Consider the following 228,572-nt stretch of genomic DNA (forward strand, 5'->3'; position numbering starts at 1 on the left):
CACAAGTGAAACTTCCCCTATTTTATCAAACAGTAGTCACTAGAGGAACAGCCTCTGGAGAAGTCAGCTGGAGTACCAAGATTCTGAATGAACAGTAACCTATGCCCCTAATTATAGAGAACTGCCGAGAAATATAGAGACAGATTGTTTCAACCTAATTTTTTTTCTTTGATGATTCTGATGTTTGGGGAGTGTCAAGGATGTGGGCCATCTTGAGCATACCTACGCGGAAAGAGAGTACATTTTATTACCCCATAGCCAGGCAAGCCTCATTGCAATGATTTCTCTGCCTGCACTGTAAGACCTTTCTTTACAACTTACTTCTGGAAAATAAAATAAGGTAACGCTAGCGCTAACTTTTCATTCTGACTTGGTGTTTGTAGCAACCACTGTGTATAAGCCATTGAAGTACTGATGTTGGTGACAAAATCAGTGCTTTTTCCCAGTCCATGTGGTCGTAAGTGTGTGTGACACTCAGGATCACTGGTGGATCTTTGAATCCTCGGTCCTCAATAAAACACCAACTCTGGATTCGTTCCCATCTGCAGCACAACCCACATGAGGGAAAATGTTTCTTTGGCCTCCCAGTTTCTAGAGAAATCACTGTTCCCTGCACTGATTTTCATAACCATAGAACAAGAGGAATACTACTCTTAAGGTTCTTTTCCTATTTGGAGATCAATAATGTCTTTAAGCTTTGAACCTTCTGTGTCATGGTTTAAGCACAGATTTTCCACAACTCATATTTGCAACATGTAAAATACAATTCTATTAACTGATCCTTTGCCTTAAGGGATGTTAGGTATTTGCCTTTGGGTTTTTGAAAGACATATGGCAAGACAGAACCGGCCCCTAACATAGTGTATATTAGTCTGAGAACACTGGGATGAATTAATATGCTAAATGCCTAGGAAGCATAAAATTCACATCCATGTTAAATACGAACATGCTCAATATTATACTGGGGGAATGACCTCAAGGTGGAAGTTTCTGTTCTTACAAACGTTTATTTTCCTCCAAATTTATTGTGTTTTTCTGTAATGCTGTGAAAAGTCTTCATTTCCCTTTTCCCAGGTGTTGGTCAAAAAGCAAGCTCTCAACCACAGACTAATCTTCATCTTTTCAATGTCTTGTATGTTGATTTAGTTTCATATGTAAGTATTTATATTAGTTTTCCTCAGGGATTTATACATCTATATATATATATATATATATATGTATATATATATATTCCTACACAGATATATACAAGCTTTTTATCCTCATCTTACCACTTGACAATACAACTTTAAGTATGTTTTACACAGCTGTTCCTTGGTCAAGGTCATTTGCAAGAGCAAGTCGGTTTCTGAAGAAATCTTGTTTGGTGGGTGAAGGATCCATTGAGGGATTCTCATTAGTTTTTTCCCTGTATTCTGATCCACTGGACCTAAAATCTCAGCACACAGATAAAGTACAGGTTGATTTGGTTTTAATTGTTTTCAAATATTTTATCTATCCAAATTGTTTTGCAATTGTAAAACAGTTGCCTCCTAGATCTGGAATAATTTTTACTTCCCCTGAATTTCATGACTCAGGACATGTGTAACTACGATTTGCAGTGAACATAAAGAATTTACCTTTCTAATGCTTTATGGGGACAGTTGTGACAATTGTGTATGTCAGTGTAAGAAATTGTGTAATAACATTGTAAAAGGGGAATAAAGGTTTAGAAAATTCAATAAATCCTATTTTTGATTCGATCAAGTAACTACTCCACAAATTAGCAAGGCCCTTAAATTTTAAGGGATGGAATTCATTGTTCTCAACCAAGGTTATCAAGGGCCTTTACTTAATTTGGGCATTACATTACAAACTCTTGCTTTTGCTTGTTTTCATTTTAAAATGAAAAATTTATTGAAGCCAACCACACATATATGCTACATTTGGTAGAATGCAGAAATTAGTACAGTAATCAGATTAGGGAGATTCTATTATCTCAACCACCACATAGGAGACCAAGCCCAATCAAGAGGCAACGACTCAAATCAGTCCAATTGAGTCCCCAGTCGAGGGTGTATTCTTCCTTTCTCTTGGTTAAGCCAGTTGGGGAATCCATTCCAGCTCTGCACCTTCTCCAGTTTGTTCATGTCAGAAGTCCCTAGAGGGAGGAGGCTTTCTGGAAATAACCTCTGATAAACTAGGCTGGGGCCCTTTGGCTAGCTTAAACCCTGAGCTAAAATGAGTAAAACTAGCCCAGTGACATATAAGAACCAATATCAAAAGACCTCATGCAAGGTGTATGACAGTGACATTAGACATGAAGTTCTTTGTCCAAAGCTCCTGCACAACTGAGCAAGTTCTCCATATGCCAAGGCAGAGTCAGGCATGCTTCCACTATCCACAAAAGAAAGATAAGTTCTTTCACTATCACTGATATGCTTTGAGTGTCCTCATTGTTGCTATTAGATAATTATGACTATCATTTACTGAATTAATTGGGCAGAGTTCAAACTCCTTTACATTATTCAAGAAAAGAAGTTGGATCCACACAAAGGCTAAAACCCTGATGTCTGGAAGCCCAACCAAGGTAATCTGATTAGATTTTTTTACTTTTTGCCCTGATATTTGGTATCACAGATGAAACCCTAGCTGCCTACCACACTTTCTACATCTGGTCAGTAAGGAGCACTTTTCCGTTATATCCCAGTGCATATTCTCTATCCAACCCGAGTACATCTGGGTATTCATTCAATATGATAACAGCTGGGTGGGGTGAAAGTCCTCTTCCTTTTCAGTGCAGAAGACCCCTTGGAACTCTCCCTTGAGACCACGTCCACAGGTCCCACACTGAAGCTCCAGGCCCTCTCTCAGAACTCCCAGCTACCTCCAGTTCAGATCTTCCCTGGTTAGCACACTGCACCCAAAATGTTAGGAAGATAGATTTTTGACCATGTCATTCTTTCCCCATATCTTCTGTTATCCAGAAGACTAAGAACACCTAAAGTTTGGGGGGCAGGAAGTAGGAAGCAAGATTTGAATCTGGCTGGTGTTTCTTCTCAATTGTTTTCCCACATGACAGTTTCTCATCAGAAAGTCATTGGTCAACACTTAAAATCTTTACCTTCCATTTCCCCTCTTAGCTACGTCTGATCTCTCCAAAACCCAACATGTCATACTTTGATGGTTCCAACATGCAACTGTTTCATGTTTACCTGGAAATGGGAAAGCTTTGATGTCACCACCAGCCCCAAGGACCACAGAAATCTTCACCAGTTGCGTTCCCATTTCTGAAACAAATGCCAAAATCGCCCTGTCTAGTTTTCAAAGTCCACAAACTCAGCTTAGTTTTTTCTTTAAGTGCTCTTCTCACAAACCACCTTCTCTATGTCTGCAGGTGTGTGAATGGCTCCACAGTTCTTGATATTAACTAACAATTAACTGATGGCCAACTTGTTAATCATTTTCAAAATCCAGCATTCTACTGGAGCTATGACTAAAAGCTCACTTTGATCCTTTTAAAGATATTTTTAACTGATTTCTTTCTAATGAAATATGGCCACCTCAACTCATGGACTCCTCCAAAGGTGTGGTTCTCGAGTGATGCATACCTAAATTACTGAGACAAAAGCTGCAGAATCTAGGAGAAAGAACTAGTGTATTTGCTTTTAACCCCTTTCTCGATAAAACAGAAATGGCTTTTGAGTTCCTGGGGCCATTTTGGCTGACTGCAGGGCAGACCGGGGAACACATAAAGGGCCAGGCAGGCAAACGCTTGCTGGGTAAGGGTAGGATGGCTACTGGTACATTCCAACACAGCCATCCAAATATTTGACGGAAAAGAACGGACCTGTTGCTAACTTTCCTTCCACTCAACTGACAGAGATGAAGAAAAATCACAAGTTGGGTGGGTCATACAAGTAGCAATTTGCTACGGTAAGCCTTAAGGTTTGTTTGGAGGGGGGTGGGGGGAGGAGGGCTGGAATTAGTGTTGCAGGACCCTCTGACTTAAGAAGGGTTGGTTTTCTGATGGAAAGACTCCGCCTTGAAAGCTTTAGGAACATGCAGATGGAGCAGTAAGGGAGCAGGGTAACACCTATCCTGTCGGCCAAATCAGTTGGCCCAGGTAATCAACAGGGTGACAAATGAACCTTCAATTAATGTATATCTGTAGAGAGGTTACTATGTTCTAGGTACTAAACTTTGTAGCTAGGTTACTCTTACATTTGGATCGTAAGCTCCTAATGACAGTACCTAGAACACTGAAGATCCTTAACTTAGTGACTGATTTCAAATGACCTACTAACATCTGTAATCAGGTTTAAGTAAATGTTATCCCTTCAGCCATCTCCTTCAGTTTTCAAGGTATATAAGGAAGTGAAATGGGAAATGAGAGAGAACCCCGAAGTGGGTAAGAATGGAGGAAGAACTTGAGATAGGCTCTAAGGAGGTAGAGAAGAAGGTGAGGGTAAAGTTATCAACTGATTCTTTAGTAAGTCCTTCTTTCTATTACATGGTCTGTTCCATAGCCAAGGCTGAGCAGATGCAAAGACAGCTGACAGGACACAAAAGAAGTGGACTCACTGACAATCATATGGGGCCCTGCAGAAGTGCTCTCTCTGCGGTGTGTGGTTCAGAAAAGAGATTCTGATGCGACGGGTGGAGGGAGGGTGCTGACTGGGAAGGAGACACGCTGAGGCATGTGAGTTACAAAGTGCTACAGAGGAAGGAATGGGTGAAGAAACAGGATTCATCATTTGGAAGCCATATTCTTTGTCTTCCACTCCCCCCAGAGTTGAGGACAAAAAGAGAAAGCATCTACATTCCCTGCCCCTAAGCTGTTTTACGTAACCCTTTTTCCCCCAGGCACACCCCCAACCAAGACTACTTATTAGCCTAAGTGCAAGATTTATGTATCAAGATGAAGTAGCGTCTGTCTCAGACTTCAGGACAGTCTAGATTTAAGTTTTTGAAAGCCTCCAGATAGATCCTTGCAGAATGGGATAGTCTGCCTGCCATCCTGCTCAAAGGCAGGGGGACAAGGATTCAGTCCAGCATCAGTCTATCACATTAGGTCTGTTCCTGGCTTCTAAGAAGAGTCATTGAAAAATTTTTAAATCATTTAACATTTTCCACCTTTAAGATATGCAGTCTTTATTCTGACCAATTCTGGGCAGCTCTCAGGGACACATGACCTGGCATCTACCCAGGACAAATGTGCCCAAGATAGAAACAATCAGAGCGTCATCCTTTTCCCCAAATATCTCGGGCATTTTTCAGGATGTTTTTTGTTTTATGATGTCAGCTTGACTCTCCCTTCTGAATTCTTGTGGGTAGGAGCATTCGGCCCTCCCAGCCTCAGAGGGAAGAGAACCCTTTCTCAGGTTTTCTGTTGCATCTGGCTCCATGCCTAGCTTCGTCCCGAAGCAGCATTCTGGGTGGGTGGGGCCACCAGCCAAACAAGCCCCTATGGATACAAAACGTGTGTCAGCGCAGACAGGAGTGAGCCTCCAGAGGGCCGTGGGAGAGGCAGGCAGCGAGCCCCTGATGTGACACACGTGGCTTTTCTGGTGCTGGTCCCTTTGGGGCCTCTGAGGCCAGCCTCTGACATGACTCCAGTACCCGGGATGAAGCACGTCTTGAAGTCCCAGAGCTTGCTGCCAGCCTGACCTCCCGACACGTGGGAGGAGAATGAGCTGATTCTCCTTTCTGGTTCCTCCCTGTACCTGTCCGCATGCCTGGCTTCAAGGTGCAAGTTCCTACTAACAGCTGGGACCGACCAAGCCACTCACAGTTCCTAGACAAGCATCTCGCACAACACATGCATATAGTAAAGGATGTTCCATTAATGAGAAGAATCGAGGGTTCTCATCTGAGTTAAGAGCCACTAACCTTTCTGTGCTACACTCGGGCCTCCCTGCCCTTCGTCTCTACGTCAGCGTAATGGAACAAACTTTCCATGGCTCTTGGATGAAAATACTCAGGAAAAGCTACTAGAGCTGCTTCTTTATCCCATGCCAAGTCCCCAGAGTGCCCACCGCAGCACCCTGGACACGAGGCGATAAGCAAGCATCACATGATGGTGCTCACGGTTCTACACAAGATGTAAAAGGCCAGGAAGGCCTGCCGAGGGAGCAGCCGTCTGTGCGGCGCCACCTTTACTTCCATCCGGGTAACACTTCAAATTTGAAATACAAGGGCAGTACCAGGACTGGTGGCAGCAATTGGATTGATGCAGGAGGCACTCATCTATGAAAAAGGATAAGAGGACTAAGGGGATCCATCTGGCCCTCTAAAAAGGATCCCAAAAAGCTGCAAGAGGGCTGGAAGCAATTAACCAACATGAAAATTTAGAGAGTCCACAGCAAGTGCTCAGCACTGAACCAAGGGCTGTGGGAGGCTATAGAAAGACAAAATCTGGTCTTCTACATGGTGAGTCTTTAAAATTAGAGGTCCCAGGCCACACTAATTTCTTGTTTCAGGTGTTAAAAAGATGTGATCACCCAGACTGATCTACAACAAAGTCAAACTACAGATAAAGCAAATCTCAGGACTAGAAAGCACTCAAGTGGCAATGATCTCCCACCCAGTGTGGCAATCTCTTTCACAGCATCCCTGACCAGGGTCATCTAGCTTCTCCTTAAGAGAGCCCACTCCCTCATGAGGCAGCCAGCTCCAGTTCCAGGCAGCTGCATTTTTAGAAAGTTCTTCCTCTTACCCATTGCTCCTGGTTCTGCCCCCTGAACACGGACAGGACAAGCCCACTCCGTCTGCCTCAGGTAACTGGCGGAGTGTTTTCTTACATCTCTGAAAAACGGGAATTTGTAAAGGAGCCACGGTGGCTCCATTACTCATTGCTCTCTAACAGACAGCACCCAATCACTATAAATGGCACTGGGCAAAAAGTGGCTGTTTTCCTGGGAAGTACTGTGGCTTAAAAATAAAAATAAGTAAAAATAAAAAGATAGGCTTGGGGCTTCCCTGGTGGCGCAGTGGTTAAGAATCCGCCTGCCAATGCAGGGGACACGGGTTCGAGCCCTGGTCCGGGAAGATACCACATGCCATGGAGCAACTAAGCCCGTGAGCCACAACTACTGAGCCTGTGCTCTAGAGCCCACGAGCCACAACTACTGAGCCCGTGCACCATAACTACTGAAGCCCATGCAACTACAACCCATGCTCCGCAAGAAGAGAAACCCCTGCAGTGGGAAGCCTGCGCACCACAACCCAGAAGAGCCCCCGCTTGCCTCAACTAGAGAAAGCCTGTGGGCAGCAACAAAGACCCAACGCAGCCAAAAATAAATAAATAAATAGATAGATAGATAAAATAAAAAGATAGGCTCAAGCAGCGTCCTTAGGAGTTTGGAGCCCTCAGAAAATTTCAGAAGCCTAAATCCCAGGGTCAGGCTGGAGAGCTGTCTGCCTCCAGTTCTCTCCACCCTGTCAAACCTGTCAGTAGGGGGCTCTCCCTCCCAACGCAGGGGGCCCAGGTTTGATCCCTGGTCAGGGAACCAGATCCCACGTGCACACCGCAACTAAAGACCTGGAGCAGCCAAAATAAACAAATATTTTTTTTAAAAAAAAACTTGACAATAGGTATTGGGTCAGGAAAGATCTAAATCTATGATCCTAGAGAGAGGGGAACAATTCTCAGCTCATTACCCCCTGAATAAAGCGGATCTAGCAATAGTCATGCACGCACAGGGCTACTTTAGCAAAACTGTAAGGGGACTCATGGAGTGGGGCTGTCTCACTGCAGTAGTTTCTCCCTTTCCTTCTTCTTCCAGTCACAACAGGTGGGCCCAACAATCAGAGACCTACTAATCTCAGTATTACCCTCCCTATCAGAGAGGAATTAGACAAACCATCAAAAAAAAGTCCTCACTCCAGTCCTGCCCCCAATTCTTCCATCAAGACCATTATCTAAATCAGGAGAAAGTGATTTCCCTGTGCTTCGTCACTCAGCAGCAGCTCTGTAAAGTCAGCAATAGTGTCTTTAACTTTTCCATCCACTAAAATGGGAAGATTTACTGTTTAAAACTCACTTCAAGAACCTCCTCTTCCAAGAGAAACTAAGTAGCAGGCAAAATCTCTCTAAGGGAGAGGGAACAGGCCTGAGGACCAGGGGAGAGAGAGAGACAGCCGTCTTCCAGGCATGCGATGGCTGGACTGGAGACCCGCCACCACCATCAAATGCTAATAACGCTCAGCTCTTTCTTCTTACATTTCATGCTGGGGTTTGGCCATGGTCTCCCAGTCTGCGAGACAGTGCTAATAAGTGCTGACCGAAATGACAGGTGGGTGATTCCACACAGCAAGGACTGAGAATCTTAGAAGGACCACAGGAGGGAGAGGCCTTGTTTTTGCCTCCTATGGAGTATGGAAACTCCATTAAAGTGGTTTTTTAACTTGGACCCAAGCCAAATCCATTCAATCATTTCTGCTAGGGAAAACACTGGCAGAAGTCCCCCAAAATATGCACTAGCAACCAGGATGACTCTAGGCCCCTACAGGCAGAAGCGCTGTGATGCCTTAGAAAACTTCCCACAGGTGGGGAGATCCTGCTGGCGCACCCATTACACCCAACTCCAATACTGGATCCCACTCCTCCCAGCCAAAGGGGATTTCCTAGGGGACCTCCTCTGCTCACTCCTCTCAGAACACACGACTTTGGGAACAAGGAAGCAGGGCTAAAAGACAGAAGCAGCAGAGGACAGGGCTGAGTTTGCTTTTACTCTACGAGATCACAATGAGAAACATCTTCACCTGGCAGGAATCGTGGCTACTGGGTGCAGGCACTGAGCTTGAAGCAGTTGTGTGAAACCAGGCTACTTGATACTTATTACTGTTAAAACCTCACGACTTAGCCCACAGGGAAATGAGTTACAATGCTGTCTTGTCTAAGGGCTACTCACTTCTTTTTAAAGAGCTTGCGGAAGGAGCTGCGAAAGCCCCCTTTCTGGTCTTGCCTGGGGTTTTGATCGCTGAAAGAAGTCTGTTCACTTTCTCTTTCTTCCTTTGGACAGAATCTCGTGGTGTCTTCTAAATGCATCTCCTGAAAACACAAAAGAGGAGTGTATTTTTACTCTTTTCCAAAGTTAATATTGATCCTGACTATGGGACAATTTTTTTAACTTGTCACTTTTCTCTCCCACTCCAAAAGGCTAATGGCGGGCACCCTATTCCAACCAAAGCAAGCCTAGGCTAATTAAGAAACCAGTAGTTGAAAAGAGGATAATTTTCTGCTGAATGTAGAAGTATTTTCTACATATCAAGGCAAATAGTCTAGAGTAGGGTTATGATATAACAATAATTAAAGATCAGGAAATAAAGGAAGATTAACTTCTTATTCTGGCAACAATATTGTCTTGCTGGAAAACCAACAGTAGTCCCCTCATATCCCTGGCTATGTTTCTCCTTCTACAAAATAAAAAAGTTTCTTGATTTTAATACTAGTTTAAACTCATGTTCCTAATTCTCCACTTTAGACATTAATGATGGAAGGAGTTTTTGAGAGGTCAGATCTGTTTAGAAATATATGTCAACTCATATTTCCAACCTGCACGCATGCCTTTTACAATTCTTAATCCATGCTATTTACCGTGTAAAGTTAAAATAAGTGTAAAAGCAAGGCTCTACCTTTTGTGAACTGTAGTTTCTTGTTAAAAAGCAACCTAAAATAGCTACTTAATTTTGAACCAAAAAGAGAAGCCAAGAAGTCAAAGCAAAAACCACCGTGAAACGTTCATGAATTGGATGGGTGAATGCTTGCTGATAGAAAGCAAAGAGTGGGGACACATTTTTTTCAGGAAACATATGGGTTTGACTTTGAGACCTTAACTCAGGGTTGTAGTAGCAGATCTAGAGAGTCTCTGAGATTCTGTGAAGATTCATAAGTAAACCACGGACATCAACACCTTAATGGCGTAGTGTAGCGTTTCTGAAAGTGTGGTCCTGGGGCTACAGGATCAACTGGGGCCTTTATTTAAATGTAGACTCCTGAGCCCCAAGCCAGACTATCTGAACCAGAATCTCTGAAGTTAGGCCTAGATAACCTTTTTGCACACTTAGATTTTGAAAACCAGCAGTTTAAGGTATGTGCCAGCCCACCTGCACTTAATGTTTATATGAATCACCTGGGAATCTTGCTAAAATGCAGATTCTGATTCAGTTGGTCACGGGTGGAGCCCAAATCCTGCATTTATAACAAGCTCCCAAGTAATACATTTACTACTAGCCCAAGGACCATATTTTGAGAAGTGGGCTTTTAGGGACTTTTTAGGACTAAATGTATTAGTAGTTTTAGGAAAATCTTTCTGTGGAATCATGATCTTGATAATATCTTGCATTTGTACAGCATTCCATACTTTACGAAGCATATTCACAAACTTTATCTTATTTGGCCTTATCCTCACAACAACCCTGTGAGGTAGGTATAGATTGTCTTATTTCACAGATGAGAAAACTGGACGCACAGAGAAGCCAAATGAATTGTCCAAAAGCACACAGCTATCTGGCAGCAGAGTCAGGACTAGAACCAGGATCTCCGGACACCTAGTCAGGTGCTCTTTCCACTAAAGCATAGTGTCTTCTTTCCTCTTAGAGACAGAACACTAAAGACTAGGGTTTGGTTGGCTCTGAGGGCAGGGGTGGAAGATACACAGAGTATATCTGAGGAGTTGGAACCCTAGGAACGTTGCACATCTCAGCAGGAAAGAGCTGATATCTTTAAAGATGGGGCTTTTGAAGGGTTAATCTTTTGCAACTAAAACCCCATTTCGCTCTGATTAATGGTTTTTGTCTAGCAATTGTTGAGCTTCCAATTTTTCACACATCAACTAGGGAAAAAAAGACATTTTTATGAACATATGAAATAGAAGCATTCTTTGCAGCTTAGACTATACTAGTTATAAGGTTTTGTATGTATATCTCTGCCCATCCCAAGTCACTCTGAATTGGCACTATTATTTCCTTTCTACTTCCCTTGTTAATGAACTTTTAAACTTTGACACACACCTAACTTTGATTTGTCTAAGAAATTTTACCTAACAGAATTTTATAAAGTTCAGAGTTGAAAATCAGAGGCAGAAGGAAATCTGAGAATCCTGAGGAAACTCAGCAACCTTAGCCGGGCACACTAAGGCGTCTTTGCCCTCTCAGGAAGCAGACACAGACTTTGATTTCTGGAGTCCAGGTGGGCGGCAAGCTCCAAGACTCTTCATGTTCCTCTGGCCTAATGTCCACCACTCCCACCTGGGACAATATTTACAAGAAAAAACTCACCCTGCCGTTTTTGTAAAAGGCCCATGAGCCTTTTTTCATATTTCCCTACCCCTCTCTTCACTTAGCCAACTTTTAAGCAGCTTTTTAAATTAAATTCAGACGTTCAAACTATCTAGGAGACTTCTCTGACCATCATCACCTTAGGAGGGTTTAAATACCCTCCCATGTGCTTCCACCGTTTATTATAATTCTGTGTTTATGCGTCTCCTTCCTGGGCTAAGCCAGTGGCCTTGGAGGGCAGAGACTGGATGCTGTTTATTTCTGAACCCTCAGCACTTGACACAGAGCCTGGTGCAAGGCAGGTGCTCAGTGTTTGCTGAAAAAAATGAATGAATGAAAGGAGTCAATGATCTTCAATCTCTTCCCACTCACTTGGAAATAGAAACAGGTGGAATGTAGGGCCTTCATTCCTGGGAGAAACCCTTTCTCACCTAGGCAAAGGATTCCTCGTGCTGGATGCAAGGGATATGTTGTGCAGGTAAAGGCAGTCCTGGACTGTCATTTTCAAGATGTATCAGTCAATACAGAGTTGCCCTGTAAACCCTAACCACCACTTCTAAAATGTTTAACAGGAAGGATGGGGGCACAGGTCAAAGCCACACTGTTACTCCGTTTAATCAGAAACTGCCCTTGTTCCAATCACGTGCAGAGAAATTATTTGCTCAGGAACTATTAGTCCTTTCATGGATGTGTATTTAAACACCTCTTTAAATCTCCCAAGGCTTGCAGACACCAAGGTTAGACATCAAAATACCAAACATCGATATAGAGGCCAAAGAAGGTGTTTGTGAGTCAATGCTTCCTTGACTATTTTGTGTTGTCCTCGTCCCACTGGAGTCTGCCAAGTAAGGTGACACCCTTTTCCAGGCAAAAGGAAAGCAAGCGGAAATGAACTTTGCTGTCAATTTTGCAGGAAGTCCTCAGTGAGAGAGGGCAACTTGCCTCCTCCCTAGCTACAAACAAGGGTGCAGGTCAGGGAGTACAGTAGGCTGGCACACAGGGCTCGATATTTTGAACGTGTAAACAAGGGGTGCGCCTAACAGGCAAAGGAAGAAACAGACAGGCCTGGGACTTGCGTGCAGTGCTCTGCAAGTGAAGTGCAGCTGGGAGGTGCCACAGCTTAAGCATAAAGGTAGACAACACCTCTCACACTCTTTCACTTGGGGTGGGGGGAGGCGTTTTAAGCAGGTCTACTAGGAGTCCTAGTCTTTCGGTCGTCCTACATATATAGGTAAGGCATGCTCCTGTGTCCTGGCACTGCAGAATGGGCGCTAACGCTCTCCTCCGAGGGCCACTGATAGTCAAGCCTTTAACCCGGGCTCTAACTCAACATCCTCGCCCAGCTCAGCCTCTGCGCCCCCGCCTGGCCAGCCTGCTTCCCCTCCACGCTAGGTGAGCCAAGGCTGCACCCTGGAGATCTAGGCCCGGGGCTGCCAGCGCTGTGGGTTTGGGGTCGGTTTTACTTTACCCTCCTTACTTCCAAATAGGTCTGCTTTTCGCTTTGGGACCTCTGTTGGGGAAAGAAGCTTCTGGGAGCGCCGCGGGCGGAGGCGGCCGAGCCGTGCGGCTGCGCAGCGCGCTCGGCCTTCAGCGGCGCGCGGCCGCCGCTGCTGCTGCGCGTGCTGTAGAGGCGCGGGGCCACGCCCTCGGGGGGCGGCGCGCGCGGGAACTCCTTGAGCGAGCGGCTCAGGGGCTTGGCCTTGCCGTGCGCATGCGCCGCCGCCTCCAGCTTGTAGGCGCCGCTGCTGCCCGCCGGAGACGTGGCGCTCTTGGGCAGGGGCTGCAGCGGGTGCTCGGGCCGTTCGGCCTCCACGGCGAAGCTGACGGGTCGCAGGAAGCAGATGTCCAGGCTGGACTCGGAAGAGGCGGGCGAGCAGTTCTCGAAGAGGGCCGGCGCCTGGAAGGGCTCCTCGTCGTAGGGCGCGGGCAGCGCGAAGATCTCGCCGCCGTACTCGAACTCGTCGTAGGCCGCGGGCACGTAGCCGCGGGCGTCGGGCAGGAGCTCGGCCGGGGCGCGCAGGGAGCGCTCCACGTTGCCCAGCTGCTCGGCCGGAGAGGGCTCGAAGTCCATCTCCGGGATGGCCTGCAGGGGACCAGCGAGCGCCTTCACGTCCTGCTCGGCGGCACAGAACTGCCCCGGCGCCAGGAGGCTCTCAGGCCTCTCGTGCTTTCTGCCCTCTGTCTCCCAGTCACTGGGCTTGCCGGGCTGCATGCTCTCCATCAAGCTTTGCTGTTGTTGGCTTTTCTTCACTGGGGGCATCAAATGCCTTTAAAGGGGAAAGAGAATACAAAAACAAGTGTGCTTACGGTTTGTTAGTGCACGCCTCTCACCTAGCAGCGCAAGGCCGGGACCGACACACTGCCTGCCGACTCCCTCTCCGTCCCTCCCAGCCGCCTACGTGTGTTACCTACCAAGCGCCACAGGCTTCTCAGATTAAGGAGTCCCCACGAGCCCTGGTCCCCCAAGTGGGAGAGTGAAAATGACCATCCGTGAAGGGGATGCCTGAAGTGCCGTCTGAGCCCAGAGTCACTGCGCAGAGATGGCTGGTAGGCCAAGGATGCTTATCATTCCCCATGTGGAATCTCCGACCCTTCCCACCACTTGTCAAGGCCCCAAGGCACCTCTTTTTTCTCTCTTCTCCCCCTTTCTTGCCCTAGCAGAGTCATGTAAAATCATGGAAACAACTTTTATTCAACTCGTGGATCTTAATGCTTAAGAATTCCCAGATGAAGTAAGTGAAGTACAATCATGATAACCGTTGAATCTAAATGTTGGTGTGTGGGGTTTAGTGTACATTTGACTTTTCTGTATGTTTGAAATTTTCATAATAAACCAAAAATTCCTTGTGGCTATAAAGCATGCTATATAAGTCGTCTCAAACTTCCACCCCCGAAAACATAACTGAAATGAAAAGGCTGTCAATGAATATGCCCAATTTCATGGAGGGTTTTTTTGTTTAATCATGGATAAAGAATAACATTGGATACTTGGATAGAGTACCCATCAGATTGGATGTGGTTTGCCAGTTCTGCTGGAATTAACTGCCAGACAGATATGAGTGGACTACGACACACTGACCCAAACTGGTTGGGCTAGTTTATTTATTCATACTTAGTTCTACCACAAAAATGCATAAAGAATGCAGATGTAAATACTGCGTATCTTTCTCTGATGGTCTTAAGATGAAAATTAGGTCTCACATTTACAGAGGTGAAAAAAATAGTAAAATGAAATATTGACTTGAATTCTCTTTTAACTTGGAAGTCTCTTGTTGGGTTTTTTCCTGGCTATGTTTCTAGCACAGAGTGCAATGGCAGCCATCTTCTTCAGTCTGGATATAATCTCTAGGGATTTCTTTTTTTGGCTCTATTTGTCTCACTTCAAAGTAGAGGGTTCAGTCACTGTTTTAAGAGCTGAAGTGATCCACAAACTAAAATTCCACTTCCTGTCTCCCACTCCCCACCCAGGAAAGGTAATTTTTCTGTAAGGAGTTCTCGCCTTATAGGACTTCCAGGATTTTCTCTATAGTAAAATCATCCTGGGCTCTATTTATAGAAAAGTGAATGTCTCATAGGTTTTCAGAATGATTATAAAATTTCTCCCTTCTGCCTCCATATTTACACTTCCATCTCTCACGGACAAATGTTCTCAATTTTAAGAGATAAGGGCAGAAAGCAAACAGGATTTATTTTGTGTTATTGATCAGTTGCTCCTTCCAGTGACTGTAATTAGCATTCTAAAAACTGTAGGGATTAAACACTGAAGTAATCTCAACTGCCTACCTCTCACTTCATTGTAGTTTTAGAAAAGATAAATAGCTTCTTGCATGATTTCTAAATTTTCCTTAAGATAATAAAACCCAAAGCAGAAATTATAGTCTAAGGAATTAGTTTCATGGGAATTGTCTATATTTGGTAAATTGGGGGTTTGGAATTTTGAGTTTTGGTTTCCCTTATTCTTCCAGAAGTCCTAGTTTCAAAGGTGGCCAAGTTGACATCCTTCAGAGGTAAAATGAGTTCCAGATATGTAAATAGCCTAATCCTTACCCTAAAGATCATCAAGAAGTTGGCTGAATGAGAATCCAGCTTAGAGTATGAGAGGGTTGTGTGCAGCGACTTTAAAAGACTGTCAAATCCATCCACTGTCCAGAACAGCTTTCAGAGAAGCTGTCATAAGTGAAACAGAGGTCATGAAGTCCCTTTCTGAAGAAGCTTCAAGGAGAATTGGGAAGGGCTAAACAACCTTCTTTCTGTATCACCTCAGACCTATTTCTCATCCTTAGAGCCCAGACTTCCTCTGACCGGACAGGGAAAACTTTTTCTCCACCTACATCTTTTGTAGACATTAAGCGGGCTCCCACCTTTCTGACGGGTTGTAAAATGCTTTCCTGTCATCTTACAGCACTCCCTTCCACTCTGTCACTGTCCAAACCCAGAGAGACTCATGCTGTAGGTGGAGGGTGGTCATGTGTGATAAAATTGTTGGGAGTAACCTCCAGCCTCTAGGCCTGCTCTTTAACATAAGTGCCGTCCTCTGGGATCCAAACTTTGGGTCAGCTGCTTGCCTGCCACATGTGGGCCTGATGGGGCAAGAGGGAGGAAGGAGTCCTGTAGGTCATACTCCTAATACAGGCTGGCCTGCTACCCCCCACAGACCACCTGGGAGGCGAGGGCATTGTCATTAACCTTTCCACAGCAACAGGTGCTTACGTTACAGCAGGGCCAGAACTGGGAGCCGAAGAGTAGGGTTGCAGCATCTCTTCTGAGTGGATCCCACTGTCACGGACAGGCTGGGGGCCTGCAGTGGGAGAAGCATCTTGCCCGGCATTTGCACACTGGGAAGCCAGCCCTTTGTACAGCTTCGCCATGGATGACCTAATGGAATGAAGGTAATTATTCTCAGGGTCTACAATGGGAAATCAGCTCTCTGAATACACACATTATACCAAGAAAGGCAGACTTATTTCTCAGATGAAGCTCAGCTGTGAAGTTCTCGGTCTCTCCAGGGCTCTCTACAAACCAGGTTGCTTACATAATAGAGTGCAAGCTGGATGCTGGGTAGGAGTAGGGATGCTGATTCATTGGCTGAATTGAGTTTGGGGGTAAGGGGAGTATGAGGAGAAGTCATCCATTAGAGGAACCCTGGCTTGGGACATAGCATCTTTTACTGGTGTAAAGCATGCACAGAAATGATTCTGTTTTCCTCATTGGATTGGGATGAGGTTGAAAGAATTCCAGGTTATTAGGAAGCTTTGTTGTGAGTTGCTTCTGTTCCCTCATAAGCCCAGATTTTCCTTAATCAGTCCTTCCTGTTTCCTCTTAGTGTGAAATCCTTTCAACCACCACCCCCTCCCTTATTTGTTTTATTTTTATCCATAGCACTTAAACCATCTAACTTATTTATTAACTGGCTACCCAGGTCTAGAAAGTAAGCTCCATGTGGCAAAGAGTTTTGCCTGTTTTGTTCTCTGCAGTATATTCAGTTTGCTGAACAGTGCCTGATGTACAATAAGTGCTCAGTAAATATTTCTTGAATTAATGAAAGAAATCACATTCTGGCCTTTAAACTGCAACTTTAAACCTGGCAAGTTTAGTGAAACAACTATTTTTGAGGTGGTTAGCAACATGAGATAATAGAAGGTCTGCATAAGCGTTAGAGTAAAAGTGCTTATTTTTCTAAATTAATTTCCAACAGGTAGTAAGTACCTCCCTCCTGTAGCCAACCTAGTCACCTCTCTTCCCTCCCCTGCTCTCTCTTCTCTTCCGCCTCCATCACTGCATTTCAGCCGCTTTACATTCAATGTGGTTACTTGTGACAGACACTCACATTGACCGTCTGTATCCCTGTTCTCAGAAACCTTTGATCAACCCTCTAGACTGCACCATCAGAACCTTACTTCTTGAGTTTTTTCCGTTTCTGAATAAGCAAATCCTCATTGCACTGAAACAGCAGGGTGTAGTGTGAGATAAATACTCGCAGGCGTTGAACACACACAAGAAGTAGGTAATAGTCAGGGTGTTCCTGCTCTGTGAACTTCAGGACGTTCTGGATGGAGGAAAAAAGGAAGCAGCATTGCATAGTTAGAATGAAAAGTTGTTTCATCTCTTCTGTACCTTGCCGTGATCTGTTGTGAGAGTTTGGTAGCCATTTAATCAAAATGATGCAAATGTCCAATTTAATTACAAACTGAAAAGTCAAACTTGCTGTTCTCTTTGTCCATCACACCAAGGGAAAATAATAGTCACTATTGCTCCTGTTCGAGTTGAATTTGAACATAATTCCATCTGAAAAATTAGAAGGATCTACTAATTAGATCTCTGAAGTAATGGAGCCATTCTAACAATTACTCTCTGTAGGCAGTGCCTTATAACCCAAAGGAGTCAGACCAATGGTGAGAAGGACAGGCGTCAAGGCTGGAAGTGAGGGGATGTTTATGATCAAGCCTGGCCTAGTGGCCCCTCCTGTTACATTGCCTGCTGTGCTATAGTGGAATGTGCATGCTGGTTGGATTTGGGAAAGCTAACAGTTATTGAGTGCTTCCTATTGCCAAGCACCAAGTCCTTTACATTATTTTCTCATTTAATTTTTACCACAACCCAGTTAGATATATGCCATTGTTACTCCAATTAACAAATAAGGAAATCAAGGCACAGTGAAGTTAAGTAATCTTCACTGGGTCACACATCTAATGAGTAGCGGAGTCAGGATTTGAACTCAAGTCAGACAGCAGAATCTGGGCTCTTATTTACTTACTTACAACCTGCTTGCAAGACCTGGGTTTCAGGCCTATATTTTTTCACTGACCAGGTGTCTTAACTTGGGCAAGTTACTTCTTTCGGTCTCCATTTCCTTATCTAAAACAATGTTAATAATGATACCTATTTCATGGGATTGTTGAAAAGATTAAATTAGATAATTACTGTGAGAGAATGATTTTAAGATCTAAAGCCACATACAATTGAAAGTCTTTTTAATATTAATTCTGGGCTACTTCTACCTGAGACAAATCCCAAGCATTTCTGAGATGCTTTCACTGAATTACTTAAGAAGATCAGTCAGCAATTAAACCAGAACAGGTGGGTGGTGGGAAGAAGAGGGGCTGGTAGGGGTGTTGATGAGTCTCTCTCAACTCTACTGCCTCCAAGATGCTACAAACCCTGCTGGAAAATGGTGTGAAGAAGTCAGCTCATCAGCTTCTCCATGCTTTTCCTGTGACACAAGACATAAGCACAATGTATTGTAGACCCTTGGATGCAAGCCAAAAGAAAGTAGTAGTCAGGGGTGCATTTAGATGGCTGTAGAACCAAGGTGGAAGGGACTGAATAGGTATCCAGGGTCTGGCAGGAGCTGCCATAGAAAGATCCTGGATCAGCATAGGTGTGAATTGCTGGTCAATGAAGATAGAACTTCATTTTTGGCATCACGAGCCAAAAATTTTTAGAGAATGAGATTTTAGCTCATACCACAAGGTGGAGATGGGGTAATCATAACAATCTAAATCATTTAAACACTTCTTAGAAATATTAATGATTCCCTGACCCTTCACAGTGTCTTTCATTGGAAGCCAAAAACAACTGTTTAGCATGAAAATCAGTTGAGTGGCTTGGCCAGCCATACCTACCTGCAGATGTATCAGATATTCAGGGATGCGCTGAACTATGTGAAAAAACAATGTATAGATGTCAGACTTAATCTCTTCGTCACCCTGAATGAAAGAAAGTTGGAGTCAGTCTTCAGCGCCCCTCCAGCTCTGGCTGTCAAACCCCAGAGTCAGTTCCCCCAGAGTAAGAAGGGTTTACTCTCTTTCTGAAGAGAATTTTCTTCATCTAGGATGTCATGCAGCATTGATCTGTTCGGGGACATGCTCAAGGAGACAACTCTTCTCTAGCAGGGAGCATGTCATATACTTCTTTAGAATCCACCCAAGTTTCCCAACTACTCCCTCCTCTTCCCCGCCCTCCAACACCATCTTAGCACAGTGGGCATTCAGTAAATTATATGAGTTGACTAAATTCATTAAGGTTCTTCAGCCAGTAATCTTTACAGTGGTTTACGAATAGGCACTAAGGGTGGATTGGAGCCTCATGAGAATGGGGAAGGGAGTATGATTAGAAACTGGTCAGCTGGCCTGGCAGCAGGAAACATGCTGGACTTTTTCCATGTCCCTTCCCCTCCTTTCCCTTTCTCAAATATTTCCTGAGTAATAACACGTGGTTGGTATTGTACTGGGTTGGGAGCAGTAGGGGGTTGAAGTAGAAAGTTAATAGAGCCTTTCACCTCTTGTGAAACTTGATTAACTCTTAGCTTTTTAGAGCTCCTGATATGGTTCTTTTCTATTGACCTAAAATAACTAGAATTGTCTTATATTTATATGTGTTTATTGAGCACCTAATATATCATTGCAGAAGCAATACTTAAAGCAACATGACTAAAGCCATTTTATAATCTTATAAACTGACAGATACAGGATAACATGAATTTAATATTCAGTTCATATTGTCTGAGCCTGTAAAACCCAAAACCCCTCAAGGCTGCAAGCTGCAGGCTGAAGATCTCTGCTTAGAATAGCTGTTTACTTTGTATTTCCAGTGGAATGGAACGGAAGGTCGGTAAGGAACAGCAAAGACCAAAGCAATGGCACTGATCCTTGAGTGGGCTCCTTTAACCCCAGGGAGGAGTGTCAGTGGCTCTGTTCAAGCCATTCCCCAGCCTGGAGAACAAGCTCAGAGTGCATGTGCTGTAGTTTCTGGGCAGATGAGCAACATCATATAGTTACACATGTAACCAAAGGACAGTGTACACATACCTCCTTCAGAACAACCACATGAACCAAAGAAATGCATTCTGGCAGGTCCCTCAGGTAAGCAACATAATAATCCAAAAAATTATTCTTGAAAACAAGCAGAAAAAGGCATGGTAAGAACCTGGAGACAGGAATGATAACAACTAATATGTTTACAGAGTCATGCATATTAAATAGAGTACTTTGCAGAGATGATTTTAATCATTCATTTAATGTGTTTAGTAAATTTTTTTTTCATTCACCTTAAAAAATCTTTTTGGTTTTAAGGAAAATATTCCTGTGGATTTGGAAAACAAAACTCAGTATCCTTGCTTCAGCGAGAGAAAGTGAAATGATAAACCAAAGCAGAGGGAAGGGGCCGTGTAAGTTGAAAAAATATTTTTAAAAGCTGTTCAATGATAAAAATGAGTACTTTGTTTTTAAATTACTTTCATTAATGATGAAATGCTTTAATCATTTACATCTAAATGAGGAACTTTGTCCAACTCACCTCATAGTTTCTAGACCAGGGATTCTCGACTTTTTCCACTAATTGCATATTCACCTATGGAATATCCCCTCAGGAAAACAGTTCTCACCTTTCAAAGTTATACTCCCATAGATATAACAATTTTCAGCTCAAGAAAGCATACTGAATACAAATGAGTAAAAGTGATATTAGAGGGATAGTATTACATCCACTCTATACAGGTAAATAATTTGTAAATTTTGTATTATTAATCACAGCTGAGAATCGTCGATATGCAGAGGTTAACTGCAGGCAAAATCTGGCTTGCAGACCAGTTTTAATTAGCCCACACAATATTTTTAAAATAAGAAAATTTCATACAAAATTTTGGATTTCCAGCTTCTCTTAAAATATCAGAAGTTCTGGTAACTCTAGTCCTTTTTTCCTGCATAACAATTGGATAAAGGTGAGTAGCTTTTCTTTGTTGAAAGCATATGTGCTCCACTTAAGCTCACTTCCTAGCAGTCCACATTGTTTTACATTCAGCTCACTTCTACTCACTAATGTCATTGTCTGGCCCTATAGGCATTTGAGTTTGCAACTTGTGGCCTAAATCATACTTTCTTTGAAGAACATTATAGAGATTTCAAACCTTAGCATCCTTTCTCCAGGGAAGTGAAAACAAAAAACTTTCCAGACAAATAGCTGCCCATCACATTTTAAAAAATCTCTAGGAAATGAAATTGTGTGTGAAAGTATATGCATATATACAAAGTCTCATATATTTATGTTATATGTATGGATGGATATATATGTGCATGTATATATACTTATACACAAATACACACACATACATACACATACACGTGCATATTCAATGGGGGCAGTTATAGTACAGTGGAAAGTGATGATCTGGAAGTTAAAAGACTTGGGTTCTAGCCACAGATCTACAAATATCTAGATAGCTGGGTGATTTCAGCCAAGGCTTTTAATTTCTCTGAACTTTATTTCATTATCTGTAGAATGAGGAGGTTAGACTAGATCTCAGGAATTCCTCTAACTCTGATATTTACTGATTCTAGATTCTCTATTAAGAGAAACAGACAAGGGAGACAGACACATATAATTCAAGTTTATAAAGGATTAAGAAAAATACTTACCTCATCATTTGTTAACTTAAGGAATAAATCTCCAAGGACCCCTTGGCGTGGCCACTTCAAGACCCTTTCCTGCAGAGCATGAAGCAAATCCAGGTGCTGCTGGACAAGGTACCGTAAAGAGCCAGGGAAGAGGCTTGGAACAGAATAGACACACAAACCAGGTGTAGAGAAGAAAAGGCTCTACAAGAATATATGGAGCAGGTCCCATTTTCCCAGCCATTCAAAATATGTTGAGTCACAGGTCTGCCTTTAGTATTCAAAAAAAGAGTCTGTCATCGTCAACCTCACAGCAGATATCCTCAGACTATAGAAAGACCCCTTGACTGATGGCTCCTATACGAATGTATTGAACTAGTAAAGGGCACATCACTCGAATGGCCTTTTTAAAGCTTAACTGGTACACTCTTATTTATGTGACAGTGGAAATTTTAAGGGAAATCTTTTTCAACGTTTTAAAGTTATTCCCACTTGATGTGCAAATTGCCTATTCTAATTAATGTTGCAGATGAGGACACTAAGGTGGCACTGGGTCATTCTTAGCTACTGGGTAGGAGACTGTACTTAGGTAAGGAGGAATTTCGTTTAAAGCTGGCAACTGAAAGCTCAGGGGATGAGGGCATAAAACTGTTCCTTTTCCCCTTTCCTTCAGTTTCTAAGAAGAATCTGGGGAAGGATGGAGTCTTGCCAGGGGAGGCTACAAACTAGGCCTGGCCTGCTACTCCCAGGAGTTTTGCTGAGCCCCCTTCCTGCTCTCACATCCCCCCCCCCCAGCCATCTCAGTGTGCCTCATTTTTTTCAGAGGAAATGAAGGAAAGAAGAGAGAAGTCAGAGGATGGGGTGGAGAGGAGAGACAGAGAATCATAGGAGGAAGAAGAAGGAGGACTAGATGGAGAAGGGAGGTGAGCAGAGGCCTGTAGGAGTGACGACGGAAGAAACAGAAAGAGTGAAGTCTTACTGGGCTACAGGAAGGATTTCAGCTCCAGCTTGGTAACTTAGGGAAACTGAAAATAGGTTACCCTGTGCTTTTAAGACCACAAGGTTTTTTTTTGTGTGTGGGGGGGGGGTGTTGTTGGTTGGTTGGTTTTTTTGGTTGTTTTTTCTTTTAGGTAAGAAGTAGATTTATTAATATCCTTTGTAAAGAGGTTGCAGGAAAATGGGGTGCAAGAGAATGGTCATGTCCCAGGTCTCGGGCGGGTCCCCGGGACAGGCTGCCAAGTAAGGGTCCTTGGCTTCGCGCAGCAAAGAATTCAAGGACTAGCCACGGTAAAGTGAAAGCAGAGATACACGTTCCATAGGCAGAATGCAGTATGTCTCAAAAGGGGAGAGCGGCCGAGACCACAAGTTTAACAAAGGTGAAAGTGATGGCCTGCTTGTTGCTGACAACCAAACTTATTTGGATATTTCCCCAGGGTCTACTGAGAGCAAATTAGTGGACAGTTGGGGTGCTTTGCCAACCGCAAACAAGCAGACCTTTGTTGAGAACAGAAGGAAGGATGCCAGTTTGAAAGGAGGTGTTTTCAACCCATCTCCAGGCAAAGAAGACTCCCCGGTGGTTGTAGCTCAAAGACACACAGGTGCCGGAATGGGATACCCAGCCTCCTGTGAAAAGATACAAGGATTCCTTCCACCCCCATCTGACCACCCCCTGTGCCTCCACACATGCAGAGCCAGCTGATCCATAAGCGTGGGAGGAGAGGCCTGTGCTAGGCTGGTGCAGTGGGCTCAGAAGGTCTAAGCGATCCTTGTCCAGACCAAGGGAATTTGGAGGAGTGGCTCGGAGACAGTCTTGACTGGGAGAAGACCATAAAGCTGATGGAGGAAAGCACAACTGATCAAACTGAAAGAGTGAAACACTGCACCAGCAAAAGATCTAGATGTGAAAGATTTCTCCCCACCCAGAGGCTGACAGTGACTTTGGGTAATATTCCTGGTGTGACAGTGAGAGATGTTAGGGCACCGTGGTGAGATGTGACTTTGTGATGGGTTGTCACTGTAGGTTATATAATATGTCTTGAGTTATCTCTTTTCTTTTTCTCTCCTTCCTTCCTTTCCTGTCCTGTCTTTTGCTTTCCTTTCTAGAAAGCTGCCTTCTGCTACACTGTGACCACTGTGACCAGTGTACTTGCAGAGTTGACAGCTGGTAACTTGGTGGGAGTCCAGATGTCTCCTGGACTGTCCACTGGGCTAACAGAGTAAGGTTTCAGGATGAGGGTCAGAAAAGGCTAAGGCTCCCATCAAGCATCATGGAAGCATGTAAGTTACATGAAGAGCAATGGTTTACAGTGGGTTCTGTACCAAATATTGAAAACAGGCTTTAAATTTTTTTTAATTTAATAAGGTTAATATTTGAAATCAGGGAAGAGTGTGGAGGAGGTAAGCCAGGAAGTGGAGAGAGCAGAGGGAGAAAGAAGGAAGAAGCACAGACACACTTAGTCTATTTCACTATTTTGCCTGGAGCCACACCTGACTCCCAGAAGCAAGTTTTTCATTAAGACAAAAGTATTAACGTGCTCCACTCATTTTCTATTCCTTACCAGGGGTGAGATTATGGCAACATGAGTAGTTTATTTCTAAAATCTTCAAAGTAATTTCGACTCCTGCAATACAGTACTCAAGCAACGAGAAAAATAAACTAAAAGCAATCAATGAAAATCCAGTTGTAGTTTCAAATGAATAACTTAGCTCTTAAGTCCAAACAGCTCCTGAGCTTCAGCTGCAAGGTGAGGCATCGATAATTAAAATATGTGCCACCTGGTGGTGATCTGAAGCATACAGCTCGCTGAGTTCTTGGTGGATGTGGCCCTGGAGTTTAGCTTTTAAGGCTACCTGGCAATCCTGTGGAGCTGACTTTGTCCCTCCTGATAAGGGTTCAGACAGGACTGTTTGAGCCTGAGGTTGTGGCTCTGTGTGCGCGGAAAAAGCCAAGAACTCCAACTTCTGTGATCCCCCTATAAATGGACAACAGCCTGCACGTTCCCCTCAGGCTTCAGCTGGCAGCCTTTGCCCCTGCAGCGTCAGGCCCTTTTAGCCAGGGGCAGGGCTGGCTTGAAACAGCCTGAGGAGACTCCTGAGTGCTTCATGTCTTTCTGCGGAAAACCCGAAGTTTTATTTTATAGACTTGAGAAGACGTGGCAACCTCAGGTTTGAGTGTCAGGTATATAGTTGTAGTGGGTGTTGTTTTCACCCCCAGGTGACTTTTCAGTGAGGGTAGAAGGTGCAGAAGGCTTGCAGTTTCTGATGGGAAAAATAGTAAATGTTAATAAATTAGTTTTCATCTTTGCACGGGAGGAAAAATGCCAGTAGGGAAGAGGAATAATCTCATTCTGTTTTGTATTTCATTCAGCTGGTCTATTTAAATAAAGTACACCTGGAGGCTTCAGAAAGCTTAAAAAAAAAAAGAAACATAGTGAGTAAAGGAGGAGGATAAAGATCTAACCCCAGGTAGGAGAAGGGCAACATTGCAAACCTCAGAACCAGAGATTAGCACTAAGAATACTAAGTTGAAGCTCTTCTTTTCTTGGGCTATGAAAACGAAAAAGAGGGTTGCTTAGCAGATAACTAACATGAATAGCATTATCATGGATATGAGAAATAGCCATTGTCTTACTTTCATTGAGTATGGCATGATAGTTTTAATTTTTTTTACTCTCAGGATTCTGGGGAAAGGCCCACTTCTTCCTCAGTAATGGGTCGTGAGAAGTAGAAGTGAGGGCAATAGCAAAGAGCTTCTGTGAGCTAAGAACATATCCCTACCTGACAAAAGTCAGCTGAGATCTGAAGTAAGAACTTATGGGCGGTTAAGAGAGAAGCATAAGTTGTGAAATAGGAAGAGACAAAGTCGGCTTCTGGCTGAGGCACTTGGCATATTGCTGTTAGTCAAGGTGGTATCTTTGCAATCACATGGTCCTTAGAGAAGCAGTGTGGTGTTGAAAGAGCAGAAGACACAGGGTCAGACAGGCCTGGGCTTGAGTTCTGGTACCTATTGGTTTTGTGGCTTTAAATCTCTCTAGACCTGAGTTTCTTCTTCTATAAGGTAGGATTCACAGGGTTCTTGTGAAGATTTCATGAAGTTAATATAAATGAAATGCCAAGCATGGGGCCTGGTTACTGTATTCCAGAGCAAACGATCCTCTCATTCTCTCTCCTTGCTCTATCCCCACATTTTCAGAGAATGGAAAGAGATCCTGCTGGCTTAGAATCTTAGATGTGGAGGCAAAGCTCATCAAAAGGTATACTGGGTTGTAGATTGGTTTTAATGTAAACTGAGCAAGTCTTTTAATGTAAACTCTAGCAAGGTAGCTAGAGGCCGGAGAGACTTCTTAGAGGGCTGAAAGAGCAATCTGGGAAGGTAGGACAAGCTTGATTGGGGTGAAGGAGGGGGAATCAAGTGGCCAGAAGGGAAAGGAAGGACCAGCAAGAATCTAGGTGGCCGCTGAGAGAAAATAAAACCCAATCCAGAGCCTCTCTTGTTCACAGCTTTAAATGTCACATTACCCTTTCTGCTGCTTGCTGCTTTCTGTTTTGTTTACTTCATAATTCTTTTTTTAAAAACAATGAATATTCCTTTTTCTTTTAGAAATTTATTCCTTTTTATTTATTTATTTTTTATATTTTGGCCACACCATGCGGCACGTGGGATCTTAGTTCCCCAGCTAGGGATCGAATCCGCGCCCCCTGCATTGGAAGCACGGAGTCTTAACCAATGGACTGCCAGGGAATTCCCAGTGAAACAATTCTTGAAAATAGTTAAGCCACTGGTGGATTTGTCAGGGAGTATTTTCTTACCTCAATCACCCAGATAGGGGGAGCATTGTGTTTTGGTGATTGGGTGTACTGCTGGCAGCTGCAAAGCCAAGTAAGATTGGGGGTGGGGGAGTGATAAGAAACAGGAAAACATAGCTAGGGCATCCCACGGTTTATGAGCCACCAGTGTATATTACCCGACAGATGCTTAAAGTCGCGATGCTGTATTTGTCTCCAGTAGTCTATCATCCAGACTTTTCATTTATTTGGATTGGCCTTTTCCTCAATTGATCTGGATTATTACATCTTTATTACATCAATCTTTTCCCACCAAATCATAGTTTCTCTTTCCTGCTTTCTTTCAACAGAGAGGCAAGCAGAGCAGATCTGAAGTTTGGAAACATATAGATGGAGGAGTGTTGTACCCTTGGGGCTAGCAAGCTGTTGTAACACATCACAGGCCCTCTGGAAGCACTGCGCCGCAACACAGGTGCACACACACACGACTCACACAGCATCCAGGACCACGTGAACAAATAATGAAAAAGGTCCAAGTTCATAGCTATATCAGCCCTGTATCATTTATCTAATGGCCACTTCAGACCTCCATTGCATCCATTCCCTGTACTTTCATGAGAAGTGACTCCAGAGGGTCTTCCAGGATCCCAGTTGAACATGCAGATGGCAACAGACAGGAATGCCTCCCTCACTGTAGCATTTATTCCTCTTTTAGGTTCTTAACAGACAGGCCAGGGACACTGAAAGCCCCAGAGACTACACTCATTTTCTTATCTGCTCAGAATCTAAATTTGAGACTTGCCAAGGGTTACCTGCTGTCACTGATATTCTCTTTTCAAAGACTATTTCTGGAACTCTTTACAGATCCCAGAATTCCCAAAGTGGAAACAATAAACGACTTACCTTAAATTTTAATCAATCTGAAAAGCAAAGGCAATGAATACATGGATACCTTCTCTCTTTGGAATTCCTCTTTCCATCTGACCCCTGGAATGTTGCCTTGATCTTCAGGATCAGAGAGATGTTAATGACATATTTTCTTTCTGATTCAAGCAGTTCCAAAGCCACAGTCTGTCTTTTAGCTTTAAAAACAAACCAAGGAGGGAATTTTAGTTAACCACTCTTCCCTGAAACCCCATTAAATGTTAGAATGCATTAAATGTTAGAAAGCAATGAAGAGATATTGAAAGCAATATAAAGAGAAACAAGTTTTTGGAAGATGTAAAACAGAATGGATGCATGTTTATTAATTCAGCAGAGTAAAGGGCACAAAACCCTTTACTTTGGTGTTTCCATCTGAGGATGGGTGATCGGCTGAGAAGCAGAAAGGCTCAAGGATTGGAGGCACCAAGGCACCACAGAACGTACAAATAAGGGGCAATGCTGTCAACAGGAGAAGTAGGCTACATAAAGTGCAATTGAACCTCCAGGTCCCCATCCCCATGCCACTTGGCTTCCTCATTTCTACCCAGTGGGAAATGAGAAATATTAAACTAGAGAAGCCTGAGTCTCTGGTATCTGAGCTAACATCAGACATAGAGGGCAGTGTTGAGATGCTTAAATGAAAACAAAGGGACTCAGAGAAGGCTTGCATACGGAACAGTCAGACTCCTCTCAGCCTTTTCTGCTGCAGGTCCCAGAATGCCAGCAGCCAGACTTACACTGTCCAGGCAGGAGAGGGGAGGACCTTCCACTGGAGACACTGAACTGCCCAAGTGAAAAAGATCTACAAACACTGACATAAAGAGGTCACCTATCAAAAAGGTAATTTGCCACCTGTTTAGCAGATAATGAAGCCCACTTATTGATAAGCTTAACCAACACAGAATTTTCAGTTTTTTTTTTAAATTTAGGGCCTTTTTCTTGGATATAAATAATTAGCTAAGAATCCTCAGACATTTAATCAATCTTACATCATAAAAGAAAGAGAAGGAAAAAGTATATACACATATTTTTTAAAGGAGGAGGGGGACTTCCCTGGTGATACAACAGTTAAGACTCCGTGCTTCCAATTCCGGGGGCCCGGGTTTGATCCCTCATCAGGCAACTAGATCCCACATGCCACAACTAAGAGCCCACGTGCCGCAACTAAAGATCATGCATGCCACAACTAAAAGATCTCGCCAGCCACAACAAAGATCCCATGTGCTGCAACTAAGAGCTGGAACAGCCAAATAAACAACAACAACAAAAATTTTTTTTAAGGGACTTCCCTGGTGGTACAGTGGTTAAGAATCTGCCTGCCAGTGCAGGGGACACGTGTCCAATCCCTGGTCCGGGAAGATCCCGCATGCCGCGGAGCAACTAGGTCTGTGCACTGCAACGACTGAGCCTGTGCTCTAGAGCCCCTGAGCCACAACTACTGCGCCCACGTGCCACAACTACTGCAGCCCTCGCACCTAGAGCCGGTGCTCCACAACAAGAGAAGCCAACGCAATGAGAAGCCTGCGCACCGCAAAGAAGAGTAGCCCTCGCTCACCACAACTAGAGGAAGCCCATGTGCAGCAACAAAGACCCAATGCAACTAAGAATAAATAATAAATAAATAAATGTGTCCTTTTAAAAAAAAAAGGAGGAACCGTGAATAAACAGAGACAATGCAGGAAACAAAAGAAACCTTTAAAAAAAAAATCTTACGGTTAATATCCTCAAAGAGTTACCAATAAAGTTCTAGCCATTTAATAATGACAGGACCCTATTTTTTAAAAAAGAACAATCCAAAAAAAGAAACTTTTTGGCATTTTTTAAAAAAGATAAAAGAGTAGAAGATAAAGTCAAGGAAATCTGTCCAACCACCTCCGCTCTCCTCCCACCCCAAGAAAGAGACATACTGAAAAAGATGGTAACAGAGAAAATCAATCCAGGAGATCCAACATCAAATTAGTAGAAGTTTCAGAGGAAAGAAAGGAAATGAATGAGAAGATATTATCAAATTAAGAATAGAAAAATATATATATACCAGGACATGTATTTCGAGAAGAAAGGGCCCATTGCACTCAGTATAATTAATGAAAAAGACTCATATCATTGTAAGGTGTACCACATCACTGTGAAACTTCAGCACACCAAAGATAAAGAGAAGATCCTAAAAGTTACCAGAGAGAAAAATCAGGTAATGTGCAAAGGACTGGGGATTAGAATGGTATTCGACTTTTCATTAGCAACATTAGAAGTTAGAAGACAATGGAACAATTGCTTCAAAATGATGATGGAAAATGATTTTATATTCAGCTAAATATCAGCGAATTACGTGGACGCTACCAGACTTTGTGTTCCATCAAAACAAGGAGTAAACCAAGAAACCAAGAAGGATATGCAGAAAACTCCACAAAACCCCAAATAGGGATCTAACATATGAGAAACTTGAAGGAAATTCCCAGGAAGACTGAGAAGTCCCAGGAGGGCAGCAGTGCAATGAGCCAGCATGTAGTAGAATGACAGAGGTCTCTAGGGCAAATGCTTTTTTAGAAAAATGTAAATGATTTTCTGTTACATTGCTAAGAAAAATTAAAGAAGACCTATATAAAAGGAGATACATACCATGTTCCTCAACTGGAACATCAGTACTGTCAAGATGTCAATTCTCTACTAATTGGAATAAAAAGAATATAGAGTCTAGAATTAGACCCACCCGTATATGATCACTTGACTGTCCATATTCAGTTCAATGTGGAAAGGAAGGTATTTTCAATAAACGGAGCTGAAGCAGCTAAATAGCCATATGGGAAAAAAATGAACCTACTCTCTCACCACACATCAAAATTTATTAAAGATAAGTCATAAAAAAAACATTAAAAAAAAAAGATAAGTCATAGACCTAAATGTGAAAGCTAAAACTATAAAGAGTTTATAAGAAAACATACTAGAATATAACCTTAGAACAGGCAAAAAATTTCTTGGAAGGACGCATAAGTCACAAGCTATTTTAAAAGTTTAATTTTGATAAATTGAACGTCATTAAAATTAAAAACATCTGTTATCGAAAGACTTGAGAAAGTGAAAAGGTAAGCCAGAGAATGGTCTCAACATGTCTATCTGACAGAGAACTCATATTCAAAATATATTAAGAAATCCTACTAATAGAGAATAAAAAGATAACCCAATTTAAAAGTTGGATAAAGGACTTAAGTACTTCATGAAAGAAATTATACAAATAGCCAATAAGCATATGAAAAGATGCTCAACATCATTAGTCCTCAGTAAGTGCAAGTTAAAACTACAATATGGGGACTTCCCTGGTGGCGCAGTGGTGAAGAATCCACCTGCCAATGCAGGGGACATGGGTTCGAGCCCTGGTCTGGGAAGATCCCACATGCCGTGGAGCAACTAAGCCCATGTGCCACAACTACTGAGCCTGTGCTCTAGAGCCCACGAGCCACAACTACTGAGACCGCATGCTTCAACTACCGAAGCCTGTGTACCTAGAGCCCATGCTTGGCAACAAGAGAAACCACTGCAATGAGAAGCCTGCGCACGGCAATGAAGAGTAGCCCCCGCTCACCGCAACCAGAGAAAGCCCATGTGCAGCAATTAAGACTCAGTACAGCCAAAAAAATAATAATATCTACAATATGATACCAGGACACACCAACAAGAATGGTTCAAATTTAAAGGCTGGTCATACTAAATATTGAGAAGGATGTGAAGCAACCGGAACTTTCATTCATTGCTGGTAAGAGTATAAAATATTCCAACCACTTTGGTAAACTGCTTGACAATTCCTTTTAAACTTAAACATAATCCTATTCTATAATCTAGAGATTCCACTTCTGTGTATACACCCAAGAGAAATGAGGGCATACACTTTAAAAAAACAAAACAAAACAGGGCTTCCCTGGTGGCGCAATGGTTGAGAGTCTGCCTGCCGATGCAGGGGACGCGGGTTTGTGCCCCGGTCCGGGAAGACCCCCTCATGCCGTGGAGCAGCTGGGCCCGTGAGCCATGGCAAAAAAAACCTGTACAGGAATATTCATGGCAGCTTCCTCCTTTATAATAGCCCTAAACTGGAAACAATCCATATGTCCAGTATCAGGAGAATGGAAAAATTATGGTAAATTTATTCAATATGATTAATAAAAAGGAATAAACTACTGAATGAATTACACACAACACATTATGTTGAGAGAAAGAGGCCAGACACAAAAGACTATATATTGTAATATTCCATTTATATGGAGTCAAGAACAGACACAACTAATTTATGGTGACAGAAGTCAGAGTAGTTGTTCTGTGGGTGGATATTGCCTGGAAAGGTGCATGCGAGAACATTCTGGTGGTAATATTTCTATTATTAGAAATATTAATATATTATATTATACAGGTTTGTATATCATGACCTGGGTAGTGACCACAAGGGGGACAGTGAGCTTAAGCTTAAGCTTTGTGAATTTTACTCTATGTAAATTAACCATCAATAAAGTACTGATAGAAAAATAGAAGCATGAACTCTTTTTAAAACATGGAAGCAAGCACCAGTAAAAACTGTCAAAAGAATTTAAAGTGGTTGTTATTGGTCTTCATAATAAACCTTTTAGTATTATTTAATTTTTCAGGTATTTTATAATTTTAAAAATTTAAAAATTACCTCCCACAAAACAGAGGGATATGCCATTGTCTGACATATATCAATAGTAAGTGCTCAGTGATGATTTATGATTTGAAGGAAAGGAAAGAGGGGAAAAAAGGAGGAAGGGAGAACAGACCTTATTGCAGTGTTTGGTGTTTTGGTGGTGGACTCCTGATACAAGATTCGTATATTGAACATTCCCTATCACTGAATAAATAGATCACAAAATTCTGCCCTCTTCTCCACTAACCTTATGCCTTTTTTACAAAGCACTACATTACTAAATGTCATGGATACCCAGAATCAAGGTGGTGGTCCCAGTTGGCCATGTGACCTCAGGTGAGCCCCTTCACCTCTAAAGTCTTTAGTTTGTTCATCTCAAAAGTAAACCAGAGGCTGCATGGTCTCATAGGTCCACTGCATCTAAATTGCCCCTTGGGACTTACCAGCTAAAGAGGTTTCACATAAAATGTTTTCCAAGGAGCTGTGTCTTCCCTGGCCAGCTTCCTTGAGTTTATCTGGGTGGTCTTTCGTGACATATTCTTCACCCCATTCTTTACTATCCTTGGGCTGCCTCCATACACCAGGTGGAAGATGGCCCTTGTGTTGGATATCAGCCGAGAGGCAAGACTTAAGGTTTTCTTCCGCTTCTGGAGTTGTTGGGTTCATTCCTGAAAAATAACGTCTGCCATCAAGTTCTGGTTGTTTAAAGATTATATTTGTTATGAACCCTTAAATATTATGCCTCTGCTTGGGTACAACCATCCCTTGAGGATTAAATATATCAATTAAGGATTAAAAGCCTCCACAATTGCAAAGCATCACCTTTCTCTGTTTGTGGTCTATGTTCTCACTCTTTGTACACAGTCTCTACTGAATAAGGACTTAAAAAAATAAATTTATAAAATAATGTAACTAGCTTATAGTAGTATATTGACTCCTCATACCTGCTACCTTTCAGATGAGCATACCAGGGAAGAAAATACAGAAAGAGGAGGAAGAAGGGTGCCAAACACAATGTCTTATTTTGGAATTTGTCCTTCTTGGCCCTAATGATGGTAAGTTTCCCAAAGGCAGGAGGAAGGGAGGGAGGGAGGGAAGATGAAATAATTTATAAAATTCTGGTGAATTATCTCTTAAATAAACAACTTTTAAATTACATAAACTATAAGGTGTGTGGTCCACAGAACACATATGTCATACTACCTACACCTGTGAGTTCTCAGCAAGTGTAAATTCATTGGTAACTAAAATGAGCCCAAAGGACCCAAGAATACTGGTTTTGTCTTAAACTTCTCTGCCCCTTCTCTCTCTTTGGATTTAACTGAGTCACCAATCTAGTCCAGCACACGTCTTAGAATCTTAGTAACCATAGTGCTTTACCTCGCTTGGGTTCCTTCATGCCTGGTTTGGGACTTAGGGAGTAGAAGCAGGGAAGGTAGAAGAAGGGAAAGGGGGGAATTGCTAGAAGAAAAGAGAACTCAGAGAAGGGCCACTCACCAGGACCCATCATTCCCTTCACGTTGCTATCTCCTACATGCATGGATCTGGCCTCTTGAGCTGCAGAAAAAGGAAAGCTTTCAGTCAGTATTCACTTCACTAACATAGACGGGCACCTTCTATGAGCTAGGAACTGGGATAGATTCACAGAGCTTACCTTTGACTGGGGAAGCCAGAGCAGTTAAAAAAGAAAAAAGAGAATTACAATATAGTATGACAAGTACTATTTTCCCATTTCTAAAAAGATATAATAAGTGGTACTTAACTCATAGATAACCCTAAGAATTTAATCAGATAACATTTCTAAACTGCACCCAGCAATAGTTAATTATTGTGTAACTGTGATGGTGAGGATGGTAATGCTGAGCAGAGCCAGAACGATGCTTTTAAAATGTAGGGCAGACCCTGTCAAGCCTCTGCTTAGCCCTCCAACAGCTTCCCATTTCAGTGCGAAGGCCAAAGATCTTGGATTGATCTTAAGGCCCTGAAATATCTGCCCCCCTCCCCTGCCTGGTATTTTTCTTTGTTTTTTTTAAAAAAACCCACATCTCCTATTGTCTCCCTGTTCATTCTGCTTTAGCCCCACTGGTCTTCTTGCTATTGCTTGGGTACATCAGTTATGTTCCTACCAGGACCTTGGGGCTGTTCCCTTCCCTCCACCCGATATCCATAAACTAACTGTCTCACTTCCTTCAGGTCTTTACCTGGCACCCTCACTAAAATTACACCTGTGTTTCCTTATTTTTCATCTTGCCACATCTAACATACTACATATTTTATTTATCTTGTCCATTGTCTGCTTCCTTCAGAACAAGAACTCCAAGAGGGAAGGAATTTTTGTTGTTTTGTTCATTACGACATCCCACCACCTAGATCAGTGCCTGGGGTGGATGGATGGATGGATAGAAGGAAGGGTAGTGTGACGGCTACACCTTGACTGCAACCTCATGAGAGACCTTGAGCCAGAGGCACCCAGCTAAGCTGTACACAGATTCCTAACTCAGAAAAACTGACATAGTGAATGTTTGCTATTTTAAGATACTGAATTTGGGGTCAGTAGATAACAATGGCACCATTTTATAATTAACAGTGGGTAAGCCAACCCTTTCTAAAAGTTTGGTCCTTTGACCCTGAGTTTTAACATAACCTACCACCAATCGTATCCAGAATGTCTTACTACAGCACATTATCCCCAAATTTCTGTAGCAGCTCAGTAGAATAAACTATGTTATATAAGCCATACCCATATAACAAGGAAGAAAGGAGAATTTGCCACCAAACAGCGAGTTTAAATCCACCTGGGCACTTTGCAGATGTAACTTTTCATCTTTTATCTTGTGAACATGGTCGGCTGCCCCAGACTTGACATTGATCTGACCTCTACCTTCCAAGTCCATTCTATATTCTTCCCTAACAAGATCATCCTTTTATGTCGTGCTCTCTATGACACGGAGAAAAGAAAGTAGGACGACCTGTGATGAACCCACTCCCCAGATGGGTCAAATGAGTTTTCCTAGGCTGTTCCTATTGAGTCTCTAAAATAACTACTCAAATGGGTAAAAACTAAAAATAAAAAAGCAAATCTGTACTTTGAAGTTAATACCTATTAAAAGCCACTTGATTAGGAGTTTTAAATTCAGTTATCCAAAGCACATTTATTGTCTTTGAATATATGAGCCACATTGTTTCTTAAGCCATAAGGGTAGAAGACCACCAGTCCTGCCCTTGAGGAGCTTACAATTGATCTAGAAGTCATTGAGCCTCTTTTGGAGACTTTTGACATGAGACCAGAATAAGAGGAAAATTCATCCAATGTTAATATCTACATTCACGCTCCTTCGTATAAGGTGCTTGCTAGACCTTGTTGAGGATACAAAGATGTAGCAAATATGTAATCGAACATGGTTAACGACATCGCTTGGAAAGCCAGTCTCTTCAGTACTGCCACATGCAATTATTTTCTAACATCTGTTCCATCATCCCAGATCAGGGATGTGCCTGTGGCTGTGTCAGCCCACAGACAACACCAGATCAGTTTTCCAGACAAAGGGGAGAACAGAGTTAGATTGTCGCTGACATCACTGCCTGCCAGTTAGAGCAGATATGAATTTCTCATATCCGTGAAAACTTGGCTGAAAAAAAAAAGGAGAACACACAATTTTATGTCTATGCAGAGAGACAAGGATTGAGAATAATGTAGAAAAGAAAACAATTTATTAGAGTGAATAATTTTTTAAATTTTTTTCTCCTATGGCTGGTATAGTATTATTGTGCAATAAGTTATTTCCGATCCATTTGAAACTTAGGATACACAGATTAGTATTTTCCCCCAAAATAAAATCTTTTAAAATTGGGCAGACTCTCCCCATCTCTTAGATCCCCTGGATTCTTCTACATTCCAGTTACAAAAGGAAAAATTCTGAGCAATACACCATTTTCCTCTAATAAGGATGGATGATGTAAGCCTATTCTCAATGTTACTTAAGCCCTAGGAACCAAGGAAGAAGTACTTGGCTAATTCAGTATGATGTGTGAACTGTACCTTTTTCATAGGCCTGAGAAGGCAAAAGGTTTGTAAAGTCTTCACTTGGAAGAACAGGTTCAGGGATGTTGATGGAACGGAAAGGACTTCCTTGTGCTTGAGCAGGTCCGGCCTGTGGGCCATGTTCTTCTTTTTGAGTTTTCCTGAGGAAGGAAAACAAAGGATCTTAATACATGATGGGGTAAGAAGAGAATAAGTTCAGAATAGGTCAAGAAAATTTCTGAACCCTACAAAATTGCTATTTTTATAAATTCGCATGATTCATTACCAAAGCTGGAGAAAAAAAATCAAACATCTACAAATCACCTTCTAATTGTAATATCTATATTCATATTTTTCTGTTACTGGCTTCCTTGTGGTCAAGATCTTCACAGAGTTTACAGCGGTGTCAATTTGCTTGGGATGATTTACATTCTCTTCACAAACCAACAAAAAGGTAGCAGGAAGGAGCAGGTCCTCAACTGAAAACAATGAACCATTCTCCAGTGTCACACAAATATTATTTCTGTTTTAAATCTGATAATATTAAAACATGTAACAATGAAGATTATGTCTGTTTATTGGTGAAGCTTTACTTGATTCAACCTGGTTGAGATATTGTTTAACATAAATTTATTTTCAATGGTCAAAGTCAAATGATAGTAGTAGAGAAATTTCAGAAAACTAATAAAGAAAGAAAATCACTGGTGACCCCCCAATCTTAACACAGTCGTAATTTAAATATCTCTTTCTAGTTGTTATTTTACATGTTTTTACAGTTGAAATTAAATTCTACATGGCACTTTACATCCTTTTCATTTAACTTCCTATTAAGTGTGTTTTCTATTACCATTCATTTTTAGTATTAACCAACTTTTATGCTGCATAACCTCCATCACATGCTGGCCCATGGAGCCCAGTGGCCAGCTGTACACCAAGAGTGGGGAAGGTGTTCCTTGTGCCTTTGTACAAGCCATTGCTTATGGGTTTGCCTTTGGTCAATTTTTTGGTCACTCACTTGGCTTTAACTTTTCGAGATTCTCTTCGCTTCTCCTGTTGAAGTTGTTCAATTTTCTGTTGCATTTCTTCTTGTTTGGAAGTGATGGCCTGGATCATTGACATGGCATTGCTCAGCTCTTCCTAAAAAATAAGCATTGATACGTATTTAACCTCGTATATGAAGTAAAAGTATATAACGTGATATCTAGTAAACAGTAAGCTTTTAATACATACTTGTTGAATCAATGAATAAGAGATAACAATTTTACTTCTATTGTAGCTTCTAATTTTAACACAGAGATCCAAGAAAGTAAAAACATGATATAGATATTTTTCCATGAAAATTAGTGAATGGGTCAGAGGAATACTCTTTTATTTGGTTGCTAGGCAAAAAGGCAAGTTTTCTACTTCTGTTACTAAGACCAGGAATCTCTCTTCAGCAGGGAAATAGAAGAGGGGCCCACCTTAAAATAGTTCAATGAATTCTTCATCTCAGTAACTTTTTCTTCCATGGAACATCTGCAGCTCTTAACCTTCTCTTCCAAAGCATATTCTCCATGTTGAATTCTTGACAGTTCTTGCATTGCTTCTGTGAAGCCAGTTTTGAGTTCAGAGGCTAGAGCCTGCAACTAAATAATACACAAAGAGTGAATTCAGTTTGCTATAAATTATTATAAATGGTATCACTGACACCTCGGACGTTTCTCTTGTTTGAGAAATCAGGCTCTTGAACGTGTGCAGAACTCATTTACTAGAAGACTAAAGTTTGGACAACTTAAGGAAACCTTGGCCCCATTCATCTAGGAAAAAGAGGATCTTCTTTATATCACACATGCCGAAGTTTGATAGTGACAAGAAAGCAAGCAATTATAATTAAGTTGGCAAGTGCTTCTGCAAGCTACTATTTATTCTTACACTTTTAATTAAAAAGAGATTTACTTGGAAAGCAACATATGCATGTGAAAGACAGTGTTGATCTGTAACTCTTCAAATTCCATGAAAGAAGGGATGTTGAAGAAATTCAGATAGTTTTTCCTTAAAAAATGAAACAATAAAAAGAGTAATAATTAAGCATATCTGAATATTTCTTTGAAAGGGAATAAGTTGGTTTTTTTTAATATTCTTGGATGATACCATGGAAAAGGAGATAATGGTATTTCTAGTGGCAGGAAATAGCTACAACAATAGAAGTTCAGCACATTGATAGTGATGTGAATCATCTTCAGCCATCAAGCCCAGTTGTGTAGGAATGCACATTGGATTTTTACTGTCAACTTCCAACCATGAAAAGGGTGTCAATTTTGTAGTCAGACAGGGTATAAATCCTAGCACTCTCCTACAAGTACTAAAACCTCAGGCAAGTTGGTTAACCTCTTTGTAGCAGTTTCCTCATTCATAAAATAGCTGTGATAACATTTCACTAGGCTGTCTTGAGAATTAAATGAGTAAATGTAGGTAAGGTGCCTGCCACAGCATATGCTTGGTACATAAAATGTGTTCAAGAAATACTAATTCTTTTCCCCCTTTAAGTAGCAAATCAGAAATTTAAGCACAAACAGAAATGTAGAGAAAATGGAGCACTTCTAAAGTTCAGTTTTATTTATTGAATAAATGAAAAAAGCATTTTCAACAGACAGAAAGTTAAGATAATAATAACAATAAGGTAATAATAACATTACTTTCATGATATTTATGATCTTACACTCTGCTAAGGAGAGGAATGCTTAGCTCCAGATTGCTTTTTACAACAGAACTTTTTAGAAGGTTTATTCTACAATTAAAAGTATCCACCAAGTATGCTTATTTTAAAGGGATGGAAATTAAAGTCCAGGTACCTTAACAAAATTTCTTCAAACGTGTATTTCTAAACACTTTTACAATCTGATTATCCAAATGGTTCCAACTTGCGGTGGCATCTCCAATTATAAAATGACTTACTCTCCTACACCGTATTTTCAAAATATAGCGTTTTGTGGTTCACTGTGCTTCACAAAGTTTTCTTTCGAGGGCTAGGAGGAGGGGGAAATAAGAGGAACCAAAGAGATCATTCTGAGGGAAAAAGCATGCCCTGTCAAGTGTTTGGAGCTGAAAGATTGGGAAACAACATGAGCAATTTGTTTTTCATTCCAGTCATTTTTAATTTTAATTAATCTCTGTGATGGATTTCGGCACATGTCCTAATTCAGTTGTCATGATGGGTTAAATCACCAGATCAACTACATTTGATCTGGTAATTTTCATTATAGAAATTCATCTTCTGTGAGCAAAATGAAATCGATGGCCATATTAAATCAAAGCAAAACCTAGGCAAGTTTTAAAATTGAAGGAAGGAAGCCTGACATTCACTCACATTTCCTGCTTGAAAAAAAAAAAAAAGGGAACCACTTTCCAACAGAAATAGGTTTCATTTTCACTGCTCCCCTAAGTGGATGTGTGGAGTTTTCCCCAGGAGGCAAAAGGAAGCAGCAGGGTCCTGGGGAAAGGATTTTCCTCACCTGTAGAACCCCAGTTCTCAAAAAATTAAGAATTATCAATACATTTCACTAACAACCAGATTGTATAGGGACTTTGGGAATTCTGAAACCATTTAGAGCTATGAGCCCGTTTCCTTTCCATGTATTACTTTGAACTCCCTGGATAACCTGCCACTGAAGTAACACTACTGCTTTATAAACAGCTTCGCAACCACTGATCAGCCAGGGAGCCGATGATGCCGTAGTGAATACAATCACACACCTGAGACAACAGGACATTTTTAAGGTGCTTGAGGCTCTTAAAATCTTTAGCTGCTACAGACTGGTTTTCTGGTACCAACTGGCCATTCATTTGTGAATAAAAAAATACTCTGAAGACATGGACTTGTCCTTTTTTCTGCTCTCTCTGCAGTTTCTTATTTGACAGCCCGCAGCCCACCCCCAGGATTAGAAACGGGTGTCTACCTTGTTCTCCAGCGAGTTGAACACGTTCCTCATCTCGTTGATTTTTTCATGAAGCTGCTCTAGAGAGGTTATGATCCCTCCATCCTGCCGCTGGAGGCGGGCTCCCACTGGAGGCAGGTGCAGGGAAGACTTGTACTTCGAAGCCTACGGTCCACAGAGGGCATCTTAGGCTCAAAGAAATAGGGGAGGGGAGTCCGAATTCTTCCTATTTCATGCTCTTAATTTCTGTTTCTCAATTTCTTTTACTTTCTTGGCTTCTTAACTCTTCTCAAGATGAATTTTAGTCAATGTCTTCCCTTTTTTTTTTTCCACCAGAGATCCCTCAAACTAAATTTTCATAACTTATGTAAGTTGTTCCAACTTGTTTTTTACACAGACTTCTCTCTCCTTCCTTTCTGTCCCATTATTAAGGTCAGAAGGCTGCTATGAAGCAAATTCAGGGACTGGGCCTGTGCCTTGAGAACTCTGCAAAGTCATAAATGTCAAGAGTTGAGAAATCTCCACAAAGTATGCCAAATTCCTGCAACACCTGTCTAAAGGCTCTACAGGAGCAAAAGCCCGGATATTCTGAAGTAGCACATGATGGCAAGGATGGCAAGGTAACTGTTTTAGCTTCCCCCTAGATTGGGGCTGCTACAGAAGGAACAGGTTCTTTCTGCCAGCTGCCGCTTCTTAATCGTAGGCCTCTATTAATCCAATGCAACAAGTTAATCCACTGCAATTAATTTAATGCAGTGATTTAAAACACAAAGTAGGTGAGTCATTTGAACAGTCAAGAGTAAATTTCCCAAATCTACTCATCTACACTCCCTGCAGAAGTTGATCCTTAAAGTCATTCTTACAGGGCACGATGGAGGCTGCTATGAAGCCCGCTGGGCTGGAAATTTATCTTATCCATCCTTGGATGCACCACAGGTCTAGCAGAGTTAACCTCTCTGGAGTTAGAAGAACATTCCTCAATGGTAAAAAGAGACTGAGGCTCAAACAGGGCTTACAAATCCTAGAAAATGTTCAATGGCAGTTTTGATGATGAAACCTATTACTGCAGGACTGGTTCCCATAGTTTTTCAGTGAGAGTTTCTTTGGGTACATAACTCATTTTCTTAAATTATTTTCATTACAGAGAAAAATAAAGAAGAAAAAAGAGAGTCACCCCAAATCTCATTAATATAACCATGAACATTTTGGCATATTTCCTTGTTAATTTGTGCTATGAATATAAATGCAGATATTTGTATTGTTGAAATCACACTAAAGATATATTTTGATTCTGCACTCCCTTTTTTTTCTTTTATCTAACATTCTTATAAGCCCTTTCCCTTAGCCTTCAAATTTTTTCTAAGTAGATATTTTTAATGGCTATATAATATTCCATCCTACAGACGCACCAGAGTTTACCTACCCATTCACCCTTGTTGGAAATTTTTGTTGTCTGTAATTTTTCAATATAAAATAATGCATTGGAAAAGAATGCTTTTTATTTAAAAACTTGTATGTATTTCAGGTTATTTCCTTAGGATAAATTCCTAAATATGAAATTACTGTGAGTCAAAGGATGTTAGGTTGTATTGACCCAAAGGGCAATCTACTGTATTAGGAGACAATGTATTTAATTAATTAATAATTATACAAAATATATTTGACCAGAGGGTTTGAAAAGTTATAACAATATGGTTGTATAGTCTTAGAAACATGCTGTATGATGTGCAATGTCCTAAATTAGTGAATTTGGAGAAACATGTCTCGGACAAGATGTTTGAAACATAGGTAGTATAATTGGTGGAAGCTGAAGTGTCTACATTGCTAAGGCTACAAGTGAGGCAAAAACACAGCTGGAGTTCAAATCATTAGTGTGAGGGTTGAGCTAGAAATAAATTGTGCCACATCCGTTGCCTTAATTGGGGACCCCTGACCCCCACTTCTCATGTTAATGGAATCATAATTTTAGAATACATGTTCAAAATGAAGTAATCAAGGCTGAAGCAACACAGTGTGACTCTGGAGAAGATATTGGGGTGGACTTTGAGAGGGCCATGTGCAGTGGACCAAGGACAGGAAAGAAAGGGGACAGACTTGGATTCAAATAAGAGGAAGTATACTACACTAAGGAGCAGGCAGCATCCACACTGATTCACCTGGTCCACAGTAATTCTACCTGGAATGAACTGGGAGATGGGAGTGCTCACTCTCCGTTGCCTTCTGTGACCTGATTTAGGTCATGGTACCTTGCTGTTACCAAGGAGGTCACGTCCATCGAAAGAACAGGGAACCAATTTGGGGTACAAACATTTTAACACTTTTACTGCATTTTAACTATTAATTTTCATAAAAGGTTCCACCAATTTACACACACACTCATCAGATCTAAATACTATTAATTATTGTTTTTTTTTTTTTTTTTTTTTTTTTTGTGGTACGCGGGCCTCTCACTGTTGTGGCCTCTCTCATTGCGGAGCGCAGGCTCCGGACGCGCAGGCTCAGCGGCCATGGCTCAGCGGCCATGTCTCATGGGCCCAGCTGCTCCGCAGCATGTGGGATCTTCCCGGACCGGGGCACGAAGCCGTGTCCCCTGCATCGGCAGGCGGATTCTCAACCACTGCGCCACCAGGGAAGCCCTAATTATTGTATTTTTTAAATTTGCTAATTAGGTAGTCAAAAACTAATACTCCTTGTTTTTTTTTTTTTTTTTTTTTTTTTTTTTTTTTTTTTTTTTTTTTTTGCGGTATGCGGGCCTCTCACTGTTGTGGCCTCTCCCGTTGCGGAGCACAGGCTCCGGACGCGCAGGCTCAGCGGCCATGGCTCACGGGCTTAGTTGCTCCGCGGCATGTGGGATCTTCCCGGAGCAGGGCACGAACCCGTGTCTCCTGCATCGGCAGGCGGATTCTCAACCACTGCGCCACCAGGGAAGCCCCGATACTCCTTGTTTTAATCATTGTTTCTTTGAGCTTCAACCTTTTCTTCCATTTATTAGCCATCTGTAATCTTACTTTGGGAAATTACGTTCTTTGCCCATATTCTACCGGGGTTTCAGAAGTTTTCTTTTTATTAATTCTATGAACTATTTATACATCATTAAACCTCTATAATATTTTGGTAGGAATTTTTCCAATTTTGTTATTTTCTCTGAATTTATTGAAAATTTTTTTTTTTTTTTTTTTTTTGTGGTATGCGGGCCTTTCACTGTTGTGACCTCTCGCGTTGCGGAGCACAGGCTCTGGACGCGCAGGCTCAGCGGCCATGGCTCACGGGCCCAGCCGCTCCACGGCATGTGGGATCTTCCCGGACCGGGGCACGAACCCACGTCCCCTGCATTGGCAGGCGGATTCCCAACCACTGCGCCACCAGGGAAGCCCTATTGAAAATATTTTTACATTGGGAAAATTTTTAATTGTGATGTGATGAACTCTCTAACCTTTCCCTTGTGATTTCTTCCAGTGCTTTTTTACTTAAAAAGACGTTTCACATCCAGAGACAAAATAAATATTCACTAATTCTAAACTTTTATGGTTTTTAAAAATATTTAATCCTTTCATCCACTTTTGAGTTTATTTTGATTAGAGTATGAATTGAGAATCACTTTTTTCTTTTGCAAAGAACCAGACAATTTTCCAGATACCATTTGACATCAGCCTAAATGACTGCATCAGACCTCTTGGCTCAAAGCGATATATACATCTCAGGATATTCATTCATTCATTCAACTAATATTTATTGAATATGTGTTGTATTCCAGGCACTATACTTTATTCTGAGAGTTCCGCAGAGAGCAAAATGTACTAATCCCTGCCCTTGGAGCTTACATTCTAGAGAAGGAGACAGACAGTTAAAAAATAAATAAGCAAGTTAATATTTACTATTAATGTCAGGTAGGGTTGGGGGGGTCTTTTGAGAAAATAAAATAAGGAGATAGAAAATGGCTGAAATGTCATATGTTGCTTCAACTTTCGATGTCACAGGGTTTTTTTGTTTTTTAGTATTTATTTATTTATTTATTTTGGCTGCGCCGGGTCTTAGTTGCGGCATGCTGACTTCTTCTTTGCAGCATGCATGTGGGATCTAGTTCTCTGACCAGGGATCAAACCCAGGCCTCCTGCATTGGGAGCACAGTCTTACCCACTGGACCACCAGGAAGTCCCGACACTTCAACTTTCATATTTTGCTCTCCCTTTTTAGTATAGATTGTATCTATTATAGTTAATTTCTCCCTGCATCCCTCCTTCCTCTTCCTCTTCTTCTTTCTTTGCTTCTCCTCCTTCATCTTCTTTTGGTTAAATGTTGCTTGGAGTAAACAGACTGGGGCTTAGGAGACATTCTTTTAAAACAAGGATGGGGTTATAATCACAGCATCACAGAGGTCATATAGGCCAACTTCACTTCTACTGCTTCACTTGTTCCTCTGTGAACAGATGTACTTGGATTTGTGATACAATAAGAGAATGAGGCCACCCCCACTGCAGCTATATTTAGCCAACATTCAGGGAGTGACCTACATAAAATCTATAATAGACTTTAAATCATACCTGTGTTTAAAGAGATAGTCACACTCATTCAAATGCCATACAAAGGTCAGATGTTAACAGAGGGGAGGTGGGCGGGGAAGGCTTTTGGAGGTCTTGGACAAGTAAAGCATCAAATCAGCACTGAGTGAAGACTCACTCTGGTTTCCAGACCTTTGTCCAGGCTAGTCCCTCTGCCTGAAATACCCTCTCACATATCCACTTACCAATGATCAACTCGTCCTTAAATGCCTGCTCCAAATCCTTCAGTCAATATTAATTCATCCCTTGTCCATATTCCATAGAATTTTATCAATACCTCTGTTGTAATTCTTCCAACAGCCTATCTTGTATGAGCTATTTATTGTATGGACACTTAAAAATCAATGAGAATGTCTGTTTCATCTGTTTCATCTCCCGTTAGGCCAAGCAGAAAACTTTGCATGTAGTAACTGCTCAATAAATATGCATTAAGTTGAAATTAGGCTGTTTGCCCCTTCTCATTGCTGGTCTGGTTCTAGGAGCAACATGATTAAAATGTTTCCATAACTTTGTGCTGGCTTGCCCTAGTTGGGTCCACAGCAATGATCTCTTGCATGATATTTTGGGGAACAAGTTGTTATTTTCACTTTACTGTTACTTAAACTCAACAAATCTAAATTACATTTCCCCCAAACTACCTGCTCCTCTGGATTCCTATATCTCTATTTGGGAGACCACTCTTTTTCCTAGTTACCAGGGCTTAAAACCTTAGAGCCAACTTTGAAATCACCTTTTCTCCCAACCCCCATCAAACCCTGTCAATTCTTTCTTCCTTCTCATGTATTCCAGATAACAATGTCTTAAGTCTAGAGAGGAGCATGGGTTTCCCTAACCCAAGATACTTTTACATTACAAATTATGTCAGAATAATCTCTATGATTTTTAAGGACAGAAATTTACTTTAAATCACATGTGGAAGATAGAAGCCAAAGAAATGCTTTGTAGAGAGCCAAAGCAGCCCAATGTGACTCTCGTTGCAAACATATTACATAAAATTTTGCAGAACATTTATCTCCCTTGTAAATCAAATTATTCCCATTGTTTAAAAAGAGATTAAATTTTTTTCTATTATCATATTTGAACACTTGCAATATTAACCCCCTGTTAGTCTCAGTTCTCCCTGCTAAATAAGAAACTAAGAAAAATAGATCTCTCACTCCTTCTGACTGAAATGTTATCGCACAGTGTAATGGCCAGGTTGATGGAGGCAACAGGAAGAAAAGCAGCATTGATGTGGGAGTGGTGGTGCTGTAATTTATAAACTGGATAAATTGTCCTTCAGTCATCAGTTTTCTCAAAAGTACAATGTGAATGGTACTCTCATCCCTGCCTATCCCACAGCCTTAAGTGAACAAATATGATGATATATGTAGAAGCTTTTGTGAGTGCTAAAAAAATTTATACGTAAAGGACAGTCGTCACTGTGACACATAGGAGAGCTCAAAACAATCTGTGTCTTTACCTGGTAAATCTGTGTGGAAGGATTATTCATCGGCTTATGTTCATTCTCTCCTGTAGGGAGAAAGAGCTTTGTTTAATCAACACAATTCATTCTGTCCCTATTCTCTTCAGACACATGCAGGGAATAAGGGGACTTATAGGATCCTAAATCTGTGCCTGCATGACAGGAAGCCAATGATTCAACAAGAACAGAAGATAAATTGGTGTAGGTGATTTTATATTACATCTAATGACCAAACCATATCTACCTGATGTAACTCTTACAGTAGAAAACCATGCTCTACCGTGGTGGGGAAGTTTCTCAATCAAACTGAATGATGAGTAATCATTAAATAGTCAGAAGGGAATGCCCATGAAGGGTCTCTCTTTTTTTTTTTTTTTTGCGGTACACGGGCCTCTCACTGTTGTGACCTCTCCCGTAGCGGAGCACAGGCTCCGGACGCGCAGGCTCAGTGGCCATGGCTCACGGGCCCAGCTGCTCCGCGGCATGTGGGATCTTCCCAGACCGGTACACAAACCCGTGTCCCCTGCATCCACAGTCAGATTCTCAACCACTGCACCACCACGGAAGCCCGGGTCTCTCTCTTATTTTGGGGGCTGACTGAGGTTTACTTGAGGGGATAGTTCCACAGTCAGGAAGGCATCTATTCAGTTGTCACTTTACTGTTCTCAGGAGGCCTCTTAAAATATGCCTTACTTCTCCTGCCTCTGATCCTTGCTAAACTTCTGAACTTTGCCCTCCTGTCACTGCCCAGATCAGCTAAGGGAACCTTGCCATCCTCCTGGACAAGAGGGTTGATAGAAGGGAATTGTCAATGCAACGGGTCTGGGAATGATGCAGGCAGAAAGAAAACAATACTGTCAACGCCAGAGACTGTGAAACACAGGTCAAACACAAAGGAAGTAGTAGGTTATAAAAACTGTTCATACCTAGGGAGGAAAAAAGGTTGGCCTAGAATGTACCTTTTGGAATCATATTGGTTGGCCCTGAAGATGAGGCAATCCATGTAGAACATGCAGCCCACATGAAGCCCTTTACTCATCCACTTAGCTACATCTCCTTTGTGTCACATTGTATGAATCAAGCAGTTTATAGATGAAACCCCTGGTTACAAATATTTGGTTGTATGAATGTGTATATTGTTCTCCTAAGATATGCAGGTATAGGGAACCCTTTCTTAGAGGAACCAGCCTGGGTATGTTAAGTTCATAAATAATACGTAACCTCAGCCCAGAATTTATACACACTGAGGGCTGTCCCTGTAAAATCCAGATGGTTTGAGGTTACCAAAATTCCCCACACAAGCTTGAGTAAAGATTACTTAGCCCATTTTATGCTATGTCCCAACAGCCTGGTATAATGTCAAGAACCAGAACTTGGGAACAGAGACCAGGCTCCTGGATCAAACGTTGCTACATTGTGGTTTGTAGCCTGATTTCTCTATGACTGTTTCTTCACCTGTCTGTTGGAGATGATAATAGAACCTACTTTTATATGGTTGATTCTATATGGTAAAGATTAAAAGAGAAAGCCCTATGTTTCTAGGCCAGCCTAGGAGGTGTTGGATGTCTGTTAGTTGAATATGTATCTTGGCCTTATTCAGCAGGTCATTCTGAGGCAGTCCTAAAGTTATTGCTAAGAAAAGTAAGATAACTACTCAAATTGTATGTATACATGTCGCATTTCCTGTTTCCCCAGCACCAAGTCTGTGCTCTTTACGGTCATTCTACTATGATAAGGAAATGAGAATAGTCAAGTTAATATATTAGCATGTTTTGAGACAAGGGCAAGACAAGCCCACAACCTACATTTCTTAAATCCTGAGCCTTAAAGCAAGACATAGGAAAAATCTAACCTTGCTTTGTTTTGGTTTTTTCCATGGTGCCTGTTGCTTCTCTCCTCCAGCTTATTCTTCAACATTGCATCTTCATTGTCCCTGGATCAGGCCATCCCCTCTTCCCTGGACCTGTCAATTGAAATCAAGAGTAAGGGAACAGGTGAAGTGACTGGATTTACTTTATGTGTTAACTTTAAAAAACTGAAATGAACAGAGCTATTAGAAGCAACAGGCATTATGTGCAATTTCATAAGAGTGAAAATATTGTTGAGTAAATATTTAGCTTAAAACTCAAAGGTAGGGCTTCCCTCGTGGTGCAGTGGTTAAGAATCCACCTGCCAATGCAGGGGACATGGGTTCGAGCCCTGGTCTGGGAAGATCCCACATGCCACAGAGCAACTAAACCCGTGCGCCACAACTACTAAGCCTGTGCTCTAGAGCCCACGAGCCACAACTGCTGAGCCCACATGCCACAACTACTAGAGCCTATGCCCCACAACAAGAGAAGCCACCACAATGAGAAGCCCGAGCGCAACAACGAAGACCCAATGCAACCAAAAATAAACAAACAAAACAAATAAATGAATTTATATTTAAAAAAACTCAAAGGTAAATATCTTGTCAACAAGTATGAAATTCATTACTTAAAATTATGGTAGTTTTTAAGATACTATTTTAAAATAGTATCAAATAAATTAATTTAAGCCCATTGATTTTATTAGCGGGGTATAGTTTAAGGAAATTAACTTGAGCAGGCATAAAGGCTAATATATCTGTTTCTATTTAATTAAATAGTAAGTTCCTTGATGGCCTTATCCCCACTTTCTGCATCTGGTAGACTTTTTTATACCAGGAGATGCTTGTCAAATGTAGCCTGGCTGCTGTGACCATTAGACATGAAACTGCCAGTTCAGAATGAAATCTAACAAGCAAAAATAGTATTGTGGACATTGGCCCTCTTTTTATCCATCTAGAATTTCCAGTGATTGGGGAATTCCCCAACATTATGAGGCTTGATCAGAGACCTCCCATTATATAGAGGCTGAAAGTGCCAGGTTCTCCTAGCCTCCCTTGCAGCTAAGGTATGATGGGCACATGGTACCACTTTGATACACCCCCCCCAACTGGCAGTTGCAGAAGAATTTCCTAAGGCAGATATACTTGATATACTTTCTACTTTCTTAGAAATAGAAAGAATTCTTAAAACAGCAGCAGCAGCAGCAGCAGCAACAAGGGGTAGGGGGTGGTGACCATGATCTGGTACAGACAGTTTAGGTAACTCAAGCTGCTGCTGTTCTTGGTCCTTTCCTCTCCAGAACAACTGTACTACATGATTTGGGGCATTGCTTTTGGCCGCATATCCCAAACTTGGTTCTCCAGTCTCCTAGCAGTTCTATGAGCTGCCCATATCCTTTCAACAAATTCCTTTGCTGCATAAATTAGCCAGAGCTATTTTTTACTGCTTTGCAACTAAGAAACCTAATTGAAACAATAAAAATATATTAACACTATCCAAGATTGAGAAGACACAAGTTAAGACTTTGTTCATTGCTCTAGAAAAGACATATCTAATCCATAGTGATAAAATGCAGATCAGTAGTTGCCTAGGGCAGGAGGTGGGAGTTTAACTGGGAAAAGGCACAGTGAACTTTTTAGAGTGATAAAAATATTCTGTTGCTTAATTGTGGTAGTGGTTATACAGATGCATAAATTTGTCAAAACTCATCAAAATGTATATTTTGACTGGGTGCATTTTATCCTGTATAATTTATACCTCAAAGTAGAATTGGTGTTGCATTCATATATTGAGGTCTGTGAAGCAAAATGATAAATTGACAGTCTGGAAGGTTCACATGGATGAAAACCTGGTCAGCAGCTACACAGTTATAAATGAGGGATCTAAAGGAAGGCCCAAAGTGAAGGCCATATACCATTTGGAATCTTACACATTTTTCATGTGAGCATGGAAGTTATGTCAAGGTAAGGCATCTTCCCTAGCTATCTGAATCTCTTTCATAGCTTATATAAACATTACTAAGATGGAATGTTTCTGCTCCTTAGCAATTGATTTGATATTTAATGAATTCCATGACGAATATAATTAAATCACAGAATGTTAGAGCCAAGAAGGCACTGAGAAAATTATTTGATCCATCTTCTTCATTTATAGGAGAAGCAACCGAGGCCTGGAGAGAAGAGAAGTGACCTGCTCAAAGCCACACAGCTTTGAAGATAAATTGTTAGAAGTGATTTCTGTTACGGTTTGGGGGAAAAAATCTTGACATATGTGAAGCCATATTTTAATGGGATTTTATGGGTAATTAATTCCAGCAGATTTATTGATCTAACCTACAACTAATTAAAAACAAACCCCCAAACCTCCATCTGAGATAAAATGTAAATTTATGCATTTTCAGAGGGAAGACATCATCAAGCTCACAAATGTACAAATAGTTGCTGATTTCAAGAAGTAATAAAAGGTATGTGTTTACTAGAAAATAAATTAGAAATTTTATTTTATTTATTTAATTACGAAAGCAACCAAACTACATTGTAAAATTTTTTTAAAATATAGAGGGGAAAAAACCAACTCTAATGCCTTTACTTAATGATCACAGGCATTTGATTGTATTGCCAGTCAATCATTTTTCTCTTGAATGTTTCACCTGATTGTTAATGGAGCCTACCTATAATTTTTTAATCTACTTTTCCACCTACATTATAACATAAGCATGTTACTTTCTTTGACAAATTGGACCATTATTATTCATGTTGTTTCTATTGTGGTCATTTGGGTAGAGGGTACGAGTGTTCCTCCTTAGTCCCAGTCAGCGTTAACAATCTGCTGGAATTCTTCCATTCCTTTCTCCATCCTCATAGAACCACATTCAAACATATATACAGAATATACATTTATGGGGTGGAGCTGTCATTGTAGGTCATACTGTACCTCTCTGCATCATCTCTCTCATTTAATACATTGTAGCAATCTTTCCAAGTTAATTGGTATAGATCTAAAAATCACTTTTAATGGCTGCATAATATCCATGGCAGGAATGACCTGGGTTAATCATTCCTGTATTGATGGGAATCCCCCTTATTTCCATTATTTTGTCATTGAAACAATGCTACAGCAAACATCTTGGTACATAGAGCTATATATATTGGTGCTTTTATGTATGTAGGGGTTTAATAGATATGACTAGGTTGCTTTCCAAAAAGACTATATTCTCATTTCCTCCAAGAACACTGCATGAGTACCTTTTCTCCTGCATCCCAGCCAATAGTGGATGTTAACGCTTTTTAGTTCTTGCTAGTCAGGTGGGTGACAAGTGATATTTCATCTTACTTTTACTAATTTCTAGTGCTATTAAGCATATCTACATATACTTACTGGACATTTAGATTTACTCTTTTGTGATTACCTATTCCTCTGCTTTGCATATTTTTCTGTAGGGTCCTCTGCCTTTTCCTTATCAATTAATGAGGGCTTTTATATAATATAGATTAAATATTTATTTGTCACGTGATTTATGAATATCCCATCTATCTTTTTGTCTCTTGACTTTGTGGACACTTTTGCTATTGACACATATTTTTAATTTATGAAGTCAAATAAATGTTTTCCTTAATTGCTTTTTGGTTTCTTGAGTTGGTTTTAAAAGCTCTCCTCAGCCCCAGAGTTTTATGTATTTTTTTTCCTAAATTTTCTTCTAAGGTTTTTATTATTGGTAAGTATTTAATTCATCTGGAATTTGTTTTTATATATGGGGTGAGAGAGTGTTCAATTTCCTTATTTTGCAGTTAGCTAGCCACTTGTAGCTACACCAGTTATTACATAAATCATCATTTTCCTTCATGGAATTGAAATACCATTTCTCATATACACTAAGATCTATTATTTTTCTGTGGACTCTCTCTTCCATCCTGATCTATCTAACTATTCCTATTCCCAAATCACAAATTATATGGCTCTTCAGTGTTTTAAAAATATTTGATGAGGCAAGTCAACTATTATTCTTTATATAATTTGCTTTTCCTGACATTTATTTTTCCATATGAATAAATGTACTACATGATGATTTTACCCATTACAAAAAAATGTTGAAATTTTCATTGGAATTGCATAGATTTATATATTAATGTGGGAGCATTGGCATTTTTCTTACATCAAATCTTGTCATCCAAGAGCAATATAGTTCTTCCCATTTGTCTGAATCTTGTTTTAGGTTTTTCAATCAGATTTTTTAGTTTTCTCTTAAAGTTTCTGTACTTTTATTGTTAAGTTTATTCTTTTTTTTTTTCTTTTTTTTTTTTTTTTTTTTTGCGGTACGCGGGCCTCTCACTGCTGTGGCCTCTCCCGTTGCGGAGCGCAGGCTCCGGGCGCGCAGGCTCAGCGGCCATGGCTCACGGGCCCAGCCGCTCCGCAGCACGTGGGATCCTCCCGGACCGGGGCACGAACCCTCATCCCCTGCATCGGCAGGCGGACTCTCAACCACTGTGCCACCAGGGAAGCCCTTGTTAAATTTATTCTTAAATAATTTATACTTTTTATTGCTACTGTGAATGGCATTTTTTCCATTTCCAATTCTGTCTTGCTGGTTTTCATATTCTCTCTCTCTTTTTCTTTTTTAATATTTATTTTATACGTAGCCACATTACTAAATTGTTTTATTAATTATGGAAGATTTTTAAAATAAGTATTTCTAGGTGACTTTTATCCTTATTTTCAAATTTTATACCGGTTATTTCATTGTTGTATTTTATTATATTTGCTAGAGCTTCTAGAATAGTGTTTACTAATAATAGAGTGGATATCATTATCCATCTTCTTATTTTAATGTAAATGGCTTTAAAGTCACTTAGAATCATATTTATTTTCTACCTTTGGTAAATAATCTATATCATATTTAAGTAATTTCTATTTAGTCTTATTTTACTAAAATTCCTTATTAGGAATTTATCAGTCCTTTTACCAGCTATTGATAGAATTGCCTTTTTCTCCTTTAATTTATTATTATAATGAATTATACCGATTCCCTGAATCGGTATATATTCCCTGAATCATCCTTACATTCCTGGTATATTTGCTTGGTCATAGGATATAGTTTTGTTGATACTCTGCTGGATTCTATTTGTTAATTTTTAGACATTTTTGCATCTATATTCATGAGTGATCTTGATATGTGGAGGATTTATTGCTTTTTTGTTTTTTATTCTATGGGGGGGGAATTAACGTTATCCTAGCTTCTTTTTTTTTTTTTTTTTTTTTTTTTGGTACGCGGGCCTCTCACTGTTGTGGCCTCTCCCGTTGCGGAGCACAGGCTCCGGACGCCCAGGCTCAGCGGCCATGGCTCACGGGCCCAGCCGCTCCGCGGCATGTGGGATCTTCCCGGTCCGGGGCACGAACCCGCGTCCCCTGCATCGGCAGGCGGATTCTCAACCACTGCGCCACCAGGGAAGCCCTATCCTAGCTTCTTAAAGTGAATTAAAGAGTTTTTTAATCTTTTTCTATAGTCTAGAAATTTTTAAATTAAATTGCAATTATCTGTTCATTGAAAGAGAGTAGAGCGTAGCTATGAAAACATTTGGTCTTAGTGCCTTTTTAAAAAAGTAGATCCTCTAGAGACTGTCATACAGAGTGAAGTAAGCCAGAAAGAGAAAAACAAATATCGTATATTAACGCATATATGTGGAACCTAGAAAAATGGTACAGATGAACCAGTTTGCAGGGCAGAAATTGAGACACAGATGTAGGAACAAACATGGACAGCAAGGGGGGAAAGTGGCGGGGGGTGGGGGTGGGGGTGGGATGAATTGGGAGATTGGGATTGACATGTATACACTGATGTGTATAAAATGGATGACTAATAAGAACCTGCTGTATAAAAAAATAAGTAAAATAAAATTCAAAAAAGGTAGATCCTTAAACCCTATTCAATTTCTTCAAAAATAATTGGTCTTTTCAACTTTTTAACTTAATTTTATAATTTATATTTTCCTAGGAAATAATTTCCTTAAGTTTGTCAACAAATCTGTTGATAGAGAATAAGCATCTAACTTTTATTGAACAGCTGCTATGTGCCAAGCACTATGCTTCATGTTTTATTTATATTGTTACCTCTAACTGAATCCTCATATTGGTCCTGTTTAGTTTGGATCATTATCTTCAGTTTTTAGATGAGCATATTGAGGCTTGGGAAAATGAGGTAATGACGTACCCAGGATCACAGATAAGAAGTGCCAGAGGGAGCCAGAACTGGAACTCGGGTCTCTGTGATTTCAGAACTGGTGGATTCAACTCCTAAATTTCTCCAAATAGTTTCACAATCATTATATTTAATTACTGAAAAAGAGTCGTTTGAGGAATTATATCATTGTTTTCTTTCCGTCTCCATTATTGAATATGAGGCTCATTCTCTATTTTTCATTCTAATTAATGAATATAAAAAAGAGTATAGGGCTTCCCTGGTGGCGCAGTGGTTGAGAGTCCACCTGGCGATGCAGGGGACACAGGTTCGTGCCCCCGTCCGGGAAGATCCCACATGCCGCGGAGCGGCTGAGCCCATGAGCCATGGCCGCTGAGCCTGCGCGTCCGGAGCCTGTGCTCCGCAACGGGAGAGGCCACAGCGGTGAGAGGCCCGCGTACCGCAAAAAAAAAAAAAAAAAAAAGAAAAAGTAAAAAAAAAGAATATAGCTTTTTCCCCCTTATTTAAGACCTTTTTTAGGCTAAGTTTACAGAAGAGAATGACTATTTTGAAGAGGATGATCATATTATTGAGTAATATATTTTGAAAAGTACATCTTAAAAGGGAAAATAACAGGATTACATGGACAAGTACTATGACTTTTTCTGGAAGGAGCTATACTACCTTATGAAATTCCCTTTGAGATCTTACCTGTAGTCTGCTTCATTGCCTATGGGCATCCCTCACTCTCTGGGCCCAGTAATTCTTTTCTCTGCCCTTCATAGTGCTTGAATCACTGCCTACCTTTGAATAAATCAGATACTGCCACGTTCTTCTCACCAAGTTAGCATGCTTCTACTCCTCCCCCGCCCTCCTCCTTTCTTTCCATCTCCACAGTAGCAATTCTAGTCTCTAATAACATCCATCTGGGCCTTGGCAGACTCTTGAAAAAATACTGGTAAGTTTTTAGAAAAAGCCTGTTTGTCTCTAAACCATGTCTGATCATTATATAGAGCAATGGTTTTTAGTCTGTTCTTTGAAGCCCTCAGGTTTTTTTGAGCCTGCCTTGGGAGGAGAGAGAAAGCCACCAAGCTGGGGGAGTCTTGGGCCCACCTTCCCATCCCCTGCAACCAGAGTCTCTCTGTTCTCATCTAATTCACATACTATAGCTTTGGGGAAGAATTTTCTTTTAAAGTGGGTTCCTGCTATTTTAAAAAGGTTCTAAAATGATCACAATAGAGAAATAAGAATGTTGAAACATTAACCTGAAAAGTTATAGCCAGATTTTTATGAAATTAATTCAAGTAATAAAATTAGTAATATTAATAAAGTTAATAGAAGCCTAAAGAATACCGAAAAATCTCCTGACCCTCCCCCAGACTGACCTAGAATGTACACCCCACACACAAATGCAGGCATAAGACCACAAAAACTTAGGATTGTCTATTACTTTCCAATTACTGCTGTGACAGAAAAGGAAAGTTTGGCACTTTGGGGAATTGAAATTAATTGAAAACAGACTTGAGTTAATTTCCATTCTAGTGTCCTTTATTGAATGGGTCTTTAGTGCACATTTCTAATTTAGTAGAATGAGAACTTTTTATGTTAGGGGGAGGGTGATGAGGAAATATTTTCCCCTGAAACTAAAATAATTCATCAGGACAAATCTTGCAAATGGTTTCAAAGAGGAAAGTCTACATGATCTTTGTGATATAGAAAAGTACTTTGAAAAAAATTATGAAAGGGGTTGTTTTTTCCATACAGCCTAAAAGCAACATACGTTTCATGAAATATTTCATGACCTTGCTTGTACTTGGGTCATAGTTTCCAAAGCACTCTCCCATACATTATCTCACCTGATGATTGTAGCAATGCTGTGCAGTGGGCAGCACACTTTACCATCCATTTTATACGAAGGGAAACGGTAGCTCTGAACAATTAAGGAAGTAGCTCCAAGTAGAACCATTATTCTTTCTATTAGTTTCTATCTTTAAATAAACCTCTTCATGTCACAGGATTCCAAAGCACTGTAGTATCAAAAGCCACTTTTACTGTCATTAAAAATGTATCAGTTCCTATGTGGGGTATGATAGCTATTTGAAAAAACAGATTGAATAAATTGTAAAATGAGGAAATTTTGACAAGTCTAATGACATATATGGAGATTGAGAGAAAGAGAAAGAATACAAAGTAGAACAAAAAAACACAAAGTAGAACAAAAAAATTGATGTAACCACCGATTCAGAGGCTATGAAATATTGTTATTAAAATTCTATGTGCATTTTATTGTCAATAACTTTTAAAGTGAAATGAAATGGACAATTTTTTAGGAAAACATAGGTTGTTGAACTTTGTTTTAATAACTATAAAGTCAATTACAACTCTCTATAGACGATATTGAAAGGGGGAGGTCAAATATCTACCACCAAATAAGAAATAACCCAGGATAATATAACAGGAAATTTCTATAAATAACAATGACTGTGTTATTTAATCCATACCACAAAATAAGATATATATGTCACTAAATCCATTCTATGAGGTTCTGATACCAAATCTACTCTAGGATAGCCTAAATAAATATACAAATATTCTAAATAAAGTATCAGAAAACAAAAATACAACACTATGATCAGTGGTTTGTTCTAGGTTATAAAAAGGTCTTGATGCTTAGAAATCTATTAATATAATTCATTAATCAATATAATGCAAAAAACAAAGCAAAAACAAAAGCAAAGAGCACAGTGTGACCCTGAGAAGCAAAATGAGATAAGACAAATTTCACAATACATAAGTATATATGCAGGTGTTTAAAATGAGGATGCCTCAGTGATAATATAACTTTTTATACCCACTTCCCCCAAATATATATAATAAAATCATCCTTGAATACATAGCAATTTATGATGGCAAAGGCAATAAATTAAAGAATTAAAATAGGGATCTCACCAGATGACTCAAACAATAAATAGTCTTATTTTGAAAATAGTTCTTGGTCCTCAAGTCAACCTCTTACTTGACCTTTTCTCAAATATAAGTGTTGCTAGAAACAGGATGGGCCCTGCCACTGAATCAGGTCACAAGGCCATTGTCACGTCCTTGGTTAACTGCCTGAATGCCAGTTCCCTCACCATACTGTAAGCAGAGGGTGTGTTTTATTCATCTTTGTATCCCCTGCTCCTTGCCCCATTCTGAGCTTGTGCTCAACAAATGTTTATGGAAGTGAGCTGAATTCTCATCTAATAGCCTACGGATAAATGTGATTTTTACCATGCATGCTTCATGTAAGCAAAAAATAATCAGTGGTAAATACAGAAAGAGTTTAGCCTAGAGGTGATTTTTGTTAGAAAAAAAAATTTGTTTTATTTTATCAAGCAAAGTTTCACTAGCAGAAATATATCCCCCATGCCCACCATTGGGCTTGACAAACCAAGAGAGAATAAATAGGATTTCCTAACAAGTGGTCCAGCACCAAAACTGTAACTGATACTCCATGGTTGCCAGCAACCTCAAAGTGCCCAGAGCCAATGAGAAGAGGGGCAAAGCACAGAGAGTGGGCAATTCTGTTGCTCATAAAGCACATAGAGGTTCTTTACATCTGAATATGGAATAGCAGAGGTCCTCTCACCTCCACTCCACAGACACGTTAATTTTTTTGTTTTGTCTACCAAATATCAGTCAAGATATTTGCTTGAGTTGCTATGTGTCAACTCAATCAGAAAAAAAAAAAGAGAGAAAGGAATGCCAGCTTGCTATTACACATACAAAAAAATCCAATGGCCAGAGATAATTATTTTAAGTTTAAGAATGCCTCATTTAAGACATCAAAACTTATCAAAAGTTTCAGACCATATTACTTCCAGAAGCTCTTCTGACTCATAAATTGGCATACATAAAGGTGTTAGAACCTGATTTTGCAAGCCTGGACACTTCAGGGGCTACGGGTCTGGTGAGGAAGATGTGCACTATCTCTTTTCTTATCCTGGTTTGACTCACTTTAATTTCAACCTTTTAAACAGGTTCTCTCCCTGGATTATCTGAGTAGAAGTTAAGAGCCTCCCGGCACTCTGTGCAAGAGGCAGAGGGCACAGTGTTACCTGAATACAAGGTAAATACCTACTTCAAAAGAAAATTGGCTGTTGCTATATTTTCACTAGGTCAGTCCTGCTTGAAAGAGAGAGAAGACGGTGAAGGGCAAGAGAGGCTCCTGGGAGAATTTTGCAGGGAAGGAGCCCTGAGCCCCAGAGAAAGCTCCCTCCAGCCCTAGGGGTGGCCCTAATTTGAAGAGGGTAAACCCTTAACTAGTCCTCAGGAAGTATTCTTCAGGCTGAAGCACAGACAGTGGCAAAACTCACAAGATCTGAATCACATAGCTGAGTTAGTAGTACTTTGTGAAATAGAGCATCAGTTACCACTAACAACCTATTTTAGGTGAGAGGGGAAACAAGGTTACTGCTGACACTCCTGGGAGCATATTTTTCATAGTTCAGATGAAATGACATCCAGTTTGGATCTGCCTTTAGCACTTTTAGAACTGCTAAAAAGGAAACTAGAGTAAAATGCAAGCTTCATAATGGCTAATTTCTCACTACCTCCCAGTGAACTCCAGGACTTGGAAATCATAGACAAATCCTGCAAATCTATGACCTCAGTTAGAATAGCCCACAGCCTGTGCACCATTTACAGGGGTCAGCAATGTTCTCTTGAAACTACAGCATTCTCCCTGCAGAACTAGTCCCCCCGCAGGCCTTGCGTATTCCTACCTGAGGATCTCAGTCCCCACAGTTCCCCTGCCTAAAACCCTCTGCCCTCTGCCAACCCAAGTCCTGCTCACCCTTCAAAGGGCAGATCATGATTTTATACCCTTCATAAGCCTTGACTTGGCCATTCTCCTCAGCTGTCATCTGCCTTCACTAGGGCAAGGATCATCTAATAACCCATTATTATTAGAGTCAAACAGCGTAGTAACCTAGATATCAGAAATATCCAACATGTTTACTGATTGATAACAAATGTAAATTCATCATTAGTTTGATCATTTCTTTTTTAATTTATCCTATTTCATACATGTCCTCCTTAGAGCTAAGGTATACTGAACCCAATCAATGGGTAATTTCTTACCACATCTGGTAAGTTTGGCACACGGATAAAAGGCCTAGGGAATTCCCTGGCGGACCAGTGGTTAGGACTCTGTGCTTTCACTGCTGAGGGTGCGGGTTCAACCCCTGGTCAGGGAACTAAGATTCTGCAAGCCGCTCAGCACCACGGTCATAAAAGAGAAGAAAAGGCCTAAAAACATTCCATGAAGAGACCAGAACACATGAGGCACGCTGGGTCTGGTTTTGCTAAGAAGCTATATTCTGACTCCTAAATCTCATATTGCACTATTTCAATTTCCTTTTTGGAAAAAGTTGGGACAGGAATAAGGAAATAAAATATAGAAGAGAAGTACTCCATCCTCCTGCCTCCAAACTGAATTACATACTTCTCCCATCCCAGATAGTTGGATAGCAATCCTATTCTCCAGAACCTTTAAAAATATGAACAACCTCCCCTGAAATCTATCTAGGGCTACTTAAATGTACTATAGCAAACCGTTCCCTGTGTAGATCATGCCCATTTCATCTTGTTCTGATGCCATTTGAAAGTGGCTCCCTTAACTGAAGGCAAATTGATCTAACAGGGCACACACATGCTGCCCCACATCATTTCTTGCCTTCGTTGCTATGTACTTAGCCCTCTTGTTAGGCCATCCATTTTGCTTTCTGATGACATAATCTGTGAACATTTTCCTCAGGCTTCCTACCATAGAACTATGTAAAAATGTTCCCTAAAGAGTCGGGAAGGTAGTACAGCTCATGACCAGCAGTATTGGGGAAAGGAAGGAATACCAGACTGAGAACCAACCCTGACTTCTCGCTCACTGTGGGCCTGTGAGAAAGCCAGGCACCCTCTCCAGGCTTCCATTTCCTCATATCTAGTATGCGGAGTCTCTCTCGAAGTCCTCGCAGCTCTGAAATGCTGCGGCTAAAACCCTAGCAGGGCATCTCCAAATATTACTCAGTAATATGGTGATATGGCAACCAATGGCCTTCCTTCCCAGCCCTCAGTCCAGAGCCTTCCATAACTGTCCCTTTGTTCAATTTAAAAAACAAAAACCAGGGACTTCCCTGGTGGTCCAGTGGCTAAGACACTGCACTCCCAATGTAGGGGGCCTGGGTTCGATCCCTGGTCAGGGAACTGGATCCCACATGCCACAACTAAGAGTTCTCATGCCTCAACTAAAGATCCCACATGTCACAACTAAGACCTGGCACAGCCAAAATAAATAAATAAATGTTAAAAAAAAAAAGACCCACTGTACCCCAAACCAAAATGATGCTAAACAGTTCACAATTTCCTAATCCCTATTTCTTCTGCTATGTCATTTTAGCTATCTTTTTAGTATTTAGGTCTTTATTTTGAGAGAAGGAAACAAAACTGTCTGTTCTTCTGATCTTTTTCTTCTGCTAAATGAATATCCCTTTTTGGACTTATATTTCTTTCCAATGAAGATTTTCTTTTTTTTTTTAAACATCTTTATTGGAGTGTAATTGCTTTACAATGGTATATTAGTTTCTGCTTTATAACAAAGTGAATCAGCTATACATATACATATGTCCCCATATCTCCTCCCTCTCGCATCTCCCTCCCACCCTCCCTATCCCACCCCTCTAGGCGGTCACACAGCACCGAGCTGATCTCCCTGTGCTATGTGGCTGCTGCCCACTAGCTATCTATTTTACATTGGTAGTGTATATATGTCCCTGCCACTCTCTCACTCCAATGAAGATTTTCACTTGGCTGTTCCCTGGTCACCTCACATTCGACCTGTTTAAATCACATCAGTCACCTTCAGCCTGTTCAGATACCCCCCCTTCAGATTTCATTTCCCAGGCTCTGTCACTAACACCACTATTGACCCAGACTTAAGACCTTGGAATGATTTTCCTCCCATCCTATGAGCCACCATTAGTGAAATCCTTCTGAGTCTTCCTTTATATGGTTTCTTACATTTTCTCCTTCCTTTTTTAAAAAATTTATCTTTTAATTTTTTTTTTTTTTTTTTTTTTTTTTTGGCTGCATTGGGTCTTTATTGCTGCGCACAGGCTTTCTCTAGTTGCATCGAGCAGGGGCTACTCTTCGTTGTGATGCGCGGGCTTCTCATTGTGGTGGCTTCTGTTGTTGCGGAGCACAGGCTCTAGAGTGCAGGCTCAGTAGGTGTGGTGCATGGGCTTAGTTGCTCTGCTGCATGTGGGATGTGGGATCTTCCTGGACCAGGGATCAAACCCATGTCCCCTGCATTAGCAGGCAGATTCTTAACCACTGCGCCACCAGGGAAGTCCCTCTCCTTCCTTTTCATTGTCACTTCTTTGGTTCAACCTGACTGCTTTGTTCCTAAACATCTATAGTAACATCCTAATTAGTTTATCAACACTCTGTGCTGCTACAGTACTAGATTATTTTCCTTTAAATATCACTTTTATCATCTTTTGCCCTTGTTCATGCTCTTGAATAGCTCTCTCCTTATTAAAATATACAACAAACCTCAAGGTCCTCCACAATGTCCCTGACCTTCCTCTCCAACCTTGTTTCTGATATTTAGGAGGTATTCCAGCCCCCTAACTCTTATTCACCACTTGCATTCCTACCTTATCTCTCCCCTTCCCTGCAGCCTAGTCTGCCCTCCTCATCCTACTCCAATTGTCAAATCCTTACTCATTCCCCAGAGTCTAACTCAGGTTCCTTCCCTCTCTGGGACTTTCACCTTCAGTCCAATAGGAAATTATCCCTGTCATGGAATATCTGTAGAACTCAGTTGGAACCAAAACCATGATTTTCTGCTGTATGTATCTTATGTTATAGTCTCATTTTCTAAATAGACTTCTTGAGAAAAGAGGCTATTTTTTCCAACTCCTCATATTCTTGGTGTCTGTTTTATATTCTTACATAGAATAGAAGCTCAATAAAAATTTGTTGACTGAGATGATAAACCTGCTAAACATTGTCAATAATAACTATTTAGCACAAAATCCTCCCCTAATTAATTAGATGTTAATTACTTACTAATGATTACTTGTTAACTGTTCTCTTACCTAACAATCTGGCAATCAACAGTCGTGGACATAGAGACAAAGGGAGAAAGAATTTGGCTGCAAGAAATCCAGGCCGGGAGAGTAGAACAAAGGGGTTTAATGCTCTATCTCAGTCCTAAAGGGCATTTTCAGAGTGACAGGGTCTAAAATAAGATGATCTGCGATGGCTTAGCCTTTGTTATATATATTGGATTCTAATGTTTTGGATTTAGAGACAAAGTCAATCCTTTTCTTCTCCACCTATTTTGGAACGTACCTTAGAAACCTCACTGCCTGGGGTTTGCTCACTTCTTTTCTCTTCACACTCAGGAACCTGCCTTTGGCCTGTAATATCTACCACTCATCTTCTTGGGGATCCATGCTCCTAGTCTCCAAAACAAATACGCGATAGGCAGTAAATGAGCCTGTAGACGCAAGATCTAGGAATCCAGGAAAAACAAAAACAAAAACGAAACCACACCCACTCCTTTGAAAGCAGTATTTTCAGCCTGCTCCTTGAAGCTTTAACTCCTTCCCACACATTCCTAAGCTTAGGTCCTTCCTCTAGCCTGTGGCTGTGAAGATGAGGAGAGAAATACTGTAAATCTGGATGCAAAGTTTACATGCAAATCAAAACCCTGCTTCTTAAAATCCTGTAAATTCAGTTTTCATAGACTTTTGAATTTACTGTTAATAGCCATAATCCCCATTGACAAAAATTATATAAATAAGTAGAGTCAGTACATTTGAAAAGTCATTAAAATGTTAATATAGAATATTTAGAATCACAGAAGCAAGAAAAGCTCATTTGTGAAAATCCTGGGACCCACAGGATGTGAGGGGAAAAAGCGAGGTTGAAACTCAAACTCTTACTCACCTTCACCAGGGCCCATTTTGCTCCTATCTCTTGACAACTTCAAAATCTTGTCAAATTTACAATATCCCACAATCATACATTAAGGATAAAAAAAGTTCTAAGGCTCCCGGTCTCTTTAAATGTCACCTCATTAAAAGGGCCTTCCCTGACCACGCGCACGTAAGAGCAGGACTCAGCTTTCACTGCCTGTCTCCTTTCCATTGCTTCAGTTTTCCCTACAGCATTTTCTACCAAATGACAATGCTCTGTTTATTTGTTTATTGATCATGTTGGGCCATCATCTCCACTTCATGAGGGCTTGGATGTTTTTATTCACTGCATTCCCCCCACCTCGAGGTCTGAAAGAGGGTCTCGCACAGAATAGACCCCAAATAAATAGATATGAAGTAAATGAATGAAACAGTATCAGTATCATGGTTTAGAAAGACCAAACCCAACCACACCTAACCAGAACAACTTGCAGTATAAACTAGGGATTCAGCATATGTGATAAAAAGGATCAGAGCTGAAAGATGACACAGAGATCAGCCAGCCAGACCCTGTCACTTCAAAATAAAGAAAATGAGGTCCATGGTTAAGTGACTTAAGTCGTAAGCTCTTGTTTTGACAGAAATAATAAAATGGTTCACTACAGAGTTCCAATTTCTTGTACAAACACGGTAATTATGGAATTTGAGAATACCATTTTAATCTCAGTGAGGTGGGCCTCGTAAATAAGTGGAATAATAAGGCTGTCAGGTCAGGCCCTTTGCCCAAACAAACCAACCTCACTGTCACCAACACTGTGACTTTATTCCTTTGGCTCTTGAGAGATTTTTTTAAAACATACTTTACTTACTCTGTTGTCAGCTAACACTTTAACTAGTTGAGAGCAACACTGAGAGCCAAGCTAGGTGGGGGATGGGGATGGAGAATCTGAGCTTTGAAGTATTGAGCGTCTAGACTCCAGTCCTAGCTGTATGATTTAAATCGTTGATTGACCCTGGGAAAATTACTTAATCTCTCTGAGAGTCTCATTAGCTCAGTCTGTGGTATGATTATATGTCTCTGGTAGTGATTATTACTATCCTTTGCAGTTTTGCCTAGCACAAAGCTGGAAGCTCTAGCCTAAGATCGACAGAGGTGAAAGAAAAAGCAAACTTTGGATCCTCCCGAGGAGTCTAGATTCAACGGTCTTTAAAGGTAGGAACCATATGTTAAGCTTTGTCTGTGGTCTTGAGCACCTAGCTCACAGGTGAGCACTGTGCAGGCGCTGGTTACCACTTCAGGAGCCAGAATAGAGAGCTTGCATCCAAGGCAGCAGCCTCAGCCCAGCTGTGGAGAGGGAGGGAGCCCCCCCAGCAATCAATTGCTTGGCAATCTCAGGCCTGAAAATGGGGCTAGAGATAGATTAAGGAGCTGTGCATGCATCTATCTTTCAGAGGTGCTGAAAGGGCCTGGAAATGTGAGAGGGAGAAAACCATACTTATCAGGAATTCTCTCAAGAAAAGTATCTTGTGTGATTGAAAGGAATGCTTCAATAAGCATCGTGAGGGTGTGTATATATGTGTGTGTGTGTGTGTGTTTGGGGTGGGTGATGGTATATCCTAGATGCAGGCTTTAATAGCAACAAATGGTTGCCAGAAAGGCTTCTTAGAAGGGTGAGTCTGGTTTTCTTGTAGGATTTAGTTTTGCTGAGTGGCATAGCCAGTGTGAGGCCAGAGTTGAACCACTCTTGATCCTGAACAGGAGACTGAGTACTACCCCTGGGAGTCCTTTTCCACTCTGCCTCCGCGGAGGAATCAGCCTCTTTTCTATTCAAGTGTTGAATAATGAAAGAAAATCTGTTTGAATGAGTGTCAGATTTTAAGCCTGCCTCATGTCTCTTGATCAAGCTCTGCCTATGGGACCTTAATTTTATGCCTGAGTGTGGCTTCCGATATATTCTTGTAGCCAGTTAGACATTAGTTGATATGATTTTGCTACTTGTAACAGCTAATGACTGGACTGGCTGAACTTACTTGATTTGTTTCTCTGTTTCATAGTATTTCAAATAAAACTTCATAGCAGTTAGTATATGTGATACAGATGTGTAGATGATCACAGTTCATGCATTGCATCAAATCCTTGCCTGTGTACCTTTGTTCCTTCCATCCTCTATGCCTCAAATATCTTTCCCTACCTAATGAATATTTCTCACCCATCAAGGCTCAGTTTAAGCCCCTCCTTCTCTATGAAGCCTGTCCTGGTCCTCCAAGACATCATTAGTTGATCCCTCTTCTACTACATTCTCATACCATATTCTTAGTGTCTCTCTCTGTTGGGATTTATAGGCAACAGGCCCTGCCTGTGTCCCACATGACACTATAAGCTGCACCAGGACAGGGACTATTCATATTCATATCCATTGCACCTGGTGAGCATCTGGTTCTTATCAAACTAGACTGCTAGACTTTAAGCTTCAGGATAAACATAGATTATCTCTTTATAATAGCGATTTTACTCAATGGTAAGCAATTTTTAAAAGTATTATATATTTTATTTTATTTTTAAAATTAATTTATTTTATTTATTTATTTTTGGCTGTGTTGGGTCTTCGTCGCTGCACACGGGCTTTCTCTAGTTGCAGCAAGTGGGGGCTACTCTTTGTTGCGGTTCCACAGGCTTCTCATTGAGGTGGCCTCTCTTGTTGTGGAGCACGGGCTCTAGGCGCGCGGGCTTCAGTAGCTGTGGCTCGCAGGCTCTAGAGCGCAGCCTCACTAGTTGTGGCGCGTGGGCTTAGTTGCTCCGTGGCATGTGGGATCTTCCCGGACTAGGGCTCGAACCCATGTCCCCTGCATTGGCAGGCGGATTCCTAACCACTGTGCCACCAGGGAAGCCCAGTATTATATATTTTAAATGTTCAGATAGTTCATAGAGAGGCATGCAAAATTAGCTTGAGTTTTAAAGGTAAATACATTTATATCATTTGTTCACATTCCTCTGATATGAAAAGTTTGAGAACTTTTTGTTGTGGGCACTCAACACAAATTTGAGTTGAATTTACTTAAATTCCAGAGGATGTTTATAGTTAATGATTTCTTTCCCTAAAGAAAACAATAGGGAAAGGCTGGTAAAAGGGTACAAACTCTCAGTTATAAGAAGAATAAGGTCTGAGGATCTAATGTATAACATGGTGACTATAGTTGTTAAGATTGAATTGTAAATATAATTGAAATTTGCTAAAAGAGTAGAACTTAAATGTCCCCACCAAAAAAGGCGGTGGGGAATCCTTTCACAATGAATACATATATCAAATCATCACATTGCACACTTTAAATATCTTATAATTTTATTTGTCAATTATACCTCAAAAAATCTGGGGAAAAGAGAAAACAACATGGAATCTTATTTATTTTTATTAATAGCAAGGAGATGCATTTTTTAAAAATAATGAGCTAGAAAGGCAAGCTGGAAAAATCAATGCTATATCACCTAAACTGTAAATTTTTTGTTAACAAAAGTTTGCTATCTATACATTTCTCAGTCTAACTGAGAAATCTTTCAGAGCACTACCCTTCGGCAAAGACCAAATGCTTCTTGTATTTTAAAAAGTTCTTATGATACATCATACACACAAAATAGCGTATATAATATATGCACAAGTTTAGTCTTCAAAGCCTTTATAGCATCTGATAAGTAAAACTTCTAATGAACAGTAAATATTTATCAAGGGAAATATCTTTGAGACTTTATAGTCTTACCTCATTTATGAAGTCACTGCCAAGAAGTAGGAGGTGAGACTAATATTGCATTTTTAGGTAGGTATATCAGGTGAAGTACAGCCAAATAGAAATGAACTAGCTATGACATCTTTTGTAAGCCTGGCTTTATACCACATTACTTTAAAACAAAAGTAGAAAAATAACTATAAAAGCAATACATGCTCCACATAAACAAGTTGATAACCTTACCCATTTTACCCTCTTTCTCTTTTCCTACTCTTTGCAAAGTCAATAGGAAACCAAATGGTCCATCAGGAGTTACTGTAGGACAGTGGAAGGCAAGATGGTGTGGCAGACCAGGAGTGATACAGACACCCCGAGGGACTGACACTAGCTTGACTGTGCATGGGACTTACTGCAGCGAGGGGGCAGATGTACTGCCCAAATTTAGAGTTTTATCTTATCAATACAGTCTCAGAGCTTCAGTCTCCCAATCTCCTTTGTGAAAGCAGTGACCTTCCACTCAATTCCATTTGATTTTAGCAACATATCATTTTAATAACATATTATTTCATCAGTGATCCCCCAACAAATCTGAATCAAATGGTCTTATCTCCTTTTATATCTTATTCTATCATCTACATTAGTATTCCCATGATCATTTATTTAGTCATGCATTAATTGTAGACTTCTTACCTACCAATGAAAATCTTGATCAAAATCCTTCAATGACTCCTCAAGTTCAAACATCCTAACACAATGGACAAAACCCTTCATGACCTGGCCTCTACCTAGCTCTACAGACTCTTTAGTCACTTTCATATACATACTGGGCTCCTAACACAAAGACAGTCCTGTAGTTCCCTGTCCTTTCTAGCCTCTAGGATTTATAGATGTTGTTTCCTCAGTGGACATCCTTCCCCTACCCTGGGCTAGCTGTCAAACTCCTTGTGTTCTTCAAGATTTCTGTGCAAGTATCACTCTTCCCTTTCTTGACATGTCTCAGTAAAGTCCTTGCTTTTCTGTGCTGCCATAGCATCTTGTCCACACTTCTATTATAGTATTTATGTTAAATTACTAATTTAAAAATCTTACTTCTACAAGATCAGGGGTCTGTATACTCTCAGAGTATCCATGAATCCCCCAAATTATAGGCAGAATTTTATATAGATTTATTTTCTTCTGGGGAGAAGGTTCAGAGCTCACATCAGAGTCTCAAAAGAATCCATATTTACTCTCTCAAAACCAAATTAAGAACCACTGCACTAGATTATGAGTCCCTAGGAAAGAATGAGTGAATTCTATTCTTTGAGTCTCGATAGTTAGATGCCTAATGTTAGCTGAATGAGCTTTTCAGTTATTATTTAAAGATAGATATTTATACTAGTACAGATCATGGTAAATTCAACCTCCTCTATTCATTGATGGTTTTTGTTTGTTTGTTTGTTTTTGTTTTTTTGTTTTTGTTTTTTGCGGTACGCAGGCCTCTCACTGTCGTGGCCTCTCCCGTTGCGGAGCACAGGCTCCGGACGCGCAGGCTCAGCGGCCATGGCTCACGGGCCCAGCCGCTCTGCAGCATGTGGGATCTTCCCAGACCGGGGCACAAACCTGTGTCGCCTGCATCGGCAGGCGGACTCTCAACCACTGCGCCACCAGGGAAGCCCCATTGATGTTTTTAAGTAGACAGGAAATGTGATGCAATGAAAAGCATATTGGACAAAAGGAAAGATATGGAAGGGTTTATACCAAACTACTAACAGTGGTTATGCTTGAAAAGAGGGATGGGGTAGGGGTGGGATGGTCTTAAACATTTTACTTACACTCTTCTGTCTTGAACAAGTGTTTGTTTTATAAGGTGCACTTTTTAGATTTGAAATTTAAAAATATTGCTTTGAACTATGGGACTTTTAGGTGCATTAAGCATCTAGCTTCAAATTCCAGCTCTGTTACTTATTTAGTTTTGCGAGCCTGGAACCTTACTTAATCTTCATAAACCTACTTCAACTGTAAAACCAAGGTAAGACTTACCAATCGCACATAGTTATTATGTCACAAAGCCTAGTATAAGTAGGAACTCAGTAAATATTAGTTGAATGTAAAGTAAATGTTGTCATTCTTAAGGTTTTTTTGCAATCCCCTTAGACATATAAAATAGAACTCAAAACACGGTCATTATTGTCTCAATACTGTGAGTAAACATAAATGCAGTAAAAGTTTGATGTAACATGGCTGGTTTATTAAGTGGCTATTAGCTCTGACTACTAACTAATAAAGGAATCCCACAGTATGTCCATTTGTTTTTGTTTTTAAACAAAGGGTTACAAAATTCTTCAAAACAATTTGTGATATTTGTACTTCAAGAATGAAGTACACTTATAAAGCAGAAACTAACACACCATTGTAAAGCAATTATACTCCAATAAAGATGTTAAAAAAAAAGAATGAAGTACAAGTACAAATACAGGTTTAAACTAAGTAAAGTACAAGTACATTGTTTTAAAGTAGGCTCTCAGTTTATGTGTTCTTACTAGTAATAAGTTCTTTGCAATTTTCACTCACCTCATGGCCTGTTTCCACCTGTAGACATCACACCATGTTTTGTGAAGCTTTCCTGATTTCTCTAGAGGTTCTATAAAAAATAAAATGCCATTGATAATGACAGGTACCTTGTAATGTATACCATCCTTTTTTCCTATAATTTCATAACTAAAAGTTTTTATTATATATGCAATTGATTGTTTAAATTTTCTAATAGTTAAAATACATAATGTAAAATGTAAAAGTTCTTGTTTCTCTTAGTCTTTTAGTTTTTAAGTCACTTGGTGCTGAGTAAGCACAATGATTTGTATCTTTGGGGTGACTAATAAAAATAAATTCTTATGTATTTAGAAGCATAGCTGGAATACTCTAACATGGCTTAGGGGGCTTTGCTGAATCCGAAGAATTCAAAGCAGTTCATCTGACCTGAAAATAATGAAAGCCAAAAATCTAGAGGTTTTCCTAAGTATCCCACATTAAATGAAATCACCTACATCAGGTGACAAGTGAAGTAGGTTTATAAGAGGTTTTTCTGTAGGGGCTAATTGAGGTGATCCACATTCAAAAGTAAGTACAAATCCTTTTGGAGAACGCTTGAATTATATGGTTTTGTGAGCAGTACAGCAGTTTCCAAGCCAGCTGTGTGTTTTATTTATTTTTTCATTATCTGAAGCCTCTTGGGCAGTTTGGCCAAGTCTCTGAATCTCTGGGCTTTCAGTTTCTTGATCTGTATAATAGGCACAGTAGTAATAATAGGCACCTCACAGTACAGAAGTGAGGATTAGGGAGATGAAAGCTGAGGGTCAGGGGCCAGGATGCAGGGGCAGTGGGTGGACCAAAGGCTTACTCAGTCACCTTTGTCATTTTGTCACGTCCCTGTCCTTTATCCTAAGTGAATCTGTGTTTATTCCCAGGTTGGCTTGCTCTTTTTTTCCCCTTAACTTTACAGAAAATTTTTCTTAAAACATTATTTTTTGTGCAAATGCTCTTCTTTGTCCTAAAGGAATATGAGAATCAATGGATGGCCTTACTGGCTCTGTCAGTCACTGCCAGTTGCCACCCAGTATCCATTTTCCCTGTTTCTTATAGTAACCCAGTTAAAAAACTATATTCCTCCTTCTCCTTCACAGGTAGGTGTAACCACGGAGATAGATTCTACCCATGAGTTACAAGTAGAAATAGTGTGAGTAACTTTTGGGAAGTTTCCTTAAAAGAGAAAACACATCTTTTTCTTCCCTTTCCTCCTTCCTGCTGGCTGAACACCAGTGAGATAGGTGGAGTCCTAGCAACCTTCTTGGACCAAGAGGTGAGACACCAAGGATGGCAGAAGAGCAGCATAGCAGGAGCCTTGGTCTCTCACACCAAAGAACTGCTTGAATAGCTCTAGATTGCCTGTGGACTTTTTTTTTTTTTTAATGTAAGAGAGAAGTAACCTTCTAGCTTATGTAAGCCACTATTATTTTGGTTTTTCCAACATATACAGACAAGCCCAACCTTATGATATGCTGGTCCTCTAGGAAGTTGTCTCGAACCAAGAACCATTTTTAATTCTTAGAAGTGTTCTTACACTTCCTTGGATCCTATGTGCGCTTCTACATATCAACAGTAGATCTTCTACTCTTCAAAAGCCTCTAGTGTAGCCCCCCAGTCCTTGTTTTTACCCTTTCTCTCTTGCATCACCCATATTTTGGATATTATACACTCATTTGAGGTCCTCAGATAGGAACTTGGAAGATGGGGCCACTCTGTTGGGGAAGAAAGAGGGAATTTTGGCTAAAATTAAGTTTTTAGGCTTTTTTGTGTGGATTATAGGAAAAGCAGAGTTCGTTTCAACTCAGCAAACGTTTATTAAGCACATACCATGTAAAAGGCATTGTGCCAGATCCTGGGAGGAAATATAAAGATGACATTGTTCTGGTTTCCAGGAGCTTACGGTCTAGTAGGAAAGATGAGACACACAAATAACTACAGCATATGATGGATTGGGAAGAAATGCAATAAGAAAAGTATAAAGTGCCTAAAACTTTCAGAGGAGAAAAGATGAGTTCCAATTGTGGGGATTAGAGAAAATGTCATAAAGAAGATAGGATTTGAGCTGGGCTTTGAACAATATGTAGAAATGATTTTAAAAAAAAAGGCGGTGGGGAGCTCAGCAAAGGATCAGAGGTAGACAGTTGGCAATGCATCAGTGGATTTAGGGATCCCAGGCAGCATCGAGGATAGAGTAGAAGGTAAGGCTAGACAGGTGGATTAGAGACAGATAAAGGGTGGTGAATATCTTCTTGGGAGCCTGCTCTGAAGTGGAGAGAATAAGGAGTCACTGAAAGCGTTTAAGCAAGGGAATAACCAGACCACACATCTTCAGTCAGAAGATAACTCTTGTGACTGTAGAGGAAAGACCAGCTGCAGAGAGGCCGGGAGTGGGCACCCTTAATAATCCATGTAAAATGTAATGATGGCCTGAATTAGGGAAGCGACTGTTAGAAAGGAAAGGAGGGCAGAGATAGAAGCAATATTTCAAAGGTTACTACATGCGCTAAATGTATGCTTTGCCCAGGAAAAAGAGTCGGACTGTAATTCCCTGATCCAGAAGTGGAAAATCTATGCATAAAAGAATTTTTAAAATTACTCTACAGTTACATAAACTGGAAAACTAAAAGGAGGCTGAATATGCTGTAATAATGAATTTATTCGTTCTACAATTTTAGCAGAGCCTTAACATTTATTTTCCCGAGACATCAATTGGGGGTACACTGACTGACCCTGCTAGGAGATGGGGAAAGAATATTGAAAAGCATCTCAGGAAAGAAATGCAACCATCACTTCTATCCCATTATTCATCCTTTGCTCAGGTGTTATGGTAAACAGCAGGTGGCAGGGTATTTTACAAGGTAAGGTTCTTTCACTTCTCCTTAGTTATCTCTTTACCCACTCTTATGCACCATCTCTACTCACCCTCCCCCCCACACACTCTCCATAAGGAATCCAGTGAAAATTTAAGAGAAGGAGGTGGCTTTCTAAAGAGCATAAGAGGGGCTTCCCTGGTGGCGCAGTGGTTGAGAATCCGCCTGCCAATGCAGGGGTCACGGGTTCGTGCCCTGGTCCGGGAGGATCCCACATGCCGCGGAGCAACTAAGCCCGTGAGCCATGGCCGCTAGGCCTGCGCGTCCGGAGTCTGTGCTCCGCAACGGGAGAGGCCACAGCAGTGAGAGGCCCGCATACCACACACAAAAAAATAAATAAATAAAGAGCATAAGAATTTTCTAATATTTGCCTCTTCATCTCTCACTAAAACCATGCCAGCCTAGCCCCCCTCCAAAATGGAAAGGGCTGGCATAGACTCATATAAGGGCATTGTGTTCTCAAATAGCTTTCAGATAAATAACACCCCCCTCCCCCAAATCCTAAATAGCTACTTCCTCATTCTCAGGGGATACATTCTAGAGATTTCCTCCAATGGACAAATTTGAGCCTCTAATCAGCTGCCACTTTGTCTTTTTATTTTTCTGATTATTGAGGAAGATTTAAAAAGGTGTTAATACCTAATAATCTCTCTTTTCTCAATAAGGGCAGGAGCTGACAACAAAATAATCATGAACCTACGAATCAGAATAGTGTCCTGTGTAATATTTTGCAAGTTATGGTTTAGTTCATGTTATGTGGGGCACTGAGAGCAATAAATGAAATAAAATAATGAGGATTTTTTTCTTCCGTGATACCCAAGGTGATTCCTGGCACTCTTGAAAGCAGAAGTGATTAATCAAGTCACTGGAGACAAACAGCAGAAATGTGATTGTCAAAACTATGGATATCGGTTAAACTGTGTTTCACTCATGTAAGTTGCGCGCACGCGCGCGTGTGTGTGTGTGTGTGTGTGTGTGTGTGTGTGTTGGGAGCTGGTCAGTGGGAGAATCAGCATCTTTGACATTGTCTCTGAGAGAAGATTAGCAGGAATTATTAAATTAAATTTAATTAATTAATTAATTAAATTTAATTATTAATGTAAAAGATTCTTACATTTAATAAAAACTCAAAAGCTAAGAAAAATATTGAGCAACTAAAATTTATTTTAGTTTATTCAAATTTATTTTAGTTTATTCAAAATCAAATTCCTTAACCTAGGGTCCACAGTCAGGCCATCTGTAAATCTCCTGAAATGATATGCAGAATTTGGTGTGATTTTACGTTTTTTTGCAGAGAGGGTGGGCTGATTTCTAAAAATTCTTAGAGTGACCCTTGACCCTCAAAAAGGTGAGCTCCAGTCATTAAAGAAAAGCGGAGGGAGGAAGAGGGAGAGAGAGAAAGAGAGGAAAGAGGGGAATAAAGAGAATCCAGGAGTCTCATCAACTCTGTCCCAGATCAAATCAATCAAATGTATGTGAAATTTGTACAAGGCACTTATCTGTTAACCTTTATATTTGTATTAAAAATTAACCACAGTATGATCATCTTCCTTTCAAAAGCCTCTGAGGTTTCAAGCTGGTTTAGATTGCATTTCAGAGCCCATGATATTAGCAAAAACAGAGATATTAATTAAACTCATGGAAACTGGAAGAAACGTGTGTCAAAAAAGTTATTTCTTTAGCATGAACTTCTGATTGTTTATGCTAAATCCTTCAGAAGTGCCTTTAGTTAAATGGCTATACCATTTGCAACAAATATAATTTTATATTAAAAGGAGCTATTAAAAGGACAAAAGGGTTACACAAAGGCAAATTTCTATATTTTTCAGAATACTATTGTTTCAGCATATAAATACTAATTATAGTGGATTCCTGTTCTCACTTAAGAATAGAAAGCTTTCAAGTGAAACCTAATTCTTCTCATCATGCTCCCAAAGCCCCTGCAAAGGATTTAGAATTCTCACTAATGTTCCTATGTAATTAATTAGCACATATTTTTCTGTACATAGAGGAGTAAACTCTGATAGAATCCTCTATCCCTTTTCTGTGTTACAAAAGTCATAAATTAACCTCCCTCCATTCCTAATCTTTTCCATTCTTTTTTTTTTTCCATTCTTTATTCTTAATCCCAAAGAGGCATACACATATTGGATTTATCTGCCATGTAAAGCAAGCATTCAGTCATCCTTTCTTTAAGATTACTCTCAAATTTCAATTCAGCTTCAACTAAATATGTAAATATGCAAACTCTTCAGTCTAAATGTTTCATTAGTTAACAACCTGCAAAGACAGATTATGATATCATACAAAAATTAAGCAAGAAAATGAATGAATATTTTACAAATTGTTTTAACTTTGAATAAAAAGTAATTTCTTTAAATGACTTCCTTAAATAAAAGTTAGCATATTTTGAATCTAAATTAGTAAGGATTTATGGGATTTCTTCTCTTATGAAAATATTTGCCCTCTCAATGCCTCTCAAAATACGTAAGAGCACATACTTACCCCATGTTGCTGGCCGCGGTTATATCGTCCTCAGATCAAGGCTTATCTGGATTCTGAATTAATTTAAATGTTATAAAAAGAAGCAGTAGAGGTTTGACTTCCCCGGAAATGAGACTGTCATATGCTAACTAGGCTTTTAAGTGAGGAAAACTAGTGTCTCTTCTAATTATATAAGCTCCAGGTCAAATTCTAGCATCAACTAATCAAATAACTGAACTGCATTTAGTTTCAAGGAGTGAAAGAAAGAAAACTGTTTAAGAGGAATGACTTTAGTATCTTAGAAAACTGGAGACTTGAGCATTGAAAAGTTACTTATATATCAATAAAAGTTAAATAGTTTAAAAGCAAAGTATATATCTTGCTACCTTAAATAATTTGAAGAAAAATATCGGGGAAAATTTAGTTTGAAGTAAAGCAGATATTTCTATATTTTCCAGAAGTTTTGAATTTGCATTATATGTCCTGGTCTCTGAAAACATCCTCTCACCTTACCTTAACTTGTCCAGTATTTATCTCCTTATAAATTCCAGTACAATAAAAGTATTTAATTCTAAAGCCATACCAGTTAATGCTAAGCAACATATCCAAAATGTCTAATTTTTAAAATGTATCTTTGAACACTTATAAATAGGGTCTTTTGAAATTAAATACAAAGTTATTATCATGAGAAACTATAAAAAATACCATTTTAATTTCAACATTTTAAAAGACATCTCAACCCCAATTTATAGTAGTACAACAAAAAAGAAAAATAAAAAAGGATTTAGCCATGAAATATTGAGAAATACAAATTTTCACAAGACTTTGAGGGAAGAAATATTATATAATATGGAAGTTATCTATTGCATGCACCATCTTATGGGGGGTCAGTTTTGGAGAAACAGTTTCAGTAAAAACACTAAGGTCTTTATTGTAATTTTTAATATGTAGCTGTCACGTACTGCTTTGGTAATTTCAAAATTATGTTATCTAAAAGGTAAAGAAGCTTTTTAGGCATAGAATATATTAGCACACACTAATCTACTTTTTAAAAATTGAGATATAACTCACCTATGTCAGAGAGAAATTTTCCTCTACCCTTCTAGATTCTTCTGGCTGGTCTAAGAATTACAATGAATTTGACATGAGACAGATTAACAGGAGAAAATCAAACAAAAGTTTAATAATGTGGGAGAGAATCAGGAAAACTGAACAGCTCACTAAAATGGCCAAAGCCCTCCCTTAAAAACCGTTTCAGCTAAAGACAAAAGAGGATGTTGAGGGTAGTGGTTTGGGACTTCAAAGGAGGGCAGTTCAAGTGGAGATGGAAACTCAAATGCAAACGCTTGGTAAACAACTGCTTGTTGGGCCCTGCAGAGACAATGCTACCCAGTAGACTCTGATCTCTAGGTCCTGCTCAGCTTCCCCGGCCACACCTAGCCTAAATTCTTTGCAGATAACTTCTTTTCTGGGAAGAGGTCCTTTATCTAAACTCTTTAGGCAGCTCAGGGCAGAGGTAAAAAGAAAGACTTCAGGAGTCTTCTGTTTCTTAAAAATAATCTCCCTAAATTAATCCTCATGCCAGAGAGACACATTTTGGGGTGGCAAATTTTGCTCTCCTACACATAACATACAAAAAATTTGCCCTTTTAATATGAACAATGCAGTGGTTTTTCATGTTCACAAGTTGTGCAACCACTAATTCTAGAACATTTGCATCACCCCAAAGAGAAGCCCCATGCCTCCGAATTCCTGGTCCCTGGCAACCACTAGTCTACCTCCTGTCTCTATGGATTTGCCTATTCTGGACATTTCACATAAAAGGCCATATAATATGTGGCCTTTTGTGACTGGCTTCTTTCACTTAGTACAATGTTTTCAAGGTTGATTTATGTTAGAGCATGTGTCAATACTTCATTCCTTTTTATGGCTGAATAACATTCCATTGTACAGGTATATCACATTTTATTTATCTATTCATCAGTCGATGGACATCTGGGTTTTCAGTATCGGGCTGGTATGAATAGTGCTGTTATAAACATTTGTATACAAGTCAATTTTCTTGGGTGCATACTTAGGAATTGCTGGGACATATGGTAATTATATGTCAATTTTTTTTAAGATTTATTTATTCATTTTATATTTTATTATTGCTGTGTTGGGTCTTTGTTGCTGCACGCGGGCTTTCTCTGGTTGTGGTGAGCGGGGGCTACTCTTCATTGCAGTGTGTGGGCTTCACATCGCGGTGGCTTCTCTTGTTGCAGAGCACAGGCTCTAGGCATGCGGGCTTCAGTAGTTGTGGCACGTGGGCTCAGTAGTTGTGGCACGTGGGCTCAGTAGTTGTGGCTCGTGGGCTCTAGAGCGCAGGCTCAGTAGTTGTGGTGCCCGGGCTTAGTTGCTCCGCAGCATGTGGGATCTTCCCGGACCAGGGCTTGAACCCGTGTCCCCTGCATTGGCAAGCAGATTCTTAACCACTGAGCCACCAGCGAAGTCCTATGTCAACTTTCTGAGAAACTGTTTTCCTCAGCAGCTGTACCATTTTTCATTCCCACCAGAAATATTTGAGGTTTCCAATTTCTCCACATCCTTGCCAATCTTTGTTATTATGTCTTTTTAAATATAGCCATCCTAGAGATTGGGAAGTGGTATCTTTTTTTAAAAAAAATTTATTTATTTGGTTGTGCCAGGTCTTAGTTGTGGTAGGCAGGCTCCTTAGTTATGGCATGTAAACTATTAGTTGCAGCATGCACATGGGATCTAGTTCTCTGACCAGGAATCAAACCCAGGCCCCCTGCATTGGGAGCACGGAGTCTTAACCACTACACCACCAGGCAAGTCCCGGGAAGTGGTACCTTATTGTGGGTTTAATTTGCATTTCCCTAAAGAGTAATGATGTTGAACATCTTCAGTTTGCTTATCAGACATTTGTATATCTTCTTTGAAGAAATGTCTATGCAAATCCTCTGTCCATATTTAAACTGGGTTGTCTTTTTATTTATATATATTTATATATTTATATATGAGTTCTGTATACTGAAAACTAAACCTTTACCAGATATATGATTTGCAAATATTTTCTCCCATTCTGTGGATTGTTCTTTCATTTTCTTGATAGTTTCCTTTGACACATAGATATACTTTATATATATATATATATATATATATATATAAATTTATTTTATTTTTGGTTGCGTTGGGTCTTCATTGCTATGCGCGGGCTTTCTCTAGTTGTGGGAGTGGGGGCTACTCTTCGTTGCGGTGCGCAGGTTTCTCATCGCAGTGGCTTCTCTTGCTGCAGGCTCTAGGTGCGCGGGCTTCAGTAGTTGTGGCTCACGATATCTAGAGCACAGGCTCAGTAGTTGGGGTGCACGGGCTTAACCGCTCCGCGGCATGTGGGATTTTCCAAGACCAGGGCTCAAACCCTTGTCCCCTGCGTTGGCAGGCGGATTCTTAACCACTGCACCACTAGGGAAGCCCAGATATACTTTTTAAAGAAGACAAAACTCAGGCACAGGATTGGAAATTGACTTAGTTAAGATCTGCATAGTTTTTCTTAAAATAAGCAAACTCTCAATTGAATTACATTAATTTATTCTCTTTCTTTTCTTTCTCCCCCCCCCCCTTTTTTGGCCACACCGTGTGGCATGCAGGATCTTAGTTCCCGGACCAGGTATCACACCTGCGCCCCCTGCAGTGGAAGCACAGAGTCTTAACTACTGGACTGCCAGGGCAGTCCCTACATAATTTATTTTAAACTAATTATAAGATGATCAAAAGAAAGTTCAAAAAAGCATAAATGAGTGATGGTTTTATTGGCAAAATTACAATATATAGGTAGTGTATGAAGTTACTGAAGATGACATTTAGTTGTTTTCCTTACAACTAAAAGCTGCAATTACCACATTAAAACTTTAATGAAGAATATCTACATGTGGAGCTTTAGCCTCAGGCCTGGAGCAGCTGTGAAATGAAAGTTACCACACCATTCTAGTCCTTGGATGTCAGTATATTGTCCTTCACCTTCCACCCTGCAATAGTAAAAAAATAAGTGTGTTCATTAACCAAGACCAAAAATTTATGGTCCAGATGATTGTCCAGTATATTATATACTATGTCTGAAGAATTATATCTTTCCACTATCAAATTTGGGTTTAAAACCTGACATCCTGCTTTCATATCCTACAAAAAAAAATTACTATTCCAAACAAATATTGTCATTATACAAATTTTGGTGTCTAAGATTTTAGGATTACATATGCTTAGTTTAGACCAAAACAGTCAAAAAGTGAAAAGTTTATATTGGTTATCTGGCTTAATTAGTTCATTCATTTATTCAACAAATGTTTATTGACCTTCAACTATGTTTGAGGTGCTATGCTCTATGCTGGTGTTTTCTGGACTCTTCAGAGTGGTGAAAATGCACTTCACATAACCAAACAGACCTTAATCCCATGGGTTAGAGTTTTCTCCCTTTATTAACATCAGTGGGAAAAGTTTACATGTTGTCATCACAGACTTGGCATCAGAATAGGTGAACACTTTCTACCCTCCTCAATATGTATCAACCACTTCATAACAATTAGGTTGCATTTTCAATTCTGGAAATAATAAAGGGGTAGTTATAAATGAACCATGAACCTCTGGATGACACGGCATGGTATTTGGTGTGAGGATTAAGCTTGTGAAGATACATGGTGAAGGGTAAGGGTAGGGATTTGGAGGAAGGTGGTCAAAAGGTACAAACTTCCAGTTACAAGATAAAGTACTAGGAATGTGATGTACAACATGATAAATATAATTAACACTGCTGTATGTTACATGTAAAAGTTGTTAAGAGAGAAAATCCTTAGTTCTCATCACAAGGAAAAATATTTTTTTCTTTTTCTTTTCTTTTGTGTCAATGTGAGATGATGAATGTTCACTAAATTTATTGTGGTAATCACTTCATGATGTATGTAAGTCGAATCATTATGCTGTATACCTTGAATTTATACAGCGCTGTATGTCAATTATATCTCAAACTGGAAGAAAAAATAAAATTTAAAACTAAAAAAAAAATTTATTAAGATATTTCAAGTGAAAATAATTTCTGGCCTAAATTTTCTCAATAATTGCAACAAGCTTTCCATTTCCAAAATGACTGCAAAAAGTTCTATAGGAACAGAAGTCAAGAGGAAATAAATGAAAAGTCTAATAGATTATCACCAAGAATGATATTTTCTTTTGGAGACTCATGATGGCCTTAGCCTCTCTTATAACATTATTTTCCCCAACATATAACCCAAATTTTCCAAAATATATTATAAATATATTTTAACTAAATACATTACAAAAGAAATTTAGCATTAACTAAATTTTTAAGCGAATGTGCCTGAAAAGACTCTGTTAGAACTACAATGACATTTTATTTTAAACTTACCTATTTTCATTGAAATTTCCAGTGTACTTTGCCCCATTTGGGAATGTGTAAGTCCCCAGTCCATGAAACATATTGTCCTTAAAGTGTCCTTCATATACTGCTCCTGAAAAATGCTCAAGTCTTCCAAAACCATTCATCTGTTTGTAATAAAGGAAATTACCTCAGTAACTAATCTTCAGTTCCCTAGAACATTTCAAAAATGTACACATGTGTCTATCATCTACTTCGTTATTATTTAATCTATCATTGTATCATCCTTTATTTTCACAAAAATAAGATAACATTTTATTACTGTCCTTTGTATGTATATCTCTGTGAAGCTCACCAAGTCAGTGTTTCTGATTTGGGGCACTTGAATATCTTGGGGGTCCATGATGATAATAACAGGAGTCCTCAAGATACCTTGACTATATCAAAAAGCTTAAAGGACAACCAGTTTAGTTAACCCAGAAATGGCACAAAGAAGTTGTTAAGAACAAAAATTTGTATTTAGGCAGACCCGAGAACACATTTTTGTTTCATCACTTACTAGCTGGGCAAGAAATCTGAGCCTGATTTCCCTCAATTGTAAAATAGGAACATTAATGGTATCTGACTCATGAGGCTGCTATGAGGATTCAATGAGAAAACTATGTAATGAGTTCACTTTGCTCAATGAATAGGAAATAAGAAAGATGATAATGATGATAATTAGCTCTCTGCATGAGTTTAATACCATTCTTATGTTCATATATGTTAAATATAATCATTTTTAATTTTTATTGCATGGTCTACTCATATGTGTTTTTTGATTAATGGTGAAATGCCTGGAATAATTTAACCAATAGAGTTACTTATCCACTGTCAATGCTCAAAACAACAATAATACCTTGTCATCTTTCCAGCTTCCTGTGTAGACAATCCCATTAGGAGTGGTATGAATACCTATTCCATTTCTCTCAAAGATTCCAGAAGATGTTCTTGTACAATCCCCATCTAAACAAGAGAGAAATACTGAAGATTATAAAAGGGAACTCTGTTTGACTAAGTAATAAAATATTTATGTTCAGGCTTAATCAGAACTGCATCCCCTATGGGTCTCTTTGGCTTCCTAGCACTGAAATTGATGAGACCAGAGATGTGGAGCTCCATGGACCTAGGTCTTGTAATCATTGACACTCAAGGGCCCAGAAGATTGACATATGGCTATGGCCCTCCCATAGCTTTCCAAGGCACACTGTCTATACTTAACATTAGAGTTTAGATTTAAAATCTGTTCCTCCATTAGTATTTCTATGTTATTTTATTTAATGGAGTTAATATCTCAGTAGTAGTTTTATAAAGTATAACAGTCTCAGTTTTGTACCTTTAAGCTATTTAATTTTAGTCTGTATAGAAAAAAGTAATTGAAATGTATGCTTACCATACTTGTCTCCATTTGGAAATATAAAGTTTATCTTAAATACTTCTGGAGCTGTTTTAAAAGATTTCAGAAAAGTCACATAAGCTTAAATATTTTTACATCGTAAGACCTATAACATATTTGCTTTAAAAGCTAACCAAATAGACTCACTTCATATGATCACAAGCATATCATGATTACTTGGCATTTCCATAGTCTAGTGTAGGGTCCTGGGGAAATAAATGATTTTGTCTAGATGATCAATTTTTACTTGTTTAACAGCTTTATTTATATATAATTCACATACCACCAAAGTTACCCTTGAAAAGTATACAAAATTCATTTTTTTAGCATACTTAGAATTGTGTAACTGTCACCACAATCTAATTTTTCAATATTTTAATCACTCCCAAAAGAAATCCTGTACGTATTAGCAGTTATTCTCCATTACCCTAAAACTCACCCAACCCCTGGCAACCACTAATCTACTCTCTGTCTCTATATACTGGTGTATTCTAGATAGTTCATAGAAATGGAATCATACAATATGTGGTCCTTTGTGATTAGCTTCTTTTACTTAGCTTCAAGGTTCATCCATGTTTTAGCATGTATCAGTATTTCACCACTTTTTATTGCCAAATAGTCCATGCTACAAAAATAACGCATTTTGTTTATCTATTCATCAGCTGATGGCCAGTTGGGTTGTTTCCAGTTTTGGCTGTTATGAATAATGCTGTGAACATTCATGTATAATTTTGTGTGTGGACATACGTTTTTATTTCTCTTGGGTATATGATCTATTGATTGTCCCACAGAGGTAAGGTAGAGTGAGCAATGTCTGATTTGGCAGTGGAAGGAAATAGAAAATAAAGAAAGATAGTAAGTGAGAAGGGGTGGGGGAGGGAGTGGGGTCCAAACAGAATGAGATTGGAATGGAGACCAGGTGAAAAAGGGACAAAGACAACCGCAGTGGGTGGGGGAGGGGTGGAATCTATGCCTCAGAGCTCTGGGACATTTAGTGGACTAAAACATTAGTAACTAATTTTTGCCAATACTGAAGAAAACGTATGTGAAGATAAGTAAACTATAACTTCTAGGACAATAGTCTACTAGAATGTTACTCAAAGTGTGGCCATCCATTAGAATCATCTGGGATGCTTTACAAGTTCCTACGCCCTTCCACACTGCTGAATCAGAATCTCTGTGGGTGGGACAAGAGAACTGATCCTTTTAATTGAAAAATTAATGAGTGCCAGTTGAGAAAGGCTGGAAGCTCATCCCCTCTAAGGAAACAGAGTTAATAACACAATAGGCAGAAGACTTAAACATCATCAGAGAGAAAAGCAGGGTATAGCAGCCTTGAGACAGGAGCGGATGCTTATGAAAAAATAATTAGTAATCTAGGAAATGAATAATATAATTGGTGAAATAGATCCCTTTAGAAGGGCTGAATAGCAGAATGAATACCGTTGAAAAGTAAATTAGTGAACTGGAACACAAAGTTGAAAATTTTTCCCAGAAAGAGGCATAAAGGAAAAGAGAGATATCACCTGACAAGGACTTTCATATCTCCCGTCACCCCCAGGCTCCCCCAGGAGCCCCCAGGAGATCTATCCCTAATGTAGTACTTAGGGCCCTATTAAAATAACGCTTTTGTGCCGGAGTCCCTTCTCACACTCCATTCCTCTGGGTCAGGATCACGGATTAGTTAAATCTCTTTTCCCACCCTAGTGTCCAGCTCAGTGCTTAGTACTTACTGGTAGGAACTGAAAATTTAGTGAATGAGTGGCACTTGGGAAGCAATCGTTAAAGGCTTACTAAGCAGAGCACTAAACGTGATCATACAAGAAACCGAACTGTTTCAATTGCCCTTAAATGGTTCCACATCCGAAACTTTGGACTGTTAGAGCTAGAGGGAGGGACCTAAGAGATCGAGACTGGCAACAGAGAGGAAACTGAAACCAGAGACGTTGGCACTTCCCTAAGGTTTCACAACAGCGAATCGACGGCCGAATGAGAGCTAGAATCCAGGTCTCCAGATTCCCACAGCACGGGTTCTCCGCGCCCCCATCCCACCAGCGGTGTAGACGCTCAGGAAATATGTTACACCTGTACCGGAGTTGCCAGGGGCCGAGCTCCGGCTCAGTGCGAGCTCTACTTAAAGGGGCTTTGGGAGGATAGGACACTCACTTGACACAGGGGTGCTGGAGAGATTTTCTGGACTCTGCGATTCCCCCTGGGCCGCCAGCTCTGTGGCCTGGAGGGAAGGAAGCAGTAGCTCAGCGTAGACTGCGACTTGGTTGCTAGGGCGACCAGGCACCTCTCACCCGGAAGCGAATAGGCAAGGGCCCGAGGTTGAGCCAATCACAATGCGCCAGGGCTGGGCAGCTGCAGTTGGGCCGCTGCGGAGCCGCTCCAGGTGAGGTCCCGGTGGGTGGCGGCGCCCGGCGGGGGCCCTGGCCGCTGGGCGCCGCGTCCTAACAGACGCTCCGGGAAGCAGCGCTGCGAGCCTGGGGAGGCCTCCCCTGCCGCGTATGAGGGATGTATTTCCGTGTGCGTGGTCTGCGCGTCGCCCCAGTAGTCTGTGTGCGGACCCTTCTACTGACTCCCTTTCCCGGAGTGGTCAGGGTCTGAGGAGTCTCCTGGCCCGGTGGGATACAGCTTGTCTGGCTGGGGCCGGTGAGTCTGGAGCATAAGGATCCCAGGCGCTGGGACCGGGCCCGGAGGGGGTCGGCAGCTGAGGCTGTTCATGCTCAGGCTGGAGGCGGGGGAGCTGAATTCAGGCTCGGAGCCGGATAAAGGGTGGGATTGGAGGGGCTCAGGTTTCGTTTCCTGTCTCTGTCTCCATCTCCAATGGGTGGCTATTTGGGGAGAGGATTTGCTGCGATGTATGCTGGAAGAAAGGTACCAGGTCTGGGTATCTGCAAGGAGCTGGATATATTGGGTGAGTCAGAGATTTGCCTGGGAGGGGAATGGTTTGTGGCCAGTTTTCAGCGCCCAGCTTGGTGATTCTGTACCTGGGAGCCAAACTTGGATGGGAAACAAAGGATACTCTTTCAGCCAAACTTATGTTCCTGTGTCTACGGTGAACAAAGATAGTTGGAATCTTCCCAGAGTAAATGGATTTATGATGTTTTGGCATCTTCTGGGCCTACCTGGCCGCGAAGAAACTGCCATTCCCAGGGCTAACTAATTAACAATTAACCTGTGAACACGCCTTTCATATGCAAAACAACCAGTCCTGCATCCTTACTTCCAACCACCTCCTTTGTCTAACCACCAAGCTAGTAGTTCCCCTGCCCTAAATCAGTCTGGGGCCAGGTACCCTATGCCTCAGAGTCTGTGAGAATTACTCAAACTAGCCAATCCTAAACTGATTACCCTGCCCTGCCGCGCCTTTCCCGGGGAAAACCCAAAAAAGGCTACAACCTATGCCTTACTATTGTTCCTTTCTGCCTCCTCCTGACACTGGTGCTTCCCCCTGTGGCCCACCGTGGCATGGCATGCCTCTCCTTTCTAGGGGAGTTGTAAGTAACATTAAACTTTTCTTTCAGTGGTATTGATCTCTCTGTGTCAGCACTCAGTCACCTTTACAAATTAAGACGCAGGCACAAATCATAGGGGGGGCTGGCTTAACGTTAAGTTTTGTTTTTTTGTTTTGTTTTCTTGTTTTATTTATTTAGCTGCGTCGGGTCTCAGTTGTGGCACTCAGGATATTTCGTTGCAGCACGCGGGGTCAGTAGTTGTGGCACGTGGGCTTAGTTGCCCCGTGGCATGTGGGATCTTAGTTCCCCGATCCGGGATCGAACCCACGTGCCCTGTATTGGCAGGTGGATTCTTAATCACTGGACCACCAGGGAAGTCTCAACACTTAAGTTGTGAATTGAAGATACAAAGTACATGTTTGGGGGGTAAGAGGGAAGTATGGGGGAAAGAACTTCATCTTTGGAGTTGAATGGATTGTTTCAAACCCTGGCTCCAGACTTTGCTTTATAGTTGGTGACATTAGACAAGTCATGTAATTTATCTGTACTCTAGTTTCCTCCGCTATAAAATATAGAAAATAATATTTAACTTATAGGAGTTTTAGAGAAGTAAATGAAGAATCTTACCTTTCCCCTCAATGCAGACTTGTATTTCCAACTATTAATACCTTCTACATATCTCCATTTGAATATCTAGAAGACATCTCAAATGTAACATTCATTCTGAACTTGTGACGCTCCCCGTATCTTTTCCTCCCCACTATTCCCATTGTGATCACGTGACTGGGCACAGGACCCCTATTCACCTAGTTAATCTAGGCCCTAAAATCTTACAGTAATTCTAGACACTTTTTTCTCATACCTTGCATCTAATTCATCTACTGTTAAAATACATTGAGAATCTATGGCCACTTTTCACCTCCACTTGCTCCCACCCTAGTCCATCTCACTGTGTTTTTTTTGTTTTGTTTTGTTTTGTTTTTTATCTTTAGACTGAACAACTGCAGTAGTTTCTAACTGGCCTCCTGGTTCTCCTCACCTCCCTAAAGACTTTTTATTCTTCACAAAACAGCTAGAGTAATTTTTTTTTTTTACTTTTTTCTAGATCATTTTAATGTAAATCTGAATTTTAAAACAATTTTTATTTTCTATTGGAGTATATTTGATTGACAATGTTGTGTTAGTTTCAGGTGTACAGCAAAGTGATTCAGTTATATATATACATGTATCTATTCTTTTTCAAATTCTTTTCCCATTTAGGTTATTACAGAATATTGAGCAGAGTTCCCTGTGCTATACAGTAAGTCCTTGTTGGTTACCTATTTTATCTTATTTTATTTTTTAAAGATTTTATTGATATGGACCATTTTTAAAGTCTTTATTGAATTTGTTACAATATTGCTTCTGTTTTATGTTTGGTTTTTTTGGCTACAAGGCATGTGAGATCTTAGCTCCCCAACCAGGGCTTGAACCCACACCCCCTGCATTGGAAGGTGAAGTCTCAACCACTGGCCCGCCGGGAAGTCCCTGCTTATCTATTTTAAATATAGCAGTGTGTATATGTCAATCCCAAGCTCCCAGCCTATCCCTCCCCACCAACCCTTCCCTCCTGGTAACCGTAGGTTTGTTCTCTAAGTCTGCGATATTCTCTAAGTCTGTGAGTCTGTTTCTGTTTTGTAGATAAGTTCATTTATATCTTTTTTTTTTAAGATTCTGCATATAAGCCATATCATATATTTGTCTTTCTCTGTTTGACTTACTTCACTTATTATAATCTCCAGGTCCATCCATGTTGCTGCAAATGGCATTATTTCATTCATTCTTTCTTTATTTTTAAATATTTATTTATTTGGCTGCGCCGGGTCTTAGTTGTAGCGTGTGGGATCTTTGTTGCAGCATGTGGGGTCTTTAGCTGCTACATGTGGGATCTTTAGCTGTGACATGTGGGCTCTTTTAGTTGCAGCATGTGGGCTCTTAGTTGCAGCATGCAGGATCTAGTTCCCTGACCAGGGATCGAACTTGGGCCCCCTGCGTTAGGAGCACAGAGTCTTAACCACTGGACCACCAGGGGAGTCCCCTACATTATTTCATTCTTTTTAATGGCTGAGTAATATTCCATTATATATGTGTACCACATCTTCTTTATCCATTCATCTGTTGATAGACATTTAAGTTGCTTTCATGTCTTGGCTATTGTAAACAGTGCTGCAGTGAACATTGGGGTGCCTGTATCCTTTCTAACCATGTTTTTCTATGGATATATGCCCAGGAGTGGGATTGCGGGATCATATGGTAGCTCTATTTTTAGGTTTTTAAGGAACCTCCATGCTGTTCTCCATAGTGGCTCTACCAATTTACATTCCCACCAACAGTGTAGGAGGTTTCCCTTTTTAGAGTAATTGTTTTAAAACCTAAGTCAGTCATACCAAGCTTTTGCCTCTGCTCTCTAGTGACTTTCTATTATATTTAGAATAAAATTCAAACTTCTTCCCAGGACATACATGGCTGTCTACTTTCTGACCTCATCTTGTTTACTCACTGTATTGCAGACCCACCAGACTCCTTACTGTTCATCCAGCCCAGTGCATTGAAGATGTTCTGGACTTGGCCCCTTTTCACCAACTGTTGTTTCTGCTTACAGTGTGCTTTTCACAAATATTTCATGACTCATTTTCTGAATGTTCAGGTGTCTGCTCAATATGATCTCAGAAAGATGACCACTCTAACTCGACTGCTCTATCTAAAACAACACTCTCAGAGTTTTTCATTTTCTTCATAGCACTTAACTGATATTATGTATTTAGTTATTGTCTGTCTTACTCTCTAGAATATAAGCTTCATGAGGCAGGAATTTTTGTCATCTTTGCTGTTGTATCCCTAGGACTTGGCACATAATAAGTGCTTAATAAATACTTGTGGAATGAATAAATAAATGAATGAATCTCCATTCTCATATCAGTCATTTATTCAACCTTCAGCCATTCTTCAAATACATATTGAATTTCTTCTTTATGCCAGACACTGTGTTAGAGGTACATTGGTAATCAAAATAGACATATTCCTTGCCTTCAGAGAGCTTTTGGGGAGGTGGGAAGATAAACATAAAAGAAACAATAAATATTAATAATTATGAAGGATTTTGAAGAAAGGATTATCAAGAGACCTAGTTTAATTTCTACATGTTTGTGAGTTTTCCAGATATTTCCCTGCTTTTGATTTCAAATTTCATTCCACTGTGGTTTCAAAACATACTTTGTATCGTTTCTGTCTTTTAAAATTCATTGAGGTTTTTTTTTATAGCCTAGCATATTGTCTATCCTGGAAATTTTTCCTTATACACATAAGGAAAGTGTATATTTTTATTGGATAGAGTGTTCTATAGATGTCTCTTAGGTCTAGTTGGTTTATACTGTGTTTCAAGTCTTCTATTTCTTTATTGATCTTCTGTCTACAGTAAGTCCCCTACATACGAACCTTCAAGTTGTGAAGTTTCAAGGATGTGAACTTGTGTTTGCATGTCCAGTCACATAAGTTAGCTCATGTGCCTGGCGAACATCGTCACGTGTGCATCCTCTACAAGTGGTTGTGCTTTTGTGTACTTTACAGTACAGTACTGTATAGAGTACAGTAGTGCAGTATCTTTATTACAAGACCAAGATGTCCAGAAGCAAGCATAAAAGCAGCAGTATAGGGCTTCCCTGGTGGCACAGTGGTTGAGAGTCCGCCTGCTGATGCAGGGGACATGGGTTCGTGCCCCAGTACGGGAAGATCCCACATGCAGCGGAGCGGCTGGGCCCGTGAGCCATGGCTGCTGAGCCTGCGCGTCCGGAGCCTGTGCTCCGCAATGGGAGAGGCCACAACAGTGAGAGGCCCGCGTACCACAAAAAAAAAAAAAAGCAGCAGCAGTATATAACTGATTGTGTTAATTGGGTACCTAGGCTAACTTTGTTGGACTTACGAACAAATTGGACTTACGAATGAGCTCTCAGAACAGAATGTGTTCGTATGTAGGGGACTTACAGTAGTTGTTCTTTACCATCGTTGAAAGTGGGTATTGAAGTTTCCTACTGTTATGCATTGTCTATTTCTCTGTCCATTTCTTTTTATTTGGCTGCACTGGGTCTTCGTTGCTGCGCACAGGCTTTCTCTAGTTGCAGCGAGCAGGGGTTACTCTTCATTGCAGTGCATGGGCTGCTCATTGCGGTGGCTTCTCTTGTTGCGGAGCACAGGCTCTAGGTGCACGGGTTTCAGTAGTTGTAGCATGCAGGCCCTAGAGCTTGCAGGCTTCAGTAGTTGTGGTGCATGGACTCAGTAGTTGAGCTGCGTGGGCTCTAGGGCACACGGGCTTCAGTAGTTGTAGCATGGAGGCTCAGTACTTGTGGTGCACGGTCTTAGTTGCTCCGTGGCATGTGGGGATCTTCCTGAGCCAGGGCTCAAACCCGTGTCCCCTGCATTGGCAGGTGGATTCTTACCCACTGCGCCACCACGGAAATCCTCTCTGTTCATTTCTGTCAGTTGTTGCTTTATGTATTCTGGTGCTCTGTTATTAGGTACAATATATTTGTAATTGTTAATATCTTCCTCATGGATTGACTCTCTTATCATTATGAAATGTTCTTCTTTATCTCTAACAACATTTTTTGCTTTAAAGTCTATTTCGTCTGATATTAGCATAATCACTCCAGCTTTCTTGTGCTTGCTGTTTGCATGATTTGTCTTTTTCCATCCTTTTACTATTCATTTATTTGTATCTTTGAATTTAAAGTGATAGCATATAGTTGGTTCTTGTTTTTATACAGTCTGATAATTTGTCTTTTGATTGAATTGTTCAATCCATTCACATTTAATGTTATTGGTATAGTGGAATTTACATTTACCCTTCTACTTTTCGTTGTCTATGTGTCTCTTGTCTATTTTGTTTCTCTGTTCCTACTTTACTGCTTTCTTTTGCATTATCTAATGAACATTTTATAATTCAGTATTTTAATTTCTTTAATGATTTTTTCACGATGTTTTTTTGAGTTTTTTTGTTTTTTAGTGACTGCCCAAGGGTTTATCTTGTACATCTTGGCATATCAGAATCAGCTTCACATTTATACTAGCTCAATTTTAGTAGTGTATTGAAATGTTACTCTCATACAGCTGTATTCCTTTCCCCTCCTTTTTGCAGTATTATTGTTGTACATATTACATCTATTAATATTACAAATGCAGCTGTACATTCTTTTCTATTTTTTTATTGAAATGTAGTTGATTTAAAATGTTGTGTTAGTTTCAGGTGTACAGCAAAATGATTTAGTTATACGTGTGTGTGTGTATTTATATTCTTTTTTAGATTCTTTTCCATTATAGGTTATTATAAGATACTGAGTATAGTTCCCTGTGCTATACAATAGGTCCTTATTGCTTATCTGTTTTATATATAGTAGTGTGTATATTTTGATCCAAAACTCCTAATTTACCCCTCCTCCCTTCCCCCTTTGGTAACCATAAGTTTATTTTGTATGTCTGTGAGTCCGTTTCTGTTTTGTAAATAAGTTCATTTGTATCACTTTTTTTTAGAGTCCTTATAAAGCAATATCGTATGATATTTGTCTTTCTCTGTCTGACTTACTTCACTTAGTATGATAATCTCTAGGTCCATCCATGTTGTTGCTAATGGCATTATTTCATTCTTTTTTATGACTGAGTAATATTCCATTGTGTATATATTACCACATTTTCTTTATCCATTCATCTGTCAATGGACACTTAGGTTGCTTCCCTCCTGTACATTGTTATAGTTATTACTTTACCATCTGTAGTCATTTTCTTAACCCAATACAACTATGCTCCCACTGATCTACTTTGTTCTGTTATTGGCAAATATATTACATTTCTGTACATCACAGGTCCAGTATTACATTATGTACATATTATTTTGTACAATTGCTTTTTAAATTTATTTATTTTTGGCTGCATTGGGTCTTTGTTGCTGCAGGCTTCCTCTAGTTGAGGTGGGCAGGGGCTACTCTTCGTGCCCATGCGTGGGCTTCTCTTGTCGCCAAGCACCATCTCTAGGTGCACGGGCTTCAGTAGTTGTGGGCTTCTCTTGTCGCCAAGCACCATCTCTAGGTGCACGGGCTTCAGTAGTTGTGGCATGTGGGCTTACTAGTTGTGGTGCATGGGCTTAGCTGCTCCGTGGCATGTGGGATCTTCCCAGACCAGGGATCGAACCCGTGTCCCCTGCATTGGCAGGCGGACTCTTAACCACTGCGCCACCAGGGAAGCCCTACAATTGCTTTTTAAATCAGTTATGTGAAGAAAGGAGAAAAATATACATTTAAACTGTTTTGTTGATTTTGAGGGGAGGGGGTTGTTTTTGGTTTGGGGTTTTTTTGTAATTACATAATTACCTTTATTGGTGCTCCTTGTTTTTTGTGTAGATTCAAATTATCATCTAGGGTCACTTCTGTTTGAAGAGCTTCTTTTAGTATTTTTTTGTAAAGCAGGTCTGCTGTCAACAAATTCTCTGCTTTTATCCGAGAAACTTTTAATTTCACCTTCATTCTTTTTTTTTTTTTTTTTTTTTTTCGGCACGCGGGCCTCTCACTGTTGTAGCCTCTCCTGTTGCAGAGCACAGGCTCTGGACGCGCAGGCTCAGCGGCCATGGCTCACGGGCCCAGCTGCTCCGCGGCACGTGGGATCCTCCCGGACCAGGGCACGAACCCGTGTCCCCTGCATCGGCAGGCGGACCCGCAACCACTGCACCACCAGGGAAGCCCCTCACCTTCATTCTTGAAAGATAGCTTTTCTGGATATAAGATTATTGGTTGACAGTTCTTTTCTTTAAGTCCTTTGAATGTATTATGTTACTGCCTTCTGGCCTCCATCATTTCTGCCAGAAAGTCAACTGTTAATCTTACTGGGTTTATATCTGTAAGTGTCAAGTTGTTTTTCTCTAAATGCTTTCAAGATTTCTCCTTGTCTTTAACTTTCAGCATTTTTACCTACTGTGTCTGTTTAGGGATCTATGGGTGTATCTGTCCTACTTGGACTCCTTAGAGCTTCCTGGCTGTGTAGGTTATTGTCTTTCAATAAATTTGAGAATTCTTCTGCTGTTATTTCTTTTAGTATTTTTTCTGCTCTTTTCTCTCTCTCTCCCCCCTATCCTTCTGGTGCTTCTATTATGCATACTACTAACTTTGGACTTAGTTTGGGTGTAGTTAGTTTGGCTTAGTTTGGGCTTAGTTTGTTCTTCTTTTTTCTGGTTCCTTGAGGTGTAAATTTAGATTGTTTATTTGAGATCTTTTCTTTTTCGTAACGTAAGCATTTATTGCTCTAAACTGTCCTCTTAGAACTCCTTTTGCTGCATCCCATAAGTTTTGGTATGTTGTGTTTCCACTTTCAATTGTTTGAAGATATTTTAAAATTTCCTTCTTGATTTTGTCTTTGACCCATTGGTTGTTCAGGAGCATGTTATTTAATGTCCACATATTTATGAATCTTCCAGTTTTCCTTCTGTTATTGATTTCTAGTTTCATACCATTGTGGTTTGAAAAGATGCTTGATCTGATTTCAGTCTTCTTAAGTTGGTCAAGACTTGTTTTATAACCTAAGATATGATCTATCCTGGAGAACATTCCATGTGCATTTGAGAAGAAAATATAGTCTCCTGCTTTGAATGGAATGTTCTGTGTATGTCTGTTAGGTCCATTTGGCTTAAATTATAGTTCAAGTCCAATATTTCTTTACTGATTTTTCTTTCTGGATGATCTGACCATTGTTGAAAGTGTGGTATTAAAGTCCCTTATTATTTTTGTGTTGCTGTCTATTTCTTTCTTCAATTATGTTAATATTTGCTTTATATATTTAGGTGCTCTGATGTTGGGAGCATAAATACTTACAATTGTTAGATTCCCTTGAGAATTGACCCCTTTATTGTTATATGATGATCTTCTTTGTCTCTTGTTACAGTATTTGACTTAAAGGGTATTTTGTCTAAATATAGCTACCCTGCTGTCTTTTGGTTTCCATGTGCATTTACTGTCTTTTATATACCTTCAGTTTCAGTCTATGTGTATCTTTAAAGCTGAAGTGATTCTGTTGTAGGCAGCATGTAGTTGAGTATTGTTTTTTTTTAACTTTTTAAAATTTATTTATTTTTGGCTGCATTGGGTCTTTGTTGCTGCATGCAGGCTTTCTCTAGTTGCGGTGAGCGGGATCTACTCTTCTTTGTGGTGTGTGGGCTTCTCTTAGCAGTGGCTGCTCTTGTTGCAGAGCATGGGCTCTAGACATGAGGGCTTCAGTAGTTGTAGCATACAGGCTCAGTAGTTGTGGCTTGCAGGCTCTAGAGCACAGGCTCAGTAGTTGTGGTGCATGGGCTTAGTTGTTCCGCGGCATATGGAATCTTCCCAGACGAGGGCTCGAACCTGTGTCCCCTGCATTGGCAGGTGGATTCTTAACCACTGCGCCACCAGGGAAGCCCCTAGTGTTGTTTTTTTATCCATTCAGCTACTCTGTGTATTTTGATGGGAGAATTTAGTCCATTTACATTTAAAGTAATTATTGATAGGTAAGGGCTTACTGTTGCCATTTTGATTGTTGTTTCCTGGGTGTTTTATAGAGCCTTTGTTTCTTTCTTTCTCTCTTTCTTTCTTACTTTGTGATTTGATGATTTTCTGCAGTGGTATGCTTTGATTCCTTCCTCATTATCTTTTATGTATCTACTATAGATTTTTGCTTTGTAATTTATTTTGTTTTATATTTTTCCTTTTACCATGAGACTGACATAAAACATCTTTTAGTTGTAACATTCTATTTTAAGCTGATAACATCTTAACTTTGATCGCATACAAAACTCCACAGTTTTACTTCCCCCAGGCAAAGTCTCTGAGCTAGGGCTGTTTTTCTGCAAGTGTATATGTAAATATAAATTTTACTTATCAAATTATGTATTAAATACACGAAAACATCTCTTCTCAACTAGAGTTTTTTAAACCCTATGCAAGACCTAACCAGGTCAGAATATAGCACTGGACCCTACACACCCTATGTATGATTTGAAACTTCTCCATGTGTTTCTGATGCACATCCTGGTTAAGAAATCTGTGTCAGAGAAGCTCACTAAATATTAGTCCTGAGGGGGATATGCTTGTAAATCTTTTGTGAAGAAGTTTATCCATGCTTCTCCTAAACTGGCCCTTTTAAAGTATGCATTTTACTTTTTTTTCTTTAAAATAGGCTATATTGATAACTTTGACAAACAAAGGATTATTATATTTGTCTGATTTTTATAATGTCTGTATTACTTTTTTCTCTTGCAGGTGAAAATGAGTTCTTCAGTAAGAAGAAAAGGCAAGCCAGGGAAAGGAGGTGGAAAGGGGTCTTCCAGAGGAGGAAGAGGAGGCAGAAGTCATGCTAGTAAATCTCATGGGGGTGGCAGCGGTGGCGGTGGCATTGGTGGCAATAGAAAGGCCTCAAGTAGAATTTGGGATGATGGCGATGACTTTTGTATCTTCAGTGAATCAAGGCGTTCATCCAGGTCATTATACTCTTTGAATATTCAAATGTGAAAACAGTATCAATTCCTTATCTATGGACAACAGATGACTAAGACAAAGGGGGAAAATGCGAAGTAATTCTGGCCAAGTTATCTTCCTCTTGTTCCCCCCCCTCCCCCGTATGCGGGCCTCTCACTGCTGTGGCCTCTCCCGTTGCGGAGCACAGGCTCCGGACACACAGCCCCAGCGGCCATGGGTCACAGGCCCAGCCGCTCCGCGGCACGTGGGATCCTCCCGGACCGCGGCACAAACCTGCGTCCCCTGCATCGGCAGGCAGACTCTCAACCACTGTGCCACCAGGGAAGCCCCTTCCTCTTGTTTTAAAGCCCCCTCTTTGTAACCTTTTCAAAAGGCATGATGGCAAATAACACCTTTTGTTGGGCTGGGGATGGGTGTGGTGCTTTGAAATCTGAAGTTAACGTTAACTTTCACATGACTCTGTGAATTGAGTATAATATTGTTACTGTAATCAATATTACTAGGAAAGTAAATATTGGAAATGGTGAAGGTGATAAAAATTATTTTAAGTAGTTCTTAGGCATTGTAGTTTGAAGGTCCCCAAATGAGATCTGGCTATACTCCATCTGTCTAGTTGATGAATTATCTATTTTCCAACCAGATCAACCACATATTTACTGGAGCTTCATGTGCTTTTTTTTTTTTTTTTTTTTTGTGGTACGCGGTCCTCTCACTGTTGTGGCCTCTCCCGTTGCGGAGCACAGGCTCCGGACACGCAGGCTCAGTGGCCATGGCTCACGGGCCCAGCCGCTCCGCGGCATGTGGGATCTTCCCAGACCAGGGCATGAACCCGCATCCCCTGCATCGGCAGGCAGACTCTCAACCACTGCGCCACCAGGGAAGCCCTCAACTTTTAATTAGTGAATAAATTCTGATAATTCTAATGTATGCTTAATGAAAGTAAAGATTTTACTACTGCATGTTATGCAGTATAAATATAAAATTGTCATTGTTTCTCAAATTGCACTTCAAGCTGTTTACTTGAATTTTTAGAGATGGAGAGACTTCTTTAGAGCTGTGTATATACACACATACATAAACACACTCTTTTGTGGGAATAATTCCCAACTAAATATTACTTAGGAATATAGGTGAGTGCTGAAGTTCAGCTGCATCATACATGGTTTTAACTTAAATGAATTCAACTGTATGCATTCAGGAAAAAAAAAGAAAAAGAAGAACAAATAGTATGTAAGTAGTTAAACTTGCCACAGAATGAATCTGGGCTCCGTAGTGAACAGGATACGGGAGACTAATGTGCTCATCTCTCAGTCAGTCTCAGTTTCCAAGTGCTTTTTGTAGTTTAAGTCTCTTGATGTACTGAGTATGTGATATTAATGTTTAAATATATATTTCTTATACATGGTCTCTACCATAATCAAATATTTCACCTGGTATGCAACCAGAGAATCTACATTTTTTTTCCATTCTAAATGAAAAATGGTCATTTTGGACATACTGGGAGATAATGTATCAGTCTCAAACTTGACACTTTTTTAAGGAATCTTACAGAATAATCTAAAACTATACTTTCACCTTAGCTGCTGACTTAAGTACCTAAATCCTGAGTTAGATGCAGCTCCATTCTTTTTGAAAACACTGACTTTATAGGTTCTTAGAGTCTGAGACATTCATTCATGCAGGAAATATTTACTCAGTGCCTACCATGCACCAGGATTACAGCAATGAACAGAATATTGTCCTTGTCTTCATAGAAGGAGGTTTGAGGTATAAAGACCATAAACAAAGGTATAATAATAGGTCAGATGGTAAGTGCTATGGAGAAAAATAAAGGATAAAGGGATAGAAACTACTGAAATAGATTACTGGTTGCTGTTTTCTATGGAGTGATCAGAGAAGACTTCTTTAATGATGTGTCATTTGAGCCAGGACAAGAAAGAAGTGAAGGATAAGCTGTGAAGCTATCTAAAGGAAGAACGTTCAAGGTAGAGGGAACAGCAGGTGCACAGTTCCTAAGGCAGGAGTGTGCTTGGGAGATTTAGGAGATGGCAAGGAAGCCATGTGGCTGGCATGGATGGGTAAGAAGTGGTAGGCAGTTAGATTCGAGAGACTATACTGTATAGGATGTTATAGGCCATTTTAAGGATTTTGTTTGTTTGTTTTTTAAGTTTTAAAAGTCATGTTCATTGAAGTGTAATTTACGTTCAGTAACACTCAACCTAAAATTTGACAAATGCAATCATCGCCATAAACAGTTCTTCAAAACTCCCCCATGCCCTTTGCAGCACACTCCTCACTGATCCTTAGGAATCCATTGATCTGTTTCCTGTCAAAGGGGCCAGATACAATCATTAAAATGATTTATTATAGAAAAAAATCGTAAGCACATGAAACCAAGTTTTTAAAAGGATACTTTGGAATATATAATCTTTAGAATAGTTGAAAGAATGGGATTTTAAAATAACCTTTGAAAATTAAAGCACAGTTGAGAAAGTTGTCTTAGGATAGTTGTAGAATAGCTATTCTAGTTATTGTGTCAAGCTTCAGGCTGGGACTGGTCAGTAGAAAAACTATTTTAAATAATGGAATTGAATTCTATAGACATTCTCAATGGGGCAGACATACGGTCTCACAGGTATTTGGCACCTTCTCAAAATTTCACCCCTGCTACCACCAGGAAAGGTCAAGGAAAGCAAAAACATCTGTTCTGTATATATTAGTCATCACATGTTCAAATACACCTTATCTACCTGAAATGCTTCTTTCAAGCACCACAATTCTGTCTTTCAAGCACCAGCCGTGAGGTTTGTCAGCATCTTGAACTGGACTGAGCCAAGTCATGTGCCATGGCCAAAAAGGCCATTATAAGGACTTTGGCTTTGCTTTGAGTAAAATGGGAAGCTATTGAAGGGTTTGAGGCAAGTGCGTGTGACATCAATCACTGTAGCCAGAGTTACTGCTATTCAGTATATCCCTTCATGTGAATTAGAAAGTGGTGCCCCTTTCTTTGGGCAATTATAGCTCCAGGATGGATGTCTTGGCAAGCAGAGCATAGACTGGATTTTAGCTTTTTTTTTTTGCGGTATGCGGGCCTCTCACTGTTGCGGCCTCTCCCATTGCAGAGCACAGGCTCCGGACACGCAGGTTCAGTGGCCATGGCTCACGGGCCCAGCCGCTCCGCAGCATGTGGGATCTTCCCGGACCGGGGCACGAACCCGTGTCCCCCGCATCGGCAGGCGGACTCTCAACCACTGCGCCACCAGGGAAGCCCTGGATTTTAACTTTTGCTGTCCCCTCCTTCCCTACTTTAGGACCCTTTGCATAGTGTATAGTCTGTGCACCCATATTTAGTGGCCCTGCCTCAGTGTGCTCTGTGGAGAATAGACTACAGGGGGCCATGGGTTGGAAGCAGGAAGACCAGTTAGAAGGTACACTCCAAGTGGCAATTTCATAGGCAATTTAATATATGTCTGGAGTTTAAGAACAAGATCTAGGCTAGAGAAGTAAATATATGAGTCCTCTAGGAATACATGTGCTTTAAGGCTATGGGACTGGATGAGATAGGATATAGAGAAGAGGTCTGAACTTTGAGCCCTGGGGCACTCTAGGCTTTAGAACTGAGAGAGATTAGGAAAATGTGACAAAGTAGATTGAGGAGTTGCCAATGAAGTAGGAGGAAAACTAAGCTTATTTCTGGAAGTCAAGGAATGAAGGTGTTTTCAAGGGAAGTATCCAGTCAGATTGGATTGGATACTTAAAGGGAATATGCCAGGTGTAAAAAAATGCTTCTAATAGGTCAAGAAAAATGTGTTCCGGGAGTTCCCTGGTGGTCCAGTGGTTAGGACTTTCACTGCTGTGGCCCCAGGTTCAATCCCTGGTCGCGAACTAAGATCCCACAAACTGCATGGCACAGCCAATATAAAGAAAAAAGAAAAATGTGTTCTGACAATTGTCCACTAGATTTGGCAATGTGCATATCATGGGTAACCTTGACGAGAGCTGTTTGGTTTAGTATACTTAGTGTGGAGAAAACCCTATTGGAGTGTGTTTCAGAGAGAAGAGGAAAGAAAGTGGTGACAAAGACAATGATTTAGATAACCTTTTGAGGGAGTTTTGCTCTAAAGGGCAGGGGAGGGAGGAGAGATAGGCCAGTAGCTTGAGAGGGATATGCAGTCAAAGGGAAGATTCTTTTTAAGATGGTAGATGTTATATAGCATGTCTGTATGCTGATGGAAATGATCCAAAGGAGAATGAAGAACTGATGATCTGATGATGCAGAGGGGGGGGGATAAGTGCTGGAATGATTTCCTTGAGGAGGTTAAAGAGATTGTGTATACAGTATACAGAGGGACTGACTTTAGGATCGAGGATGATTCATCCTCAGGGACTGGAAGGAAGGCAAAGTATAGGGGTTTACAAATAAGAGGTAGATGAGATAGGAGCATATGGAAGTTCTCCCCCTACCTACCCACCCACTCCCTTTTTTTTTTTTTTTTTTTTTTTTCTAATCATGAGGAAACAATCAGACAAGTCCAAATAGTGAGAATTCTACAAGACGGCCAGCCTAAGTGCTTCAAAAAAGTCAATGCCAGGAAATAGGTGGGAGAACTATTCTAAATTAAAGGAGTTTGAAAAACAGATAACTAAATGTCATTTTAAACTAGATACTCAATCAGAAAATCTGTAGAAGACATGATTGAGACAGTTAGGAACTTTGAATATGGATTCTATATTAGATGATATCAATATAAAATATCTTGTGAGTGATGAGTATTGTTGCATAAAAGTATGTCTCTGTTCTTAGGAAATAACATGCTGAAGTATTTAAGAGTGAATGTGATGCCTGCAAGTTACATTCAGATGGTTCAGCAGAAAATGCATGTATATGTATGGGAGCATATATATATATATATATATATATATATATATATATATATATGCATATATGTGTGTGTAGAGAGAGAAATAAGAAGAGAAGGGCATAAATGTGTGTGCATTTAAGTATGGCAGCTGTTAACAATTGGTGAATCTTGGTAAATGGTGTTAATTTCTGTAGATTAAAAATTTTTTTAAACCAAAACGGGCAATGATGAATTTGGGCTAATGTTTCTTTTCAGAGGTTGCAACTAAGTGGTTAAAAACCACAGTCTATTCTATTCTCTCCTTTGCTACCCAGTTTTGCGAGTGTAAGTGTGTGGTTCTTTTCAAAGTCTCAATAATATGTTGGATTTTCAATGCAGAGAAAGTTTCTGCCATTTCCCTAGATTTGTGAAAATTTATAATGAAACATGCCATGTGAAAAAAAAGAAATTTAGTGAGTAAAGTTAAACTTTAGAGCTGATTATTATTTTAAATATTAAAAAGTATCCCTAAAAAAATCTAAATTCCAAAAATGAAAGATTGGTGAAGTAAATTCTAGTACATGTGTAACCATTTAAAAGTTAAGTTGTACGGCTTCCCTGGTGGCGCAGTGGTTGAGAATCCGCCTGCCGATGCAGGAGACACGGGTTCGTGCCCTGGTCCGGGAAGATCCCACATGCCGCGGAGCAACTAAGCCTGTGAGCCATGGCCGCTAGGCCTGCGTGTCCAGAGCCTGTGCTCCGCAACGGGAGAGGCCACAACAGTGAGAGGCCCGCATACCGCAAAAAAAAAAAAAAAAAAGTTAAGTTGTAAGAAAATATTTAATTTGGGGGAAATGACAGTTTTATTTTGATAAGGAAATATACAAATTATAAAAGATTATTTGTGCTGTGCACTTTTATTTAAAATGTATGTGAAAAAGAATGATGTGATTTAAGATGACTTCTGTTTTCTTCTTGGTTCTCTACTTTTCTACAGTGAACATGTATTATTATGATTTTTGTAATCAGGAAATAATAATTTAGGTAAATATTTCAAAAATGGGGCCTAATAGTCACAAGATAGGACTCTCAGTTGTTTTCAGATCAAGTACCTCAAATAGAATGAAATATGTACTCTTTGTGTGTAGCACATTTCTTTTGAACATCCACTAGTGCAGAAGGCGTCATCATAGCATTACTTTCTCCAGAGGACTCCTGAGTTAGTGAAGCCAGATTTAATGATGAAGCATCGAATCAGGTTTTTCTCCCACAGTTTCAATATAATGAAGTCTGGTAAATACTGTAGAAAATAGAGAATCTCTTCACATTCATTGTCATCTTTTGTAGGGTATTCAACAGTCCAGTCATGTTATATATATTTGGGGACCCTGAGGAGAGTGTAAAAGTTCTGCTCACGGATATATGTGTAATTTTGTTCTTGTGTCCTTTGCAGACCTAGTAACAGTAGCGTGAGAAAAGGGGACGCACACCCCAAATGGAAGCCTGAAGCCAAAGCGCCCCTTCAGACTCTACATATGACTTCTGAGAATCAAGAAAAAGTGAAAGCTCTTCTCCGAGACCTGCAAGAACAAGATGCGGATGCTGGATCTGAGTAAATTATTTTATTTCAGTAAATTACTATATTGAGGAAGATGCATTGGCAGTGTGAGGGTCCTGTGTGTCTTTGGAATACTGTATCAGTACTGCTCCTGTAGTGGCTGTATAACTAGTTGAAAGTGAGCCAAGAGAAATACAAGAATAATTATTCAGCAACAGTTTTAGAGTGAGTTTGTTTTGCAGTATCTGTGAGCAATGGTACAGATCGCCTTTTCATCTTTACTTTTTCTAGGACAGTGCTAATATGGATTCAGTAGTTGCTTTATTGTTAACCTTTCAAATAAAACCTTGTAGTGAACAAGTAGAAGTATTGTTCTAGGAGCAAATATTGAGTTGATCAGATGAAGTCTTATGATTACACTTCTCATGACCATCTGCCTAAGAGAAAGATTGTTTTAGACTTCTGGTTGTTTTGCTTTGTGATTTCAGTTGGAGAGGTTAATCCTTTCCATTTGCCAGAATTAATGAACGGTCAGTCATGAACAGCTCAATTTCCATCCTATCTACAAATTGCTTATCTGTCTTAAATTTAGGAAAGGTGGTTATGCAGCAAAGCAAAAAAAAAAATAGCGGTGGTTTTTATAAATGAGAAGAGAGAGAGGATAGCCAAGGCTTCTGTAGTTAAGAACAAGGACTTGGGTCAGACTACCTTGGTTAAAATCTCTAGTTGCTCTTTACTTTATAACCTTTGGTAGTTACTAACCTTCTCTTAAATTTTAGTTGATCATCTGAAGAAAAAAAAAAAAAAAAGAGATTCCAATCTGGCTGGGTTATTGGGAAGATTTTCAAAGAGATAATACATATAAAACATTTAACATAGTACCTGGCAGGTAATAAATTCTTTTACTTGCCGAGATATAAATTAATAGGTCAATAAAAAATTAAATCAGTGACTGAATAGTGGTCAGGATTCTCTGTCCTTTGGTTCCTTGAATTAAATTCTTAGACTCTTACTAAATTTTTCTTTGAGGTAAGTAGAAATTAATATATGAAAATGTTACTTTTGCCAGAAGAGGTGTTTCTGGAGAGGAAGAAGATGATGAGCCTGATTATGATGATGAGCAGTACTGGTCAGCTGGACGAGAAGCTTCCCTGGTTCCCGACTCAGATCCTTTGGAATGTGCTGGCTCAGGCCTGGTGGAGCCTCATCATCCAGAATTTACAGTCTCAACATTTGCAGTGCAAAAACTTTCCAGGTTTGCTTTCATCATTTATGGGAGAATTGAAGGAAACTGAAAGTGTATTATAAACGCACCTACCACTCCTCGAATACTTCCGTGTTGTGTGCGTTCCAGCGGTACCCGATACGCCCAGTATCCTCTCTATTAGGATAGGGAGATGAAGGAGGAGTTAGTATTATCAGATACACTTTTTCAAGACACAAACCCTGCCTATGTATAGTTATGCCTTCCCATATATGTATTTAAGTGAATTTCTCTTTTGAGGTTTGATATTACTCAGTCGTTTTTGTCATGCTTCTCACTTGGCAGGTATGGTTTCAACACCGAGCACTGTCAGGTAGCCCTGAGAATTTGCAGTGGAGACGTGGGGGCATCACTGGAACATCTGCTCACCCAGTGTTTTTCAGAGACATTTGGAGAGAGGATGAAGATCTCTGAGGCCGTTGCGCGTATAAGCTTGGATGAGTGTGTGGAACAGCGACAGGAAGAGGCCTTTGCTCTCAAGTCAATCTGTGGAGAAAAATTTATAGAAAGAATTCAGAACAGAGTCTGGACCATTGGATTAGAACTGGGGTATTTGACGAGTAAATTCTGCAAATCCAAGCAAAAGGAAAGTACCAAAAATATACAGGAGACGTCACTTGAAATCTGTAAATTTTACCTCAAAGGAAATTGCAAATTTGGATCAAAGTGCAAATTCAAACATGAAGTGCCCCCAAATCAAATTGTTGGAAGAGCAGCAAGAAGTGTAGATGATTCCCATCTAAATGCTGTTGAAGATGCATCTTTTTTATACGAACTTGAAATTCGATTTTCTAAAGACCACAAATACCCCTACCAAGCTCCCCTTGTGGCATTTTATTCCACCAATGAGAATCTACCTCTGGCTTGCCGTTTACATATTTCTGAGTTCCTTTATGGCAAGGCCTTGACATTTGCAGAAACTTCAGAACCTGTTGTATATTCTTTGATAACCCTTTTAGAGGAAGAATCAGAAATAGCCAAGTTACTAACATATACCCATCACAAGTACAGTGTCCCTCCTGTGAACTTTCTGCCAGGATCCTCTGGGACCAGAATAAATAATCCTGTCTGTCGTAAACCAGTGATTCCAAGTAATTCGTTTCTTTCAAATCAAATTCCAGAAGGTATGTAAGTCATTGATGAGGTGTTGTGGAGGCGGGATTTGGAATGATGGATTACAGCAATCAGAGGCTCTGAAGGCTGGTATAGGATCTCCCCTGAGCTATGACCTGACTTTAGTTGTAAGGCCTAATTCTGTCACTGTGTTCTGGCTCCCTGAATTGAAAGTTTGTAGTGATGTATAAGTTTATTCTAGCCGTCGAGGGCTGGAAGAACCTTAAAGCATCCTTCCAGAAAAGTCTGTTTTGTGTAATCCATTTGGTTTCATGTGATTACTTCTGTTATTGTATATAGGATTACTTTAAAATGAGTTTTTAGAGATACTTCTCTTTCTATACCACCATCCATACCCTCCTGCTTTTAGTACGCTAGGCCCCCAAAAGTCATTAGGGGATATCTCTCCTTATGGGTCCCTAAATCCTCAAATAGAGAAATGTTTGTACAAGCCTCTGGCTTCCTCCAGATCCAAGTGTGCCGTACAGATTCTTACATCACAAGTAACGCCCCCTTTTCAAAGTTCACCGTAGGATCTCTCTTATTTTTTGCCACCTTTCTTTCAGAGCAGCAAGTTTTATTATTTCCCAGTAGTTCCTAGGTAAATGTCAACAGGTAGAGAACAGTGAAACTGCACTGAGATGCGGATGCCGGACAGCCGGCTAGGTTCCCTCACTGGCCCCTTGACTCGCTCCCAGCCTGCAGCGAGTTCTAGCACTCAGATGTATTCCTCAAGAAATGACAAACTGTGTGTTGTGAACTTTTTTTTTAAGATAACAGCTTTATTAAGATATAATGTACACATCATAAAATTTACCCTTTTGAAGTGTACAATTCAGTGGTTTTTAGTATATTAACAGAGTTGTGCAACCATAACCACTGTCTAACTCTGGAACGTTTTCATCACCCCAGAAAGAAACTCTGTACCTGTTAGCAAGTCAACTCCTCATTTCTCCCTTCTCCCAACCCCTAACAACCATGAGTCTATATTCTGTCTCTATGGATTTGCCTATTCTGGACATTTCATGGAAATGGAATCATATAGTAAATATGTGGCTTTTTGTGATTGGCTTCTTTCACTTAGCATAATGTTTTCAAGGTTCATCCATGTTGTATCACGAATCAGTACTTCATTCCTTTTCATTACTGAATACTATTCCATTCTATGGACATACCACATTTCATTTATTGATTCATCATATGATAGACATTTGGGTTATTTTGTGTCATGGAATTGTAGATACACTTGCAAATATTTGAAACTTTCAGTTAATTCCTGAATGTACAGAGTCTACTGGATTAACAAGGCAGGGCATGATTTTCTTTTCTTTGTTTTTAATTTGGTTTAACCAAAGCCACATACACTTGATTAAAGTTTATTTGGAGATGCATTTTAAGTTCTTTAGCAGTAGAAGTAGTAGTGTGGAAATGAATGAACTTGTTTTATTCAAGCTTTAACTTTTTCTCCATTTTATGATTTTGTTGTTGTTGTTACTTTGTTAATAGTGACTTTTCCCTGCTAAAGAAAGGGCTCCATATCGAAAATGTTTCCTTTTATCCCCTTCAAGTTGAAAAAGAATCAGAGCCTGAGGAGGAGACAGATGAGGATGAAGGTCCTGCACCAGTTATGGTGGAGAATGAAAGCTATGTCAACCTTAAGAAAAAGATTTCCAAAAGATATGACTGGCAAGCAAAATCAGTACATGCTGAAAATGTCAAAATCTGCAAGCAGTTCCAAATAAAACAGGTAGGGTATTCTGAGAGAATGGCTAACATTGCCTCCCAAATGTATGGATGAATGGATTAGGAATTAGGAAGCTTTGGCTACTCTCCATGGTATCCTTTCAGTTCTCTTTTACTCTGACTGGTCAAAGTTTCTGCATGCCACAGCAAACTTGGATGCATGTTCTAGATAGTTTTGGAAAATCCAATGGCTGATGAAAATGAAACATATATATACCAAATATTCTGAGAATCATGTGGCTTTGTTACTATGATAGAAATCTGATAAGTGAAAGGAAAAGTACTACTGTGATTTACATTAGAAATAACAGTATAGAAAAGGAGAAGGATAAGGAGGGGCCCTTACCCCATTTCAAAGGTTCACAGGATAAATAATTTTCCCAAGGTCACATAGCTGGTAAGTGGCAACACAGGGTTTCAAGCTAATTCTCTCTGTTTTCAAAGTCCGTGTTGTTTTTACCTCATTCAGGGGTAAAAGTAAGATTATTTTAAAAGAAGTCGTAGTGAAGTATTAGGGCAGAGTTGGATGGAGGATAAAGACTAGGTGCTTAACCAGTTCGGGGCTTAGATTAGATGCTATCTGAGGCCCTTCCGATTCTACAGTTCTATGATTCTGATTTTTGACAGAGTATATATAACACTAGTACATATGTACTGCAACACCCATAGAATGTCAACTTGACTAGAAAATCGCACCATAAATAATAAGATGGTGGAAATAAAATATTGCACATTCAGTTTGAACAGTATGTTTAGAGGTTATAAAATTACATGCAGAAAATGTGTATGTTAATATAAATGTTAGTATAAATTTCTTACATTAGTCAAAAATACATCCACAGTTTTAACCTACAATACAATGTTTATAGCATTGGCCATTAGATGTCAAACTGAGTTACATAGATGTGGTGATTGGCCAAAAAGAACCCTTTAAATGAGGGAATATTCAAAAACAAAACAAAACAAAACAAAACAAAAAAGATGAGGGCATGTCAGAAGGACCCAGGAATTAACCTGGAAAAGCTTCCAATGGCCAAAATGAAATAATGAGAGCAACAAAATAAATTGGATTATATCGTAGGTATTGGATGTACAGTATTGGATTATAACCCAGAAATTTAAAAAAAAAGAACAGTATTGGATTATAACCCACGAATTTTTAAAAAAGAAATCTATAAATCCATACCAGTTTATTTTTATTTATTTATTCTCGACAGATAAAAATTGTATATATTTAAGATGTTAAAAAAAAAAAAGAACCATTTAGTGAGTGCTGTTACTGTTAGTGATTTTGGTAAAAATCTGATACTGTGTAGAACTACACTGTCTTGTATGGTAGCCCCCAGCCACGTGTAGCTATTTAAAGTAAAACTTATTAAAATTAAATAAAATGAAAAATTCAGGTCCTCAATAGCACTGATCACAGTTCAAGCGCTCAACAGCCATATGTAGCCAGAGGTTGCTATGTTGGACAGCGCAGACAGAACATTTCCATCAGCACGGAAAGTTCTGTTGAACAGTGCTAGTATAGAGACTTACAAAAAGAGCTGGATAGGTGCTAAGCAAGAGGAGTTATTTCTCTTATAAGATCCTTCAGTTCATTCAGATGTAGGAAAACCACACAGATCCCACAGCTAATTCTGGCTGATTCTCTGCACAGCCTTCTGACTAAAGTCACCAGCATCCAACCCCCAACAAATCTGCACTTTCTGTCTCTAAACAAATTGGTGAAGAAAGAGCAGAAAGGGGTAGGTCTAACTATGGGATTCCACATTCAGAGCTTTGTGAAAGGTGACTGAAAGTAACCAGACTGATGCCTTATCTTTTATTTTATTAGGCCTCCAGACAGTTCCAGTCAATTCTGCAAGAAAGACAATTACTCCCTGCTTGGGAAGAAAGAGAAAACATTCTTAAATTGTTGAGCAAGCACCAAGTGCTTGTTATAAGTGGTATGACTGGGTAAGAATGTGATTTATTTGTAATGCAGCTTTCATCTATAAATACGGTGTGCACCCTGGTTACCACCACCAGTTCTACTTTAAAAAAAACACAGTTGCTGGTGTTATTTGTGCTTTTTCCTGTCAAATATTAAATACTATTTCACAGAGGCAAATAATGTGGCAACTGTAGCCAATAGAGCCAAATTACAAAAAAACAAACAAAACTCAGAAATTGAGGAATTTTTTTTTTTTAATTTATTTTTGGCTGTGTTGGGTCTTCGTCTCTGTGTGAGGGCTTTCTCTAGTTGTGGCAAACGGGGGCCACTCTTCATCGCGGTGCGTGGGCCTCTCACTATCACGGCCTCTCTTGCTGCGGAGCACAGGCTCCAGACGCGCAGGCCCAGTAGTTGTGGCTTACGGGCCTAGTTGCTCCATGGCATGTGGGATCTTCCCAGACCAGGGCTCGAACCCGTGTCCCCTGCATTGGCAGGCGGATTCTTAACCACTGCACCACCAGGGAAGCCCAGAAATTTAGGAATTTATAGATATTGTATACCTCTGCCTTAAGACGATTTTAAGGCAAAAGGCCTAGCTGAAGGCTTTTAACAAGGCCCACTTTAAAATGTAAAGGACAGTTCCAGAACATTTAGCTTGAAACTTCAGAAATAAATTTTCTAAATTTATTCTGATTTCCTTAAAGCTTTTGTTTAAGAACAACTTAGGGTACGTTATTTTTCCTGTTCCACACTCTCCATATGTTATCCAAACCTATTTGGCAGGGACGAGTTGCAGGCTTAATCTAGTTCTGTATTCAAGGGTCTTCAATTTAATAATTACATTTGTGCCCAGACTCACAGATATGGTAGTAACTTTGTATCTTCCAATTTCTTATCTTTTTAACCTCAGTCAGTACTTTGGTATAGCCAAAGCAATACCACACCAATGGGAAAAATATAAAGTATTTTAATAATCATAAGATAATATTCCTGTTTCTTTAGGATACATATGTAGAGTTCACATTCCTGGAGGCATTTATAGACCTTAACCTAATGTTTATTCAGTAGTCCCAGTTTTACAAATAATAGTAAACTATTATTTGATTGCCCTGTTAACCTAAGTGCAAATTCCTAGGAGTTATCAGCTGTAGGTAATAAGTCAGTAGGTAGGTTTAGAAGACAGATGAAGCTGAACAACTTTTATTCTAATTAGCTTCTTACTTTCCTCACTGGATATGATTGCATCTTTAGTTAACTAGAGCACTTGGAAACTCTTATTTAGGACTTATTTGTTTTGACATACAGATGTGGGAAAACCACACAGATTCCACAGTTTATTCTGGATGATTCTCTGAACGGACCACCTGAGAAGGTGGCTAACATCATCTGTACCCAACCCCGACGAATCTCTGCAATCTCTGTCGCCGAACGCGTTGCTAAAGAAAGAGCAGAGAGAGTGGGTCTGACTGTGGGATACCAGATCCGGTTAGAAAGTGTCAAGGTTTGTATGTTTTTCTTATTTCCTGATGACAGAAATTTACAATTTTCAAGTATAAAGAGCCCTTGGGGTCTGGAGATTCTGGGCAAGTTGGAATATATACTTCAATAGGGCTGAAGTCCTTTTAGAAATATTTTGGTTTAAACTCTTTTTGGGGTGTACTTAATTTCCTTTGTAAAGACCTTCTATCCTTTATTGGCAGAAGTGATCTAGTAGGTGCTGCTTTGTTCCTAAACTGGGACTTAATCCATTTAACCAAATATGGAATGAACAAATTCAGAATTGATTTCATCACTCACTGTTATTTTTATGTTTTATAATAATTTTTGAATGCTTTCTATGAGTCTTAAAATTTTGATGTAAAGTAGAAAAGCTTTTGTTGTTGCCAGCAAGTAACTATGCATTTAGTTTCTTGGTTTATATTAAAATAGAACTGCTGGTGTTTTCAGTATTCTTTATCCCCATCCATTAAAAATGGCTTTGCCAGGAAAGCGTTTCCTTTTTTCAGAAAGTTCATTAAAGCTTTCTATGCCCTTCTATGTGTAAGTCCTCAGCCACCAGACTGTTATACTGCACCACAGGGGTGCTGCTAAGAAGGCTAGAGGGGGACACAGCCCTACAAGGAATCACCCATATCATTGTTGATGAAGTCCATGAGAGGACAGAAGAAAGGTAAGGCAAAGATTTTCCAAATGAAGACCCACACACATTAAATGAAGACATGGCTGAAAGAATTTTATTCTGCTTCCAGTTAAGTTCCTTAGAGCTAGTAATGGTAATTGCCATAGGGAAGGCTTAAGTTAGAGAAGAGGAACTGCCTTCCTGGTCTCCAGAGTCTGTGACACGAAAAATGCTAGGAGAGCACATGTTCATCACTGGAAGGGTCATCCTATTAGATGGACATTGTCTAGCAAGAGGCACCATGCTGAGCTGGGTGCTGTACTTAGCAGGAATATCAGATGTAATGCTTGCTGTAGCTGATGGATTGGTCAATATGTGCTTCCTTCTTTGTGCATTTGGTCAGTCATTTAGTCCTGACGTTCGTTCATATATTTATTGAGCCTGCATTAACTGCCAAGTGGCCTATTAATTGCTGGGGATACTGTAGTGAACAAACATATATGTTTCCCCTTTATCTCTTATGGTCTGGTAGGAAAAACAAATAATGAACAGGTAAATAAATAAGTAAATAACTACAAATTGGAATAAGTACCATAAAAGAATAAACAGGATGCTGTGTTTGGGGGGAGAGAGCCATGAGATAAGCAAGAGATTATATCTCTGAAGACATTACATTTAAATTAAAAACAGAAGTATGAAAAGGAGTCTCATGAGACATATGAGGGCAAGGTCAGCATTTGCAAGGACTCTGCAGTGGTAAAGGGCTTCATGAGTCCAAAAACTGGAGGAAGGCCAGTGCAGCTGGTATGTAGTGAATGAGGGGAAAAGTGACAGCTAAAAAAGCAGGAGACTATGCCCCATTAATACTAAAGCATTTGGATTTTACTTTAATGGGATTAGAAGTCATTGAAGGGTCAAGGTATAAAATCAAAATTCTCAATATTTTAAAATGAAGGGCCAGGTAAATACATGGCATTGATCATAGTTTGTCGTGTAGACCATACTCTAAAGTAGTAAAAAAGTAGTGGGAAAAAGAGAGATGATCCTGTGCAAATCATGAGGCTTTCCCAAAAAGGACTGTATTATTATAAATATCTTGAGAAGAAGAAAGTCTAAGTAAAGTTGATGGGCTGACAGAGAAGCAGAAAATAGACCATAGCAAAACTAAAAAAAAGAAACTAATGTGAAAAGAGGTCCCAGCTATTGCTGATAAAAAGTTTTTTAAAAATGAACAGGGAAGACATGTAAACAGAAGACTATTTGTTAGAAGAAATAAATACACTAATATAGTAGTAATTAAAAAATATAAAGAAATTTGAAACTAAAGAAAACGATTTTTATATAAAAAGAATATATCAGGGAATTCCCTGGTGGTCCAGTGGTTAATACTCAGTGCTTTCACTGCCGGGGCCCCGGACTTGATCCCTGGTCAGGGAACTTAGATCCTGCAAGCAGTGCGACGTGGCAAAAAATTTTTTAAAAGAATAAAAAGAATAGATCAAAATAAAAAGAAATATTTCCTAGAACAAGACAATAATAAATTTTAAGTAGCTATATAGAAAACACTGAAAATCTTTGAGGGGCAAATAATCTTTATGTAGAGACTCCAGAAAACAGTGGGGAAAAAAATAAATGGTAAATAATGTCACTTTGCACCTAAATGTTGAAATGAACATTTGAAAGAATTTATTTTAATAGAATCACTGAACAACCTGGAAGAGGGAATCAAATAAAACATTCAGCCAAACTAATAATATTTAAATGATTGTATTGTAAAAATAAATTTTTAATTTTAGGGGAAATTATATCCAGTGTAATTTTGAACATAAAGAATAGCTTTGGGTTTCATAACATTTATACTTCCACAAACTCAGTGAAACTGGAAGATAGCACTGGATCTGGTTCCTGGCTGCAATGATGTTCTCAAAAAGAGATTTTTATAAAACCTAATGACATATAGAATATCAACAGTTAAAAACAAAGTATTTTCACTTCCAATTAAAGATAAATTACACACTGGAGAAGGGAGATTTGAACATTTACAAATACCAGTCTTTGGGAATGGAGTATACAAATTATAAGAAAAAGTAGGGGAATATTTGCTAGCTCTGACTGAAAAAGGCAGAAAATAGGGGGTGGTAGTGTGATGAATTGGGAGCCTGGGATTGACATATATACACTAATATGTATAAAATGGATAACTAATAAGAACCTGCTGTATAAAAAGATAAATAAAATTTAAAAATTAAAAAAAATAGTAAAGTCTAGGAACCAAGATCAGTTAAAAAATAAATAAGATAAAAGGTTGAATGTAGAAAAATTACAGTTATATTTGTTTAAAATTTTTAATATATTTTCTGATCATAGAGATAATGACATTATTCTAACACATTTAGGCAATATTAAATGTCAAGAAGAAGAATTTCTGTCCCTTATAGAATTGCTAATTACATGTTAACAGTTTGTTCTGTTTTCTTCTGGGAGTATATTGGGAGTTAGCAGAGAGATGTATCTCCACAAACACTATTGGGATTATATAGTGTTGTGTGCTGCGTTTGATCTAATATTTAATATGAGAGCATGAACTATCTTTGAAATTATTGCTAATAATTGCATGAGGAAATTTTAACATGTGGATGTACCATAAATTACTTAACCATTTACCTATTGTTATATAATTTTCCTTTTCCCTAAAAAAGAAACAGAATAGTCATAAATGTAATTAAATTAGCTCATTAAAGAAAACTAAGTAGTTCAAGAATATACTCATTAAAAATTCAAACAATACAGATAAAGTGAAAGTCCCCTGTAACACTCCCAAACCATTCCCAGTCCCTGCCCCAGAGATAACTGCGGTGATCAGATTGGTGATATGTCCTACTGTACATTGACATATGCTTGCTTTGTCAGAAATAGGTACTTTTATTTCCAGACCTTTTTTTTTCTTATACAAATTATATATTCATTTAGTACATCAACAAACATTTATTGAGCACCTACTATATCCCAGGCAGTGCTCCAGATACTGAGTAGTATCTTGTAGAACAAAATAACCAAAATCCCCATCCTCATAGAGCTTATATTCTAGTGAGAGAGCCCAACAATAAGCAAGATAAAGAAGTAAAATATAAAGTATGTTTGTTAAGTGCTAAGAAGAGAAAGGGTAATATGAAATGCAAGGGAGGGGAACATTTGAAATTTTAAACATGGTGGCCAGGGAAGGCCTATCTGAAAAGGTACATTTTAAGCAAAGACTCAAAGAAAGTGAGTGAGTGAGCTACCTCTTGAATGTCTGGGAGAAGCCCTTTCTAGGCACATTAATAACATGTGCAAGGGACCTGGGATCCATGTCTCAAAGACAGCAAGGAGGACAGTGTGGCTAGAGCCAAGTGATGAAGGGGGAGAGCCACCGGAAATGAGTAGTGAGGGTACAGATCATGTCACATAGGGCCTCGTTAGTGAGGACTTTGATAAGAAGTCGAAGGATTTTGAGCAGAAGAGTGGCACAGTCAGATTTACATTGGCACAGAATTATTGGTCTACCATACTGAGAGTAGATTTTAGGGGGGCAGGGGCTGAAACAGGGAGACCAGTTAGGACATTGCTGTTCTGCGGTACATATTGTTCTACAACTTGGGTTTTTTTCACTAACAATATCTCTTAGAGATGTTTTCATGTCTGTATCTAGAGCTCTACTTTATTCCTTTTATCTGCCTCATGTTATTCCTTAGAATGGATGATACTGTCATAATTAACCATTTCCTGGTTGATGGACATTTCGGTAGTTTCCACTAATTTACGAACAATGCTATAATGAAAATCGTTGTATATACCTCTTTATGTACATGTAGATATCAAGAAGTGGAATTATCAAATGCAGTGATGAATGCTGTTGGTATTTTGATTGGCACTACACTGAATTTAGTTTATTTGGTGGGAAGTTGATATCTTTACAACATTAAGTCTTCACATCTAGGAACATGACACATCTTTCTATGAGTTATAAATTTTTTTCACATAAGTCTTACACTTACTTGAAATATGTCAAAGGTTATTAATTTTCATGTATTAAATTTGTTTGATCCTCAGGTGTTTCTTTTATTTCCTCTAGTGACTTCTTACTGCTAGTTTTGAAAGACATTGTGTTGCAGAGACCAACTCTTCAAGTTATTCTGATGAGTGCAACTTTAAACGCTGAGCTCTTTTCAGAATATTTTAATTCCTGCCCAGTTATCACTATACCAGGTGATTATAATCCATCATTAAATACGTATTGTCCTAATAAGCAAATATAATTATTTTAAAGTTCATTTGAGATATAAATGAATGAGTATTTATACCTGTTTCTAGAGAAGAATTGATTAGTTTATAACAAATAAAATCATAACCATATAATGAAATTAATAAAGAGGTAATGTTATATTCATTTGCTGGGAGATTTTAATTTATATGTGCTTTAAAAAAAAGTCTAGGTTATTAGGATTTCTAGCATTCTGTTGTGTTTGACATCAAAATGTGAGTTTATAATGGTAATCTATCATAAAGGGAAAAGTTGTATCTGTGTATAGCATATTTGTTCATTGTTGGATTCTGCTAAACTTCTGGATATTGGTCCACTCTGGGAGCAAGTGAAATTGGATAGTCTGTGTCTTCTTTTGGTGCTTTCCCAGTCTCATTGTGGGATTAATTTATCACCTTGGGCTTTGGTTTATCATTCTGCATTTGATTGCTAAAGAACAATTTGGAAACACTGAGTGGTGAATAATTCGTTCTAGTTATAGAGGATATCGACAGTAGATTTAAAGATGAAATTATATGCTTGATCTAGAATACAATTGTTGACTGTTTAAAGGTCCCCTGCAGGGAAGAAGAGGGGTATAAAAGGTTTAACAGATTTTTTTTAAGAGGTTAAAAAAAGTCTTATTAGCAAATGATCATCTCCCCAACTATGCACTTCTGTTTTATTTACTAACTGGAATCTACTCCTTCCATTTTTATCATGAAAAGCTTTTTCTGAATACTTGTAAGACCACAGAGTAAATAGTACCTTACTGTGCCAAGCTTCATTTTAAGACAATTTTACATATACAAACAGTTTCAAGATAGCTGAACGGGTATTCTGAGACTTTTCTGTTTTATTTTCTTGTTTTCCTAGGTCGTACATTTCCTGTTGATCAATTTTTTCTGGAAGATGCAATTGCTGTGACAAGGTAAGGAAGATATTAATTAAAGTTTGGTGAAGGTCCTTGAAAACAGAATTACTATTTTACCTCTGTGTGCCTGGATGCTAATAAATGGGTTAATTTTTCTTCTAATTTTTCAATTTGAGCATTTTGTTTTCCCCTTTCAGCGAATATTTATTATACAAATTATTTGAATTCAAAGGCAATATTATATATTAAGAGTACTCACTCAGGAATCCCTAATGTAGACTAAGGACCTTGGGTGATAATGATGTATGGATGTGGGTTCATCAGTTTTAACAAACGTACCACTCAGGTTGGGGATATTGCTAACGGGGGAGGCCATGCATAGGGGAGGGAGCAGGGGGTGTATGGGGAATCTCTGTACCTTCTGCTCAGTATTGCTGTGAACCTAAAACTGCTTTAAAAAGTAAAGTCTGTTTAAAAAATGGTGGGGAATTCCCTAGCTGTCCAGTGGTTAGGACCCGGCAATTTTACTGCGGTATCCTGGGTTCAATCCCTGGTTGGGGAACTAAGATCCCACAAGCCATGTGGGATGACCAAAAAAATAAAATAAAATAAAAATAAATAAAAAATTAAAAATGATGGACCAAATCTATGGAGAATTTAACATGGAAAAGAAAAAGTACTAATTCTGCAGACAGACTACTAGTATTTAAATCCCTCTACTTACCAACTGTAACATTGGTGAGTAGCTTAATCTCTCTGTGACTTAGTTTCATCATATGTAAAGTGAGCATATTAATAGTAGCCTCTTCAAGAGTTATGAGGATTAATTAATACTTGGAGTTAATACTTGCAAAGGGCTTAGAACTGTGCCTGGCATATATCAGATGCTTTTTATATGTTAGCTATTATTATCATTATTATTCTGCCTTCAAGGAGTTTGCAGTACATATGAGTGTATAAGTTCTTTACTGGGTAGGAGGTGGTAATGTCTATTGGATACCAACAGATTTCTCCCCTCTGAAAGCTCTGCTCCTCTTCCTACTCTTTGACCTTGAAGATTCCCCAGGGTTTTATCCTCACACTGTTTCTTCTCACTGTTAAATTCTTGCTTGGCTCTCTAAGACTCATGTGATTTCAGCTGTCACCCCTGTGCTGAGAACTCCCAGATTGGTATCTTCATTCCTGAGCTCTGAGCTCCAGAATGGAAACACCTTTGACGTCTGACACCTTAAACTCAACCCAGAATTTTTTCTTTCTCTCTGCTCCTTCCATTCCTAATAAGCCCCCTCCTAATTCTATGTTATTTAATGATACAGTATTCTCAAGCTAAAAACCCCAAAACAGTGGCTCTCAAACTTTAGTGTGCAGTAAGCATACCTGGGGAGCTTATTAAAATTGTTGGTTTGTGGGCCCAATCCCACTTCCATTGAATGTGAATCTCTGGGGAAATCATCTTTCAGCTAGTTCCCCTGTCTTTTTTCTCTCACTTTTCCAAATTCACTGCCTCCAGAATTATCTTAAAACCGAACCAAAAGCATTCCAGCGTGTTCCCCACCAGCAATAGGGCACGGCAGACAGAACCCTGGACTGGTGGAAGAATAGCACATGAATTGGGCAGCAGCAGAGCAACATTCTGCTGAATGAGCACGGAAAACAGATGAATAGTGTCTTTCCTCACCAACAGACCCCATCCACACCCACACGTTTCTTTGTCTTCTTTCCTCAGGTATGTGTTACAGGATGGGAGCCCATATGCGCGCTCCATGAAACAGATGTCAAAGGAGAAGCTCAAGGCGAGGCGCAGCAGAACCGCATTTGAGGAGGTGGAGGAGGACCTGCGCCTCTCCCTGCACCTCTACGATCAGGATTCCACCAAAGATGCCGTGCCAGATCAACAGTTAGATTTTAAGCAGCTCCTGGCCCGCTATAAAGGTAATGTGCTTCCTGGGGGGAATATTACAATTATGCCAAAGATAACTAGTTTTTCTCACGCCATGATCCAGAAGAAGAAAAACGTGGCTCTTGTTTCATAGTTACCTTGTCTTTCGTTCATCAGAACAACCTTAAACTTAGAAAAATAACAGTTCTAATACATATTAGATTAAAATTGTTATTATGTTTACCCGTGGGTTTTTTCCTGATTATAAATGTGTTCTTTATAGAAAAATTGGGAGGTAGTAAAATATAAATTATATTCTTGAGTGTCTTGTAACTTTGCATTTTGATATGATTTCACATTCAGAATTAAAAATTTGCAAGACTACAGTGAACTCTCATATATCCTTTACCCTGATTCACCAATTATTAACATTTTGCTTCATTTACTTTATTATTTGCTCTGGGTGCATATATTTTTTTTTTTCCTGAATGTTTTGAGGGTAAATTGCAGATATGATGCTCCTTAACTCCTAATATTTCAGTATGTATTTCCTAAGAACAAGGACATCCTCTTACATAACAATAGGATATGGGAATTCCCTGGCGGTCCAGGGGTTAGGACTCTGGTGCTTTCACTGCTGGGGCCCGGGTTCAATATCTAATCAGGGAACTAAGACCCCACAAGCTGCACAGCATGGCCCAAACCAAAAACAAACAATAGGACATGATCAAAATGAAAACATTTAACACTAATACAGTACTACTGTTAAATCCACAGTCCCTATTCTAATTTTGTCAATTATTTCAATAATGTCCTTTATTGCTATTTTTTAAGTGGTACAGGATCCAACCCAAGATTACATATTGCATTCAGTCATCATGTATCTTTAGTTTCTTTCTATCTGGAGAAATTTGCCAGCCTTTATTTTTCTTCTATGATTTACATTTTTAAGGAGTTTGGGCCAATTATTTTGTAGAATGTCCGTCTGTTTGGGTTTATCTAACGTTGCCCCATGATTAATTTTAGGTTATGCTTTTTTGGTTAGAAAGCCACAGAAACAATGTTGAGTCCTTCTCAGTGCATCATATCAGGAGGCACATGATGTTGGTTCGTCCCATTATTAGCAGTATTAACTTTGATCACCTGGTTAAGGTGATGCCTACATTTCTCCTCTGTGTAGTTACTATTTATTCCCTTTGTAGTTAATAAGTCAGTTGTGGAGAGAGATTTGAAACTATTTATCCTCAAAATTTCACCCACTAGTTTTAGCATTATTCAATAGGCCTCGAAAATGACGTCTTGTTTTAGGGCCCACCCTGTGCTGAGCATTTTTTTATATGTTGTTAGGTGCTCCCTCCTCCCATGCCAGACTCCACGCAGCTTTGTTCCTAGACAGTCTTCCATACGTTCAGCTGGGCCGAACCCATAGAAACCCTACCTAAGGTTACTACTTTTGCTTTCTTCCTAAAGCCTAGATAGGTCTCAGTTGCCTTTCCTGCTCTCTTTTCCGTGGACTGCCACCCCGACTCCTCTTGGTCCTTCCAAAAAAAAAAAAAAAGGTGTTTACCTTTCAAGGAGTAAGAGCCTCCAACCCCTGTTACTGCTTTTATAGCAGAAAAGACAAGTGAGTTTTCCTTTTTCTCCTTCCACCAAAGATGCAGTCCTGAATGGGAAATGGTAATCTGGTAATCGTAAAGGAATTAAGGCATTAGCCGTTTGTTCTGCTGTTTAGGAAGATATACCTGGCTCCCAAACATTTCACTTAATTTTCCCAACATCCTCAGAAGTAAGGTTAAGAGCCTAGACTTGTATCTTACAAGACCTGGATTCGGCTCCCTAGGCTCTCATAAAGCCAGTTATATGCAAGTTCCTCATCCTCTCTATTCCTCAGTTTCCTTATCTATAAAATGCCATTATTTAGGAGATTAAATAAGACAATACAAATCCACAGTATAGTGCCCAGAGCTAGTAAGTGCGGATTTGTGATTCTCATGAAAATGTCTGACTCAAATGTTTGTGTTCTTTCTGTACATCATACCAGCTGACAATTCCCATTTCCTTATTCTATTAAATTAGTTAACAGGAAAATCTCTTTGGTTTCTCTTTTGAAATTCCAGAGTTTTCTTTAAGAATTATGACTGGATCTAAGCCACGGTCTTTCTAATGTCAAGCACAGAGATATCAAAGTTCAGAAAGCACCTCTGCGAACTCTTTTCTAAGGAATTGAGGTTGGGAAACCTGGCTCTACCACTAGCTTCTGTATGATGCTGGGCTGATTGATCACTTAGCTTCTCCAAGCCTCCTCTTCCCTGTGAAAAAAAGACTTTATCTAGTTGATCTCAGTGCTCTCTTTCAGAAAATTAAACAATGTTCCCTAGCTTGATTTTGAAAACTTTTTCTAGTTTAAAAATAATAATAGTCTTTTAAAATATATAAATGATTAGTAAACCCTGCCAAACTATAAAAAAAATTTTTTTTTTAATGATTTTCGTTTCCCTTTTTTTCAGTTAGCTGATTTTCTCCTTTTTGAAAAGTCTGGCTATTTGGAATCTTGGCAAATAAAAATGACTCCTGCTCTGCCTTCCACACCCAACCACACTTTTGCTTGTATAGCTTATTTCTTCCTTTCTTTCATTTTTTACCAGCATAGGGTTCATTCTTCAGAACAACATTTTTTAGCAACTGCTTTGGCCTCTCTTCAAGCTTTTCAGCAAAGCATAGAAAGCTTCCCTTCCTTCATACCAACTACAATTGTTTTGCTCCAGTTAGACTGTATTTCAGATGATGGGTCTTTAGAAAGAACTAAAAAGAAAGGGCAGCCGTCTTCAGAGAATTAGTCTCCCCAGGCATATGCTGTTTTTTTGTGGGGGTTTTTGCGGTACATGGGCCTCTCACTGTAGTGGTCTCTCCCGTTGCGGCTCCAGACGCGCAGGCTCAGCGGCCATGGCTCACGGGCCCAGCCGCTCCGCGGCATGTGGGATCTTCCCAGACTGGGGCACGAACCCGTGTCCCCTGCATCGGCAGGTGGACTCTCAACCACTGCACCACCAGGGAAGCCCTGCTGTTTGCTTTTAAAAGAGCTGAGGCTTATAGTACAACACAAGGAAGTATATCTTTTACTAGGCTTCTGATGAATTAGAAGGAGATTGTAGACCCTTAACCTGAGGGTCAGTGGGTAAACTTCAGGGGTATTGGTGAAGCCATTAAAAATCACATTTATTTTTCAGGGAAGATTCCTAACTTTTATGATTTTCTCAAGGAATCTAAAAGTTAAAAGTCACTGTTGTAAAATTGCTGCTGTAAAGTCACTGTTGTAAAGTAAAGCTGTGGCCTCTGTGCACTGATTTTCACAGTTACTGTTGCCTGGACTTTTGGCTCATCTGACTCACAAGTTGATTGAATCTGGAAGGGTTTTCTGAAATATATTTGATATATTTATATATCAAATGTATTATATATATATAGAGTATACTTATATAATATATAAATATATATAATACATATATATCTGAAATATATATATAAAATATATTTTATATGATAGATAAAAGGGGAAGGAAAGAGAAAAGTTAAAAGTTGCTTCTCTTGGCCTTTCCAGCAGGGGCAAGAGCCTGCTCTTTGGGTCATTGTTCAAGCAAAAAGTGCTTCTAGTGAGCCTGTATTTTCTGAGAGACTGAAGGAAAAAGTTCATTTCAGTACATTAAATGTGAACATCTGTGTTATTAAATCAAATCAAGACACCCACTTAGTTCCCAGGCATATTTTCTTCAATAAGGTGTAACTATCCTGATTTTTACCTTTCTTTCAGGGGTGAGCAAATCAGTCATCAAAACAATGTCCATTATGGATTTTGAAAAGGTTAATCTTGAATTAATCGAGGCCTTGTTAGAGTGGATTGTGGATGGAAAGCACTCTTACCCTCCAGGTAACTGCTGCCTGTCTTAAGTGTGAGACGGCAAAGGGCAGGGAGTCTACTTCCTGAGATGGTGGGGATTGTGGGAACAGCCTCTCTTCCTGGAGCCCTTGCCCCAGTTCCTCACCTTTTCACCCCCAATTGTGTGTACAGTTACTTATTAGGTTTTTCAGGAGGAAATTTTACTGTTTACCTTTTGAGGAAGTTTTACCTTTTGCCCACCGAGCAAAAAGATGTTAACGATACAAAGTCCAAAATGAAGAAGGCTGAAAAGAAGGCCTGGCTGTCCACATGTCAACACTCAGTCCCTGGCTAAATGGGAGTCTAATAATGAGTGTTTGAATCATGTGAAGACTCTACACCTGGAGGCCACAGGGCAATGGGGTTAAGAGAACAGGCTTCGGAAAGTCTGATAAAATTCCCTGCTACTCCCGAGCTCTGTAACCTTGGATAATAAAGTCCTTATCTTTTCTATGCCTCAGGTTCCTTGTTTGTAAAATGAAGACAATAATAAATCCTCTATGTTGAGTATTAAAAGAAACCATTTACAAAGCGCGTAGCACAGTGCCTGACATATATTTAATGCCCAGTAGCTGCTACCCCTAACAATATTATAGTTACGCTAGTATATTTATCATTGTTATTATTATCACTGTTACTACTACTACTCCTACTGTTATAACACAGAGCAATCCCTACTTTGGGCCGGTGCACTGAAGTATGTTTAAAGAGCTTTGCTAATGATTCTTGTATAATGTAAGGCATTATACTTTTCTACACATCGTTTCTTTTTTTGTTTTCAAAAGATATAGTACCTCATTCATTCTGTAGTTATTAAGTCAGAAACTATATTTTAAAAGTTTGTTTTCCATTTAGTTCCCTGGGGACTTTACAAAGAAAATTGACTGTGAAAAATCTCAGATTATTACATTTTTCATTTAAAATTATAATCTGTATTAGTTTTTTCTTTTTCACATCTATCAGATTGATTCTTTTTATATACCCAGGCGCTATACTTGTATTTTTACCGGGACTAGCAGAAATCAAAATGCTTTATGAACAGCTACAGTCTAATTCTCTATTCAACAACAGACGTAGTAATCGGTAAGTTAATTAATTGCTTTCTATATTCTTAATCATCTATTGCAGTTATGTGTGAAAATGAATAACCAGAAAGATCTCTTTGACTGTCATCACCCTCTTTCGACCCTGGTGTCACTGCTCAAGAATATGTTTGTTTATGCCAGCTGGGAATAGACAAAGCAGTTTGTTCCAGGGAGTCAGTCATTTCCATTCCATTATATAAAAATGTTTCTCTTTACTTAGCAGAGTGACTTAGCAAAATTGCATGTGCAGTTAACCCTAGAACAACACGGGTTTGAACTGCATGGGTCCACTTATACATGGATTTTTTTCAATGGTAAATACTATAGTACTACATGATACGTGGTTAGTTAAATCCATGGATGCAGAACCACAGATACAGAGGAACCACATATACAAAGGGCCAACTATAAATTATACATGGATTTTTGACTGCACAGAGGATTGGCCTTCCCTAATCTGCATATTTTTCGAGGGTAAACTGTAATTTCAGTTGCCAGATACTGGGGATTGGAGAAGCCACTGTTAATAACAACAAAGAAATGCTACCATTTTGAGAAAAAATAATTTTCAGTGGTTCCTATTCCAGTAGTAAGACAGACTGGGTGTGTCTTCATATCTAAGGGGACACTACTTGACAGATGAACACCCCCTAGAAATATAAGACTGAAGTTTCTTAGCATACATGACTGTCTCTGTCTCTCTTTCTCTGAATTTAAAGGTAGGGAAAGGAATGATTCTTTGTTGGTTATTGTGCTCCAGGCTTGTTACTTGTAGAATGTCAACTCTTTAGTCCTCTTGTCAACTCTTTAGTCCTCGTAATTATTTACTAATGAATTACACTCCAGTTTTTCCCAAGTTGATGCAAGGTTTTTAGTTCATAGAACTGAGTAAATATTTTTTAAGGGTCAGAAAGAACTTTCCCATTTAGAAGACCCGGGCCTTGAGGACAGGTTGTGGAGAAGCTGCTGATTTTTGGAGTCACATTGTTAGTTTTAATAGAAATTCACCCATCATAACCCAATTTCAGTGTTTTGTACTAGAACACTAAATCCTTTTTTTTTTTTTCTTTTTTAGATGTGTTGTTCACCCACTTCATTCATCTTTATCCAGTGAAGAGCAGCAGGCTGTGTTTGTAAAACCTCCTATGGGTGTAACGAAGATTATAATTTCCACCAACATTGCTGAGACATCCATAACCATCGATGATGTTGTCTATGTCATCGATTCTGGGAAAATGAAAGAAAAGAGGTATCGTCTTTTGCTAATGTAAGAGAGGGGCTAACAATGCCTCATTTGGAGCAACACAGCTGTTAAAGGCTAATGCTATTAAGCTACATGGATTACTGTTTGAAAAAATACTTTATGAAAACTCTCTGTAGATATATGAGTGATTCTGTAGCTAGGATCATGAATCTTATTTTCAAACAGAGGTAGAAATTTTAAGTTTTTACCTTAGAAATAATTATTTTTCCTCTTTTTCTTATATGCTTTACATGTGCTTGAGTGAAAAAGAATTGGTATGGGAGGTGATGGATATGTTAATTGCAAAAAGGTTGGTAATCATTTCACAATGTATACGTATATCGAAACATCACATTGTACACCTTAAATATATATAATTTTTATTTGTCGAAAATAAATGAAAAATATATTTTTTTAATTGAATAAAGAAACTATGTAGTATATAGTACAGAAACCATTTAAATTAGCACAAAGTGCTCCCACCAGGGACTCAGCTACCCCAGAACATGTGGGACACTGTCCTTCTACAGAAGTAGGATGGGGCTTCTCTGGTGGCGCAGTCGTTGAGAATCTGACTGCTAATGCAGGGGACACGGGTTCGAGCCCTGGTCTGGGAAGATCCCACATGCCGCGGAGCAACTAGGCCCGTGAGCCCCAACTACTGAGCCTGTGCATCTGGAGCCTGTGCTCCGCAACAAGAGAGGCTGCGATAGTGAGAGGCCCGTGCACCACAATGAAGAGTGGCCCCCGCTTGCCACAACTAGAGAAATCCCTCGCATAGAAATGAAGACCCAACACGGCCATAAATAAATAAATACGTACATACATACATAAACAAACAAACAAGCAACCAACCAAGCCAAGTATTTGAAAAAAAAAAAAAAAAGAAGTAGGATGGTTCATCTATTCTGTCCATGCTAAGTAAAATTTTGGCCACATTTTTATAAAGTAACTGCTTTTTACCTTTTCTTTTACTTTATAGATATGATGCCAGCAAAGGGATGGAAAGTTTAGAGGATACTTTTGTCTCTCAAGCCAATGCCCTGCAAAGAAAAGGTCGAGCAGGTCGTGTTGCATCTGGGGTCTGCTTCCATTTATTCACCAGCCATCACTTCAGTCATCAGCTTCTAAAGCAGCAGCTACCAGAAATACAAAGAGTGCCATTGGAACAGCTCTGTCTAAGGTACATCTTGATCCTTGTGTTCTGCTTCCAAAAGGTCCCAACGTTTCTCACCCTAAGTTCCATGTTTTCTTTTTCTTAGTAGAAGATGTTTTGCTAAGCGTGGACTTGGATGAACTCATTCATTTGCAAAGAAAGAGCTCTTCAGTGTTGCCTTTACCATTCCTTTTAACTTTCTACACATAAAGATCTCTTGCATTGCAGAGGAGGGCCCTAAAATAGAGCTTAAGAATACATTTATAAGTCAGGAAAGTAATCTAACTTATCAAGAAATTTCTGCTAGGGCAGCACCAATATTAAATCATTACAAGGGGAGATCTACACCCTCATTATCAGAACAAAGTGAACAAAAGCAATTTGAAAACACCATTATTTACCTGATGAACAAACAAGAACAAATATCATAAAATAGGATTTAACGAATGAATGATTAAACTCAGTGTTATTGAAGCTGGAGAACCTTTGGTTCAACCTTTCTGAAACTTTGCATAGCATATATAAGAACTCTAAAACTATCCATGCTCTTTGACCGAGTCATTATTTTGAGGGAGTATGCCCATAAAATGTTTACTCAAAGGGAAAAAAGTTACTTACACAGATGTTACAGCTCTTCTTTTATCCAATAGGTGTATTTTGAGAGCCTTCCATTACCTTAGTAAAAATATAAAGGAATTATAAGTGAAATAAATAAACTTTATATATGTTAGATTTTTCTCTTTTGAAAATTGCCTAAATTCATAATTTAAAACAGCTTTTCAAGAGCTGTCACAAGGCAGGACACAATGTAGGTTAATTTTATAAATAATTATTATGCAATTTCAGATGTGGGAAAGAGAGTAGGTGGATCGTTTGAATTTTATTTCATGATTTGAACCCACTGTTATAGAAAAAAGCATTTTGGAAGTTTATAGAGAGAAATTTATTCTGTATCTCAGTAAATTTCAGAATCTGAAAGTGTTTCTGTAACTTATTGCTAGGAGAAGTAAAAGACATAAGAGATGTTTTAAAAATTTATTTAAACTGGCATTGTTTGGTTTATGAAAGCATATATTTGGGAAATTATAAATTATTTTCATTCACAGAAGAAGCTTACTTCTTTGTGTCATCCCACCACAAATAAAAATGACAAATTGTTTTGTTTTCTTTTTTCAGAATTAAAATTTTAGAGATGTTTAGCACTCATAATCTCCAATCTGTGTTCTCTCGGCTCATTGAACCCCCTCACACTGATTCTCTCCGTGCCTCAAAAATACGATTACGAGACTTGGGAGCATTAACTCCAGATGAAAAACTGACCCCTCTAGGGTATCACTTGGCCTCTCTGCCCGTAGATGTGAGAATCGGAAAACTAATGCTGTTTGGGTCTATCTTCCGCTGTTTGGATCCTGCTCTCACCATTGCTGCGAGTTTAGCTTTTAAGTCTCCTTTTGTAAGTAAACAGCATTCATCTGAACTGGAGTCCGTAAGTCTCTAAGGGGACCATGGGGGCTTCAGGGTTATGTGAGCCCTCTAATACTTTTCTTGTGAGTATATTATATGTGAATCTTTCAGGGCACAGTGTCTCTTAACTTTTATTGGATCCTCAAAGAAATCCATGCCCCAAATAAAGATTAAGAACTAGAGAGGGCTTCCCTGGTGGCGCAGTGGTTGAGAGTCCGCCTGCCGATGTAGGGGACACGGGTTCGTGCCCCGGTCTGGGAAGATCCCACATGCCGCAGAGCGGCTGGGCCCGTGAGCCATGGCCGCTGAGCCTGCGCGTTCGGAGCCTGTGCTCCACAACGGGAGAGGCCACAACAGTGAGAGGCCCGCGTTACCGCAAAAAAAAAAAAAAAAAAAAAAAAAAGAACTAGAGAGCCAGCTTATTTAAATCATCTAAATGTGCTTTTTATGTATCTGCTTTACTTGCTCATTATAGGAAAACCAGAAAAGCAAGCAAGCAAAAAGTGCCCCTGCCTGATTTTTAAAAACAATAAATATATTGGACTACTTTTTTCAGCAGCTTTATTGAAATATAATTCACCCATGTAAAGTGTACAGTAGTTTTTAATATTGTGCAGTCATCACCCTACTCAGTTTTGGAACGTTTTTATCACTTCATAAAAAAAAAAAAAAAACCTCTTAGGGGCAGGACAAGAATAAAGATGCAGACGTAGAGAATGGACTTGAGGACACGGGGAGGGGGAAGGGTAAGCTGGGATGAAGTGAGAGAGTGACATGGACATATACACACTACCAAATGTAAAATCGATAGCTAGTGGGAAGCAGCCGCATAGCACAGGGAGATCAGCTCGGTGCTTTGTGTCCACCTAGAGGGGTGGGACAGGGAGGGTGGGAGGGAGACACAGGAGGAAGGAGATATGGGGATATATGTATATGTATAGCTGATTCACTTTGTTATACAGCAGAAACTAACACACCATTGTAAAGCAATTATACTCCAAAAAAGATGTGAAAAAAACAAAAACCAAAAAACCACCTCTTAGCTGTCACTCTCCTATTTCCCTCCAACTCCCAATCCACTCCATTCATAGATAACCACCAGTCTCCTTTCTGTGTTCATAGATTTGCCTCTTCTGGACATTTCATATTAATGAAACAATATAATATATAGTGTTTTGTGATCGGCTTCTTCACTTAGCATATGCTTTTAAGAGTCATCTGTGTTATAGCATATATCAGTGCTTCATTCCTTTTATGGCCAAATAATATTCCTTTGTATGGGTATACCACATTTCGTTTATCCATTCAGCACTTGGAGGACATTTGGGATTGTTTCCCACCTTTGGCTATAAACATTCATGTACAAGTTTTTATGTGAACATATGTTTTCATTTGTCTTGGGTGTATACCTAGGAGTGAAATTTGGGTCAAATACTATTTAACTTTTTTTTTTTTTTTTTTTTTTTTTTTTTTTTTTTTTTTTTTCGGTACGTGGGTCTCTCACTGCTGTGGCCTCTCCCGTTGCAGAGCACAGGCTCCGGACGCACAGGCTCAGTGGCCATGGCTCACGGGCCCAGCCGCTCCGTGGCATGTGGGATCTTCCCAGACCGGGGCACGAACCCGCGTCCGCTGCATCGGCAGGCGGACTCTCAACCACTGCGCCACCAGGGAAGCCCCTATTTAACTTTTTGAGGAACTTCTAGATTCTTCCAGAGTAGCGGCATTTTACATTCTACCAGCATTTTATCAGGATTATAATTTTTCCACATCCTTACTAACACTTGTTATTATCTGACTTTTTTATTATAACTGTTCTAGGTGGTGTGAATTTGTGGTTTTTGATCTGTATTTCTCTAATGGCTAATGATATTAAATATCTTTTCAGTTTCTTATTGTCCATTTCTATATCTGTCAAGAAATGTCTATTCAGATAGCTTGCCCATTTTTTAATTGGGTTATTTGACCTTTTATTATTGAGTTATAAGAGTTCTTTATATATTCTGGATATAAGTTCCTTAACAGATACATGATTTGCAGATATTTTCTCCTATACTGTGGGTTGCCTTTTTCACTTTCTTGATCTGTTCTTTGAAATACAAAAGTTTTTATTTTTATGAATTCCAATTTAGCTAGTTTTTTGTTGCTCAAGCTTTTGTTGTTGTCATGGTTAAGAATCCATTGCCAAATACAAAGTCTTGAAAATTTATCCCTATGTTTTTTCCTAAAAGTTTTATGGTTTTAGCTTACATTATGATCTTTGATCCATTTTGAGTTAGTTTTTGAATGTAATGTGAAGTAAGAATCCAGCTTCATTCTTTTGCATGTGACTGTCCTGTTGTCCCATCACCATTTGTTGAAAAGACTATTCTTTCCCCACTGAATGGTGTTAGCATTCTTGTCAGTAATCAACTGACCACAAATACATGGGTTTGTTCCTAGATTCTCAGTTCTGTTCCATTGAGTTATATGTCTATCCTTAGGCCAGTTCCATGATGTCTTGATTCAAAATACAAAACTCTAGTTTTGTAGTAAGTTTTGAAATCGGGAAGTTTGAGTCCTCCAACTTTGTTCTTTTTATTAGTGTCTTGAGGATTTTTACATTCATAAGAGTTATTGGTCTGTAGTATTCTTTTCTTGTGATGTCTTTATCTGGCTTTGGTATCAGGGTAATACTGGCCACATAATGATTTAGGAAGTGTTCCCTCCTTTATTTTTTTGAAGATTTTGTGAGAATTAATGTTAAATCTTCTTTAAATGCTTGGTAGAAATCAGCAGTGAAGCTACTTGGTCTTTTCTTTGTGGGTAGTTTTTTTATAATTCAACTTCTCCACTTCTTATAGGTCTATTCAGATTATCTGTTTCTTTTTGAGTCAGTTTTGATCATTTGCTTTTTCTAGGAATTTTTCCATTTCATCTAAATTACCTAATTTATTAATATATAAACATAGTATTTTATAGTCCTTTTTATTTCTGAGAGCTTGTTAGTAATATCCCCTTTCGTTTCTGATTCTAATAATTTGAGCCTTCTCTCTCTTTTTTCTTGATCAATTTAGCTAAAGGTTTGTCAGTTTTGTTGATCTTTTCAGAGAACCAGCTTTTGGTTTCATTGGTTTTCCTTACTGTTTTTCTGTTCTCTATTTTATTTTATTTTTATTTATTTATTTTTTTTGTGGTACGCGGGCCTCTCACTGTTGTGGCCTCTCCTGCTGCGGACAACAGGCTCCGGACGCACAGGCTCAGTGGCCATGGCTCACGGGCCTATCCGCTCCGCAGCATGTGGGATCCTCCCAGACCAGGGCACGAACCCATATCGGCAGGCGGACTCACAACCACTGCACCACCAGGGAAGCCCTGTTCTCTATTTTATTAATTTCTGCTCTTTGTTTCTTTCCTTCTGTTTGTTTTAGTTTGTTCTTCATTTTCCAGTGTCTTAAGGTGGAAGTTTATCAATTTGAGATCTTTCTTCTTTTTTAGTATAGACATATACAGCTATAAATTGTTTTCCATGGACTGCTTTAGCTGCATCCTATAAGTTTTGGTATGTTGTGTCTTCATTTTCATTAATTTCAAGTATTTTCTCTTTTTTTTTTGGCGCATTGGATTTTCATTGCTGTGCGCGGGCTTTTTCTAGCTGCGGCGAGCGGGGGCTACTCTTCATTGCGGTGCGCAGGCTTCTCACTGTAGTGGCCTCTCTTGCTGTGGAGCACGGGCTCTAGGCATGCAGGCTTCAGTAGTTGTGGCACACTTCGAGTATTTTCTGATTTCCCTCTCTAGTTCTTCTATGACTCATTGGTTATTTAGGCATGTGCTGTTTAATGTCCACATATCTATGAGTTTCCCAGTTTTTTCCTTTTATTGACTTCTAATTTCATTCTGTTGTGGTCAAAGAACATACTTTGTATTATTTTAGTCCTTTAAAACTTACTAAGCTTTGTTTTATGGCTAAGTATGTGCTCAGTCCTGGAAAGTATTCCATGTAGACTTGAAAATGAATATTCAGCTGTTGTTGGGTAGAGTGTCATTTTTTGTTTATTTTCACCATGGCTTATCTCAGATAGGGGAATAGATGTAACAATTTTCTTCAGTTTTAATGTTACACTTCATGGAATTGTAAACTCACAGATCTGCAAAAAGATCTTAGTTCAGCCCCCTCATTTAACAACAGATGACAAAACCAAGGGCCAGGCTAGGTGATGTAGCTTGCTCAGAGACATACAGTCAGTATTATTGTGAACAAGGCCTCCATTGCCTATTTCTCAAATCATCTAACTAACCTCTCACTGGCTGTTTTCTTTTATTGGAATGCAGAAATTGTTCATTAGAAATATTGATGTCATCCTTAGCCAAAACTGAACACCTGTCATTTGCTGAGTTCTGTAAACATAGTTAATTCCCAAATGTAATCCTTTTCCCACTAGTCTTCCTAAAAAGGAAGAAAATTTATTTTCAAATAGAAAATAAAATTTTATTATTGTTGTGTTAGCTATAAAGGTGTCCAAATATGTGAAAATTAGAGAGAAGCACCGTAGTTGGTTTAGAATGATTTTCAGTGTGATACAGCTTGGGCCTCAGTGTAACTTGCTCTTGCTGGTGTCTTTAGTACATGTGTATGTTGCAGCAAGAGAAGGCAGTGAAAATTAAGTTCTCAGCTGATTTTACTAATTTATAGGGGAAAAGAGAACCTGTAAACATTATTTTTAAAAGGAAAAGAACATGAATTATGGGTATAGAAATAGGGGAGACTTAAGTATAGAAGATGAATAAGAATCTGTAAAATAAAGATACCACAGAGTTAACAGAATCTTAGATTTTAGATGTAGCTTCTAGAATGAGGGGCTCTTTGAGGACATCTTGCCACTAGGAAGTAAAAGACCCAGTAGAGGTTACTTTGGGTGGGCAGACGGGCTCACAAGGACAAGTTAGGACTGTTAGCTTGGCACTTAACCACCATAATTACTTTTAACCAGCCACCCACTGTGTACTCTGTTCCACGCAAACTACTTCCCAAGGCACCTGGCTTCAGCAGTAGGAAAGTGCCATTTGAAACCTTGGGTAAAATGTGTCCTTCAAACCTGGTTTTCCTCATTTAGGTATCTCCCTGGGATAAAAAAGAGGAAGCTAACCAGAAAAAGCTAGAATTTGCATTTGCAAACAGTGATTATCTGGCCCTTCTACGAGCATATAAGGTAAGTATACAACCTAATAGCTGAGATTTATTACCAGAGTTGGCACTAAAGACAGAGTAACATTTTGATTTTCTCCAAAATTTAGGGATGGCAGCTAAGTTCGAAAGAAGGTATGCGTGCAAGTTATAATTACTGCAGACAGAACTTCTTGTCAGGAAGAGTTCTTCAGGTGAGTTGTTTCTGTGGAAATTTGTTTTCATTCATTTTCTGTTGTAGTAGTGCACCAGAGGGTGTTGCAACTTTATCTTGCTTGTCCTGCCTTGACATTGAAGATGTTATTTTTGGAATATGCTTGGCTTTACCACCTGTGTAAAACAGACTCCTGAACTATGACATCAGGCCTTTTGTGCTGAACCTTTCAACTGACCTGTTCTTCCTCTTTTCAGTGAATCTGTGTTTAACTTATGTGGAGGCTAGTGGAATATAGGCACTCGGAAGATTACTGCTTACTGGAAGTCCGTTTTTTCCATAATTATACCAAACATTCTTAACCCGGATCCATAAGCCCCTGAAATTGTATGCAAAGTCATACCCTTATACATATGTGCATTATTCTGGAGAAAGGGATCATAGCTTCATCAGATTCTCAAAGCGGTCTGTGACCATTGCCAAACCCCTTACCCTCTCCCTAAAACCAAAGACTGAATACTGAACCAGATTTTCTTTGTTAATTCTTCTTCTGTCCATCAGAGGCTACTATGTCAATAACAAGTACACAAGAAAGAGAAAGAAAGGTTTATTATCTTCTGTGTAATAACAGGCAGGGCTCTGTCTTCTGTTGTAAAACAGTATTTTAGGCCCCCTTCCAAAGTGGCATGAAAAGCCAGAATAGTAACGGTGCATATCTTTACAAAGCATCTATTTCACTCAAAAATTTTGAGGCTGGGGAGCAGGAAGGACTTTATTTCTATATTAGAAGATGTCTTGGAATAGAACACAAAATAAATGTTCGTAATACTTACCACTACCTGACAGCTAGTTATCTCTCTACCCCATAAGCTCCATCAGAGCCGAGATTTTATCTGTTTTGTTCAATACTATATCCCCAGTGCCTAGAACAGTACTTAGCACATAGGTGATGCTCAGTAAAATTCATTGAATGCATGAATGAATGGTTATTTAAAATGAAGTAAGAGACCTCAAAACCATCCCAGTATTTGCCTTTATTCTTCTCTGCCTTTAGGTGTACTGTAGTGAGACGTTTTGAGAAGACAAAGGCTCTAGCTTTATTCTAAGTACAACAAAAGCAATGATTTTCAATCCTGGCTACACATTAGATTCACCTGAGGGAGCCTAAAAAAAAAAAAGTAAAAATACCCGAATTCCACCCCAGGCCAATTACATCTGGAGCTCCAGGGGTGGAGCCTGAGCATGTTTATTTTCCTTGTTGTTGAGCTCAGCAAGTGATTGTAATATGCTGCCAGGGTTGAGAAGCACTGGTCTAAAGGGTATTTTATATGTAAGGTGCAGTAATAAATATTTTCTTGAGTCATTAAGAGTTTTAAGTATAAAATAATATTTCTTTTAAATTACATTTTTTACTAAATTTATTCTTTTTCTTTAGGATATATGTAGATTTTGCTGTGATCTATGAGGGCCATCAAACAGCTACCTCTTTTCACTAAAGTCCAGCTTAGATTGTATTGTAGAATGTTTTGTGTTTTTTTTAATCGACTTTTTTTAAAAAAATGTATTTATTTTTGGCTGCATTGGGTCTTCGTTGCTGCATGCGGGCTTTTCTCTAGTTACAGTGAGCGGGGGCTACTCTTCGCTGCAGTGCACAGGCTTCTCGTTGCGGAGCACGGGCTCTAGGCGCCCAGGCTCAACAGTCGTGGCTCATAGGCTCTAGAGCGCAGGCTCAGTAGCTGTGGCACACGGGCTTAATCGCTCCACAGCATGTGGATCTTCCTAGACCAGGGCTCAAACCCGTGTCCCCTGCATTGGCAGGCGTATTCTTAACCACTGCGCCACCAGGGAAGTCCTAGAATTAGTTTTATTAAGATATTAAAACCTTGTCATGAAATAGAACACTGGTATATTTAACTCCTAGTTATATTTTGCCACGTTATCCATCTGTACTTGAGACAGTCCAAGAAAATACTTAAATTGTCATCAGATACAGGGTAGCATTGCTTAGCTTTGCATTCCTTTGACTGTCATTATCTGCTTCTCTGTTGTCTGATATACAGCTAATATTTGAACAGATGCCAGACGGAGGTTTGTGCTTTTCATTCTCACACTTGTGCTCAGCTGCAGAAAGGGGTTTCTAAATCTAAACCACTTAATAGTATTTCTGTTCGTAGTGAAAATGTGAGCCAGCCAAGTCCACAAAGTAAGAGAAAGAGGGAAGGTTCTGAGGTGGGTGTTCTGCGTCTTTTAAGAGCGAACACTAACTAACCACTCTAGGCTCGGGTAAGGCACCAAGAGGACCTGAGCAGAAAGGAAGTAGGAAAAACTAGACAGTGTCACACTGCACCTTGAGCTGGAGTTCCAAACAAAGGAAACTACGTTTTTGGCTGTCCTAAGAATTGCGAGGAAAATCAGACCTACCCAAAATCCAATTACTGGGGTTTTTTTTCTAATGTAATCTAGAATTAAATGATCTTTGGGTTTTCTGAAATTTGTGAATTTCTGTGTAATGGTTTTACACTGCTGCTTTGTATAAGTGAAAACTGCCCTTTTGGGAATGAACAGACAAGATAATCTTCATACCTGTTTGGTAAACCCATATGAGTCTCATTACTATACGCTGAACTAACTCGTTTTAGTAGTCATTCTTACCTTTGATATGTTGATGCCCCTGCTTAAAGATTTTTTTCCATTTCTTTCAGGAAATGGCCAGCCTCAAACGACAGTTCACTGAACTGTTATCGGATATAGGCTTTGTAAAAGAGGGACTCAGAGCAAGGGAAATTGAGAAAAGGGCCCAAGGAGGAGGAGATGGTATCTTGGATGCCACAGGAGAAGAGGTAAAGAATGTGTAGTTAGTTCTTACTTCTCTTTGATGATCACACTCATAGTCTATTACCTCAGGAACACTTGTAGGCCTTGTTAACTGAAGCCCTGTGAGCAGTGGGTCAGTGGCATTCTTGATTTTCTTTCCACAAATGTCAGCTAACACTCAGAAAAACAAGAGTTTTTCTGTTGATTGTTGATTCTGTTTCTGTTTTTTTAATTTCACATTGGTTCTTGGTAGGTCCATCAGAGGTAGAATGGACTTTCCAATAATGTCTTCTTAATCAGACCAGCCTTTTTCAAACCCAGGATAGTTTTGTATATAATAAGTATCAGAAGAACAATTCAAGATGAAACCTGATGCCACTCCGTTCTAAGTACAGTTAGTACTTTCTGGAAATTGTGAACATCTCATGAACCAGAATCTTTCTCTCGACTGATCCTTAGGAACACTGGCTTTGTAACTACTTTCTAGATCTCTGCAGAGCAATTGTGGGCTTCTTGGAATGGGTACTGTGTGAATGTGGTCCAGTAGATTTATTTTTTACTTAGAAATAATTTTTCTAGCAAAGTGATAGAAATTAGATGCTTTTAAGATAGAAATCAAGAGAAATATAATAACTTCCAGGGAATAGACAGAAATAGCCACATTACTTATAAGATTAATGCTGTTATTTCTCTCATAGGCTAACTCAAATGCTGAGAACCCCAAGTTGATATCAGCAATGCTGTGTGCTGCTCTGTATCCAAATGTAGTGCAGGTAAGGAAACATTTTTCCTGGGTCCTCCCACTTCCTGTTTGATTTTAGCCAAGGGATGTAAGTTAAGACATGCACATTAATCATCTTAAAGACACACACACACACACACACAGCCTTTTAAACGTAGTATATATTTCCAATTCTTCAATGCCCCAAATGTGTTTAGATACATCATTCAAGAACACATTTATTGTATAAAATAAGGTGCCTTTTTAATCCTTCTGACATTGACATTCCAGAAATTAAAATGGACATAAATATCACTGTCAGCCAGTCTGTGCATAACTAACCTATGTCAGGTAGAAATTTGATTCTACTACAATTTCCCTTATGCCCTCTGCTCTGGACTAAAATTAGATAAGAACAAACTCATGGGACCACCTATGATCCCCCTCTTCTGGAAACCCTACCTGAATGTACTGTCGGACTTTTACCTGAGATTTGATTATCCAGTTCTTGTCAGACTTAGAATGTGAATTTGTCAGGGTACTGAAGCATTTAACTTTTTGATAAATGTTCAGTTGATGTCTGCTGATTCATTTATGGCTTATTTTTGCTTAGTGCTTAGTGCTTGCAAATCATTTGAAATTTACTTTTAAAAATCATTTGGAGAAAAGCTATGGAGACAGTTAAAAAATCAGGGGTGAGGGGGATATTAATAAGCAGAGCACAGGGGCTTCCCTGGTGGTGCAGTGGTTGAGAGTCCGCCTGCCGATGCAGGGGACACGGGTTCATGCCCTGGTCTGGGAAGATCCTACATGCCGCGGAGCAACTAGGCCCGTGAGCCATGGCTGCTGAGCCTGCGCGTCCGGAGCCTGTGCTCCACAACGGGAGAGGCCACAACAGTGAGAGGCCCGCGTACCACACAAAAAACTAAATTAAAAAAAAAAAAAAATAAGCAGAGCACAGAAGATGTTTAGGGCAGTAAAAATACTTTGCATGATACCATAATGATAGATAACATGTCATACTTGCCCAAACCCATGGAATGTACAACAACAAAAGTAAACCCTAATGTAAACTATGGACTTTGGGTGATGATGATGTGACAGTGAGGTGCTATATAGCCACTGAGAATTATGTTTTAGGAAAATATTTATAGAAAATGATCTTATATTAGTTTTAATACATATATATTTTATTTAAGTGTTTATCTCCATTTCTATATATAAATATAAATCTAACAGAAAACTAAAATGATATCTGTCAAACATTAATGTTAGTTATTTCTTAATCATGGGATTACAGGAGTTATTATAGGTTATTACAAGATATTGAATATTGTTCCCTGTGTTATATAGTAGTAATGTTATTTTCTGCAGTAAATATGGAGGTGTGTGTGTGCACATAAGCTTTTCATTTTTTTGAGTGAAACAATCTGTTTTTCACTATTTTGAAAAACTCATTTGGAAATATTGGATTGGTATTAGAATTGTCAGCAGATTCCTGGTCCAGTGTTGCCAGCTGAATCTCTTTCCGTGATAATCAGGGCAGACCTGAAACATCAACGTGGTTTCTCCCCCATGTGGCTGGTGTGTGGTATACTCACCCAGAACTACTGATTTACATCCACACCTCCTCATGGTTAAAAAGAAGAAAAAGAGGGCTTCCCTGGTGGCGCAGTGGTTGAGAGTCCGCCTGCCGATGCAGGGGACACAGGTTCGTCCCCCAGTCCGGGAGGATCCCACATGCCGCGGAGCAGCTGGGCCCGTGAGCCATGGCTGCTGGGCCTGCGCGTCCGGAGCCTGTGCTCCGCAACGGGAGAGGCCACAGCAGTGAGAGACCTGCGTACCGCAAAAAAAAAAAAAAAAGCATGCTTATACTGCTTCCCAAAGGAAACTGAGAGGGAAGCAGCAACAAAGGCATTCAAACAAGACTGGTTTTTTGTCAAGGGATACATCCTACAATGGAAATACATATTTTATATATATATATATATATATATATATATATATTTTTAATTTTTATTTTTATTTATTTTTTTTACAAATACCTGTTGTTTAGGTGAAAAGCCCAGAAGGGAAATTCCACAAGACCAGTACCGGAGCTGTCAAAATGCAACCGAAATCAGAGGAATTAAAGTTTGTCACCAAGAACGATGGATATGTACACATTCACCCTTCATCAGTGAACTACCAGGTCAGGATGGCTGGGTATGCTTACAGTCAGGTTCCACATCCACAGATTCAACCAGTGTGAATTGTGTAGTACTGTAGTATTTAGTATTGAAAAAATCTGAGTGTAAGTGGACCAATGCAGTTCAAAGCCTTGTTGTTCAAGGGTCAAATGTATTTACACGTGGCAGGTCCTGGGGTGAGAACAGTCCCTTCCCTTTAGCCAAACCTTGTTCTATCACTCACTGTCTTTAGCAGCACCACTGACTTGGGGAGAGTTGAATAAGCACAGATGTACTGGAAATTGAACTATTTAGCCTGCTTTCAGATGTAAAATTGTTTCTTTGCGGTGGTGATTTAAGAGGTCGTGATGTAATTCTCTCACCCCATCTGTGCCTTGAGAGACATGGCCGTGCTTGCTGGTGCAACTTCCTCAGCTCTGCTGCTTCCTTCAGCCAATTGCCGGGAGGCTTCTGCTCCCGCCACTTCACTAAATTCATCAGAAGTCACGAGTAACCTCCTAGTTGTCAAGTAGAGGGAACAAATGCCCTGGCTCTCATCAAGTATTTGACATTGCTGACTTCCCCACCTCTTGACACTAATCTTTGATAGTTTTTCCTTCTGAAATACCACTTGCTTCTCTCTCTCTGATCATCCCCCTCGAGCCCCTTTACTAGATCCTCTTCCCTGACTCCGAAACCATGGTTCTGTCCTTGTTCTCTTATGATAGTGCACATAATCTTCCTGAACCACCAGAGCACAACATCGTGGCTCTAACTGCCACCTACATGCTGACACAGGCCCCAAATCTCTCTCCCTCGTCCTGGGCTTTTTTCCTGAGCTGTCTTGCTAGAAATCATCACCTGGATGCCTTCTAGTCACCTCAAACTCAAAAGCTGAGAAATCAAACTCACTAGCTCTGAATTCACTCCTCTGTGTTCCCTGTCTTGGTGAAATGGGACCATCCAAATCAGAACCCTGGAGCCACATGGACCCTGCTTCTTTTCTCCCGATGCCAAGCTAATTGGTCACCAGGTCCCAACAATTCCACCTTTTTGACATGTCTCAGGTTTGCCTACGTCTCTCGTCCCTGCTTGCCATTTCCTCAGTTCAAACCCCAAACATCTGTCTCTTGCCTGAAGTACTAATCTTACTTCTGGTGCTCTCTCCAACCTTTTATACTACTGCTGCCAGAATCATCTTTACGAAACATACATTTGATCATGTCATACCCTTGCTTAAAGCTCTTCACAGATGGAGTCTACTGTAAACTCTCCTACGACCCTTCACATCTAGCCCCTTCTTAGCCCATGTCCCCTGCCCCACCTCCCTCCTGTCATTCTTTATGCTCCAGCGATACCAGACTACCAACAATGTCCCCCAGTGCCACGACACAGGACACACTGTCCTCTATGCCTGGAATGGCATTCTAATTCCCCAGCAGGCTCCTACTTATCCTCCAGGCTTCCATTATATATCCCTTTCCCAGTGTCCCTCTCCCAGTTGCTCCTTACTTCGGTTCCGTCACTGTATAGTGTGCATTTTTCCACTGTTGTACTTACCATATTATTTTATAGTTTATGGTATGTCTCACTCATGGACTTGTAAAATTCCTGAAGACAGGAATTGAATTTTATTCATCTCTGTGTTCTTGATGTCTAGCACAGTGCCTAGCAAGCATAGCTGAAAGCAGATGCTCACTAAAGCTTCATCTCGATAAAGAGATGAAGGAGGAACAGAGAAAAGGAGAATGGAGGAAGAGAGTTTGAAGTGTTAGGGCTGGTCAACCTGTGAAACTACTGAGTAAAGTGTCAGCAAAGCATGGAAAAAAGTGTTAAGCTCAGAAGAGTCTGAGGACCAGGAAGTCATCCGCCCTCTTGGCCACATGTGTACATGGGAACCAGGGGCCCAACTTACCTCCACGCGTCCTCTCCTGCGTTTACCATGACATTTCTGCAGTGAATCCAAGTCATTCATGCATCCACCTAGTATCTGCTAGCACCTCCTCTGTGCCAGGCATTGTTGCAGGCCACGGAGGACAGTAGATGAGCTAGGGAGACAAGGTCTCCGTCCTCAGGGAACTTCCATTCTAATGGGGAAGACAGGCAAGAAATAAGTAGACAAATAATCTCAGGTTAATGACAAATGTTATGAAGGAAAATAAAACCGTAAGAGATTGAGAGTGACAGGAGAGGGGCTTTTTTTTTTTTTTTAACTATAGTTGATTTACAGTATTATGTTAGTTTCAGGTATATAGCTTCAGATTCGTTTCCACTATAGGTTATTATGAGATACTGCATATAGTTCCCTGTGCTATACAGTAATCCGTGTTATTTATCTTTTATATACCATGGTGAATATCTATCAATATTAATCCCATACTCCTAATTTATCCCTCCACCTCCCAAGAGGGGCTGCTTTACAGAGAGTGGCCAGGGAAGAACTCTGAGGAGAAAACAATTGAACAGATCCTAAATGAAGTAAAGGGCAAGTCATGCAGATATCTAAAGAGAGGACATTCCAAGCTGAGGAAATAAGTGCAAAGACCATGAGATGGGAGCATATTTGGTGTGTTCCAGGAAATGCAAGAAAGCAGTCAGTGCAAATGGAGGGGATGGTTAGGGGCGGAAGTGGTAGATGAGTTGGGACAAGCGGGCAGGGATCAGGTCGTGTAGGACCTTGTAATCCACAGAAGGATCTGAGATTTTATCCTTGGGAAATCTCTGGAGGGTTCTGAGCCCTAACTGGTTTTTAAAAGATCACTGTGGCCTCTGTATGGAAAAGAAACTGTGAAGATACAAAAGGGCAGGTACATAGGAAGCCATTGCAGTGGTCTGTATGAGATGACAGTTTGCATGAGGTGGTAGCTGTAGAAGTGGTGAGAATATGTCAGTTCATCATGTATTTTGAAAACAGAGCTAACAGGACTTAGTGATGATATAGATGGAGTGAGTGAGAGAGAGAGCAATCAAGGATGGCTCCTAAATTGGGATCTTGAGCAACTGGGTGAATGGGAGTATCATTTAATGAGATAGTGAACACCAACAGGAGGGGAAAATTGAGAATTCCTTTTGAACACAAGAAGTCTGAGATGCTTGTTAGATGTCCGAGTACAGACGTCAAGTAGGCAGTTGCACATACAAGGCTGGAGCTCAGGGGAACCTACAGGCTGAAGATAATTTTGGGAGTCATTGGACAGGTGATGATTAAACCCCTGGGACTGGTGGAGTTCGCCTTATGTTGCCAGTGACATAACTGTCATATGTTTCAGGTCAGACATTTTGACAGCCCCTACCTGGTGTACCATGAGAAGATCAAAACCAGTCGGGTGTTCATCCGAGACTGCAGCATGGTGTCTGTGTACCCGCTGGTCTTGTTCGGAGGGGGCCAAGTGAATGTGCAGCTCCAAAGGGGAGAGTTCATTGTCTCCTTGGACGATGGCTGGATCCGTTTTGCAGCAGCTTCACATCAGGTGAGGGATAACGAGTCTGTCGCATGACACTCAGGCCATGAGGGGCTCTGATAATAGGAAGTATAGGGCGTTTCTTCAGGGAACAAGGACCACAGAGCTGAGTAAGAGTGAATGATGGGTCTGCAGGGGACACTAAGCAAGACTGAGGCTGAAGTGAGGCCAGTGGGGGAGCCTTAGTAAGAGTTCAGGAAGCACACTAGGAGAGGAAGCCCAGGACAGTTGGTGTGAAAGGCTTCGGACAGAGGCTATGAGTGAGGTGTTGGAGCTTCCTAATTGTTAAACAAATACAAGTTCAAAGAAGATCAAAATATAGATGAGCAGAAGTAAAAATCACCCTGATTCCACAACCACCATTAAAAAAATAATGTCTCAATTATTCACTGTATGGAGTCTCTAGAAAACGTTTAAGGGGGAGTATATTTAAGAAATAAAAATTTTTAATATTTGCATCTCTTAGAAATCTTCTGTTGCAGGAGGCACAAACACCAACTCAAACATTACAGTTAAATTCCCTTTGAAGTCTGAAGCAGCACAGTCCAGGAGAAATATATGTGCCATATACCTAATAATTTTTCTAGTAGCCACATTAAAAAAAAGTAAATAGATGAAATTAGTTTTAATATATTTTACATAGCAGAAAACATCTAAAATGTTTTAATTTCAACATGTAATCAATATAAACAATTGAGATTTTTATACTCTTTTTTCATACTAAGTCTTCAAAATCTGGCGTGTATTTTATACTCACAGTGCATCTCGATTTGGATCAGGCACATTTCATGTGGTCAGGAGGTTAGCCACATGGGACAGTACAGGTCAAGAGGGCCAGGCAGGGTTGGTTTGATTCAGCTGCTTAACAACAAAAGCCTGTCTGGCCCTGTGGTAGCAGGATGGCTGGAGCAGCTCCTGGGTCACGTCCATGCAGCATATACTGTCCAAAAGGGAAGACAGAACGCTTCTTTCCTAAAAGTTCCAGCAGACCTCCTCTCCTAAACCAACTCCTGTGGCTGAAGAATGTCATGGACTCTAAGGCCTGGACCACCTGAACCATTCACTCTGGCAGGGCACATGGCATGAGCCTGCGTGATGCAGACAGAGGGTTGCCAGGCAGTGGAGCAGGAGCCACACAAGTGCTGGCGAAACATCCACAGTGGCACTGCATCAGCACAAGCAAAACGCCATAAAACACATAGGCCATCTCCCAACCCTATCCCCACCAACAAAAGTGGAAAAATTCCGAAGTTAAAGAGATTTTTTTGGTTTAATATCTGCCATTTTTAATTCTCCATTTTCCTGCTTCTCCTCTCGGAGCAAATTGTAAAAGTTGACCAAGCTTTAATATGGAGAACACTATATAAAAGCCATATTTCCCGATTTAATCTTTTCTTTAAATGAGATGTGATAGAGGAGGCTTTTTAAAATGGACCCCATTTAGTATATTACAGAACTGACATTGAGTGTATGTTCCTATAATTGCATCAAGAAATTTTAGAAGCACTTTTAGAAAAAAAAATGTTTAGTTCCCCCACCGTGGAATTAAAATTAATAGCAGAAATCTAGAATAATGATAACCATAACTGGAGAATTTCCTTTAATAATCCCCTGTTGGTCCAAGCACTGCTTACATTGCAACTTTCATTTTAGGTGGCTGAATTAGTAAAGGAACTTCGCTGCGAACTAGACCAGCTTCTCCAGGATAAGATAAAAAACCCAAGCATAGATCTGTGTACCTGTCCTCGAGGGTCACGGATCATCAGCATGATTGTGAAACTTGTTACCACACAATAAAGACCAGGCTTGGGAGGGTGCTTGCTACTCACCTGCTTGCTCAGCTGGGAAATGACGGCAGCACCTCTACCTCGAGCTGCAGCTCCACGACGGGGCTTCCCTGGTGAAAGAGCCCAGGGCAGGCACTGCCAAGTCAGCTGAGGCGACGCACACCTTGAGGGAAATTTTCCACACTAAATATTTCTAACCAAGCAGTGGGCACTCCCAGCACAATTTGGAGTGTCAACGTGAGTTCAAAAACCAACTTGCCTGTATTTTTCTCTCTGACTGCCCTGGAATGAATGAAATTCATCTGATTAACAGGAAAGTGAATGTTTAATACAATTCTGTTTTAATCTATGTATTATTTTTCTCCTGCTTTTTACTGGGGTGAGATAAAGGTCAAGAGGAGAAATATCAATTGTTTTTTTCTGTCATAAAGGCTCAACTGAAAGAAGTCAGAACAGAGAAGGAAAAAAAAATCATGTGAGCAAGAAAAATTAAAATTTCATTTCAGCTATAGGCCATTACATAAACTTCATTTGTGAGGGATTTTTTTTTACTCATTAAAGTTCAGCTTAAAAAAACCAAACTTAATGAGCACTTATTTGTTATCAAAATGTGAGCTGGTTTTGTCCATAACACACTTATTCCTTTTTTTAAAAAAAATAAATTTATTTTATTTATTTATTTTTGGCTGAGTTGGGTCTTCGTTGCTATGCACAGTCTTTCTCTAGTTGTGGCAAGCAGGGGCTACTCTCCGTTGTGGTGCACGGGCCTCTCATCGCAGTGGCTTCTCTTGTTGCAGAGCGCAGGCTCAGTAGTTGTGGCTCGCAGGCTCTAGAGCACAGGTTCAGTCATTGTGGTGCACGGGCTTAGTTGCCCCGCGGCATGTGGGATCCTCCTGGACCAGGGCTCGAACCCACGTCCCCTGCATTGGCAGGCGGATTCTTAACCACTGCGCCAGCAGGGAAGCCCCACACTTATTCTTAAAAGCAGAACAGTCTGGGTGTTTTCATTCTCTTGTAGGTTTTCTATTTAGGAATCTTATGAACCCTGTCTTATGAACTCACCTGGATCTAATGGTCACATTTCACATTACCCGAAGGAGAATTTTAAATGGTATTCTCAGAACAGAGTTGGCATGGTTAAGGTAGAAAAGGTTGCCATACTAGTGTCAGATTTAACAGCCATAAAAATATCTTCCATGGGACTGTTATTTTCAACCACCACTTAGGGTAATGGGGCACTAGCATTCTGAAAAAAAAAAAAGTATATATATTTACACTTTCCCTGGACATTTTTCGGTGTGACCAAGAAGAATCCCAAAAAGCTGGGTGGAAGAAGTATTCCTGTATTGGGTAGTCCTCAGGTAGGGAGTCACTACAGGTTTCCCACTATACATGGAATTCACACTAACTCAACAAAACCACCTCAGTGAAGGATGTTCACTTTTCAAGGTATTACTTTAAGTTTTCAGGAAACCACCGAAACTGTCCAAAACAGTCATTATGAAGTCTGTTTAAGCTTCGGTGCACTTAAACAGCTTAGGCTCTAAGCAGTGTCTTTAACAGGCATTAATTCATATCATCACTTTAAATAAAAACATACAGGGCTTCCCTGGTAGCACAGTGGTTGAGAGTCCGCCTGCCGATGCAGGGGACACGGGTTCGTGCCCCGATCCGGGAAGATCCCACATGCTGCGGAGCGGCTGGGCCCGTGAGCCATGGCCGCTGAGCCTGCGCGTCCGGAGCCTGTGCTCCGCAACGGGAGAGGCCACAACAGTGAGAGGCCCGAGTACCGCAAAAAAAAACCAAACCATACATATGCATAGCACCCACAGTATCCAAGTTCTGACTTGCTATTGAAACAAGGCTCACATTACAGAACCGATTAGGCTGGGACATTTAGGAGAAATGAAGGAGAAAACTGCACTAACCCTCTAAAGTTTTTCTCAAACCAGTTTTGACTGTTGGTGCTATAGCAGAGCTCATGCTGCCCTAACTAGAGCCATCTACCCAAGTGGACCTGCAGCTTTGCATGCAAGTTTGCAGCAGAGCATGCAGCTGCAAGGTAGTTAATAACAAAACTTTCCATTCAGAGTGCTGAGAAATTGCTCTCTCAGGGAAGCCGTGCTGGGCTGGTTACTTTCAGCCACATACAAATGCACAAATCCATAGCAGCACTATTTACAATAGCCAAGGCACAGAAACAACCTAAATATCCATCAACAGGTTGAATGGATAAAGGAGATGTGATGTATATAGACACAATGGAATATTGCTCAGCCATAAAAAAGAATGAAATAATGCCATCTGGAACAACATGGATAGACCTAGAGATTATCATACCAAGTGAAGTAAGCCAGACAGAGAAAGACAAGTATCATAGGATATTATATGTGTAATCTACAAGAGTGATTCAAATGAACTTATTTACAAAACAAATAGACTCACAGACACAGAAAACAAACATAGTTATCAAGAGGATAGCCAGGTCGGGTGGGGTGGGAGTGGGGGGAGGGATAAATTAGGAGTTTGGGATTAACGTGTACACACTACTATATATAAGATAGGTTAACAAGGACCTACTGTACAGCACAGGGAACTATATTCAATATCTTGTAATAACCTATAATGGAAAAGAATCTAAAAAAGTATATATATATGTATAACTGAATCACTTTGCTGTACACTTGCAACTAACACAACATTGTAAACTAACTATAATTCAACCAAAAAAACAAAAATGCACAAACCCTATCATTCTGTAGATGTGCCAGAATGTGAAAAAGGTTGGAAAGCCTTGACTGAAGGCATTCATAAGAAAATCCTCACCCCCAAAATAAATTTCTTTAAGCTCATCATTAAAATTATGAAATAAGAAGTGAAATAGCATTATCTCTTTCAATTAAAGTCAGAATACAGTAGTATTTCAAGGTGAAACTGGATTTCTAAGCCCCAACAAGATGGTCAGAATTTAATGTTAATTTTATGGAGAACTCTCTAAATGTTTTCTTAAACATTTGTTTTACTGGAATCTAGTTAGGGAACAATATTAATGAAATACTTGCTACAAAATTAGTCTGCACTGCTGTTTTGTAGTACATGTAACTGGGAAGTTCTCAGGAAATGAGACTATCTCAACACTTACATAGGGGGTCGGATAAAACATTAGCTTTGTCTTCTTCCTCAAGTGCCATATGTGAATGTTACCATTCAAACTCCCTGACAAGTAATGAACTTTGGCCTTTAAACTGCTCAGATAATAGAATGGGGAGGATAAAAGCATATCAAAGCATGCAGCCCGTGGATCTATAGGCAAGGTCATTGTTTTTTCTTTCTAGGCAATGGTGTGAATATGTCCCTTAGAGGTCATCATAAAATAAGATCTTGTGAGATAGGCTGGGACCTGGGACCCTTTGCTGCAGTGCTTGCACCTGGACAAACATCTCCTCAAGCAACAGAATACAAAAACAACAATTATAAGGGACTAAAAATAACTGTTCATGAGCAGTTGGGGCAAATTACGATCAACAAGATACAAGAAGACAACAAACCCAACAAAAGCAGGGTGTCGGGAGCAAAAGCAGGGTACTGCACATGCCCCCTGCACACGGCACCACCAAGGGGGTGGGCAGACCACCTAAGCCACCCCTCCGGCCCGCCCCCTGGACCCGCCCCTACCCTCACCCCCATGTAAGGGACCAGGTCGCACCCCTCAGGGAGCAAGCAAGGGAAGCCCCAATAAAGCGTTGCTTGAATTTCTTGTCTGGCCTCTTGTCAATTTCTACTGATTAAGGAGGCTAAGAACCCTGGCCGGTAACATAGGGACAGAAAAGACTGAAAAAGAGAGATTGCCGTTTCAACCCACTCCCTGCGGGTATCTATTCACACACCAACGTGCAAACTTCCAGAAAGGGCCAGTGAAGGCAGTAGCACCCTGTCCACTGCCCACCGGGGTGACCAAGCCTGGAAACCAGCCAGCTGTATGTTGTCTGTGGTCTCTGACCCACAGGTGGGACTCTCACCCACGCATACACCAGTATATAGAAATCTGCCTTTTCAGCCTGTTCCCAATGGGACTTCTCTTGGTGGCAGGAAAATAAAGATGAGAATATTGGGACAATCGGACTTCCAGACCCTACATGATATGAGGTTTGGAATCTATTACTCTCAGAAATCTCCCATCAGGGAGAGCCTGCTGGACCAAGATCTGCAAAGTGTGAAAGGAGCCTCTCCCTGCTCTGCTTGTCACCTGCCAATGTGAGCTGTTAGCTGCCAGAGGAAGCAGGTCTCACAAGCTGAGAGGAGTGATGCTGTTGCCGCCTGATGTTCACTCTCTCAGGATAGGAGAGAAGAGAGGACAGCGAGAGGAGAAGTAGAGAGAGATTTCAGGAGAGGGAACGGGACAAACGGGAGGGGACAGCGTTTCCTGAATGGGGCACTGAGGCTCTCAGGGGCCAGGAAGGCAGACCTACCAAATGTGGTGATGCTGAAACAAGAGGTTCAGGCAGCTTTGTAAATTCAGCATCTGTGGTACATCCATATGGACAACGGGTGCTCTCGCAGCTGGGACAGGTCTGGCCTTAGCAGCTATGGGCTTTGTGGGCATGTACATGCAGGGGCTGGGCTGGGTCAGGGTCTGAGCTGCCTCCCCAGTTCCCATAGCGGGCCCAGGTGCGTGACTACTGCAGTCCTAGGACCGGCTTCAGTGGATTTGTGCTGGTAGCCTTGTGAAAACAAAGCCTGAGAGGCATCAGGGCCAACTGCCAGCACACAGTGGATGTGGGGCCAAGGGCAATGCCAACAGTGTACTTTGTGAGCCCACAAGATGGGTTGTGAACGGTGACACAACAGAGCACAGCCACAGGTGAATAGCTCCAGCAGAGGAATACTCAGTGGCTCCTCTCCCAATGGGAGCACTCTAATCCCACCTACCTTGCACCACAGATTAGAAACTCAGCTCAGAATGGATCTGGCAGCTTCTACTCCATCAACTAGGGAGCAGACCCCGCTCCTAACAGGGCAGTGACAACCACAGAGCAAGGAGGAAGGCCTGCTCAATATCCAGTGCAGGCTCTGGTCACCACGACATCATTCACGCCTCCTTATCAAGGGGATAACGGCCAGTATACAATGAAGAAAGAAGTGACAGCCACCCATACTAAAAACAGCCCTCACACCAATAAATATTAAACCCACACAGTCTACACAGGAACGTTCCCACATAAAAATAGCCCTCCAAGACCACAGTAGATAATTGTTTCCCCTAAAGTCATAGAGCAAGAGAAATATAAATAAAATGAAGAAGGAAGAGGAACCACTTCCAATTAAAAGATTGAGAGATTTCCCCTGAAAGAACAATAAAACAGACCTCTTCAGTCTAACAGATGCCGAGTCCAAAAAGGAGATAATGAAAATACTGAAGGAAGTAAGAAAGGCTATCAACAGAAATGCAGATTACTGTAAAAGGGAACTAAAAACTATAAGGAGGAGCCAAGAAAAATTAGAGAATTCATTTAAAGAGAAGAAAGCTGAACTAAAGGCTATAAATAGCAGAATGAATAATGCAGAAGAATGAACATGTGATCTAGAAGATGAATAATGGAAATCATCCAGTTAGAACAGCAGACAGAAACCAAAATTTTTTGAAACCCGAACGAACTTTTTTTTTTTTTTTGCCGTATGCGGGCCTCTCACTGTTGTGGCCTCTCCTGTTGTGGAGCACAGGCTCTGGACGTGCAGGCTCAGCGGCCATGGCTCACGGGTCCAGCCGCTCTGCGGCATGTGGGATCCTCCCGGACCGGGGCACGAACCCGTGTCCCCTGCATCAGCAGGCGGACTCTCAACCACTGCGCCACCAGGGAAGCCCCGAAACCAAAATTTTTTAAAAATGAAAGCAATATAAGAGACCTACGGGATAATATAAAGCCTGTCAATCTACACATAATAGGGATCCCAGTAAGACAAGAAAGAGAAAAAGGGGTTTAAAATGCATTTGAAGAAATTATGGCTGAAAACTTCCCAAACCTAAAGAAAGAAATAGATATCCAGATACAGGAAGCACAGAGGGTCCCAAACAAGATAAACCCAAACAGACCTACACCAAGATATATTATAATAAACAATGGCAAAAGTTAAAGATGAATAGAGGATTCTAAACACAGCAAGAGAAAAACAAAGAATTAATTACAAGGGAACCCCCATAAGGCTATCAGCTGATTTCTCTACAGAAATGTTGCAGGCTGGAAAGGAGTGGCAAGACATATTCAAAGTCCTGAAAGGGAAAAATCTGCAACCTGGGATACTCTACCCAGCAAGCTTACCATTTAGAATAGAAGGAAAGAGAAAGAATTGCTCAGACAAGCAAAAACTAAAAGAATACAGCAATACTAAACCTATCCTGAAGGAAATATTGAAAGGTCTTCTCTAAATAGAATAGTAAGAGTCTATAGGAAACAGAAAATCACAATTAGAAAGTAACTCACTTAAATAAGCGAGTACACTTTTTTAAAAAATCAAAAAATTTCTGTGAGAGCAATGATAACCACAATGAACAGCAGAAGGATGAACATGAAGATGCAAAAGAGGACATCAAAATCATAACATGTGGGGGAGGAGAGTAAGAAAATGTAGATTTTTTTTTCTAGAATGTGTTTAAGTCTATATGACTACCAGTGTAAAGCAAGCAGATACAGGAAAGGGTTAACATACTTGAAAAACAGGACAACCACAAATCAAAAACACACAATAGATTCACAAAAACCAAAAAGCACAGAACATAAGCATAATACAAAATAAAATCATCAAACCACAAAAGGAAAAAAAGAAAAAAAAAGGACAAAGAAGAAATATAAAATCAATGGGAGAGGGGGCGGAGAGAAGATGGCGGAAGAGTAAGACACGGAGATCACCTTCCTCCCCACAAATACATCAGAAATACCTCTACATGTGGAACTGCTCCTATAGAACACCCACCCAACGCTGGCAGAAGACCTCAGACCTCCCAAAAGGCAAGAAACTCCCCACGTACCTGGGTAGGGCAAAAAAAAAAAAAAAAAAAAAAAAAGAATAAACAGAGACAAAAGAATAGGGACGGGACCTGCACCAGTGGCAAGGAGCTGTGAAGGAGGAAAGGTTTCCGCACACTAGAAGCCCCTTCACGGGCGGAGACTGCGGGTGGCGGACAGGGGGAGCTTCGGAGCCACGGAGGAGAGCGCAGCAACGGGGAGGGAGGGCAAAGCGGAGAGATTCCCGCAGAGGATCCGTGTGGACCAGCACTCACCAGCCCGAGAAGCTTGTCTGCTCACCCGCTGGGGCGGGTGGGGCTGGGAGCTGAGGCTCGGGCTTCGGTCGGATCGCCGGGAGAGGACTGGGGTTGCCTGTGTGAACACAGCCTGAAGGGGCTAGAGCGCCACAGCTAGCCGGGAGGGAGTCCGGTTGAAGTCTGGAGCTGCCAAAGAGGCAAGAGACGTTTTCTTCCCTCTTTGCTTCCTGGGGCACAAGGAGAGGGGTTTAAGCGCGCCGCTTAAAGGAGCTCCAGAGACGGGCGAGGCTGTCGGTGCGCGGACACCAGAGACGGGCGTGGGATGCTAGGGCTGCTGCTGCCACCGCCACGAAGAAGCCTGTGTGCGAGCACAGGTCACTCTCCACACCGCCCCTCCGGGAAGCCTGTGCAGCCCGCCACTGCCGGGATCCAGGGACAGCTTCCCTGGGAGAGCGCGCGGCGCACCTCAGCTGGAGCAACGTCACGCCGGCCTCTGCTGCTGCGGGCTCACCCCGCATCCGTACCCCTCCCTCCCCCCGGCCTGAGCCAGAGCCCCCGATCAGCTGCTCCTTTAACCCCGTCCTGTCTGAGTGAAGAGCAGACGCCCTTGGACGACCTACACGCAGAGGCGGGGCCAAGTCCAAAGCTGAACACCAGGAGCTGTGCGAACAAAGAGGAGAGGGGGAGGTCTCTCCCAGCAGCCTCAGAAGCAGCGGATTAAAGCTCCACAATCAACTTGAAGTGCCCTGCATCTGTGGAATACCTGAATAGACAGCGAATCATCCCAAGTTGAGGAGGTAGACTTTGGGAACAAGATATATTATTATTTAACCCCTTTTTCTCTTTTTGTGAGTATGTATGTGTGTGTTGCTGTGTGAGATTTTGTCTGTATAGCTTTGCTTTCACCATTTGTCCTAGGGTTCTTACCGTCCCATTTTTTGTTTTTGTTTTTTATAAAATTTTTCTTAATTTTTTATTTTAATAACTTTATTTTATCCTACTTTATTTTCTTCCTCCCTCCCTTCCTCCCTTTCTTCATCTCTTCCTTCCTTCCTTTCTTGCTTGCTTCCTTCCTTTCTTTCTTTCCTTTCTATTTTTTCTCCCTTTTATTCTGAGCCGTGTGGATTAAAGGCTCTTGGTACCCCAGCCAGGCGTCAGGGCTGTGTCTCTGAGGTGGGAGAACCAATTTCAGGACACTGGTCCACAAGAGACCTCCCAGCTCTACATAATACCAAATGGCGAAAATCTCCCAGAGATCTCCATCTCAACACCAAGACCCAGCTTCACTCAATGACCAGCAACCTACAGTGCTGGACACCGTATGCCCAACAGCTAGCAAGACAGCCCCATCCATTAGCAGAGAGGCTGCCTAAAATCATAATAAGGCTACAGACACCCCAGAACACATCACCAGACATGGACCTGCCCACCAGAAAGACAAGATCCAGCCTCATCCACCAGAACACAGGCACTAGTCCCCTCAACCAAGAAACCTACACAACCCACTGAACCAACCTTAACCACTGGGGACAGACACCAAAAACAACGGGAACTACGAACCTGCAGCCTGCAAAAAGGAGACCCCAAACACAGTAAGCAAAATGAGAAGACAGAAAAACACACAGCAGATGAAGGAGCAAGGCAAAAACCCACCAGACCTAACAAATGAAGAGGAAATAGGCAGTCTACCTGAAAAAGAATTCAGAATAATGATAGTAAAGATGATTCTAAATCTTGGAAACAGAATAGGCAAATTGCAAGAAACAGTTAACAAGGATCTAGAAGAAATAAAGAGGAAGCAAGCAACGATGAGCAACACAATAAATGAAATTAAAAATACTCTAGATGGGATCAATAACAGAATAAGTGAGGCAGAAGAACGGATAAGTGACCTGAAAGATAAAATAGTGGAAATAACTACTGCAGAGCAGAAGAAAGAAAAAAGAATGAAAAGAACTGAGGACAGTCTCAGAGACCTCTGGGACAACATTAAACACACCAACATTGGAATTATAGGGGTCCCAGAAGAAGAAGAGAAAAAGAAAGGGACTGAGAAAATATTTGAAGAGATTATAGTTGAAAACTTCCCTAATATGGGAAAGGAAATAGTCAATCAAGTCCAGGAAGCACAGAGAGTCCCATACAGGATAAACCCAAGGATAAACACACCAAGACACATATTAATCAAACTATCAAAAATTAAATACAAAGAAAACATATTAAAAGCAGCAAGGGAAAAACAACAAATAACACACAAGGGAATCCCCATAAGGTTAACATCTGATCTTTCAGCAGAAACTCTGCAAGCCAGAAGGCAGTGGCAGGACATATTTAAAGTGATGAAGGAGAAAAACCTACAACCAAGATTTCTCTACCCAGCAAGGATCTCATTCAGATTTGATGGAGGAATTAAAACCTTTACAGACAAGCAAAAGCTGAGAGAGTTCAGCACCTCCAAACCAGCTTTACAACAAAGGCTAAAGGAACTTTTCTAGGCAAGAAACACAAGAGAGGAAAAAGACCTACAAGAACAAACCCGAAACAATTAAGTAAATGGTAATAGGAACATACATATCAATAATTACCTTAAATGTAAATGGATTAAATGCTCCCACCAAAAGACACAGACTGGCTGAATGGATACAAAAACAAGACCCATATATATGCTGTCTACAAGAGACCCACTTCAGACTTAGGGACATATACAGACTGAAAGTGAGGGGATGGAAAAAGATATTCCATACAAATGGAAATCAGAAGAAAGCTGGAGTAGCAATTCTCATATCAGACAAAATAGACTTTAAAATAAAGAATGTTACAAGAGACGAGGAAGGACACTACATATGATCAAGGGATCGATCCATGAAGAAGATATAACAATTGTAAATATTTATGCACCCAACGTAGGAGCACCTCAATACATAAGGCAAATACTAACAGCCATAAAAGGGGAAATCGACAGTAACACAATCATAGTAGGGGACTTTAACACCCCACTTTCACCAATGGACAGATCATCCAAAATGAAAATAAATAAGGAAACACAAGCTTTAAATGATACATTACAGAAGATGGACTTATTTGATATTTATAGGACATTCCATCCAAAAACAACAGAATACACATTTTTCTCAAGTGCTCATGGAACATTCTCCAGGATAGATCATATCTTGGGTCACAAATCTAGCCCTGGTAAATTTAAGAAAATTGAAATCGTATCAAGTATCTTTTCCAACCCCAACACTATGAGACTAGATATCAATTACAGGAAAAGATCTGTAAAAAATACCAACACATGGAGGCTAAACAATATACTACTTAATAACAAAGTTCACTGAAAAAATCAAAGAGGAAATAAAAAAAATACTTAGAAACAAATGACAATGGAGACACAACGACCCCAAACCTATGGGATGCAGCAAAAGCAGTTCTAAGAGGGAAGTTTATAGCAATACAATCCTACCTTAAGAAACAGGAAACATCTCAAATAAACCACCTAACTTGCACCTAAAGCAATTAGAGAAAGGAGAAAAAACCCCAAATTTAGCAGAAGGAAAGAAATCATAAAGATCAGATCAGAAATAAATGAAAAAGAAATGAAGGTAAACGATAGCAAAGAGCAATGAAACTAAAAGCTGGTTCTTTGAAAAGATAAACAAAATTGATAAACCATTAGCCAGACTCATCAAGAAAAAAAGGGAGAAGACTCAAATCAACAGAATTAGAAATGAAAAAGGAGACGTAACAATGGACACTGCAGAAATACAAAAGATTATTAGAGATTACTACAAGCAACTGTATGCCAATAAAATGGACAACCTGGAAGAAATGGACAAATTCTTAGAAATGCACAAGCTGCCGAGACTGAATCAGGAAGAAATAGAAAATATGAACAGACCAATCACAAGCACTGAAATTGAAACTGTGATGAAAAATCTTTCAACAAACAAAAGCCCAGGACCAGATGGCTTCACAGGCGAATTCTATCAAACATTTAGAGAAGAGCTAACACCTATCCTTCTCAAACTCTTGCAAAAGATAGCAGAAGGAGGAACACTCCCAACCTCATTCTATGAGGCCACCATCACCCTGATACCAAAACCAGACAAAGACGTCACAAAGAAAGAAAACTACAGGCCAATATCACTGATGAACATAGATGCAAAAATCCTCAACAAAATATTAGCAAACAGAATCCAACAGCACATTTAAAGGATCATACACCGTGATCAAGTGGGGTTTATCCCAGGAATGCAGGGATTCTTCAATATATGCAAATAAATCAACATGATACACCATATCAACAAACTGAAGGAGAAAAACCATATGATCATCTCAAGAGATGCAGAGAAAGCTTTTGACAAAATTCAACACCCATTTATGATAAAAACCCTGCAGAAAGTAGGCATAGAGGGAACTTTCCTCAACATAATAAAGGCCATATATGAAAAACCCACAGCCAGCATCATTCTCAATAGTGAAAAACTGAAACAATGCAGGAACAAGACAAGGTTGCCGGGCAACTCTCACCACTCTTATTCAACATAGTTTTGGAAGTTCTAGCCACAGCAATTAGAGAAGAAAAAGAAATAAAAGGAATCCAAATTGGAAAAGAAGAAGTAAAGCTGTCACTGTTTGCAGATGACATGATACTATACATAGAGAATCCTAAGGATGCTACCAGAAAACTACTAGAGCTAATCAATGAATTTGGTAAAGTAGCAGGATACAAAATTAATGCACAGAAATCTCTGGCATTCTTATACACTAATGATGAAAAATCTGAGAGTGAAATTAAGAAAACACTCCCATTTACCACTGCAACAAAAAGAATAAAACACCTAGGAATAAACCTACCTAGGGAGACAAAAGACCTGTATGCAGAAAATTATAAGACACTGATGAAAGAAATTAAAGATGATACAAATAGATGGAGAGATATACCGTGTTCTTGGATTGGAAGAATCAACATTGTGAAAATGACTCTACTACCCAAAGCAATCTACAGATTCAATGCAATCCCTATCAAACTACCACTGGCATTTTTTACAGAACTAGAACAAAAAATTTCACAATTTGTACGGAAATACAAAAGACCCCAAATAGCCAAAGCAATCTTGAGAACGAAAAATGGAGCTGGAGGAATCAGGCTCCCTGACTTCAGACTATACAACAAAGCTACAGTAATCAAGACAGTATGGTACTGGCACAAAAACAGAAATATAGATCAATGGAACAGGATAGAAAGCCCAGAGATAAACCCACACACATATCGTCACCTTATCTTTGATAAAGGAGGCAAGAATATACAGTGGAGAAAAGACAGCCTCTTCAGTAAGTGGTGCTGGGAAAACTGGACAGGTACATGTAAAAGTATGAAATTAGAACATTCCCTAACACCATACACAAAAATAAACTCAAAATGGGTTAAAGACTTACATGTAAGGCCAGACACTATCAAACTCTTAGAGGAAAACATAGGCAGAACACTCTATGACATAAAGCACAGCAAGATCCTTTTGACCCACCTCCTAGAGAAATGGAAATAAAAACAAAAATAAACAAATGGGACCTAATGAAACTTAAAAGCTTTTGCACAGCAAAGGATACTATAAACAAGACCAAAAGACAACCCTCAGAATGGGAGAAAATATTTGCAAACGAAGCAACTGACAAAGGATTAATCTCCAAAATTTATAAACAACTCATGCAGCTCAATAACAAAAAAACAAACAACCCAATCCACAAATGGGCAGAAGACCTAAATAGACGTTTCTCCAAAGAAGATATACAGATTGCCAACACACACATGAAAGAATGCTCAACATCATTAATCATTAGAGAAATGCAAATCAAAACTACAGTGAGATATCATCTCACACAGGTCAGAATGGCCATCATCAAAAAATCTACAAACAATAAATGCTGGAGAGGGTGCGGAGAAAAGGGAACCATCTTGCACTGTTGGTGGGAATGTAAATTGATACAGCCATTATGGAGAACAGTATGGAGGTTCCTTAAAAAACTACAAATAGAACTACCATAGGACCCAGCAATCCCACTACTGGGCATATACCCTGAGAAAACCATAATTCAAGAAGAGCCATGTACCAAAATGTTCATTGCAGCCCTATGTAGAATAGCCAGGACATGGAAGCAACCTAAGTGTCCATCAACAGATGAATGGATAAAGAAGATGTGGCACATATATACAATGGAATATTACTCAGCCATAAAAAGAAATGAAACTGAGCTATTTGTAATGAGGTAGACAGACCTGGAGTCTGTCATACAGAGTGAAGTAAGTCAGAAGGAGAAAAACAAATACCGTATGCTAACACATATATATGGAATCTAAGGGAAAAAATGTCATGAAGAGATTAGTGGTAGGACAGGAATAAAACAGACCTACTAGAGCATGGACTTGAGGATATGGGGAGGGGGAAGGGTAAGGGTAAGCTGTGACGAAGTGAGAGAGTGCCATGGACATATATACACTACCAAATGTAAAAGAGATAGCTAGTGGGAAGCAGCTGCATAGCACAGGGAGATCAGCCAGGTGCTTTGTGACCACCTAGAGGGGTGGGATAGGGAGGGTGGGAGGGAGGGAGACAAAAGAGGGAAAAGATATGGGAACATATGTATATGTGTAACTGATTCGCTTTGTTGTAAAGCAGAAACTAACACACCATTGTAAAACAGTTATACTCCAATAAAGATGTTAAAAAATAAATAATAAATAAAATAAAATCAATGGGAAAACAAGGTTTAAAATGGCAATAAATACATATCTATCAATAATTATCTGTCAATGGACTAAATGCTCCAATCAAAAGACATAGAGTGACAGATTGGATAAAAAGGCAAGAGCCTACAATATGCTGCCTACAAGAGACCCACTTTAGGGCAAAGGACACACATAGATGAAAAGTGAGGGGATGGAAAAAGATATTTCATGCAAACGAAAATGACGAGAAAGCAGGGGTCACAATACTCATATTAGACAAAATAGACTTTAAAACAAAGGCTATAAACAAAGATTAAAAAGGACACTATATATTGATAAATGATCAATACAAGAGGATATTACACTTGCCAACATATATGCACCCAATATAGAAGCACCCAAATACATAAAACAAATACTAACATACATAAAGGGAGAAACTGACAGGAATACAATAATAGGAGAATTTAACATCCCACCACATCAATGGACAGATCTTTGAGACAGAAAAATTAATAAGGCAACATAGATCCTACATGATACACTAGACTTAATTGATATCTTCAGGACATTACAGCCAAAAAAAAGCAGAATACACATTCTCTTCAAGTCCACGTTGAACATTCGCTAGGACTGACCACCTACTAGGACACAAAACAAACCTCAACAAATGTAAGAGTATAAAAGTTATCTCAAGCATCTTTTCTGATCCCAACAGCATAAAACTAGAAGTCAACAGAAAAAGAAAGAAAAAAAAATTTCATGGAGACTAAACAACATGCTACGAAAAACCAATGGGTCAACGATGAAATCAAAGAAGAAATTTAAAAATAACTTGAGGCAAATGACAAGGAAATACAACCATACAACATCTATGGGATGCAGCAAAAGCAGTTCTTACAGGGAAGTTCATAGTGATACAGGCCTTCTTTGAAAAACAAATCTCAAACAACATAACCCACCACCTAAAAGAATTAGAAAAAGAACAAACAAAACCTGAAGTCAGCAGAAGGAAGGAGATAATAAAGATCAGAGAGGAAATAGATATTTAAAAGAAAAAAAATCAATAAAACTAAGATCTGGTTCTTTGAAAGGGTAAACAAAATTGACAAACCTCTGGCCAGGCTCACCAAGAAGAAAAGAGAGAAGACCCAAACAAACAAAATAAGAAATGAAAGAGGAGAAATCACAACAGATACCACAAAAATATAAAAACTGTAAAGAGAGTACTATGAACACAATTATATGCCAACAAATTTGACAACCTCGAAGAAATGGACAACTTTCTAGAAACATACAGCCAACCAAAACTGAATCAAGAAGAAATAGATAACTTGAACAGATCAATCACTAGAAATGAAATAGAATCTATAATAGAATAAACTCCTTATAAACAAAAGTCCAGGGCCAGATGGCTTCACTGGGGAATCCTACCAAACATACAAAGAAGAACTTCTACCAATCCTTCTCAAACTCTTCCAAAAGACTGAAGAGGAAGGAACACTCCCAAAGACATTCTATGAAGCCACCATCACCCTGATACCAAAACCAGACAAAGACACTACCAAAAAAGAATATTATAGGCCAATATCTTTGATGAATATAGACACAAAAATTCTCAACAAAATATTAAACCAAATCCAACAACACATAAAAAAAGGTTATACACCACAGCTAAGTTGGATTCATCCCAGGGTCACAAGGACAGTTCAACATATGCAGATCAATGTGTTACACCACATCAACAAAAGGACAAAAACCACATGATCACCTCAACAGATGCAAAAAAAAGCATTGGATAAAACTGACCAAAACTCTTAAGAAAGTGGGTAGAGAGGGAACATATCTCAATGTAATAAAAGATACTTATGACAAACTTACAGCCAATATAATACTCAATGGTGAAAAGCTGAAAGCTTTCCCCCTAATATCTGGAACAAGAGAAGGATACCCACTCTCACCACTTCTCTTCAACATAGTATTGGAAGTCCTAGCCACAGCAATCAGACGAGAAAAAGAAAAGGTATTCAGATTGTTAGGGAAGAGGTAAAATTGTCATTATACGCAGATGACATAATAATATATAGAAAACCCTAAAGACTCCACACACACACACAAAAAGACTCCACTCTAATATCAGTATTAGAACTGATAAACGAATTTAGCAAGGTAGTGGGATACAAGATTAACATACAGAAATTAGCTGCATTTAGTGCACTTTACATTAACAATGAAATATCAGAGAATGTAACAAACAATGCCTTTTAAAATCACAACCAAAAAGAAAAAAAAATACTTAGGAATAAACCTCACCAAGGAGGTGAAAGACTTACATGCTGAGAACTACAAAACATTAATAAAGGAAATTAAAGATGATTCAAAGAAATAGAAAGATATCCCATGCTCTTGGATTGGAAGAATTAATATTGTTAAAATGGCCATACTACCCAAAGCAATCTACAGATTTAATGTGATCCCTATTAAATTACCCATGACATTTTTCACAGAAATAGAACAAATAATACTAAAGTTTATATGGAACTATAAAAGACCCAGAATTGCCAAAGCAATCCTGAGGAAAAAGAACAGAGCAGGAGGCATAACCCTCCCAGACTTCAGATAATATTACAAGTCTACAGTAATCAAAACAGCATGGTATTGGCACAAAAACAGACATACAGATCAATGGAACAGAATAGAGAGCCCAGAAATAAACCCACACACCTATGGACAATTAATCTTCAACAAAGGAGGCAGGAATATACAATGGGGAAAAGACAGTCTCTTCAGGAAGTGGTGTTGGGAAAGATGGAGAGCTGCACATAAATCAATGAAGTTAGAACACACCCTTACACCATACACAAAAATAAACTCAAAATGGCTTAAAGACCTAAATATAAGACAAGACACCATAAAACTCCTAGAAGAGAACATAGTCAAAAGATTCTCTGACATAAATCGTAGCAATGTTTTTTTTAGGTCAGTCTCCCAAGGCAATAGATATAAAAGCAAAAATAAACAAATGGGACAATCAAACTTAGCTTTTGCATAGCAAATGAAACCATAAACAAAAAGACAACCTACAGACTGGGAGAAAATATTTGCAAATGTTCAGCCGACAAGGGATTAATTTCTAAAATATACAAACAGCTCTCACAACTCAATAACAAAAAAACAAACAACCCAATCAAAACATGGGCAGAAGACCTAAATAGACATTTCTCCAAAAAAGACATACATATGGCCAAGAGGCACCTGAAAAGATGCTCAACATCACTAGTTATTAGAAAAATGCAAGTCAAAACTACAGTGAGGTACCACTTCACACCAGTCAGAATGGCCACCATTAGGAAGTCTACAAAGAACAAATGCTGGAGAGGGTGTGGAGAAAAGGGAACCCCTGTTACACTGTTGGTAGGAATGTATTGAGCTGGCCAAAAAGTTCATTCGGGTTTTTCCATAACATCTTACAGAAAAACTGGAATGAACTTTTTGGCCAACCCAATAAATTGGTGCAGCTGAGACAGGCTGTGACCTGGGTCCCTTTGCTGCAGTGCTTGCACCTGGACAAACGTCTCCTCAAGCAACAAAATACAAAGAAATTACAAGGGACTAAAAATAACTGAGTGTATGTGCAATTAGGGCAAATTATGAACAACAAGATACAAAAAGACCAAAAGAACCCAAATGCCATTTCTGAAGAGCCTGGAGCAAAAGCAGAGTACTGTGCCTGCCCCCTGCACACCCACCACCAAAAGGGTGGGCAGACCACCTAAGCCAGCCCTCTGGCCCGACCCCTGGACCCGCCCCTACCCTCACCCCACAGAAGGGACCAGCTCACACCACCTCAGGGAGCGAGCAAAGGAACGTGTTACTTGTTTTCACTCTCTCCTGCTGCAGCAGGAGCCCCAATACAGCCTTGACTGAATTTCTTTTCTGGCCTCTGGTCAATTTCCATTGATTAAGGAGGCCAAGAACCCTGGTCGGTAACATACTTTGTGATGACAGCCCAGGAGAGGATCTGGGCACCTCCGGGACAACCAAATGCAGCTTCCCCGTGGGTGACAAGTGGCTGCCTGAACCTCTTGTTTCTGCATCACCACATTTGGTAGGTCTGCCTTCCTGGCCCCTGAGGGCCTCAGTGCCCTCATTCAGGCAACGCTTTCTCCCTCCCCTTTGTCCTTTTTCCCTCACCACTTTCCCCCTCCCCTTCGTCTCCTTTTCTCTCTCCTGAAATCTACTTCTCCTTCTCTGTCCTCTCTTACTGCCATCCTTCCGAGAGAGTGGCTATCAGGCAACTACAGCATCACTCCTCTCAGCTTGTGAGACCTGCTCCCTCTGGCAGGTAACAGCTCATGGCAGGTGACAAGCAGAGCTGTGAGACGCTCGCCTCACACTTTGCAGATCTTGGTCCTGCAGTCTCTCCCTGATGGGAGATTTCTGAGAGTAATAGATTTTCAAACCTCATATTGTGTAGTGGCTGGAAGCCCGATGGTCCCAATATTCTCATCTTTATTTTCCTGCCACCAAGAGAAGTCCCGTTGGGAATGGGCTGAAAAGGCAGATTTCTATATACTGGTGTATGCGCGGACAGGTTCAGAGTCCCACGGACAACGTACACCTGGCTGGTTTGGTACCTGAATAGACATCCACAGGGGGCGGGTTGAAAGGGCAATCTTTCTCTTTTCCAGTCTTTCCTCTCCCTCTTCCCCTTACCTCTCCCTTGGTCCTCACCCCTAAAATCCCTCCCCCTTTATCCTAAAGACTTCTTGTCTCTAAGTTTCTGTCACTGGTATCTTTGTTCTACGTAGTTTTGTCTGTCCAAATGCTTCCTGCAAGTCTCTGCCAAAATTGTGGGCACAGTGGATCATTTAATCCTTGAAATACAAACACAGCCCACATTGCCCAAACTCTAGCCTTGGGTTACTTGGTGGGATTTTAAAGAGGAAAAACTAAATAAGTAAATAAATAAGAGGAGCTTGCATCTCTCTCCTCTGCATTTGCAGTGTAACTATTCTGCCTGGGCTCTCAGGAACTACCTAATCCATCTGCAGCCTCCCAGACTGAGGGGGAAAAAAAAAAAGAGGCTTTTTAAATTCAAGCAGGAAAACTAGGAGATCTCTGGTTCTGTCCTTATGTAAACACTAACTTGTAAATGAGCTGTATTTAATTGGCTTAAAGGAAATTGAGTGCTTATATACATTCTCAGAAATACAAAAGAAACTCACCAGAAAACATTTCAGGTTCATGTGATCTGGGAAATATCCAATATTAAATTAACATCTGGTATTAAAGCTAGCTTGAGCTTATGGGTTTAATTAATACAGACCTGTCTTTAGAGTCATCAACATTAAGTAGAGTACTTTTAATGTACCTAGGGTTACTGGAAGTCAATAAGTGCATATTGTTTATGTTATAAAATCTGTCAACAAGGAGAAAAACCTGATGTGGTTAAACTTTTAAGTAAGTATAACTGGGATAAGAATTTTTTGGTAAATTCTAGAGGAGTAATTATATTTTGGAAATGTCCATCTAAAATAGTCTCTCCAGATTTTGGTAACTTGAAACTAAATTAAGTTAAATGATAGAAATTCATTGAATAAATATCCAGGCCATTTCAAATAAGATGAACTATTAGAACATTAATTGTTGAACAGGTCTAAATTTACCTACTTTTGTCTTCTTGTGAGAGGGAAACTAAAGATGTTTGTGGGACTTCCCTGGTGGTCCAGTGGTTAAGACTCCACGCTTCCATGGCAGGGGGTGCGGGTTCAATCCCTGGTCGCAGAACTGAGATCCCGAATGCCGTACGGCCAATCAAGAAATAAAGATGTTTGGGTTTATTAGACACGTGTCTTGTACCACATACTACATTGAGGAAATTGTGCTTTGGGATGATGCATGTTTCTAGAGGTTATGGGATATTCCAGTCAGGGAATGCTAATGTAAAAGACAGTTCATGGTGGCTTAAGGAAAGTAGTAGGATGTATGTTTTCAAGAAAAGAAGGTATGAGGAATATTTTGTTAAAAGAAAGAGGGTGATTTTGCCCTACAGCTCGTTATTTCTGAATGGGAAGAGAATAAGGGAGAAAATATGGCTAGAGAAAGTTGCAGAAGGTTTGTGGAAAAGGAACATTGGGAAAATAACTTTTATGTGGTCAGAACTTTCTAAGTTTGGATTAAATTTAATTAGGTAAATGGATTTTATTAAGACTGGCTGATACAAGGCTGGATTTGGTTTCTCTCTCTCTCTCGTAAGAGAACAAAGTTTTTCCTGGAATGCTGCTTTTGATAACAGAAGGCGTGAGTTCCTGTGACAAGTTTAGGGACGACTTTATCAGGCTGGAGTTGACATTCTCTCTCACCTGGCAGGACATCATGGTTATTCTGGCCCACTGTAGCACCTCGGATGAAAAGGAGCGTATATTGAGAAAGGCCAGGGAACACACAGATGGCCTACTGGCCACCAATCCACAGCACCAAATTTATCAGGTAGATGGGAATGCAATCCCAGAACATGACGCACACTGGGACTCTGAAGATTGTGCAGGCCAGGCTAGTACTTGTCTATCAGAGGAAATGAAAAAGTGTATGGTGAAGCCTGTAAAGTATGATAAGGTCCAAGAGGTTACACAAGAAAAAAAAAACAAACAAAAAACCGGCAGTCTTCCGGAGCTAGGTGACAGAGGCATTCAGGAAGTACACGAAAACATTAACCTCAGTCCACAGAAGGGAGGACACTACTGGCCGTGCATTTTATCATCCAGGCTACTCCTGATATCAGGAGAAAATTACAAAAGCTTGAGGCTGGGTCCCAAACACCACTGTCAACCGTGGTAGAGGAGGCCTTCAAGGTCTATTAACAACTGACACTTAATGGAGGAGGCCAATAAGGATAAGAGGCTAATAAAGAAAACACAGCTTTTGGCTGCTCTGATTTACCTACCACCCCGAGGGGACCCCGGAGGGCCAAGAAGACTGGACAGACCACCAAGAAGCTGCCTGCACCCAAACCAGTGTGCCTGTTTTTGGAAGGAGGGACAGTGGAAGGGGGAATGTCCTGAGCGCCCTCCTGTGGGACTGGGCAACCCAAACTGGCCCCAGTTCCTTGCAAATCTCTCAAATGAGAGATTCCCACACACCAACTGATGGGACCTGAGTGCCTGCCCGGCTCCAGATCCCGCTCGATCCAACCTCATCACTCCAGTGGGGCCTCAGTTCACCCTCAATGCAGCAGGTAGGAGAACTGAATTTCTTGTAGACACTGGAGCCACCTGCTCTGTTCTGACTTGGCCGGCTGGACCCCTCTCCAACCGGGACTGTACTGTCACGGGAGTTGATGGACAAGGGTAGGATGCTTTACATCTCCCCATGCCCGTGGGATCCAGTCCATTATTATTCTCACTCCTTTTTGTATATGCCAGAATGCCCTGCCCCTCTCCTCAGGAAAAATTTGCTAAATAAGTTAGAAGGTAGAATATTCTTAGGCCATGGAGAAGTCCAAGGAGGTATTTCAAAATATAAGTCCAAGGAGAATTCAAACAGAGAATGCATCTATTAGTAGCCCCAGATGACCCACCTGCTGGCCATCAAAATATTCCAAGACATCCCTCAAGAAATTAGAAAACAAGTAGATCCTGCAGTTTGGGATACCTCAGGGCCAGGAAGGGCAAAACGTGTTCCCCCAATAGAAATAAGGTTAAGGCCTGGGGAAAAATACCCCTGGAAGAGACAATATCCTTTAAAGCCTGAGGCCCTGAGGGGAATCCAACCGCTGCTCACCAAATTCCTAAAACATGGACTCATTAGGCCCTGCCAATCCCCTTAAAACACCCCGATCCTCCCCATTCAGAAGCCTCACAAGGAATATCAGTTTGTGCAAGACTTACAAGCAGTGAATGAGGCCGTTATCCCTATACACCCACTGGTGCCAAACCCATACACCCTTCTTGTCCAAATCCCGGGAAGCACTCAGTATTTCTGTTTTGGACCTCACAGGTGCATTTTTCTGTATTCCCCTACATCCAGACTCTCAATATCTTTTTGCCTTTGAATGGAGGAACCCCGACACCCTGGAGGCTACCAGATATACCTGGACAGTGCTTCCACACGGATTTCCAGACAGCCCCCATCTTTTTGGGAATGTGTTAGTAAGGGAACTGAGGGAACTGGGCCTTGAGAAGGGAACTCTGCTTTAATATGTTGATGATTTATTGGTAAGTAGTGAGACCAAACAAGATTCAGATCAAAATACTGTTAGGGTCCTAAATTTTCTGGCAAAATGGGGATATAAATTCTCCCCAACCAAGGCTCAGATCTCAAAGCAACAGGTTCAATATTTAGGTTTTGTTTTGACCCCAGGGGCAGGAACCCTGGCCACAGATGGAAAAACAGCAATTAGTGCATTACCATCTCCAACCACAAAGAGGCAACTCTGAGGCTTTCTTGGGATGGCTGGGTTCTGTCGTAGTATCTGGATTCCAAATTATGACCTTATAGCCAAACCCCCATGTGAGGCTCTAAAGGGAAAAGAAAGGGAACCCTTTCAGGTGAATAAGGACCATCAGCGGGACTTTGAAACTCTAAAGCCTGAGCTGAGTAGAGAACCAGCACTGGGGCTTCCAAATCTGGACAATCCCTTTGCCCTATACGTTCATGAGAGGTCAGGGACAGCGCTAAGAGTCCTAACCCAAAAGCTGAGACCGGATCAGAGACCAGTGGCTTGCTGTTCAAAACACTGGACTCAGTAGCCCTGGGATGGCCAAGCTGTCTGCAGGCGGTAGCAGCCACAACCCTGTTGGTTAATGAGGCTTCCAAGCTCACTCTGGGACAACACTTAGATGTATTATTAAGCCCTCATCAGGTACCATCTGTGCTGGAAGTCAAAGGACAACATTGGTTGACTGGAGGAAGGTTAACAAGATATCGGGCCCTCGTGATGGACACCCCCGACATTTCCTTAAAGGTGTGCCAAACCCTGAACCCAGCAACTCTGCTTCCATCAGTTGAGAGTGAAGCCCTATTGCATCAGTGTATAGAGACCAGAGAACAAACTTACTCCAGCAAGTCTGATCTTCTAGATGAACCTCTTGACAGCCCTGAGGTTGAATGGTTTACTGGTGGGAGCAGTTTTATAGAGAGAGGAACCCAAAAGGCGGGGTGTACCATAGTTAGTTCAGATGAAGTCATAGAAGCCAAGACCCTGCCACCCCAGACGTTGGCCCAGAAGGCTGAACTTACTGCATTAATGAGAGCTTTGCAATTAGGGAAGGATAAGCAATTAAATACTTTTACTGACTCTAAATATGGGTTCCACGTGCTACATGCTCATGCTGCCATTTAGAAAGAAAGAGGAATGTGAACCACCTGAAATTCCCCCATAAAACCAAGATTCGTTTCTGGCTCTTTTAGAAGCAGTGCAGGGGCTTCCCTGGTGGCGCAGTGGTTGAGAATCCGCCTGCCAATGCAGGGGACACGGGTTCGAACCCTGATCCGGGAAGATCCCACATGCTGCAGAGCAACTAAGCCCGTGGGCCACTACTACTGAGCCTGCGCTCTAGAGCCTGCGAGCCACAATTACTGAGCCCACGTGCCACAACTACTGAAGCCCGCGCTCCTAGAGCCCGTGATCTGCAACAAGAGAAGCCACTGCAATGAGAAGCCTGCGCACCGCAACGAAGAGTAGCCCCCGCTCGCCGCAACTAGAGAAAGCCCGCGCACAGCAACGAGGACCCAACGCAGCCAAAAATAAATAAATAAATAAATAGATACATAAATAAAATTTAAAAGTTAAAAAAAAAAAAAAAAAAAGAAAAGCAGCAGCGCAGCTCCCGACCCAGGTAGCAGTAATCCACTGTAGGGGACATCAGATGGATGGAGCCTTTGTGAGCTGAGGGAACAGCAAAGCTGATCAAACTGCAAAACAGGAAGCCCAATTGCAGGAGCCTGAGCAAGTTATGGCCCTAGTGATTGGCCCCCCTGAAGTCCCTAGTCTCCCCCAGTACTCCTGAGTGGAGTATGAAAATGCTGAGAAATGGGGCTATGAGAAAGGAAGCACAGGCTGGTATAAAAAGGAGGATAAGGTTCTAATCCCTGAGGCCCAACAATGGAAACTTACAAGAGCTTACATGATGCCACCCACTATGGGAGGGATAAGGCTTGATACAAAAGGCATTTTCAGGGAAGGGGCTTAAAAGAACAGTGAAACAAGTAATGCTTGCCTGTGATTTATGTGTACATAATAACACAGGCCCATCCAACACCCCCTTCATTACTCAGGCCAGAGGGACATATCCGGGGGAAGACTGGCAGCTAGATTTCACCCAAATGCCCCCACGATCAGGACATAAATATCTTCTGGTGTTTGTTGATACTTTCACAGAATGGGTTGAAGCTTTCCCCATCCGATCTGAAAAGGCTAGGGAAGTCTGTAAGTCCCTTTTAAAAGGTTATGGAGGGCTTCCCTGATGGTGCAGTGGTTGAGAGTCCGCCTGCCGATGCAGGAGACACGGGTTCGTGCCCCGGTCCGGGAGGATCCCGCATGCCGCGGAGCGGCTGGGCCCGTGAGCCATTGGCCGCTGAGCCTGTGCGTCCGGAGCCTGTGCTCCGCAATGGGAGAGGCCACAACGGTGAGAGGGCGACGTGCCGCAAAAAAAAAAGGTTATGGAAGTCTGTAAGTCCCTTTTTCTTTATTTAAAGAAATAATTCTTTGGTTTGGACTTCCAAAGTTCCTCCAGAGCAATAACAGGCCCTCTTTTATAGCTGAAATTACACAGGGGCTCACAACGGCTCTAGGGATAGACCACACTTCTTGGCATGCCGAGTCTTCAGGGAAGGTAGAGAAAATGAACCATACTTTAAAGAAAACCATAGCAAAGCTCTGCCAAGACACTCATGACTCCTGGACCAACTTGCTTCCTATTGCACTCCTCAGGGTCCGTGTAGCCCCCAGGAGTGGTCTGAGACTCAGCCCATTTGAAATGACCCATGCAAGGCCTCTCCTTACTACTGACATTCTACTGGGTGAGGAAGTGAACCAGGTGCTGAGATATATTACTAATTTAGGACAAGTTCAGAAGGTAATCCAGGACTAGGCCCACAAGGCACTGCCAGCTCCCAATAAAAATACAGATGAAGGAGCGTTTCCTTCACAAATGAACCCCGAGGATCAAGTTCTTCTTAAAACCTGGAAAGCCAGTTCCCCCAAAGACCAAATATTGCCAAAATGGAAGGGCCCCTATAAAGTAATTTTAGACACCCTCACTGCTATCAAACTGCAAGGGATATCTAGCTGGGTATATTTGTCCAGACTAAAGCTTTTACCTCCAGAAACCCTGCAGGTCACAACAGAAGAACAATACACCTATAAGCCAGTGGAAAATCTTAGATACCTATTCAAAAGACAGGCCCCAGGACTTCCCTGGCGGTCCAGTGGTTGGGATTCTGCCTTCCAATGCAGGGGGTGCGGGTTTGATCCCTGGTTGGGGAGCTAAGATCCCACATGCCTCGTGTCCAAAAAACCAAAACATAAAACAGAAGCAATATTACAACAAATCCGATAAAGACTTTAAGAACAAACAAACAACAGGCACCATCGACAGATAAGTAAAATGATGTAGCGGGTTGGACCCCTACTGCCATTCTTGCTATTGTACTCAGCGGGATCATACACGAGCATCTTGTTAAAAATACTGCAGAGCTTTGTACACTTAATTATCAACATACTGGTCTGCTGTCCCCTAATTGTTTAAGCACTAACAACATTTATGTCCTTCAAGGACTGTCCACTCTTAACAACTGTGAGACAGACATTCAGGTCTGTACCCCTGAAGTGTTTGCTTTCCTCCACAGACACCCAAAGCATTATATATTATGGAATTATGGCCAGGCCCTGTCCTTTCCCAACTAAGCTACAGCCTATAAATGCACTGATAAGGTCCACTTCATAGGAGCATGCACTATAGGGCTAAGAGGGATTTTTATCTATAACAGGACCACTCCAGGTCACCACCAAAGCCAGACAGCACTACAAGTGATCTTAGCAGGGGCAGGGCTGGCAGCTCCATGGGGAGGCTTTATCTATCGTGAAGCAACAATGGGAAATCGCACCAGACAGCTTGGTTATGTGATGGAACAGAGGGACAAGCCTTAATGAGACTTTAAGTCCTCTCCTTTCTTTGGCTAATGTAGTTCTTGACAATCATCTACTCTTGATTACCTTCTGGCAGAACAGGGTGGAGTTTCTTGATAATACTTCCTTCTGCACCTGGATCAATGTGACAGGACAAGTAGAAATTAATATTAAGGAAATATACACCCAGGCAGAGTGGCTTCACAATTTTGGTGGGGGAGATATTACCTCCACTGTCTGGTCAGCAGTTAGGGAAGCCCTCCCACAGTTAAGCTGGTTCCTTCCCTTTCTAGGCCCTTTAGTGGCTATTGTTGTTCTCCTTTTTGGCTCTTCTCTATTTAACCTTTTGGTTAAGTTTGTGTTTTCTAGGCTCCAACAGTTTCAAGTAAGATTCGTGATGACTCAAGGATTTCAACCCATTCCAGCAGAGGGTGGCCCAGGTCCCTACAGGTCCTTGGAACAGTCAGTGAGGGACTTCTATACTTCTAGGGTAGGCTAGGGTCTGCAGTCCCTGTCCAGCAGGGGCCTTAAACTTCGTCCCATTAACCCTTAAGAATAAGGGGTGTAGGGCTTCCCTGGTGGCGCAGTGGTTGAGAGTCCGCCTGACGATACAGGGGAGGCGGGTTTGTGCCCCGGTCCGGGAAGATCCCACGTGCCGCGGAGCGGCTGGGCCCGTGAGCCATGGCCACTGAGCCTGTGCGTCCAGAGCCTGTGCTCCGCAATGGGAGAGACCACAACAGGGAGAGGCCCGCGTACAGCAAAAAAAAAAAAAAAGAAGGGGTGTAGAATCCCTCAAGGGGAAATGAGACAGGCTGGGACCTTGGACTCTTTTGCTGCAGTGCTTGCACCTGGACAAACCTCTCTCTGAGCAACAAAATACAAAAAAATCACAAAACACCAAACCTATAAGGGACTTAAAATAACTGTGCATGGGAAGTTGGGGCAAATTATGAACAAGATACAAAAAGACCAAAACCCCACACAGCAGCACCAGGGGTGTGGGCAGACCACCTAAACCCCCACTCTGGCCCAACCCCTGGACCTGCCCCTACCCTCCCCCTCCATGAAAAGAACCAGCTCGCCTGCCGCAGGGAGGGAGCAAGGGAACCTGTTACTTGTTTTCCTTCTGCCTGTGGCAAGCAGGAGCCCCAATAAAGCCTTGCCTGAATTTGTCTGACCTCTTGTCAATTTCTATTGCTTAAAGAAGCCAAGAACCCTGGTCGGTAACAAAAGTACTTTGAAAAATGAAAATATAGCTAATATAAGTAAATTAGGACTGAGGGTGTGGTTTTCAGATTCAGCCCAGGCTGTCTGTGTGGGGACAGCACTCTGTTGTGTTCTCAATTGCTGGGCTGAGAGCTGGTGAGCTTGGGCTTCACTCTCTGAGGGTGTCTTGTGGGTGTCACCCAGTTGCCACATAAATAATGGATTCCTGGGGACAGCAGAGTATGCTCACAGTGCCGTTATTTTGCTTGAACAAGTCTAGGCAGAGGCTGGCTCTTTCTTCCTAAATCATGCTAGAATTAGGCATAATTCCTAGGGTTTATTTTCCCCAAAACGCAGGGAGAAAATTTGCTTAAATAATACATACTAGGTGAGCTGTTGCTTTCAGAAATTAGAGCGTGATCGTGAATCTGTGTCAGTATTTGAGTGCCACAGTACAGAGTGCCGCGGGTAGAAACGAGTACAATTTACCATCACAGCAGTAGTTTCAGACCATTCTAGAGTGATGGGCTTCTTCCATGTTTAAAACTGCAACGACTGTGTGAACAGTTAACCACAATGAGTCATTAACACGGAGAGACTTTTCTTGCCATTTCCAAGTTATCACCCCCAAATGGTATATCAAAGAGACTGGTCTTAAGTAGGATTTGCAGTCAATCACTAATCCTTAAGGTGGTTTAAAATCTTTTTCATAATTTGTCTTATCAAAGAGCAGAAAAAGAGTTCTTTTGAAGAATAACTCGAGCCCTGTATGTGAACCATCAGGAAAGCACAGAATCAATGTTTCATAAATATACAGGACAGCAGCCCAAACATGAACTTTTTCCCACAGACAGTTTGGCCTCTGTGCTCCATCTGTGCCTGAACTTGGCCAGCTCCAGGTCTGCTCCGGAGTCAGTTCTAACCTAGCTGCTTGGGTAAACAAGCCAGAACACAGTGCCCCGGCAAGACAGCCAGGAGGAGGATGGCTTAGAATCAATAAACTAGTTTTTTTTCACCTCTATTTTAACCTTTTCGGAAAGAAACAAATGGCAACAAAAGCCAGCACGAGAGGGGTTTGTTTGGAAAAGCAACTACCCAGGGGTGGCCTTAGAAATTCAGCCCAATCCCATAACTACCAACAGTGAAAATCAGTGCTTAGGATGATGACCCTGACATGTTACAAATACAATATTGCTAAAAATGGTATAATAAAGTATATAGTAAAATGATTTAACATTTCAACAGCAGCATTTCAAACAGTGAAGTTTTAAAAAATTATGCCTTATGTAGAAAATGCAGTTACTGCTACCTCTTCTATCCTGGCTTTTACTGAAAATGGCCTGAAGGAGTTAATTTTCCTTTTATGTTGAATGATTTTACTTTAATCAAGAGATTATCCATAGCCGTTTGTTGTTGTTTTTTTTTTTCTTTGCTTTTGCCGTACGTGGGCCTCTCACTGTTGTGGCCTCTCCGGTTGCGGAGCACAGGCTCCAGCCGCGCAGGCTCCGCGGCAGGTGGGAGCTTCCCAGACCGGGGCACGAACCCGTGTCCCCTGCATCGGCAGGCGGACTCTCAACCACTGCGCCACCAGGGAAGCCTATAGCTGTTTTTTTCTACAATTAAAGACAGGATAACTTAGCCAAGAAGACTCATGTACTTCATGAGAGTCTCCTTTTAATAAGTTTTGTCTCATTACATCCTTGGGTTTCAAATGTGTTATTTGAAAGGTTAACAGACACTTTTGTTATGACTTTACTTGTCCAGAGAGGTTGATTAACTGTAACAAATACAGGACCTTATGTACAAAAACTAAAGAAGTTTCCTCACGGGAGAAAATGTAGCTTTTGTTTTAAAATCAGTGGTTCTCACCTGGGGGCAATTTTTGGAGATTTGTCACACTGAGGGGGGGAGAGGGTATTTTTGGCAACTCGTGGTTAGAAGCCAGGGATGCTGCTAAACATCCTACAATGCACAAGACACCCCAACAAAGAATCATCCAGTCCAAAATGTCAGTAGTGCCAAGGTAGAAAAAACCAGTCTAAATAAAATGAGACAGGTAACTGCTTATAAAGTTTAACTGTTATTAGTCAGATATAAATTATGCCCATAGTTGTCTTTGAAGATGTAGATATACTTGGACTAACAAAATCAAAACCTCTGCCAAATCAATTCTAATAAACATGTACTTACTATGTGAAGAGGAGCTGGAGAGGACATGACTTTATAAGAAAATAGAGTACTTGAGAATTTGAGGTAAATGTATGTATGAATCGCAAAAGTCATGCACAGATGGGTAGGGATATATTTCCTTTAAAAACATGTTCTACCATCAAATTTTGGTTTTGGCTTTGGTTTTTCTTTGGCCACGCCTTGCAGCATGAGGGATCTTAGTTCCCTGACCAGGGATCGAACCCATGTCCCCTGTATTGGGAGCGCGGAGTCTTAACCACTGGACCGCCAGGGAAGTCCTGAAATTTTGTTTTTTTAAGTCACTTTTTTTGAAAATGTAAAAATAAGTCAGAACATGCTTTTTTGAAAATGTGACTTGTATGTGACACTAATACGGCTAGCACTTTCCACTGCAAAAGTTCTCAAACTTAGGCTCACATTAAGATGTTTAAATCACACACACACCCTTACCTTATCTTTGTGTTATTTGAACAGAGTCCAACCTAGTAGACTTTGGCCAATAAGCTAAAACACAAAGTGTTAATAAAAGGGGGGATGGGAATACACAGCACTACAGGTGTATGACTGTAAAGTGTTTAAATCTAACATGAAGACTAATTAGGAACTATAATTTCTATGCTCAGTAACCCATCTCCGATAAATTGAGCTGGAAAAAAAATCAGCTTCTCTTATGACTTATTAGTAAGATTATCAGACTGAACGTCGAAAATGTGTTATGTGCTTCAGAAGACAGATGTCTTTACAAATCAGAGGCCACACTATACCATGGGCACCAAGGGACTATCCCATGTGAGGAAACTAATCCACTACTTATAGACCCAGCACAAAACAATCTGTAAAGACATCTGTTAATGCCACCCTTCTGTCTCTGAAATTCACCTGCACACTTTCCCATTTCAACTCAAGCTGTCCCCATTATTTCTAGCCCATAAATCTTTATACCATCCTTTTCCACAGTAAGCATGGCTAAGCCTGGATTAATTGAAGCATGCAATCTGATTAGTTAACAAGAAGGCCGATTGTCCACTTTATAACTAATGTGTGCTACATGGCTAGTTTGAGACCCATACTGGGGTTGCAGAAATTCCTCCCATATTTATTTACACTCATAATTTCAATATAACCAACTTATTTTAATCAGGTACTATGTGCCAGTCACCTTAGGAACTCTGAATACAATGATAAACAGGCACACAGGAGAAACAGGACAAGATAGAAATACAGTTTACTTGAATAAATTCAATCAGGAACTAATTTACCCCCCTGCAAGAACCTCTGAAGGTTGTAAGGAGACGGGATGCCTGAATGTTGAAATTAAAAGAAATGGTACTGAATGCTTCAACCAAGCCTCTTAATTCTGTTTTTTGAGACTCTCATCTCGTTCAGCAATTAGGTGTGCTTCTTTAAACCTTGTGAACAACTTCTGCATATCAAGAAATCTGTAGGGAATAAATTTATGGCCTACTCGCTCTTCAAATGTATTTGGATAATGTTAATAAAGAGGAATGCAAAAGTGTGTGTGTGATAAATGAGCAAGGCCATGGGATACAAGATCAATATACAAAAATTATTTCTATATACAAGCAATCAATAATTCAAAAATGAAATTAAGAAAACAATTCCATTCACAATGGCATTAAAGCAATACCAGGAATAAGTTCAGCGAAAGTAGCATGAGACATGTTCACTGAAAACTATATAACACTGTTGTAAGAAAATTAAAGATCTAAATAATAGAAACATTCCAAGTTCATGGAATGGAAAACTCAGTATTATTATATAAGATGACAATTTTCCCTAAGCTGATCTATAGATTCAACACAATCCCTATCAAAACCCCATAGGCAGGACTTCCCTGGTGGCACAGTGGTTAAGAATCCGTCTGCCAGGGCTTCCCTGGTGGCGCAGTGGTTGAGAATCCGCCTGCCGATGCAGGGGACACGGGTTCGTGCCCCAGTCCGGGAAGATCCCACATGCCACGGAGCGGCTGGGCCCGTGAGCCATGGCCGCTGAGCCTGCGCGTCCAGAGCCTGTGCTCCGCAACGGAAGAGGCCACAACAGTGAGAGGCCCGCGTACCACAAAAAAAAAAAAAAAAAAAAAAAAGAATCCGTCTGCCAATGCAGGGGACATGGGTTTGAGCCCTGGTCCGGGAAGATCCCACATGCCGCGAAGCAACTAAGCCCATGCACCACAACTACTGAGTCTGTGCTCTAGAGCTTGTGACCACAACTACTGAACCCACGTGCCACAACTGCTGAGCCCGTGCTCCTCAACAAGAGGCCACCGTGATGAGAAGACCGCGCACCGCAATGAAGAGTAGTCCCTGCTCGCCGCAACTAGAGAAACCCCGTTGAGCAGCAACGAAGCAGCCAAATAAATAAAATAAGTAAATTTATTTTTTAAAAAACCCATTGGGCTTCCCTGGTGGCGCAGTGGTTGAGAGTCCACCTGTCGATGCAGGGGACACAGGTTTGTGCCCCGGTCTGGGAAGATCCCATATGCCACGGAGCGGCTGGGCCCGTGAGCCATGGCCGCTGAGCCTGCGCGTCCAGAGCCTGTGCTCTGCAATGGGAGAGGCCACAACAGTGAGAGGCCCGCATACCACAAAAAAAAAAAAAAAAACCCATAGGCACTTTTTCCAGAAATTGACAGTTTCATCCAAAGTTTTTATGGCAATGCAAAGGAGCCAGAATAGTCAAACAACCTTTAAAAAAAACAAAGTTGCAGGACTTATGTCAAATCTTATTGTAAAGCTATAGTAATTAATACAATGTGTTACTAACATAAGGACACACAAATGGATCAATGAACACAATTGTAAGCCCAGAAATAAACTTTTATAGTTTATGATCAACTGATTTTCAACAAAAGTACCAAGGCATTTCAATTGAGAAAGCAATCTTTTCAACAAATCGTACTGGAATAATTGAATCTCCTCATGTTAAAAAAAAAAAAATTAGACCTTTACATCAGACTATACACAAAAATTAACTCGAAATGGAGCATAGGACTTCCCTGGTGGTGCAATGGTTAAGAATCCACCTGCCAATGCAGGGGACACAGGCTCAAGCCCTGGTCCGGGAAGATCCCGTATGCCGTGGAGCAACTAAGCCTGTGTGCCACAACTACTGAGCCTGCGCTCTGGAGCCCGCGAGTCACAACTATTGAAGCCCGTGCGCCACAACTACTGAAGCCTGTGTGCCTAGCCCGAACTCCGCAACAAGAGAAGCCACCACAATGAGAAGACTGTGCACCGCAACAAAGAGTAGCCCCCGCTCACCACAGCTAGAGAAAGCCCATATGCAGCAACGAAGACCCAATGCAGCCAAAAATAAAATAAATTTTAAAAAAGTAAAAAAGAAATGGAACATAAACTTAAGTATAAGAGTGAATTAAAACATTTAAAAGAGATAGAAAATCTTTGTGACATTGGGTTAGACATAAAATTCTTAGCTATGAGACCAAAAACATGATCCATAAATGAAAAAAAATTGATAAGCTGCACTTAATGCTATTTCTGAAGTGCAAAAATTTTTTGAATTAAGAAAACTCAACCTACTGTATAGCACAGGGAACTCTACTCAATATTCTTTAATAACCTATATGGGAAAAGAATCTGAAAAAGAATGGATATATGTATAACAATCTCTGCTGTGCACTTGAAACTAACACAACATTTTAAATCAACTATACTCCAATATAAAATAAAAATTTTTAAATAATAAAAAGAATTCAAGACAAGCCACAGACTGGGAGAAAAAAGTGCTTTATCAGATATTTAATTTGCAAACATTATCTAGAATATATATAAGAATTCTTACAACTCAAACTCAATTTTTTAAATGGGCAAAAATTTGAGTAAACTTTTCAGAGAAGATACACAGATGGCTTAATAAGTACATGAACACCACTGAACATCATTAGTCATTAGAGAAATGCAAATTAAAACCACAATGAGATACCACTTCATAACCACTATAACCACACTGACAAGTGCTGGTAAGGATGCGGAGAAATTGGAGCCCTCATGTATTGCTGATGGAGCGTAAAATGGCGCGGCCACACTGAAAAATAGTGCGACACTTCCCTGAACCGTTAAACGTAAAGTTACCATATAACCCAGCAACTCCACTCCTAGGTTTTTCACCCAAGAAATATGAAAATACATGCCCACACAAAGACTTGTCAGGTATGTTCACAGCAGCATTATTCATAATAGCCCAAAACTGGAAACAAGCCAAATAATCCATCAACTGGAGAATGAACAAAATGTAGTATATTCATAATGGAATAGTATTCAGTAATAAAAAGAAGCCACTGATACATGCTACAACATGGACATCAAATTCAAGATTTAGGGGAATATTTTAGTAAGTTGTGGTTCATCAACATAATAGGATATTGTCCTACATATTCTATAAGTGAATAAATTTAAGTAGAAGCAGACACAGACTATGTTGTATGATTCCATTTATAGAAATGTACAAAAAAATCAAATCCACAGGTACAGAAAGTAGATTAGTGATCGCCTGGGGCTGAGGGTGGGAATGGAAATTGACTGCAAATGGGACAGGGGATCTTGTGGGGATGGTGGAAATGTTTAAAAAATTAGATTGTGATGATGGCTGCACAACTCTGTAAATTTACTTTAAAAAGTCACCGAATTATACACTTAAGGTGGATGAATTTTATATGTTAATACCTCAATAAAGCTTTTAGAAATATGTATGAAGATGCCTTTGGTTAGGAAGAAAAAAATAACTTTACAGTGGAGAAATCTGACGAACACCACCTAAACCAAGTAATCACAGTTAACATCACCAAATAGGGGACAAATCAACATCATATGCCTCCTGATAATGGTGCACTGAAAAGAACACACTATCATTTCCAAGGTATTCCTACCCCAAAAAATGCATACCATATTGGATCATCTGGAAACAGACAAACCCGAATTATGGGATATTCCACAAAATAACCAGCCTGTATTCAAAAATGTCAATGTCATGAAAGTCAAAGTAAGACTGAGGAGCTACTCCAGAGTAAAGGAAACTAAAGGGACATGATAGTTGAATGTAATACATGATCCAAATAAGTCTTTTTTTGATACAGTGGACACTGAACAATAGGCAAAATCTGGATGTATTACATCATCCTACTGTATCAATGTTAGTTTCCTGATTCTGATAACTGTACCATGGTCATTTAAGAAAATGTCCTCATATTTCCATCGTGTCCACAATTTATTCTCAAACAGTTCAGGGAGAAAAATGAACACACTCATACACGTGCACAAAAATGCAAATGTGGTAAGATGTTACCATTTGCTGGCTAGGGATATATGACAATTCTTTGTCCTGTTCTCGCAAATTTTCTATAAATCTGAAATTAGGTCAAAATAAGTTAGAAGCAATGCATGTATAATTACAGTTGCTTATTAACATATATAGCCGGGCTTCCCTGGGGGCGCAGTGGTTGAGAATCCGCCTGCCAATGCAGGGGACACGGGTTCGTGCCCCGGTCCAGGAGGATCCCACGTGCCGCAGAGCGGCTGGGTCCGTGAGCCATGGCCGCTGAGCCTGTGCTCCGCAACGGGAGAGGCCGCGGCGGTGAGAGGCCCGCGTACCACACAAAAAAAACAAAAACAAACATATATAGCCATGTAGTAAAAATTAGAAACACAAACAGATATGATGAGTATGGGGAAAATAACTTTTTGAAAACGAAGATTTAAAAAAAAAAAAGATGTGAATCAAACAGTTCCCATACTGGAAACACATGGATAAAAGCTAATAAATACAAATTAAAGCAACTTTAAAACACCATTTTATGTTCAGTTGTAAAAATTAAAATATTAATACTCTAAGGGTGTAATGAAATTTGTATACACATTATTGCCCTTGTTGATGTAAAGCAGCACAAAACATTTAAAGAAGAAAAACCTACGTGTGTTCATACTCTTTCACACAGTACTCTCATCTCTAAGCACTAGCTTTCGACAATAGCAATAAAGACACATTCATGAAGATATTCTTTAGCACCATAATCTATGATAGCAAAAATAACAAATGTGGGGACTTCCCTGGTGGTGCAGTGGTTGAAACTCCGTGCTCCCAATACAGGGAGCCCGGGTTCAATCCCTGGTCAGGGAACTAGATCCCACATGCATGCTGCAACTAAGAGTTTTCATGCCACAACTAAGGAGCCTGCCTAACACAACTAAGACCTGGTACAACCAAATTTTTTTTAAAAAAAAAGAACAAATGTCAAAAATTTAAGGAAATGTTTTAGTAAGTTATAGTCCATCAACACAATATTGTCTTAAATATTAAAATTATGAAAACTACAGAAACAGAAAACTAAACTGTATAAATTGATTACAGTTATGTAGACTTTTAAAGGATTCTACAGTAACATGCAAAAGTAAAAAGCATGTTTGGGTAATGGTATAATTGTTTTTAATAGAAATCCTTTGATGTCTGAAAAATCAAAACCAGTTATATAATAATAAAGGCAGGAAAAGCTGCTGGAGGTAATGGAAATGTTTAGGGCATAGATTGTGGGGATGGTTTCATGGGTGTATGCTTATCTCCAACTCATCAAGTTACATACACTAAAATAGGTAGCTTTTGTATGTTATTCTTACCTCAGTGGTTTAAAAAAAAAAATTGTATTTGGTAGTGGAAACAATTAAGTATGTTTAATTATATTCCTTCACTGCTCCGATTTCTCCCAAAATTTATAGTAATCCGTAGCCTTGACCCTAGTATTCTAGAGTCTACTTCAAGAAGCATCATGGACACTCCACCATTTCTCAAGTAAAACTGCAAATGCTTTAAATTTCATTAATTTTATTGAAAACAATTCATGGAAAAAAATCAATTTCAGCCATAACATTTGGAAGAAGGTGGAGAGTTTTAGGAAATCAGATGAACAATGGGATAGCAAGATACACCACAGAGGCTGGAAAGTTTGCTCCAAGATCAAAAGATACTCAGTGAGGGCTTCCCTGGTGGCGCAGTGGTTGAGAGTCTGCCTGCCGATGCAGGGGACACGGGTTCGTGCCCCGGTCCGGGAAGATCCCACATGCCGTGGAGCGGCTAGGCCCATGAGCCATGGCCGCTGAGCCTGTGCGTCTGGAGCCTGTGCTCCGCAATGGGACAGGCCACAACAGTGAGAGGCCCGCGTACCACAAACAAACAAACAAACAAACAGATACTCAGTGAAAGTCCTAACCACCTTCTGTTCTGAGAAGTATCCTTCACACCAGTTGTGTTCAAGGACTGCCCTGGCTACCGCCTCCAGGTGGCAGAGCCAACTTTGGGGAAGGAACTCCCTCCAGTAATCTGGAACCAAAGGAGGAATCAGAAACAGGTGAGTTAACTCCTAGGGAGAATCTGAGCCGAGGGACTGGCTGGCCCAACTCCCTAAGTAGGCAGGTTTCCATAGCAGAGCCAGATTATGTACCCTCTTTAGCACTCAGGTTTTGTTTGCAAGGCAAATTTTTAAACAAATCAGATGACTCAGTTGCCAAGAAAGTCTCTGTCTCCAGCTCAATAGTCTGACAGCAAATAATTATACCAACACCAGTGCACCTGTCCCTAGGTCAAGGTTCACTCCTGACCAAACATTGGATAATTTCCTACAGGTCTTCTTTCCAGGCCTCCCTCATTTTGTCAGAATCCTTTCCATTTAATTTAAATTTGTTTTTATTCCCCTTCCCCTATCCACTGTCCAAGGACATTCCAGGGTTTGAGGGGAAAGGCACTTTTAAGATTATGGAACTTTACAAAGTTGTGAGGGAAGGCCTTTCTGTTCCCCAAAGCTTCTAAACTGCTTTTGCAAGTGTGATCTGGGACTGGTAGCACTACCATTATCTGGGAGTTTGTTATAAATGCAAGTTCCTGGCCCCTTACTGAATCAGAATCAATTGCTGAGCCCTACTCCCAATACGTGTTAAACAAGCCCTCCAGCTGATTCTGATGCTTGCAAAAGTGCGAGAATCACTGGGTTACATCCTGTTATTAAACAACTATGCAGGAAAGTAACAGCTATGTTACCAAACTGCTTTCAGGGCTTCCCTGGTGGCACAGTGGTTGAGAATCTGCCTGCCAATGCAGGGGACACGGGTTCGAGCCCTGGTCTGGGAAGATCCCACATGCCGCGGAGCAACTGGGCCCATGAGCCACAACTACTGAGTCTGCGTGTCTGGAGCCCGTGCTCCGCAACAAGAGAGGCCGCGATAGTGAAAGGCCGGCACACCGCGATGAAGAGTGGCCCCTGCTTGCCACAACTAGAGAAAGCCCTCGCACAGAAATGAAGACCCAACAGAGCAAAAATAAATTAATTAATAAACTCCTACCCCAACATAAAAAAAACCCTGCTTTCAAAGACCCCCTAAAACCTGAATATTTTAAAGTATTTCTTCCAAAAATACCATAAGATTCTTTTTATATGGATGACAGGGGATATAAGTCCACATTGACCCCTGGCAGACCAGGCTAGTTCAAGGATCTCCTAGGGAAAACCTTCCTGTAAAGAGCCGTATCTTTCTGTAAATACAAGCCATATCATTTTTGTCAATATTCAACTCTGCCACTATGGCTCAAAAGCAGCCACAGACAATACACAAACCAGTGGGTATGACTGTGTTCCAATAAGATTTTAATAAATGGAGACAGTAGCCTGGACTTGTCCCCATGGCCTGAAGTTTGCTACCCCTGTGCTAGGGAGTAAGCCGCTTGGGGTTCTAATCTGATGAACCCAGGGGTCAATGTAGACGTTCCCCTGAAAAGACCCCACAGGCATGCAAGCCTTGTAGTTGCCCAGCTTTGAGTCCAAAGAGAGAGCCCGGAGACAGCGACAGAGACATCAATGGTTTAATAGACGGGGATCTTACACATCTGAAGCAAAGTCCTGGAGCGACACCCTCACTGTGCATGGCAGACGGCGAGCAGGACATGGTGGCAGTCTTTGTCACCCAGGGGAGGAGGCTACCATTTATAGGGGGAACTGATGTCAGGCTGGCTCATTAGTTACCAGGGAAACCAGCAGCTGAGACCCATCCCTTACAGCCCCTCAGGATAATGACCAACAGGAGGGCAGATGTTTTCCTTTAATAAACTAGCAGGTGGAGCCATTCTGGCCTAAGGCTTAGAACAATCATTGGCGGGGGCAGGGGACGAGCACGTCCAGGTGAGCAGGGTGTAGGCACAGCAGGGACTGGTCACGCAGGGCACGTACAGAGAGCAAGAGAACAGCCACCTTGAGCCATCTGACCACACACTCCACCCCTACACACCCTGCACGACCCTTACCATCTGGGTCCGCCCCTCTTATGCGATATTCCCGGGATCAGGTATCTACAGGGACACTGCAACCCAAATACTGCACATGCAGTACACACAATAGCAGCTGAAGAGTATCAAGAGTGCAAGACGTGGGCAAACTTTGAGGCCAGGCACTTTATCCGGTCAATTTTTCATGGAAATCCCAAAGAGGACATCTTGCTGTAGATCCAGCAATCAAACTCATTTCACGGTGAGGCCACTGTTATCACCCAGTCCACGAACAGATTACCTCTGCTCGGACTAGGGACAAAAATGTAATAAGATGTTTAACAGGCACAAGAGATCATGACCATTAACCAAAATACAAGCAGTAGCAGCATTCTCAGGTAATACTGCCCCTGCCTGTGATTTTTGTCCTGGCCTGCAGTACCATCCCACCTGTCCATCCTCAGTATCCATAGCCAATGCCAAATACAGGCAAGGTGGTAGAACAACAGACCTCAAGGCTAATATAATGGGGCCTTCCTCCAGTACGGGCCTGGATTAATTACGTTAGTAGTGGTAGGTGGGGCAGGTAGAAGACAGGTGAAATCTGTAAGTCCCTTTCTAATCCTATTCCCCACAGGGCAGCAAACCCAAACCATGGGGGAACTTACCTGCCAGTCCCAGGGCCATTTATTTTATAATGTGTTCCCCTGGAGGTAGATCCTGTGGCGAGGGCAAACGTGAATTATCACCCTGACTGGTAGTTGGCAATGGTCCCTGAGGTGGTTAAAAGGTGAACTCCGACGGTGCTGACTTGTTGCTTCTGGGTTAACATGGAGTAAACACTGGGACGATTGCTCCTGGGATCTTCAGTTATAGTTCGTAGGGCCTGAGTTATCCTCCTGGTCCACATGTAGAGAGCGGGTTTCCAGTCTCAGGTGTAGTCCACTCATCCTTTCGACTAGCCTGGTAGCAGTGGGGGCGTAGGGTAGGTAGAAATGACAGTGTGTCATTTTCTTTGGCCCATTTCTGAATTTCATGGCCAGTAAAGTGGATTCCTTGGTTGCTATCCATGTCCACAGGGGTCCCATGTCACACACAGCTGTTCCAGACCCTGAATTATGGTTTTTGCATTGCTCTAGGACTCGAGTAGGCCTTTTATAATGTCTTCCACCTGCTATAACTCTTTGTAGACTGTGTATAGCTGCTGTTCCATCACACTGCATCACTGCTTTGCCCCCTCCCATAGCCGGGAACAGAAGCCCAAGAGTACTCTTATTATTTTGCCGTTGCCATAGGTCTGAACCAAACCCTTCCAGGTAGCTGGCCATGTCCAATTCACAAACCTGTCCCTAAGTTAATACCCCTAAAGCCTGTCTGTAGTTGTTTAAGGGTGGTAGGTTGGGGGTGTACTTGCCCTTTGTGGATAATTCAGGTCCTGACGTTTTGTCTGTATTCACCAGCCATCCCAGTGCAGTCAGATGAGCCACGAGCATAGGGCTGCTACTTTTAAACTCAAAAGAGACTGAATTTAACAGGATATCATCAATACAATGGAAGAGAAAAAACACCTTTCATGGTAGTCAGCTGCCACAGGGCTCCACGTTAGTGGGCAGCCACCTTGGGATCTCCCCCCGACTCCCCACTGCCTCCTGCAACTTTCCGTCCCCGTCCTTCCTTCCCTACATCTTGGCACTCACGGGACTTCCCTAGGCCTCCTGGCTGGCTCCTGAATTGTTGGGCTGCACCTCGCAGGTCTGCAAGCCTTGTAGATGACCAGCCTCGAGACCGAAGAAACAGCCCAGTGACAGCGTCAGCTTATTCGACAGGGCATCTTACCCGTCCGAAGCAAGTCCTGGAGAAACACCTCCACCGTGCAGGGCAGACGGCAAGCGAGACGCAGCAGCAGCAGCCTTCACTACCGGGGGGAGCAGGAGGCTACCTTTTACAGGGGGAACTGACGTCAGGTTGGCTCATTAGTTACCAGGGAAACCAGTAGCTTAGACCCAACCCTTACAGCTCCTCAGGTTAACTACCATCATGGGGGCAGGTGTTTCCCTTTAATAAACTAGCAGGTGGAGATGTTCTGGCCTAAGGATTAGAAAACAATCACTGGCTGGGGCAGGGGGCAAGCACATTCACATGAGTAGGGTGTAGGCGCAGCAGGGACTGGTCACGCCAAGAGCAAGAGAACAGCCATCTTGAGTGGCCTGACCATACAACCCCCAAACTAACAATCTGAGGTGCTTTTGTAGGCCAGAAACCTCACTGACTGGCTTCCAAGGGGTAGAATCAGATGTAGTGAAGTGTAATTCTGGCATTCTCTCCCCTCAGTGAAGCCTGACAAGGGGAGTAGAGACTCTAGGAAGAAAGCACTGTGACCCAGAAGCCTGTGCTAAACCCATCAGGCAAAAGAACTGGGTTGAGCTCAGCAGCAGAATACCTGCCACACTTACCTTTTTCCTCAGAGATATCAGCCAGTGCTCACTTTTTAAGGCTTTGAGAGTTTATAAGGTTTATGTGTTAAGATTTTACCAAAATGTTCAAGTTTCAACCAAAAAAAAAGCATATATTCTGATTTAAGCTATTACATCATTACACCAAACTTTTTTTTTTTTTTTTTTTTGTGGTACACGGGCCTCTCACTGTTGTGGCCTCTCCCACTGCGGAGCACAGGCTCCGGACGCGCAGGCTCAGCGGCCATGGCTCACAGGCCTGGCTGCTCCGCAGCATGTGGGATCTTCCCGGACTGGGGCAAGAACCTGTGTCCCCTGCATCGGCAGGCGGATTCTCAACCACTGCACCACCAGGGAAGCCCCCCCCCAATTTTTTTAAATAAACGTTTTAAAACAGACACATCTAGTTAGTGCAAGGGATGTAACAAGACTGTGATTTTACCTTAGCATTGAATATAGTATATATAGAATATAGTATATTGAATCTAACATGTTGCATCTTTTTCACATACATTTCTTGCCTAACAGAAATGGAGGTGTATCTCCATCAAAAGGAAAGGCTCTTATAATTCTGATGTCCCTATGTTAATTTTATTTGTTTGTGATGTCATCTTTGCCCAGTTCACTTATTAGCACTGATAATCCCCATCTTTGATTTTACCAAAAACCACAAAGAATTTTCAAAAAATGAAGTCTTATTTCAATCAGTGCATCCATAGTTCTTGGCCTCTCATTGGGAAGCTGCAAGGTGTCCTTGAATAAGATCCTGAACACGGGACAAAATAATTTCATTAGAACTGTTGCAATTTTCTGGACCATATGGTGGGTCTATAGTCAAGACCCCAGCCACACAGAGAGTCCTTCGTGAATCTCCCTCTTCAGTGATGGGGATGTGGTTCTTCTCCAGCCATTTCTTCAGGCTGTTCTTTCTCTCTTCCAGATCCTCAGGGCTGTACGCCTCACAGTCTCCAGACATGAACAAATGCATCAGCTTCTCTCTCACGCTATGGTCCCCTTCATTCACAATTTCAACAGTCTGCATAGCATGTCCCATAATTCCGGTCACAGACATGCTGCCATCTTCAAGGAAGTTCACAAGGACAATACTATGGAGGAAAAGTAAGTTCAGAGCACAGTTGCAAAAGAAAAACCAAAAGGCCCATAAACCTATGGAAGAAGTGGTGAAATGAGAGTCAGCATCAACCCCCAAAAGGTCACTAGAACAATAGGGAATGCTCTTCCCAGTTTTAAATTAATCCTCTCACCACCAAATGTTTTCACTTGTTCAATACGAATTCGAATTCTCTGAGGGTCCTAAACTCTAAGCCTTTTGTCCAGCCTAGAGCTAATCATTGTGGGATGTCATTAAAGCATTACTTAAAGAGTTATGAATGCTTTAAACGTGTATTAGGAAAGAAGATAGGGTACAGATTTAACTTTTAGAGTTAAAAGGCAACTGAATAACTCTCCTTCAGAGCAGACCAAAGAAAATAACACAGCACAAAATTAATGAGAGAAAACAAAAGAGTATGCAACTAGAGAGTGTCATACTAAGTGAAGTAAGTCAGAAAGAGAAAGACAAATACCATATGATATCATTTTTATGTGGAATCTAAAATATGGCACAAATGAACCTATCTACAACACAGAAACAGGGAATTCCCTGGTAGTCCAGTGGTTAGGACTCTGTGCTTTCACTGCCGAGCGCACAAGTTCAATCCCTGGTTGGGGAACTAAGATCCGTAAGCCACCTGGCGTGGCCAAAAAAAAAAAAACAAAACAGGAAAACAAACAAATACAGAAACAGACTCATAGCCATAAAGAACAGACTTGTGGTTGCCAAGGCGGTGGGGGAGAGGGACAGGGATGGACTGGGAGTTTGGGGTTGGTAGATGCAAACTATTACATTTAGAATTGATAAACAACGATGTCCTAAGGTATAGCACAGGGAACTATATTCAATATCCTGTGATAAACCATAATGAAAAAGAATATTAAAAAGAATGTATATATGTGTATAACTGAGTCACCTTGTTGTACAGCAGAGATTGACACAATATTGTAAATCAACTATACTTCAATTAAAAAAAGAGTCAATAAGAGGATCATCAAAGCCAAAAGCTGGTTCTTTGAAAAGGATTTATAAATTTCACAAAACTCAGGCAAGATTAATAAAAAGAGAAAGAAGGCACATATAAATAATATTAGGAATAAGGTAGCAAAAAGTAATAGTATAAAATATTAAGAACAAATTTAGGCCAATAATTTTGAAATTGAAAACAGAAAACTTCCTAGAAAATATAAATTTCTACTACTGACTCAAAAAAAAAAAAAGAAAGAGAGAATGTAAATAGTCCAATAATCTTTTTTAAAAAACCCGAAATAACCAGTTTAAAATCTTCCCCTGGAGGGGGGAAAAAAGGCCCAGACAATTTTACCAGGAAGTTCTATAAAATTTTCAAGGACCAAACATTTCTAATCCAACCAAATTCTCCTATGGACTATAAAAGGGAGACTATGCCTTAACTCATTTAATGAGGCTAATATAACCTTGATACCAAAAGCAGAGAAGAACAGGATTAAAAAATAAGACTATAAGCTAATCTCACTCATGAATACAAATGGAAAAATCCTAACTAAAATATGATATGATATGGTGTATGACATGATGTGATGCAATGTGACGTGATGTGAATTTCATTTCTGTGGTACTTTTCCCCAAAACCTATAACCCCAGTCTATGAGAAAACATCACAGGGAATTTCCTGGCAGGCCAGTGGTTAGGACTCTGCACTTTACTGCCGAGGGCCAACATTCATTCCCTCATTAGGGAACTAAGATCCTGCAAGCCATACGACACAGCCAAAAAAAAAAAAAAAGAAAAAGAAATCATCACACAAACCCAAATTGAGAGACATTCTATAAAATACCTCACCAGAACACTTCAAAAGTGTCAGGGTCATGAAAAACAAGACTGAAAAAATGTCACATATCAGAGAAGACTAAGGAGACAAGATGACTAAATGTAATGTAGGACCTTGGACTGGATTCCAGAACAGAAAAAGGCCATTAGTGGAAAAACTGATAAAATCCAAATGATTGTAGTTTAGTGAATGTAAATTTTTAATTCCGACAAATGTTTGACAGTTGTGTAAACTGTTAACATTAGGGAAGCTGGGTATATAGGTACTCTCTGTACTTTCTTTGCAATTTTTCTGTAAATCTAAAATCATTCCAAAATAAAGTGTGTGGATCACCACCTTTAAAGTTGCCTTGCAAAAAATAAATCTGATCCTAATCAAACCTCTAGTTATGAATACCAGTTTATAGGAAATACGAAGGATAAAAGAACATGTTAAACTATACCATGATAAATGCAATGAGCTAAATCCAGAGTGTGTTGAATTCTATAGACAAATGATTCCATTTCTTCAACAAATAAATGACACGGAAAACCAAAGAGAGAGAAAGTAGAGTTATAGATTAAGGTTCTTCAGAGACATATCAACAAATTGATATGCTTAAAAAGATACTTTGGAGACAATCAGAAAAATCTGAACTCAAACTAGGAATTAGCTAATATTAAAGTTATTAGTTTTGCTAGGTGTTATAATGGTATTGTGGTTACATTTATTAGAGTCTGAATCTGCAAAGAGATATTGAAGGATTTATGAACAAAATTATGTCTGTAATTGGCTTTAAAATATTTGGAAGGGGGAATAATATACTACTCTCGTCACATTTGTGTATATTTGAAATTTTCCAATAAAATGTAATAAAAAAGGAGTGTCCCATTTCTACGAACTTGGTTGGTCTGACAGAAATCTATAATTAGAACAGTACTTAGATTCAAAGGAAATTAAATTCTTATGTGGGAATAATTAGCCTTTCATTTATTTGCTTTCTTAGTATGGATGTAACAGTGCAAAGGGGTGATTTCTGGGAAGCAGGACCCATACTCACTTGGCAGAGACTGGGTCTATGGTTAAAACCCATCCTTTATACTCCTTCTCACTGGCTGTCACTCTGACTTCTTTGTAAGTGTAATCTTGCCATTCTAAGGGGCCTTTCTTCATCCATTCATTCATGGTTGCCAGCTGGCTAGATCTAAAACAACCACCAGTTCGGATTAATATATATGTCCCACCCAGGCAAATGTCTTACCCCAATCTCCATTCTATAGGTAGAGAACACCTGCAATTTGCCTCCAGTTCCATATCAGAAAGACAGTTAAATTTTACTATTCAGTCTGAAAGCCACGGGGACATCGAGTTGCCGCGGGGCCCAGTCTGGGGTAACTTATCTGGCACACTTCTATTTCACCTCCCAATCCCATTCCAGATCGCCTTCACGCTGGCTTTGATCTCCAGTCTGCAGATGCTCAAATCCTTGAACTGTGCTCTCCTTCAATCAAAGGAGCTCACGCCACACGACTCTTAGCCAAAAATGAAAAAGAAAACTCCTCTGATATCCACCCATTCCCTCTCTGGCTCTGTGTCTCCGCTGGATCCCGCCAGGTAGAGGCCCCCGGATCTGTGACACTTTCATTTTAAATTTGTTTGGAGGATGAGTAAACGAAGGGGCAGCAGCTAAGGCTCTAGAGCTGATGCCCTGGTAACCCGAAGCCGCGTGATACTTAGAGCTGTACTCAAGCCAAGTGATACTTAACGTGTAATCCTGACAAATGAGATAAATACCAGTTAAAACTCCTAGCACCGCCAGGTCCTCAGGAACCGCGCTGGAAGGAAGGAGTCTCTTGAGCCGAGCCTGCCGGAGTCCAGCGTGCTTTGCGCCGTGTCGTCACTTCCTTCCCCCAGAATTCTCTGTTTTGTAGTCCGTAGCCTTGGTCACACCTCGAAGTCTGAGAGTCCCGAGGCCTGGAGTGATGAAAGCGGGGTGCAGGGTGCGGAGAGGGGCTAAGATTTTTTTGTAATAATAATAAGAAGAAGATTTCTTGTTCGCTAGGGTCCGCCTTTCACTGCCACGATGGACATTTTAATAGGAAAGGCTCGTGCCACCTCTTCCTTGGGAGTGGAAGTGGAATTCCACTTTTGCCATGAACCCTCCAGGTAAATCCTAAAGCTCTAGAAGTGTGAGGTGACAGTGCCTTGGAGAAGAGCCACAGAACCAATGTATTTCTTCTTTGGCCTGTGTAAGGCAATTAATATGTCTACTCTTTTGGGATGTGCCTTTGGTACAGTCCTGAGGGTGTGCAGGAGCTGGAAAAAAAGCGTAGGATTGGGTTGAATAAACGCGGGAGTGGAAAAGTGCAAGAGACTCGCTTCCACCACAGATTTCTGGTCACCAGAGTACTTCGTTGGCTTCTGGCATGGTCCAGAATTTTTTCCAGACTATGATCCTAAAAAATGGTACAAGGTGGTAAATGTTGATTCAATTCCTGCAAATGTGAACACCAAGGGAAATTTACAAAAACTGAGTTAAAGGACTGTCAAACCACGGTACAGAAAACACCGACAGTTAATCCGCTTTCCCCTCGATACTTGGGATTTGAGTTGCATATAATCCTTGAAGTTATTGTTTCTTAATGTCATCATTTCAAGTAATCCTTCCCCAAACCTTCACTCATTGAATGATTGGCTTATGATATTAATGTGGCTTTCATAGATTAGATTTTGCCATCTAATCTACAAAATCTAACTCATCAGTTAAAGCCCTCTATAAATCTACAAAGAGCTAATATAAATAGCAGTTATTATTGTTATGGTACTGTGAAGTAAAATATTTGAACTCATAAAAATTCAGCCTAAAAGATAAAAGCAATTTGTGACAATTGGTCATTTGCATTTTAAGCCTACTATCTATACTGCAGAATGAAAGACTTTGGCCTTTGTTTTCTACAGGTAAAAGCTAGCCTCAAGCTTAAAGTTACCCCCTGTAAAGCAATGAGCGAGAGAGCGCCATTTCCCTCCCTTCTCTCCCCTCTCCCTTTAGGCTCCTAAGTAAACTAAAGTCTCATTCCCAGTATCCACTGATACAAATCACTGACTTCTAATAGAGTGAGTCCAGCGCATTACCTTACACAAGTTCTCAGAAAGACCCTCTCCTGCAGCCTGTCCTCACTGAGTTCAGAGTGTGGCACTTCCTTTCCCTGGTCAACTCCTGCTCTTGGTCCCCCTGGAGGCTCCCTCATCTCCAGTTGATGTCCCTTCTCTCACATTCTCTACTCTTCTCCCTCTCTTTCCCCACCCACTCCATCCATCTCCTTCCTAAGATCTATCTCTCTCTCAAACCTTCACATTTAACCCTTTCCTCTGCCAAGACCAAAATTGCTTATTTTAGATTTTGGAGCACATTTAGTTTAGTAAGAAATACATTCTAAATAAACTTTTCTTAAATTCCCTGAGGAAAATCAGAAGGTAAAAACATAACAACATAATTGTCAATAGTCTTATGCTTTTTTACTTTATCATAGTGCAAAGATAAACCCACCCTGCCCTGGCTAAACTATCACAAATTTCAGTTCACAGTGTTGAGTCTTAAAAGTAGGTAAAAAATGAAGTGGGGGTGGGAGTGGTAATTTACTGAGTATATTTCATGAAAGGTCAGAAGAGAGTAACCCTGGTCATTTTGGCCCAAGATTTTTTTAGTGTTCTTGCTTTTTCGTTCATTCAATAAATAGAATGCATTAGAAATATCCATTCTTTATCTCTGTTTATTTATCAAACATATATTGTGTAATATACATGCTACGCTTTCTGTTGAGAACTAGGAATTAAACTAATTGTAAGAATGTTTTGCCTCTGGGGAGTTGACAACGTCTTCTTGTACTTGTAACCAACTATGCTAGCATTCTACCTGGAGGTGGTAGTAAATGAAGGGGCGGAGAAGGCATTCTTAGAAAAGCTTTTTAAACACATACCCCTTGAACTTGATTTATAGGCAATGAGAAACACCCACAAAAAATTCTGTGTCTATGGGATACAGAACCTGATCAAGGGAGGTTTGGGCTGGATTGAAGAACAGTGGACAGGGGGTTTTAGCAACACTGGTTTCAGTTTGGTTAAAACCTGTAGTGTCCTGGCTCCTGCACACCACTGACTGTGCTCCTACCAGCTGTATGATTTTGAAAGTCATTTGCCTTCTTAAATTTCAGTTTCCTCATCCATAAATGAAAACATGGGATTAGATGACCCAAGATCCTGTCAGTGCTAAATTTTCATGACTGAGACATACACAGTCACTTAGGAAAGCCCTGTAAACTCTCAGGGCAGGGGCCATGTCTGTTTTATTTACTGCCATATACACCACCTCTAGCAGATTGCTTGGTATATAGTAAGATGCTCAATTTGAATTGAATTTTTATTTCTTAATAAAAATTATATTGTATTAAGCTATATAGCACCTAATATGTGCCATGCACTATTCTAAGAACTTGCACATATTAACTCATTTTTATGAGTGAATAAACAGACCAAAGACAATGGGAGATATGTAAGTAATGGAATGATATGGTTAAATTGGTGTATTAAAAAGGATGCAGAGAAATTGGATGTGGGGAAAATAGGGAGGTATAGAGCATATACAGCATACAACTTTATGTAAAATGTAGCCTTTCTACTAAAACAAAGCAGTGGTATTAGGCGGAAAAAATTCCAGAACCACTTTCCAAATGGAAAGTCAGTTCTTGGGAGGCAGTGTCTCCAAATTGATTATCTGACTAGCCCAGCCCAGCCCAGCCTAGCCCTACCCAGCCCTGTCTACCACAAAGAGGGCAGATCTGTTTTCCCAGCAGTAGAGTGAAGACAGAATTTTTTCCTAAGAGAAAAATGATTTGAGGGCTTCCCTGGTGGTGCAGTGGTTGAGAGTCTGCCTGCCGATGCAGGGGACACGGGTTCGTGCCCCGGTCCGGGAAGATCCCACATGCCGCGGAGCGGCTGGGCCCGTGAGCCATGGCCGCTGAGCCTGCGCGTCCGGAGCCTCTGCTCCACAACGGGAGAGGCCACAACAGTGAGAGGCCCGCGTACCACACACAAAAAAATTATTTGAACAGACTCTGGTGACTCTAAGGAACTAAACAAATGTAAGGCATAAAAGTTTATAAAACTGCTTCTGTACCATTGTTTCTCAAATATGCCCAGATAATAACTTTATGGCTAAAAATCAGTGCCTTTTTTCCCCCCATTGAGTTCCTCTTATTTAACCAAGTAATCAATCTAAGTGGTAAGATGTACATGTTTTACACAGATTTTTTTTAAAAGTTTTATTATTTTTTGGCTGCACTGCACAGCATGTGGGATCTTCATTCCCCGACCAGGGATCCGGCCCGCGCCCACTGCAGTGGAAGTGCAGTCTTAACCACTGGAGCGCCGGGGAAGTCCTGAGATATTATTTTTATTTGAAAAAATAAGTGGAGTTAACCATTTTAATTTTTCCCTGGAATTGCCTTGGAACAAAAAAGGATGTTCAGTACTGGGTTCCGAAGAACTACTGCAGTAGTCCAGACAGGAAATAATAAAGTCCTAGCATAAGTTGATAGCAGTGGAAATGAAAAGGAGAGAAAAAAAAAGAACAGCTTCAACAAATATTTAAAAGGAGAAATCAAAGGATTCAGTGACTGTTTGGGGGCAAGGACATGTTGAGAACTGTGACACTAGGCCTTTAACAGAAATTCTCTTTGTTCTTTTATTCATTCATAACTTCCTCTTCCTTTTCATTTTTCAAGTATCTCAGGCCTCCAAATAGTTATCTACAAAATTAGATAAGAAAATTTCATCATTAAATAAAAAATGCTTCAATAGGCCTATATCTGTGTTTATGACACAAGAAGGCAACAGTGAGGTACCTCCTCCAAGCTCTTATAAACTAACCCTCAACATTAAATAAAATGGGTGTGATTAGATCTATACATTTGAACAAGGAGACCATCTATCATCTGGGTAATCAAGAATGTGGAAATGACCAAATTCTAAACTAAGTGAGTTTGTTGTACCCTCTGGAAGCAGGACCGGAATGGGACTATATTTTAGTAAATGGAAACAGTTATATTGTATCCTACTTGGACTGAGTAACCCAGGGTTGGCAGAAGGCATAGAAGGAGGAAAGTCAGCAAGCAAAAGGCTGGGAGGTATTTCTTAGAGACCCTGAATCTGGAAGGCAGGGGCTTTCCAAAGATGTATGCATATTGTGGGGAATGGATGATTCATGAAGTCTCACCCTGGCCTGGAATAGATGTTTCTAAAACTATCTGCCTCCTTGTACTCAGATTCCATGCCCACCAGACTGCCTTGTGACTCCTCTACTGGCTTTCTAGGTACACAGTTTATCAGGAGAGATGGTTCTCGAGACAGAAACATCAACACTTTCTAGTCAATAGAAAGGAATAGACCAGAAGTCACAAACTAGGGCCAAAAAGTCTTATCAGCAAGTGCAGATAGGTTTAATATCTGCACAGTGTTTAATTTTGTCTTTCAGTTTGAAAGCCTTTAGATAGGTTTTCTCTCTCTTCTTCACAACTAGTTTCCACCACTTTTATTGTTTTACACTTGGCTGATTCACATATTTACATTACCTGTCTGATTCCTAAAGGAAATTGAGTTTTCAACTCTGGAATAGTCACTACTACAAATGAATAAATTAGCAGAGTAAATTATACCTTAATCTCTGGTGAGTTTGGTGAGAATCAGCCTCAATGTGTCTAGTCAACCCTTGGGCCAGTTAAAGGCCAGAACCTGGGCTGTGGGTAGCAACTTCAAGGAAATGCCAGTTGCAGGATTTCCTGTTAGATCTCCATACAGACTTCTCCAGGTGATTTCTTGATCTCATTGTTGCCTTGCCCCCTTTTCAACTGTGCCCCTCTGATACTATTTTGTAGCTTATTGTTATTCACACGTGTGCTGTGGCAGTTACTGTAGGTTGGTTCATTTAACAGTCCTTTCCCATAACCTCCTAATGAGGCTGGAAAGCTAAAACTTAATCTCCATCTTCCCTTGCTGGTAGAAGTGACCATATGAATGCTTCTGGACAGTGAGATATACATGGAGGTCCCTAAGAAGGCTGTCCCTTCTGAAATAAAAAGGCAAAGTCTCCTAAGAAGGAGAAAGCCTTTTTGGTCCTTTAACCATTTCTCCTCCAGCCTGCCTGGAGGTGAGGTAGCCTCTTTCCACCACAAGGAGAGATGCATGAGAAGGCCTATATGCCACACGGAAAAATAAAAGAAAGAAAAAGAGCCACAGCAGACCTGAACTGCCTACCTTTGTATTTATTTTGTTTGGGACAAATAAACTCCTCTCTGTTTAAGTAACTGTTTCAAGTGCTTCCACCCCAACAAAATCCTTTTCTAATTTATCTCCCTAATAAAGTCCTCAGGAGAGAGACCATGCTTTATCTTTATATCCTCAGTACGCTTTTCAATAACCACATATAGCAGGCAGTCAACATAGATTTGTTTAGCCAATTAATAAATTTGCTGTTTGGGGGAACAAGCTGGGACAAACAGAAAACCATAATTTAAGCAGAGAGTTACTTATTTCATAAGTGACCAAGATAAACTAAGAACAGGATAAGCAAATTGACAGGTCAAATTTTAGATTGGCAAAGCAGGTAACAAAGGGACTTTTGCTTTTGTCAAGAAAGAAATTTAAATCCTCTGCACTGAAGATTACAATGTATTACTATCCTTACTAGTAGTAGTAGTAATAATAAATGCATATTAACTCAACCTTAATGAACACAGAAAAGCCATGAGATCAGAACTATTATTACTCATATTTCACAGCTAAGGAAACTGAGGCACATAAGTCCAACGCCACATAGCTAGTTAGTGACAGAGCTAGGATACAAACCCAGGCAATCAGGCCAAAGCCTGCCCTCTTAACCACTATGCCATACTAATTAAACAATGCGGAATAACTCAAGTATAGTTGTTCACCTAAAAGTCTATTTTTAATTAGTGAGGAACACGTTCTTCCAAAGTAAGAGTTTCTAAATCCGAAATACCAGCTCTTCATTGTGCTCCAGATGGTTATTTGGACACCCAAAGCATTAAGTTAATGTGTTTCACCCCTGTGTTCTGGCAAAGCAAACTCTCCCAGCAACTTCTACCTCCAAGGGTGACTGCAAGGAGGATACACACAGCCAGAATTAAGGGTCTGGATATTAGGGACTGATTTTATCCCTAAAGCAGGTAAAGCCATACAAAGCCCCATTCCTACAGCTGCTGTTTACTCTCAGTTTAGCCCATGAACAATGGCAACAGGGTAGATGCAAGCAGCTTAATGATGTGGAAGAGCTGATTTTAAGAGGAATTATACCTTACGGAGGGCAACTAAAGAGAGCGCTATGCGGTAACTAAACTCTCCTGACTACAACCTAATCTTGTCTTTTTTTCTACCCAGTGAATCTGTTCTCTTGTCCTCCTCCAATTATCTTCAAAAGGCTTATGTGTGTGTGGAAGGGAGGCCTCTTTCTTCTCTATTCTGTGGCAAATTATAGGCCCATATTTGAGCTTCCTAATGAAAAAGGGTAAAATATACCACTGATCACACAGGGGAAGATATCTTCTCTGGTATAAAAAGCCAATGAAGGGCTTCCTTGGTGGCGCAGTGGTTGAGAATCCGCCTGCCGATGCAGAGGACACTGGTTCGAGCCCCGGTCCGGAAAGATCCCACATGCCGCGGGCCCGTGAGCCATGGCCGCTGGGCCTGCGCGCCCGGAGCCTGTGCCCCGCAACGGGAGAGGCCACAACGGTGAGAGGCCCGCGTACCACACACACACACACAAAAAGCCACTGAAAAGCATTGTGTACAAGGGAAAACCATTCAGAGTCTATGCTATTCAGTGCATCATTTTGAAATGTAAAAGTCTTTCTTCTTTAACGATTAAATAAAAACATTCATAGAGCACTGGGACTCCTAGTATAGCTACTTTCCCTATTTTATTTGTGAGCTGTATACATTATCTAGTGATACGTTAAAAAATATATTTTGTTTTTAAAAATGTTGTCTAACTTAATCGATAAATTCATATCATATAAGAAAGCCAGTACATTTTATAATGTACATCATTTGCCTTCTCTTTTTCAAAAATGCACATCATTCCATTTGCCAGTCTAAGACATTCCATTTTATAGGTATGCAGAAGGAAACAGGGAAAAGTCATGGCCAATTCATTTCTTCCTGGTTACTGGTCAGATTCTTAGCAGCTGCCTCTTCTTGCATTTCTTCCACAAAGAAATTATTTTTCTACGTGTTAACTGCCTTGCTGATTGTAGACACTTCACCCATTAAAAAACAAAACCACACTTTGTGTCTAAATCACTTTTCTTTAGCTATTTGTTCAAGGGCTATGTGAGCCCTAAACTGTAATCGGGCTTCCATGGAATAGTCTTTGTAGTTTTTTATGTTTTCTAGGTTTTTTATTGCACTGGCATAATCTCCTTTTAGATAGTATAGAATTCCCAGTTCATAGTATGAATACGGCACCAAATAGCAGTCATGTTTTAACAATTTCTCCTTTTGAATGACATGATCAAAGTAGTGCTCGGCCATCGAATATTTGCCTAAGTATTTCAGGCACAGATCTTTCAGTAAATTTAACAAACTTATGTCATCTGTGCCACACTCTTTACTTGGATTTTCCTGTAAAAGTTCTCCTCCTTTGTCAATTATTGATAGCTAGGTTGAAATAAGCTCTAGTTTTTTGCTCATGACTTGGAAACCACTCCAGGCATACATGAGTTCCAAAATGGGCTGTGCTGTACACCAGCCTGGAATGGTCACATAGCGCTGACCCTTCTCAGAAACAAACTTTTTTTTCTATTGGCACAGAAGTTCCTAAAATTCTGATTCTCAGGTTATCCACGTTTAAGAAGAGAGAGCTCATGTCCTCACTTACCGATTTCACAAATCAGAAGGAAGGACAGCCAGTAGGGAAGCTTTAGCGAACGAATATATTGCCTTGGACCACCTGCTGTGTTGAAACAGTAGCTCAGCATAGTGGTAAGCCTGCTTCCAATCCAGCAGAAAAATGTGGCACCACATGAGTTCCCAGTAACAGAGGTGATGAACCTGCTTCCATTCGTTCTGAGTAAAAATGCACTCCTCTAATGTTAATTGGGCATGTTTAAAATATCCTTTCAACATACTAAAACGTGCATGAAAAAATTTAAGTATGACACAGTTTGGAAATTTCTGGAGGTAGATTAGGGAGAGATTCTCTACAGCAGAATTGTGGCTCTTTTCAACACCAAAAGCTACGGAAGTATAATTGTAATAAAAGAATAGAGTCAAAACACTTAAGATATTATTTATATGGGATTCAGATGCACTCTCATGAAGCAAAGTCAAGCCTACCCCTCTATTGCCAGCATATCCAACAACATTGAGTAGTTTAAGTGTCTTTGGTGGCACAAGTGATAATATCAAATTGAATACTCCAAGTCCAAATTTTATGCCTCCAACCAGGTGTCTGTAAGTTTTACCTTGGTAGTTAGGTATCTGTGTTAATACTCGCTGACAGTCTTTGTATATTTGGTAACTTAACCCAACGTTGATCCTGCTTTTAAAATTAAGCACACTGTCATCCTGTATAAACTTTACAGTGGATTTCAAGATCAAACACTCAGCACAGCAGACTTCTGCATGCAATTCCTTTTCTTTGATAGCATTTATTCCCTGCTTATTCACTAGACGAGAAAAACTCATTATCCTAGATTTTCTTCAGAAACTATTACAGGTTCTCAAAGCTTCCTTTGTGGCAGTCATCCAATTTCTATCTCCTGTGGATCAAAAGTCAAGAAGGCCTTGACGACCATAAGGATACCATAAATTAGGGCATGGTACATGCTGTTTTTCGACCATGGATAAATGAGATGTATGGCATCTGAGAATCTGTTATTTAGAAATAAATACAATCCAGTTGTGCATTCCTCCAGGGAGGATATTAGATCCATTGTTGTTGCTGCAGGGATACTTTCATAGGCATCTTCGAATTTGTCCTCTTTATCATTTTCTCCCTTACTAAATGATGTAAGGCCATCCTCATTATTTTCTCTTTTATTCAGAGGAGGTGACATATTTGTTTCCCCCCTTTAGAAATGAGAAATATCTGAAGTGGAGTGATGTGGCTGCAATGAGGGTAGCTCCTGCTCTCCTGACTGGGGTCACTTCTTCCACAGCCTGAAGTGTTGCTGTTATAACAGAGGCAAACAAACTAATAGTTGTGAGGTGCAGCATTAGGATATCCTCACCTCTGTCGGACAAAGGGGAAAAAAAGATAATTTAACTAGATGAATTTCTGAAAAGTTCAAATCATCTGGAATGTACTAAAGAAAACATGCTCTTTTAGAACACTGGGAAGCAAATTCTTTGTAAACCGAAGACCTCTTTTGTTAACCATCCCTCCAGACTATCATTTTCATAAGATCATTCTTTTGTGTATTTGTGTTGTAGAACTGTACTATGACAGCTGTACAAAGAAAGTGAATTCTCTACAGGAAGACCTTGGGGGCAAGAATCTGGCGGGAAAGAAGACTGTATCTGCATAGGTCTCTAGTTAAGACTAGAGGAAGGGGTAAGTTGTCCAGACCAAAGACTAAAGATGATGGGAATTAAAAATCCACCCCATGCTATTCTTAGTACCACTGCTGTGCTTGTATATATTTTCATAGAAAACTAGGTCTTGATAAAATATTACGGTTAGTTGTGTAGGACTCTGGACATGGATAGTGCTGTGTAAACTAGAAAGATTTCCTCGCATTTCTGCAATTAGGAAAAGAACTCAAATGTAATAGTTTTGATCACAGCGTTACTATAGCGTCTTGGTAGGAAGGTGGGGTGAGGGTGAGAACAATGGAAAACCAATTCCAACTAGCAAGCTACTTAATATATTCATAATAATACAATAGGTTCAATTAATCTATTTGTAAAAAATAGAAACTGCAAAAAAAAAGAAACCACAGACAAAATACTTCAATAGTGAATTTCACAATGTTTAACAATAATTACAAATACAGTTTAAAATGTACTTTAATTCTGTATTTTTATATGTTAAAAGACAGGAGGGGAAAGTAAAACAGAGGAGAACATTCAAAGAGAGAAAAGCAGAAGAGATGCAGGTTTTTAAACAGAGGGAAGAGAGAAAACAGGGAAAATACGTTATATATGAGAAAAAATTAATGGGGGAGGACAGCCTCGAAGATATTATTTTAATAAAATTGCTTGTTTTTACACCGTAAGGTTTAGTTATGTTTCAGTATTAGCAACTGTAATCACTATTCGTTGAAAAGCTAAGTTAATTACACATTTAACTAAAAGGCTCAGCTCTGAGTGGAAAAGCTCTGAAGCCCATTAAGAGTAAAATTATTCTTGGGACTGCAGTAGTGGCTAGATTAGCGTTGGCTGGAGAAACCTAGATGAGGGCCATATTTAACTCAAGGACAAAGTTTCCTTTCCTCTGGCCTAATGCTTTCAAATTATATTCCCTAGAATCCCTATTCCCCAGTGAAGACAGCTCAAATTTTACTTTTTCTGAAACCTGTCAGCATAATCACTCTGATGGCATGCTGTATATATCTTTATTAGTATTTATCTCACTGCACTGTAATTTTTATACACCTGCTTTCACCACTGGCCTGGGAGCTTCAAGGCATGATTTGTATTTTATTCAGCATTATATCCCAGTTCTAGTACAATCCCTTGAACAAAGTAAGCATTAATAAATGGTTGCTAAATGGATTCGGGTGCCCACACATCTTTCTAGGAATTTCTTGAAAGCAAGCTGTGAACTTATCTTTCTGCTACTTAATTGCTAGGTTTGCTACTCCCAGAGTCACCATGTTACACATTAGAGGCTTGGACCTTATTCATTTTATAACTGAAAGTTTGTACTCTTTTACCAACCTCTCCCTATTTCCCTCGCCCCCCACTTATTCCCTATTCTTAATGTTCCCATAAGTAGACTTTTCTGCTAGAGAAATACTCCTGGCTGGTGGGCCTACTTCTGGCTGGGAGTTGATAGAAGGAACTAGGGAAGTGTCCCTCTATGCCTTCTAAATTCCGTCTTTTGGAAACAGCCTGTGTAAAGTCTGAAACCAAAAAACAGAAAGAGTTTGTTTTCTGCTCTCCAGCTACATGTGGGACCAGGTGGGTAAATTTGTTTAATTAAGGGGTGGCAGCACATCTGAAGTCACAGTAACTATCAACTTAGTCAAAAAGGTCATGTTTTGATTTCCTTCTGCCTCACTCTTGCATCTGTATCTCATTGGTTCTTAATTCAGGGAAGGAAAAGGGATGTTATTTGCTGATTCCCAAAGCCATCTCCTTCTCCTCCTTCTCTTGTATCTCCTATCTAGATGGCTGACACCATCATTCACCGTAGACTCTTTTTTTTTCTCCTCCCATATCCATCGGTGACCAACTCTGGCAATTTTACTTTGCTGAATGAGGTGCCTCTCTCTTGTCCTCCAACTCACCCTGGGCATACTTCTTTAACAAGGTTTATCCCTAAGTTTAGAAGATGGTAAAATGCAAAGACTGTGAAGTTAGGCTGCTAAGGTGTGAATCCTGATTCTCCCACTTGCTAGGCCTCTGTTTTCTCATCTGCAAATAGGGAATAATAGTACTTCTACCAAAAAGTGGTTGGGAGAATTAGGTGACTTAATACTTGAAAAGCAGTCAGGATAATATCTGGCATATATAGTAAATACTCAATATATTATTCTATACCCATCCCCCCATAGCCTGGAATATAGTAGGTGCTTACTGAATTTTTAAAACGGGATTTAGGATGCAGACTGCTATGTTTGGGAGTCCCAAAGCTTTTGGTGATAGAGGCAGAGTCATACTCCTATCATTCTTTTTCTTTAAAATGTGCTATCTGAAATGTCTTTTTTACTTTTACCTGCTTGTCTGTGTTTGCAAGGATCACTCTAGTGATTAGGAAAGGCTAATGCTGAGCCAGGAAGACCAGACAGGTAGGGAGCTCGAGTAAGGCAGAGAAAGAAAGGCTGAAGATACAGAAAGGAACAATTCAATAAAAAGGAGGTAGTGGGGGATGCACAGAGCACAGCTGAAGGGAGGATAAGATAAGAAACATCCCTTCCACTAATACAGAAGAGTCTTCCTTCCAGTCATTCATTCAGTACATACTTAACTGAGCTCTTTCCACATGCTAGCACTAATCTTGGTGCTGTGGGTACAGCAGTGGACAAAACAAAGACCCTGCTGTTGGGATTCCCTGGTTGCGATGTGGTTAAGAATCCGCCAATGCAGGTACAAGCCCTGGTCCAGGAAGATCCCACATGCCATGGAGCAGCTAAGCCTGTGCACCACAACTACTGAGCCTGCGCTCTAGAGCCCGTGAGCCACAACTACTGAGCCCATGTGCCACAGTTACTGAAGCCCACATGCCTAGAGCCCATGCTCTGCAACAAGAGCAATGAAAAGCCTGTGTACCGCAAAGAAGAGTAGCCCCCGCTCGCGCAACTAGAGAAAGCCCGCGCGCAGCCACGAAGATGCGACGCAGCCAAAAATAAATAAAATAAATAAATTTATTTTAAAAAAACAAAAAAACAAACACCCTGCTGTCATAGAATTAATTTTCTTAGGGAAGAGACATGAGGGAGGGACATCGTGATGGGGGAGAAAAGCAATAAATAAATGAATAAATAGCATGTCAGCTGTTGACATATACTAGGAGAAGAATAAAACAGGTTAAGACAGAATAAAGAATTTAGAGACGGATGAGGTGTGAGGTGCTTGCTAGTATATGGTGGAGAGCCAAGAAAGGCCTCCCTGATAAGGTGAAATTTGAGTTGAGATGTAGAAGATGTGAGGGTCTCTTGATTTCTTCTTTCAAACTAAGATAAGTGAACTTCCTTTGTGTTCCTATGATGCCTTGTGCTTACCTCTATCACAGCACTTGATATATATATTTTTTTAAGTGTCTGTCTTCTGACTGCATCTTTTATATCTGACTTCATCACAGAGTACAATGACTGACACTTAGTCATTAACCTAAATGAATATTTATCACATGGCTATAACAGTTTTCAATTCACATATACTAAGATAAATTCTAAGATAAGATAAATACTAAGATAAATTCAGGATGAATCAACTGTTAAAACTGTAAGTGTCTGCACAGACATAGAGAAGAGACTTGTGGATGCCAAGGGGGAGGAATGGATTGGGAGTTTGGGATTAGCAGATACAACTACATATAGAATGGATAAACAACAAGGTCCTACTGTTTAGCACAGGGAACTATATTGAATATCCTGAGATAAACCATAATGTAAAATAATATAAAAAAGAATGTATATATTTATATATATGTATAACTGAATCACTCTGCTGTACAGTAGAAATTAACACAATTATGTAAATCAACTATACTTCAATTTTTAAAAATTTGAAAAAAAGAAAGAAAAAGCTAAACTTGTAGCAACAGAGGGTAGAATGGTGGTTACCAGAGGATGGGAGGTAGGGGAATTGGAGAAATGTTGTTTAAGAGTATAACCTTGCAACTGGTACATAAATAAATCCTGGAGATCTAATGCACAGCATAATGATTAGAGTCAACAATATTGTATTATAAACTTCAAGGTGTCTGAGAGACTAGATCTTAATTGTTCTCACTACAAAATAGGAATGATAATTATGTGACATGAGAGACATGTTAGTTAACACTACAGTGGTAATCACACTGCAATATGTAAATATATCAAATCAACTTATAAATCTTAAACTTATACAATGTTATATGTCAATTACATATCAATTAAAAATGTAAGCTTCTGAAAAAAACTATAAGAGTCTGGAAAATTTAACAGTGAACACAAATAACTGAAGTCCATAATATGGTAAGAATTCCTATGAATCAGTAAGATAGAAGAAACACTCCAACAGAAAAATCAGGAAGTGACATAAACAAAATGCCAGTAAGCATAATGTTCAATCTCACTGTAAATCAACAAAATACAAATGAAAAAAATATCCATTAAAAAATCAAACTTGGCAGATAAAAAATTTATAACATCCAATATTAATGAAGGTGCAGAGAACCAAATATCCTTGTGTGTTACTTGGTGGGTGCATAAATGGATATAACCCTTTTGGAGAGCTACTTGGCAACATGTTTTAAAGCTTTTATATTTTTTTATACTCTTTGATCCAATAACTTCACTTATGGAATTATTCTAAAGAAATAATAAGGGATATGCATTTATACAAGTTGTATATACTTCAGCATTATTTATAATATAAAAAAATGAAAACAATCTAAATTTCTTACAACAAAGGATACCCATACAATGGAATACTATGCAAATATTATAAGGTTGTAGAATATTTAATGACTTGGAAAATTGTTTATGGTATAATATACCATATCAATCAGGGTTCTCCAGAGAAACAAAACCAATACCAAATATCTGGCAGCATAGTAAACATATAAAGGCCATATATGACAAACCCACAGCAAGCATCATACTCAATGGTGAAAAGCTGAAAGCATTTCCTCTAAGATCAGGAACAAGACAAGGATGCCCACTCTTGCCACTTTTATTCAACATAGTTTTGGAAGTCCTAGCCACAGCAATCAGAGAAGAAAAAGAAATAAAAGGAATCCAAATTGGAAAGGAAGAAGTCAAACTGTCACTGTTTGCACATGACATAATACTATACATAGAAAGTCCTAAAGATGCCACCAGAAAACTACTAAATCTCATTAATGAATTCAGCAAAGTTGCAGGATGCAAAATTAATATACAGAAATCTGCTGCATTTCTAAACAGTAACAATGAACTATCAGAAAGAGAAATTAAGAAAACAATCCCATTTACCATTGCATCAAGAAGAATAATATATCTAGGAATAAACCTACCTAAGGAGGTAAAAGACCTGTACTCAGAAAACTAGAAGACACTGATGAAATAAATTGAAGATGACACAAACTGATGGTAAGATATACCATGTTCTTGGATTGGAAGAATTAATATTGTTAAAAATGACCATATTACCCAAGGCTATCTACAGATTCAATATTATCCTTATCAAAATACCAGTGGCAGTTTTCACAGAACTGGAAAAAATAATTTTAAAATTTGTATGGAAACATATAAGACCCAAACAGCCAAAAGTACCTTGAGAAAAAAAGAACAGAGCTGGAAGAATCACACTCCCTGACTTCAGATTATATTACAAAGATACAGTCATCAAAACAGTATGGTACTGGGACTTCCCCGGTGGCACAGTGGTTAAGAATCTGCCTGCCAATGCAGGGGACATGGGTTTGAGCCCTGGTCCAGGAAGATCCCAAATGCCGTGGAGCAACTAAGCCCATGCACCACAACTACTGAGCCTGAGCTCTGGAGCCTGTGAGCCACAACTACTGAAGCCCATGCGCCTAGAGCCCGTGTTCTGCAACAAAAGAAGCCACCACAATGAGAAGCCCATGCACCGCAATGAAGAGTAGCCCCCCTTGCTGCAACTAGAGAAAGCCCACATGCAGCAACAAAGACCCAATGCAGCCAAAAATAAATAAACAAAAAAAACCTCAAAAAAACCCGGTATGGTACTGGCACAAAAACAAACATATAGAGCAGTGGAACAGAATAGAGAACCCAGAAATAATCCCATGCATTTATTGTCAATTAATCTATGACAAAGGAGGAAGACTATACAATGGAGAAAAAGCAGTCTCTTCAATAAGTGGTGCTGGGGCTTCCCTGGTGGCACAGTGGTTGAGAGTCTGCCTGCCGAGGCAGGGGACACGGGTTCATGCCCCAGTCCGGGAAGATCCCACATGCCGCAAAGCAGCTGGGTCCGTGAGCCATGGCCGCTGAGCCTGTGCGTTCAGGGCCTGTGTTCCACAACGGGAGAGGCCACAACAGTGAGAGGCCCGTGTGCCGCAAAAAAAAAAAAAAAAAAAAAATAAGTGGTGCTGGGAAAACAGGACAGCTACATGTAAAAGTATGAAATTAGAACATTCTCTAACAGCATATACAAAAAATAAACTCAAAATGGATTAAAGACCTAAATGTAAGACCAGATACCATAAAACTGCTAGAGGAAAACATAGGCAAATCTAGAAAAATGGTACAGATAAACCTGTTTGCAAGGTAGAAATAGAGACACAGACATAGAGAACAAACATATGGACACCAAGGGGAGGAAGGGGGCTGGGATGAACTGGGAGATTGGGACTGACATATATACACTAATATGTATAAAATAGCTAACTAATGAGAACCTGCTGTATAGCACAGGGAACACTACTTAGTGCTCTGTGGTGACCTAAATGGGAAGGAAATCCAAAAAAGAGGGGATATATGTATACATATGGCTGATTCACTTCACTGTACAGTGGAAACTAACACAATATTGTAAAACAACTATACCCAAATTAAAAAAAAAATAAAAAAAATACAAGAAGTGATGACACACACACACACACGAAAAAAAGAAAAAAAATAGGCAGAACACTCTTTGACATAAATTGCAGCAGTATTTTTTTGGAGCCACCTCCTGGAGTAAAGGAAATAAAAGCAAAAATAAACAAATGGGACCTAATTAAACTTAAAAGCTTTTGCACAGCAAAGGAAAGCACTGATAAAACTAAAAGACAACCTACTGAATGGTAGAAAGTATCTGCAAGTGATATGACTGATAAGGGATTAATTTCCAACATATATTAACAGTTCATATAACTCAACATCAAAAAAACCAAGCAGGGTCTTCCCTGGTGGCTCAGTGGTTGAAAGTCTGCCTGCTGATGCAGGGGACTTGAGTTCGTGCCCCGGTCTGGGAAGATCCCACAGGTTGCGGAGCGGCTGGGCCTGTGAGCCATGACCGCTGAGCCTGTGCGTCCGGAGCCTGTGCTCCACAACGGGAGAGGCCACACAGTGAGAGGCCCGCATACCACACACACAAAAAAAACACCCCAAAAAACAAACCAAACAACCCAATTAAAACAATGGGCAGAAGACCTGCATAGACATTTTTCCAAAGAGGAAATGCAGATGGCCAGCAGTCACATGAAAAGATGCTCAACATTGCTAGTCACTGGGGAAATGCAAATCAAAATCACAATGAGATATCACCTCATATCTGTCAGAATGGCCATCATCAAAAAGAACACAAATAAGAAATGTTGGCAAGGATGAGGAGGAAAGGGAACCCTGGTACATCATTGGTGCAAATGCAAATTGGTGCAGCCACAATGGAAAACAGTATGGCGGTTTCTCAAAAAACTAAAAACAGAACTACCATATGACCCAGCAATTCCACTCCTGGCTATATATTTGAAAAAAACAAAAACACTAATTCAAAAGATACATGTACCCCAATATTCATAGCAGCAGGATTTACAATTGCCAAGACATGGAAGAAACCTAAGTGTCCATCACAGATGAATGGATAAAGAAGATGTGATGTGATACACACACACACACACACACACACAATGGAATACTACTCAGTCAAAAAAAGAATGAAATGTTGCCATTTGCAGCAACATGGATGGAGTTGGAGGGCATTATGCAAAGTGAAATAAGTCAGACAGAGAAAGACAAATACTGTATGCTATCACTTTTACGTGGAATCTAAAAATAACAACAAACTAGTGAATATAACAAAAAAGATGCAGATTCACAGACACAGAGAACAAACTAGTGGTTACCAGTGGGGAGAGAAAAGAGGGGGTATAAAATAGACTACAAGGATATACTGTACAACATGGGGAATATACAATATAGTTTTACATTAACTATAAGTGAAGTTTAACATTTAAAAATTGTGAATCACTATATTGTACATCTGTACCTTATATAATATTGTAAATCAACTATACTTCAATTAAAAAATAATTTTAAAAATTCTAGGATAAAGTAGAGTTTTTGTTGTTGTTGCTTTAAATACCAATGGTGTCCTACAGAAAAATGGTGGTACATCTGCAGGTTTCACAGGCATATTTTTATAACATAAAACAAATGTTTCACTGCAACTCTCAGAATTGATAAAAAGCCAAAATAAGTTACTTTTAGGGAGGCAGTGTGGCTCAAAAGAAAGCTCTATGGACTGAGAGAATCAGAGGTTCAGATTTGGACCTAAATAGCTGTATAACCTTGGGAAAATCATTTGTAAATATTAATTGATCAACAGCCATGCGAAATAGTTTCTTAGTAGAATTCATTAATGCTACAAATATTACTGAAAAACTAGTACTCCATAGGCCACACACAGTGACAGACAGTAGGAATGTATCAGTGAGTAAAACAAAGTCCCTGCCCTTGTGGATCTCACACTGTGACTCTCACAGAATAAATGAAGAGGTCAGAGGTGAGAAGAGCTATGAAGGAAAATAAAGGTGAGTAAACTGTATAGAGAGTGCAGGAGAAGGGCATATTATAATGTTGAAGCACTGTTACAAAAGTACTATATTTGCTTAAAAAAACACAAAATCTTCAAACAATAAAGAAGACTACACTATACAGTTAAATGATGAAGGCTCCTTTCTGTCTTCAACCAAATTCCACTTCCCAGAGGCAACCACAGTTAACAGTTTGGGAGTATACATATTAATGCTAGATTCTTCCCATATTAACTATCCTGTTCAATTTCTCCTTTACTACTTCCACTTAAGATATTTATATTCATTTATATTTAAGATTACATTTAATTTTTTATTATAAGTAATACAGGTCATAACAGAAAAAAATTTAAAAATAACCAAAACTCATGTAAACTACATTCATAATACCACCCACCCACAGATAGCACCATTAAAATCTCCATTTTCTTCTGTGAAATCTTGAGCCTAGAATGACAAGTATAGTCACATGTTCGAATTAACACTACTAAACAGTGATTCTGAGTTCAAATTTAGAATTCGTCTGTCTCCAAGCCTCTCACTTTAAAAAGAAAAATTATAGAAAACTGTAAAATACAGAAAAATAAAACAACTTAAATTACTTTTATTAATGATTTATTTTTACAAAACCAGAATTATTCTGTGCATGCACATTGTTTTGAAATCTGCTTTCCTACTTAACTATATACCATTAACATTTTTCTGACATTAAAGTCTTATACAATGTGGTTTTTAATGGCCATAATATATGTAACCAATTTATGTGCCATAACATTTAACCAATCCCATTATGTTTGATTTTCAAGCTACTTCCAATTTTTGCCATTATAAATAAGATCCTACCAACATTTTTGCATATAAATCTTTATGCATATCTATGATTAATTCTAGAATGAATTCTAGGAAATAAGATTGCTGGGCCAAAATATACGTACAATTTAATAATTTTAAAACATTGCCAAATTGACCCCCTCAAATGTATTATTTCACATTCCCATTAGTGTGCTTAAGTGCCAACTTCACTGCACTCCTGACAAAAATAGCATGTTGTGTTAAGTTGTATTTTTGGTAAGGTTAGACATTTTTTCTTCTTTTAATTTTTTAAAATTTATTTATTTATTTACTTATTATTTTTGCATGTGTTGGGTCTTCGTTTCTGTGCGAGGGCTTTCTCTAGTTGCAGCAAGCGGATGCCACTCTTCATCACGGTGCGTAGGCCTCTCACTATTGCGGCCTCTCTTGTTGCAGAGCACAAGCTCCAGACGTGCAGGCTCAGTAGTTGTGGCTCACAGGCCTAGTTGCTCCGCGGCATGTGGGATCTTCCCAGACAAGGGTTTGAACCCGTGTCCCCTGCATTGGCAGGCAGATTCTCAACCACTGTGCTACCAGGGAAGCCCTCTTTTCTTTCTTTCTTTCTTTCTCTTTCTTTCTTTTGCAGTGCGCGGGCCTCTCACTGTTGTGGCCTCTCTGGGTGCGGAGCACAGGCTCCGGACGTGCAGGCTCAGCAGCCATGGCTCATGGGCCCAGCCGCTCCATGGCATGTGGGATCTTCCCGGACCGGGACACGAACCCGTGTCCCCTGCATTGGCAGGCGGACTCTCAACCACTGCGCCACCAGGGAAGTCCCCCTATTCTTTTAAAAATTTTCTTACTGTCAGCTTTTTTCTCAGTTTTTTGGAAGGTAAAGTCATGCTTTGTTCTTTACTAGATTCTTGAATTTGGGGAACTAGATAGATCTGAAAAAATTGGGGGGATGAAGAGGACAAACTTTTTCTATCAAGAAAACACATGAGATTAAAAAAAATTATCCTCAACATCCTTTCATTTAAAAAAAATTGGGGGGAGGAGCATTTTACCAGGAAAAAAAAAAAAAGACATAGTCACAGAATAAAGGATGGTTTTTCCCAAGAAGGAGTGGCTGGCAATAGTTTATATTTTTCTGAGATGGGAAAAATTTTCATCGAAGTTCAGACAGTCTTTGTAGCAGGATTTGGGAACATTGCACTCATCATGCTGCAATTCTAGGTCTTAGTCTCATTTGAAAAATGAGGTGGTTAGACTAGTGATCTAACAAAAGTCCTCCTATCTCTGAATTTCAAGCCATTTCTTTCATATGCAGTTTTAACTTAATTGTCTATTTGAGAGTTACAGTGTATGTATCCATTTGTCATAAGGTTTGAAGTAGATTTTATTTGCTTAAAATTTTTTTTTTAATTTTATTTTTTTGGGTGTGCTGCTTTTGGGATCTTAGCTCCCCAAACAGGGATCGAACCCAGGCCCCCAGCAATGGAAGGACTGAGTCCTAACCACTGGACTGCCAGAGAATTCCCTATTTGTTTTTTTGTTTTTTTTAAAGTATACCTAATCTCATAGATATTAGCTTCCAAGACTAAATTTTGTAATAAAAGTGACAATTTCCACATTGCTCCTGAACACATATCTCCCTATTCCACAGGAAAATACCGTTGCACAGAACCCTTAAGAACGTTTCAGCATGTGATTTTGGGATTCCTGGGGATTTACTTTTCATGAAAAAACTTTCTTTTTTCTGAGTTTTTGTGTTATATGTGCCAGATTATTTTTCTCTATGGGGACTGGGTCAGAGAAGAAAAGTGACAATTTCCCTTACTGAAGTCATTGAGTGAAGAGACAAAGACATCTTAAGAGTGGCCACTTAAGGCTGGTCACCACCATGTTCCAGAGTTTCTTCCCCAGCTTTGATGAAACTTCAATTTCGTCCATGCGCTGGATCATGCCAAATTTTTAGCAACTGACAAAGATTAGTCAAACTACTCTTCCTCCTCCTCACATTTATTGAGCACTCAGTGTGTGCTTGACACCGTGCAACGTTATATACTTGGTTTACCTCATCCTATCCTAACAACGACTCTCTGAAATAGGTACTATTATTAAACCCCATTTTGCAGATGAGGAAACTGAAGTATCAGGAGATAAAAAATTTGGTCAAGGGTAGGCAGCCATTTAACCGTCAAACCCAACTCTGCCACACTCCATAAGCTTATGCTCTTCATTATTACACTATACCATTTCTCCTAAGAAAATGATTTATGAACTAAAATTATTTTTATTAATTTACAATATAAGATATTAATTTCCAGGGACTAGTAGCTCAATATCAAAACATCAAACAAAGTCGAGTCAATGGTCTTGCACGGTATTTCTCTAAGTACAGCTGAGAGGTGGTCAATAACATAGGTTCACTCCTTCCAAGATAGTGCTAAGTGCTAAACTCAAAGTCTAAGGTAGTCTAGCTCTCTCTAATTAAGACACCAAGCTGACCAAGTCCCTTTCATTAATACTCTTCCTTCAGAGAAGGAACAACACAAGTGATCGTTTTAGGGCTTGATAACGTTACAGTTTCTCACTTTTTAATACAATCAGGCATTCCTCAGAAAGCCTCCCTCTTCCTGGATTGCTTTACATGCCTAAACCATCCATTTAGGTAATATTTGTATCAGTGGATCACTCTTGCATCACAATTTTTCCTAGTTTACTCCTTGCAGTTGGTCAAAGCACTGCTGCTCTTTAACTGTTGCTCCCCTCTTCCTCCTATATACTTCAGTACTGATTGCAGTCCAGTACTTGGCCAATGAGAAGTTAATTTCTTTATACAATATGAAAGACTTATAAACATGCCTCTAATAATTTTTTTCCTTCCCAGAATTTAAAAGTATTCTAGAGGGAATAGAAGAGTATGAAATGTTGAAACAAGAAAAGAAAGTTGTGGTTGAACAGAGTTGTTTGGATTGACCTACAGTACAAACATACACAGAACATACATAAATACATATTAAAAGACTAGTGTTGGGGGAATTCCCGGATAGTACAGTAGTTAGGACGCCGCACTTTCACTGCCGAGGGGGGTCCAGGTTCAATCCCTGGTTGGGGAACTAAGATCCCAGAAGACTTGAGGCAAACAAAACAAAACAAAACTACTGTTGGTAATACTATTCTAATATAAAGACTATTTTTTTTTTTTTTTTTAATGCGGTACGCGGGCCTCTCACTGTTGTGGCCTCTCTCATTGCGGAGCACAAGCGCCAGACGCGCAGGCTCAGTGGCCATGGCTCACGGGCCCAGCCGCTCCGTGGCATGTGGGATCTTCCCGGACCGGGGCACGAACCCGTGTCCCCTGCATCGGCAGGCGGACTCTCAACCACTGCGCCACCAGGGAAGCCCTAAAGACTATTTTTTATACTAAAAGTAATACATGTGCAAAAGGTCTAAACTTGTTTTAAAGTTTTCACATCCAAGCTAAAATGGAGACAATCACTTAAAAGTGAAACTAAAAATAAAGTAAGATAAAACGTGAATATTTCTTTAATGCTTCTCTGGAAATAGTGAAGCTAGGAAATGCAGATAAAATTCGAAATCTGCAGCTTTCAAAAGAATTACCCCTCCCTTCATAAACTAATAATATTATCAATATTTAACAACAGAAACTTAAGAATTATTCAATGGATATTAGGAAATATTAGGATATTTGTTGAATTGAATTAAGTAACTTCCACATTCAAACTGAATCTGGAAATGTGACATTAATTTAACCCCAAATTCTAGAGGCAGAAATTTATGTATGTGAAACTGATTGCAAAAGAATCAGCAGGAATACAGGAACTCTGTACAAAAAAATCTCCCTGATTGGATTGACATTTAGTGAAAAGAACTGGTTATATGTTCTTAGAGAAAGGATTTTCAGTATAACAGTGTACAAAAGTAGTATACAGTACTATTATTTTTCATGGCAACAAGGTTAGTAAAGCCCAGCCTAGAACTGGCCCTCCTTTAATGAGAGAGAAATAATACTTAGGTATAGAGGAAGGCAAACCAGTCGAGGTTTACTGTTTTCCCGTTAATGTGTTGAAATCAGTTTGTTGTAAGTTGGACAATTGCTCTTCGTGTTGTTTACACTATTATTTGCTTTAAAATTCTCTTTTGTACAATAGACTTTGTATTCAGGGCCAAAAAATATTTATTGGGGCCTATGAGGAGATATGCGGTATAATAAGCACAACCTTTTAATAAGTTACCTACACTTTGTACCTATGCTCTTTCTATATAAAGAATATATAAAGGAGTATATAAAAGATCTTTATTCTTTAATCCTTTTAAGAAAAACCCTGTTAAGCAGATAACAACAAAAAATAAATAAGGGAGAACAAACATAACAGACTATAAACTTCTATTTTCTTACTAGAGGTTTTCTTGAAATAGACCAATTTCTTCCACAATTTGAAAAATTATGGAAAAAAATATAAATTCGCAGCATTACTCTGAGAGAATTCATACTTGACCTGAATACACGCTTATTTAACTAAGCCCCCTTTCTCCTATACTCTGTATCCCACACCTATACATACCAAGTGAAGTTACAGCTGATGAAAAAAATAAAAATACAAATACCTAAGAATTTCCTCTTGTTTTGTGGAATATTTCCAACTCGTGTATTCCAAGTATCTATAGTGTAATGTCTTTTTTTTTTAATGGACGGTAAAAAAAGAAGTTAAATCTGTATTTATAGAGTTGGTATCTGGCAAATACATTACATAAAGTTGAAACTGGATTTTTAAGCGATTCTAACAAAGGAAAGATTTTCATTTATTGAATACATAGAGTGGCTGAGCAGCAAGGCTGCTACTCAGAGCCGACTTAAGATAAGTCCTCGTCCTCAGGATCTGAGTACTAGTGGATGAGATGTGGTACTACAATACAAAGCAGAAAGCACTAGAAAGGAAGCACAAATACTGTGCTTCAAATGCAAATAATTTCAGAACTGCCACTACCAAAATGATTTAAGAATTTAGGGCAATATAACAAGGGGAAAAAACACCCTCTATTCCTTTGTCCTCCTGACTCCAAGAACTCGGACCGTGTTTAACACTGGTGGCTGGTTCTGAAGTGGCTGGATGGTCGGTGCAGGGCGGGAGGTCCCTTGAGGGCGTCACCCCTTTTGAGACCTGTGGTGCAGAGACCACTACTCACAACGGCGGGGTTCACGGAGTTCTCACCCTGGTCAAACTCCCGATTACCTCTGACGAGCCCCGAAGATCAATGAGTAGCAGTCTAGGCCAGGTCCCCCAGCAGAAAGGCGGCGACGGCTGCAACACCAGCGGTTAAATTTTACAGCCTTTCATAAGCCCGGTCTCGTGCACCTGTAGTAAAATTACCAGGGCTGAGGGTTCCTAGATTGAGGAAAACGAAAGCGTAGACGAAGAAGGGAGGAAAATGAGGAGGGTACAGGGGAAAGGAAGGGGGCGGGTTTACAGGCGAACCCTCAGCGTTGCCATGGGAACGTATCCCTCCGCCAGTGATTCACACCTTAGTCTTTTCAGTTCCCTCCGCGCAGTTTCTCGGCTGTTTCCGCCCAGCTCCTTTGTGCCGCGCAGAACGTCGAGATGACGCATGCGCAAAGAAACCCAGCCGCCGCGTATATAAGCGCGAACCCAGACTTTTCCTCGTAGTGCCGCCGGGACCGTTGAGAGTGTGGCATCGTTGTAGGTTTTGTAGTAATCGATCTGTGGGCGCTGCGAGCTGGAAGAGCCGAGCTCGCAGGCCAGTCATCATGTCGCGTTACGGGCGGTACGGAGGAGGTAAGAGGGTAGGGGCCAGTGAGGGACGTTGCTGTGGGTGTAGTGAGTCTTTAGAGCCGTGAGGTTGGCGCGGCGGCTGGGAGACAGTTATTCCGCGTGCGTAATGGCGGCTTCGGCGTACACCATACGAAGCCGGAGACGGCAGGGGCGGGGTATCGAAGGAGGACAGGAGGTGGCTGGGGTAGGTCTGTGCCGGGGTTGATATCAATTCTTGGGCATTTTCGTCTCCCGCCCAGCCCTCGATCCCTGTTTTGTTGTTGCCCTTCTTCGAGCCGCCCGCCCGTCCCCCACGCCCCCCCGCCCTCGGCTGCCATTTTGCGCACATTGACGACCATGGTGGCGCATTTCCTTGGCGCTTTCCCGCCACTTTGGCGGACAGATGTGGTCGCAGCTGTGAAAGGAGTGAATTTAAGACTGAACAAAACTGTGGCAGTTTCGAGCTGCGCGTTCTCGTCAGTCGGTCGGACTGCTGAGTGGGAATGGAGACATAACACGATCTTTAGGTCTGGCGGCTGGTGTCTCTTTCTCTTGTAGCTCTTTCAAGCGCGATTTATGCACTGGGGCGGGGGATCTGGAGTCGTGGGCGAGCCTGCGCCTGGGGCGATTGCCGCGGACGATGAGAGCCTGCGCAGCCCCGCTCTCCCGGTCCGGTTTCCGCCGGGGCCAGCTCGCCGCCGACGCCGCTGCCGCCGCCGGCCCGCGCGCGCTCCTAGCGCGCCTGGGCCTGCCGGGCCTCGGGGGCGGGGCCGGGGCGGATCCCGCCCCACGCCTCGGAGTGTCCTACCACGCGGCTGTGCTTGTGTTTTTTGGAGGTTATCCTCCACCACCCCTCCATTTGAACGTTAAGAACTTTGTCGTACGCTTAGCTTTTGAGAAATGTACTGACTTTGTTGCTTTGATGGCTAAAATCCATCCTTGAGAGGGCGTTAAACACGCTTTGCAGTCTTAAGGATGGACTCTTTTAAGGCAAAGAATTCATACAAGCCAGTTTTTTCATAACAGCATTCTTCTATTTGCGTTTTTAAACAGAAACCAAGGTGTATGTTGGTAACCTGGGAACTGGTGCTGGCAAAGGAGAGTTAGAAAGGGCTTTCAGTTATTATGGTCCCTTAAGAACTGTGTGGATTGCCAGAAATCCTCCGGGATTTGCCTTTGTGGAATTTGAAGATCCTAGAGATGCAGAAGATGCAGTACGAGGCCTGGATGGGAAGTAAGTAACATGTCGGTTATGAAACTTAAGTGTTTGTGAGAATATTCCGGTGCTAAGCTTGGATTCTGTTGTCTGGAGGAGATTTTAAGTAAATAGCTAGTCATTTTATGAAGTTGGGAACTGGGGAACAAAGGTAGAGTTTGAAAGGCTTCTAAAGGTATAGCTGAAGCTTGTAGGGCAAAGAAAGTGTTTGGAAAGTTCTAAATATAGGAGTCACGTGTTGTTGTGTTTTTTTTAAGCATTAGAATCTCCTTGTTTTTCTTTTATAGAGTGATTTGTGGTTCCCGAGTGAGAGTTGAACTATCAACAGGCATGCCTCGGAGATCTCGTTTTGATAGACCACCTGCCCGACGTCCCTTTGATCCCAATGATAGATGCTATGAGTGTGGCGAAAAGGGACATTATGCTTATGATTGTCATCGCTATAGCCGCCGAAGAAGAAGCAGGTATTTATTTTAATAAAGGAGTGGTTGGTGTACTGGTTAATCAAGTTAATTTTCTTATTAGCAAGGCAGAAACTAGTATTTTTCTATAAACTTGAATGTTAATTGTACAGGTGTATTTTACAGTTTTTGTTTAATTAAATGTTAATGTATTAATAATCAACCTGGTCAAAACCTTTCAGGTTTCTTCGTTTGAGTCAGTCGCCTTGATTCAGAATGTCACGAGCCTTATGATATCATGCTGAGGCGCCTTGCAAATCCGACAATTAAGATCCTCCTAGACCTTGAGGTGATCAGCATAAGAGGCCAGATCCCCTCGAGTCATCTACACCTAGCTTCACCTTATTCTTTAAAGGGCAGAAAATTTGAGACGGTGATCGCCGTAACAGTAAATTTGGCTTACAATTGGGGCCCCCTCCGGTTTAGAAAGAGGAACACCAGATTGACCACATTCCCAACTAGAAAAATCTTCTTGCGTCAATCAAGCCTCACCTGGCTCATTTGGCTGTCAGTTTGATCGTCGTTAGATTGAAGAAAACATCTAGATGCAGCGATCGGCTATAGATACTTCTAGATCGTCTAGATCTACTAGACCATGGGCCAAAGAGGGTCGACCTGCAAACTTGCAAGGTTTATTTTAAATACACCTTACAGTGTTTTATATTATGTAATTCTAAGATGTAATTGAGCTTTTAACAAATCTTTTTTTAGGTAGTTTAAAAAAAAATAAAAGACAACTAATAGGCCCAGAGTTTATTTCCAAATGAGACACTAAGTTTAAATAGTTTTGAGATTTGATTTCAGCAGAGGCACACGAACTCTAAAAAGGAGTTGCCATCTAACATTTTGCTTTTTTCTGACTTGAAAAATAGGTCACGGTCTAGATCACATTCAAGATCCAGAGGTAGGCGATACTCTCGCTCTCGCAGCAGGAGCAGGGGAAGGAGGTGAGAGAAGTTGCTTAATTCAAGTTTTAACAAGAGATTAAAAAAAAGTTTAATTGGAAGTGGACTTAAACAACTTTGATTTAATTTTTAGGTCAAGATCAGCATCTCCTCGGCGATCAAGATCTGTGTCTCTTCGTAGATCAAGATCAGCTTCACTCAGACGATCTAGGTCTGGTTCTATAAAAGGATCGAGGTATTTCCAGTATGTAGCACCTTTTTTTCCCCTTATTTGTATTTGGATTGTCACGTCTTAATGACAGCAGTGGAGTATCTTAAGGACCTAATTGACATGGAATACTTCAGGAAAACGTTGAATGTGTACACGTCCAGATGAAGAAAAGCGCCCAACTAAAGATTTTAAGGGCTGTTACAGAGGTGATAGAGGAGGGTCCAAAGCACAAATCCTCAAATCATTCCAGTGAACGCTCTGGGTAAACATGTTGGAAACTTTTCTGGAGTCAGCTTATACCTGTTGTATAGGTAAATGATAATAGCACTAAAAGATGATAGTTGCCAGATCCCTGGTAAGAAACCCATTAGAACCAGGAGGAGATTTATTTAGAGTTAGAAGCAAGTTAAAACAAAGTTTCTCTTTGGAATGATGGGGGTGAATTTGAGACCATGGAAAGTTTGTTTAGGATAACATACATATGGATGAACATGGCCTGTTTAACCAGATACTTGGGTTAGACACTGAAATTTAAAAAGTTAAAAGTCAAATTAGGCACCTCCGCATTTTGTACTTCCTTTGTAGAAGACCTTAGAAGGTGATGGAAATGGATAAAGTTCTAGATAATGAGTTGATAGTGCTACTCATCTGTCAGTGGTAGGGAATGCTACTAGGCATTATTACTACTCAGTAATAGTACAGTCTTTATAAATTCAGGGATTCAAAAACTTGTGGTCCAGTTGAAAAATCTCTGGACTCTATAGATAAATGCATTTGACTTGGTTGCAGGACCTCAGGATGTGTATGTCGGCCTGATTTGGGTTGTGTGACAAATGGATGGCCCCTGAACCATGACAGTTTGATGATGTAAGAACAAAGCCTTACCCGGTCATGGCTTTTCACTGAGCTTACCACCTGAAGAAATGGTTTCAGTTCAGGGGGTTGCTTTGATTCTTTTAAGATAAAATACCAGTTTTCTCAAACGAACACCATATATTTGTTTTGGATACTGTACACTGTTTAAGAATATGCCTCTGTACAGGAATTGTGACAACCCAACTCATGATAAATAATTGAAAAGGTGGTTCTTTATTTGATAACAGAACTTATCAAAAGCAATTACTTGTCTAGTCTTGGACTGATACATGGCATCTTGCTCTGTTTTAGCCACTTTATTCCTAGCTTACCTAATAAGGTACTCGGTAGGTGTTAAAGGAAATTACTCTTATGGACTCATCGGTATAATTGTATTTCTGTTTTTTATTAAGATCCCGGTCCAGGTCAAGATCAAGATCCAGGTCTCTTTCACGACCAAGAAGCAGGTAGGGTAAAAATCTCATTGATGCTCTTCTAGTTAAATGGCACCAATATCCAAAGTTTTTTAAATTGCTGAAATTTCAGGTGTTAGCTCTAAGCTTAGGTGTTGAGTACAAACACAATACCTTATTAATAAGCCAAACTTTAGAATTTCATTTATACATGGCCTCTTCTGGCTGACTTCTGGACAAGGGTATGTCAAGCTACAGTGAAAAAGAAGCTGGTGAATTTGGGGTTAGTAAGGCCTGTGTTAGAATTGATAGATGCATGGAGAAGCATTCTGAGTTCATTGTGCTTAAAGTAGAGTGTAAAAGATTATTTGTGATAAAGCAGTTCACTTATTTTAAGAAGAACAGGTGCTATAAGATTAGCTTTTGTTAGTGAAAAATTGGTAGGTTCGTTTTCAGTTTAACTGCAGGACAGTTTAAGGTCAAGACAGTTTGGGCGTTCATTTCGTGGAATTGTGATTTAAGGAGTTGGATAGTATTTTTTCATAATAGAATTTCTCATGTTTTGACAGCCGATCGAAGTCCAGATCTCCGTCTCCAAAAAGAAGGTAAGCTAAATAATTTGTTGCCAGATCTTAACTGTCAAGTGTGGCCTCTGCAGAACTCGTTTGCTTACTACCTGCTTTCCGGGCTTTGAGCTCTTTGGAGAATTGGTGCTATATATTAGAATACTAGATGCAGAGTTTCTTAGGTGATCCAAAAAAAAAAAAATACCCCAAATTCAAGTAGTTGTTCTCTTTAACTAAACTTTGTAATATTAGTGAAAAAGCTATTAAGCCTTACATAATTTTTTAGACTTCTCCTGTAGGAATTTACTACCTTTGGCCACCTTTGAATTTATTGAAACTTGATTTTGCCCTGACATATATGCAAGAAGAGTTTCAATAGACACTAATTGGTTGCAAACCTAATGTTTTTCTTTTTAGTCGTTCCCCATCAGGAAGTCCGCGAAGAAGTGCAAGTCCTGAAAGAGTGGACTGAAGTTCTCAAGTTCACCTTTTAGGGAAAAGTTATTTTGTTTACATTATTATAAGGGATTTGTGATGTCTGTAAAGTGTAACTTAGGGAAGGGTAATTCAACCATCTAATCAAAACGGATCTGGACTATTACTCTGTAAGTTCACAGCAGTAAGGTAATATAAATTTTTGTTGAATGTATTAACATCCTATGGTCTGAAAATGTGGGTTTTTATTTGGCACATTTAAAATAAAATGTTTCTAATTAGATTTTTGATTTGTGTTCAGTATTAATGCTCGATTTGGTAGGCTTCAGGAGTCAACCTTGATATTAATCATATTCATACAGACCTACATGCAAAGTTTAATGGTGTTATTTAAGTCTTGAACATCACTGAATAGTAATATATACACTTGGAAGATTCCTTTCTACACTTAGAGTTTGGGGTAAGATGGTAAGAACTCGAGTGAGTCCCCCTTAGTAGCATGAATGCATCATGACAAGTCCCTAAATTAATCTATTGGAGTTGGTGTTATTAGATGTTATCAGGCTACTGATCTCTTCTGTCAGGGTGTAGGGACCACTGACTTGCTGTAAAGTGAGCACAACAGGAACTGAGCAGGAGTAGCTGCACTTAATGCTGGAAAAATGGAACTTTCTGAAGCCTATTTAAGTATAGTAACTAATTGAGGTTTTCAGCCTATTAGATAGGATGGTGTCACATTAGAGTTCTCCATTCTAGGAAGTTATACTCAATGTTCTTTTGTTTCTTTGCTTTCAAACTTTAACCAATTTTATGCCAAAATTTTTGCATGTTTGAAGAATTGTCTGAATTTGGGACAAAACATCTTCATGTAAACCAGCTTTGCAAAATTTTCCAGCCCAGATATTCTCCTCTGTCTCTTCAAATAGATTGCCTTATTCTGAGCAGAGATATGTTAATTCCCAAGTTAGGTTTTTCAGTTCACAAACACCAACATACTTTATCTTATTTTGCCAGGCTGGTGCAAAGTAATTAAAGATGTCAATCAGAAATGTTAAAAAGACTGAAGTAGTTTTGTAAATCCAACCTATATTTAGCAACACCTCATGTAGTTATTTTTTGGTAGCATCTGGTCAACTTTAGAATGTCAGAGCCAGTAGATTCTTTATTTGGACTTTAAATATCAAGTATCATAGGGCAGTAACAATTTTGAGTTTTCTAGTCAAGCTTTTGGTGCAAAAAAAATTTAGTGCTGGTGGCACAGCTGTCTGCCCTTGTTTCTTATGCTTTTAAACAAAGTTATTGGATAACTACAATTTGGGAATACTGATCTGCCTCAAATTTATTTACTGGTCTGAATGATCATTAGTATGTTGGAAGTTTGGATGTTCTGTTTTTGGAATTTTGACAACTGGCTGCGTTATATGGTTGGTATAAAGCTATGTGTGTAATCAGCAGGCTTATTTGTTGCACTTGGTCAGCTTTAATTGTTCTGTATTATATAAAGATAAGATTACTCAACAATAAATCTGCAGAGAATAAACAGTCCTGATATTCAATTTTTGGAAGTGGGAGTTCTGAGCCAGGAGTAGGAAACATCCTGTAGCTTTGGGATGGATACTAGCAGCATCCTAGAGATTAGTGTGAATGGGTAAAAATGATATGGAGGAGGGGTTAGGGACGAAAATGATTTTAAGAAACAAGCACAAAAAATTCTATTTACCCTTATGGGAAAGAGAATACTGGGTGTATAGACCAACACCTTTTGTACCCTTGACTGCAACTCTGTACCCCCTGTGTTTAGTATACATCTTAAAATGATACATTGGTTTAGTGCACCTTATTTTTGTTTAGAGGTTGGCACTGCTAAATTGATTGTGATTGACTTGAAAAGTGCTGGTCTAAACTCATTGTTTCTAAATTATTAACCTGGCATTGATTGGTAGCTAATTGAACACGTCAGACATTGAGTGCTTTTGGGCAATGAACCTTACCTTGGTTCTCCTAGGTATAGAGATAGGTAAAGCATAAATCATGACTTCACTTTGGTAGTTCTCCTTTGGGCTTTGAATTAAGCTAAGTATCAAGTTAAAGTGTGGTCCTACCATTTTACCATGTCCCCTCTCCTGAGGACAAAGAATAAAATTTGAGGGGGTCTTGAAATACCATCAATTTGTGACTTTGGGTTAAATGAATGGTAGTGTGGGATTGTGGTTTTTGTCTTTGTGTAGCCTATTTCAAAGTCTAAAGGAACAGTGATTTCCAGGATATATGAAGCTTAAGTAGGAATTGAAACCTCTGAAACTGACATGTTGGCAATGAGTTATCAGTGAAGGACAGGAGCAAAGAATTCATTCGATCTGGCTCTGAGTGAGCAACAATTGTTTGGAGACCTTTGCAGGGGAGGGCTGTATAGTATAGCCTAAAAGATGTATGCATAATTTTATAGCTGGGAAGACATGAAGGAAGAAGGTCAAAGTAGCAAGAAATACTCGGGGCCTGGCAGGTATTGGAGTGTCGGAGGGTGGTGAGAACTGGTGACAAGCTGAAGAAATGAGACAAAGATGCCTAGGTTTAAGGTATGGTAGTATTAGAGCTGTTATATCCAGATCTAAAAGGTGGGGAAAAAAAGCAGCTTTAGGCGGTTTCAAAGCCTTTTTTTTTTTTTTTCACAACTTAATAGGTTTACGGGTACCATTCTAGTAAAAAATGTCAAAGGACATTGTCACTTAAGCCTCACAACAAATTAATACTGTTAAAAACCCCATCATACAAGAGGAAATGGGCTCAGGGAGATTGGTAACAATACTGTACTAGTAACCAGCTGAAAGGTAGGAAAAGTTTTATTCCTACTTAATGGTTTCAAAGCCTTAACTTTTTTAATCAATAAAGCGCCTTATTGCTCTCTTAAAACAAGACCACATTATGGAAAAGGAAGTAAAAGAACAAAATAACCCTTGGTCCTAGTTAATAAGCTGTTTTCTTTCCAGACTTAATGGGGAAAAGATGCTAGATAGAAGGGTAATTCTAGAGCACAGCCCTCAAGCCCACTTCTCAAACCTAATGCTTTTTACTTTTCCCACAGGCTGCTGGCCCAACCTATTTTCCATCTTTTGATTTGGTAATATACTCGATGTGTATACAGTGAGAAGGCTCCCTACCCCTGGCTCTCAGCTGCCCAGTTACCTCCCCAAGGGCAGCCATTATTGTCAGTTATATAGCCTGAGTACACATAGATATTTTCTTTTTTAATTTTAATTTTTTTTTTTTTTTTTAGTCACACCATGTGGTTTGTGGGGTATTAGTTGCCTGACCAGGGATTGAACCGACCCCAGCAGTGAAAGCTCCGAGTCCTAACCACTGGACCGCCAGGGAATTCCCACTTTCCTTTTTTCTTTTAACACAAAATACATACACCTTGTTTTTCTCATTTAATATCTTGGAGATCTTTCGTATAAGTAAAAATGGCACTTTTTTTTTTTTTGAAGTTGCATACTATTTAGTTGCTTGGATGGTGCATAATTTTATGCATTAAACTTTTGTGCCCCTTCAATGTGCCAGGTACTACTAGCTTTGGAATATAGAAGTGAACAAAGTCTTTATCTTCATGGAGCTGGAGTTCTGGAGAGACAAAAACAAATAATCAGGTGGGTAATAACTGATAGGGAGAATGATGAAACAGGTTAGGGGATTGGTTGCTGTTGTTTAAAGGGTGGTCTAAGGAGGCCTCTGATAGCAACAACATTGGAGCCAGAGAGAAAATTATACCAACTTCTGAGGGCACAGTTCATGCAAAGGCCCTAAAGTAGTCTGAGCTGTTGGAGGGTAAGGAAGCCAGTAGGAAGTGAACAGAGGGGAGAGTGGGAAGAGATGGCATTGGAAGGGAGCGGATGTAGGATATAGATCATGTAGGACTTTGTGTCCTTTGGGAGGGACTTGCTGTTTTCCTTGGAGAGTTTTTGAGCAAAAAGTGACAGGAATTGAATCAGTTCCCTAGGAATGGATATGAAGGTTGTTTCTAATTACTATTAAAATGCTTCAGTAAATAACCTTGTGCGATACATTGCACATGTGACCCTGTATTTAGGATAATTCCTAGAAGTTGAATTGCTGGGTCAGAGGCTCCGTGCATTTGTATTTTTGCTAGGTACTAGTTGCCCTGGTGGAAATGGATAGGAGTGCCTATTTCTCTCTGACATTGCCCATTTGGTACACATGGTGTAACCACATGGTGGGCTGTCAACCTTGTTGATTTTTACCAATCTTGTGTTGAAAAATGGCATCTCAGCATAGTGGTGGTTTTTTGTTTTTTTTTTTTTTTTTTAATTTATTTATTTTTGGCTGTGTTGGGTCTTCATTTCTGTGTGAGGGCTTTCTCCAGTTGTGGCAAGTGGGGGCCTCTCACTATTGCTGCCTCTCGTTGCGGAGCACAAGCTCCAGGTGCGCAGGCTCAGTAATTGTGGCTCGCAGGCCCAGTTGCTCCACGGCATGTGGGATCCTCCCAGACCAGGGCTCGAACCTGCGCCCCCTGCATTGGCAGGCAGATTCTCAACCACTGCACCACCAGGGAAGCCCAGCATAGCTTGTTTGAATTGCGGTAAAATACATGTTTTCCCCCCACTCTAAATTGCCATGTGTTCAAGTCTGGTTTAGGTTCCCTTGCTCTCAACCCACTCTAATAGGAGACTGTAATTGCCTGTTTACTTCTCCATCGGTATGCTACCGCAAGACAAATTGTGAAAGCAGGTACCGGGCAGACCTTATTCTGTTTCTTCATTGCCTAGTGCTTATTAACACTTAAATATCTGATGAATGAAAAGTGAATTCATGGATGAATGAATGGATTCTAATCTGTTAAACCAAACAGAAAATTGGAACCTTCTCTCTTCTGTGAGACCTTTATAATTAATCACCATTTCAATTAAAAGTCCATATTTTCAGTTTAGCTACCTATAAGAGTTGACTCCTGTCTGAATCTGCCTGCAGGGGATTTAGATCCTTAGGCTGCTATTTACAATGCCCAGCTCTACTCTGCAACTCTAGTGCAAGGTTTTTATCCCCTCATCTAGGTTAACACGGAGAGTTCTGCTCAGAAAGGGTGTGGGAAATTTCTGTGCAGAAAGGGTACAAACTTACTAACACCCCAAGAACTGGTGAGCCTAGGTGAGTCAGCCTAACCTACATAAGGAAGGTCAGGTCATCCATTTCTATGACTGTCAGATGCCTAAGGCTATGTCCTATCGACCTCTGTAGATTCCCTGGGTTCTTAGTGACTGAAGCTTGAAGATGGCTGGATATGATTCTATACAAAGACCCTGTTTTTATCTTGGTTTATAATATATCTTTAAGAAATCTGGGTTCTAGAAAATGAATCCTTTCACTGCCAAGGATAAAAAATTTGGCTGTAAAGAAATAATCTCTGTGGCAGAGGTAAAGGTAGATGGGTCTGTTTATCTTGGTCATTGACATTGTTGGACTGTCACTAGAGTTCCTGGGCCCCTATAACAAGAATTCCTTTGCCTAAGAATGGGTACCCTGTGACTTTTTGTGTTACAGTGGCTGAGTTGAGTAATTACAGACTGTAAGTGCCACAAAGCTTAAAATATTTACTCTCTTGACCTTTAAAGAAAATGTTTGCCAACACCTGGTTTAGACATTTCTCTCTTTTTTTTTGGCCACGTTGCACGGCTCTCAGGATCTTTATTCGCCGACCAGGGGTTGAACCCACACCCTTCTCAGTCAAAGCCTGGAGTCCTAACCCACCAGGGAATTCCCACATTTCTCTTTAACTGTTCGCAATCTTCAAAATAATTATCTCTGAAGATCTTGAGTACCAGGATTATTGGTAGGGTTGCCAGGGCCTTACCAAGACATGCTTTTGATCTGGGAAGATTGTTTCTCTGACTCATTCTTGAGGAAGTACTTCCTGAAGCTAGAAAGCAAATTCTAGCTGAACACACTAGTGCACTTAAAATACTGGTGAATGTTAGGAGGCAATAATGAGGAAAGCTTTTACACTAGGGCAGTGGTTCTCAGGCCTGGTTACAAATTAGGATCACCCAGGGAGCTTTAAAAACATTCTAATGAAATCAGTTGCTGAGAGTGAAGCTTGGGCATTAATATTCTAAAAATCTCCCTTGGTAATTCTAATATACAACCAAAATTGAAAACTGCTTGAAGACTAGTGCTAACCAGCTCCAACTTCATTAGTTATTAGACAGACTGGCCTAGCTTATTGCTATTAGAAAGTTAGCAGCACTCATATGTGATTCAGGGGATTCTACAATACATCCTCTAGGATTCTCTGATCCTTTCTCTAACCAAATGACCCTATGCGGGAATGGAACCTTTCTATGAAAAAGGGGTTTATATTAGTACCAGTAGAGGTCACTGTGCTCAAAGAAATACTCATTTTTTAAAAAGTTAACATTCTGTTCAAGAGATTTGAAGGAGTATTTATCAGAACTATTGGGTTATATCCAACACTAAGTCAACTCCAGACATGGCGTCTCATCACAATTGCTTCAAAGCATCTAAGGCTCTATTGCATGCGTACATTTATATACATTTATAATTGTTATATTTTCCTGATATATTGATGTTTTTATCCTTATAAAATATCTCTCTGGTACTATTCCTTGTTTTTAAGTCTATTTTTTTCTGATATTAATACAGCCACTCTACCTGTTTTATGATTAATGTTTGTGTGGTATATTTTTTCCTTCCATTTACTTTCAGCTTATTGTTGTGTATACAGTTGACCCTTGAACAGCGTGGGTTTGACCAACATGGTCCACTTACACATGGATATTTTTTCAGTAGACTCTACATACCTATGTGGTCCGCAGATGTAGAACCACAGATGCAGATGGCTGACTGTAGTTATATGTAGATTTTTGACTTGGTGGTCATGGTGGTGGGGTACTTCAAGGATCAACTATAGTTAGTTGGTCGATCTTGCTTTTTAATTCAGTCTGACAAACTGCCTTTTGGTTTGTTAGATCATCTACATATAGAATATTGATATGATTGGATTTATAATTGCCATTTTGTTGTTTTCTGTATGTCTCCTGTCTTTTTCTCTTCCTTTTATGGCTTTCTTTTGTATTAAACATTTTTTTAGTGTCCTATTTAAATTCTTTTTAAAAAAATTTATTTATTTATTATTTTTACTGTATTTTTGAGTTATTTCCTTAGTGGTTGGCTCTTAATTTTATATATATATATATTTGTTTGTTTGTTTTTTGGCTGTGTTGGGTCTTCGTTGCTGCTCCCTGGCTTTCTCTGTGGTTGTGGCAAGCAGGGTCTACTCTTCGTTGCAGTGTGTGGGCTTCTCATTGAGGTGGCTTCTCTCGTTGCGGAGCATGGGCTTGCGGGCTTCAGTAGTTGCAGCATGCAGGCTCAGTAGTTGAGGCTCTTGGGCTCCAGAGCACAGGCTCAGTAGTTGTGGCACACAGGCTTAGTTGCTCTGCGGCATGTGGGATCTTCCTGGAGCAGGGATCTAACCCATGTCCCCTGCATTGGCAGGTGGACTCTTAACGACTGCACCACCAGGGAAGTCCCTACTTCAGATTAATATTCTGGTAAAATATGGAAATTTTGCTCCAGTATATTTTCTTTTCTTGAACTTCCCTCCCTGTGCTATATTGTATATTATAAACTCAATGATACAGTGGTTATTGCCTTATACAACCTTGCATCTTTTAAAGAAGAGAAGATTTACCATTTCTGATATTCTTCATTTCTTTCCATGGATTCAAGTTATTGTCTTAATTTCGTTTCAGCATGAAAGACTTCCTCTAGTATTTCTTTTAAGACAGCTCTGCTAGCAATGAGTTTTCTTATTGTTTATCTGGAATTTTTTTTTCTTTTCCTTTTTTTTTTTTTTTTTTGATGTGGACCATTTTTTTTAAGTCTTTATTGAATTTGTTACAATATTACTTCTGTTTTATGTTTTGGATTTTTGGCCCCAAGGCACATGGGATCTTAGCCTCCCCAACCAGGGGTCGAAACCCGCACCACCTGCATTGGAAGGTGAAGTCTCAACCACTGGACCACCAGGGAAGTCCCTATCTGGAAATGTTTTTATTTCACTTTTGCATTTGAAGGGTAGTTTGGGGTGATACAGAATCCTTGGTTTTTAAGCACATTGACTATGTCATTCTACTGCCTCCTGGACTCTACTGTTTCAGATGAGAAGTCAGATGTTAATTGTACTGGTGGTCTTCTGTAGTGACGAGACTTCTTTTTTTTGGCAGTATGCGGGCCTCTCACTGTTGTGGCCTCTCCCGTTGTGGAGCACAGGCTCCGGACGCGCAGGCTCAGCGGCCATGGCTCACGGGCCCAGCCGCTCCGCGGCATGTGGGATCTTCCCGGACCGGGCCATGAACCCGTGTCCCCTGCATCGGCAGGTGGACTCTCAACCACTGCGCCACCAGGGAAGCCCTCTTTCTCTTGCTTTCAAGTTTTCTTTTTGCTTTTTGTCATTTAACAGTTTAAATATGATGTATCTGGGACTTCCCTGGTGGCTCAGTGGTTAAGAATCCACCTGCCGATGCAGGGGACACGGGTTCGATCCCTGGTCCGGGAAGATCCCACATGCCGCAGAGCAACTAAGCCTGTGCACCACAACTGCTGAGCCTGTGCGCCACAACTACTGAAGCCCTTGCGCCTAGAGCCCATGCTCTGCAACAAGAGAATCCACTGCAATGAGAAGCCCGTGCAGCACAACGAAGAGTAGCCCCTGCTCAAAACTAGAAAAAACCTGTGTGCAGCAGTGATGACCCAACGCGGCCCCCCTCCCAAATAAATAAATATGATGTATCTAGGTGGGGATCTCTTTGTATTTATCCTTCTTGGAGTTATTGAACTTCTTGGATGTATAGATTAATGGTTTTCATCAAATTTGGGGAGTTTTTTGCCATTGAGTTTTGAAATATTTTTCCCTTCACTTTTGGGACCTCTGTTACACATATGTTGATGTGCTTATTGTTGTGCCACAGATCTCTGAGATTCTCTTCCATTTTCTTCAGTCTTTTTTTCCTCTGTTTTTCAGATTGGATAATTGCTATTGATCTGTCTTCAAGTTCACTTTTTTTTCTGCCATCTTTAATCTGCTTCTGAGCCTCTCTAGTTGGAATTGTCATTTGTTATTGTACATTTCAACGTCAGAATTTAGCTTGGTTCTTTTTTGTAATCTCTATTCAGTGTTTTTTGCTATTTCTGAAAACATCCTTGTGTTTATTTTTAATAGTTTCTTTTTCTTTAAAAACAAGTTTTATTTCCTACAGCAGTGATCCCCAACCTTTTTGGCACCAGGGACCAGTTTTGTGGAAGACACCTTTTCCATGGACCTGGGTGGGGGTGGGCGGGGGATGGTTCAGGCGGGAATGCAAGCAATGGGGAGCGGCAGATGAAGCTTCGCTGGCTCGCCAACTGCTCACCTCCTGCTGTGCAGCCCAGGGGTTGGGGACCCCTGTCCAATAGGACTCCTTAGAGTTTTTCTTTTAGCCGTGCCAAGTGGCATGCGGGATCTTAGTTCCCTGACCAGGGATTGAACCCATGCCCCCCTGCAGTGGAAGTGCAGAGTTAACCACTGGACCACCAGGGAAGTCCCTGTGTTTATTTTTAAGCTCAGCTTTGTAGGGGTTGCCCTGTGTCTGCATAGCTTGCTTAGTGGTCAGCAACTGGATAGTCGTCGTGCTCAGACATCTCAACCAGATTTCTGCCGTCTGCTGATGGATCTGTATGAAGGTAGGGAGTTGATTCAGTGTTCAGGCTGTTTTCAAGTCTGTTTTAGCTTTTTGCTAAGTCCCTTTTTAAAAAAAAATATATATATATTTTTTAATTTTTGGCTGAGTTGGGGCTTTGTTGCTGTGTGCTGGCTTCCTCTAGTGGCGGCGAGTGGGGGCTACTCTTCATTGCAGTGCATGGGTTTCTCATTGCGGTGGCTTATCTTGTTCTGGAGCATGGGCTCTAGGCGTGCAGGCTCAGTAGTTGTGGCTCGCAGGCTCTAGAGCACAGGCTCAGTAGCTGTGGCGTGTGGGCTTAGTTGCTCCACGACATGTGGGATCTTCCCGGACCAGGGTCCGAACCCGTGTCCCCTGCATTGGCAGGCGGATTCTTAACCCCTGCGCCACCAGGGAAGCCCTGCTAAGTCCCTTTTAATTTCCCCTGCACATGCATGCGGCCTCAGGGTTGGCTAGGAGTGTATGAATAGCTTGGCCCTCTCTGGTCTCTGCTATGCATGTGTGTAGCCTCTGATCACCCAGAAATCTGCTTGCTCCAACCATAATTGCAAACTCAGGCTAGTAGAGCCATCAACCCTTCCTGCTCTCGTAGCACCAAGATCATTATTTTTATTGACAAAGGAGTTGGGCATGGATATCACCTACCACTCCAAAATGAGAACCTCCCCCGCCTTCCGACCATAGCAGTCTCCTGGTTTTCGTGTTCTGTTTTGCTCTGGCAGAAGCTCCACAGTGACTGAGCTGGGGGAATAAAGGGAATGAGAGCAGCCGCAGGCAAGGATGCTACAGTCTTCCATTGTTCCTACTCAAAGTTCAGTTTTTCAATCATAAACGTGTCTTGGATTGTATGTTTTGGGTCAGTTCCCAGAGCACTGGAAGTGTTTTGTCAATTTCCTTCTACATTTGAAGAGAGGATTTGCTGACTTCCTTACACTGCCAGCTATAGCTGGCAGTGCTACCCAGACCATCTGAGAGTTTAATTATGATTTGAGTAATTGGAGAAGTTGGAACTTAAAGGAAGATAAATTCCTCGATTGGAAAAGGACTGCAGTCCTGTCGAAAATATCCAAAAAGCCCACTGCAAACTTGTGATCCAGTTGTTGGCTAGGGAAGAGGGTATATGCTGTGCTTCCCTCCTTTCTTCTGCTGGTAGTTCTGTATTTTTTCAAGTTCTACTTTTTTTTTTTTTTTTGGGTGGGGGCCACATGTGGGATTTCAGTTCCCCGACCAGGGATTGAACCTGCACCCACTGCACTGGAAGTGTGTCTTAACCACTGGACCACATCTTAACCTTGTTAGGCAAAATGAGTGGGAACTGGAAAAATGAAAATCTCGCAGTTAATAATAAGAACTTGTGTCATATGAATTTGAAACAAACAGGAATCCATAGAGTGTTGAAGTCAATAATATGCTCACCTGTGAAAGATCAGTACTCAGAATAATACAGCACTATCTGGCTGTG

The 228,572-nt window shown here is 40.3% G+C and overlaps 5 protein-coding genes and 1 non-coding gene across 35 annotated transcripts; 2 read left to right on the forward strand and 4 right to left on the reverse strand.

Annotated features, from left to right (window-relative positions):
- Nucleotides 1-1,299: 1,299 nt before the first annotated feature.
- ARHGEF33 (Rho guanine nucleotide exchange factor 33) lies at nucleotides 1,300-47,840 on the reverse strand. The gene is made up of 18 exons (XM_067007759.1): nucleotides 47,816-47,840; nucleotides 45,961-46,010; nucleotides 39,961-40,104; nucleotides 37,486-37,650; nucleotides 37,041-37,162; nucleotides 36,044-36,186; nucleotides 33,659-33,664; nucleotides 33,502-33,561; nucleotides 32,448-32,672; nucleotides 27,388-27,517; nucleotides 21,675-21,807; nucleotides 20,070-20,153; nucleotides 18,885-18,968; nucleotides 17,160-17,308; nucleotides 15,973-16,137; nucleotides 12,740-13,529; nucleotides 8,895-9,034; nucleotides 1,300-1,429 (listed from the first exon to the last, which is right to left on the reverse strand). Exons 1-18 carry the CDS (start codon nucleotides 47,838-47,840, stop codon nucleotides 1,300-1,302), a joined length of 2,745 nt encoding a protein of 914 aa, XP_066863860.1.
- Nucleotides 12,900-141,991, forward strand: DHX57 (DExH-box helicase 57). 27 transcript variants are annotated; one of them, XM_067007745.1, is made up of 40 exons: nucleotides 12,999-13,809; nucleotides 13,924-13,994; nucleotides 15,980-16,151; nucleotides 20,334-20,428; nucleotides 21,696-21,782; nucleotides 23,084-23,592; nucleotides 23,754-23,927; nucleotides 25,843-25,903; nucleotides 28,069-28,199; nucleotides 32,963-33,059; nucleotides 40,372-40,559; nucleotides 47,866-47,957; nucleotides 49,968-50,114; nucleotides 50,215-50,277; nucleotides 58,005-58,093; nucleotides 64,053-64,158; nucleotides 72,922-73,032; nucleotides 94,175-94,392; nucleotides 100,685-100,843; nucleotides 101,859-102,044; nucleotides 102,339-103,177; nucleotides 104,735-104,913; nucleotides 106,747-106,868; nucleotides 108,151-108,346; nucleotides 108,891-109,015; nucleotides 113,076-113,209; nucleotides 114,120-114,174; nucleotides 115,844-116,049; nucleotides 119,805-119,921; nucleotides 120,917-121,013; nucleotides 122,091-122,264; nucleotides 123,241-123,441; nucleotides 124,591-124,867; nucleotides 129,969-130,064; nucleotides 130,150-130,233; nucleotides 132,896-133,033; nucleotides 133,706-133,780; nucleotides 135,785-135,919; nucleotides 139,166-139,366; nucleotides 141,011-141,991. In XM_067007745.1, exons 18-40 carry the CDS (start codon nucleotides 94,181-94,183, stop codon nucleotides 141,152-141,154), a joined length of 4,152 nt encoding a protein of 1,383 aa, XP_066863846.1. In that variant the 5' UTR covers nucleotides 12,999-13,809; nucleotides 13,924-13,994; nucleotides 15,980-16,151; nucleotides 20,334-20,428; nucleotides 21,696-21,782; nucleotides 23,084-23,592; nucleotides 23,754-23,927; nucleotides 25,843-25,903; nucleotides 28,069-28,199; nucleotides 32,963-33,059; nucleotides 40,372-40,559; nucleotides 47,866-47,957; nucleotides 49,968-50,114; nucleotides 50,215-50,277; nucleotides 58,005-58,093; nucleotides 64,053-64,158; nucleotides 72,922-73,032; nucleotides 94,175-94,180; the 3' UTR covers nucleotides 141,155-141,991. The 27 variants fall into 27 exon arrangements, with proteins under 27 accessions (XP_066863841.1, XP_066863837.1, XP_066863842.1 ...); XM_067007738.1 differs by having other exon boundaries at nucleotides 12,990-13,994; XM_067007746.1 differs by lacking the exon at nucleotides 23,754-23,927.
- On the reverse strand, nucleotides 78,378-83,702 carry MORN2 (MORN repeat containing 2). The gene is made up of 5 exons (XM_059078657.2): nucleotides 83,575-83,702; nucleotides 81,406-81,456; nucleotides 80,872-80,978; nucleotides 80,004-80,140; nucleotides 78,378-78,612 (listed from the first exon to the last, which is right to left on the reverse strand). The coding sequence occupies exons 4-5, from the start codon at nucleotides 80,138-80,140 to the stop codon at nucleotides 78,510-78,512; spliced, it is 240 nt and encodes a 79-aa protein (XP_058934640.2). The 5' UTR covers nucleotides 80,872-80,978; nucleotides 81,406-81,456; nucleotides 83,575-83,702; the 3' UTR covers nucleotides 78,378-78,509.
- TRNAR-CCU (transfer RNA arginine (anticodon CCU)) lies at nucleotides 86,868-86,941 on the reverse strand. The gene has a single exon. It is a non-coding gene; the product is annotated as a tRNA-Arg (tRNA).
- A 40,557-nt stretch (nucleotides 141,992-182,548) lies between the features above and the next one.
- GEMIN6 (gem nuclear organelle associated protein 6) lies at nucleotides 182,549-211,956 on the reverse strand. Of its 2 annotated transcripts, XM_067007760.1 has the most exons (4): nucleotides 211,745-211,956; nucleotides 187,085-187,264; nucleotides 186,351-186,494; nucleotides 182,549-183,493 (listed from the first exon to the last, which is right to left on the reverse strand). In XM_067007760.1, exons 3-4 carry the CDS (start codon nucleotides 186,473-186,475, stop codon nucleotides 183,118-183,120), a joined length of 501 nt encoding a protein of 166 aa, XP_066863861.1. In that variant the 5' UTR covers nucleotides 186,476-186,494; nucleotides 187,085-187,264; nucleotides 211,745-211,956; the 3' UTR covers nucleotides 182,549-183,117. The 2 variants fall into 2 exon arrangements, with proteins under 2 accessions (XP_066863861.1, XP_058934823.1); XM_059078840.2 differs by lacking the exon at nucleotides 211,745-211,956 and having other exon boundaries at nucleotides 187,085-187,455.
- Nucleotides 211,957-212,072: 116 nt separating this feature from the next.
- SRSF7 (serine and arginine rich splicing factor 7) lies at nucleotides 212,073-217,647 on the forward strand. 3 transcript variants are annotated; one of them, XM_059078839.2, is made up of 8 exons: nucleotides 212,073-212,326; nucleotides 213,356-213,536; nucleotides 213,806-213,982; nucleotides 214,852-214,926; nucleotides 215,018-215,119; nucleotides 216,364-216,417; nucleotides 216,933-216,968; nucleotides 217,347-217,647. In XM_059078839.2, the coding sequence occupies exons 1-8, from the start codon at nucleotides 212,299-212,301 to the stop codon at nucleotides 217,399-217,401; spliced, it is 708 nt and encodes a 235-aa protein (XP_058934822.1). In that variant the 5' UTR covers nucleotides 212,073-212,298; the 3' UTR covers nucleotides 217,402-217,647. The 3 variants fall into 3 exon arrangements, with proteins under 3 accessions (XP_058934822.1, XP_058934821.1, XP_066863863.1); XM_059078838.2 differs by having other exon boundaries at nucleotides 212,141-212,326; nucleotides 215,018-215,128; XM_067007762.1 differs by having other exon boundaries at nucleotides 212,153-212,326; nucleotides 215,018-215,095.
- Nucleotides 217,648-228,572: the final 10,925 nt, after the last annotated feature.

Source organism: Kogia breviceps, chromosome 11 (genome assembly GCF_026419965.1).
Source record: "Kogia breviceps isolate mKogBre1 chromosome 11, mKogBre1 haplotype 1, whole genome shotgun sequence".
In the NCBI taxonomy this organism is placed as follows: domain Eukaryota; kingdom Metazoa; phylum Chordata; class Mammalia; order Artiodactyla; family Physeteridae; genus Kogia; species Kogia breviceps.

Excerpts from the sequence above, each read along its gene's own strand:
- MORN2 (XM_059078657.2), bottom strand. The coding sequence starts at position 80,140 with ATGAATGGTTTTGGAAGACTTGAGCATTTTTCAGGAGCAGTATATGAA. Across the intron at positions 78,613-80,003 it reads GGAAATTTCAATGAAAATAG|GGTGGAAGGTGAAGGACAAT; the intron begins GTAAGTTTAAAA and ends TTACTATTGCAG.
- DHX57 (XM_067007734.1), top strand. The coding sequence starts at position 84,134 with ATGCTCAGGCTGGAGGCGGGGGAGCTGAATTCAGGCTCGGAGCCGGAT. Across the intron at positions 108,347-108,890 it reads TCCGGTTAGAAAGTGTCAAG|TCCTCAGCCACCAGACTGTT; the intron begins GTTTGTATGTTT and ends TCTATGTGTAAG. Across the intron at positions 114,175-115,843 it reads GATGCAATTGCTGTGACAAG|GTATGTGTTACAGGATGGGA; the intron begins GTAAGGAAGATA and ends TTCTTTCCTCAG.
- ARHGEF33 (XM_067007759.1), bottom strand. The coding sequence starts at position 47,840 with ATGGAAAAAACCAAAACAAAGCAAG. Across the intron at positions 36,187-37,040 it reads TCTCGAAAAGTTAAAGCCAA|GAAAACTCAAAAAGAAGAAC; the intron begins GTGAGTGACCAA and ends TTCCTTCCTCAG. Across the intron at positions 1,430-8,894 it reads CGCAAGCTCTTTAAAAAGAA|GTCCAGTGGATCAGAATACA; the intron begins GTGAGTAGCCCT and ends CTGAGATTTTAG.
- GEMIN6 (XM_067007760.1), bottom strand. The coding sequence starts at position 186,475 with ATGAATGAATGGATGAAGAAAGGCCCCTTAGAATGGCAAGATTACACT. Across the intron at positions 183,494-186,350 it reads ATAGACCCAGTCTCTGCCAA|TATTGTCCTTGTGAACTTCC; the intron begins GTGAGTATGGGT and ends TTTCCTCCATAG.
- SRSF7 (XM_059078838.2), top strand. The coding sequence starts at position 212,299 with ATGTCGCGTTACGGGCGGTACGGAGGAG. Across the intron at positions 212,327-213,355 it reads TTACGGGCGGTACGGAGGAG|AAACCAAGGTGTATGTTGGT; the intron begins GTAAGAGGGTAG and ends GTTTTTAAACAG. Across the intron at positions 216,418-216,932 it reads CTTTCACGACCAAGAAGCAG|CCGATCGAAGTCCAGATCTC; the intron begins GTAGGGTAAAAA and ends ATGTTTTGACAG.